Below are 288,358 nucleotides of genomic sequence, written 5' to 3' on the forward strand. Positions count from 1 at the left end.
TACAGCCATGACCACAGCTCACTTCCCCCACCCCCTTTGAAGACAGAGTTATTCAAAATCAATGTTCAAATTGTATTTATTTTCTTTTGACTCAAGGTCTCCCTGTGTAGCCCTGGCTGGCCTGGAACCCACAATGCAGACAGACTGGCCTTGAGCTCAGAGATCTGTCCGCCTCTGCCTCCTGATGGCTGGGACCACATCTGGCCTGCACTTATTTCTACACTCAGAAATTCATTTTCCTTTACATTGATTTCATACTCTGTCTTTCTATGCCACTGACCAAAACATTTAATCTTTTTCTTTTCTTTGAGGCAAGGTCTCTTGAAGCTCAGGCCACAAACTCACTATGTGGCTGAGGATAACCTTTAACTTCTGATTCTCCTGCTTCCACCTGTAGAGTACCGGAAATACAAATGTGAGACATCACACCTGGTTTTATGAAGTTCAAAGGATCAAACCCTGGGTGCTCGGCTTGCTGGGTAAGCACTCTACCAGCTGAGCTACATTCCCAACACCCAGACTCTGCTGAAGACTCAATTTCCAGAGGCCTTCTCCTTGGCCCACCAACACCTTCTTTTCTGATCTAGCATCTGACCTGGCTGCAGTCTGGGGAGAAGGCAGACATGCAGCAGGCACTGCCGGCAAACAAGTAAAACGGCTGGTTGTCTCTGAAGCCTCTGCACCGTTCTTTAGCTGTGAGGCAGGATTCTTCAAGACAGAGCCATGCACAATTCAGCTAGGCTGACTGGCCAGCAAGCCCCAGATCCTCCTGGCTTTTTTGTTCTGTGTGGGCTCTAGTGAGCTCTGGTGAGAGTGTTTACACTATGTGATGGGCACTTAGCAACTGAGCCATCTACACGACCCCAATCCTTCTTACAGATTAACTCAACATATACATTTTTCCATTACCACAAATTCTTCCTAGATATTTTATGCATCTCTGTAGTTTAATATTAATAATTTAGTAAAGTCTTAAGTTACTGTTCTGTCGCTGTGAAGACACACCATAGCTGAGGCAACTCTTAGAAAGGAAAGCATTTAATTGGGGGCTTGGTTACAGTTAGTGGCTTAGTCCCTTATCATCATGATGGGGAGCATGGCAGCATGTACACTGGGACAGTAGCTGAGAGTTTACATCCTGATCTGCAGGCAGGCAGGCTGGCAGAGAGAGAAAAGCTGGCATGGGCTTTGAAACCTTGAAGCCCAGTGATAAACTTCCTCCAATAAGACCACACCTATTCCAGCAAGGCCACACCTTCCAATCCTTTTAGTCCTTCTCAAGTAGTGCCACTCCCTAGTGACTAAGTATTCACATATATGAGCCTATGGGGCCACCATTTGTATTCAAATCACCACAGGTAATAGTATGACTATGCCACAATTTTCTAAGCTAGTCTCTCAGAGTTAACATTGGAATTATTTTCTATTGTAGTCAATTTTTTCATCCACATTTTCACTTAGTTTCTTAGATTTCCCTGAACTGGAATTACTGAGTACAATGGCATGAAAAGCCTTTTGTTCATTTAATGGTTGAAAACATATTATCTTGTAGTTTTAATCTGTATTTCTTTCCTTGTTGATGATCTCAAATGTTTTCTTAATCTTTATTTACCAGTTTTATTTCCTTCTTTGTGAATTGTCTGTTCATATCCTTTGTCTGTTTCCTGTTAGGGTCTAAGTATTTTTCACATTAATTTGTATTCTTTCCCACCATAAAATCCCTAGCCTTTGTCTTATTCCTAACATCTTACTTGGTCTGAATTTCAGTGTTAGAGTATTTGTTTGTTGGTACAAATACTTTTCATAACTTAAGAGTTTTTCCCTCCTCCTCCTGTTCTTTTTGAAAAGTGACCCTAAAAACACAAGGTGGCTTCAGCAGAATGATCTGCCCTTTCTTGTTCAATGCTCCCCTTCACAGGATCACTCCCATCTCCCCATTTCCAAAGGTTCTGAGGGCTCCTGGGCTCAGTCTAAATATGTCTTCTCATCTCTTTTAATGCCCAAGCAACAGCTGATCTAGCTGTTGATTTGACCCCACCCAGTTTCTACTAGCAACCCGGACCCCTGCCCCTGGCCCTCCAGATACCAGCTTCCCATGTGGCACCTCCTCTTGGCTGTCCAACAGGAATCTCAAACAGTTCCTTTCCTCACTGCTGTGACAAAATACCTCACAAAAACAACTGAAAGAAGAGAGGGTTCCTTCTGGCTCACAGCTGGCGGGTAGAATCCATGATGGTTGGGAAGGTGTGCTCAGAGTGGTTCCAGCTGTGGCGGCAGGTGACTGGGGAGGCAGCTGTTCTTGTTAGGTCTAGAATGAGGAGCAGGAAGATGGATTCTCATGCTCAGTTCACTTTCTCCTTTTTACTCACCAGACCCCAGTCCAGGAGATGCTACTGCCCACATTCAGGGTAGGTCTTCACTACTTAGCTAAACTTCTCTGGAAATACCCTAATGTATGTTCCCAGGTGATTTTAAAACCCATTTAAGTTGACAATGAAAACTCAGCATCATGTTTGGCCTTCATATCAAAGTCCAAGTCTTTTGTTTGTTTGTTTGTTTTGAGACAGGGTCTCATGTGGCCCAGATTAACCTTGAACTCCTAATCCTCCAGCTCTACCCTCTAACTCAAAATTTGAATTACAGGCAGGCATCACCATGACCAGCTTCAAGGGTTTTTGGTTTTTCTTAATTATTTTAATTTTTGAGATGGGGGTCTCTCTGTGTAGCCCTGGCTGTCCTGGAACTTGACTCAGAGATCTGCCTGCCTCTGACTGGGGTCAAAGGCATGCACCACCATGTCTGGCTTCAAATTCTTGACACCCAGATAGCAGCAGCCTGTATCGTAGGGATGCTCATTTTAAAGGGGCTGCAGTTATGCTTGACTCCTGCCTGTCATGCTTTGAATCGCCAGAAAGTCCTAATAAATAGAACTGGGGTCCAACCAATTTCCCCACTTTCGGTGGAAGTCTCAACTGTGGTGGCCACGTGACACGGCGGCAGCACCCAGTGGCCTCCCTCCTTCCTCTCTTATCTATTTGACCCACTTCAATCTTTTGAAGATGAGGCAGATCATGTTTCACCACCACGCAGAACCTTCCAGAATGTTTCTTTGTTTTTGTTTGTTTGTTTTGACTATTTCCTGGCTGTCAGGTGATCTTTGTAATTCCTCCTTACCTGTCCAACTCAAGCTTTTTTGCTGACTCAGCTCCAGCCACATTGGTGCTACGATTCCTTCAAGATGTCAGTCGGGTGTGCTCCCACCTCTGGGATACATAAAACGTTTAAAATGGCACCAGGCAGTAACCTGGTGCCCTGAGTTGTTTCACTCATGTGTCCCACTGTTACTCCTGACAGTGTATCAGATCTCTGCCACCATTTTTCTTTGAATAAAATCCACTTGCTACTTTGCATATTTGTGTGAACTTTTGAATAAGGCCAAGAACCTGAAAAGACCCTGCTAGACCAGTGTTAATTCTGCCTGCCTTCCTTTTTTTGTTTCAGTATTCAGGATCAAACTCGGAGTCTTGCCCACACTAGACAACTGAGCTACATTTCCAACACTAATCCAGCACAAGGTTTTCCCTGAAAACTTCTGACATCTCATCGACCAGAACTAGGTTAGATGACCTCCCCTAGCTGCAAGGGAAGCTGAGATGAGGGAAGCAAGGGAGACAGCAGAGGATGTGAATGAGAACCTTTTCAGACCCTACCTTAGAGCTATTGAATCAGAAATGCTGGGGGTTATGGCATGAATACCAACAATCTATGTGGTAACAGACCTCCAGAAGATTCTAATACATCTGAAGCTGGTGAATCATCATCATATGATAGGGTTTGTTTATTTGTCTCTGTTTTGGGAAAGAGCTTCATGTATTCCAGGTTGGCCTGAAACTTGCTATGTAGCCAAGGGAAACCTTGAATTCCTGGTTTATTTATTTATTTTTACCTCCTGAATGCTAGTACTATAGGTGTGAGCCACCACACCCCATTTATGCACTGGGGATAAAACCCAGGGCCTCCTCACACTTTACATTACACTACTCCCCCAGCTCATTAGAACAGTCTTGTGGTATGAAAAGAATCCTGGACTAGTACACATATCACCTGTTTTCTTTTCTTTTTTTTTCTTCCTCCTTTTTCCAGAGCTGAGAACTGAACCCAGGGCCTTGTGCTTGCTAGGCAAGTGCCCTACCACTAAGCTAAACCCCCAACCCCTCACCTGTTTTCTTTGTGGAGTTCTGTTACTTGTTCACTAGAAGACGTTAGTTTTCTGACCTATAAAATGGGAGTGATAATAGCTACATGATTTCATCCAATAAACTGTGATGGCCAATTTAAATAATGTAGATGAAGACTTTGGAGCCTGTAAATCATTAGGCAAATGTTTTGATTTTTTTGTTTTGGTTTTAGATTTTTTGTTTTTCGAGACAAGGTTTCTCTGTGTAACAGCCTTGGCTGTCCTGGAACTTGCTCTGTAGACCAGCCTGGCCTTGAGATCCACCTGCCTCTGCCTCCCGAGTGCTGAGATCAAAGGTGTGTGCCACCACTGCCCTGCATTAAATGTTTTGATTTTTGAATGGATCTAAGGAGAAGTTCTGATGACATTCAGAGACGAAATAAAACTGGAAAGAACATGATGGTGACTGTCATCCTCGGCAAAGAGCCAGGGCTGACACAGGAGGAGGCCTCTAACGTAGAAACAGTGGGGCCTGTCATTGTGCTGTCTGTATTGCATTATGGGTCAACAGCTCAGACAAGGGAAACTCCCTTGGTGAGACCTAATGTTTGAGAATTGCAAGTGGCCGATCAATACAAGGTCAAACCTTCTATCAACAGCTAGAGGTGTGACATTTGAGTACACTCCTTTATTTTATTCTGAGCCAGGGTCTCATGTCATACTATATAGCTCAGCCTGGCCTGGAGTTCACTATCTCGAAACTCAATGAGAGTCTCTGGTCTCGGCTTCCCAAGTGTGGGGATTACAGACGTGTGTCAGCACACCCAGCTTGAGCTCTGGTCTCTCACCTACGTTTTTTCTGGAGTCAATAATGACAGTGGGATTTCGCCATAGCATTGTCAACAGTATATGTAGCTGACATGATGGGCAGAGTACAAAAAACCCAAAACTACCCATAAAAGGTCTAAAGAGATAGAAAAGTTACAACAGTCAGACAGAAATAGAAACTGAAACCACAGAAACTCAGAAGCGTAGCATTACAGAACAAGCTTTTGTGGTGGCTGCTCCAGGTGGTTTCCAGAAGAGCGAGAAGGCAGGGGAGGCTTCATAACAAACACTTTGGAGGGTACTGGAAGGGAGCACTCAGGAAGATGGGTGAGAAACTAGGAAACACATTCGAGGGATTTAATGTTCTGGTTTTGGATTGAAAAGCCCGAGATGCAGATTGGGGATTTAGTTCAGTGGTAGCGCACTTGTTTAGCAAGCACAAGGCACAAGGTCCTGGGTTCGATCCTCAGCTCTAAAAAAAAAAAAAAAAAAAAGATGCTGGGCAGTGGTGGTGGCGAATGCCTTTAATCCCAGCACTCGGGAGGCAGAGGCAGGCGGATCTCTGTGAGTTGGAGACCAGCCTGGTCTACAAAGCGAGTTCCAGGAAAGGCACAAAGCCACACAGAGAAACCCTGTCTCGAAAAACCAAACAAAACCAAAACTAAACAAAATTAACATTTAGAGGCTGGAGAGATGGCTGAGAGGTTAAGAGCATTGACTGCTCTTCCAGAGGTCCTGAGTTCAATTCCCAGCACCCACATGGTGACTCACAACAATCTGTAATGAGATCTGGTACCTTCTTCTGTATACATAATAAATAAATAAATCATTTTTTTTAAAAAAGCCCGAGATGCTACTGTCTGAACACCAAGGATGGCACCTATTCCTTGTGTATTAAAGCCTGCTTACACCCTTCCTTGTTTATCCATTCCTCTACGAGGCCCACAGAATGGCCGGCCGTGGGAGCTGTTTTCACTGGGTGAACTTAGATCAGTCCTCAGCTTCCGGGAGGCACCCAGTCGTGTCTAGGTTTGCCTCCAGGAAACTTAGACAAGGCCTGGAAACAGCATGACTGCCAGCAGGGCCCTCCTGAGGCTGGAGGCTGGGGGTTTGACCTGTCTCTTCAGGTGAGCCTGTGTCCAGGAAGAGGAAGTGTTGGCAGGGTGTCACCTGGCTACGTGGAGACTGTGGAGTAGTCAGGAGACTTTGTCTATGTGTCTACTCAATTAGTCTGTACAAAATGTGAAGCCAAGATCTATTTATTGATTGGTTTGTTTAACATTTGGGCTGCAACGCAAAAGTGCTGTGATAAGAGAGTCTGTAGAAGCAACACTGCAGACCCACACATTCCCTGGCACTGGAGAGGATATGATCTGCATATGGAAATCCAATGATGTAACCCTCCGAAACAGCTGAGGGAGACCTGCCAAGGTCGCCATCAACTCGACCATGTTCAGTTCAAACAAATAGGCCAAGGCTGGGTCATAGTTTCCAAACATTCAATCTTTGGACCTGCTTTCTAAGGTGTTTCAGTTTTTCAGACAGGCAAACAAGGCCCATTTTTCCCTCCCCAGCCCTGACATGAACCCACTGACCTACTTCACCTCTTGAGCCTTGAGTATCCAGTGCCTAGGACGCGAGGCAGCTGTCAACTGATATATGAGCAGGCTTCCTCCTCTGGATCCTGAAGGAGAATTTGGATTAATGCCTCTCAAAGAAAGGTTAAAATGTGGTTTGGAGGCTCCCAACAGTTGCAGAACAATAATTCCTGCGGTCAAGGGTAGGCCCCAGTGACTCACGGGTTATGTGACATGGTGTCATTTAACACTCTTGATCTCATCCCTTCTCAGGTAGGCTTTGCTGCTACAGCAGCTTCTCTGTGACACCCTTCTCAGAGGGCTTGGTGATGAAGAGCATATGCTGCTCTTGCAGAGGTCACAGGCTCAGTTCCCAGCACACACACACACACACACACACACACACACAGGCCAACACTTATGCACTTAAAATTAAAATACTCTTAAAAGGATTGTTCTATAATTGTTTGAACTGAATTGTGCCCCCCCCCCTCCTGAAATTCGTATTAGAGGCCTAACCTCTGGTGCTTCAGAGTGTGGCTAGATTTGGAAAGGTGGTAAGTCAGAAAGAGACTGTTAGGTACCAATCTGCTTGCTTGACCTCAGATTTCTACCCTCCAAAAGGCAACACCATATCAGCTGTTCTGTACCTGCCTATTCTGGGGACCTAGTTAAGGCTGAGCACACAAATAGACTCTGTGTAAAAGTCCTGGTTGCCCTGACACTCACTTTGTAGACCAGGCTGGCTCAAACTCATAGAGATTTACCCACTTCTGCCTCCTGAGTGCTGGGACTAAAGGTGTGCGCCACCATGTCCAGCTCAGTCGAACTGTTTAAATGTTGTTTTTAAAATTTACTTATTATATGTATTTGAGTGTTTTGCTCACATGTATGTCTGTGTACACACACATGAGCCTGGTGCCCACAAAGGAGAGCACTGGATTCCCTGGAATGGGGGTTATGAACAGTAGTGAGCTGGGAATGTAGGCACTGGAAACCAAACCCAGGTCTTTTTCAGTAAGTGATCTTAACCACTGAGCCATCCCTCCAGACAGCCCTACAGTTAGATTTCCTATTTCTATTGCTCTTTTTAACCTCTTCCACCCAGGATTCCACTGGTCCCCACAAACTGCCGTTTCGGGGTCACCGCTGACACTATCCAACAGGTGCTAAGTCACTGGGCCACCTCTGGGACTTCCTTGTAGCTGCTCAGATTCCTGGGCGGGAGCCATTTCAGCGACTCTACCATGACAGTCTCATTTTCCTACTCTCTTCCATGGCTGTAAATATGACAAAAACACTGGAAATCACACCTGTTCCTCAGCCTTTCCACCTCTCCCTGGAGCTGCAGACCAAGCCACCAACGGCCCTGGACGTTCCCGCTAAAAGACCTACACAGAGCATTTCCAGTCCAATGCCCACCTCCATCTCGCCTGTTTCCCATTCCCTTCAGAGTCCCAGCATCCCCCATTCCCCACCACCCTCTACATATCTCAGCTCACTTAACAGCCTCATCTCAACCTGAAACAAACCCCGATTTCTACCGTTCACCCCACATCTGCTGCTGCCACTTGCTCTGAACAAACAGTACCAGCCTGCTTCCCAGATCCCTCCTCACCTCTGGATTCATCCTGACTGAGGGACTCTGCTGACTCCTGAGCCTATTCATGTCTCATCAACTTGTTTATTTGATTGTTTTGGTTTTTTCTTTTTCAATACTGGGGATGGAATCTGGGGCTTGTGCCTGGTAGGCAAGTGGTAGGTCACTGAGCTGCATCTCCTACCCTTAGTTCATAAAACCCTTTTCTTTTGAAACATGGTCTTAAATTGCGTGACTTGCAATCTTCCTGCCTATCCTTCTGAGCCTTGGGATGACAGAGACCCACAGCCAGAACCTGGCTCTCACCACATCTTGACTACAATGCAGATTTGCTCTGCTTTGCAAGTTCCCTCGGGCAGTGGCCCTGTCCGGCTGTGACCACATTGTCTGCCTCACAACCCTCTGGCTATATTGCCAGTCTTCTGTAGTGACCCGGGCGGTGGTAAGGCCTACAGACTCACCATCCCTTCTCTTTGGGTCATTTAGGGCTGGCTCAAAGCTCACCTCCCTGGAGAGGTCTTTTCTGAAACTCTCTTCTCACCTAGCACTTGCTGGAAGGTCAGAGAAGTCAGCACACTCAGGTTACAACCAAACCATGTGCCAAACACTGTATCAGATACTCATATTTATTATCTCAGCTAGCCCTCAGAACACCCTTTGAAAGGGCCTTCAAAAAAAAAATCTTTATTTTATAAATCAAAATACTAAAGTGATGAGAGGTCAAATGCAAGGTCCAAAACTATCCAAAACTAGCCCTCTAAACCACTACTTATGTTCAATTCTAGCCTGAGTTGTGGGTAATTCTGCTCCGAGGAGTCAGCTCTCCAGGGCTGATAGCTTCTATTGCACTTGCTTTTGGGCAGGTAAAGTCACTTAGTGTGTACTAGGGAGGGGCAGTCAGATAATACAAGGTGTAGGTCAGAGCCCAGCATGCCTTTAACCCCACACTTGGAAGGCTAAAGCAGAATTGCCACAAGTTCAAGGGCAGCCTAAGCTATGGAATGAGACTTTGTCTCAAACAAATAAACAAAACAGAACCCAACCAAACAAAAAGCAACAACAAGAAGGAACAAAATTTGACTTTGGTAGATAGTGTTATATATATTATATTTGGTAGGTATATATATTTACTCATGGGTCCTTGTTTTAATAGATTAAAAAAAGATGACCTTTGGTTCTTCACTCAGGTTGGTTTGTTCTCAGAGGCCATTAAAACCTTTACAATGAAAAATTGTTGTTGTTGTTTTCCCCAAGAGGCAGTGGTGGCACGTGCCTTTAATCCCAGAACTCAGAAGGCAGAGGCAGGTTGATCCCTATGAGATTGACTCCAGTCTGGTCTACAGAGTGAGTTATAGGACAGCCAGGGATATACAGAGAAACTCTTTTTTTTTTTGCTGTTGTTGGGTTTTGCTTTTTTGTTTTTCGAGACAGGGTTTCTCAGTAGCTTTGGAGGCTGTCCTGGAACTCACTCTGTAGACCAGGCTGGCCTCGAACTCACAGAGATCCTCCTGCCTCTGCCTCCCGAGTACTGGGATTAAAGGTGTGTGCCACCACCAGCCAGCAGGAACTCTTATAAAAGGAGGCACTTCACGGATGCTGCCTGACAGTTTCAGAGGTTTAGTCCATCATCATCAGGGCAGAAGCTCAGCACAGGCAGACTTGGTTCTGGAGAGTAGCTGAGAGTTTGACATCCTGGTCTGCAGGCAGCAGGTCTGGGCCTTGTTAGTTATTTTGCGCTCTTACCCGGCGAGGAACACGTCCCGAACACGACAAATCCACAGAAGAGCTGTTTATTAATATAGGATAGAGGATAGAGGTGACAGGCCTGTGTGAAGCACACACGTGAGTGAGGAGAGGAGAGACGAGGAGGAGAGAGAGGAGAGAAGAGAGAGACCTGTGCAACATGGCGCCGACTTTTTAAAGAGTGAGCTGCGCATGTGTACAGGACCGCATGTGGCTACTCCACACAGCGCGCACTTTATGCAACCATGTAAAGCCACGGAGTCCTAGCCACTCGAGATGTTCTGACCTGGAAATGGCTATTTTGAACCGGAAATAATTAGGCAGGCCCAACCGTGTGGACATGTAATTTTCTATCAGGCCTGGCATGAGCTTTTGAAACCCTAAACCCACCCTAATGACATACTTCCTCCACCAAGACTAACCTCCTAATCCCTCTCAAAGCCACTCCCTGGTGACCAAGTATTCAAATCTAGGAGCCTATGGGGGCCATTCTTATTCAAACCACACTTCTGTTCCAAGCTTTCTGGTCCAATTTGACCCTTTCTCTTCATTTGGGATAATAATTTCACTGGAATTTTAAGTGATTGATCTTAAATGCATTTTTTCTAGACAACTGGCAATAGTGTGTGTTAGTTATTTGGCAGCACTCTTACCCTGCAGGAAATGTCACAAACACAACAAGATCCACTAACAAGAGTTTTTATTAAGATAGGAAAGAAAGAGACAGACGTGAACAGGCCTATGGAAAACACACGTGGTCAAGAGAGAAAGTGAGGCCAGGGAACATGGCGCCGGCTTATAAAGGGTGGGCTGCGCCTAAGTACACATGGACCCATATGGCTAATCCACGCATGCGTGTAGATCACATGGCTGCTCCGCGTGCTTTACACAACTACGCAAAGCCATAGGGTCCTGGTCACGCAAGACGTTTCGACACGGAAATAACTATTTTGAACCGGAAATAGCTAGGTGGAAGTGTCTAGGTCCACCGGGCATAGCCAACCATGGGGGCATGTTGTGAATTTATATCAGTCTGGTCTATGGTCAAAGCCCAGCTAACCCTCTCTGTTGGTAGATAGATTTAAAATGACCTAGCCACTTCACTTTGTGATTCTTCACCGTATAGCAAACAGCTTGGTGCTTTATGTTGGAAGAAGGCCTGTAGGATCCTCCTTTGTGGCTTGGAAGGAAACAATACTCTTTAGCAATCTCAGTGTGGCTGTCATCCTGCCTAATTTTGTGGCCAGGAGGCTGGAGCATTACTTGTATCTGGATGCTGGCGTGAATGTGGTCCAGCTCTGTGATCTTCAAACAAAACTTGAGGTTGAATTCCTTTTGTTCCAGTAGATAAGGGAGTGCGTTGAGCACTATGAAAAACAGACAAGGGTACTCTGACAGATGGGGGACAGAGTTGCCCCACAGCAGGGGGTGAGTCTGGAACTGGGTACTATAGCAACACTCTGAGAATTAGCCTATGAATTAAAGGATGGGGTCTGTGCAGGCAGGGAATGGCCAGGTCTTTTGTCAGCCAACAGAGAAAAGATTGTGCTTCTATTGTGTGGTTTGAGTTCAGTTGCATGCAGACAGGCCTGTGCTGTGGAGGTGACCTTACTTTTGTGTGTCTTACTTCATTTAAGTATGCAAACCAGAAGAGTTCCAAGGAGAGAGGCAGCAGGAACACCACCACCCACCCACCCACCCCTGTGTAGGCAGTAGGCAGTGAAGGGTTTTGGTGATTTCTGTTGTTAGTTCCTTTTGTTATTATCTAGTCCCCACACTTCCAGACATCGTCAGATAAAATACTCCTCCCTCATAGGAACAGACATAGACACTTTCCACAAACAACCATTCACCCCTAGTTTCTTGGTACATCACAGGAATAAACAAGTACCAGCTGGTAAGATCATAAATCAGCAACAGTAAACAGAGCAAGAGATGCCTGAGATAAGATATGGTTTTCCTTTTCTTCTGCGGTGCTGGGTGTTGAACCCAGGGCCTTGAAGCTGCCTGACATATACTCTATCACTGAGCTAACATACTGGGTCTGATGGAGAAAAACAAAACAAACTAAGAACTTGTTAATTTAGAGATGGACACATCTGCGATGGGCCTTTTGGGGATTTGCTGCTGCTGGTAGTGGTAGGGTTTCTGTTGTTTCTGCTTGGCTTTGGTTTGTTTGCTGAGACAAGGCCTCTGGTAGACCAGATAGACCTCGACTTGGAAGATGCCTTGAGCTCCTAGCTTTACTTCCTCCACCTCCCAAGCATTGAGGTTACAGATGTGTGTGTGCTACCTTTCTCTACTGGCTTTCTGATTTTTCATTTTCTCTTGTGGTTACCTGTTGTTTTAAAAACTGAAACTACACCAAGGGCTGGGGATATTGTTATGCCCAGATCTTGGGGACTCCCAAAAGACCATCGCAGAGACCAAAGACCTTTATTTCAAGCTCCAGAGCTTGGTCCCTCTGTCTGTCCAACACAGCCATGAGAGCAGAGAGCCCTGAACTCAGGTGGGGCAGAGTTTTTATCATAGCAGAGGTTGGGGTGAGGGCATTTCCAGGGTCCAAGACCCTGATTGGCTGACAGTTGTCTAAGGGTATCTGTAAAACACAAAATAGGTGTGTGCTAGACTCAAGGACATCTGGCCACCTTATCTAATGGTTGGGATGTTTGGGATGTCAGGTACTTCCTCACCCCTGGGTGGTATCAGTTTAAGGCTTTTCCTGGATCTGGGTGTGGCCTGCCAGTAATCCTGTCACAGAAGCTGTGTCTAGGCCCTGTCATGGCTGCTGTGTGGTCAAGCTGTTCTGGGGCCCTTTCACAGATACAGAGGTAGATTTCTTGCCTATCTTTAAGAAAAAGGCAGCTGGGTGGTGGTGGCGGCGCACGTCTTTAATCCCAGCACTCGGAAGGCAGAGGCAGGCGGATCTCTGTGAGTTCCAGGCCAGCTTGGGCTACCAAGTGAGTTCTAGGAAAGGCGCAAAGCTACACAGAGAAATCCTATCTCGAAAAAAAATCAAAAAAAAAAAAAAAAAAAAAAAGAAAGAAAAGAAAAGAAAAAAGAAAAAGGCTCTGCTTCAATCCTGAAAAACAAAAAGTGAAACAGCAAACCTCCTGCATTTAAACATTTGCTGGGTATAGTCACACACGCCTGTGACCCCAGCTCTTGGGAGGCAGAGGCAGGAGGATTAGGAGTTTAAGGCCAGCCTGGGCTACACAGTGAGTTGGAGGATAGCTGGGGCCACAATAAACTGTAAAAAAATAGTAAATTAAACAGAGAGAGAGAGACAGAGACAGAGAGAGAGAGAGACAGAGAGAGACAGAGAGAGACAGAGACAGAGAGAGAGAAAGAAATTCAGGGTTGCACCATTTTGGCAGGACTCTGGAGACAGCTTATCTCCACATTTCACATGGTGGTATGCTGAGGCTGGGATTGCCTGCAGGGCCTTCTTCTCTCCTGTCTGGACCTCAGCTTCAATGGACCGTACCCCAGGGCTGGCCAGGCACCCTTTACCACGTGGCCTCTTTATATGGCTAGTTTGAGCTTCCTCGCGGCAGGCCGGACAGTCTACCCTGTCACGTGATTGTCCTCTAGACTAGAAAGCAGAACTGCTAGCTTTTCTTACTGCTCTGAAGTGTAAGTCCTAAAGTATCATCACTAGTCTATGAGTGGCTCAAGGCAGTCACAGAGCTAGCCCAGATTCAAGGTGTATGTGTATGGGGTAGAGGACAGATTCCATTTTGTGATGGAGATGTTAGGATGGCTACCTCCGTTAGAATCATTTACCAGAGGTTTACTCTGTCCTAATAAGGTATTGTATGCTTTGACACACTGCCTTGAGGGGTAACAAACTTATTAAGCTGGACAAGATAAGTCTTTTTGATTAAAAAAAAAAAAAACTAGACTTTTAAAAAATCTATTATCAGCTTGATACAGTATAAATTCTTATCCTAATTGTGAAATGTTTCATTGAGGTTTGCCCAGTAATTGAGTAAAACCAAAACTTATTATAAGTCACAGTCATCCTAGGTTCCCCCTGCTATATAGCCTCCCTGGTTCTGTGGGTTGCAGTCTGATTGTTCTTTGCTTTATATCAAGAATCCACTTATGAGTGAGTACACACCATGTTTGTCCTTCTGGGTTTGGGTTACCTCACTCAGGATGATTTTTTTCTAGTTCCATCCATTTCCCTGCTGAGTAGTACTCCATTGTGTATGTATGCCACATTTTCTTTATCCATTCTTCAGTTGACGGGCATCTAGGTTGTTTCCAGGTACTGGCTATTACAAATAGTGCTGCTATGAACATAGTTGAACATGTATCTTTTTGGTATGATTGAGCATTCCTTGGGTATATGCCCTAGAGTGGTATGGCTGGGTCTTGAGGTATATCGATTCCCAGTTTTCTGAGAAACCACCATACTGACTTCCACAGTGGTTGTACAAGTTTGCACTCCCACCAACAGTGGAGGAGTGTTCCCTTTGCTCTGCATCCTCTCCAACATTGACTGTCATTAGTACAACTAGACTTTTATAATTGTCAGTAAGTTTTGGTTCTAAATGGGATTCTTAAAGGGAAATAAGAGATGATGGAGCTCCTAATGTATCAATAGCATTTGAGAGAAAAGAACCTGATTTGCCAAAATCTAAAGTGCAGACTGTGCACAGACTCCACCCTTGAAGCATGTAGGGTCAAATGACCAACACATACTGATCATTACCTGAGTGCCAGACAATTCCCTGACTCACTGCAGAGCAGAGAGGGGACTTGTGGGTCACAATCCATTTTCCCTGGAAGGCTGGGTGTTTTAAGTGTTCTTGGTGGCCTGGAATGGGTCTCTCTCCTCTAATTTTGGGTTGGTAAATTAGACAAAGGGGAGCTGAAGGGACCATAGCTTCCAATAAACATGTTCAGGACCAACCTTGAACATACCTGACCAGCCCAGATCAATCGCTGAGAAGGGAAGATCTGTGGGCGGGAGAAAAAGCACACGGTGGTCTTTGTCTCAGGACAAGAGAAGAGGAAGAAATCAGATATTTGCCTTCTTTATTTGTCTATCTATTTATAGCCCGTCTGGCTCATCTCCCCCTCAGGGATCTGTCTACTCTAACGCTGTGACCCTTTAACACAGCTCCTCATGTTGTGGTGACCCCCAATCATAAAATTATTTTCGTTGTTACTTCATAACTGTAATTTTGCTACTGTTATGAATCATAATGTAAATATCTGTGTTTTCCAATGGTCTTAGGTGACCCTTTCAGGGTGGTTGGACTCCCAAAGGGGTTGAGACCACTGGTCTAGCTGCTAGTCCCTTAGAGACTGACCACTTGGGCTCATATCAATGTGACTCTCGCCACTGCCCGTTAACCCCTATATATGTGCAGAGAGCTTTGCTTTGAAAACCCTTTATCAGTGCAGTGTCTCATTTCCTTCTCACTATAAATAGCTGGTGAGTAGGTAGGTCTCGTGTGAATGTCTACATTTTTCAGGCATATAAACAAGACAGGTCATAACCTCCTCAGGTCACAAGAGAGATGCAGACCCCTGGAGAAGAAACACAGCTAACTCTTCACTCAGGGTTCCTCTTTGCGGAAGCCAGGGCCTTCAGGCCTCCCCTGGGGCCACCTCTGCCAGGCTCTGCCTTGCCCATAGGCACAATCTTAGAGGCAAGACCATGAGCGCCCCGCTGAAGTTCCTGAAACAGATGAGGCCCTGGCTTCTTGTCTCACCAAGGGGGGTGAGTGGAACACCCACATCACACGTATGAGGCCCTGAGGTGGACCTGCCTTCAGCACCACGGCTATTTTACCTCTACACCGGCCAGACCAGCAACTGGTACCCCAAACACCCCCTCAGAGAAAAGGGGTTCTGAGTGCCTCGTGCCCACACTGCGCTCCTCACTCCGCCAAAGCGACTGGGGGTCCGGCTCCCCCTCCCTCCCCTCGCTCTCGCTGCCTCCCATCTCGGCCACTCCCCGGCCCCCGCTCTCTCCCCTCCTCCCCCTGGCCCCAAGAGCTCGGGCTCCCGCTTTGTTGCCCGGGCTTGTCTCTGTCCGGGGCGCGCCGCGGGCCGGATGCCAGGTCACGTGCGTTAGTGACAACCTCTCGCCGAGCGCCCCGGGGGCCCCCGCGCAGCCCATTGGTCGGCCCGGGGCTGGCGCGGCTCGGGGCGGGGCGGGAACCGATCAGCTGTTCCCAGAGCTGCACAACAACAAAAGGACCCGGACGGGCCGGCGGCCGCCAGGGCAGCCACCGCAGCAGAGCCGGCCCGCCGCAGCTACCTCAGCGCCCGCCCGCCCGCCCGCCCGCCCGGCCGCCGCTCCGCCCGGCTCACGTAAGTGCGGGCGGCGGAGGGAGCCCGCTCCCTGCTTCCCCTGCCTTCCCCACCGCCCCGCCCTGCCGGGACGCGCACGGCGACCCCCGGGACCGGCGGTGACGGGAAGCCCGCTCCGTTACCCGGAGACCCGCCCGCCCGGGCCCCTCCTGACCTCGCGCCTCCCCACCTGTGGGGAGAGCACTTCCCGTCCTTCGGTCCGATCGGTTTGGTCGCTGGCACTCGGGGTGTACCGGGGACTGCGGTGGCCTCGGAACACTTCTCAGACCGTCGAGACCGCCCCGTGAGGCCAGCCTTGCTTACTTAAACAGAGGAAACTTGGAGGCACAGGGAGATTAAGTAATTTTATGGCCGCACAGCCAGTTAAAAGGAAACGGTGTTACTATTTGCAGAGGGATTTCACGTGCAATTCCTCCTTTTGCGTCTATTTGCATGGCACGTTTACTCCGTGTAAAAGTTCAGAGTAGATTAAGGGAGAAGGAACCCCTTTCCACCTGTAACTCCTAAGGACTTGGCTGTCCTGGCTGAAAGAGCCCTTCCAGAAGGCTTAGTAGTTTAAAGAGAGGAGTGTGACCCTTGGGTATCCGAACCGACATCGTTGCAGATGTCCAAGATCCCGAAACCACATGCTTGGTGATTGTAATACTTTTCATTGGCAGCTGTGATAAACACGGGGGCCTTTTCAGTCTCAGCCACTATCCTTCGGAACTAGAACTTTCAAAGGCCCTGCTGGAAACCACGGCCTAATTTTTGTGATCAAGGTCTCTTTTGTTTTCTCCTCCAGTCTTGTATTCTTTTCTGCTTCCTGGTATATTTCTCTTGGGAATGGCTGCTTTCAAGTCAAGCCTAACAAGCAGTGAATTACCAACCTAACTGCTCTCTGCCCACTGTCTTCAGATTTCGGGACAGGAGGCGATGAGTCCACAGGGGAATAATCTTGTAAATTAGCTAAATAGGCAAAGCTGAGTTGGAATGAGCCAAGACGACGTTCTTGGCTTGGTGGGGTTTTTTTTTGTTTGTTTGTTTGTTTTAGTTCAAAATTGGTTTTTAAATTACTTGAACCAAAGCCAAGGCTTGGTGGCCCACGCCTGTAATTCAGTGCTGGGAATGTGGAGGTGTGAGAATCAGCAGTTCAAGGCCAGCCCTTGTCTTGACCAAAAGAGCAAACACTTGTATTAGCATTTGTTTTTCTGAACTAGTAGGTCTCTCCTTCTACCATGCCGATTTTGGGGATCCAACCTCTGTCATCAGGCTTGCCAGCAGATGCTTGCAGGGCTACCCTGCTGGCCGCAGAGAAATAGTCTTAGGATGCTTTCCACTGCTATATTTAGCCAGCTAGTATTTCAGAATTGCCAAGGAGCCACAACTGCACTCTTCAAACTTTGGTTTTTGTTAATTTGTAAATGTTCTTGGAGCCGCCTGCTGGCAGCCGAAACAACTAAAAAGTGTCTGTGAAGTTTTTAGAAACAGACAGAAGGAGCTGGAGATCAAGTACAGGGGAGAAAGGCACCTGGCGGGAAGGATTCCTAACCTGCCACTGCCTCTGGATACCAGCTCTCTTGCTTTTGAGCAAGTGGTTTTCATTTCTGGGGCTCGGTTTCTTCATCACAAGGCAAATAAATATTTCAACTGCCTATCACATACCATAAAATATTCTGCAAATTGTAATTCTAGTTAACTAGTATAAGACTAGTTACACACACACACACACACACTCTCTCTCTCTCTCTCTCTCTCTCTCTCTCTCTCTCTCTCTCTCTCTCTCTCTTTAGAGGAAAAAACTCCAGACCCAAAGATGCTAACTACCCTGTGAGCTGGCCTGCTACTCACCTGGCTCTACTGTGAAGTTGCTCCTGAGAAGCGGTAACTGTCATTCTCATGTTAAGGATGGGAAAACTGAAGCAGCAAGAGGCATGTAAATACCTGATCCTCACAAGCTGTGGAAGGACCAAGTTTCAAAAACCAGCAGTTAAATTCACACCATACTATACTCTTTCCCCAGAAAGCATCTCAGATCATAAAAGCATGCCAGCAACATCTTACAAGCTAACAGCTCCACTGTAAGTTCTCAAAGGAGAATATTCTTACCCACAAGTAAACTCAGCCACTTTCTCTGCCCACAAAACAGTTTTTACTCATATGATGTGAAAAACAGAACACAATGTTAAATTAAAAACAATGACTTGCAGGATGGTGGTGGTGAACACCTTTAATTCCAGCACTTGGGAGGCAATGGTAGGCAGATGTCCCTGAGTTGGAGGCCAGCCTAGTCTACAAAGTGAGTTCCAGGACAGCCAGGGCTGTTAACACAGAGAAACCCTGTCTCAAAAAACAAAAGAAAGATGACTTCTTTTTTAAAAATTATGCCTATAAGGAAAAAGTAAAAACAAGTAAAAGAAACAGGGCCAGATGCTAGCAGTGATTAAACAAGGTGGTGGACTAGAATCCATCCCCATTTTCTCAGCTTCTGTGATGTGGTTTTGTTCATCCTATTAAGAAAAAGATATCGTTTATGGAATGAGGGTGGAGGTATTTTAAAGCAGGCAAGCAGCAACGGGTAAATCTGCTTTGATCAATACTTGGGCCCAGATAATTTGTTTCTTTCCTATCCAGAGCTTTCAAGTAGCTCAGAGCAGCAGGCGGCCTCCTCCAGCTTCTCCGGCCTCTTCACTAAATTCCACAGCTATATTTGTCAGCCGGCCCTCTTGGGGATTCCTGTTTTCTCTGGGACTTTCATTACAGCTTTACTACTGCCCTAGAGTTATGAATGTGTCACTGACTGTGCGGGGAAACGAAAGCCCTGCTTTTTCTACTTGTCTCCACATAGAGCCTGCTCGCTCTCCTTGGGAGCTAACGTCTCTGGTGGGGGTTAAGGTAAAGGAACAGTGACAATTATGAAGGACATTCTCTGGGCCATCGGTGGGAGGATAGGGTGTAAAGTTTTGGAAGACTTAAAAATGTTTCATCACACACATGTACAGAGACAGAAGGAGACAGGGAACATGCATGAAGGTACTTGCAGAGGCCAGGAGGGTATGGGGTCATCTGTAGCTGGAGTTACAGGCAGCTGTGAGTCACCTGAAGTGAGTGATGGGAATCAAACTCTAGTCCTTTTGGGAGGCAGCATACACTCTTAACTGCCTACCTATCTCTTTAGCCCCTAGGAAAGAACATTTTTTTTTCTTTCTTTTTTTTTTTTACAACAGCACTGTCCTATATGGATGTTTAAATTTTCTTTTTCTTTTTTTCTTTCTTTTATTTTTTGTTTTTTTTGAGAAAGAGTTTCTCTGTGTAGCTTTGGAGCCTCTCCTGGAACTTACTCTGTAGTCCAGGCTGGCCTCAAACTCAGAGATCCGCCTGGCTCTGCCTCTCGAGTGCTGGGATTAAAGGCGTGCACCACCACCGGCTAGTAGCTATGTTTAAATGAAGGGAAAAAAGAAATTAATTTTATTAGCATAATTTATTTAACCATAACTATCAAAATATCATTATACTAACATGTAATTGATGTAAAAATATTGAGATAATGTTTTCAGCACAAAAATCTTTCAAGTACATTCCAGTATATACCTTATGAGTAGCATAATCAGATGCAAAATCCTCACTGGAAATACTTAAACTATATTTAGATTTTTGCTTTATGAATAGTTTATTGAGCTGGGCGATGGTGGCATACTCCTCTAATCCCAGCACTGGGGAGGAGAGGCAGGTGGATCTCTGTGAATTTGAGGCCAGCCTGGTCTACAGAGTGAGTTTTAGGACCGCCAGAGCTACACAGAGAAAACGCTGTCTCAAAAAACAAACGAAGAATAGTTTCCTGAGTATATACAAAGGAGAAGTTGGCTGGCAAAAGCTAGAATACTCCCTGCCTGACTCTGCTTTTAGTTAGCAGAGTTTACAGTTGAAAAAGGAGGCTCACATATGGTACTTGTTCTAGACATAACTGAAGGTTTTCTGCAGTTTGACTCAAATATCAGTTTATTTAGGTGGGTTAAAATTTAAATGGGGGGGGGGAGTTGAGACAGGGTTTCTCTGTAGCTTTGGAGCCTGGCCTGGACTTAGCTCTGTAGACCAGGCTGGCCTCGAACTCACAGAGATCCACCTGCCTCCGCCTCCCGAGTGCTGGAATTACAGGCGTGCGCCACCGCCGCCCGGCAAAATTTAAAATTTTTAATGGGTATGGTATGTACACCTTTAATCTCAGGAATGGGGAGGTGGAGATAGGTGGGTCTCCTGTGTGTTTGAGGCTAACCTGGTCTACATCGAAAGTTTCAGACTACCCAGGGCTACATACATAGTAAAGCGTACTCTTAAAAAAAAAAAAAAAAGAGGGACTAGCAAGACAGTTTAGCTTTTAAGAACATACCGTTCTTCCAGAGAACCAGAGTTTGTTGACTAGTACCCAAAGGGTGGCTCACCACTGCCTGCAACTCCAGCTCCAGGAGGACCCTACACCTCTGGCTTTCTGGATACACATAATTAACAACTAAAAATCTTACCTGGGCAATGGTGGCACCTTTAATCCCAACACTTGGGAGGCAGAAGCCAGATAGATCTCTGTGAGTTCAAGGCCAGTCTAGTTTACATAGTGAGTTCCAGGACAGCCAGAGCTACATACTGAGACCCTGTCTTGAAAAAAAAAAAAGAAAAGAAAAAATACCCCTCCCCCCAAAATTTAAAAATCTTCTTTTACCCAACAGAATGGTTTTAAAAGTTAAAATTCAGTGTTTTGGCCACAGAAGTAAAATACATAGGATGGTTTATCTGGTGTATTTGGTGGTAGCCTTGATAGGATGGTTTATCTTGATGGAGTTTGGTGCCAGGGTTCCATTCTCTAGCACCTGGTTGTCCCTGGCAATACCTACAGAAGGTAGGGCCAGAAAGCCTCATATATAGTTAGAATATCTTCACATTATGATTGTATTAGTTGTGGACCCTTGTGGAGGCAATCCTGTCCATTCCTCCTGTTTTTCTCAGTGAGTCTGAGGCTCACAAGGATCAATTCACACAGTTCCAGCCACCCACGGTAGTGCCCGAGCTTCCCCTGCTGGACCCTAGAATAGCACCCCTCATCTCTTCCCAGGACTCCATTCTGAGTCCTTCTCAAGGCTCCCAGATGTGTCATGTAAATACCAGCAGTGACTATGAGCTGAAGACAAGTTCTTTACTTCCCATTGCTGGTCCTTGGAGAGAAATGTGACCCCAGACATCAAGAAAACAAGCGTGTGACTTGTGCTGTGTCTCACAGAGATCTTCAGAAGCAGCCTGTCTGTGGTAGAGTCCAGATATTACAGGCAAAGCCAACCTCTCTGGGTTTGGCTATAGCCAAAGGGGGGCAGATTGCAGCTGCCCCAGTAGCCTTGACCCAGCCACATTTTGTGGCTTTTAGCCACTGATAAGGCTTAAGTCCAAGTGCCTTGTCCCCAGGTAAGTGGGGGATGACTGAAGAGGCCCCGTGAGGTTCTCCCCACTCTGCAGCAGCTCTAGCTAATGAGAGCACACAGCCAGAGCCTTATACTCAGGACAATGGTGAGGGCTCTCTAAGCTCCTTCAGCATAGCTGTGCTTGGGCTGTTGTCTGCCCTCATAACCGAAGCGACATTGGGAAATGCTTGAAAATGTATCTTTATTTCCCCTTCTTACATACTCAAAACCCTTCACATGCACCCACCCTCATAAGGACTCATTCTTTGGTTTCAGGCAGACTGCACGGTCCACCTTGTCTATTAATTTCTCAAATTTAAATTCTCCTTTTAGCATGCAGCCCTCATGATCTGACCATGCTGTTTCCCAGAAGGTTTCAAGAAAACTGGTTATGCAAGTGACATTTCCTGTTTACCCACATTTAATAATTAATGACTGAAGATGATGCACTACAACCACAGAGTGTCTTAATGTCATTTGTTTGAGATGTTTTACCGTTGTGTGCCAAATAGTTGTGGCAATCTATTCTGTACATAGAGAATGGCACCAGGTTGTTAGCAGCACAACTCAACTATTCTCTTAAGTGAAAATGATTTTGAAAGTGAGCTGGGCTTTGTATCTCATGTATGTAATTCTAGCTAGCTGATGCAAAAAGATCACTGAGTTCCAAGGCAGCCTGGGCTAAACCTGTTGACAAAAAAAAAAAGACAAGCACCATTTGTCATTCCTCTTATATTGTCAGCCCCTAAATTTGTACTGCTGAACCACACTCCCAATCTTGTGTTCTACTGCCTAACCTCTCTAGCTGTGTCACCATGCACTCCCCTAACTCAGCATAGTTGCATCCATCCTGTACTGTGTGGAATCCCTCTAAATGGTCCCACTATTACTCAACTTATCCAGAATCTGGTTCTTCCTGATGGCACCCTGTAGATGTAACCCGTTTGTTAAATAAGAAACACAGAACCAATTGCAAAGTTAAAAACCACGAACGAGGTCAGAGCAACAGCGGAAAACCTTACCCTTCACTGCTTCTGCTGTTCTTCCTCTCCACAAGAGACCTACCTCTCTGTGTCCTATCTTTTTTATAGACTTTCTGTTCTGTTTTCTCATTGGTTGTAAACCCAGCCACATGACCTCGTCACTGCCTGCTTGTACAGACCTCCAGGTCTTCTATGGTTGCTATTGAGATTAAAGGCGTGTATCTGCCATGCTGGCTGTGTCCTTGAACAAACAGAGATCTACCTAGCTCTGCCTCCCAAGTGCTGGGATTAAAGGCATGCACCACTACCGCCCAGCTTCTGCTCTGGCTTGCTCTGACCTCAAGGCAACTTTATTAACATAAATAAAATCACATTTCAATACAAAAATATCACTATATTTCCCCTTTTCTATTTTAATAAAAAGAAAAAAAAGGAAAAAGTGATAACTAATATAAGAAAAACTATATACAAAAGTACAATAACTATATATACCATATATACAAACAATAAATACCTAAACAATGTCTAGTCCATTTGCATTTTACAAATTCAGAGGAAATAATTCCATTATCTATCCTACTTTGGTAAGTCCAAAATGTACCTGATTCACTTTCTATCCTAACTTATATTGCTAACGGAACTGTCTTATAACATCTTTCAAATTTATACACTTACAGCTCTTAGTGAGTTTTTCTGAAATCCTTAACAATGGTAATTATAACTATAACTGATCCTCAACTCCCTCAGAGACCCAAGAAGGAAATAATACTACCTAATAAAAAATAAAAACAAGAAGTGCATGCAAGCAGCTTCCAAAAAAAAAAAAAGTGAGTTGACAGAAACAGCCAGCCTGGACAGTCACCTGAGGTTTCTCCACAGTGTTGGGGCATCATCTTCAGCCTACAGGCTTAGCGTACTCTTTTGTGAACTAGGTAGGATGTATACAAGGTCAACAGTTTGACCTTACATTTGGTGAGAGCAGTCCATGTACCAGAAACACCTGAATTCCAGTAGTGTCATGTCATGATTCAGGATTTTAAATTTTGGAAATTATTGATGTTTCTTCAATTCAGCTGTCCATTTTTCTTGGCTGTGTATATGTGGCTTCATCTCGGCATCCTGTTCTTCTCCACATCCCTCTATTAAACGCCAGTCTACTATTGAGAGGGGTGAGCTTAGTTATTCTTCAAGAATAACTGTTTCCTCTGCTGTTCCATTGCACATCAGAAGCCATTGGCCCACTCCCTGTTCAGCTGCCTTCGAAGAAAAGGGCACAGTACCTTTTACAGATTGCAAAGGTCACTCACTTCAGGGATGGTGCCATATTGTCCTGGCTTCAGAAGATGCCTTTTGTTAAAGCCACAACCACACTTGTTTTGGCAAGAATTGGTAGTCCTTGGTTTCATGTCCTGTCTGTCCTGTTTGTCAGCAGTTGATTAGAGGATACTTTGTTGTTCAGTGGCTAACTTTTGCCACAATGAAAGTTCACTCCATAAGCAGTTTCTTCAATGCCCACATTTTCTCTGAAGTAAATTGGTACTGCCAGGGGCCAACATGTCTCATAGTCATAGCAAAAAAGAAAAATTCCTAAGTTATTAAAACATTTTAAATGCCATATTCTATAGATCTCTGAAGGGTTTGAAGATGACCTGTCTATCTAAAATATATCTGTTTGATCTTGGAAACACCTAATATGACAAGTTCAATTGTAATGTCTAACCACTAATTTTCATTTCTATATATCCTAATAGTTGGTAATACTAACATTCAAGGATTAGCAAATTGCATTACATTGCTAAATGAATGGTATAAATACACCCACCCCACACCACCCCTTTGGGAATGTGGGTGTCGTATTCTTAAAATTGCTTCCTGCTGGGTATGGGCGAAGTTATCTTTATTCTGAAAAGAAAAATTTTGGGTTAATTGACAAATTCTAGGAAAGGTAACTATATTCTTTGTTATCCATAATGCCAAAGTTCAGGGTTTATCTCAAGTCCTTATTCAAGTAGTCTTTGAAACTGGATCATCTCAGCTAGCCATCTCAGAATTGCTCTAAGCACTTTGTAGTCCAAAGCTGATCTGTAGATGATGTTTGTCAGCTTAGTGATATTATTTTCCACGTGGAATTGTCGTTGTAGGGCCCCATCTTCTTCCTGGAGATTTCAGTTGAAGTTAGGCCTGGCCATGATTTCCTGCAGAAAACTGAAAAGAGACTTGAACACAAAGACATGTGGGCAGCTAGTTGAAGCCTTTTCTCTAGAATTAATTAGTACTGTATATGACCATTATATGCCTGCAGCACCCCTTTTACTTATTTATTTAAAAATAGGATTTCACTATACCCCAAACTGGCCAAGAAATATGGATCCTCTTGTCAGTCTGTCAAGTGCTGTGCTTACAGATAGTATTTCCATGCCTAGGTTTCTCTCTCTCTCTTCTTTTTTTCTTTTTGGTTTTTCGAGACAGGGTTTCTATGTGTAGTTTTGCGCCTTTCCTGGAACTCACTCTGTAGACCAGGCTGGCCTCAAACTCACAAAGATCCACCTGGCTCTGTCTCCCAAGTGCTGGGATTAAAGGCGTGCACCACCACTGCCCAGCCGGTTTCTCTTCTTAATTTCTTCCCTATAAATTCTTGCAGGAAATGGTCCCCAGCTTGTTCCTTTGATCCTCTGTCTGGATGTTGACCATCTGGGCAATGCTCTCACTTATATAGGATTCCATAGTGTCTGTCGGCTCCTTCTCCACTGAGGATCTTCTCAGCTATCCAATGTTACTTACTGGAGAACTGCACCAGGGAGGTCTGAGGACCATCTGGTAATTCTTTCTGCTACCTCAGTAACTGCACTATTTCACTTCCTGTGTGGTTCTTGTTCACTGCTGGTTCCCCTGTGCTCAGCACTATGCCTTATACATAGTAGGGACTCAATATTTGTAGAATAACAGTTGCCCTATCCAGATAACTTTGTGTCAAGAATCTTGCTAAGCATGCTGCCTGTATAATCTCACTTAACAAGAGTAGATCAGGGAATGTTGCTGGCATGAAGTAGAATGAGTTACGAATAGCAAGTAGATTTAGACTATTTGTGTAGCCGGAGTCCACAGAACTTGCTGGTAGTTTGGACAAGGGACCGAATGGCTTCAGGGCTGGTAGCAGAGAGCAAAAAAAGATAAAAAGAGGAAAAAATTAAAAATGCTTCTTGATGTGCTTTCTATTTACGGTGTTATTGGTAGTCAGGTAGATAAGGGCACTTATATCTGTAACTGTGCTTCGATAAAACAAGGTGGGTTTTCTATTTAGAACTCACCAGAACTACTAGAGGTAGGAGCCATAACTGAAACTCTGTAACTTGCTAAGTCTTTGTAAAGACAATGTGTGTGTGTCACATGGGTAGAGGTGGGAGCATCACCTGTGTAACCTGCTTCTTTCATTCTACCTGTGGGGATCAAACTTACATACTAGACTCAGAAGCAAGTGCCTTTACCATGGAGCTCCCTCACTGGTCACCTTCCTAAGTTTCTGTTTTAAGATTTATTTATTTATATGTGTAAGTGTTTTGCCTGCATGTAGGTATATGTACTATGTATATGCTGGTGCCCTCAAAGGTCAGAAGAGGGTGTCAGATCCCCTGGAACTGGAGTTACAGATGGTTGTCGTCTTAATTAGGGTTTCTATTGCTGTGAAGACACCATGACCATGCAACTCTTATAAAGGAAGACATTTCATTGAGGTGGTGACTTAAAGGTTCAGTCCATTTTCATTATGGTGGGAAGGAAGCATGGTGGCATGTAGGCAGACATGGTGATGGAGAGGTAGCTAAGAGCTACACTAGGCCTGACTTGAGACCTTATAGCCGTCCCCAGTGACACACTTCTTCCAACATGGCCACACCTCCCAACAGCCAGTCCCTAGGGGCCTGTGGGGCCGTTTCCATTCTAACCACCAACCACCAGAGTTGCAAACTACCACGTGAGTGCTGCAAACTCAACTGCAAGAACCACTAGTGATCTTAACCATATCTATCCCTCCAGCCCCATCTGCCTAAGCTGTAAAGTGAAAGGGGGAAACCAGGATTTGAGTCCCATATACGCACTGATTCCTGAACTCCCCAGAGACTCGTGTTGCCAGCCCCAAGTCTTACAGTTAGGTCTCTACAGTGTGAATTTGCCTATGCCAGTAATAGTTGTTTCCAAAGCTAAATTATGCTGTTCTTACAGATTTCAAATATGAGGCTTGCTTGAAGTCATACACAAAGAACACAAAGCAGCAGGATAATGGGGTAGGGAGGATGAGCACCTGGCACCATGGTAGAAGCAAGAGGATTAGGAGTCAAGGCCAACCTTGTCTCAAAAACCCTTACAACAAATACAAATAACTAACTTTTTCTGTTTTATTTTAGGGATGACGACTCTTGTTCTTCACCTAAATTGAAGAAACACTGCACTTTAATCTCCGGCCTGTGCCATCAGGCCCACTGAAGACAGGGTTTTGAAATCTCAGCTATCAAGTTTTCCAGCCAAAGTCTCAATCTTGCCTTAACAATGTTCCAGAGACTGAACAAAATGTTTGTAGGTGAAGTTGCTTCTTCCAACCAAGAGCCAGAATTTAGTGAGAAGGAAGATGATGAATGGATTCTTGTTGACTTCCTAGGTAAGGTGCACTCAACAATTAATCATCAACACAAGTAGCATCCAGCAAGCTATGTAGCTAAGGCTAACCTTAACTTAGCTAACCTTAAACTCTTGGTCCTCCTGCCTTCATTGCCCATGCACTAGACACACCCCACCGCAAGCTATGTAGCTAAGGCTAACCTTAACTTAGCTAACCTTAAACTCTTGGTCCTCCTGCCTTCATTGCCCATGCACTAGACACACCCCACCGCACCTGGCTTAAGCGCTAGAGTGCTTCTCTACACACACACACACACACACACACACACACACACACACACACCCTTGTGTGCACTCAAACATGTATGTGTACATATATACAAAGAATGTGTGAACTCTTACATGTAATTTTTAAGGTTTAAGAGTAAATAAATAAGGACATTCCAAAAACTTTCAGGAAACATTTTGTGCCAGACAATCCAGTCAGTGAAACTGACTGACGTCACTTTCCAGTTTTGCAACTCCCAAAGCCTGGTCCAAGCATAGGCACTTTAATGGGAAACCCTCACAAGCAACAGGAACCCACAAGGCTCATACTGTGTTTATTTGCCAGAATATAAAGTCCTAAAGCTATTCCTTAGTGCCAGTATACCTATACATAGACAGGTTGGAAATGAATTTATAATTGTTACAAGCAAAAATTGCCTTTGTAAGCATCTTTTAATATAGTATTGTCCTTTCTTCTGTTGTGAACTTGGATGACTCTACCACAACTGACTGCTCATCCTCCCATGTGCAATGTGGATCACAATCTTCTAGATCCTTGCACTGGTTTCTCAGCTGAGGAAGAGGAGGAAGATGATGACATCAGTGAAGAGTCCCCTGCAGAGCACACATCAGTCTTCTCCTGTTTACCTGCATCTCTGGAGTGTTTGGCCGATACCAGTGACTCCTGCTTCCTCCAGTTCGAGTCTTGCCCAATGGAGGAGAGCTGGTTCATCACCCCTCCCCCATGTTTTACAGCAGGTGGATTAACCACTATCAAGGTGGAAACAAGTCCTATGGAAAATCTTCTCATTGAACACCCCAGCATGTCTGTGTACGCTGTTCACAACCCCTGCCCTGGTCTCGGTGAGGCCAGCTGTGGGAATGAGGACTACAACTCTAGCAGCCCCAGGTATGTTGCAAGCAATTCCTAATCTCTGCACAGCAGTCTGCTAAGCAAAAAGTTTATTTCTGCACAGTACAAAGCTAAGGCTTTGGAAGATAAAAAATTAATTGTGTTAGAGATTTACTTAAGTAACATGGTCAGGGCTATAATTGCAGCATGCAGGTCAGGATTGAGTTTTATAAGGTTATTAATTATAGCATGGCTCAGTTGTATAAAAGAACTACTCACTTACAAAATTATGCTACTGAAGGGAAATTTAAAAAGACTAGTATTTCTGATAAGTATATTAGAATATAATTCTATATTATAGGCTCCATTATTTAGGGTATCAAATTCACCTAAAATGTCTCAAAAATTTATTTTCTTCCACATATCTTAGCTAAACCACCTTAAACGGTGCTTAACCTAGAAAATCCAAGTATTTGTCCCAAGGGTTGTCCTCAGATGTCACACTGCAGTGATGCTGTTATATGACAGTCCAAAATGGATAGTTGAGGGCCCAGTAAGCTCAGGGAAGAGAAGTCAGTAAAGATTAGTGTGTCACTAATCAACCTTCCAGATACTCTGTGGCCTTTATCAAGAGAACATTTTCAGCAGTACATCTGAGACAATTCCCACCTCTCCATCTTACCGCTTAGAGCCTGGCCTGTCAAGTCATGCATGTCAGGGGAACATGCCTGTACTAGCAAACCACATGGTGAGGACTGTCCCTGACTTACGCCTTCTCTGGATCCTTTGGAGTACTTCACTGTCATCCAAAGGGCTCCTTTTGGATAGTTCAGGCCATGACTCCACTGGCCCACTGTACATCGCTTGTTTCCCATCTATGGAGTAATAACTAAACCCAGGCAACGTTAACCTTTCCAGAGTTGCTACTCTCCCAAGTCTCAATACTTCAGATTCACTTTAGCAAGACTAAATACATTTCCTCTTACTTGGACTAAACCAAAAATCATGGTCTTATACAGTTACATAATACCAGGCATAAACTGGGACTTCAAGTGGCACATTTTTGAAAGCCATAACTTTGCTGAGTTAAGTGTTTTTCAGCATCCCAACAAACATTTAAAATATAACTTGTTTAGAGGTGGTGGTGATTTAATTGCTTTACATTGGCTTTAAGCAGATTTCTTCAGTTCTTAAAAATTCTTCCCTACTGACTCTGATTGCATCTCTGAAGAATCCACCCAAGAATGACTAGGGGCTAGAAAGATGGCTCAGTTGTTAAGAGCACTGTCTGCTCTTTGAGATGACCCAAATTCAATTTCCAGCATCTATATGGCAGCTCCTAACTGTTAACTCCAGGCCCTGGGGATGACGCCATCTTCTGGCCTTTATGGGTACTACATGCACGTGGTGCACAGACTCATTTACATGCAACCAAAACATTCATACACACAAAATAGAAATAAGTAAAATCTCAAAAAAATTTTTTCAAGAAAAGAATCTAACATGATTAATCTGACATGGTCACTGTAAATGTATTTATTGGCATTTGATATTTTTCAAGTACACATGTATGTAATTGGCAGTTTTGCAAAGTAATGTTACCAAAAATTTAAATATGCAGAAATTTCAAAATTTGAAATGGCATCCCTCATGACCCACAGATGAATACTGTTAACACCCTGGGCATGTCCTAAGTTGTTTTTACTGTATAGGCTCATTCCAGTACCTGCCACCTTTATTTTGAATCCAATGGGTTCTACACTATTTTATTAGACATGATACTCATCATCATGTGTTACCAAACTTTCACTTCATCTTCTTACCAAATCATACTTTAATCTTCCCCTGAAGAGCCTAGATCTAGAGTATTTCAGAAGCTTTATCCAAACCATCTTCTTTATCCAAACTGTATTTAGGGGTGAAGTGTTTCACAAGAAAATTGGATTTGCATTCCTGAATCATACATATTGACATGTAGGATCAACAAATACTTTTCATAAATGAATTATCAAAGGCCAACCATGGTGACATGCTTGTAGCATTTAGGAGGATGAGGTAGGAGGAACAGTAGTTTAAGGGCAGCTTAGAATACATAGTGAGATCCCTGTCTCAAAAAGAAGTGTGTTTTTGTATTTCTAAATCACGGTAGAATTAGGTGTTACCAAAATGGCAAGACTATTTATGTAGCAAACAGTCTGCTTTCCAAGCAAGCAATAAACCATGTTTTTCAATATTACTTCCATTCTGTCTGTCCTCAGGGATATTAGTATAAATCACCTGAGTATTGATGCTAAGTACTTATAATGGCTTTAGAGTGTACATTTTATTGCATCTTAGCTTTTATAAACATTGTTTGTGAATGTTTATGATAACATAGTTTTAAGTAATGTCTTCAACTGCCCATAGTAAATCAGTCTTAATAAAGAAAAATGACCATGTCCTAGTAGTAAAAATAAAATGGCATTTTAAATCTTACTAGTGATTTAATAGTTCACCATTTAACATTTGTAGGGCCAGGAAAAGCTGCTTATAAGACTCATGGGCACAGAGTAAGTATGTTCATTTTAAGACTGTATGATCTGTGTTATCAGTCTAAGCAGGGAGACCAGGAACCCAAATGCCTGCCTTCTAAAAAATCATTGCATTTATATTAGCTTCTTTCTATTTGCTTGTTTCTTTTTTGTTTTTCCTACTGCTAGGGATCAAGCCTTGTACTAGACAAGCACTCTACCACTGAGCTATACTGCCACCCAACCCTCTGTTAATTTCTTAATGGGATCTGTTTTAGTTCTCTGTGTGTGCATGCAGGAAGACAGTTTCCTCCCACCATTTTAGGTAAAATATGTAACTGCCTTCCTGAATAAAATAACTGGTAAAAATCTTAAAACTCAAACTGGGATATAGCTCAGTTTGTAGAGGTCTTGTCTGGTGCACAAGAAAACAGTGAATAACCTGGATTTGGTGGTGCACACTTGTAAACCTAGCCCTGGAGAAGCAGAGGGGGGAGGATCAGAAGTTCAAGGTCACTCCTGGATACATAGGGAGCTTCACACCAGCCTGTATTAGAAACCCTCAGTCCTCATCCTCATCGTTACAGTTGTGCTAGGAATGTAGCTCACCTGTCAAGTACCTGTCAATTATGCAAGAGGCCTGAGATCAATACACAGCACTGCAGAAAATTAAAACTTTGTTATTAATGTATACAACAACCATGTACCAATATACACGTTTTTAAGGGTCTTGAAACACTGTTGTGTAAATGCCATTCCAAAATATGCCCTCCTGTGGTATAAATAAAAAAGATGCCTGTAATAGGCATTGATTTTTTTTTTAAACCTAGAAAATGTAAAGTTGGAGGAATGTCCTTATATACATTTCTATGAAATGCTGATTCATATGCTACCTAGGACATTGTACTTGTAACCAGAAATCATCTGTGAAGGTATTGGGTGCTGCTAATGTAAATGCTTTTTGATCAGTCAAATTTGAGAATTATAATATTTTATTTTAATATTATCGTAAGACTGAAATAGATAATATCTTCTAAACAGCTAAAAGTTGGATGTGGTGACTCCCCGGCACTTGAAAAGCTGAGGCAGGAGGATCAGTAATTTAAGGCCAGTGTTGCCTACGTGGCAAATTTGAAGCTATCCTGATCTGCATGAGATTCTATCTTAGATAACTAACCCGAACCACAGATGTTCAGTAGACATCAGTTCTCCTGGAGAACCATATTAAATTCACTCAGAGTATGGAGCACATTTTTAATATACAGCCCATTTAGCCATCTCTGGATTATATGCTACATTCCTATTAAAAGTTCTTTTCACCTAGGAGCTATGATACACATTTGTAATCCCAAAACGTGGAAGCTGAAGCAGGAGGATGGTGAATTTGAGGGTGGCCTTCTCAAAAGCAAAAACAAAAACAAAAAGTTGGCTTCTCCCTTCTACCACTAGTAGCAAATACAGTCACAAAATATAAATCTGTCCATCAGCCAGGAGGCATTAAATTCTTACCCAACCAGAGACAAGTAAATGTAGAAAACCAAATTCCTAAGGAAGTAGCCTGCTTAGAAGTTGCTGACACACCCCACTTTGGTCTGTTTCAGAATGGGAGAGCACATTCACGGCTGTGTAGCAGCTCTTGCTGCTCAGGCAGCGTTTCTGGAACCACCCAGGAGCTTCCGCACTTCCCAATGGATAAAAGGACATAGTGAAAGACAGTCTCTGAACAGAAATGGCCTTCGTCGCCAGAACCTTACCAGGGATTGCCATACTCGACAGGTGAAACACAGTGGCTGGGTGGTTCACCAGCCCTGCCCACGCCAGTACAATTACTGAGAATGTTGGTTTCCGTGGGTTTGTGCCCATGTATGTGGATGTGTGTGTGCACACAATGAAAATGCTGTCTCCTTCCAGCCAACTGAAGACCAACTGCCTAGTCTATCAGTGTGTCTAGACACATCACAACCATATTTTGTGCTTTGTATCACATAATGCCTTGCTCCTGACAATTACTTTTAAATAACCTTTTCAGAATATTTTTGGAAACATATCAATACAGTTACAGTGTTTGGGGTGGTCTTTAAGTATAGTAAGGTATATATGAGTTAGTATCTTACAAATTTCATCTATCAATTTTGTATTATTTAATCTTTTGTGTAAGCAAAACTTTATTCTCAGGGTCAGCCATATACTTTTGACCAGTACTTGGTAAGTCTTTTCTGTATATAATGAGTACATTTTTATACACTAACATGAGCATTAACAAGTGATTTTTGCCATGGATATAATGGAATTAATGGCTGAACTTACTTCTGAAAGAAAACTTGACATATTCTGTATGTATAGTTCTTTTTTCCCCAGATTGGTCATTGCAGTTTATTGTGGAATTCAGGTACATTAACTTTGGTGAACAAATGCATTCAACAATTCTGATGTGACTCCATAATATGGTACAGCTACTACAGCTATCGTGGACAAAAGCACTTGTCTCATATGCAAAGGGGAAATGGGACCTGTGAGATGACATTTGCAATCTGTCTGCAGGTAACCCACAGAGCGGTCAGTCAGTATTTGGAGGTGTCTAGAGTCTTAACTGCCAGCTCAGCTGGAAATGCACAAGTGTTTGCCCAGGCACTTGGTGACTTCATGTTCATGTCTGCCCTTAAGCAAGGTTAACTCCTCAGACATGGAGCCTGTCCTCCCAAGGGGAAAGCATGGGAGACAGGACTTCTGGTGGCGTGTTTACAGCATCCAAGTGAAGACTGATGGATTGGTTTCCTTGAGCTTTCATTTTTTAACTTCACAAAATCTTTAACCACTTTGGCCTCTGTTTCCTTCACAGCAGGGGAGTAATAATACTTACCTCCCTCACAGAGTTGTGAGGATTACATACTAATTGGAAATGGAGCTGTCAAAACTGAACTTTGTGTGAATTTCCAGGGCCTTTCTATTGAACCTAGTGGTGGGAGGCTATGGCACTTTCTGCCATGATTATTCTTCAGGGTTGGTGCTAATGAGGCCAGAATGCAGGGTTCCACTCACATAGGCCAGTTAACTTGATGTAGAGGAAAGTCCATTTTCTTACTTCTAACTGGTCACTTCTTTTTAAAAGCAGTTTTGATGGGTTTTAATGAGCCATCCACACTTGCAACCAACTTTCTGGAAAATTAAACCCATTTACACCTTAAAGCACATTCTACTGAGAGTAATATCATTACCTATATAATCAAAGAGCTCATTTCCCTATCTCCTCTGCAACCCTAATTAAACACTTGTTCATGAAATAATTTCAAGGAAAAAAAGCAGCATACTGTTATGTGAAGTAGTATTCCTGTAGCAGACTGATGCAGGGAACCTTGGGAGACTTTCAGAGCTGCAGTTAGACAGTCAAGGGTCTTCTTATACTGGCTGTAACAGGTGCCAGGACGTCTCTCTTAGAACAGGAATCTAGATTCCTTATCCTTCCTTAAACCTTTCCATACTGACTTCCCCTTTATTTATTTGTTTTCTAATTAGGGGCCAAGTCTGTAGTTTGTCAAACTGAGAAGTCATTTGTTACTGTTTGTGTTTTCATGAAGGTTTGCATGTTTTACACCATGTTTGTTATAGGGTCATATGCTGGTAACTTGAAAATAGACCAGCTATGTGTCTTCTGGACACAAGCTTCTAAATACATGTAAGCCTTTCCTAACCCCTTATGTCACATGCAAGTTGTGTCTCACAAGTTGGAAGTTCAGCCATTAGAATTTGTTTGGCCAGCGTGAACTGATTTGTGTATTAAACTGCAGTGGTTTTGTTGTTGTTGTTTTTAAACAACTTTCCCCTAGATTTGTTCATCCCCTTAAGTACATTTACATCTCTTTCAGTTACTGACTTCATTTGCCTTGTCTGTGCCTAGTATTTTTGCCTTGTTCCTAATAACCAGCAAACGTAAATTACTGGGATTTTTTTTTCTTCAGGGTTAAAATTACCAACCACATCACCTACAGTAGGTAGCACACTGTGGTTCCTGTGTGAGAATCTAAAGTTATGTCTAAAATTGGCACATGTAAGAATTGAAGAAAAATTGAAGTTCTGTTAGGCAACTACTGTGTGTAAGACACAAGCCTAATAACAAAGAACAATGTTAACCTGTTAACTATTTTTTGAAACATGGCCAAATGCATTTTCTGAGTTGATTATTCACTGGTTATCATCATTTTGCTGTTGTTGTTAACTACTAGTGGTTTGCAGTGTACTTCACTGGAAGTACAGGCAGTAAGAAGACCCCAAGGGCTGGAGATGCAGCTTAGTGGGGAGTGCTTGCCTAGTGTGTGCAATGTCCTGAGTGCCATCTCCAGCACTGCAAACGCAACAGAGTAAGACTCCTGAATTTAGGAGCTCTGGCCATTTCTAAACTGATAGCCTAGAATGTTGCTAAGAAAGTCTGGAATATATGGTGTGTATCTGCCATACATCTGGAGTATGGTTTTTTAGCTTTTACAGTGGACCTTCACATTCCTCAAAGTTTGTGTTTTGTGTTAAACATTTTAAGAGTGTGAAGCCCGTTAATTACTATTTCCTGAGTTATACTCTGCCCTGTATGTAGATGCTTAGCTCACCATATTTATCTTGGGGCTATTTGTATTTGTATGGTTGAGTAGGTGCAGAGATGCAAGGCTTTTTACTTCCCATTGCAGGAAGTTTAAAAAAAAATCCCAAACTCATTAACTTTGTGTATATTTTTCCAATTCCCACGCAGATTGTCTCTGTCTTATCAGCTCTTTGGTTCTAGTGAGAAGAGTGTTTACTTAAAACTTGCCAGGGCTCATAAGCCTGCCTGTTGTTTTTGCTTCTCAAATCTGTACATTGGCTCTTCACTTCTGTTGAAATCTGAATTGCTTTGCTGTTTTGCTCCATCCTCACAGAAGCATACAGTCTTTGTATACTCTTAAGACTAACAGAAAAGCAAGGAAGAGTATCATCTCTATTCTCTCTCTCTTTTTGAGTTGGAAAAAACTAAGAATGAAGGACTGCAACTAGAAGACACATTTAAATAGATTAGTGGAGAAAGTTTCTACCTTTTTCTATTTTAGAGACAATGAAGAGACTGCTCCTTGTACTGAGATACTACTATGTTTCTATTGTTGCCTTGAAGTTACTTTTTATTTCACAAGGCCTATTGATACTATTTGTTTTAAATTCTTTAAAGTTAGGTAGTTCCACGCCATCAGCCTCTGATGCATTTATAAATGGCAACTCTACCTACTTATTCTAATGTTGAAATTAGACATGAATGCTTGTCTATTTAACAAATCTATACATATGACAGTGTTGTCCACTTTGTCATAGGCCAGTTTCTCTTGAAATGTGACACCAATTCAAGCAGCTTAGGTGCCAAGAGACACCAGGAGTTAGGTGCAGATGCACCAGGAAGTGTCTTCTCTTACTGGCAACAGTATCCTTTATGTGGAAGAGAAGTTACTATTCAGAGGAAGGCAACCTAAGTGGATCTTCTGTGTATCATTGATAAGTTTTCTTGTGATATTGAAAAATGTCTCTGTTAAATGAGTTTGGTTCTGTACTTTCCTGTTTTAGTATTGTTTTCTAGGTGAACTTGTAAAAACCAGTGCTTAGTGAGGTTAGGTGTGTATTTGGGGGCCTCGGGTATGTGTGTGGTTTTGTTTTCCTCCAGAAGCTTTGAACTTTAGTCAATAATTGTGTGTGTTATTTTTAAGAAGTGGCTTTATTTCTTTCCTCTAGTAAAATTGTGAACACATTTGCCTTCTGAAGGCAGGGTATGAGAAAAAGTATTGTAGGTTGTACTGTGGACCTTTGTAACGTGTTTATGGGCACAGTTGTTTCTCTCATCAACTTGAAAACATAAAAGGGACATTTTGGTTAGGGTATATATACTGTACATCAATCTATGCATAAATGGCAGCTTGTTTTCTTGAGCCACTATCTAATTGTTTTTCTGTTTTTATACATTTTTTATACTGATTGGGTCACAGATGGTCAGTTTTATACCGAATGAACAGCACAGCACTTTGCCAAAAACCCATGTAGCATTGCTTAAACATTGTGTATTAACACCAGTTCTTTGTAATGGGTTCAGTAGTGCATTTTGCACTGCTGGGAGTTGCGGTTTTTTAATCTGTCAATAAATAAAACGTCCTTTAATTGAACATGTGTTGGATTCTTTTGTCTTCATGGTCTTTTCTCTTGAAAGTAATACAACTTACTTAAAACACTTGCTGTCTAGTATTGCTTATGTGAAAAGTGGTTTAATGTGCACTGTAAATACTCATTTTAAAGGCATGGTGGTGCATACTCAAGAACTGCTGAGGCAGCAGCATTGCTGCATGTATAAGGCTAGCTTGGGCTTCGTAGCAAAGCCCTGTCCTTTTGTTGTTGTTGTTTTTGTTTTTTTGTTTTTCAAGACAGGGTTTCTCTGTGTAGTTTTGGTGCCTGTCCTGGATCTTGCTCTGTAGACCAGTCTGGCCTTGAACTCACAGAAATCTGCCTGGCTCTGCCTCCCAAGTGCTGGGATTAAAGGCGTGCGCCACCGCTGTCCAGCCTGTCTTCTTTTTTTAAAAAGCCTTTGTTTAGCCAAGTGTGGTGGTGCATATCTTTAATCTCAACACTCAGGAGGCAGAGGAAGGCAAGGCTAGTCTGGTCTACAAAGTGAGTTCTAGCACAAAGTTTCTGAGTGTTAAGGAGTCAATCAATATTTCATTCTAAAAAAAAAAAAATCAGATACTTTCAGCAAGTTTGAAAGTATTGAAATTAAGAAATAACTTCCAAAAAATATTTTTGGTGTTTTAGGGAAGGCCAGTTGGGCAGGGTCTCAGTATGTAGCCTGGGCTAGCCTCCAACCTGTGGCACTCTTCCTGCCTCTGCCTGGAATTTATAGGTGTGTACCACATCTAACTCAAAAGAAAGCCTTATTGATCTGAAAATACTGGACGAACATACTAGAGAATGTCAATTTGCAGCCCTAGAGATGTATGTAGATACAGCCCTAGAGATGCCTAAGGGACTGCTGGCCTAAAGAATCTTCACCTACATTCTACCACTTAAACAAACCTAATGGGGTAAAACGCTCACCTAGTATGCATGAAGCCTGGACACACTGGATAAAATTAGGAACGGTGTCTTGTCTGAATCCTGGGACTGGGGAGGTGTAGTAAGATGGTCAGGAGTTCCAATTCTTAGAACGATGTGAGTTGCTCTTGTCCACCTTGTCCCAGAACCAGACTAGTAAAACATTAGGTCTTGTGGCATAACATCCTGAAGGGCTTGACAAAGCAGACTGTTTATGCTCTAACCAAACTGTTTGACCTGTGGACTGGAGATACAGTTTAGTGGTGAGTCAGTCTTTTCCTACTATATGGAGGCCCTGACTAGAATCCTCATCATTGCCAAAGAGCAGTAACGAGAACAACCCATTTCTTGTAGATGCTAGTGTGCGATCTTTAGTTTGTTGTTGTTGGTGTGTGTGTGTGTGTGTGTGTGTAAAAATGCTTGCTATGCATCCCTGATGACATGAATCTCAATCTCTGGCTCAGACGATGGAACAAGAGAACAGACTCCTAAACATTGCCCTCTGACTGCCGCAAGTGTGCTCTGCTTGAACAATTTCTCATACACACTAATAAAAATATAATTCAGCCCATAATTCTTTATTTGCAATACTTGATAAGCCCTTAAAACTAAGGCACTCCCCAAGTTTGTTGCCAAACTTATTACCCAAATTAAAAACAAAAACCCTATCTTAACTGGCCTAAGAATCAGCTGTCAAAGCAGTCTGTCTAATGCCTCACCCACATGCTGATAATCTGTTGCTGTTTTGTTTTTCTGTAACCCTAAAAGTATCAAGTGGGATAAAAGATTCAGTGGGGGTACTGATGTGATGGCTCAGTCACTAAGAGCACTGGCCAGTCTTCAAGAGGACCCAGGTTTGGTTCCCAGCACCTATGTCAGCACCCATACACCTACCTCAGAAGCCAACAGCAACTCCACCTGTCACTTCAATTCCAGAGGGTCTGATGCCCTCTTCTGGCCTCAGAAGGTACATATATATATATTTCAGAGACATAACTGAAAACACAATGCAAGCCGTTTAAAAAGAAAAAGAAAACCAGAAAAGGAGGGGCAGGAAAGATGGTTCCGTTGGTAAAGCACTTACCATTCAAACATGAGGATCTGAGCTGATCCCCAGCAACTACAAAAGCTGGGCATGATAGTGGATACCTGTGACCCCAATGTTGGGAGGTGGGGATAGTAGGGGTCCCAGTGGCTTACCAGCCAGTTTAGCCAAATTGGCAAGCTCTAGGTTCTGTGACAGATTGTTTCAAAAACTAAGCTGGGCCGGGCAGTGGTGGCGCATGCCTTTAATCCCAGCACTTGGAAGGCAGAGCCAGGCGGATCTTTGTGAGTTCGAGGCCAGCCTGGTCTATGGGGCGAGATCCAGGAAAGGCGCAAAGCTACACAGAGAAACCCTGTCTCGAGAAAAGAAAAAAAAAAACAAAAAACAAAAAACCTAAGCTGGAGAGCAGATGAGGAAGACAGCTGACCTCCATCTCTGGCTTCTACATAGACACATCCCTCCCAATAAAAACATACATTAAAAAAATTTAAAGGAATGTTATGTTTGGCTATGGGAACATTACTTCAGGCCCTGCTGGGCTGTCAAGAAACATATGACATGAATACATTCATTCATGCTCTTTCAAGACATCTGAAAAGTTCTGAATTCTAAAACTCATCCAGCTTCCAAATTTCCGGGTAATAGATTGTAAATCTTTCCTCAGAGAGCAGCCAGGGCTGGTAACACAGGTCTGAAATTCCAGCTACTTTAGAAGCTAAGGCAGGATACCAAATTCAAGATCTGTTTGGGTAAGAAAGTCAGTTTAAGGCCAGCCTGGGCAACTTAGTGAGACCTTGTCTCTCCAAACAGGAAGTGAAAAAGAGGACCAGGCTAGAAGTGTCTGAAGGGTACCGCCTCTCTTACCTGTGCTGTGCCACTATTCTCAGGGAACAGATTATCCCACATTCTTTTTGTCTTATACAGTCTTAACATACTTGTAACTAACAGCCTACTCATTAAAATACACTATTCAATCAACTAGGAGTGGACTATGGGTGTGTATACGAAGAAACCCTAATATCTTCACTTTAAATGCACAATTGTTTCTGAGAAGTGATAGATGCCTATGACCACCAAGTTTATTTTATTGTGTGGCTGGACTATTTGTTCTAATTAAATGCATGAATCCACCTCCTCATCAAAAAGGATGGCTGGAGATCCAGTTCGGTAGTGGAGTGCTTACCTACCACACTGGGGCCCTAGTTTCAACTCCCAAGAATCAAAATAAACAAACAGAAATAAGCACACAGTGGGTTTCTAACTGTGCTTTTCTCTTGTGGTACCCAGATCATTGTGTTGTATTCTTGAATGAACACACACACATACACACATACATACACACACACACACACACACACACACACACACACACACACACACACACACCTCTTAATTTTTAAACAACAAAACTGAAAGATGACCACACCTGGTGGAAATACTTTTGGATGGTGTCCTACTGTAATTAGGGATCTTTACAAAGTCAAAGTAAAGCAGCAGTATCACTATAATGAACAGCAATTCACAGTGAACATCTGGCTTCCAGGGTTCTGTTTGTTTCAGACAGTCTCCTAAGCCCTTCTTGAGTCCAGTCCAGACTGCCACTTCTGCTCTCTGGCTGCTTACTGTTGCATCCTTGCTAATGACTGACACTGGGAAGGCTTCTTGGGTTGTCTGAACCAGGAGCAAATGAGCTGGTAGAAGCTGGGACTTCGGACAGCTGTTTTAGCAGATGCCCTATTCTTTCCTTCTCACTTCTCAGCTGAGTTATTATAAATTACTAGGAAAACAGGCCCTCAAGGGCAAAGGCCCTACTGAATATTATTCTCACTCTAGTCTAAAAACATTCAAGGGAAATAGAGATTATCTCGATATTGTCTGCACAAATCTACCTGTTGAGGGCCAAGGTCAAGACAAGAAGATCAGGAAAGCACACACCAGCAGCAGAGCCCATTAGTTTTGCACATGTTAATTAATACTCCACCAAATTGCGTGTATGTAGAGAAAAATACAGCAGCCTTCAGGGAAGGATTACAATATGAACTATGCTTCAGCTTCCCTAGTCTAGAGCTCTGAAGTGTACATATCATCCCCCTACAGACAAGACTGAATTGAAGCAAGCTGACAACATCAAAAGATAGAAAGTACATTATAGCGGGCGGTGGTGGTGCACGCCTTTAATCCCAGCACTTGGGAGGCAAAAGCAGGTGGATCTCTGTGACTGTGAGTTCGAGACCAGCCTGGTCTACAGAGTGAGTTCTAGGACAGTCAGAGCTACAGAGAAACCCTGTCTCGAAAAAATAAATAATTTTTATAAAAAAAGAAAAATTATAGCCATCTGACCATGTCAGTTATTCTCTCAAAACTTTTCTCTTTATTAAAAAAAATTACCACACTTGAGCCCCACGAAACTAGTTACTAGAGTAGAAGAGACAGCACTTGTGAGAGGCTGCGCTGTACAAACACCTTCAGTTCAATCTGTTCATTGTTCTTTTATTTTTTGAGACAAACATATTCTGCCTGGCAGGTAGGGAACTCACTCTGCAGAACAAGCTGGCCTCAAAACCAAGAGAGGCAGGCCTGTCTCTGCCTCCCAAATGCAGGAAGTAAAAGCATGCACTATTATCCCTGGCCCTGTTCTTTTTTTCGTTCAGTCAGTTCAAGAGAGGGCCTTCCGATGTGTATTAGTCAGAGTTCTCTAGTCACAGAACTTATGGAATGAATATCCCTCTCTCCATATATACACACACATATAATAAATGTTCATATATATATATATGAATTTACCAGAATGACTTACAGGCTGCAGTCCAACAATGACTAGTTGTGAATGGGAAGTCCCAGAATCTAGTAGCTGCTCAGTCCCATGGTCTTCTGTATATGCCAGAATTCCAAAGAAGTGGGTGTTGTTTTTCATTAATTCAGTAGCTGCCCCTTAAGCAACTTCTGTCCTAATCAGCAACTGCAACTCCACAGCCATCAGTATTGGTTCGCCTGCACTGGCTGTAGTCAGGCAGGTCTTCTTTTCCTTCAGGCACCGGCTCTATCACAGCCGCTAAAGAGATCTCTATCCCTTGGTCAAACTCAGGATTCAAAAGTTGAGGTGAAATTCTGCTCGCTCAATGAGGCTGATCAGCAAGTAGCTAACCCTCACTCCTACCTCACCTCACCCCAAAACAGGTCCTCCTTCTGCTCGGCCCCCAGTTAAGACTGGGTACACATGGTTCCTCCCTACCACGTCCAGTCAGCTAGTTGCTGACTCAGCCTCCTGATCCGAGGTTAATTTTATTTAATCAAACAAATGTAACACATCTTTTGCATCATTAAACAAGTGTTCCACAGCATAAACGAATGTAATACATCTTAAATTAATATTCCACAAGTAGGCTCCAATGTCAGTAAAGAAAGAACACACCCCTTCCTTCCTCCCTTGTCCTTATACAGACTTCTAGCAGGTGTAACCTGGATTAAAGGTGTGCCTTCCAGCCTCAAGATCTGGATCACAGGTGTGCCCTCCATTTCTGAATTATAGTTCATTCCAGATATAGTCAAGTTGACAACCAAGAATAGCCATCATACTATGTAAACCTGGATGGCTTGAAACTTGGTGTGCTGTCAGGCTGGCCTGGAACTGCAGCCCACTTCTTGGCTTTGTTTTCCAAATGCTAAGGTTTACAGGAATGCACCACCATACCTGGCTCTCAGTTGAATTTTTCCCTGACCAGTGCTGGCCAGGTACAGTGCGAGGGTACCAGACATGAGCGGTGACATGCTTTCAGTGGGAGATGCATGCAAATGAAAAAAGCAGTCAGTGTCCACAAAAAGAGTGAAGTGGGTCAGTCAGGGTGGCTGGGCTGTGTGAGAACAAGTGAGGTGCATCTGTCAGGGTCCTTTCAGTTGCACATGACAAAACAGACTCCAAGTACTGTATAGAACACATGGCAAAATGGGTGGTGTTACACGCTGATGGTCTCTCTGCACTGTCCAGTCACGCACTTTAGCAGGTGGACTGTCTCTCCAGGTAAACATCCCACGACAGTGACTGCAAACAACAGTGGGCTTCTCAGTTAGTCAGTGGGAAGATTCAGAGAAAGGGCTGACCCTCCATGGACATTTACCTTTCCCTGAAATATCACTGTTGCCAAGGTAATGGCACTACTGAGTCACAGGTGGACTAATGAACCTGGTCTTTCTGGAGATGGTGGGTTAGGAGGAAGAGGAGGAAGGAAGGTACTTCCTTTACCCCATGACAGGATTGTTTTGCTGCTGGTTTGAAAAAATATAATGTACCTCAAAATAAAAGATAAAAGGTCATGGTAGTTTGAATATAACTGGCCCCCTTAAGCTCACAGGGAGGAGCACTATCAGGAGGTCTGGCCTTGTTGGAAGAAGTGTATCACTGTGTGGGTGGGCTTTGAGATCTCAAATATGCTCAAGCCACACCCAGTGTCCCAGACCACTTCCTGTTGCCTGCCCATTATAGGACTCTCAACTTCTCCAGCACCATGTCTTCCTGCACACAGCCATGTCCCACCATGATGATAATGAACTGAACCTCTGAACTGTAAGCCAGCCACCTCAATTAAATGTTTTCCTATATAAGAGTTGCTGTGGTCATAGTGTCTCTCCACAGCAACAGAAACCGTAACTAAGGGTTGGGGATTTAGCTCAGTGGTAGAGTGCTTGCCTAGCAAGCGCAAGGCACTGGGTTCGGTCCTCAGCTCTGGCAAAAAAAAAAAAAAAAAGAGAGAGAGAAAAGAAAAAGAAACCTTAACTATGAAAGGTGTAACTCAGCATCCAATCAAATGCAGCATAAAATGAGTCTGGGAAAAATACTGCCACAAAACAAACTGAAAAGGAATAGAAAAAAAAAAAAATCACCAGAGGAAGAAGACAATTTTTTTTTTTCCCCCGAGACAGGGTTTCTCTGTGTAGCTCTGCGCCTTTCCTGGAACTCACTTGGTAGCCCAGGCTGGCCTCGAACTCACAGAGATCCGCCTGGCTCTGCCTCCCGAGTGCTGGGATGAAAGGCGTGCGCCACCACCACCCTGCTAGGAAGAAGACAATTTTAAACCAGTATTCTATTATGAACTCTAAAACTGTAACCAGGCAATGGCTATGCAGGAAGATAATACAGCACAAGTAATAAAAAGCTGGAAGGGCTGGAAAGAGAACAGAAGCTATCGGCAGTATTTGAACCAGGAACTGGGAGCTGGTGGGGGGTGGGGAGACGAGGACACGGACACACTTCAGAGATGAAAAGCCAATTAAAAAACAAAAATCCCAGGGGCATGTGGTAGCATTTTAAGGACCCTCTGTGAAAGATGAAATAAGAAAGGTGAAGAATGGGGAAATTTTAAAACTAATAGAAAGGAAATGACAGAGAAGATGGGCAGATTGAAAACACATAAATAAAATGCTGAGTCACCAAAGAAAAAGACCCAAAACAATGGAAGGGAACAAATATTTTCACATGTGCCTTAAATTCACCCAGCACCAGATCAGACCAAGATTCAGGGACAAAGGGAAGTCAGGCCAGCCTGCAGACTCTCTTGAAGCAGTAGCTAGGAGCAGGTCAGAGGTGCTCTGTCCCAGCCCCCAAGGAGCTATTCATGCAAGGTGGTGGCCTAGAGAGGACAGGGCTGTGCCCTACCTCCTAGTCCCACCCAGCTTAGGTCACCTCTAGGAGCAGGACAGGGCTAAAGTGGTAAATAAACAGTTCAGGAGATCTTTGGGATCAGCAAGCAGAAATCCACAAAACTCAGAGCTTAACACCTGTGGTAGAATATGCATTCATCATTATCAAATCTTGACGTTTTACTATAATTGCTTCTAATGCCTTTAAGGAAATGCAACTTTACTCATTTAGTTGGAGACTATTATGAGCCCCTCTAATCCCATGTGTCACCCACTGTGGAGGTTCCACTGTCCTGACATCAAAGACTTACTTTTGCAAACATGTTGCTACCTCCTAAGTATGTAGTTATGACAGTGTGTAACATTTGTGTCTCACATGCTTTCCAATTTAATATAAATGCAACCATACTGAATGTTTCAATTTATAGTCTGAACTTGTAGCTCTCTTGTTTTGGCTTACCAAGTGCTAGGATTATTGACTCTGGCTATCACATTCAGCAGTCTCTGAAACTGATCTCTAGCTGTACTTCTGGCTTTGCTCCATTTTAACTACATAATGTTTTCATACATTCTTTTGTTGGTGGACCTTTATGAAAAAGGTATGACAGTTCCTTTTTTTTTTTCACCCTAAAACTCAAACTTAATTGCCTACACTATGATCCTCAAATTGCAATCTAAGGACTAAAGAAATGAATCTGAATGTCCAAAAAAGTACTTCCTTGTGGATATACAGAACATTATTATAAATAAAGAATAGCCATCTTTATTCATGATAGCTAAAAACTAAAACTAAGCTATGATGCACCATACACCAGCACATCAATCAGCAATAAGAAGGAACAGAGTGGAGGCTGGGCATTGGTGGTACACACCTTTAATCCCAGCACTTGGGAGGCAGAGGCAGAGGCAGAGGCAGGCGGATCTCTGGGAGTTTGAGGCCAGCCTGAGCTACAGAGTGAGTTCCAGGAAAGGTGCAAAGCTACACAGAGAAACCCCCCATCTCGAGAAAAAAAAAAAAAAAAAAAAAAAAAAGGAACAGAGTGGAGCTGGAGAGAGATAGCTCAAAGGTTAAGGAGAGATGGCTCAAAGGCTGCTCTTCCAGAGGTCCTGAGTTGAATTTCCGGCAACCACATGGTGGCTCACAACCAACCATCTATAACGAGATCTGGTGCCCTCTTCTGGCCTGCAGGCACACATGCACTGCAAAGAAAAGAAAAGAAAAGAAAAGAAGAGAAGAGAGAGAAGAGAAGAGAAGAGAAGAGAAGAGAAGAGAAGAGAAGAAAAGGGGAAAGAAGGGGAAAGAAGGGGAAAGGGGAAAGGGGAAAGAGGAAAGAGGAAAAAGGAAAGAGGAAAGGAAAGGAAAGAAAGAAAGAAAGGAACAGAGTGCTGCCTGTGCTACATGGAAGAGCGTTCACTCAAAACAGGTGTCTCCATTCATTAAGCTCTAGTGTTGGTGATACCAATCTAGGAAGAAAAAACAGAATAACAAATGCCTCTAGGGAAGGAAAGCGGGGATTAATACGAAAAAGAAACTTTCTGGGGTACTGGTAAATGTATAACTGAGAAAAGTACGAGTATACACACATGAAATGTCATAATGAAACCCACTATTTTGTACAATTAATAAATGTTAATAAAATAGGGGGAAAGGTGGAAAGCACCTGAGAAAGACACCCCAAGTTGACTGCCTCTATACAAATGTAAACACGTGTACACACACACACAAAACTGGGCATGCTTCAGCCAGGCATGGTGATACATACTTTAATCCCAGCTCTTGGAGGTGGCAGCAGGCTGATCTAAGTTAGAGGCCAGCATGTTCTACAGAGGGAGTTCCAGAATATCTAGGTTACACAGAGAAACCCTGCCTCATACACAAACAAACAAACAAAATTAAATAAAAAATCAGATAGGGTAATCCACATCTGTAACTCCAGCAGTAGGGATGTAAAAGCAGGAGTATCAGTTCAAGGTCATCCTTGGCTACACTGAGTTTGAGATCATCCTGAACTACATGAGACTGTCTCAAAAAGCTTTACATACTTTTTATATTTTTAGAGTGAAGGCACAGCACGGTAGATACTTATTAGGATGTCCAGACAACCCCGCACTGAAAAATTTATACTTTATATTGACATTAAACTTTACCTCAAAAGAAAACTAATTAAAATATTGAACTCCCAATATTATACATACTGAAATATTTAGGTTAAGTGTACAATCTTTTATTTTATTTTTGGAAATGCTCCCCCAAATAAGGCAGAATAGATGGAAAATTCGATTATAAAGTAAACACAGAGAAATGGCAATGATGAATTCTGGTTGTGGGTACATGGGTATTCATTATCAAATCCTTTCACCTTTGCTAAACACTTTAAACTTTCTGTAATAAAATGCAAACGAAACTTTTCAACGTTTAAGTTGTCCTAAACAAATTCTTGATTTCATCATGCCTATAGCTCCTCCTCCAAGCAAGAGACAAGCTACTCACCTGACTAGCCTTTGACATCCCCTCTCAGTACAGCTGCTCAGCTCTACCTGTGACACACACTGGATAGGACACAGCACCATTCCCCAGTGACCCTCACTCTCACTGGACCAGTCTTCCAACTAGAGCCCGCTGTGCTCTATGATTCATTCCTGGGGCTCTGCTTCATACAATGCAGATCCTTATCAATCTCCCCTACTGCTTTCCTCTGCCCACTTCCACCACATCATATTGCTCTCCGTTTAAATATGCCAAGTCCCCTGGCTTGTCATTTCTCTACCTGAATAGTCCTCTCCTCACTTTATGACTTGGTCACAGGTCTCTGCTCATGTTACAACAGACATCTCCACTGAACATCCAACACAGCACGTCCCTCACCCTGTCTTTAATTTCTTTCTCAGTCACGACCACCAGACATGTGTTTGTCTTTTTCTGTTGTTTACCCTTTCCTGACCAGAACTGTGTTCCAAGAAGTCAAAAACAATACACTAGCATCTGTAGTAGTAATGAATTCAAGAATGGAACATTTCTTTTTCCTCCCCAGGTCACTCCACTCTGAGAAGCATTGTTAATTTTTCCCTTAGTGCTTAGCAATAGATATCCACTTACTCTGTCACCTCCCCAGAGATCATTCATTCTTTAGCAAATTATTCGTGTGTGCATACATGTGTCTGTCAGAGAACAACTTGTGGGAGTTGGTTCCTGTGTGGTGATATATTGTGTCCCCCAATATACTGTGTACCCTAATAAAACTTATCTGGGGTCAGAGAACAGAACAGCCACTAGATTATACATAGAGTCCAGACAGTGATGGCACACACTTTTGCCTTAAACCCTAGCATTCTGGAGTCAGAGATCCACCCAGATTCCAATGAGTTCAAGGTCACAGTGGAAACAGAGTTAAGCATGGTGACACACGTCTTTAATCCCAGGACTTGAGATCTCAGGTCTTGCTTGTGAAAAATGCATGCCTTTAATCCCAGGAAGTGATGGCAAGGAGCAGAATGGTACATAAGGTCTGAGAACCAGGAACTAGAGGCTTTTAAGCTTATAGCAGCAGTTCAGCTGAGATCCATTTGGGTGAGGACTCAGAAGCTTTCAGTCTGAGGATTTGTGGAAACAGGATCGGATGAGGAGTTGTCGAGGTGAGGTGGGCTGTGGCTTGTTCTGTTTCTCTGACTGTTAAGCTTTCACCCCAATATCTGGCCCCGGCTTTTTTATTAATAAGATGGTTTAGCAATTCGTGTTACACCTGAGGGCTGAACTCAGGTCAGATTTCCAGGAGTGGCCTTTACCTGTTCTATTGAGCCATCTTACTAACCCTGAGATAACTTACTAGTGAGTGCCATGTCTCCTGCAGAAAGCTGGCACCCTGTCCATGTGGGTGTCTACCTTCAGCATCTGGATTCACAATACCCAATCACCCAGGCTTCGCATCTCACCACGGAGTGTTGAGAAGGCTGGGGAAGCCTTCCGCTGTCCCTGGACTGTGCTCTAGCTCTTGCCTCACTAGACCTGCCTTCTTGTCTGCCTTTTTCTGTCTTTTCTTTTATGCAGGAACTTGGAGCCCAACTTGGCTTGGAACTTACCTTGTAGCCAAGGATGATCTTAAATTCCTGATCCTCCTGCCTCCATCTCCCAGGCACCAGAGTTACTCTCTGCCTTAACTCTTAGGGCAAGTCCACAAACCTATCAAAAGGCCAGGCTTTTATCACCCCAGATGTCAGAAGCAGCTCTGCTTTTGGAGGACAAGACAGTGATGATCCTGTTGAGGGACCAGCTTTGAAGTTTTCCATGGAGTTTGGTTCACAGGAGAGTGCAGACACCTCTGCTGACAGCTGATAGATACCTCATGAGTGCTGGGGTCATGAAAGTCAGTCCTGCTCTGAGCTGGCCAGCAAGGGCATTGGTGGAGGTTAAACTACATGTAATAGGGAGGCACAGCTTCGAAGTCCCAAATACTTCAGTGCAGGCAGGACAGTTTTCTACAGGAGGGTGTGGTTTAAATGTGCATGGATAAATGATGGGAGGTGGGGGAGAAGCATGCAGTGGAAGAATGGAAGGAAACACCTTACTGAGGGCAAGCCTGTGGACAACAGCACATGGCTGGACTTCCTGCAAAGGGAAGTGCTAGAACCCTTGTCTGTTAAGTTTCCTTGAATTTCTGATCCTCCTGCTCTACCTCCCGATTGCCTGGATTATGAGTATGTGTGATTATGCCCAGCTCAGCAGGGTTTATTAGATGTATTCCCTTCACATCCAGGCAGTGCTGGAGGCTAAGTACAGGTATGGGTCCTAAATAAGCACTCTACTATTGAATCATATCCCAGCCCTGGCTTGTCTTTTCTTATTATGTGAGATTAACTTTATGCATTATTATCTAATTATCACTATGCATAATTCATTTTTGCTTAGCTTCAAATCTGCTTCATGATTTAAAAAGTATTAAAAATATAAAAGATCAAAGCTTTATACTATTTGCACAAGATTAAGTGCTGAGTTACATAAAATAGTTAGATACAAACAATGGAATAAATGAAACAATAACAAATCTTCAATGCAGAAAAACCATAGATGTGGATTGTAGGGGGCCATCCCATTTTCCCCAGGGTACTCTTGATCAGGAGCAGCAGGAAATAGATGGAAAAAGGGGAGAGAAAAAGAAAATATAGGATAGCCTCAGGAGGACCTGGATCCTAATCCATGGGGCCTCGACTGTCTCTACCAAAGAGCTTTAAAAGGAATGCCAAGGGGTGGAGCAAAAGACCTTTCCCCAGCACAGCCAAGTGCAGACCATCTCAGACACCTGGTACTCAGGCCTGTGGTCCAATCATCCTCCTTATGCAGACCTACTGGGTAAAGCCGCTAGAAAACCTAATGGATACTTCACTTTAAAGGGGAATAGACATTATTTCCTCGATCTTAGGTATGAGCAACACATACTGACTCTTTCCAAAGAGCACAGCATGGAATGGGAAAAAAGACTAACTTTACAATGGCAAAGATTACTGCAGATAAGTGATTAATGGTCAACATCAGTCACAATAAATCATACAAGTATACAACTTAATTCAATGAAATGAAAATGCATTTTACATCAATCCAACCGTGATTAAAAATCAGAGAAGGGCTGGAGAGCTGGCTTAGCAGTTAAGAATACTTGTTACTCTTGCAAAGGTTCAAGTCCCAGCACCTACACAGCAGCTCACAACTATCTGTAACTCCAGTCCTAGGGATCTGATGCCTTCTCACCTCTGTGAGCACCAGACAGGCACATTGGACACATACATATGTGTAGGTAAAGCACTCTATACATAACCAGACAAGCACACGGTACACACAAACACATGCAGGCAAAACACTCTATATACAAAATAAATAAATCCAAAAATATTCAAACAAACAACCTCACCAAATTCCTAAAGAAGGGCAGCCTACAAAATATTTTATCATCCTTCTTAAAAATGTTCAGTCATGAGAAACCAGGTAAAGCTGAAAACTGTCACAGGCTAAAGGAAATGAAGGACCCAGAATCTGAATGTGTCATGTCTAAGATACGCTTGTGGAGGGTAAAAACACAATGATGCATCATTTGGGACATGGAGGCAGGAGGGTCCAGCTTGAGCTGGCTATAGACCGTGAGAGACCATGTGTAAATAGATGAGAGTCCAACCCAGAACCATATAAATTGGTTATGTATGATAGTGCACACCTGTGATCCCAGCACTGGCGTCATTAAGAAGCTATCCTCAACTACAAAAAGAATTCAAGGTGATCCTGAGACTCATGGGAACCTGTTTCAAAGACAAAGAAACCAAACAGGCATTAGGTAGAAACAAAGGAAGTCTGAATAGTACTTTAGCTAGCTAATAATAACACATCAACACTGACTTATTAATGACAAATATATCATGATAACAAGCGTGTGACATGGGAGTATGATACACTGAAATGTGTGTGAAGCAAGCAGAGATTCTACCTGTTCTGTTTTTCTGTAAGCTTACCACCATTAAAAAACAACAGCAACCAAAAACTACAGAAAGAATATAAAAGAGTTGGGGGGTGGGCAGAGACAGGCGGATCTCTATGAGTTTAAAGGCATCCTGTTCTAGACCAACCAGGGCTACAGTGAGATCTTGTCTCACAGCCTTGACAAGAGCAGCTTAGTTAAATCTCTACCCATCATCTATCAAATTAACGTTACCAAGGTCCTACTGCATATGTCTCCAAGCCACTGGGTTAACCAAGTATAAAAAGATGAACAAAGGTGGTGCAGGCCCGTAACCCCTGATGTGTCAGACACTGAGGCAGGAGCATTGCAATGCAAGGCCAGTCCAGGCAACTTATTGAGACCCTACCTCAAAATGTGAAAATGTAGTAATTATTCAGGAGGCTCTAGGTTCAGGGCTTAGGTTGGTAACTGTTGTCTTGTTTAGAGGCCAGACCTAGAGTACAGAAATAAAGATCTGGGAGGTCTACACACAGAAGGCATGGCCAGCACCCAGGAACAGAAGTATGTCAGCTGGGTCTGACTTGACTTCGAAGAAACAGGGCTTTATTACCCTGCCCAGATTAGCCTGGGAGCCTGGGCTCAAACAACCATGGCCCCATTCATCAGTAACCAGAATAACAGGTATAAACCCTGAACCTGGCTTACTGGAAAATAAAGAGACCTGTGCCTTCAAGAATCTTCGTAGGGTTAGGGATTTAGCTCAGTGGTAGAGCGCTTGCCTAGCAGACGCAAGGCCCTGGGTTCAGTCCTCAGCTCCAGAAACAAACAAAACAAAAACCTTTGTAGTTTTTTTTTCCTTCCTGAAAATGAATTACAGCAAGAAATGTAGAGGTTAACAGTTTATTAGCCACAGATTTTAGGGCATGCACAATAGGTTCTTCAGAAAATGCCAAATTTTCTAAATGTATAAAGGAATTTTATACTCTTTCTACATAACCCTGGCTGTCCTGCCTCCCGAGTGCTAGGATCCTGAGTGCCACCACAGCCCAGCTTGGAATCAGAGATCCTCCTGCTCTGCTCAGATTGAAGGTGTAGGTCACTATGCCTGTCAGAATTTTATACATTTTAAAGCAGGTAAATGTTAAACTAGCATGACTGGGGGAAAGGACACCAAAAACGAATTTAAAATATGAAAGATGACATACTTAAGATGATGCTTAAGGAAATACCCAGCAAGTATGGAACTTGCCCTGCAGACCAGACTGAGCTCTCAAAAGATCCACCTGCCTCTGCCTTCCAAGTGCTGGGAATAAAAGCCTTTGCCTGCCACCTTGACAGAGGGCTAACACGTTTTTTTTTAACTTCTGGTAAGGAGGAGGGGTATAGAAGAGCCAGAATGGCATCAATTCTGTGATTGGTTGATATGGAAGGAGTCTCTGTACATAACCAAATTTAATCTTTTTATCACTACACATCAGCTATTCAGAAAGGTTTCACCAAGACATTATATGCCTGCATAAAACCTTGATCATATTCATCTCCCATTATCCATTCCTTTCAGTTTCTCTTTATAGACAGGCCCCTTTCTATTTCATGCCCCCCTCAACATGTGGTGAGGACCAAACTCACGATAGGCAAAGGCTCTACACTGAGCTATTCCCGTGTCTTTCATTTTAATCTAGGTTTTACATGAGAAAACATGTCATATTTGTCTTTCTGAATCTTACCTCCCTCTTATGTCCCAGTTCCATCAATTTTCTTGCAAATATAACTTTGTTCTTTATGACTAATATTCGATTATGTAAATCTAGCACATTTTCTTGAACCATTCATGTGGCCAGTCGCCTAAGCTGATTCTGTAACTTAGGTATTGTGAAGATCGATGCCATAATAAATACTTGTAGATACCTTTATTTTGCTTGTTTAATGCGCCCGGCTTGGTACCTTTGTCTCATGTCGGCTCAATTCCTTCCGGTGCATGCTTTTGATTTCACTACAGCTACTCTGCGCACATACTAGACACGACCACAGGACATTTCTAATGACTAATTTGCATTAACTTATTTGGCTTGGCATGTGATACTCAAAAGCAACCCCGTGTTAACAACATCCCTCCCGTTCAGTATATCTTGATCAAGTGCACCCACACTGGCCACCAGTATGGTTTTTTAAGGCAGTGTATCATGTAACTTAGCTTGGTCTTGAACTCACTACGGAGCCGAGGCTGTAGGCAATCCGCTCTGCTTCTACTCATTTAACACACGTTTATTGACAGACACGCGCTCGCACCCCCTGCTTTCTTGCCCTCACAGGTCAGGTCTCTAAGCTGTACAAGATGACAGCCACTGGGAAAGGAGGCAGCTCCCGCCCTCTCTGGAGCCATGAAAAGCATTACTGGTTGTTTGAGCTGTTAGGCCTAGGACTTTCTGAGTCTGTCGCCTACGTGTAAATGCGGGAAAGTGAGCCTCTGCCGGGGTCGGAGACCACCCTAAGAACCGGAAAGTGCATGCCAGGGGTCCTGTGCGGGAGGAAGGCGGAGGCCCCTCCCGGGCTGGAGGGGCCCCAGAGCAGCGCGGCGCACACGGTGGGCGCGGGGGCCGCCTCCAGGTGCATCTCGGGAAGGGCCGGGCGCGCGGCGGGCGGCCTTGGCGCCGTCGCCCCGCTCACTCGGGGCGAGGACGCAGGGACGCCCGTCGGCCGGCCTCCGGGAGTCTTCCTCGGCCCGCGGCCCGGGGGTCTTTGTTCCGGGGCGGCGGCCCGCCCGGGGGCTGTGCGCCGAGCGTCACCGCACACCCGGCCGGTGGATGTGCAGGCCGTCTGAGGTAGCGGGCGCCCCGAGCTCGATGGCCGGCTCACGGCGCGGCGCGGCCCGCCACGTCCCAGCAGCGCTCGCAGGCGGGCGGCTCTCCCGCGCAGGCGGTTCGCGCGGGCTCCGCAGGGCGCGCTGGCGGCGGGGCAGGGCGGGGCGGGGCGCGCGGCCCGGGCGCGCACGTGGTGCGCACCGTCCGGGCCTCCGGCCGGGTCCGCGGAGACCCCGCACTCGTGCGGATGGGGACGGCTCCCGCCGCAGTCCCGAGAGGTGGTTAGCGGCCGGTGCACGAGTCTAGGACCGGGAGGGGAGCGCGCGGCGCGAGGCCTTCCCGCGCGGGGTCTGCCGGGGAGCCGCAGGCAGGAGCGGAGTGGCCGGTCGGCCGGGCGCGGGGACAGGGCTGACACGTACCTCATCCAGGGGCAGAGGCGCCTTCCTGTGCGCGGCCGCCGGGGGCCGGGGGAGGGAACGAGCCGCCCGTCGCCCGGCGGATGGCTCCCGCTCCGCACGTGGCGGGCCGCGCGCTCCGGCGTGTTTACATTCTGCGGCCGCTCCACGTTGTGCCGCCGTCCTCACTCGCCATTGGCCGGCCCCGCCGCCGTCCTCACTCGCCATTGGCCGGCTCCTCAGCCACCGCCTCGCCCCTCCCGGAGGGGCGGGCCCTCGGCTCCCGCGCCCCGCGTTTCGGGGAAGACCCGGGTTCCCCGAGGCCTGGGCGGGGCCGCGTCCCTCCCCGGCGGTGCCGCGCCGAACGGCCGCCTGACACCCCGAGATCCCAGAGCCACCGCGGGAGGGACAGGGGTGAGCAGGACGGCCCCCGCACGGGGGAGGGGCCTGGCGGGCTGCTGCAGCCGCGGCGCGCGCAGGTGAAGCGCCGGGCGGGGCGGAGGAGCACCGGCCGGGAGGGCAGCCCTGCGGCCACTCGGCGCCCGCCCGCGCGCACTGAGGGCAGGGCGCGGCGCGCGCGGGCGAGCTGGGCGGGCGCGGGCGGGGGAGGGGAAGGCGCCGTCCGAGGTGTCAGTCTGCGGCGCATGCGTGCGGGGCGGTCCGGGCCAGGCCTATATATTGAGTTGGCGCCGGCGCCAGCTGAGCCGAGCTGTAGAGGGTCTGGCGGTGAGGAGGTGCTGACTCCAGGGGGGATGCGGGAGGGAAGGGAACCTTGTCTGGCGGGAGCCCTGGGAGAGGGAAATGGGGGATGAGGACCAGGAGCCTGGGATTGATGGGCTCCCGAGGTCGGTCCCTGTCAGGACCCTTGTCAGGGGCCGAGGGGAAGCGGGGGATGGAGGGCACCCCAAGTGAGCGGCCACGGAGAAGCCTCAGTCCACCCTCATTTGGGGAAGGTCTCCCGCGCGAAGGATGGAGGTGTGGATCGTTTACGGGGGAAGGATTCTCGGAGAGTTCCCACCTCTACCCCCCCCCCCCCGCTCTTCTGGAATTGGGGTCCGGTCGCCCCTGCAAGCGGCACTGCCCGCCGGGTGGGGCTGGGAAGAAGGGAAGGGAGCCTGAAGGACGCGACACCAGACTCGGTTCCCTCCACCCACGGCTCCCCGCCACTGCGGCTCTCCAAATTGGCGCGGAACCGGCTTCTCCAGAGCCCGCTCTTGGAGGCTCCGTCTAGGCGCCTGGCGGGCCGAGGCCGGGATGTGCTTTCCCACCCTGGTTGTTCGGGGAAATGCATGCATGGCCGGAAAAACTCATCTGAAGGGTGCTGGGGTACTTTGGACATTTCTGAACGCACTTTCTTTTCAGTGTACGTTCATTTGAGGAAATGAAGGCATGTATGTAAAATTACTATGAGATAATGCACTTCAGAAGAGATGTTTTTAAAGGCTCAGGTCACCTTCTGGATTAATTTCTGAATCGGTTTTGATTGGCATTTGGAGACTATGAATGACTATGTTCTTGATTGTGGTTTTTCTTCTCCCCCATTTAGAGGTTTCATAGGCCTCAAAGAAGAGAATGTCGAGACGCAGGTAACACTGTTAGTCTTGGAGATGTGTTTCAAAATTATCTGCTGCCTTTGAAATACATGACTTACTAATTAAACTTCCCAAACTCCATCACAGTAGCCGTTTACAAGCTAAGCAGCAGCATGCCCAGCCCAGCCAGCCAGACTCTCCACAAGAAGCCCAGATAATTCAAGCCAAGAAGAGAAAAACAGCACAGGTGATTTAAGGAAAACTAGGGAGGAAGGGAGGAAATTCCTTGTTGAGAGCTTAATTTACAATGGTCTTTTCTATTCTTCAGGATGTCAAAAAAAGGCAAGAGGAGATCACCAAGAAGCATCAGTATGAGATTAGGGTAATGCAGAACTGGACTGAGTGGGTTGGGGAAGGATATGAGTAGAGTTGTGTGTTACTGCCTTACAGTGGAAGATTTCTGTGACACTTCTAATGATCTTAGAGGTTAACAGGAAGGAGTTTCATAGATGCCTGAATCCTACAGCTGCAGTGTAGTTGGCCTAGAAGCAGCTGGTTCCTTTCTGTAAATCCCTCCCTCCCTCTTGGAGCTGGCTGGTATACCAAGGCCCGCCTATACACCGCTCTTTGTTCACTTTGAGACTGCAAGTGGAGGGTCCTAATAGCTACTGAGTTGGCATAAAAAGGATGTGAGATCACTGACAGCCTGGCACCCAGCCTTTTGCTACTCCTTCTTATATGTTCACTTGGAGACGGTAATTCTTTTGAAAAGATCCTCTAAGTGACTCCACTTGACTGAATTTTTAGGTTTTTTTGCATTCAAGTTTTCTCAACTATTAGAAAACACTTTAAAAAAAAAAAAAAAGCTTATTTTTTAAAAAAAGTATCCTCGCTAAAATTTCTAAATTCAGAGAACTGCAGCTATTTCTTTTAAAATTACTTTATTTTACACTACAAATGCATTCGTTATTATTTCAATACTTGTTATCTAATTTATGAAGACTGGTATGAATTGTATAGCTTTAAAATTAGGTATAAATATCAAATTTGCTATCATTTGAAGATGCAGAACAAAAGCCATGGTTTCTTGATACACTAATGTTTTTCTCTTTTGTTTTGAAATGACAGAATTGTTGGCCACCTGTCTTGTCTGGAGGAATCAGTCCTTGCATTATCATTGAAACACCCCATAAAGAAATAGAAACAAGTGACTTCTCTAGGTTTACAAATTACAGATTTAAAAATCTTTTCATTAATCCTTCGCCTCTGCCAGACTTAAGGTAAAAAAAAATTTTTCAGTAATTTAATATGAAAGGTTAAAACAGTAGATTTAAAATAATGCCAAGTATTTCTTAATACTTCCCTCACCGAGAGAGATGCATCCTACTACATGAGACATTTGCAAGTGTTAGCAAATGATATATTTAAAACCCAGACTCTCTTTGACTTGCTTGGTGAATGCTTCCAAACTTAGCAGAACTGAACTATCTTTTAGATGTAGCTTAAATAATTCTCTAATTAAAATGGGAACTTTTTTTTTGGAGCTGAGGATTGAACCCAGGACCTTGTGCTTGCTAGGCAAGTGCTCTACCACTGAGCTAAATCCCCAACCCCAAAATGGGAACATTTTTAATGGCAGCATTTTCAATTGACTTCTCCCCACTCATTCCTTACCAAGCTTGCTATCAGTTGTGATATGACCAAGAGGTACAGCTTATAGAAAACATCTATGTAGTAACTAACATTTAACTTAAATTAAATAGCTCATCCCCATGCCTGCTACTTTGTTCCACCTTGACCTTGTTATAAATGATATTGCTACATAAGTGATGCTGCTGATATACTTTAAAGTGGTGGGACTTCTTTATCATTGTGATATATTCTAAATATTTTTCTAGTTTGCTTTTAAGAATTTCCTTAAACCATAACTTTTATCAATTCTAAGAAAGGGCTGATTATACAGAATTCCTGAAATTTAACAATAAAACAGAAATCTTTTGAGTTTACTCCAAGAGCTACTTTTTTGAATTTGCAATTAGAAGTTGAAGTGGGATATGTGAATGAAACATGGAGTTGTGCTAGATGTGTATAGATGACAAAATATAAATTATTCCTCCCCCCCCACCATGTAGCTGGGGATGTTCACAGGAAGTTTGGCTAAACATGCTACAAAAGGAGAGCAGATATGTACATGACAAACATTTTGAAGTTCTTCATTCTGACCTGGAACCACAAATGAGGTCAATACTTTTAGACTGGCTTTTGGAGGTATGTCCTAAAAATAGAATTTCTTTTGTGTCTACAATGGGAAAATGTTTAGATGGATAGGTATGTGTTTTCCATGTGACTTCAGGGTATGCTGTCCAGGACCAGAAAACTGCCTTTTGTGTGGTACCTAAAGTAGAATGTGACTTGATTTTTTTCCCTTGTACTGCTGGAGATTGAACCTAGGGCCTTGTGTGTGTTAGGCCAGCACTGAGCTACAAGCCCAGGCCAAACCAACTTTTTAAGAGTAAAATAGGAGTTGGTGGTATAGCTCAATGGTAGTGTGTCCTCAGTACCAAAGCAGAGAGTAAGTAAAATCCTAAGAACACATCTTCTATGATACAACCCAAAACAAAATCAGAAATCCCTGACATGCAAGGTTTGGTTCTACTTGAGAGTACTGAAGGTGAATAGAATGTATTTGACTAGTTGACTAGGTTTTGAATACAAGAAAGAACCAGCGTAGGCTTCCAAGCCCTCAGACATCCTTTTTCTGCATTATCAAAGCCAAATCATGAATTTTGACTTTACACTCCAAATCCCATTAGCTTCCTATACTGTACTGCTGTCCTTTCAGAAACACACTGCTTCCGGGGGTTGTGATGTATGCCTGCAATCCACAAAGGTTGAGGCAGGGACGTTGGGACTTTACACCCAACCAGGTCTAATGGAAAGTGCAAATCAGAGAATTACATATTGAAACCTTGCCTAAAAAATAAATAAATAGTTTTAAAGGATATATCTATGCATATACACACACAAACTATCATCAATTTAAGGAGTATCAGTGAGCCTGAAACCTATAGATTTATGCAAACTTTTTTTTTCTTATTTGGGTCCATTCCCTTTCGCTGGATTATTGTAAATCCCTCAAATTATTGCTGAGGAAACAAATTACTTGATGTTAAACTGATTTTTTTTTTTTTTTTTTTTTTTTTTTTGAGACAGGGTTTCTCTGTGTAGCTTTGGTGCCTGTCCTGGAACTCACTTGGTAGCCCAGGCTGGCCTTGAACTAAACAGAGATCCCCTGGCTCTGCCACCCGAGTGTTGGGATTAAAGGCGTGCACCACCACTGCCCCACTAAACTCTTCCCCTCCCACCCCCCTGACAGGGTTTCTCTGTGTAGCTTTGTGCCTTTCCTGGATCTCACACTGTAGACCAGGCTGGCCTTGAAATCAGAGATCCGCCTGCCTCTGCCTCCCGAGTGCTGGGATTAAAGGCGTGCGCCGCCACCACCCAGCTAAACTCATATTCTTACAACCCTGGATATTTGCTGTGTAGTCTGACAGGAAATGATGGATTGTGGCAGGAAGATTTACAAGTTCCACAAAAGTCGGTACAGGTTATAATGATATTATCTCAAAATAAAATAAGGGGCAGGTGGGGTATATGTAGCTTAGTGGTAAAATACTTGCCTAACACACAGTGAAGCCCTGCTTTTAATCCCTAATACTGGGGGAAAGGTGTAGATTCATTGTAAGGGAGGAAGACTGGGTGGACCTTTCGGTAGATCTCAGAAATGTTTCCAAGATTATAAGAGGAAGTTGTGTTATCAGGTCCTTAAAGATTATCCATTAATAGCATGGAAAGGAAACTAGAAAGTTGTTGGGTTTGCCTTTTTTCATTGGAGTTTCTGAAAATTGAACATCAGGTCTATTTCTGACTATCTAGTGGTAATAGCATCAATGCATCAGAATTATGTTAACTAAAAGTTTTTACTTTGTATGATAATGAACTTATTTTCAATCTGAATGTAAAAGTAAGTTCACTGATTGAAAAATCTTAAATGTCAACACATGGAAAAGATGTCTTTGAAATACATCTCTTCCTGATGTTAAGATTTTTTAATTATGTGTAAATTGAGTGCAGGTACCCAGATCAGAAGAGGGCACCAGATCTCCTGGCACTGAGGTTATAAGCAACGATAGGCTCCCTAGATTCAGGTGCTAGGAACCAGTACATGCTCTTTGCTACTGAACCATTCACCAGGTGTCTGACTTTAGAACAGTATAAGATAGGAACAGAATAGTTCTTTAATATACTCAGTGTTTGTTTTAAACTCATCTATTTACTGTTCCTGTTTTCTCATTTCCAAAATGGAGATAATGGCACCCATTTCATGGAGTAAGTGTGAAAGTTAGAAACTTTTCTTTAAGTATGGGAATGGCAATATTGTTAACAATAGTGAAAATGAGGGTAATGCACATTAAATCAAAAACATGGGATGATTTTTATATTAGCCTGCAATAGATACGAAAGTGAAAAACTGTAAAACTAAGGATAAGGATAATAGGCTCACTATTAGTACATGCTAATTCTTCCTTTATGTTAATATTGGCATCCTAAAGAACTTTAGCCTTGGTATAATAAAGATAACTGTAATTTGGATAAGTTCTAAAGGTGATATTTGAATATTTGGTTCTTCAGGTCTGTGAAGTATACACACTTCATAGGGAGACATTTTACCTTGCCCAAGACTTTTTTGACAGATTTATGTTGACACAAAAAGATATAAATAAAAATATGCTTCAACTCATTGGGATTACTGCATTGTTCATTGCTTCTAAACTTGAGGTAAGTTCTTAAATTTCATCCAGATAAATTTACTGTTAACCTGGTTTTTAAATGAACATATTATTCTCAGTATACTAACATTTTCTGTATTATAGTGGGGATGGAAGAAGAAATTATCATAGGTCTTTATTTTAGTCTCTAGCTTACATAGTTTATCTACATTAGTCTCTAGTTTAGATGCTGGGAACTGTATGGCTCATTTCACCAGATAAACTATCGGTGTTGTTGCACATGGATTCAAAAGAATGGTATTTTTTTGTTTGTTTGTTTTGGAGCTGAGGATCGAACCCAGGGCCTTGCGCTTGCTAGGCAAGCTCTCTACCACTGAGCTAAATCCCCCAACCCCAAAAGAATGGTCTTTAAACACTAATCAAATGAAAGAAATGTTATGTTGGTTAAGGATAATGGTCTGTCAAACCTAATTTTTCCTGTCTAGTGTTGGTTGGTGTCATGTTGGAAAAAAACTATTGCTTCAAACTTTCAAAAATAAGTTATCTCCCAGTTCTGCAGCATACAACACATCAGTTTGTAGAGTCAGCCTGTCCTCTTGTTTCAGGCATCTTTGTGTATTGAAATCATGATCTTTAGTTTGCTGCCATGTGCCAGCTTTATCTAACCCTCTGATAATTTCTGATTCTTGGAACTTTTAAGACAAATTTGCGATCAGCCAAAACACAATCCACTCCTTCTCCTCCTCTGCTTATACTGGGGATTGAAGCCCAGGGCCTCGCCCATCCTTGGTCAGCACTTTGAGAAAGGGGTCTAACAATGTAATCCTAGCTGGCCTGTAACTTACTACATTGGACCCCAAAGAGATTTGCCTGTCAATACCTCTTGGCTGCTGGGATTAAAAAAATGTGTGTTGCTACATCTGGCCTTGTTTTGTTTTTGAAAGTATAGGTGTAACCAAAGCAAGCATAAGCCCAGTATTTTTTGTTAATTAATACTTGCATACTAAGTTAATATGTTCAGTTTCTAGACCTCATTTTTGCTTTGAGTGGCTCAAGCTAGCTTTGAACTCAGTCTGCAGCTGGTAGATGACTTTGATCTTCCTGCCCCCACTTCCCAACAGGATTACAGGTCTATATTGCAGTGCTAGGATTTCCTACACATTAGGCAAGCTCTCAACCAAATGAGCCACACTGCACTTCTTTGTAGAGTGTCTTCTTTTGGTCTGACCACCAGACTAGACAGTATTAAAAAGGTTGTTAATTGTTTCTTAATTGAAATAACAGATTAAGATATGCATTGTTAGATACAAAGTCAACTCTAGAAAAATAAACTTGAAAATCAGTACAGTAGCTGGCCACAGATAACTACATACAGAAAGAAAATCTTACACAGTTTTGATCTATAATCACTTTGTGAAGCTGTCCTTAAAATTGAAGCATACATATAGCCTGTATATAATTATTTTTTTTAAATGCTTAATAAAAATTTTCTAAATTAAAGGAAATCTACGCTCCCAAACTCCAAGAGTTTGCTTATGTCACTGATGGTGCTTGCAGTGAAGTAGATATCTTAAAGATGGAACTCAATATATTAAAGGTAATAATAATGTACTTTCTTAGTTGCAACTTTTTAATATACTAGTTATGAGTGAACTTCTGATATAACAAATAGCCAACTCGGTAAGATAAAGGCATTTCACTGCCAGGGAGGCATGACAACATCTTGACTCCTGGGGGACACACATGTTGTAAGTTGTCCTCTGACCTCCATATGCAAGTCACAACATGTACCTACACCCAAAATAAATATAATTTTGAATAAATTTTTAAAGAGCCAAAATTGATGTTTTAGTCTGAGCATAGAAAAGGTTAAAAGGTTAATGCAGTAAAATACTGATATTGATTGGTGGTTGGTAAGGAAATTTACTTAACCTCTAAACTCTGCTATGTACACAATATAATATATATGTAATTATTAATGGGCATTTTAAAATTTCATTGACAGGCATTAAATTGGGAACTTTGTCCTGTAACAGTCATTTCCTGGTTGAATGTTTTTCTCCAAGTTGATGCTGTTAAAGATGTTCCTAAGGTTCTTCTACCTCAATATTCTCAGGAGACGTTCATCCAGATAGCACAGGTACTGACCCTGTTACTGAACACAGCTAATGGTATTGTCGATTACAGATTTGTTTCATACACATACACACACACACACACACACACACACACACACACAAAGTCCTGGACTATACAACAGAATGGCATACTGAGTTAAATCTTAGTTGACAAAATAACTTTTGACTCATAAAATTCTGTCCCTAGTATTTACATTGCTTAATAACTTAGAGAAGAAAACCTTAAACTTTTATGAGTTCCCTTTTTTTTTTTTAGGGTTTGGGATTAGAGTAAAATACCTTTTTGATACAAAATGGAGGATAATGTTTTCAGCTAGTTATCTTAAAGGTTTTGTTGTTGTTGGTTTGGCAGGTTTTAGTGTTGGAGGGGAGGGGCTCTGAGACAGGGTCTCACTATGTAGCACTGAATGTCCTGGAACTCACTATGTAGACTAGGCTCACAGAGATCCACCTGTCTCAGCCTCCCAAGTGCCGGATTAAAGGTGGAATATAACCACTATGCCCAACCTGCTGTTACTTAATTCTAATTAAACTTTCCTAGACCAGCATGTAACATATTCTAACAAAGTAACTACAGAGGTTGAGAATCCCATTCTTTGCATATAAGACCTGAAGGATGCAATTCTACTATATATAAATGTGAAGAAAATCTTCAATTTTATTCTATGTAGGATGTGAAATTGGAATTTAGGGATGAGTATTAAGTCATTTGGGTTAGACCTTGTGTTTTAAAATCTGTTAGCCAACAAAGATGTAAAATGTTTCTAGTATATACTGGTGAATATCCTTATTCCAAAACTTTGAAAATACTCTAAAATAAGAATTTTTGAATGTGAAAAATTCCACACGACTTCAGTAATTGGTCAAAAAGAACAGGCACACTAAAAATATTCTATAAAATTGAATACATATATATGTATATAAGGTATATGTAAGTGAATCAAGTTTTGACATGAATCGCAGGCCCCGGGGGATCTTATACATGCAAGTATTTCAAAATCCAAAAAAACGTCCAGATTCCAAAACACTTATCTCATACATTATTCAAAGAATATTCAGTCTGGTAGTATTTCACTTCCAACTCCTCCAGATTATACCACTTACTTGTTTTATTCACTGAACAGGAATTGCCTTAAATTGCCTTAACCCCCTAAAAATCTAGCTAGCCCTCACACCATTCCAACTGCTCCTTTACCAGTTGTATCTAGTTGCTGCTAAGACTACTGTGTTTTACTTTGTCTACCGTGTCCTTTTTAAAGTGTAACTTTCCTGGATTTAGAATCTTACAGTTCTTTCAATAAGCTTCAGTAGTAGTGCTCTAACTTCTAACGGGCCTTTATAACTTAACTAGGTTACCTCTAGCTTTTCTTGCCTTCAGCTGCTCACCTTGGCTAAGGAAGGAAGGTATTCCTTGCTTATTTCATAATTAAGTAGTATTACCTTTGGTAATGTTCTTCTATCTCAAACATTCTCTACCCACTGATCTTCCTACCTAGCTTATCTAATTTAGAAGCCTTCACTGGCTTTTTCCAATCTAGATGAAGTGCATACCCTGCTAATACATTATCACTGTGTTCCTACAGTCCTGTCCTGGTTTTTCCTCCCTTCCCTGCAATACTGAAACTAGGTGGTGGTTATTTGCCTTAGAGTTAGCAGTGATGGTATATGTTCTATAAAGTAGGGACATACTCATCTTTCCTTTAAATTACTTACACTTTTGTTTTTTCCTGTTAGCTTTTAGATCTGTGCATCTTAGCCATTGACTCATTAGAATTCCAATACAGAATTCTGGCAGCTGCAGCCTTATGCCATTTTACCTCCATTGAAGTGGTTAAGAAAGCCTCAGGTATGACTATTTTGTTCACTTTCAATGGAACTTGGGAACTTCAATACCTTATCAAACACACAATTTAATAATTTACTGATTTTTTTTTCTGTTAGAAATACTTTACAGTCCTTAGTGTATCATTCATTTGAAGCAAATAAGCACAATTCTACCTTGTATGAATATGTGCTGGTTAAAAAGCTGAAGAGGGCCTAAAAAGATGTCTCAATGGTTAAGAGCACATACTGCTCTTGGAGAAGACCCAGTTTGGTTCCTAGCCCCCATAGCAAATGGCACACAACCACCTGTAACTGTAGGTCCAGGACATCTGATACACTCTTCTGATCTTTGTACAGACTTACATAATTATAAACATAAGAAGAAAAGAGTCAGATGAGAGGCACAAGCCTGTAACCTCAGCACTTGGGGGCTGAACCAGGAGGGCAGCCGACCTGGGCTACAGAATGAGCCTCCAGAAAACTAAATTCTTTCAGCTTTAAGGTCATATAAAAAAGTTTGATAAATGTGTAATCATTTCTTTTGAGTTTTTAAATGACTTAAAACTTGGAAGCAGTGCAAAGTACATTGGGCAGATTGGTAGTTTCTGTTGGTGTAACTTTAACATCTTACTAATTTTTAAATTCAGGTTTGGAATGGGATGACATTTCAGAATGTGTAGACTGGATGGTGCCTTTTGCCAGTGTAGTAAAAAGTGTAAGTCCAGTGAAGCTGAAGACTTTTAAGAAGATACCCATGGAAGACAGACACAATATCCAGACACACACAAATTATTTGGCTTTGCTGGTATGGTTTTTTGTTTGGGGGAGTTGTTTGTTTTTCTTTTAATTTAAGATCTTTTCACTGTTTTTTTAAAATCTTGCTATCTAGTTAAGTCTTAGAACTGATAGAGAGGATACTGTGTATTACTGCTTTAGACAGTTACATAAGATGATAAAGGGGAAGGTAACAGTCATGCTGATTTTTAAAATGTAAAGGAGATTTAAAAAAAATTAAGGCAGACTTGGTGGCACAGGCCTATAATCTTAGCAATGGGGAGGCTGAGGCAGGAGGATCATGAGTTCATGGGCCACATAGTAAGAAAGACTGTCTTAAGAAAAATATTACTCAAAATAAAGACCAGCAGTCCAGATAAATTAAAAACATGTTTTTAATGCTTGTTTTGAGACAGGGCCTTATTGGAACATATTATGTAGACCAGGCTGACCTCAAATTCATAAAGCTCCATCTGCCTCTGCCTCCTGATAGGATTAAACAGCTGGCCTAAGGTAGAGACTCTTCAATAGACTTGGATGTCTCAAACAAGTAGATATGTGGTTTTGCCTTACTATGTATTTGTTTTACCTTAGCTGTTAATTATTGCATTATTCCTTCACATGTACAGAATGAAGTAAACTATGTGAACACCTTCAGAAAAGGAGGGCAGCTGTCGCCCGTGTGTAATGGTGGCATTATGACACCACCAAAGAGCACTGAAAAACCACCAGCAAAACACTGAAGCTAACAACATATTGGAGTGGAGCAGGCATTGGACAGAGGTTCATGCAAATGAGCAGATTTTTCACAAAGCAGTGCTATGACTGTCCTTGCCCATGGACGAGTTACACTGCCACTCTTTCCTTTAAAAACGACATCAATTTGGCACTATATGCCTAGGATGCATGAAGCCCTGGGTTCAATCCCCAGCACTACAGAAGAACAAAACAAAAAAATTCAAAAAAAGATCGGCACTAAAGAAATTTCCTCTAGTAGCTGCTTAAAAGAAAAGAGGACTTGCTTACAGAGGTGGCGTCACTCCCAAGCATAGTGGATAGAAGCCAGCAACAATTGATGCTGTAGCAGTTACTTGTTTCTGTGTTTCTTTAGGTCCTGTGTTACTGCATTTCTCTTGATAAACTAGGAATTTTATCATTGGACTATGGACTAAACTAGTGCTACTTAAAAGATGTATTAGCTGACACAGAACATTGAATCTAGATTTTAGATTCTTAAATTCCTATACTCTCGAATGGTGCAATTTGTCTTTTGAAAATGAAATTTAAACTTATTTACAAAGTTTGTTTTGTAATAAAGTGACTAATTTATCTAAAGCTGTTTTGTAACAAACAATGATAAAACTTGAATTTTTACAAATGGTGAAGTTCAATCTGTTTTTAACTAGTCTGTTTGCCTTGCCATAGTATTTCTTAATCAGTAAGGCATTGAACCAAATGTTTAAGCTGTGCTCTAAACGATGGGAGAACCAAAGAAATCATAAACAAGATAAATGCTTTGGCTTCTTCAGGGGTTTTACTTCATCTAAGGGTTGCTTTATAGTCTTTTCATATTGCAATCTGGGTAAAACTTTATAAGAAAGTCACTTTATTACACTAAGCTACCCCTAAGTATTTTTGAAATGTAGTGTGACTAAGGCTTTATGTTTGCAAAACCGGCAGTCCATTTTTAAGTCCCATATTATGAGGACTATGTCAACATGGAAAGACTTAGCACGTGACCTAAACTTCTATTTTCTATGGCAGAAAAAATATTAAATGTATACTGACTCCTAGAAATCTATTTATTTAAACTTGCTGTATATAGAATAGCTACTTATGCATTAAATATTTTAAGTTAGCCTTTGAAAAGGAAATTTGGGCCTAAAAAAGTCAATTTCATTAGAAAAAAGTGATAATACCAGATTGCCAGGTTACCAGACATGTGAACCCTTTCTTTGAAGAAACTGTAAACTTTTGTTAATGTGTGAAGTTTTTATATAGTTTTTGTCTGAAAAGAAAACACCACTAAATTGTATATATGTATTATATAAACTTAATCTTTTAATACTGTTTACTTTTAGCCCATGTTTAAAAAATAAAAGTTTAAAAAATTAACTAACTGTTTAAAAGTAAAGTTTTGCCATTGCTTGTAGAAACTTCTTTTTCCTTCTCTGTGCTGCCAGCTGTAATACTTCCTCAGGGTTGCTTGCATTCAATTCTGTTTGGCCAATGGCTTTGATCTGAAAACAGAAAAGTGTTATTAGAAGTTTGGTTTAAAAAAAACTTAAGTCTTCCTAGTAGTACACATAAGTCAAAGTTAAAAATAACTAAATCAAATTTTAAAAGTTAAGAGCTACAGAAAAAAAAATAATGTAACTATTGCATCGATCTACTAAGGTTTAGTTTATACTGATTTAGTTTATGCTTACCTGAAGGAACATTTTATTACATTAAATAAATCCCTGTATGCTTATGGGTGAGCAGGAGAAGAAAAGTAGATGGAAGAGGCTGACTGATGGGGGGGGGGGGGTCCTCACAAACCCACACAGAACAAGGAAGTCAGAAGAGGCCATGGGCAGAACAGGTTATAGTAATTAGACCCTGGAAAACACGCGACAGTAAGAACAGTACAGACAGCTGGCACAGTATTAGTAGTGACTAAAACTGGCTGAGAGGCCTCTAATGTGGGGTAAGAGATAAGCCTATATCTGTGGATGCATGAAGAAGAGTCAGTAGGCTAAATGGCTATGCAGTTAGAAGGCTTAATATAGTTGGGGGTCAGGAGCATTTAGGAAATAGAGGCTAATGATCTCTGTGTCTGAAGCCAGCCTGATCTTCACAGTGAGTTCAGGCCCCCTAGGGTTACATATAAGACTGTCTCAGAAAATTAAACAAAGACATCACGAGCTATTGCTAAATTACCCTTGGCTGCCTCCCAGAGATGGGAAGGTAAGTAAGTACCTATTATTGCTAAAGACGTGATATCAGAGTCTCCTGACCTGGAATTGCTCTGAAAGCCTCATGGGAACTAGCTTCCATGGTACCAGAAAGCAACATGCAAGCTTTCAAAGGAAGTAAGCAAGCAACAGTCCTGCTTAGCTATGACACCTATGAACTACAACCACCACCAGTGTGGCTCAATAAACCCACCAGTGCAGTAGTGTCACTCATACATTGGTGGTAATCAACAGCTCTCTGGACCAGAGACCTATTCAACAAGAGGGAAACCATGCCTCGTACAGGAAACCTGTCCAACTACCCAGGGCTATTGAAACACTGGATCTTGAACCACTTTACAGCATGATTCCTAACTAGATTCTAAACATCTGTCCTTATACCCACAGCTAAGTGTAGTCCTTACTCCTCAACAAGAAAACTTCTCTTTGCACCAGACAGAAACCATTACAGAAAACCTCAACTGATCAAAGTACAGAGTTGTGAAGCCCAGTCAAATAACTAATACAAATACAAAATAACTCCCACACTTAAGGCTCAGGGATCATTTCAGAAGAGGAGTTTTCAAGATTTTTTAAAACCAGAGGGTAAGGGAGTTTGCTGCGAGATTGCATCTTCTAGGAGTGTCAGAAGCCCATAAACACTAAGTGAGCTGAACAAGGACAACAGACATGCTAAAGTGGACAGGGGAAAGCTTACAAGTCCTTAATCCTTCCTAATAGTGGGAGAAATGGTCCAGGGAAGAGCCCCCCAGCTAGTTACTAGTTATTGTATATACACATATATGTATGTAACAATTAACCTTTTTTTTAGAAATGGCCATGAATTTGAGAAAAAGAAAGGGTATATGAGAGGGCTGGGAGGAAAGGGAAGGGAAAAATCCACTCTCAAATATTTTATTTTTTAATGATACAGTATGAAAATACTAAGGGAACACTAAGAATATTGCCTTCCAGCCTCAGCTAAATTAGGAATGAGAGCAGAGGCAAGATGGCTGACTGGTAAAAGTGCTTGCCATGTAAGTCTGATGCCACAGTGGAGCTAGTTTCCCAGAACTGAACTCTGAACTCTACATGTATACTGTGAGACACACACACCTACATTCACACATAATACACATGCATTCATAATAAAAAGGAAACATAATAGGGGCTGGGGAGATGATTCAATAGGCAGTGTTTGCCACTCAAGCCTGATTTGAGTTCAGGTTCCCAGACCACCATAAAGGCCAGCCACAACAGTACACACATCTGTAATTCTAGCATGTTCCTATGGAGAGATGGGAAGTGAAGACAATTCCCAGAAGCCTTCAGACCCCTTGGTCTAATGGACCCAGCAATGAACAAAAGACACTGTTCCAAGGTAGAAGGCAAGGATCAACACCAAGAGTTGTCCTGACCACAACATGTGCATCACAGCACATGTATGCCCACATTGAAACACTACAAACACAATGTATACACATCATAAAAAAAAGGAAGAAAGACATGGGAGAAAGTATGGCATTCAATCAACTGGGCTAACTTCATGTTCTTTTATTTCACTATTTTAGGGTGTTAAAAGTCTCTTTCATCTAAACAGTCATATAACTTCATCTGAGTACATTTTAAAAGGTACTAAAAGCATCTACATTTATTAATGAGTAAAAGCAAGAAAAGATCTGCAGTAATACTGATTTACCACAAGTAATGAGTGTAAAATTTTAAACATCAGGCTAGTGTGGTGGTTTGAAAGAATATGGTTCCCATAAGCTCACAGGGAAAGGCACTATCCCGGTTGGCCTTTTGGAGTGGATGTGGTGTATTGGGGAAAATGTCACTGGTGGTGGGTTTTGGGGTCTCAGAAACTCAAGCCAGACCCAGTGTGGCACTCCTCCTGCTGCTTGCAGATCCAGACATAGAACTCTCAACTACCTCTCCAGCACCATGTCTTCCACCACACTTCCCATCACAATAATAACGGACTAAACCTCTGAACTGTTACCCAGTCCCCATTAAATGTTTCCTTTGTAAGAGCTGCCATGGTCATGGTCTATCTTCACAGCAATAAAGCCCTAAGACAGACAGCAAGAGGGGTGTGTGTGTGTGTGTGTGTGTGTGTGTGTGTGTGTGTGTGTGTGGTGTGTGTGGTGTGTGGTGTGTGTGTGTGTGTGTGTGTGTGTGGTGTGTGTGTGTGGGGTGTGGGGTGTGTGTGTGTGGGTGTGTGTGTGTGTGTGTGTGTGTGGTGTGTGTGTGTGTGTGTGTGTGTGTGTGTGGTGTGTGTGTGGTGTGTGTGGTGTGTGTGTGTGTGTGTGTGTGTGTGTGTGGTGTGTGTGTGTGGGGTGTGGGGTGTGTGTGTGTGTGTGTGGTGTGTGGGTGTGTGTGTGTGTGTGTGTGTGTGGTGTGTGGTGTGTGTGTGTGTGTGTGTGTGTGTGTGTCACGGACGACAGCTTGCTGCCAAACCTGATCTGATATCCTGAGTTTCAATCTTTGACAAAATCTCACATAATGGAAGGAAAGAACACACTAATGCAAGTTGTCCTCTGACCTTTAGAATAACACACACAGGCCAGATGGTGGTGGTGCACGCCTTTAATCCCAGCACTCGGGAGGCAGAGCCAGGTGGATCTCTGTGAGTTCAAGGCCAGCCTGGGCTACCAAGTGAGTCCTAGGAAAGGTGCAAAGCTACACAGAGAAACCCTGTCTCAAAAAAAAAAAAGAATGCACACACAGAAATGTGAGGGGGGAAAAAAAGACAAGTCAAATTCCAATAAATTACTTAATTCAGTAATTGTTGGGGACCACTCTAGTTACATATGAACAAGCCAAGTCCTGAAAGGACAGTAAAATATCTAGCATGTCCAATGTTGGTGAGTGTTACAGAGAACAACTTTAGAAGGAGAAGGAGATTAGCAAGAGCAACAGGGTGGTAGGAGGCATGTTAGTCTAAGGTGTCCAGGGAAGGCTAACCACTGAAACAGCAAAGCCAAGACCAGAAGGAACATGACTGTGCCTGGATAAGAAAATGCCAAGGGTCCCTGGAGAATTACTGTTCTTGACATATCTGAGCAATAATGGGGATATTTGTACTGAAGTAAAGCAAAGGGAAAAACCAGGTCAGCAAGCCACTATAAGGATCCTGTGAGATGAAAAATCACTTGAAGATTTAGAACAGATATATACAATGCTCTATCTAATATTTTAAAGTCAATAAACATTACAAGTAAATAATGATAACTAAATTCTGGCAGTAAATAGGTAAACACGATCTTTGCTCAAGGGCACAAATCTAAATTGTTTAATATTCTGAAAACATCACTGAAGAAAGGTATAAGGCAACTTACAGCAATCTGTCTTTTATCTGTCTCTCCTCTTTTATGATGAAGATCTAAATGTATAAGTTAAGAAAAATAAAACTGATTATTGTATCTTGATGGGATCTCAACTCTTTGAGACTGGGGAGGTGGTTCAGAATGTAAAGGAGCTTGCTGCCAAATCTGATGACCGGAGCTCAACCGTCCATACCATATGGCAGAAGAAAATTGACTTCAAGGGTGCCCTCAGTGTGTGAGATATTCGCACACTGCAGAATATGTACCCCCCCACACACAATCATATATGTAATATAGTTTTAAAATTCCAAGCTCTTTCTATTTTAGCTTGGAAACTATGCTCTACAATTTTTTTTCCTTGTGTAGCCCCAGCTGTTCTGGAACTCACAGATTAGAGGCAGGTGCCACCAGCACCTCTGGAAACACTTTAAATCAAAGACGTGAACTGCTGTACTGTCACTGCACTGACGGAAGGATACAAGTCAAGTACTCCAGGAGAGTGACATCCCATATGTAGTCATAGTAGGAGTCCATAGCGTCATGGCTGCAAAACAGAATCTCATTACTAATGCAAAAAAGCTTCGGCTTCATGTTTTTAAAAGAAAATCCCATACCTGTTTTGTTCCTGCAATGACTTGAAGGCTGTCTTGTAGTCAATTTCTCTGAGGAACTGACATAAAATTGCCACCTACATAAATAAATATTTGAAAAAGGTAACATGAGCCTTCTGGTTTGAGAGTAATTTTTATTTTTTTTTTTATTTTATTTATTTTTTATTTTCTGGAGCTGAGGACCAAACCCAGGGACTTGTGCTTGCTAGGCAAGCACTCTACCACTGAGCTAAATTCCCAACCCTGTAATTTTTATTTTTATTTTTTCAATTTATCTTATTCTATGTCAGTAAGTATTTTGTCTACACATACATCTGAGCACCACATGTATGCCTGGCGCCTGCAGAGGCCAGAAGATGGCATAGAATCCCCCAGAACTGCCAGGCAGTAGTGGCGCACGCCTCTAATTCAAGCACTTGGGTGGCACAGGCAGGTGGGTCACTTGAGTTCAAGGCCAGCTTGGTTTACAAAGAAAGTTTCAGTACAGCCAGGGCTGTTTATTATGCAGAAAATCCCTGTCTTGAAGAAACAAAAAAAGATACCCCAGAACTAGAGTTACTAGGCTATGAACTGACATGTGAAGGCTGGGAACGGAACCCAGATCCTCTGGAAGAGAAGCCACTGTTCCTAAACACCAAGTCAATTCTCCAGCCTCACAAATATATTTTTTAGGAAAATTTCAAATCATGCTGGATAAAGTCAACTCATATTTATGGATCCCGTTTAATTTTTGTTTCACAAACCTTTACCCAAGATTTTTGTGTCTATGTGAACCACAAGCTAGTTCATCAGTGACCTAAATCACAGTTTTAGATATTTCTTCATTTGAATGGGAAGCTGAACTGCCAAGCAAATACCCTAGCATTCAAGGACATAGAACTATTGTACCCTTAAAAACTGGCAGATAGGGTTGGGGATTTGGCTCAATGGTAGAGCGCTTGCCTAGCAAGCGCAAGGCCCTGGGTTCGATCCTCAGCTCTTGAAAAAAAAAACAAAAAACAAAAAACTGGCAGATATAGTAGGTAATTTTTAAAATACATAGGCTACACAGAAAGCATGGAATTCAATCAGGCAGATAGTTCTGAATGCTTAACTTGGAGGGAACTGGGAGTGTTGTGAGGATCAGGGTTAATCTTCAATATTGGAAAAAGCAAAGATTAAAAATAACAATTGAGGGGTTGGGGATTTAGCTCAGTAGTAGAGCAGTAGCCTAGCAAGTACAAGGCCCTGGGTTCAATCCTCAGCTCCACCCAAAAAAAAAAAAAAAAAAAAAAAAAAAAAAAAATTGAGGGAGTGGAGAGATGGTAAAGAGGTTAAGAACAATGGCTGCTCTTCCAGAGGTCCTGAGTTTAATTCCTAGCAACCACATGGTGGCTCACAACCACCTCTAATGACATCTGGTGCCCTCTTCTGGAGTGTTTAAGTATACATGCAGGCAGATACTGTACACATAAATAAATCTGTTTTTCAAAAAAATTGAAAGCTGGGCATGGTAGTCCATGCCTTTAGTCCCAGCAACTCAGGATGCAGAGGCAGACAAATGTCTGTGAGTTCGAGACCAGCCTCGTCATCATAGTGAGTTCCAGGACAGCCAAGGCTACAGAGACCTTGTCTTGAATCAAATAAAAAAATTTTAATTAAAAAAAAGTAGAGAATAATTGCATTAGTTCATATGCCATAAACATTATGTTTTTCAAAATTAAAACACAGGACAGCCAGAGATGAGAAACCTTATCTCAAAAAACAAAAAAACAAAACCAAAACAAACAAAAGGAGGTAGTGAACGCCTTTCATCCCAGCACTCAGGAGGCAGAGGAAGGCAGATCTCTGAGTCTGAGGCCAGCCTGGCCTACAAAGTGAATTCTAGGACAGCCAGAGCTACACAGAGAAACCCTGTCTGAAAAAACAAAAAACCCACAGATGTCTTAGTGCCATTACAGAATTGTATAACAATACCCACTAGTTCTAAAGCCCATCATTATCCTTGTTGAAAGAGATCCAAAGTCCAGTACAGGAAGTCCCCATTTTCTCTCCTCTGATGAGCATTAGACCATGCTTTGTCTCTACAGACTTGCCCATTTTGAGCATTTCTTACAAATAGAATCAGACATATAGCCCTGTCTTTCACTTAGCACTTTCTCAGTTAAACCATGCTGTAGTGCATCTGTAATTCATTCCTTTATACAGCTGCAGGATTTTGAGATATAGATAAATCACACTTTACTTAATCATCCATTATTTAATGGACACTGGGACTTTTCCCTTTATTATTTGGCTCTAGTGAATATTGCCTCTATGAACATGCAAGGACAACCTTTTCTAATTCTCTTGGGTATTTAATTAGAAGTGGAACTGCCAAATAGTTTGCCAAAGCTGCACCTTTTCAAGTTCCTAGTAGCATGAGGTTTCTGATTTTTCCACAACCCTGGCTGTTTTGCATTTCCCCAATGACTACTATACATATCTCATCATAAATATAAGAAAGTATAACGTGCTTCTTTTCCAGTTAAGTGTAATGGTCAATGTTTACTAATTCCTACCAACATCTAGTTCAGTTCTATAAACTACTGAGAAATTTAAAGAATATGCTAAGCTACTAACAGCCCTTCTGATACAAAATAAGCTACTTCCCACCACACAATCATATATAAACACGACTATAAGCCAATACTACAGTATCAAAAACTGACCTGTGTATGACAATTCAGCAAAGAACAGCACTTAATCATTCGTTTTATCACCTGCAAAAGACAATGATTGTTTTAAAAAATTAGCTAGCACTGACTAATAACTCTGGTACAAGATGTCAATAACTATGTAGGAACTCAAAGCTACCCATTCACTTTTGCTAGCTTAAAATGCTATAAAGATGGGGCTGGAGAGATGGCTCAGAGGTTAAAAGCACTGACTGCTCTTCCAGAGGTCCTGAGTTCAATTCCCAGCAACCACATGGTGGCTCACAACCATCTGTAATGAGATCTGGCGCCCTCTTCTGGCCTACAGGCAAAACATGCTGTATACAATAATAAATAAATAAATAAATAAATCTTTTCTTAAAAAAATGCTATAAAGAAATAATCTACTAAAAATAAATCTTACTTTTAAAATTTGTTAAATGCTGAAAATTTTCATTTGTTATGTTATACTAGTGGTCTAAATCAGACTTAATAGCAACATATATTAAAAGAGCAAAATAGAATTTGGTTTGAGGTAGAGATGGGTGGGAAAGTATGTCAAAAGTATAAGCAAGCAAGATGAATACACCTAGAGGTCTCATGGCCAGCATAAGGAAGAGTTAATTTGTCTTGAAGGGCTGGAGATAAAGCTCTTGAGTGGTACACACCAAGCCCTAGGTGAGACCCCAACACTGTAACAAAATCTACAAAGAGTGACTTTCATGGAGCAGGCAGAGTGGTGCACACCTTCAACGCAGCACTAAGGTGGGAGAGGCAAGAAGATCTCTGAGATCAGGGCCAGCCTGGTCAACACAGTGAATTGCAGGCCAGCCGGGGCTACACAGAGACTCTGTCTCAAAAACAAACAGGAACAACAACAAAAAGTGGATTTTAGAGATTTTGTTTGCTTTTTAGATATATCAATCACATCCCAGGCTGTCCTCATCCTTGTAGTGGTACTTCAGCCTTCCAAGTGCTGGGATCATAAATAAGTGCCACAACAGCTGATTCCTGACTTCAGGAATTCTTATCACAAAAGGGTAACTATGGAAGGCAATGTACATTTACTGTACTACCACTTTTTAGGTGTATCACAACATGCTTTATGTCATAAACACACATAAGGAAGCGGGGAAAGGCTACAGGATCTCTATGACTTGAGAGCTAAGTGGATTAGTTGGGGGAAAGAACAGAGCATGGTTCTCAGGACTGGGGCTTAGTGAACTCAAATGGCTAAAAGTGTTTGGTATTTTGGAGGGCTTGTGGAGGGTAGGTCATTTTGTTAGGAGAGAACCCAGTAAAGTAAGACACTGAAATCAGTTTTGGACAGGCCAAGTCAGGAGTTTAGGGGTGTGGATGAGGGTGTCAAAGCAGCAACAAGCATTGTAGATACCAACCCTGAAAAGGAGATGCGCGCTGGACATGATTGCATATGCCTGGGAATCCTACCTGGGGGGAAGCTGAAGATGGTGAAGTTCAAAGCTAATAATGGAGAGCAATGTGGTCTAAAGCTATCAACTTGAGAGTCATCATCACAAACCCAGCAATAGCTAAGTTCCACCCTGAGGAGGCTCATGAAGAAAAAACGGAAGGCAGGCAAGCAGCAAGCCCACAGAACAGCTTACTTGGTCTGTGTACACGTCAGGGGGCACAGCCTTATTAAAGAAGTCAGAGCAGACAGCCCCAGCCTGCAGGTAATAGTGAAGAGCTGCTGAATGCTGATTTGTTGCTAGAAAAGGAAACAGGAGTGAAGGGTTACTTGCTGTTAAAATACAAGAGTTGAAACAGATTCAAACGACGCTAAGGATAAAATTCTGGGCCAGCAAGATGGCTCAGCAGGTAAAGGTGCTGCCACCAGGCCTGACCACCTGAGTTTGATCCTCGGGAGCCACACAGTAGAAAGGGAAAAGTGACTTCCACAAGTTGTCATGTGAACTTCACATGTATGCCATGTGTACACACACATATTATTTTTAAAAAGGGTAGAACTTGGTATTTGGCTAAGCAGTGATAATACATTTTATTTAAGATAACTGTGAAAAACTGCCTTCATATAAAAAAAAACAAACAACAAAAAAACATTTTTCAAAGTGATACAATAAATTCTTTACCTCCTAAAACTGATTAACCAAAATCTAGATCAGATTTCTCATTAAATTTATATGTTTATTTGTTTGTTCTGTTTTGCTTTGCTTTGTTTTGTTATGTTTTTCAAGGCACAGTTTCTGTGTAACCCTGGCTCTCCTGGAACTCTCTGTAGACCAGGCTGGATTTGAACTCAGAGATCCACCTGCCTCTGCCTCCTGAGTGCTGGGATTAAAGGTACATGCCACCACCACCCAGTGACTACAGCATTTATTATAATGGAGATTTTTATTTCCCATATATCCAGACTAGAAATATTTCCTAATTTTTGAAGATACTTTTGAATCTACATATCCAGTATGCAATCAGACATTCAGATTTGGCAATGTATTCTTTTGAAAGGTAGGGTAAAAATAACTGTTAAGAACAAGCAAAGCAATTAGCTGACTGTGATGGTACACACCTATAATCCTAGTTCTTGAGAAGCAGAGACATCATGATGGGAATTGACGGCCATCCTTAGCTAAGGCATGAATACCAGGCCAAAATGGGCTATGATAGACCCTATCTCAACCCTTACAACACCCCCGGAAAATTATTGAATACATGTAGCTGGGTTTTCCCTGTGTCCCACCTGGCCCATGGTCAGGACAAATCTCTCTCACCCACCAGTCCTGCAGCCACTTAAACCCAAGTAAACACAGAGACTTACATTACTTATAAAATGTAAGGCCGTGGTAGGCTTCTTGCTATCTAGTTTTTCTATCTTCAATTAACCTATTTCTATTAATCTATAAGTTGCCACATGCCTCGTGGCTTACAGGTATTATACACCTTATTTCTCATGGTGGTGGTGGCTGACATCGCCTCCTGCCTCAGCCTTCCAATTCCCAGAATTCTCCTTGTCTGTTTATCCCACCTATACTATACTTCCTGCTTGGCTACTGGCCAATCAGCATTTTATTTATCAATCAATACAGAAAGACATCCCCAGCAGATCCATGAAAGTTCTTTTTATTATCTCTATACCTTTAAATTATTTTGAATTTTGAAATTCATGTTTTAAAAACATCCCCAAAATGATACCAGTCAGAAATTTTATCTGTATCATAAGATGAATTTTGAAAATTCCATATTAACTTGGAAATTCTATGACATAGAATTATTTATGGCCCCCATGGACATTAATTTCCAAGAATACAGATTTTAGGATTATATATGTAACTATGTGCGTGCACGTGCACACACACACAAATGCTCCCCAGTTGGGGACAGGGTCTTAGCATGTAGCCTTGGCTGGCCTGGATATCCCTCCTATGTATCTTGAATTTGTACCAATCTCCCTATGTCAGTCTTCCAAGTGCTGAGGTTACAAGGATGAGGAACCGCACCTATTTAGAAATTTTTTAAAATATTTTATTTTATAATTAATTTTACATATCAGCCACAGATTCCCCTGTCCTCCCTCCTCCCACTCCCTAGTTAGAAGTTTTACATTTATTTATATCACTTATTTATTTTGTGTATGTGCATACCCTGGCACATATGAAGGTCAAAGGCCAACTTTGCAGAGTTGGTTCTCTATGCCCACTGTGGGGTCCTGGATGTTGAAATGGGCCATCAGGCTTGGTAGCAAGTACCTTTACCTACTGTGCCATCTCATCAGGCCCAGGCTAGAGTTTTTAAGCAGTAGTTTTACAAACAAGCCTCACTCACATTACCAGATCTAGAGAGATGGTTCAATGGTTAAGAAAGGTACATATTGCTCTTCCAGAGGACCTGACACAAATAAAACATAGAGCAATAAATATGTCACTTACCAAAATAAATATCTGCTTGAATAATTAACCAAGCATGGTTGTTTGGATTTATGGTGAGTGTATATCGAACAAGCTCTTTCACTGTAATTGCTACAGCTTCAAAATCCACAGACTGGAGGCTGAAGGGAGATAGTTTACATGAATCTCTACTTTCAAAGTCTGCTTCAAATTCTATGCATGCATTCATTAAAAAACAAAAGACAGCCAAAATCTCAGTAGCCATGTTATAATACAACCTTTACCTCTGTTTAGCATTACTTAAAGCACCAACAATTCTGTTTTCTAGAAGCCACAAAAAACCAAAGGCTCAAATACTAACGAATACTGTTATGTGACCTTACATCTACCCAGAACCTCTCACAAGAGTTGCTCCCAATCCAATGTTTCACTGGCCCTAATGAGGTTACAGGGTGGGGAGGCACAAGCGCCATTTCAGCGCGGCAACAGAGTCAAGAAAGCAGCAGGGAGAAGTCCAAATGCTCTGGCCTGAGCAAAGCCAGGCCAGCACCCAAGAAAACTGCCGACGACTGCTCCTCTTGCCTAGAAACCAGAAGGGTGGTAAGCAGGAACCCAGGTCTCGGATTCATAAGCTGATGAGGCTCATCTGTTAAGGCCATTTACAAGGGAGCATGACAAACCACTTCTGTTGGCCTAAGGGTTAGACTTTCTCATACCCACAACTGTACCCAGTACAATGAGGAAGACACTGCAGTACTGTTAGCAAACGACCAGTTCTGAAGGAGTTAAACTAGCTTATGTTATTGTACTGAATCTATAAAATGTTACCAGGTCTGAGACTCCTGTCTGTGTGTAACCAGTATTAAATAGTAACACTTAATCCAGTGCCCCCCACACACAGTGTTCTTGGAATGCCATCTTAGGAATCCATAAGGACTCTTGGTCAGGTGAGATATGGTCAAACCTTTTATTTTTTCAGAATCATTTTACATTAAAGTATTAGCATCATAAAAGACAGCAATTAAGCCTGCACTAATTTATTAACTCTCACATGTCAAGGGTATATACTATATTTATATCTATTTTAGAAATGAAGAATTTAGCACAAAAGCGTTCCTTGCGGTAACATACCTAGTGCACAAAGAGCATGCTTCAAGGCTCCAATATAAGCCTGATCTGCTTCTTATGAACATAAACTGGAAATCTACTGTGACAGTCTGAACTGAAGCCGAAGAAGTGACAGAGGTAACAAATTCAGTCACTAAAGCCACCAGTTAGAAAGACAAAACTAGAGGCTGGGAATGTAGCTCTAACATTGGTTCTGAGTTCAATTCCCAGTACCGTTCAAAACAAAGAAGCAGGACACAAAACTTCTGATTCTTGGAATGCTGACTCGATAGCAAATTATGTATAAAATCAGAAACATCACAGTCCAACCTGCAGCCTGGGTGCAAGCGCACGAGGACAGTCAAACACACTGCTCCTTTGGAGGCCAGCAGCGGACAGATGTCACAGAGCCACTCTAACTTTCCACTCCGCTGCATGCGACACAACTGCTCTCCTCCCTCCCTCTCTTGTTTTTTTTTTTTTCCCCCTTTTTTTTGGGGGGGGGAGGTAGTGACAGGGAACCTCATTATGTAGCCCAAGTTGGCCTCAAGCTCGATGGTCCTCCTGCCTCAGTTATAGGCATGCATGCACCACTGTCGAGACATAGAGTCGTTTGAGAAGATTTCTGAGTGCTTGTAAGAAAATGCCAAGAAAGCCAGGTGGTGGTGGTACATGCCTTTAATCCCAGCACTAGGGAGGCAGAGGCAGGCGGATCTCTGTGAGTTTGAGGCCAGCCTGGGCTACAGAGTGAGTTCCAGGAAAGGCGCAAAGCTACACAGAGAAACCCTGTCTCAAAAAACCAAAACCAAAACAAAAACAAAAAAAAACAAAACAAAACAAAACAAAAAAAAACAAAAAAAAGAAAAAAGAAAGAAAATTCCAAGAAACCAAGACTATGACCCCAGTTTCTTCAAACATGAAAATGTTCACGGGTAGTGGATCATTCATTACAGTAGGCTATTATTTATATGGCTTTATGGAAAAGCATGCTTTTGCCACTTATGACTTGCCTGCCACAGACAGTTTGCCCTTGTGACTGGACACTTGACTGGGACTCTTTGTATCCCTCACAGGATAAACTGTCTGGCGCTCTGAAAGAGTTGACTTGAGTCCCCTCATTTATCAGCCCCACCACCCCAGGTCCCAGCCTCTAGAGTGGGAGGCAGATCACCAGACCCGCCCGCTGCTTCCAACTGCTGAGAGGTGGAAAAAGATGATTTTTTATTCACTGCACTACCTGTCTACCTATTACACCTTTTCTTCCTCAAAGATGTCACCAAGATTGAAAATAAAAGGTAGGGAACCTGTCCTTCAAGCACACAGTGAGCTCAGGAGGGATGGCAGAAACTTGAAAAAGAAACTTCGGGCCATATTACTGGCATAACGCTGCTCCTGCAACCCGAGTAACTGGCGAGACTGAGCCAGAAGGCTGAGTTCAGACCAGCCTAGACTACAAAAGACACCCATGTAAAGGAAGGAAAGTAAATGGATGAGCTGGTCGTATGGCAGCTAAAAGGGGCTGGGAGCCTGATCAAACCACAGGAGTAGAGCAGACCTACAGCGAATTATAAAGCAAGTCCCTTTATAATTGTTAGGACGATAACAACCGCATCAGAAAACCACAGCCATGTCGCAGAATGGGACCTACTTGTGGCCTTTAACTACTTCAGGGATCCATACCAAACCAAGATGATTTCTAAATACATGATTTATTCTAAGTATATACTACTACTTACTTAGGAATGGAAGATGGCCAAATAGAAATGTGTTCAGCTGTGATATCATTCACAATGTCCTCCTTTTAGAAAGAAAAATGTGGTATTTTAATCAGCATGATTTTTAACAATTTATTTCAAATACTTTCTTAATGAAATTACAAAATACTGACCCGAACATTGTGAAGCTTCACAAAGAGTGATAAAATAATAGTCAAAACCAGTGGTTCCTATGAGAAAGAAAACACAAGAAGAATATTAAAAAGAGTGTGTACTGGTGCTTGTGAGTCCTGGCAGTCTCAAAGGCATCATGTCGTACTCTCTTACAAGAGAACTCTTTCAATTGAGAATGTGGCCTCTACCTGGGAACACAGAAAATCTCATAACAAAATCACAGTGCATACTATACATGAAAATCATCCCATTTTGATCCCTGGCTCATAGTCACCAGTGCATCTTTCTTTTCTTTCCCATTTATTTTGGGAGAGCAATGCTGGGAACTTGAACCCAAAGCCCTGAGCAAACACAGCCACACGGAGTCCGCCCTCCCCTAGCCCCCCCTGTCATGTCCCTTCTGATAACTTTCTAGGACTTCTTGCTACTTCCAAAACTGAACTGTGTATTCATTTAAAGTGATACTGAAAAGAGGAACCTAGTTATGACATTGGTAAACACACATTTATGGAGACTTGTATGTGATAGGTGACTTTATATTTGTATGTTTTTTGGAGACAAGGTCTCCTTATATAGCCCAGGCTGCCTTCACATTTGTAATCCTCCCATCTCGGATTATAGGTGTGTGCCACCACACCTAGCCTAAGACTTAGTTTAAAAAGGTCCCACAGTTAAGAGCTCTGGCTGCTCTTCCAGAAGACCTGAGTTCAATTCCCAGCACCCACATGGCAGCTCACAACTGTCTGCAATTCCAGTTTCAGGGGATCTGACACCTTCACACCAATGCACATAAAAAATAAAGTTTAAGGAAAAAGCTATATTATTAAAACCAGCAAGCAAAATTCATTTCTTAATTCAGATTATTACATGCTCAATAAAGATCATTCCAGACAAACATGTTAGTGATTAAACCAGCATTTGAAATCTTATAAAACTCAGTGATTAGGGGCTGGAGAGATGGCTCAGTGGTTAAGAGCACTGACTGCTCTTCCAGAGGACCTGGTTTCAAGTCCCATCACCCACATGGCAGCTCGTAACTGTCTGTAACTCAAGATCTGACATCCTCACATAGAAATACATGCAGCAAAACACCAATGCAAATAAAGTAAAAGTTATATTAAAAAAAACTCAGTAATTACATTAAAAAAACTTACCCGTAATTTTTTGATAAAAGAAAGCAGTTCACTCCTACAAAAAAAATTTGTAGATATACTTAATATCAGACATTAAAATAAGATAAAGAATATAAATGATGTAATGCTTTATTCTCCTCTTTATGGTCCATCTACAAACATAACTGATCTTGAATTTTTAATTTCACAGTGATGAAATGAAATTGCTGGGGCCGGAAAGATGGCCAGGTGGGGAAAGGCATTTGCTGACAAGCCTGAGGACCTGACTGCAAAAAACCAACTTGTCCAGTTGTCCTCTGAACTCCACACAGGCAACCACACCCAAGCAAAGCAAACAAACAAATATTAATTAAATTGCTGATAGACAGTCTTCTTAAACAAAAAGATACTATTTCCAGGAGTGGAGAAGAACACCTCCAAATTCTTTTAAATACCTTAATTCACTTCAAGCGCACGTGCACACGTGCACATGTACGCACGCACGCACGCACGCACGCACGCACGCACGCACGCACGCAGCATGGTGCGCCTGGAGAGAACGGGAGACAGCCTGCAAATGTTAGTTCTCTTGCTCTCGCATGCAGGTGGGACTAAACTTGAGACATCAGGCTTTACCCAGTGAGTCATTTCACCAGGCCAGAATTCTTTTCGTTTCCATTTTTGGTTTTTGAGACAGGGTCTCACTATGTAGCTCTGGCTGGCCTTGAACTCACAGAGATCTGCCTGCCTCTGCCTCTGCTTCCCAAGTGCTATACCCATCTCTGGAATTATTAAAATCTTGAGTTTTAAGATTATTATACATATGGGTGTGTGTATATATATATATGTATTATATGTATTAATTATACATCTTGGGTTTTGTTTTGTTTTGTTTTGCAGAAATGAACCCAGTCTTGTGAACATTAGGTAATACTCCCCCACTCAGCTACATAACAGCCTAAGATTATCTATCTTTAGGATAAAGATGTTCTTGACAAAGTATAGGCAGCGTAAACAAATCTGAATGCACAATTATTACAGAGAGAAACGTACCGATACATTATGCCTAGTGTGGACTCCCTCTGCTTTATCAAACTAACTCGGCCATCATTTCCTCGTTTGTGCTGGTTAGACACACTGCAGATCTGAACAACCACTTCCCAAAGGTCTTTAGCAGTCCGCCTGCTCTCTTTAGGGCCTGGAAGTTCTTTGCAGGTGGCTGCTAAAAGCTGTCCAAGCTGTAATGTGAAAACCAAAACAAAAATATATAAAAGAAAATCTAATTCACATGACAATCTTATTATAAGGGCACATTGGAGGAATGACAGGAACCTATACAAACATTCCAACATTTATGCTCAGTATTCAATAAAATGTCTGAGAACTATCCTTCTACCATATGGATTCTGGGAATCACACTCAGGTTGTCAGACTTGGTAAAAAGCACCTTTTATATGCTGAGGGAATGCACCGGCCTCAGTCAAGATAAAATTACCAAGATTACAGAAGGTGGTTTATCTAATTAAAATTGGCTTAAGGCCCTAAGATGCAGAACCAACTTTGGAATAAAGAGGGTACAAATTTAAATCAAATTCAGGGCCAATAAGATGGTCTAGTAGTGCTGGGCAGTGAGTGGTGGCGCATGTCTTTAATTCCAGCACTCAGGAGGCAGAGGCAGGCAGATCTCCATGAGTTCGAGGCCAGTCCAGTGAGACCCAGGACAGGCACCAAAACTATACAGAGAAACCCTGTCTCAAAAAACGAAAAGGGGAAAAAAAAAAAAAAGCCTTGTAGGTCGGATTAAATCTCAAGAGAGCCAGGCAGTGGTGGTGCACGCCTTTAATCCCAGCATTCGGGAGGCAGAGGCAGGCGGATCTCTGTGAGTTTGAGGCCAGCCTGGGCTACAGAGTGAGTTCCAGGACAGGCTCCAAAGCTACACAGAGAAACCCTATATCGAAAAAAACAAAACAAAACAAAAATCTCAAGAGAGATGGTGTAGCCCTTAAGAGCACTGGCTGCTCTTCTAGAGGATCCAACTACAATTCCCAGCATCCACATAACAGATCACAACCACCTGTAACTCAAGTTTCTTTAAGAGATCCAATGCACTCTTCTGACTTTAGAGGACACCAGACATTTAAGTGCATAGACAGACATGCATGCAAGCAAAACACCCTTACATATAAATGAAATGGTTCTTACCACTCAAACAAACTCAAAACAAAGCTGTTTTCCTACAAGATCACCACTGCTGCCACTAACAGCCATCCTCCTCCTCACTAACTGTGTAATGGAGCGCCTGCAAACCCTGCACTGTTGCCATTATCCTACAGTGTCTCCCTTTCTGGCCCAAAGAGTGGACTAGATAGTTTTGTGTTATTTCAAAAGGGACTATTAGTCATCTGCCAAAGATTGTCCCTTTCCTTTGATTATATAATATGTAATGTGTTAAAAGAAAACATGGTCTTTACCCTCAGCCCACTAGCCAAGTCATATTCTCACGAATGCTTTTATTTCTTAACAGACAATTTCTAGTCAAGAAAGAAGCAGAGTGGGGTTGTGGTGCAGAAGCTGCATACACATCTATAACCTCAGCACAAGGCAGAAAACTGAGGTAGAAAATTCATGAGTTCCAGGGCAGTCAGATTTACATATGGAGACACTGTCACAAAAACAAAGCAAACATGTGTAACAAAAAATATAAACATCACTAGTCAATGTCCTACTCCTCAGAGACAGATGGTACATCCTCATCTTTCCATGTTTTTACAGACACATATCCCAAATAAAACTGGAAGAAACTGCTCCAAACCATATTGCCAAAACATAATTCTCACTTTATACCTCTGCTTCTTTCTTAATATCAAAAGGGAAAGGGGCCAATATGGAAGGAGGCCTAATTACCTAGTCACTAGGTGACTTGATTAATTACCTTTTAGCAAGATCACTACACATTCTTCCTCCTTTTGGGCTATATCAAGGGACTACAGGAGGCAATGAGATAATTTATGCAATCTAATACACAACTTCTTGTGTCCTTACACATCACAAGCCAAAAACATTCCCACACAACCATGTGCCTGCCTGTCTCTCATGGTACATGACCCCAGACTGCTAGAAGTCAAGAGAGGAGCTACTATACTGTCTTAACAATGAGCAGCAAACTGAATTCTAAACAGAAACATTAATAATCATGGAAAAACAGTTCTGAGAGCTTATTGTTAAAGGTCATGGGGAGAGTGTTGGACATAATCAAGTTTCTTTGGATATTAGAACTCACAGTCCAGAAAATTTACTAAAGAGATAACAAGTATCTGAAATCCCAATGTCAATTTAAATATACCAATACATTCATGAACTGTCAAAGAGAAAGAAAACAAAAGAATCAATAGATTTTCAAAGGTTTGAACTCAAATGAGCTCATATGCATGCCTAACTAGCTTCTAGGAAGCAGAGGCAGGAAGGCCAGAAGGTAAAGTTATCCTTGGCTACACAACAAATCAAGACAAACAGGGTAACTGGTCAAAAGGGAAAATGGATAGAAGCCACATTTTCCATCAGTTAAGAGTCTGACCTTAGCACTCAAAGAAGAAATGGTAACAAACCTCCTGCTACTTTAGGAATGTAGCAAAACATTTGCTGAATCTCACAACTTGTGTTTGTATGTTCACGTTATAGGGTACTAGGAAGCAGTCTCAGGACAAAATCAAGTGGCTTGCTTGCACTATCTAAACTATAGGGTGTTGGGATTATTTTGGTTTCATATATGCCAGGCAGATCTTTAGAAACTAAGCTACTTTCCCAGCCCAAAACTGTACTTCACTCCAAACTGACAGGTGCTTACCTTGCCTGGCATGGCACTATAGAAATCAGACAAACTTCAGAGAAGCAGAAACAAATGAAATGGGTACAGTGATACAGAGAGTGCTAACAATATAAAATACCAACACGCTGGTAATCCTTTTAGATCGAATACTAATTACCTTGACGTATGGATTACTCTGAAGTAAAAATGCAGGAACTTGCAGAGTAAGATACTCATTTTCTCTCCAGTTTAACATGAAAGCGACACACTCTTCAGCTACAACCTGACGAAGTGGAATATCTAAAGAACAAGAAAAGAAACAGTTGCAATAGTTAAGTGTGGAGACAAAGGCTGGGGAGGCAAGAGGGTCAAGGTCACCCCAAGCTCCAGAGCAACTGCAAATGACAAAAGACCTTCCCCATGAACAAGTGAACGAATAAATAAATACTTAAAATACAAAAGTAGTGAGGGAGAAAGAAAAAAAAAAAAAATCACCAGAGCTTGTTTTAACCATTATTTCTTTGAAATAAATATATCAAAGTATGTTGTGAATTTTTTGTGGCTCAAAGCAGTAACAAGATTTTAATGTATTTTAGGGACAAAAATATAATGCATTCTAAGTCACAATGCCAAGACAATGTCATGGACAGACAAATGAATCTGGTGCCTGGGGCCAGAATAGGCCACTGGATCTCCTGGAACTGCAGTTATACATGGCTGGAAGACACCATGTGGGTGCTTGGAACTGAACCCAGATGCTCTATAAAAGTTATCAGTGCTCCTATCTGCTGAACCGTCTCTCCAACCACTCTCCACCCTTTTATTTATTTTTTTATTTATTTTGGGAGATAGTGTCTCTCATTGAATCTGCAAGGGCAGCCCATTACACATGTGAATAAACTAGACAAATCTCTCCCATATCCTGACCCTCTGAGAGAGCATGCCTACCAACTCTGACTCTTACAGTGGTACTGATTCAGTCTATGCTATAGTCAAATACCTAAGTACATAATTATGGCTTAGACAAAAATAGAACTATACCCATGGGAAGAAAAAAAAAATCATTTCCTTGTTTTTCTCGAAACATTTGAAGTAATATAATTTTTTCTTTTCATTCTAAATAGCGGTAAAAATATAAGCTATAGGACAAGTTGCTGAACAGCTAAGTAAGAATTTACCTAAATTATGTGTTTACTGACATCCACCATGAGGGAAAAAGAGAGAAACTGGCATATGTGACTTCCACATTAGTTCACCAATGTAAAACCTGCGTTAGAGCTATAGCTTAGCAGTAAAGTGCTGGCCTGGCATGGGAGGCCCTAGATGCAATCCCCATTACCCCAAAATACACATCATGCTAACAAAGAGCACTGGTAAGCTAAAGCTGAAAAATACCAACATACACTGTTGAAAACTTGTCATTTAAAATTACAAGTCTCTTTGGAAATTAGAATGTAATAATTAAACTTACTCATAATCCCCCAGAGGGCTACCAGTTATTACTGCTTAGGTATAGTTAACATCTTTCCTCACAATTCAATTTTATTGTCTATAGTATGAAATGTATACATTAATTTCTGCAACTACATTTCAAACCTATGAAAATAAGAAACCATTGTACCTAAAAACCATGTCAGTTTACATGATCTGCTCACTTTCAGAGAAAGATATTTAATATGTGAAGTGGACTCTAAGCCCTGTTCCTGAAGGGAGTGGCCACAAGAGAATTCCTGGCACCCTTCAATCAGTTTGAGTACATTTTATTGCAGTAGTGAGACAGTAAGCCTTCAACCAATACAGCTCTGGACATTTTATCCTTTTAAGCATATATACATACCTTTCTATATTACAAACAAAAAATTTTTAAAAACCACACACCAAAATTAGTATGAACTAAAGTTTATACAACTCTGTAAGCTTGTATAGTTAGAATAGGCATTGAGAATGTTATTCCTATAATCCCTTAAGTGACACTTTCAGTATCAAATATATTTTATATACTTACTCACCACCAAAACCAAAGAAATTCATGACAGAACTAGAAGTAGAAAAACAATTACCTTTGTATCTCCTTTCCTAACTTCTGCCCATTATCTATATTCAGTCCTTCCCCATCCCCTTTAACAGACTATACTTTTTTGTTTGGTTTGTTTTGAAAGAGTCTATGTAGCTCTGGCTGTCCTGGAACTTACTGTGTAGACTAGGCTGGCCTTGAACTCACAGAGCTCTAAGTGAGTACCTCTGCCTAGTGAATGCTGGGATTAAAGGCATATGCCATCAAACCAGGCTTCTAACAGGATATCATAAAATTGCAATGTTAGACCTGGACTAACAATTCACACCGGGAATCTGAGCACAAGACACTGAGAGGCAAGAGGCCAAAGTGTAAGCCCAGAAGAGTGGCACACGCTTGTAGACCCAAACACTCAGGGAGCCAAGGCAAAAGGTTCACTTGAAGCCAGATGGTCAACACAGAAAAACTATCTGTTAGATAATAAATAAAATTATAACACCTAGTTCCCACAATGTGTTGAAAAGTCCAATAAAAACCCATTCCACCCCAACCCCCTACCTCTGCAACTTCTGAATGAAAGATTTCTACATGTATGATCAGTTGAACTGAGGTCATGTGGTATAGGGAGGACCCTAAGTGCTGTAAGCAGCGTCCTTCTAAGAGAAAGCAGCCACCTGGAAACAAGGGGACTAGAGGACGCAGCCAGAGCCAAGCGTGCCAAAGACGGCCAGGCACAGCTAGAAAGGTTTATCAGGGCATGGCTGAGTCCCTCTGATTTCAGATGGCTCGTCTACAGCAGTGCAATGGTAATTTCTGTCATTTGAAGTCACCGTTTGCATGGCTGGTATGGAAACCCTAGGAAAGAAAAGTTTCTCCCCCGTCACCAATGTTCTCAAGTTACCTCAAAACGCAAACTGTTCCAGGATAGAAATTCTCCAATAGAGGGAGAGCCAGGTGAACAGATCCCTACCCGACAGCAGCCAACTGTAAGACTACAAACTACACCCTGTGGGCGCGTGCCCTCCTCTTACCAGGAAGCCTCATTTCCAGGTACCCTCGGACCCTGCTAATAAGGTCGGAAGGAGGTCTCTCTCCTGACTGTCCCATGCCGGCTTCATGGGTGTGAATATCCAAAAGCAACATCTCATTCAGCATAACCTGGCGGAGTTTCGGTGAGAACTCTGTTACCAACTCCAAACAAGCTGCAAATAGCTGTTTTGCATGGGGAAAGTCCTATAAAAGAAGCAAGAGGAAAGCCTGAGTCAGTCCTCGGGGCCAACGCAGTGTGTGTTTACAGACACTGGGAAAAAGAGAAGGGTACGACTGAAATGCCATCACTGCAGCTAGGAGTGAGGCCAGACTGTCTTCTTCTTTACTGTTGATTTATTACAATAATAAACTATAAATGCATGCACTACTAAACCAGCTGGACACAAATTATACAGTAACAAAGAACGATATTCCACAAGTATAAAATTTTATGACAAGAACCCTTCTCCACCTAAGATACTCAGAATTTGACCATAGACCCTGAAGCAGGTTTCACATTCCACACTCTTTGCATATCGACTGTGTAACTACCTAATAAATCAAACAAATGTAATCATCTATGTTCTACTCACATCTTTCCTACTCATCCCACTGCAAACTAGCATTGATACTCTCCCAATCCCTTTCTCATCCCAACACAGTGACTCCCCAATTATGATGAGGGAGCAGCCCTCACAGCTACCTTCCTGGAGTGAGGGCAGCTCCCCAGTGTCCTGCTACTCACTTTGTTTTGTTTGTTTCTTAGACAAGACCGCAAGATGCAGCTATGGCTGTCCAGAACTGCCTATGCAGACCAGTGTGGCCTCAACCTCACAAAGATCTGTTCCTTCCTCCCAAGTGCTAGAGGTAAAGGCATGTACCATCACACACAAACGCTTCTCTTTTCCTTAAAGACTTTCTCTTCGGGGCTGGAGATGGCTGAGCGGTTGAGAGCTTCCAGGGGACCCAGGTTCCTAGCACCCACATGGTAGCTCACAACTGTCTGTAATTCCAGGAAACAACACCCTCACACAGACATACATACAAGTAAAACACAAATTTAAAAAATAAAATAAAAAGTAAACCTTTCAAAAAAATTAAAAAATGAACCTTTCTCTTTTGGTTTTCAATACTGAGTTCAATTCCCAGCACTCACATGGCAGCTCACAAGTCTGTAACTCCAGTTCAGGGGATCCAACACCCTCACACAGACATACATACAAGCAAAACATCAATGCACATGAAGTAAGAATAAGTCATTAAAACAAGGGGGTACACCACCACCCCCAGTCACAGTCTCTTTTTACTTTGTGCATGAGTGTTTTGTTTGTATGTATGTGCAGTGGGTATGTCCACAAAGTGGAACTGAATTTAGCATGTTAGTAAGCCACCATATGGGTACTGGAAACCAAACCAGGTCCTCTACAAAAGCAGCAAGTGCTCTTAACTCATGAGCCATCCTCCCAGACTTGCTATCTTTTCCTGTTTTGTAGTTGTGTGGTATCTATACTTATCACATTGTTCGAGCTGACAGTGCTCTGCTCTAGGATCCCATCCTGTACATTAAACCAGGAAATAAGGACTGAAGAGAGAGCTCAGCAGGTGAGAGCACATGTCTTCTCACAGAGGACCCACACTCAGTTCAAAGCACTGACGTCCGACAGTGCAGAGCCTCCTGTGACTGAAGTCATGGGGTCTGGCACCCGAGGGCACATGTCCACACAGACACACACCAATATATAATTAAAAATAAAAGTCTTTTTCAGATTAGGAAACAATCAGCTTTAATTCCTTCTCCTGAAATTATTAAAATCGGACTTTTGTTCTGATTAGAGAAGTATGTGGTGTGTGCCCATCTGTTGTGTGGTGCATGTTGAATGTCATGTATGTGCAAGTCAAGAGGCCACCTTCAGGTTGGTGTTCCCCTTCTACCTTGTGCCGGCTGTGTTGACTACACCAAGCTAACTGGGCCTAGACTTCCGGAGCTTCTTTGTCTCCACTTCACCGCACCCCAGGGGTGCAAGGATCACAGGCTCCTGCTACCATGTCTGACTTTATGTGAGTCCTGGGCATCTGAACTCAGGTCCTCATGCCTGGCACCATAACCCACTTTACCCACTGACCATCTCCCCAGCCTCTCAAGAGGGTTTGAACTAATGTTTCTTGCACATTTTCACTCACCTTAACAGTACTGCAGTGTAAACCTTTGGCCATGAGAATGTAAACCAAATCTCTTGTTAAATTGTCCTTAATTCCTAAGATAACACCACTATATACAGAAGGTACTTCCCACTAAAAAAATAAAAAAGTAAGTAATTAAGATACATAAGCACACATACAGAGGGAAGCAAATCTAGGTGAGAATCTCTCAATGACCTTTAAATGCATTTAAAAGATAAACATTGCACCCTTAACTTCAAGAGGCAGAGGCAGGATCTCTCTGAGTTCAAGGCCAGTCTGGTCTACAAAGCTAGTTCCACAACAGTTGGAGCTGTTACAAGGAGAAATTCTGTCTCGAAAAGGAAAAATAACAAAAACAAATTAACACCAATAAATACCATAAATACCAGAAGAATTCAATTAATATTTAGAACAATTTCCATATCACTGCATTTGTATATTTAACCCTTATAAAATATAAATGTATTTTAGGCTTTTCCTAAACAGTAACACCAAGAAGATGCAGTTACAAACACTGCCAAAGAGCTAGAAAGAGGGCTCAGCTTTTACAGGCTGGGCTTACAACCAAATCTGCCAAAAAGCACTGCCGTATTATCAGAGGTTTCTCCTATGGTTACTGCTTTTTCCCTATAAACTATAATCCACTCCAAGTGTATTTTATGTATTTTTATTTTTACATTTTGAGACAGAGTCCCAGTCTGTAATGCAAGTTGGCCTTGAACTCTGGATGCTCCTATCCTAGCTTCTTGCATGCAGGGATCAGAGGTATACTTGTGTTTCCAGCTTGAAACACTACTTTAAAAGTTATTTTCATGCATGAAAGTTTTAAAGAAAAAAGGTGCTATAAAAAAGTTTCAGGGGTTGGGGATTTATTTAGCTCAGTGGTAGAGCACTTGCCTAACAAGGCCCTGTGTTCAATCCTCAGCTCAAAAAAAAAAAAAGCTTCAAATAAGTTGACTCCAAAGTGGAATCTGTAGATTTTAAGATAACATTAAAAAGCAAACACCCCACCCCACCCCCAAGAAAAGGTGTCTTGGAAAAAACCTACATAGGTTGTCTATGTATCCCTGGCTGTACTGAAACTCACTCTGCAGACCAGGCTAGCCTGGAATTCAAGAAATCCACCTACATTTGCCTCCTGAGTGCTGGAAGTAAAGGCGTGCAGCACTACACCTGGCCAGAAGCAAGAAGACTTAGCAAGAGATCAAATAGCTCAGGATCCCAGCATGCGGGGGAGGGACTCACGACAGCTTCCCCACCAAAGCTGAGGAACCATTGGTAGGTGAAGGCTGCTAGGGCAGGGAGTTTTCTTCAAGCCCATGCTCCAGTACATTGCCCCAAAGCCAGGTACAGACAGATGGGCTAGTATGAGTTGGGTTCAAGAGGCAAGAAAGAAAGAAACAAAGGGAGCTGGGAGGGGTTATGAGTGTAGGTCTGGGAAGAATCAGGAAATGAGTGAAAGTAAGTATGATCAAAACACACTGTACACATGCGTGAAACTCTCGAAGAACAAAAATATTAATAAAGTAAAATAAAAATGCAAGGGTTGGAGGTATACCTCAGTGGAGTAGTACTTGCAGAGAGTAAGTGAAGCCTTGGCTTCAATTCTCAGAACCAGAAACAAAAAGACCACAACAGCAGCCTTGAACCCCATAAAGGTATAATATAACACACATTTTCCATTTTTACAGATGTGTTTAAAATGCGTGAAGGTGCTCAGATGGCAAATGACAGATAAACTATGTTCATGTTACTGAATTTGTGTGTGTTTTCCTGTTTCCTTTGCACCATCAATGTTAAAGGCACAATTGTGATCATATGAAAGTCTACTAGGAGTTTGAGAGATGGCTCAGAGGTTAAGAGCACTGGCTATTCTTCCAGAAGTCCTGAGTTCAATTCCCAGCAACCACATGGTGGCTCACAACCATCTGTAATGAGATCTGGGGCCCTCTTCTGGCCTGAAGGTATACATGCAGACAGAACTCTGTATACATAATAAATAAATAAATCTTAAAAAGAAAAAGAAAGGAAGGAAGAAAGCAAATCTACTAAAGGCGCCTTTAGTATTTAAAAAAAAAAAAAAAAATCAGAGAATAGCATTTCTCCTAGAATACAGTATAAAACAAAAGAAATTCATACCTATTGTTAACAGAGTTTCTTACCTTATTGGACACAGTCCAAAATTGTCGCTCTGAAGTCATACCATGTAATTCAATTAAAATCTGTCTAATCCGCCAGGGATCCACTGATAATATAAGCTGATGTTCCAACTGGCCAATGTTGACACTTGCTGAAGCTAAGGAAGAGAGCTCCATTTCAACTAATGATGAAACTCAAAGTTAAATATAACATTTTGAGTATGATACAACTGAGAGAAATGGAATGTGTGAAGTGTCTTAAGTTAAAAGTAGAAATCATTTTTAGAATGGAATTATTTTACATAACTCACATTACGTACTACCTTTACTCCCACACAGAAAACCTACCACAACTTGTATGCATTTAGTAAAGTGGATGCATCTTTAAAAATACACAGTAAAAGGGCTGGGGAGATGGTTCAGAGGCTAAGAGCACAGATTGCTCTTCCCAAGGTCCTGAGATTAATTCCTAGCACCTATATGGTGGCTCACAACCATCTGTAAGGAGATCTGGTGGTTCTCTTCTGGCCTGCAAAGATACTTGCTGGCAGCATACTGACTACATAATAAATAAATAAATCTTTTAAAAAAATAAAAAAATTTTAAAAAAGTAACAGTCAAAGTGATTAAATCACACTCAAAATTTGTGGACCACATGGAAATAATTGATATAAATAGATTCTCCCTTTTGAACATGTGTTAATAAAAGTGTGTATGGAAAACATCATCATTACCAAATACTAAAGAAGTGTATGTGTTTTTTGTTTCTTAATCCATTTCTCTCATTTATCTTGTGTGTATGCCACAGAATATATGTGGAGGTCCAGAACCAGGGAGGCTACACAGCAGGGCGGACCCTAAGATGACTGTGGCTTATAAGTTTTGGTTTTACTCAATCACTGGGCAAGCCTCAGTGAAACAATTCACTATTAGGATAAGAATTTATACTGTATCAAGCTGATAATAGAAAAATAAATAAATAAATAAAAATGGAAAGAAAAAAAAAGAGAGACAAAACTACCCCCCACCCCCCAAAACCTCTCTAAACCTGGGCTCGTGGACACTGCCACATTTCCTTCCATCTGCTGTGCAATGGCCCAGGCTGAACCTGAATAAAAGGACCCATATGTGCTTGCATCAGGGGAAAAAAAAGTAAATTGATGCTTAAAAGGAAAACATCCACATCAATGTTCCAATCACCAAGGAAGGAGAAAGCAAATTCTGTCTCCAGTTCTACAGCGCCCATTTAGAATTGTAGTTAAAGGACTGGATGATGATGGGGCTGGAGAGATGGCCAACAATTATGAGCACTGACTACTCTTCCAGAGGACCTTGATTCAATTCCCAGGGGGGGGGGGTGGGGGGGGGGGGCTTGGGGGGAGTGCCAGTCCCATGCCTGATCTTCTGGCACTCAAGATGGCCAATCTCACCACCCTACAATACTCTTCTCTAATATAGACTGTTAATATTCATGTTATTGATTTAAAATGTTTGAGAACTTCATATATATTCTCTTATCCAATTGTACTAATCACATATTTTAAATTTTGAAAGTGGTTCCTAGTAAAATTTCATCTTGTCTTTCAAAAAAAAAAAAAAAAAGAATATATGTGGAGGTCAAAAACAAGCTGCAGGAGATGATTGTCTCCTGCTACCACACAAGTTCTGGGAACTGAACCGGAACAGGCTTGGTGACAAGGACCATCTTATCAGCCAAGATGTATGCTTTGTTTTTCGAGACAGGGTTTCTCTGTGTAGCTTTGCGCCTTTCCTAGAACTCACTTTGTAGACCAGGCTGGCCTTGAACTCACAGAGATCCGCCTGCCTCTGCCTCCCAAGTGCTGGGATTAAAGGCGTGCGCCACCACTGCCTGGCTCAGATGTATGCTTTTTAAGGGGAAAGAGGAAGGAAGATTCCCAACCTCCCACCACTGAAACAAAACAAAAACAAAATGCCCAAATGAGTACTAAAAATCTAATTTTTCAGCTCAGTTGTCAGCCTTCAATAACACTTACCTGGCAGCTTTATGTGTTAATACCATTCTTTATACTGAACATTCAGACAGCTAAACATTTTCTTTTGATAAACCAAGTAAATGACTCACAACCTGTGTGGTTTTGGTTTTAGGCTGTTTCTTACTGACAATAGAACTGTATTTTGTATACATACTGATAAGGCCAAACACGGTAGAAAAGTCAAGTAAGACGAAAATGACATTCTCAAAGTTGACAGCAGAGCCACACTGGCTGACAACCACAATTCCTTCCGTCCCTTACCAACCCTGCTCCATCCATACTTTACCCTCAGTACTAGCAGTAGTGTCTGTTTAGGCATATCCCCAACTAAACCCTTTTATGAACTATGCCCAAATCTCCACCAGCCTCTGGCTCAGCTAAGAACCAAGACTGTTCACACAGAAATCTGACCACAGCAGATAGATTGCGTTTCTATTCATTACTCACACAAATACCCACTGAAATACCAAGAAAGACTTAGGAATATCTTAGTATTAACTTGAAAGGGGCAATTGTGAGCTGTGAGAACAGGGCTAACCTGGGATATCGTAAAATGAAGTCACCGGTTTAATGCACAGATTTACTCTAGGAGATCTCTTCCTCATCTGGTCGACAAGCAGCTTTCGTTCCTCGTCTCTCAACAATGTAATGGAAAGCTCATGTGAAGAGATCATGAAGACATACTGCAGATCCTCCAACCCCAGACAAACATTCCTAAAGCAGCAAGAAACATTATAAAACAGAGTGTAAACTTCGTTTAGGGAAAACATTCCTACCAACAATTGCTATTCATAAGCCACTTTAAAAGGTCACCATTTCATACATTATGTAAATTATGTAACCAGATGGGCATGGCAGTGCACACCTGCAATCTCAGCATTAGGAAACAAAGGAAGGAGAAGTGAGAATTTGAGGCCAACTGGAGTGGAGTTACATGGTGAGCCCCAGTCTCCAATAAATGAATGCTTTGAGTGTAGTCCATCAGAAGAGTACTGCCCAGCAGGTGCAAGTCTTGGGTTTATCTCCAGTATCTATCTATCTATCTATCTCTCTCTCTCTCTCTCTCTCTCTCTCTCTCTCTCTCTCTCTCTCTCTCTCTCTCACACACACACACACACACACACACACACACACACACACACACACGTCTCAGCATGGTAGCACACACATTTAATCCCAGCAGTCAGGGACTGAAGTCATAGGATAATGAGTTTCAGAGTAACTGGATATTCATAGCAGAACCCTATCATGAAAAATAAAAGCCGGGGTAGGGCAGGGACAAGAGCAAGGAGGACAGTACAGCTCACAGGGTCACAGCACTTGCTGCTAAGCCAAGCTTAATTCCAGAGCACACATGATATAAGGAAAGAACAGAGTCCTTTAGCCTGTCCACTTACATCCACACAACCTGGCATGTGCTCATACAGAGAGACAGACAGACAGACACACAAATACGTACAAATTTAAAAACTTAAAATGTCTCGAAAAAAAGGACTTTTTCATAAAACTAAGTTCCAAGTTAAAAAAAAAAAAAGAAAGGTACTTACTTTAGAAAAGCAGCCATGTTTTCCTTCAAAGTCTCTGAAGCTTTTTCTACATTTACTGATCTTGAACATACCTAGGAATTTGAGTAATTTTCATTTGAATATGAATCTCAGTTTGAAATCTTGAGATTTACAAACAACGGAAGTTTTAGAGTTTTGGTTTGGTTTGGTTTTTCAAGACACAGTTTCTCTGTGTAGCCCTGGCTGCCCTGGAACTCACAGAGATCCACCTGCCTCTGCCTCCCTGAGTGCTGGGATTAAAGGCATTCGCCACCACCACCCAGCATTTTTTTTTTAAATGTGTATGAATGTTTAGCTTGGATGTCTATCTGTGCAACATGTATGTGTCTGATGCCTGCAGAGGCCAGAAGGTGGTGCTAGATGGATTCTCTGGAAGTGCAGTTACAGATACTTTTGAGCAGCCATGTAGGTGCCGGGAATCCTCTGGAAGTGCAGCCAGTACTCTTGAACCACTGAGCTATCTCTCCAGTGCTCCAAACAGCTGACGTCTTATGTCTCCCTGTGGTGGTTTTAAAGAGATGGCCCACAAAGGGACTGGCACTATCAGAAGGCATTTGTTGGAGTGGGTGTGGCCTTCTGAAGGAAGTGTGTCACTGTGGAGGCAGGCTTTGAGGTCTCATATATGTTTAAGCCACACCCAGTGAGGTGACTACTTCCTGTTGCCTGCAAGTCAAGATGTGCGACTCCCAGTCTCCAGCACCAGCACCAACACTCCACCAAGATGGTAACGGACTAACCTCTGAACTGCAAGCCACCCCAATTAACTGTTCTCCTTGCTAAGAGTAGCCATGATCATGTGTCTCTTCACAGCAACAGAAACCTTAACTAACACAATCACTAATCACTGATTTGATTAAGTAATATAAGACAAAAGTCAAGATAAGAATCCACTAAAGAAAGAAGGGCAAACCATTTTCATAAGTTCGGGCATATGGAATTAAGAATAACCTGGGGCATTAAGTTCCTATTATAGAAGACAGGATCTGTCTTCTACTGAATTTCAGAAATTATCCTAACACAGCCGGGTGGTGGTGGCGCACGCCTTTAATCCCAGCACTCCGGAGGCAGAGGCAGGCAGATCTCTGTGAGTTCAAGGCCAGCCTGGGCTACCAAGTGAGTTCCAGGAAAAAGGCGCAAAGCTACACAGGGAAACCCTGTCTTGAAAAACCAAAAAAGGAAATTATTCTAACACATAAGAGGGGAAAATATTGACAAGCACCCTCAAAAAAGATAGGAGTCCAAATACCTATGACAGCAATGCTTTTGGGGGAGGCTTCTACTTTTAATTGTAAAATGAGCTCATTGTTCTTTTCTTTCTTCACACTCTCTCTTGAGACAGGGTCCCATATATTGCAGGTGGCCTCCAATCTGTTATGTGGCTGACGATGACCATGGACTTCTCCTGCAGTAAGCTCAGCACTGGAACTACAGACCTGCACTAGCACAGTTTTATATGTTGATGGGGGGTGAGCTCAGGCTTTTGCACATGCTATGAAAGCGTTCTTCCAATGGAGCTACAGCTCCAATCCATAAGGAAAACTTTTTAGAGATTAACAATGATGTGAGAGATAAAAATGTAGAAAGTTCATTATGCCTGTAAGAAATGCATCAAGTCCATACAATAAAACATTTAAAGCCAGGCAAGGTTGCATATGCCTGCTTAGAAGGCCAAGGTAGTAAGACGTCAAGTTTGATGCCAGCCCAGGCTAAGCAGCCAGCCTTTATCACAAAACAAAACAAAGCTGAGAAACTGCTCAACAGTTGCTCTGAGACTCCTAAGGAGCAGAACTCAGACTCCAGCACTCACCCAAGGCTGTCAAACCCAGCTCTAAGGGCTCAGAGACAAGAGGACCCCTAGTCCTACTGGACTCCCACAGAGTGGAGAAACCCAAGCTCTAAGATCAGCAATGAGACCTTGACTCACAAGATTAAGTGGAGAGTGACAGAAGAGGCCACCTAACACCGTCTTCTGCCTCTGAGCTCATACACAGGTGTGTACGGCTATGCACATATGCTCATACAGATACCTAAATCAATAAAAGTGCATCTTTAGGTCTGGCAAGATGGTTCAACAGGCAAGGGAGCTTGATATAGCATAATAATCTTTGAGTTCCAACCTTGACAAATTGTCTTCTGACCTCTACTTTGGTGCATTTACATGTGCACACACATATGCATACAAAAAAACAAATAATTAAGTATAATAAAACATTTAAAAAAATAAATACTTTTTAATTAATAATTAGGGGCTGAAGTTGGGTGGTGGCACATGACTTTAATCCCAGCTCCTGGAAGGCATAAGCAGAACTCTCTGTGAGTTCAAGACCAGCCTGACTACACAGGCTGTTCCAGGACAGCAAAGACTATGTAGTTACCCTGCATTTAAAAAAAAAAAAAAAAAATCAGGGCTGGAGAGATGGCTCAGAGGTTAAGAGCACTGACTGCTCTTCCAGAGATCCTGAGTTCAGTTCAATTCCCAGCAACCACAGGGTGGCTCACAACCATCTGTAATGAGATCTGGCACCCTCTTCTGGCCTGCAGGCATATATGCTGTATACATAATAAATAAATAAATCTTAAACAAAAATCAAGTAACAAAATAACAGCAGCAACAACAAAATGTTGGGAGAATGGAGAGATGGTTCAGCAGTCAAGAGCACTGACTTCTCTTGCAGAAGACCTGGGTTCACCTCCCAACCCCCACAATAGTGCACAGCTACTTGTAATAACTGCAATTCCAGGGCATCTGATGCTTTATGGGCTCTGTAGGCACCTGCACACACATGGCGCACATAACTCAGGCAGACACACACAGAATCTTAGGCCAAGTGTGGTGGTGTAGGCCGTTAGTCTCATCACTTGGGAGGCAGATGCAAGAGGAACTCTAAGTTTGAGGTCAGCCTGGAGTCTGTCTTAATAAATACATTTATTGTCTCAATAAATAAACAGATTTTTCACTTAAAAAAAAAGCAGAACCTTAGGGTGCAGCGTTAAGTGCAGCAGAGCAGAACAGCCAGTGAAAGACCAAGAAGGATCCAGCAGAGAGAGGAAAGGAGGAGGAGGAGGAGAAAAGAGCTGTCTGAGGATGAAGCCAAACACAACATGATGGCGTGTGCCTGCCTCACCACTGGGGGCGGGGCAGGAGGACAGACTCTGAGGCCTGGGCTACACAGCAAGATCCAGTCTTTAAAATGGGGAGGGGGGTGGGGGGGGCAGAGGAAAAAGAGGAGGGGGAAGAAGAGGGAGAGGTGGAAAGGAAAGAGGAAGCCAAGGAGGGGGATGAGGAGGAGGAGGGCAGTGAGGAGGGGAGGAAGAAGGAGGGAGGAAGAGGAGAGGAAGAGGAGGAGGAGGACGACGACAAGGGGCAGAAGAGGCAGCTGTTGCTCAGTTTGTTACCACTGTCGACATAGCCACAGAGAAGAAATGCGTAAGGCAAAGCAGAGCCCTGGACAGGCATGAAAAGAAAACAATGGTCTATCTCCACAGGGGAACAAATGCCTTACCTCAAGGAGAAAGTCTATTTTTTCTTTGTTTGGTCTAAGAAACAGTTGATTAAACTGGACACTAATTGGTCTGCCTTCCAAAATATCACGTACTGTGTTGCAGGCGCACACTTTAAAACAGATTTCATCTAGAGCTTCATTTCTACAGAACACAAAAGTAGAAACATGAATGTTCCTTTTATTATAAAATGGGAACAGTAGCACAAAACAAAAGTTAAAAGGATAGAACCATTCTTCTTGAAAAGTAACATTTTAAGTTCTTCAAGTACACAACTAAATACATACCAACACAAAAAATGTACAAAAAGGTTAGTTAAATTCTAAAAACTAAGCATAAGAACAGAGCTGTGCTCCATATAACTTTCTCACTTTAAGCACTTAGAGAAGAAGCTAGAGAAAGAACTTTGAAATGTCTCTACTGGGGCTAAAGGGCTGCTCAGTAAGAGCAGCTGTTGCTCTTCAGGAAGACATGGGTTCAATGTCACCTCAAAACTGTCTGTAACACCAGTTCCAGAAGAGCCAACACCTTCATGTACCAGATACACAGACATCCATGCAAGGAAAACACCCATATACATAAAAAAAAGTAATTTTTTAAAAATGTCTCTATGTATCTTATATATCAAAAGTGAAAATAATGTCAGTGATTTAATTTGCAAGTGTGATTTAATAATTCACGGAGCACTTGTCCTGCTATTCAAAGATCAACACTAATTTTTCAACTTACCCCTGTTGAGCTTTCTGCAAGAGCTCCCTTAATACTGACTGCCGGAACTGAACAGGTAAAGTGAAGGCTATGTTGTCTTCAATGAAAATCTGCACTACTTCCTAGAACAAAGACATAAAATTGCATCCAAGTAAAAACCAAGGCAGCTCCTTTAAGATCCACTTTCTACAAGGTAGGGATGTAGCTCCAGCTGGCGAAATGTTTGCTTGCCTAGCATCAACAAAGCCTTGGGCTCAATGTCCAGCACTACAGACAACTGGGGATGGTGGTACCTGCCAGTGATCTCAGCACTGGGGAGCAGAGGCGGGAGAATCAGAAGTTCAATCCTAAGCTATATAATACGTTAAAGAAAATTACACAAATATCTTACTGGAAAGGTATTTTCTTTCAAAAATTCTAAAATTAGATTAAGAACAGAAATAGTTCCCCTTTTCAAAGTTAAAGACCATGGAGGACAAAACAGAAACAGGAGAGAAACAAATTAAAGAAACCTTTGCCTCTAACTAGACACAAAACAAAACCCACACCAAGCCCGAGCCAAGAGTGCTATCATGCACCTCTAATCGGGCACTTGGGAGGCTGAGGCAAAAAGAAGTGAACGCCAGCCTGGACTCCACAAGCAATTAAGTAAGAAAATAAACAAATAAGAAAAGCCAACAAAAAACCTAAATACTGGGGTTGGGGATTTAACTCACTGGTAGAGCACTTGCCTAGCAAGCACAAGGCCCTGGGTTCGATCCTAAGCTCAGAAAAACAAACTAAATACGACATCTGAAAGACACAAAATTTCTATGTGTGCAACTTCCATATACTGCAACACAACCACTCCCCTCTAGTGACCCATGCGTCTATGCTCCCAACCCGTTATGTCAGAGGACGTGTGTCAGAAGTCTTATTTACATAGACCTTATCACATGAAGGAGCTTTTGAAACTTAGCTCCGGCTGGCCTGGAACTATGTAAATCTAGCTGGCCTTGAACTCACAGAGATCCACCTGCCTCTGCCTTCCAAGTGCTAAGATTAAAGGTACATGTTACCACACCCAGCTGACCTTATTTTTTTTTTTTATTAAAAAAAAAATCCCCCCCACCCCCCCAGAGCTGAGGGGGCTGGAGAGATGGCTCAGAGGTTAAAAGCACTGACTGCTCTTCCCGAGGTCCTGAGTTCAATTCCCAGCAACCACATGGTGGCTCACAACCATCTGTAATGAGATCTGGCCTGCAGACATACATGCTGTATCATGTTGTATACAAAATAAATAAATAAATCTTAAAAAAACAAATTTAAGGGCCATGTTATAATCCCTATTTGACTCTAGAGCAGTGGTTCTCACCCTTCCTAATACTGTGACCCTTTGATACAGCTCCTCAAGTGTGGTGACCCTCAACACAGAATTCTTTGTGTTGTTACTTCGTCACTGTAATTTTACTACTACTATCAATTACAATGTACATTACTGATAGGCAGGACATCTGATGTGTGACTCCTGTGAAAGGGTCGTTCAAGTCCCCAAAGGAGCCAAGACCCAGAGGCTGAGAGCCACCGCTCCACGGAGCCTAACCCTCCATAAGCCTGTACTGCTGAGATGTAGCTGAAAGACATCTAAACTTTAATTCACCAGTACCTATCATTCACCTCAAAAAAATCTAATTTTCTCCCATGGACAAAGTAGATTTAAAAAAAAAGGACAAGAGAAAAAAGAAGAAAGTATCAAGTTACAATCTTCCTCTTCATGTATTTTTGGATAGATAAAGAAATGATATTTTAGATGAAGACAGTGAATTATAAATCTGGGATAAAAACTCAATTGGGAGTGGGGCAGTGGTGGTGCATGTTTTTGATCTCAGAACTCAGGAGGAAGAAGCAGGCAGATCTCTGTGAGTTCGAGGCCAGCCTGGTCTTCTACAGATCGAGATCCAGGACAGCCAGCAAAACTACACAGAGAAACCCTGTCACAGAAAAAAAAAAAAAAAATAGTGAAAGTTAAGCTTGACTTTTTCATTTTTCCTGTCCTGAGTTAAATAACATAAAGACACCGTTGGAATGAAAACATTCTCAAATGACTTTACCACCACAAACTCTTATTGATAGTGACTTTCATTAAAAAGCACAGGAAAGCCAGATGTGGTGGCATATGCCTTCAATCCCAGCAGATGCAGGCTCTGTGAGTTTGAGACAGAAAACAGAGACTCTGACTCAAAACAAACAAAAATATCAAAGGACAAGTACCCAAATGGGACACTAATTATACTATTTCTCCTTCTGTGGCTAAGATGGTGGATAAGCCGTACTAAGACACAAAGAAGACCTCGGGTTCCATAGGAATAAAGCTCCCTCCTCCTCCCTGTGATTGTAAGGCCTGGCTTCTGGTTTTGAGTCCTACAGTTTCCTAGAGAAGTGATTAAGACTGGCAAGCTTTTCTCTCAGTAACAGTGAATACATGTAAGACTAATTATAATGTCTCACCCGAGTCACATGATAATCTTAAAAGATGAGATAATAATATTAAGGGTTACATTATTTTTTAGGCCTGGCAGACATCATAGGTACTCTACATCACACACCTGGCAAACAGTGGTAGCAGGATTTGAACTCAGTTTGTTTCTATAACTTTTCAACTACACCTCTATAATCCCACTTCATCTTACCTGATAGCTGCCAGATCGTAAACAAATGTGGACTTGACTATATGGAGTCAACTGCTGAGAGTTATTATCAGAAGAAGGTACAAGAACATCACACGCTTGACAATAGCCGGCTAAACGCTTCTCATCTATGGTACAATGAAGAGATAATGAACCTATCTGTAAAGTAAGAGTTATATATCATTATCCGTTAATGAAATATACATAACAGACTAGTACTCCTTAGTGCATTTTAACAGTACAAGAAAATGATAATGAAAATTTCAAAACTAGACGACCCACAAATAACGACAAGGTAAAATGTCTTTCAGAAGAGATCAGCGAACCACTGTTCACTGACCAAGTGTAATCTGTGGTCTGCTTTGCTGGTCAGAGACTGAATGTGATCCACAAAACCTACGCTACTCATTGTGTGGCCCTTTACTTTTCTGACGTCTTTATCACCACCCAGTGAGGATGACAAGAAAGGCATTAGGGTGAGTGACAAGGCTTACAGCAAGCCTTTACATCATAAAATCCATACGTCAAGCAGATTTAAAAGACAATAGAAACAACAATCTTCTCTCAAAAAATTAGAAATGCAACTACCAAAAACATTTCTAAAGACAGTTTCAAATGAGTCTTAAATAATTACACCTAAAATTCCACAAAATTAGCAATTTCTAATAGCTCTAGCGAGTAAGCCTAGGGCTAGAGATGCGGCTCCCCGGCAGAGCACCTGACTACCAGACGGAGCCATGGGGGTCAAGCTTCAGCACTACAAAAATGGCTGAACAGAGAATAAATTAACCTTTGAGGGTATCTATTAACTTTCTAATGAGGAAAGGAAATGAAAACAATTTTCCATGTTCTTAGAATAAAAAAAATAGTTATACATTTAAATACTCCGTCATCTGAGGCTGGAGAGATGGCTCAGTACTTAAGAGGACCCACACGGAGGATGTGTTTGGTCCCCAGTGCCCAAGTTGGAACAAGGGACAACACACCATCTGCTGGCCTCCTAGTGAACCAGTACTCATGTGCACATACCCAAATTGAACAAAGCAATCATACTTTTTAAAATGTAATCATCTGAATCGTAAGAAGCCTGTTCTACAGACCAGGTTGGCTCTCCCTCCTGCGGGCAGGAAGTACAGGTGTGCACACACTTGGCTAGTACTCTACTCAATGACAGTGGACACAAGATGAATTGCTGCTTCAAGTCCCTGCTGCCCTGATTCCCTGGCATGATAGACCTCAAACTATGACCCAAAATAACCTTGTTCTCTTAAGTTGCTTTTGGATATTTTATCACAGCCACAGTAAAAGAAACTAAGATACTGAGAAAATAATACACATCTTTAAACCTAATCTGTACTATTTCTTTTTAACTTTCCAAATTTTCTGCAACAGGCACATAGGTTTGTTGGTGCCAGGATTGAACCAAAGGACTTGTGCATGCTAAAACCACATTCTACCATAATGCCACACCCCCAAAATGGGTTCAGTGTCACATATCATTTAATCCCAGCACTTGGGCCAGCCTTGTCTACATTGGGAGTTCCAGGCCACCCAGTGAAACTATCTTAAAAACCAAACAAGTTATACTCAGATACTCAACACAGCTTTTCTTTAAGTTTTTTTTGTTGTTGTTTTTTGGTTTTTGGTTTTGTTTGTTTGTTTGTTTTTCGAGACAGGGTTTCTCACTGTAGCTTTGGAGCCTGTCCTGGACTACCTCTGTAGACCAGGCTAGCCTCAAACTCACAGAAATCCACCTGCCTCTGCCTCCCGAGTGCTGGGATTACAGGTGTGCGCCATCACCGCCCAGCTTTCTTTAAGTTTTTAAGGGACCAAATGTTATGCATCATTTATGACCATACTTACCTCTGCAATTAATTCTTTAGTTCTAAAAAACTTCTCTCTGGCATTTTCATAGACAGCTGAGTTTGTAGATCCTTGCTGAAAGTACACTGCACCTAAATCGTAACACACCTGAAATGATAAAACACCAATTTGCTTAGTAATTTTTATGTACTTATGGAATTATTGGGCAGATGGTGGTGGCACACATCTTTAATCCTAGCACTCAGGAGGCAGAGGCAGACGGATCTCTGTGGGTTCAAGGCCAGCCTGGTCTACAGAAAAACCGTGTCTCAAAAAAAACAAAATAAATGGATACATAAATTTAAGTTTTATCAACTTTTTTTTGCTCTGTGTAGCCCAGGCTGAATTGAACTCGCTCTGTAGACCAGGCTCGACTCAAACTCAGAGAACTGCCTAGCTCTGCCTCCCAAGTGCTGGGATTAAAGGTGCTTACCACCATGCCTAGCTCAAACTTATGATTTAAGCAAAAAAACCCAAAAGTAATGAAAGATGTCAGATAACTCACAAAATTATTTGGAGGCCAAAGAATCAGGTCAGAAAAACAAGGAACAGGAACAAGAAGAAACCAAGTCAACACTGCTGGGGGGCAGCAGCACTGTAGCCGTTTTGCAGACTTAGGCATAGCCTAGGTTAGCTCCCCACAGCTCCGAACTCCATATACTCACTGCCTCTGGAAACTACACTTCTTGTCACTGCTGCTGCCAGCCAGATCTTCAACACTCCCACTTCCTTGACTTCCAAGCTCCTGATTCAGTCTAAACTAAGTCTATCATATCATATACCCGTGGAACACGCCTTCTTGCAAGCTAGACAAAGATAGAGAGGCAATACTTAAAACGTGTTCAGCTGCACAGAGGTGGAACAGCCCACCAAAGGGATGAGGGCGGGCTGGAGAGATGGCTCAGAGGTTAAGAGCACCGACTGCTCTTCCAGAGTTCAATTCCCAGCAACCATGTGGTAGCTCACAACCATCTATAATGAGATCTGGCTCCCTCTTCTATATACATAATAAATAAATAAATATTTTTTTAAAAAAGGGGGATGAGGACAAGTGTCTGTCCTAACAGACTGAATGGAGACGTGCAATGACTATAGTATTATAATGATTTTTTAAGTGACTTTCTAACTGTAGAAATATTCAAGAACACCTCTCCTCCCCTGCGCTGTTCCCCATCAAGTACACACAAACTTGGAAGGTAGCTTAGAATGGCCTTGAAGTTGATACTTTGTTTCCACATCTGTGTGCTGGGATTACTAATTTACATCAACATTCCACTTTCACATCTAGGACTTTGATGCACGAGAGACAAGCATTCTACCAACTTAACCGAATCACCAGCCTCCCAGAACCTTGTCTTAGACTGATGCCCTTAACCAACTACAGACTTCAAACAAGCCCAGACTTAATCCAGTAAGCTACTCTTAGAACTCTAGTGGGCAGAGAAGTGATGTTAAAAAGCAGAGAACACTAAGACATAGAGTTGAGGCTTAAACCCTAACATCTTAAACCCATAAATTCTCATCCATAGCTTGAAGAAAGGATTACTTCAGCTATTCCCAAAACTGAAAGACATGCTTTATAACACTGTCCTATTTCCACCTCTTTTCAGAAGAGCACACAGGGGAAAGAAGCAGGCTATTTGTACACATAAAGAGAGAGCAGCCTTTAAAATTACGATCTAGGCAGGCATGGTGGTGTACACCTTTAATCCCAGCACTCAGAAGGCAGAGACAAGCAGATCTTTGTGAGTTTGGGGCCAGTCTGGTCTACAAAGTAAGTTTCATACCAGCCAAGGCTATATAGACCCTATCTTAAGAACAAAAATAGTACTCTAGCTGGGGCGGTGGTGGCACACGCCTTTAATCCAGCACTGGGGAGGCAAAGGCAAGTGGATCTCTGTGAGTTCAAGGACAGTCTGGTCTACAGAGTGAGATCCAGGACAAGCACCAAAACTACACAGAGAAACCCTGTCTCAAAAAACAAAAAACAAAACAAAACAAAACAAAAAAATAGTACTCTAATGGTTTTTGGTCCTAAAAAGGTAATCAATGAATGTTTTAAAATTTCTATTGTCCTCAAGGCTCTTACTGGAAAACAAGCTGCAGTAGGTAGACAGACCTAATGTACTTTATAATCCAGTGTCTTAGTCTGACTTATATAGCAGTAATCAAGACTATGACCAAAAGAAACCAGGGGATAAAAGTATTTATTTCATCTGACAACTTTCTTATCATACTTTATTAGGAAGGAATCCAGGGCAGAACTCAAGGCAGGAACCTGGAGGCAGGAATTGAAGCAGAGGACATGGAGGAAAGATGCCTACTGGCTTGCTTAATCGTCTGTCTTTTTCTTTTCTTTTTGAAGATTTATTTATTATATATACAGTGCTCTGCCTGCATGTATGCCTGCATGCCAGAAGAGGGCGCCAGATCTCGTTAATAGATGTGAGCCACCACGTGGTTACTGGGAATTGAACTCAAGACCTCTGGAAGAGCAGCCAGTGCTCTTACCTCTGAGTCATCTCTCTAGCCCGCAATCTATTTTTCCCCCTCCCCCAATCTATTTTCTTATACAACCCAGGACTGCCTGCCCCAGGATGGCACCAAACAGGGGGGTGTTTGTTTAAGACAGGGTTTGCTGAGACAGGGTTTCTCTATACAGCCTTGGCTGTCCTGGAACTGACTATGTAGACCAGGCTGGCCTTGAACTCAGAGATCCACCTGTCTCTGCCTCCTGGATGCTGGGATTAAAGGTGTGCGCCACCACTGCCTAGCAGAAGTGTTTCTTTTAAAAAATTTCTTTAAAAAACAAAACAAACCCCTCAAATCTAATAGAGAAAAGGTAGACTACATCTATCTAAAAAGAATATGCAGAATCTCCACTGTACTGGCTGCGTGAGAAGTCAATACCTGGCACTGCATCTCCTCGGTTTTGATTTTCAACCCAGCTGTGGAACTCTCGGCTTCTCCATTCACCATGCCGGGTTCCATGGCCAGTAAGTCTAGAGTTCTCATAGTGTGAACATACAGATCCTTGTTTAACTTCAAGGCTGCTTCCAGGACCAAAATCGAATCAGCAGCTTGTTCTTTCAGCTACAAGATTCAATAAACAAATGAAAACACAACAGCAGCAGCAGCAGGTTACAGCAGCAGCAGAGTTTACAAATACTTCAGAGCCTGATGTCCTAAACCAGGAGACATTCCGACAGGCCCAATCACTTGTTGAAGTAATGGCCTTAAATGTTAAAGTACAGTATGTCCCTTTATAAAGAAACAAAATACAGGAAAGAGCTGCACTCCTTCACTTTAATTATGCAATGGATATTTGTAGACTTCGCTGAGCAAAGCCATGGTGCTAGGCTACATCAATAAAATGACACAGGCTTTGTGTTCTCTACTCAAAATACTACAAACCTACTGTTCGTTTCACATAGATATCATTCATTTCTTTTATTCTCACTTCTCAACACTTAGCTTACCTATCTCCAAAACACCGTAGGTGTTAAGTACTTACAGAGATAATCTCCCATTTCTTTTACATTGAGAAGATTTAAAACTAAATATGGGGTGCTAGAGAGTTGGCTTAGCAGCTAAAAACATGTGCTGCTCTTCCAGGGGACCTACATTAGGTGACCCCAGCTCCACCCGGTCTGACACCTCTGCCCTCCAGCACACGACACAAACTGATACATACACACAAACAAATGAAAAATAGTAAAGATGTAAGAATCATACAAAAACAACACAACAACAAAAACCACGCCACCTGTGGGGTGCCACAGAGCCCAGCAGCACAGCACTGCCTAGCATGAGCAGGCCTTGGGCTTGAGCCTAGCAAACACACATGCACACAGTTGCTATGAATTTATTTATGGTTAAATCCTGCCAAAGTTTCCCCTCCCTCTTCTCCTCCCAGTCCCTCCCCCCCCCATGGTGTGAAATTTTGAGAAATACAAAGAGTATAATAATATCACCGGGGTTGGGGATTTAGCTCAGTGGTAGAGCGCTTGCCTAGCAAGCACAAGGCCTCAGCTCTGGCAAAAAAATAAAAATAAATAAAATAAATAACATCACCTAAAAATTAACTTTTTGATTTTTTTGGAGTTTCTTTTTCTTTTTTAGGCAGGGTCTCTAGCCCTGGTTAGCCTTCTTATGTAGTTGAGGGTGAGCTTGAAACTTTGATCCTTATGGTTTTACCTCCCTAGTGCCAGGACTACAGACATATACCACTACTAGGTTTATGAGGTACTAGGGATCAAACCCAGGGCTTTGTGCAGGCTAGGTGAGCACCCTACCAACTTACCTATATCCTCAGCCTTGTTTTGTTTTGTTGACAAGACCTCATGCGGCCCAGGCTAGCCTCAAACCTGCTACCTACCTGAGTACATCTCCCTCCCTCCACCTCCTGAGTACTGGGAACTCAGTGTATATAACCCCGCCTGGCTCTGTATGCACACAGGAGTGTGAGTATGTCAAGGCCAGAGGGCAATGCTCGACGTCTCTCTCAATTACTCCTCATCTTAGTTTTTGAGGAGTCAATCACTGAACCCCGAGCTCACCAATGCAGGCAGATAAACTGGCCAGTAAGCCCCAGGAACCCTTGTGTCTCCCTTGGTGGATTAGAGGCAAGCACACTGACACATCTGGTGTTGACATGGTGGCTGCTAAGGATCAAAGTCGGTCCTTTGCTGAAGCAGCAGGCACTTCGTCAGCTAAGTCACTGCATCTACTAGTCCCGTAAAAACCATGTCTTTGCCTACGCTACAGAGTGAGTTCCAGAACAGCCAGGGATAGATACACAGAGAAACCCTGCCTCAGGGGAAAAAACATCATGTCCTGAACAATGTGTGTTAAAATATCATGAACTATTCAACAAAAGAACTGACGGTAAAGTACTATGCCGACAGTGTTGAAAACTGTACAGTTTAGGCCAATGGTAACACGTCACTTGTGAGGCAAAGGCAAGAAGATGAAGAATTAGAAACGTCTTGGCCACACGGAAAATCCGAGGGCAAGCAGGGCAACACTTCATGGTAAGACTATCTCATAAAAGCAACAAACACACATACAAACTTGACTTACATGCTTACATCAAAAGTCCTTCACTGTACTTAGACCTTTATAACACTCACAAACCTAAGATTAGGAGATGCATTTCTACATGCTAAAACCTATCACTGTACTCACCACTTTCAAAATATTTTCTGTTAGTTCTTTTTCCTGTTGCATCTGATTCATGCTAAAAAGAGAAATGATTCAAGATCATTGAAATATAACTCTCAAGATAAGACTTGTAGAAGTCTAGATTTAAGGTTATTCTTCTTCTTCAGCATGAAGCTTATCATTTTTTTTAAACTGTGTTAACAGGTTTTTTTGTTTAAACAAATAAAAGCAAGGATTATTATGATGATCAATAATCATCAGGACCTTCTCAATTGCTTTAAACTTCCACTTAGAAGTAAAGCTAACTAAGCATAACACTCCTATAATCCCAGCACTTGAGCACTGGAGACAGGAAGATTAGGAGTTTCAAGACCAATCACAATACAAAATTGAGTTCTGAGGCTACTTTGAACTATATCAGATCCTGTGGGATGAGCAGGAGGAAGAGGAAGAAAAGAAATGGAAAGGAGAAAGATCAAGGGGGAAAAAAGGGAAAAAAACACAACAAAAATAGCAATAAGTTAATTGACAACAAAAGCTTGTTTATTGGAAGAAGAGCCACAAAGGGGGCGAGAGAGAGAGCTCAGTGGTTAGGAGACTGGGGTTCGATTCCAAGCACCCACATGCTGGCTCACAGCCTAGTGTAATTCAAGGTCCAGGGGATCTGGACCTTCTAGCCTAAGGCATCAGGCACACACATGGTACAATTACATACATGTAGGAAAAATTCTCAGCAGCATAAAATAAAATTAAATATTAAGGGCTGGAGAGATGGCTCAGAGGTTAAGAACACCGACTGCTCTTCCAGAGGTCCTGAGTTCAATTCCCAGCAACCACATGGTGGCTCACAACCATCTGTAATGAGATCTGGCGCCCTCTTCTGTAAACATAATAAATAAATAAATCTTTTAAAAAATTAAATATTAAAAAAAATTGGTATAGAAACTGGGGATTGTAGCACAAGCTTTTAATCCTACTGCTCAGAAAGCAGAGGCAGGAGGATCTGAGTTCAAGGCGAGTCTGGTCTACATTATTGAGTACCAAGTCAGCCAGAGCTACAAAGAAAGATCCTATTCAAAAATACCAAAAAATAAAAATAAAAAATAGTGATAGGGGATGTGTCATATCACAAAGTGCTGCATTACTTTCATGTCCTACCATGCTGCCATTACTTGAATACTGGCAGTTTCCTCAAGAGGCACGCTTGTGAAAGGTTTGCTCCCCAGACGGTTCTTCTGGGATGTACTGTTACCTCTGGGAAATGAGGTCAAATGGGATGTGGGCAGAACACTGGGATGTGCCGCAGAGGTAATTATTAGCCCCTGCTCCATCCTTTCTCCTTGACATCCTGGCTCATGAAGTGAATCATTTGCCCCGAAGAAGCTTCCTACAAGTTTGGCCTAAGTCCCAAAGAATGAGGCTAACCATTCAAACCTGTGCCATGAATAAGTCTATTTATTCTCTTTTAAGTGTAAGTATGCAAATTTCATTTACATCCACTCACTACGGAGTCTTGCTCCCAAATGGGATGAATTGCCACCTAGAATTGATGAAATGGGTTTAAAACTCCATATTCAAACTTTTGTCATGAACTTTGTTAACACTATGTTAAAATATTATAATAATTTCCCCAGGTACGAAACTAATGGACATTAAAGACAATCACCTGCAAAGTCTTCAGAGTCGCTTCCCGCCCTAGCTCCTTCAGACCCATCTCCGTGCAGGCCCTTCATCCTCTCTCTGCTCCACTACCTGGAACATGAGCTATCTCAGACTACAGGGAGAGAAACGTCCCAGGCAAGGGTCAGTACAACTTACACATTTAGCTGAGGGGGTCCAGGTTTTGCCTGTCTGACAGGAAAACTACTTTGAACAATTGTCCTAATTGCCCTAAAGAAAAGATAGGGAAACAACAAAAAGGTCAGTTCAATCAAAATAAATATAATAATTTAACAAATGTTAGGTTCCCTCCACAGTTTCAGCAACATGCTTTTCATCTACACAGCCATAAATAAAATGTGTCCCCTTTCAGACTCACAGTTCCAAAGATACCTAGAGATCCCTGGAGCAAAAGGAGACCCTCAAAAGCAGGACCCCGAAGTTAAAGCGCAAGTAAAGGAGGCAGCTCACCATCTGTTGTAGAGGAGGACAGCCATGGCTGTGGTTGGGGGAAGGGCTGCCAGGTCCATGTCCACGTGCTTGGTCCCAGGAGGGACTTCACTGATGCACAGCAGCTCATTCAGCAGCATGTTCAACACCGGCACAGACAGGCTCAAGAAAGCAAAGGTACATGTCTGCATATTAGCCGCACAAGCCACACAGAATACAAACCCTTAATACATGGGAAAATGACTACACTGTTCAAGGATCACATCTGCAGATCTGCCTGGCAGATTCCAAGACGTTTTACTGTGGACTTACACAATACAACCCACACAACCCAGGCTGGCCTCAAACTGACAGCTTAACAGGTGTATACCACCATATCTGCAGAAAGTAAATTCTCAACAAAATGACAGTATTAATTTCACAGAGGAATATTTTATTTCTTAGTACTATGGAGACAGAGGCATGAGAATCTCTGAGTCTGAAGACAGCAGGGTCTACAGAGTGAGACCTTGTCTCAACACCACCACTACCCCACAAAAGAAGAAGAGGAGGAGGAGGAGGAGGAGGAGGAGGAGGAGGAGGAAGAATCATCATCATCATCACCAATAACTTACACTTAATTAAATAACCAATTGGAGGTTCTGCCAGATATAGCCAATGGTAGCTTACTTCTCTAGTAGGCATTAGATCATGGGTTCAATTCCCAGTACCAGAAAAATCCAGCAGGTATTCAATTTTCCAACTGTTTCTTATAAGCCGCATGTGCCTTAACACTCCATACATGACCATGGCAGATATGTCTCTGTAGCCCATTAACGTACAGGTCGGTCCCCCCCCCCCAGGATTAAAAATCCTGGAAGCCAGGCATGACACCACATACTTAATCCCAACACTGGGAAGGCAGAGGCAAGATCTCAGGAGCCCAAGGCCATCTTCCACTACAGAGCTTGAGACCAATCTGGGCTACAAAAGATTGTGTCTCATACAACCAAAAGATAATCGACTTACTTTCTTTTAAAAAGATTTATTTATTTATTATGTATGCAATGTTCTGCCTGCATGTATCCCTGCAGGCCAGAAGAGGGCACCAGATCTCATTGTAGATGGTTATGAGCCACTATGTGGTTACTGGGAATTGAACTCAGGACCTCTGGAAGAGCAGCCAGTGCTTTTTATTTTTTTTAAGATTTATTTATTTATTATGTATACAGTGTTCTGTTTGCATGTATCCCTGCAGGCCAGAAGAGGGTGCCAGATCTCATTACAGGTGGTTGTGAGCAACCATATGGGTGCTGGGAATTGAACTCAGGACCTCTGCAAGAACAGCCAGTGCTCTTAACTACTGAGCCATCTCTCCAGTCCCTCAATTTACTTTTTTAAAAAAATTATATTTAATGCTGAAGAACATGTGGTTGAAAAGTGTTTTGGAATACTGTGCTGACTAAGTATAAACTCTCAGTGCTGGGTGTGGTGACATCCAACTGCAAGGCAGAGACAGGTGAACCTGAAGACAGCCTGGGCTACACAATGGACGCCTGCTTCAGCGAAAATATTTAAGACCTTAGAGTTTAAAAGGGTGAAAAACTGGCAACAGGGGATGGAGAGATGGGTCAGTGGTTTTAAGAGCACTGGCTAGTTTTACAGAGGACCCAGGTTCAGTTCCCAGCACCCACATGGTGGTTCACAACCATCTGTAAGTCTAGTCCCAGGGGATCGAAAGCCCTTTTCTGACTTCCAAGGACACCAGGCACACATGTGGTGGCAAAACACCCTCATACATAAAATAAATTCAAATAAATCAATGAAAAGGATAGGTGGTGGTGGCACATGTCTTTAATCTCAGGGAGTCAGAGGCTTTTAATTCCAAGGAGGTAAAGGTAGGTAGATCTTTGAGTTTGGGGACAGCCTGATCTACAGAATGAGTTTCAGGACAGCCAGGACTACACAAAAAAACCCTGTCTTGAAAAAAACCAACAACCAACCAACCGGGGGGGGGGGGGGTGGCGGGGGTGGCAACAAACTACATTATTGTCGAGGAACAGTTAACGACCCTGTGTGGTGATCTGTAGGGAAGTGGGAACTGAGACTGGTCCTTGCTATATGGCTCAGGCTGACCTTGAACCACTGGTCTTCTTCCCTCAGCTTGCCAAGAGCTGGGATTATAATTATATACCACCACATCCAACTAGTTAATATTACGTTATGTGAAAAAACAAATCAAAACATTATACAGAGTATGATAACGTTATATAAAAATGTAGGAAGTTGGATATGAATAATCCCAGCAACTTGGGAGGTAAAGTCAAGATAATCAGGAATTCAAGATCCTCCACATACATACATACATACATACATACATACATATATAGGAAATACTCATGGCCTGAGGAAGGAATAATCAATTCAACCAAGAAAAATGCAAAATTGACCTGTAGCAAATACTTCATTGAAAAGTTAAAAGTTTAAAAAAAAAAAAAGATCCTCCTCAGTTACATAGCCAGTTCATGGTCAGCATGGGTTACACAAGATCCTGTACCAAAAAAATTAAAAATAGGGCTGGAGAGATGGCTCAGAGGTTAAGAGCACTGGCTGCTCTTCCAGGGTTCCTGAGCTAATTCCCAGCAACCACATGGTGGCTCACAACTATCTGTAATGAGATCTGGCGCCCTCTTCCAGCATGCAGACACACCTGTAGACACACTATATTCAGAGGACCTGGGTTGGATTCCCAGCACTTGGTGGTTCACAACCATCCATAACTCCAATTCAGGGAACTTGACCTTCTGACCTATAAAGGCACCAGGTACTCACATGGTACACATACGTTATGTATGTGCATGCACGGGCCAAACATTCATACCCATAAAATAAAGAAAATAAGTTTTTGCCGGGTGTTGGTGGTGCACGCCTTTAATCCCAGCACTCAGGAGGCAGAGGCAGGAGGATCTCTGTGAGTTCGAGGCCAGCCTGGTCTACAGAGTGAGATCCAGGAAAAGGCACAAAGCTACACAGAGAAACCCTGTCTCAAAAAAACAAAAAACAACAAAAAGAAAGAAAGAAAGAAAGACCAAAACATAAACAATAAATAACCTTTTCTAACTGAAGCAAATAAAAATGGAGGGAGGGTTGATGGTGACTGCTGAGGTTCAGGTTCAGTCTCTCCACACTGCAAACAACTTAAAACACTGGGCAAACCAGAACAAAGATCACCAAAAACATTTCCTCTGTCTTTCTCAATTCTCCAGTGTTTCCGAGAGAAAGGATGAAAACGAGTAACTTACTAAGAACAGCTTTGAAAGCTTTTAAGGCAACGAGTGCAAAGTCAAGTAGAAGCATTAGCTGTTTGGGGAAGGAGTGACTGACTCCTGACCAAACAAATTAACCCAATTACTCAATAGTAAATCATACCTTACATCCACCAACAACTTTTATTCACTGTCATCCAATACTTTCTGAAACAATTAAAAAGCACTTGAAGTCTGGATTTTTCTCCTGTTATAGCACCTAAAGTAATATAATCAGCATGGTCTACAGCCTAGTAGTAAAACCCTGCCTAGGATGCCTGAGGCCCTGACTTCAATTTTCAGTAAGATAGAGGGAAATGCTTCCTCATTACTGACTGAAAAACTTTAAAAGGTGATTTATCTACTATCCAAACAATCCTGTAGTCCCCGCTTTGTTTAGGGCTGGATGGTTTGAGTGACCCTATGTTGTCCAGTCTGGTCTCTAACGTGGGGCTCTACTGAACCTACTGCCGTGGCCTTCTAGCTTTAAACACTTTCTTATAACTTCTTAAAATGCTTGGATATTCTGCCATAAACATGCAGAAAAATAATTTACGTCACTATCAGAAATATATATCGGCATATACACGGAAACAAAGGTATCTAAACAGTGCCCCAAATGGAATGATAGTTAAACTTTCATACCTTTTCTCCAATATGTCTAAATCCCACTTCAAGTGTGCAGCAACCTTAAGAGCAAGAAGCTTTAGGATGCGGTTTCTCTTGTTATCAGGTGGAGGCTGGACTTGGTTTTGCTCATTAACTGAAGGTTTGGAAGCCTGCTCCAAAAACTGAACTATAAGTTGAACTGGAGCAGGATCTAGGATTTAAAAGAAAATAAATTCTTTAAGTTTGCCTTATAAATCTGCAAAAGGAGTCACTGTAGCAGGAGGTGGTGGCACAGGCCTTTAATATTGTATGGCCTGCAGAGCCAGGCGGATCTCTGTGAATTTGCAGCCAGCCTGGTCTACAGAGTGAGTCCAGGACATCCAGGACTCGAAAACCAAAAAGAGAAATGATTCATTGTACTGTACTATTTTACCACAAAGGAATACAAACAGTAATGGAAGTACACTGAAAAGAAATATGATACATGTGGGGTGGGGGGCATCTGGAAATGAGATAGTTGCAGCTCAGTGGTTGCCAGCCTGCCTGACATGCAAGCTGCCTGAGTTCAGATCCCAGTACTGGAGGGAGCTAGTAGGAGGAAGAGGTCAAAAAAAGAACAAAGCTTCAGAGGGAAGAACTAACCATTACAGGTTCCCAGTTCACCATATGACCGGTGCTAATTAGAGGAAAGAAAAGCAGGATGCAGAAGTATTGTTTTGACAATTAGGATCTTTCATTGAGTTATGTCTGCTGCTGTTGCCCACAATGAAACGTAGAGGTTAACGCCCCTTACATCATGTAGTATGAAGACTTCATTAAGTAAGGTAAGTGATATAAAGAGCTAAGTACAGTGGTTTGGCACCCTGCAAGCCCTAAACAATGTGCCAATAAGAAAGCGCTACAAGCATTAAGACACACGTGATAAAACTGCCTACCTAATGATGCCAACTTTTCACAAAGTAGTCCTCCACAAGTAAAGCCAAATTTGGATTAGAGCTGGACAAACCAAAGCTTACATTGTATCTTTTCAGAAATGCCTGGTAGGAGCAAAATAGCATGGTCCTTGCCCAGTAACATTCATGCGAGCATTGGTATCCCTACACAACAGCCACCTGGCGATTGCGCAACAGTTCCTGCTTTCGGGGATTTTTATTTTAATTCGGGGTCCAACAGTGAAGCACACAATGCCCTGCCTGAGTAAACAAAAACCTAAGGCTGGGGCTGGCTGGAGCCTCCGCAGCACGGAGCGGCTGGCTTCTCCCGCTCTCCCCTCCCGAAGCCGGCCCCGGGGGCCGTGCGACTCCAGCAACCCGGACCCCGCGTGGCAGGTGTCGGCGCCCCACGCTGTGAGGATCGCGGCAGACGGGAAACCTTTTGTCTGGACCTTTTCTCAGACTCTCCGCGGCGACGCCCGTGGTCCGGGTGGGCTCAGTCGCGCCTGCCAGGCCGCAGCCGTCGGGGACCCGGAGCAGCGGGGTCGCCAACCACGCCCGCCCGCCGCCCGCCGCCCGCAGGAGCCCGCTTACCCGGGCAGGCTTTGCGCAGATGCTTCTCCAACAGCGACTCCTCCAGCAGGAACTCGAACCAGCAGGTCTGCGGCGGGGTGCAGGGCCGGCTGGAGGTGGCCGCCTCCCGGTCTGCCGCCTCCGCGCTCATCCTGCCCCCGCCGCCGCTGCTCCCGCCGCCTCCCGGCTCCAACCTGACCCTCGCCGGAGCCCTGTGTCCAGCGGAACGGCCCGGAACGTCCGGACGGCTCGCACAGCCCAAGATGGCGGAGTAGCCTGCCCGTGCCCCGCCCCGGATTCGCAGCTCGCCGCGCTCTCGACCAATCACTGTCGGAATTCGGAGGAAAGGGGCGGGAGCAACAGACCGCCCCGCCTCCTGGCTGCCATGGAGTCGCCTTTCTGTGAAGCTCGGTTCTGGCCGGGCTTTCCTGGTTCCCTGGGAGTTTCTCACAGAGAAAATGCAGCGACTGCAATGTCTTCGTAATCAGAGGAACAAGACCTGATCGAGTTGTTTTGTCTCTGGTGCTTTCCCTTTCTGAGAGTCCTTCCCACCTCCTCTCCCCGTTTTCCAAATCAAGACTGCAAACAGTTAGATCCAACTTCTCAAGACTAGCTCTAGGTGTTTAGGACTAGTTAGAGCTCCTCAGATCTCCAGCCTAGGCACGTAAGACCTACTCTACATTTGCCGCGCTCTGTAACGTTCTTAGGTATCGTCACCCACAAAACTAAAGAGCAAAGCGTGGTGGGCCTTGCCTGGAAAACCCCGCACTTGGCAAGCTGAAGGCGAAGGATTCCTCAAGTTAGAGGCCAGATTGGTCCTCATAGTGAGTTCCCGGGATCCTGGGGACTGAGTGGCCAGCTGATCTAGCCTAAACAGCTCCCGGAGAGAGATGGGGGTGGGGGGGACAATTCCTGCATCTACCACTGTCCTACACACACCCATAGAAAATTTCACAAATAAGTATTACTAAAGATGATTGTCTTCATTAAGGGACCCTGAACAACATAGCAATAAAATCAGAGGTAGTCAGTTTCTTTTAGATGCCTTTCCGTTTTGTTTTGGCTTTGTTTGAAAAAGGGTTTCACTCTGTAGCCTAGAATGACCTGAAACTATGTAGCCCAGGCTGAACTTGAACCTCCTCGATCTTATTGACTCCCAAGTGCTGAGATTATAGGTCACCATGTTCCTTGTGGGTTCTTTGTGGGTATTTGTGTGTTTTTAGATTCCTTTAAAAGAAAAATACAACCATATATAAAATATGTAAAACCATTCTGTAACTATTCTGGGGGTGGATCTTATGTATTAGTATTCTGACCCGCCCCTTGGAAACCCGCCCCTTGGGGCCACCCTGCATCCAAGGTAAAGGAAAAACCCCTACCCCTCCTCTCTCTCCCCCTACCCCTCCTCTCTCTCCCCCTACCCCTCCTCTCTCTCCCCTACCCCTCCTCTCTCTCCCCCTACCCCTCCTCTCTCTCCCCCTACCCCTCCTCTCTCTCCCCCTACCCCTCCTCTCTCTCCCCCTACCCCTCCTCTCTCTCCCCCTACCCCTCCTCTCTCTCCCCCTCCCCGCTCCTATCTCCTCTCCCTCTCTCCTTCTTCTCTCCTCTCTCCCCTCTCCCCCTCCTCTCCTTCTCTCCCTCTCTCTCCATCCCCACGAGGTGCACACCTCTGCTTTCTCTCCCTTCTCTTTCTTCCTTGTCTCCCTCTTTCCTATCTTTCTCTTCATCTCTCTATCATAATAAACTCTCCACGTGGGTGCAGGGCCTGTGTGAATGACTTTCCACGGGCTGCTGCCCCTGCTACATCTGCCTAGCATGTTTTCCTCAGACATGGGCCCTGGTCTGGCCAGCCTTAGGTCCCCCACGTGCATAATTCATAACATTATGTCCTTAGGAATAGCTGGGATGACAGGCTTTTGCCACTAGGCCTGGGTTTTGTTGTAGATTTTATAAACCAGCAATAAATTTAAAACTATTATAAAGTCATGTCATGCCTTACGCTTTGGTCTTTGTATCTCGCTGAATGGAGAACTGAAGGAGACCTCATTTCCCTGAAGCAGTAGAGCCAGCACTGATTGCTGCAGTTAGCCACAGCTGAGTTTCCGAGTCATTCTCTCTCTCTCTTTTTTTTAAAGATTTATTTATTAATTATGTATACAGTGTAATGTCTGCATGTATCCTTGCAGGCCAGAAGAGGGCACCAGATCTCATTACGGATGGTTGTGAGCCACCATGTGGCTGCTGGGAGTTGAACTCAGGACCTCTGGAAGAACAGCCAGTGTTCTTAACCGCTGAGCCATCTGTCTTTAAATGGCAACTCTCACCCTCTTCCTTTAAACTGTAAAGCCTTCTACAGTGGCAGACAAGACTGGTAAAGAAATGGCTAGACAGTGCCTCTCTCTATGTCGACATTTTCAAGTTGCACAGAGTGGAGAATACAGTCCTGGATTCTGCTACCTGGGCCTCTGGAGAGAAGTCATGGGGACCTCTTCCTCTCACTGTCAAGTAATAAACTTTGATGTGACAGGACTTAAAACACACAAATTCTCTGTGTACAAAGAGCACACGAATTTATGGTGTGCCTTTAGGATTGGATCTCAGAATTTTCCTTGGTAGCTAGAGAGACACTGTCACATGAATATATATCACTTGTAACTCACAGGTCCTATTTACTATTCTTTCCCCATGCTGTTAAATCACAGTTGTCAAAGGCAGAGCCACCTTGGCATAAGCTACGACTCTAAAGTCTTGTCCATACACTTTCAAAATGAGGATAAATGTAAGTGTGCTAGCAAATGTGATTTCTTCCAGCAATTTTAAAAAATTATCTCTTCAAGCCTTTTTTTTTTTTGAGCTGAGGATCGAACCCCAGGCCTTGTGCTTGTGCTTGCTAGGCAAGCACTCTACCATTGAATATTTTCAGAACCAGGTGTGGTGGGTGGCTCACGCCTTTAATCCCAGCACTCAGGAGGCGGAGACAGGCAGATTCCTGAGTTCAAGGCCAGCTTGGTCTACAAAGTGAGTTCCAAGAGTAATGAGGGATAATGACTACATAGAGAAACCCTATCTCAAACAGACAAGATTTATTTTCAGGAGTAGGAGATACATTGCTTAGAAGTTAAGAACATGCCCGGTGGTAGCTGCACACAACTTTAATCTCAGCACTCCAGAGGCAGAGGCAGGAGGATGTCTATGAGTTCGAGGAAAGCCAGGACAGCCAGAGCTGTCACACAAAGAAGCCCTGTCTCAAAAGACAAAAAAGGAAAAGAAAAAGAAAAAACACTGGCCACTCTTCCGGGACACTCAGGTTCAATTCCCAGCACTCACATGAGAGCTTACAACATCTATAACTCCAGCTCCAGGGGATCTGACACCTCTTCTCGCTGTCTCAGGTACCAGGCACACTTGTGTGGTACAGACATACATACAGGCAAAACACCCATATACATAAAATAATTAAAAGACTGGTTTTTATTCATATGTGTGCACCCTGGAGGTCAGAAGCATATGTCAGGTCTCCTGGGAACTCTAGCCCTGTACAGGAGTAGCAAGCACTCTTTCTGAGACAGGGTCTGACTAGCCTGGCTGCTCTGGAACTCCCTATACAGACCATGTTCGCCTCAAACTCACATATCCACCTGCCTCTGCCTCCTCAGTTCTGCGGTTGGCTCCACCATGCTCGGCTCAAAAATAAAGATCTTAAATACTGTCCACAAAGTGCTACTGAATCCACTGTCCTGGTTAGTTTTGTTAGCCTGACACAAGCTAGAGTCATTTGGATTCTCAGAAGAGAAAATGTCCCTATAAGATCTCTGGTAGATCTGCACTGCATTTTCTTGATTCACTATTGATGTGGGTGGGTGCAGCTCACTGGAGGTGATACCTAACCCCCACCCCCCATCCTTAATGATATAAGGAAACAAATGAGCAAGCCAGAGGGAACAAGTGAGCAAACACTTCTCCAAGGCCTCTGTATCCGTCCTTCATGTAGTTTCCTGTCCTGTTGGAGTTCCTGCCCTGACTGTGCTGTGGAACTGTAAACTGAAATAAACTCTTTCCTCCCCAACTGGCTTTTGGTCATGCTGCCTTATCTCAGCAATACAACCAACCCTACGACAGTTTCACAAGAGAAAGCAATAGCCTGAAATTTATTTAGTTTCCACTGTGAGCCTGAAATTATTAGCAAGCTCCAGAGCAGTGGTTCTCAACCTGTGAGTTGTGACCTCTGGAGGGTCAAATAGCCCTTTCACAGGGGTCACCTAAGACCAGTGGAAAACACAGATATTTACATTAGGATCCATTACAGTAGCAAAATTACATATATGAAGTAGTTACAAAGATAAATTTGTGATTGGGAGGGGGGGACTCAAACTGTATTAAAGGGTCAAGCATGAGGAAGGTTGAGAACAACTGTTTTAGAAAGACAGAACCTCAAAGAGATAGATACAGTTAATATTTCACACTAACATGAATGAACCTTGACAATGTTACGTTAGGTGAGAGCAGCTAGCCATTGACTACCATCAAATGTATGATTCCATTTATATGCGATGTCTAGAATGAGAAAATATATGTAGATTAGTGAGTGAGAGGTGCCTAAAGCTGGGGACAGGATGGTTATAGTTGATAGCTAAAAGGAACAGAGTTTATTTGTGGGAGGTGATGAATACGTCCTGGAATTGGTTATGGTGATAACTGCACAGACTTGAATACTAATGAAAACCACTGAATTGTACACTTAAACCAGTGAGTTGAACAATGCATTAATTATATCTCAATAAATTTGACAAGCATGAATAAGAGACAGCTTAAAATTCTGAGTTTTATTATGAAAACAAAATGAGGGTAAACGAGCATGAAAGAACTTCATTATTGAAAAACGAATATTAATGTTACAAAATATGGACTAAATTGTTTACAGACAACTCTTAAAGTATTTGTATTTACTGACATTGTATAATGTTACAGAGATGTAACCTCGGTTACAGGAGGGACACATATAATCTAAATACACATCATTGTAGATATGACTCAGACCTCCCTACATAAAGCGAGCGAGGGACACATATAATCTAAATACACATCATTGTAGATATGACTCAGACCTCCCTACATAAAGCGAGCGAGGGACACATATAATCTAAATACACATCATTGTAGATATGACTCAGACCTCCCTACATAAAGCGAGCGAGGGACACATATAATCTAAATACACATCATTGTAGATATGACTCAGACCTCCCTACATAAAGCGAGCGAGGGACACATATAATCTAAATACACATCATTGTAGATATGACTCAGACCTCCCTACATAAAGCGAGCGAGGGACACATATAATCTAAATACACATCATTGTAGATATGACTCAGACCTCCCTACATAAAGCGAGCGAGGGACACATATAATCTAAATACACATCATTGTAGATATGACTCAGACCTCCCTACATAAAGCGAGCGAGGGACACATATAATCTAAATACACATCATTGTAGATATGACTCAGACCTCCCTACATAAAGCGAGCGAGGGACACATATAATCTAAATACACATCATTGTAGATATGACTCAGACCTCCCTACATAAAGCGAGCTGTGTTCACTCTTGTTAGCATTTGTACAAGGCTATTGGCTTCAAAATAGGGAAGAGCAATTTATATGCTACTGAATGTTTCTCTTATGCCATCATTTCACAAAACACAGATAACAATCACAAGTAAAGTCTACTGCTCATAGAATTGCACGTAGTAGTCTGTATGTCAAGATTACAATGTTGCCATTCCAGGAGCCAGAAGCAGAAACAATCCAAAGAAACCTTTATACTGAATTCAACACATTTGGTTCCAAAGTGTCCATTTTATTACAGAAGCAAATATACTATTTAGAAAATAAGCTATCAAACATATTCCTTTGCAGCTTGTTTCTAATTTTATTTAAAGCATTAACCTTATAATTAAAAAACTCAGTAATTTTAGTAAGAACTTGTATGATTTTCCTTGTAATTTGCAGGATCAGAATTTTTTTTTGTTTTTGTTTGTTTGAGGCAGGGTTTCTCTGTGTAGCCTTGGCTGTCCTGGAATTCACTTTATAGACCAGGCTAGCCTTGAACTCACAGAGATCTGCCTGCCTCTGCTTCTCTGTGCTGGGATAAAAGGTATGCACCACCACTGCCAGGCCAGAGCCAGAATTTGAATACATATTGTCTAAACACTATTAGTAAATAGCAAGAATAGAGAATCTGCATTTAATTTTTGGAGTTTTTTCTTTGCAGAGGGGCTCATGTAAGCCAGGCTGGCCTCAAACTCATTGATGTAGCTGAGGATGACTCTGAACACTTGATCCTGTCTTCCTCCTCCCAAATGCTGGATCACAGGTGTGTACCACCACACAGAGCAAGACTAGATATGTTAAAAGCTGGGTAAAAGAAGAAAGGATACTAAGATACAAGTTAGGAAGTAATTATTAGTTTTAAAGAGGTTCTTAAATATACTGAATGAGAAGTGTATGTCCTTGAGATATTCATGCATTAAAAATAAATTTACCGAAAGATCAGTTCACACAGAATTGTTGAAAACTCTGCCAAATGAAAAAAAGACTCCTTTAATCAAAATGAGGCATCAAATGTGTTAGCAATTAAAAAATAAGGTCCCAAAGATTTCTCAAAACTAAAGTAATTTAATAAGAGTTATACAAGAAATTAATAATCTACTTGAAGCACGTTTTTCAGCCACAAATCATTAACACTTTCATTTCCATTTCTTCCTTCTTCGTTGACTGAATCTGGCTGGTACAGCAATTTGGGTTACTGACCTGGAAAGAAAAGACCGTGTGCATGTGCGTGCGTGCGTGCGTGCGTGCGTGCGTAAAGTTAGTGCTGAAGTACATCACATAGACTGTAAAAGTCTGCCAGTACAATGCAAAACACCAAGATAGAGATGCCAAAGTCATAAAAGCATTACTAAACTCACAGAGTCCATATACTTCCCTTATCACGTCACTTTCACTTATTGGACTATTTGGCATTCAAGAAGCTACATAAATTAATTTAGGGATGGTAAGTTCCCGACAAAGATTTGCTGATTACTGAGTTGAAGCTAACAGTGACAATGGCAGGGAGACATTATTTTTTTGTTGTGCTGGGGATAAACCCAGGGCCTCTTGTCCACGAGGAAAGTGCTCCACCATTGGGACTACCTCCTCAGCCTGATGGTATTTTTTCAATGTAGAAAAGTTACCAACATTTTCTTATGGAAAAGAAAATGAGTAATATGATATGAAATAGAAAATGAATTTATAAATGAAGAAGTTAAGGCACTTATTTTGATGGGTTTGTTATATTAAAAGAAAAACTGTTTTCTCTTTCTTTGAGGAATTCCTTCCCATTCAATCCCTAACCTCTGCTTCATCAACGGAGCTCCTCTGTGGAATCCGACAGCTGCTAGGTTATGAGGTTAGAACGACCTGCAGAACTTTTCACTTGTTACTCCACAAGTTACTAAGTAAATCATTAAATGCTTTCGACAAGAGTTTTCCAGTTAGTGACAGTTGAGATGGAAGTGAATCAACTTATCTCTCATACCTAACGTTATCATTTTATTCTCTTTTCCTTCCCCTCCCCCAGGGCCTTGTGTATGCTAACCCAGTACTATGCCACTGACCTACGAGCCACAGCCAGTATTAGAATTTCTACAATAAAGCTTACTTTTCTGTTTTAGTTGATGTTGAGTGAAAGTTAATTATAAACTTTTGTTGTTGTTGTTGTTTTTGAGAGAGAGTCACACTGTGTAACTTTAGCTGTCCTGGAACTCACTATGTCGACCAGGGTGGCCTTGAACTCAGAGATCCTGCTGCCTCTGCCTCCTGAGTGCTAAGAATAAAAGAGTGCACCACCACGCCCAGGACTAATTATAAACTTTTAATTAAAAAGTTCTCTATCTATTTAAGAAATATGTTGACGAGCAAAGCAACTTACTATGACAGCAAACAAAACAAAAACTAAAACACCACACATTATCATGTCATTAAAAATTCAACCGAAGAATTCATATTAGAAGGGAACCGGGTCTGTACTTCCCTTTACAATGTGTAAGCTGTTTCTTCATGCTTTAACCTGAAGGACCACCGCATGACTACTCACTGTGTACTTGAGTATGGTGAGTTTTCACAGAGCCCGATGCTAACCACTGCTGACTACCAAGGTTCTCAGAGACAGTCAGCTCTGCTGCCACAGCTGCTTTTCTGTAGTTAAATAAGTACGTAAAGAGCAAACGGGACCAACGACGCTAAGTCAGATGGTATGACAGAGGTCAGTAAGCTCCACAACCGTAAAAGACAAAAAATATGTGTGTATATATATATTTACAAATACAAAAAGAAAAAATACTATTCCTCATAATGTAATAATACGGAGTTCTGAAAATGCAATTTTATAGCACTCTAACAAATAAAAAGTTAGAGAACATGTTCACTGAACAACGGTATAATATAAAATTAAATATTCATTTTATTAAAATCATTTCTCTACAGGCTTCATCTATCCTGAATCTCTTTAAGAGACCAAATTAATTACAATTTCTTTCTCCTCCCAAACAGGGCCTGACTATGTAGCTCTGGCTGTCTTGGAACTCACAGAGATCTGCCTGCCTCTGCCTCCCAAATGCTGGGATTAAAGGCACGAGTCACTACACTGGCTTAGAATTTCTTTTAATGATACAAAATTGAAAATACACAAAGGAATGTGGCATTTATGCTGCGAATTGTTGAAAATTTTTTAACTCTCATTTTGCTCTATTAAACATGTAATGTTTCATGAATAACATCGCTTTATTGGTTATACTTTATAACCAATACACCTATATGCAGAGGTGTGTCTAAAAGTGTCTGCAGACACCTCCAGAAATTGATGCCCATGGTAGTGTACATATTATTATTGTGACAGTGTTAATTATTTTTACTTAATACATCCATAGAAAACATGTGATTGGACTGTATATGCCACATCCAAAAAAATGTAAAAATTCTTTTAAATGTCCATGTGTGTGTGTGTGTGTGTGTGTGTGTGTGTGTGTGTGTGTGTGTGTGTGTGTGTGTGTGTGTGTGGTGTGTGTATGGACATATATATACATATATGTATATATATGGACATATATATATACAAACAAACACAAGCTATCGTTCTAACATGATTAAATTGTTATCAACTTAATGGGCATAAGTGAGAAAAGGCAATCACTTAATAGTCATGAAATAATTAGATGTATTAACTCGTCCTATGTATTGCTAAGAACATGCTACATTACTTGAGCAGCAGATGACAGGAATAGTATCATAAAAACAATCACTTTCCTTTTTGTTATTTCCTTTATGTTATCTCCCTTTAAATTTAAATGTCACATATTTTTAACTAACATTTAAATTCTTTTTAACTGTAAAAAATTTACATCTGTTACAAACTTGCTTGGAGAATTTTCTCTTCTACTATAGAATAAAATCACACATTAAGTACTTATTAAAAATTATGTTTTTGATGTAAACACTGACCTTGAAAATACCCAAATTAAAGATCAATATTATGATAGGTAAGATTTATAAGGAGACAATGCAGCGGAGAAATGTTTAAATCGTGTATGAAGGAAGGCTGTCAGAAGACTGCAGCAGTGGATTTGACATTTTACTAAACAACAGCGACGTTTGATCTTCTGTTCCAACAAAACCCTAAACCCAGGAGTCAGCAGCAGGGGGGGAAGAGTAGCAGCACTCCAGGTATCCACCTCCATCTGCAGGGCACCTGGAGGTCCAAGAAAACTGCGTTCTACTGCAGTGGCAGGTCTTTAAGTGAAGGCTCTGTTGTTTTCAAGATTGGAAGGATATCACGGTGTTGACTTTATATACGAAGTAGGACCTGTTCCAGTACACTCGAGTGAAGTAATTCACATATGGAGAATAGTTAATTTTGACCTCATGGCAAAACCGTCCATACTTTGAATAGGTTAATTTGTCACCTTCTTCACAAACCACCTATCAAAAAATAAGAAACAATATAAAAAACTTACTAAATTTATTAGGAATATAATCCTTGTACTTGTGTGTGTGTGTGTGTGTGTGTGTGTGTGTGTGTGTGTGTATGAAAATTATCATTGCTAAACATGACTATAAACTATCTTACGCTGTTTAGCAAATTTAAGCCTTCTCCAAAGTCCTCATGACCACTGAACTCCTGAACTTTGATGGAGAAATAATCATAAAATGTTTGCAATTTGTAAAGGATTTAATACTAAAATTTAGCTGACACTGCTCTGCAGAACTCAATTATATAGCTTCTAAGGATGAAAAATGAATATACCCAGGACCCATAATCACCTAGTAAGCAAGCACACATGACACTTACCTAGTATTAGGCTTTTACATTCCCATCTGACAATGCTCTCACCACCATAGCTCAGCTAAGTTTAAGTTTTGTGGGTTTTTCATTATATTACATTGTGTGTGTGTGTGTGTGTGTGTGTGTGTGTGTGTGTGTGTATGTTTCAGTCAGAGGAAAACTTTTAAGAGTCCCAAGGATGGGACTCAGGTTGTCAGGCTTGGAAACAAATCTTTATCCACTAAGCTAGCTTGCTGCCTCAGGTTTGCTTATTTTTATAATATTATTGTAAAACCTATAATAGACATTGGACAGTCAATGTTAATAGTAAAGTAGCTTAAGTCTATGTCTGATATTACGTGAAAGAAAGAGCAAAAAGGTGGGTCCCAAAAGAACAGAAAGGCAACCTGATGTGCCATGCTTTACTGATACCCATGGGAGGCCTGCCCCTTTCTGAACAGAAACAGAGGAGGAGTGGATTAGCAGGGAGGAGTGAAGGGAGGAGAGGAGGGAGGGGAAACTGCAGTTGAGATGTAAAATAATAAATTTTAAACAAGAAAGGAGGCAGAGAGCAATCAGAAATGTATCAGTAATTACTGAATGTCACTTCTTGATTACAGTCCATCCATCACCAATAAACCAAAATCACATTATCAAGCACCCCTGAGAACATTCAAAATACACACAGCCTAAAAAAGTTTACAATGCAAGCTTATTGGGTCACAAAGACATGAGAATGGGAAAATTTTTAAAGACATTTTTATTTTATGTGAGTGTTTTGCCTGTATGTATATGTGCCCTGCATGCATGAAGTGCTCTCAGAGGCCAGAAGAGGGCATCTGATCCCCTCAAACAGGAGTTACAGAAGGTTGTGAGCTGTTCTGTTGAGTCCTGAGACCTGAATCTGGGTCCTCTTCAAGGGTAAGAGGGGCTCTTAAATGCTGAGCCACCTCTCCAATCCTGAAAGATTCGAACTGTGAAAACAAATTCTTCACCTCCAAACTGCTCTTGGCTTGTTAAAACAAACATGATTGTTTCAGAAGGGAAAGAAAAAATATCTGTGGTGATATATTGTGTATCAAATAAAGCTTGTGGGGTTGGAGAGATGGCTCAGCGGTTAAGAGCACTGATTGTTCTTCCAGAGAACCCAAGTTTAATTCCCAGCACCCAAATGGCAGCTAACAACTGTCTCTAACTCCAAGATCTAACACCTTCACACAGACATATATGCAGGCCAAATACTAAATAAATAAGTAAGTAAGTAAGCAAACAAACAAACAAACAAATAAATAAATAAATAAATAATTGGGGGGGGAGCTTGTCTGAGGATCAGAGGACAGAGCCAGCCACTAGATTAAACACAGAGGCCAGGCAGTGGTGACACACACCATTAATCCTATAAATGTGTCTAGATCTCTCTGAGTTCAAAGCCACTCTGGACCACATGAGATTGATTCAGTCTAGGAGAGAAACAGAGCAAGGCAGTGGTGACACACACCTTAAACCCCAGTACTTGGGAGTCACACACCTTTAGTCCCAGCACTTGAGATCTCATGCCTTTGCTACCAGTATTTGGGAAGCACACAGGCCATTAATCCCAGTACTAGGAAGGAAGTGAAATGGCTGGGCAGAGAAAGGCATAGAAGGTTCAAGGAGACAGAAACTAGAGCCTTCCAGCTGAGGACTCAGAGGCTTTCAGTCTGAGGATTCAGGAATGGTGAGAAGTTTCTCTAGTGGCTTGCTCCTATGTCTCTCTGATCTCTCAACATTTACCCCAATATCTATCTCCAGGTTTTTATTATAAGACCACTTAAGGTTCATACAACAAAAACCCTGGCTGCAGCCTAAACAGACTTTGCCCTACAACTCAGAATGGTCTATTTCTCTTTTTCTCAAATCCTCCAGCCTAGCTTTCTCAGGAGTAAAAGCATCTATTCCCACGGGTACTATTCATCAGACGTGCACACTCCCTGTGAGTCTTCTTGGTTGGTAGGCTGTCGCATGTGCACTACACGTGGAGAGGGAAGCTGGTTTGCCAGAGCAGCTAAAGTTCATGGAGGGTGACAAGGCTAAAGAAAGTCATTCCTCTAAGAAACAACCAACTTTTACATGGTTACTTACATGTCCATTTGCAACATCTAGTAAGTCTTTGACCCTGCAGCCTCTCACGGTTCCCATCTCATTGCAGATGGCATCTTCTACAATGAGGTAGTTAGCTTTGTAAGATGTCAGGATTTTATAAATATCCTCAGCAGATCGCTTTGAATAGATTTGGTAAATCTGAAAGGAAATAATTAGGACAAAATTTAAAAGGCACTGAAAGCACCTGTTAATTAAAATTACACAACTTGAATAAAATACACTTCACAGGGATGGATAGGACGACTCAGCAGATAGGTGCATGACCCGCTCTTGCAGAGGGTCTGAGTTTGGTTCCCAGCATCTACATCAGGCAGTTCCCAATGGCTATAACTCGACCTGCAGGAGTACAAGAGCCTCTTCTGGACCCCTCAGACAGCTGTGTTCACATGCACACACACCCGCCTGGTATACACATGACTATAAAATAACATACAACTCATTAGCATACAATTCACCAACTAATGATTTTCAGTATATTTACAGAGTTGTGCATCTACCAATACAACTTTAGATCACTTGCATTATCCCAAAGAAGAAAAGATGGGTATCTTGTCTGTTACCTCTCAACCTGCCTGCCTCATTCCTATTAACCAATAATCTACAATGTCTCTACTAAAGTATCTATTCTAGACATCTGAAATCCATGGGATCTATAACATGGGATTCTTTGTGACTGACTTCCTTCACTTGGCATAAAGCTTGCCTACTTCATCCATATTGTACTGTAGCATCTTTAAGTACCTCATTATCTTTCAAAGCCAAATATTTACTCTATTAATATAAGGATAAAACATTTTGTTTATCGTCAGTTAATAAACATTTTGGTTGCTTGTATTTGGGGGCCATTATGTACATATGATGTACATGAGTATTCACATAGGAGTTCTGTGCAGGACATACATTTCTACCAGAACTGCTATGTCATAAGCTAACTAATTAATTTGGGGAACAGCCTGACTAGTTCCCAAAGACTGTGTACAGGGTTTGGGCCTAGCTATCTAAATCCTAAGGAACACTTTTTTGTCCTTTTTGTTTGTTTTTTGAGGCAGGGTCTTTACACAGCCCTGGCAGGCCTTGACCTTGATATATACACCAGGCTGCCCTTGAATTCACAGAGATTAGCCTGCATCTACCCACCACAATCCTCAGTGCTGGATTAAAGGTGCTCATCACCAAGCCCAGCTTATTTGTCTCTTTGATTTTAGCTATCCCACTTGGACTGTAGAGATATCTACTTGTGGATTTGACTTTCATTTTCCTGATGGTTAATGAAGTTACACACCATCATATACAAATTAGTCACTTGAATTTTTTCTCCTTTGAAAAAAAATGCCTATAGTATTTTTCCTATTTTCAAGATTTTGATCTGATGTACCCTTCTGTCTCCAAATGAACCCAAATACATACACAGAAATGCAGACACATTCAGACATGAATAAAAATTTAAAAGAATCTTTAAAATAAAATTCTGTGAAATGTCAACATTACTAAGAGACCAGAAAAGTGTTTCAACTTTGGTATGATAGAAATTTGAGGCCGAATACTTCATTCTGGGGACAGGACAGAGGCTATTTTGCCCACTGTAGGGGTGTTTACCAGCACCCCTGGGCAGCACCTGCTCAATGCCCACAGAACCCTATCTCTAGTGACAACCGACAACCAAATACATCTCTAGACAGTACCAAATGCCCTCTCCTTGCAAACTCTTCCTGGGTTGACAAACAACGTGTAAGAGATTATATAAAGATTGGTCTTGTATTATAAGCTACAGATACTGTCTAACTAGATGTCCTGTCTCATCTCTGTGGAGCTTCATTTGGGTTGTGAGTAGATAAAATTATCCAGTAACTGCTATTTACTACATACTGTAAAGAAAGGCAAACTTTGAAAAAGCAAAATAAGCAAACTATAATTGCTATTCTTGGAGCCGAGTTCCATAAAACAAAGTAATTAGAACGCTGATCAAATTATAAATGATTCTGAAGCACCATACTGGGGGAAAGTTCTATCAAAAGAAAACAAAGAAGCTGGGCATTTGTGGTAGCCTGGGCTACACAGTGAGATATCTGTCTCAAAAACAAAAAGCTGGAATGATGGTTTCTTAGGAATTCCTGTCCATATTCTACCCAAACATCACCATCTCTTTGAACACAGTAAACATTAATCAGAACTGACTGCTTCCTCTTGAGGCAGGCCACCCGTAAGCTTATCTTCCGATCTCTGTCCTCTCCACCTGCTTTGATATGTTCTCTTGAGACTATAATTAACTTTCCCTTTGTCCCTTTTAAAAATATTTTTTGGCTCTTTGACAAAAAGTTTCACTTATAGTCCAGGCTGGCCTTGAACTTAACTGCAACTCAGCAAGTGCTAGGATTACACATCTAATTATTCCACTATAAGGCTTAATTATTTAGCTTTTCATGTTTCCCAGCTGCCTCAAGGGCAACCTAAATTCCTCAGCAGGATACCACAGGTCCACAAAATTCTGCCCTCATTTTCTAGTTACATAGTTTCATTTCCTAGTCACATAGTTACATCTTCTAGTTAGAAAGTCACCTTTTCTAGTCACATAGTTACATTTTCTAATCATAGTTGCATTTTCTGTTACATAGTTAAATTTTTCTAGTTACATGGTTACATTTTTCTAGTTACACTGTTACACTTTCTAGTTACATAGTTGCATTTTCTAAATACACAGTTACATTTCCTAGTTACATAGTTGTATTTTTCAAGTTATATATTTGCATTTTCTAGTTACATTTTTTAGCCACATAGTTGCATTTTCTCTTAGTTACCCAGTCTAGTTACATATTACATAGTTACATTTTTCTAGTCACATTGTTCTAGTTACACAGTTGTATTTTGAAGTTAGTTATGTTTTCTAGATACACAGTTACATTTTCTAGTTACACCATAACATTTTTCTAGTTACACATTTGTATTTTGAAGTTAGTTATGTTTTCTAGATACACAGTTACATTTTCTAGTTACATAGCTACATTTTTCTACTTACATAGTTACATTTTCTAGCCCAAAGTTGCACTTTCTGTTACATAGTTACATGTTCTAGTTACATAATCACATTTTTCTAGTTACACTGTTACATTTTCTAGTTACACAGGTATATTTTCAAGTTACTGTTCCATTTTCTAGATACACAGTTACATTTTCTAGTTACATAGCTACACATATTTCTGGTTTGTGTTACTTTTTCAGCATCTAATCACACATATTCCATTTCCAAACAAGTATCTCACCAGTCATCAATGCTGAGATCAAAGAGAATGACCTCACTTGGGATGAATTCTTAAGGTTTTGTAAGCAGAACTAATTATTCCTGCCTTTGAACTCTGTGTACTAGATGTGTATGTACACCCAGGCACATATAACTACAATTTAACAGTACATTCTGAGCACAGTGGAACATTCTTATAATCCTAGTACTTGGAGAAATGGACTCAGGAGAACATGAGTTCAAGGCTAAGCTTGACTACATACAAAACTTGAGACCCTCTTTCTCAGTACAAACAAAAATAATCCTTTGAAGTTTTATTGTTTCAGTAATTTACAATTGTTTAGTAATTTAATTTTTATAAGTAGGAAAAACTATAACTTTTATTTCCAGATTCAGTAGATCATTCAAGGTAATGTACAGAACTACTATTTGAGTCACAGAGTCCTGGCTGTCCTGGAACTAGTCATGTAAAGAGGCCAGGCTGACCTCAAAGTCACAGAGATTCCCCCCCCCCCATTTGTTTCAAGAGTGCTAGGGTTAAAGGCATGCACTAAAACACACCAGGTAGTATTTGTTTAAAATTATTTTTTATTTTATGTATTTGGATGTTTTGCATGTATGTATGTCTGTGCACCATGTGCATGCCTGATGCCTATGAAGGCGGGCACTGGATCCCCTAGAACTGGAAGTACAAGCAGTTTATGAGCTGCCATGTGGGTGCTAGGAATTGAACCCAGGTCCTCTGGAAGAGCAGTCAGTGTTCTTAACTACTGAGCCATCTCTCTAGCCTGTAAATTTATCATTTAAATCCATAACATTCAAAATAAGATATTCTCTAATCCACATTAATTAGGTGTCATTCTGATGTAATACAGAATTATTTATTAAAGCCCATACCGATAAAGCAGAAGAACTCCACAGGTCGGTTAGTTAGCTGGTTGACTGGTTTTTGCAGTACAAAGGATTGACTCAGAGATTTGTGAGTGACCTCCAAACAGTACCATTGAGTCACATTTCCAGGCTAACATGGGCCACCCTAACATCTACCTCATCTATGATTGAATCTAGGGACTTATAAATGGCAGGTAAACAGTACCATTGAGCTACACGCCCAGGCTTAATTTTTTTTCCCAAAGCAATTGCTTATTTCCTAGTTTGATCTTGAAATTGCTATTCTCTGCCTCTATCTTCCAAATAGCTGGGATTACAAGGATGCTAACACTCCTGGATAAATAAAAACAGTACATATTTGTTTACAGGGTGGGGGTGGAAGACACGGAGTATACATCAGTTGATTTACTCAATCTCTCTCCATCTTTTATTTTTTATTTCATTCATTCATTCATTTGTTTTGGTTTTTTGAGACAGAGTTTCTCTGTGCAACAACCCTAGGTGTCCTGGAACTTGCTCTGTAGACCAGGCTGGCCTGAAACTCACAGAGATCTGACTCCCTCCCTCTCCCAAGTACTGGGATTAAAGGCATGCTCCACCACCACCCAGCACACCACCTTAATTTTGAAACAGTGTCTTATTCAACCTAGAACTCTATGATTGGGCTAAAATGGCTGGTCATAAAGCCCCAAGGATCCTTCTGTCTCCAACTCCCAGCACTGGGACAGATGTGCATGCTGCCATACTTGGCTCTTAATATAGGTGGTACGGCTCCAAATTCAGGCGCTCATACTGGCACAGTGAGCACATTACTCACTGCGCAATCTCTCTAGACCCACAGCTTCTAAATTACATTTGTATTTTATCAGCAATAGAATAACTTTGGAAAGACAACATGTATTGAGACAGGAATGGACAGTTTTCCTCAACAATTTGAGAACCACGATACTTTAGAAGGATGGTTTCCCTTTCTGAAATATCCATCCATTCCAATAACAGCGCTATGGAAACTACCTCTCACAGAAGTGTAGCAACACTCTTCACAAAATAAAAATTTAATATTTTAGTTTGTTGTTGCTTTTGTTTTTGAGACAGGGTTTCTCTGTGTAGCTTTGGAGCCTGTCCTGAAGCTCACTCTGTAGTCCAGGCTGGCCTCGAACTCACAGAGATCTGCCTGCCTCTGCCTCTGGAGTCCTGCGCCACCACCGCCCAGCAAAAAATTTAATATTTTAATCTTCGATTATCTCTTGGTTAAATTAAATTAATCATACAACTTTTACCCTTTTTTCTTTTTCTTTTTTCGCTTTTGACATGGTCCTGCTCTATAGCTCTGGCTAGTCTGAAACGCCCTATGGAGCACAAGCCGACATCAAACTCACAGTGGCCCTCCTGTTTCAACCTCCCACAACTTTAAAACTAAACTGAATTACATCTTCTAAAAGTGGATTTCCTATCTATCAAGAAGCACGTATCAGCACAGAGCAAGATTAAATTATAGCGTCACTTTAAAAGACCCAAAGGTAGAACTTGATGGCTTACGTTTTCATTTCTCTTGAGAAGATCATCATCACTGTAAAGCGGCAAGCTTGTCACCATCCATCCAGTACACAGTTTAATCACACCCATTAACTGTGGGCTTCCAGCAAACACAGCTGCAACTGGAGCTTGCCTCCTGTAAGAGCCAACAGATTGCGTGATAAAAGAGCAAGTACACTACTAAGATCATTGACTTGTACCAACTCTCAAACACCAGCTACTTTCTATGTCTAGCACTTAGATTTCAAAGGCAATGCAGTTCATTTCACTTATGCACTCATTAAAAAGCAGGCTAGACTAAACATCTACCATATGCCAGCAGCTGTTTTAAGCACTGAAGATAGAGAAGTGGAGATAAGAAACAAGAATATACTACATCAGAGGGTAACCCACATGACTCAAATCCTTCCACATCCATTCACCCTCCCGCTCCTTCTGTCTCTGACAGCAGCATAGTCTACTCCACACTGAGTCCACTGCAAATTCTAGGAAGCCACTTACAGGGTAGGAAACCAATGACCAACTTCCTTCCTTCCATTTATTTTCACAGTGCTAGGATGAAACTTAGAGCCTCCATATATGATTAAAAGTGCTCTATCAGACTGATGAAGGGCTCAGCATGCTTGCTGCCAAACCAGATGGCATGAGCTTGAGCCCAGAACCAAGTGAAAATAACTTACTCCTGTAAATTGCCTTCTGACTTCTACACACATACCATGGTACACACACACACTGTGGCAGTTTGAATGTAACTAGCCAGCATAAGCTCTTAGAGAGTGGCGCTATTAGGTGTGGCTTTGTTGGAGTGGTTATGGCCTTGGAGGAAGTGTGTCACTGTCGGGGCAGGCTCTGAGGTCTCCTATAAGCTCAAGATACAGCCAAGGGAGACATATCACTTCCTGTTGCCTCTGATCAAGATGTAGCCAGCACCAAGTCTGCCCGCACATCACCATGCTCCCTGCCATGAAGATAATGAACTGAGCCTCTAAAACTGTAAGCAAGCTACCCCAATTAAATGTTTTTCTTATAAGAGTTGCCATGGCCATGATGTCTCTTCACAGCAATAGAAACCCTAAGACATAGGCACATATGCATTCTGAGTTGTACCTTCAGCCATCCCTTAATTTATCTATTCACTCCAAGTATGCACTATTCAGCATCTGCCTACCTGTTCCATGGATAGAGCATCTGGCTAATGGACTCAGAAGTAAGGAAAGACTTAAGCCAAAATAATTATACTCAAGTAAATATCCAATTATTCAACTATTCAGGCCTTTGCCATACTCTCCCCCAGCCCCTACCTCATGAAAGGGTTTCTCTGTGTAGTCCTGACTGCCCTTGGAACCTACTCTGTAGTCCAGGCTGTCCTGGAACTCACAGAGATCCACCTGCCTCTGCCACCAGAGTGCTGGGACAGTGTGCGCTATCACTGCTGAGCTTTGTAATGTTTTGAAAAATTTGGTGATACATGATGCAACTTCCTTTTTTTGTTAATGACAACACAGTGCTATACTGTCATGCTCCCCAATGGCAACTATAAGTCACATTAATTATTAGTAGCAATGGTTAAGGTAACCTAAAAACATTCATATACATATATATATATACACACACACATATATATATGTAATGTCTTTATAGAAGTAAGATCTCATTATAAGACCTATTCTCATTTTTATTCACTCATTCTATAAACAAACTTGTTCTCTCTATAAATATCTTCTGGTTCCATCCCCTTTATTTTCCAGGCCTTAAAAACAACCACCACCACGAGGGTCTCACTCTTTAGCTCAGGCTGGTCTCAAACTTACAATGATGCCCCTTGCCTCAGTCTCCCAAGTACTCAACATTACAGTTATTTGCTACCAGGTTTGGCGCTTCCAGGACTTTCGTTTGTTTGTTTTTGTTTTGTTTTTAGAGACAGGGTTTCTCTGTGTAACTTTGGATCCTGTACTAAAACTCGATCTGTAGACCAGGGTGGCCTTTGAACTCACAGAGATCTGCCTGCCTCTGCCTCCCAAGTGCTGGGATTAAAGGCGTGTGAAACCACAGCCCGCCTCCAAGACTTTTTTTTTCTTTTTTTAGATTTATTTATTTATTTACTATGTATACAGTGCTCTGTCTGCATGTATCCCTGCAGGCCAGAAGAGGGCACCAGATCTCATTACAGATGGTTGTGAGCCACCATGTGGTTGCTGGGAATTGAACTCAGGACCTCTGGAAGAGCAGTCAGTGCTCTTAACCTCTGAGCCACCTCTCCAGCCCTCCAAGACTTTTCAGAAGTGTTTCACCTCTTTTTCTGTGTTTTGTTCTTCACTGGATCTTTAACAACTTTCAACATAGTTATTTGGAAGTCTACCCGGAGGTGGACTGATCACAAAAATGGCTGCAGTAATTCTTCTCTCTCTTAGCCATGGATATGGAGGGAAATGCTAACCCTAGCCATGTGACTTGTTAGATCAATAGGACAACAGCTGTGTGTTCTGGCTAGTTTCATGTCAACCTGACAGAAACTAGAGATATATCTGGGAAGAGGGACTCTTTTTTTCATTTTTAATTTTTTATGTGCATTGTTTTGCCACAGAACTGGAGTTACATACAGTTGTGAGCTGCCATGAGGGTGCTGGGAAATGAACCAGGGTCCTTTGGAAGAGCATTCAGAGCTCTTAACCACTGAGGCATCTCTCCAACCCCGGAAGAGGGACTCTTAACTGAAAATGTCTCCATACGATTGGCAAGTCTGTGGTGCATTTTCTTGATTCATAATTGATATAGGTGAACCCAGTTCACTGGGAGTGGTGGTCCTGGGTGCTATAAGAAAGCAGGCTGGCTGGGCAGTGTTGGCACGTGCCCTTAATCCCAGCACTCTGGAGGTGTAGGCTGGTGAATCTCTGTGAGTTTGAGGCCAGCCTGGTCTATAGTACTAGTTCTAGGACAGCCAGGATTGTTACACAGAGAAATCCTGTCTCAACTCCATCCCCCAATAACAAAGCGGGCTGAAGAAGCCATAAAGAGCAAGCCAGTAAGTAGCACTCCTTCCACAGCCTCTATATCAGCTCCTACCTGCAGATTCCTGTCCTGACTTCCTTCAGTGATGGACTGTGATACAAAAGTGTATATGAAATTAAACACTTTTTCTTCTCCAAGCTGCTTTTAGTCATGGTGTTTTATCACAGCACAATATTATAGACTGCGTGTTTACATCGAACCATGTCCATTCTGTTTATCCTGAGAATTCCTCAGCTACTACCTCATTAACAGGTGCACATAGGCCACAGGCCACGCTAATCTGTTCTCATGTGACAACTAGTCAAACACAGACAGGCAAAAGAAAAGAGGCCATCTCAGACTACCCAGTCCCACCTGAGCTGGCCAAGGCCAGAAGAGTCTTTCCCGCTATGTAACCACTTGCTGACCCTCAAAAATATGCAAAACAGTAATTACTGATCACTTAAAATTCATTAAAGTTTATGGCACTCTGTTACATGCCAAAAATGAAAGAACAAAAATTATCAGAAATTACCAAAGTCTAATTCCACTAATTATCACAAGTAATAGCTGATATTTGCTAAGCTGAATTGTTTTCTGATTTGATTTTTATTTTGGAGTTTCATAAAACTATTTGTGAAATTCTGTATAACCTGAGTTGAGGAGGAACAAACTCAGGACTACTTTTTATGAACACTTCAATACCCTGGGTTTCCTAAATCAGTCAAGTTTAACTTTAAACTCTAAGACTATGTGAAGTCAGATCCACTACTACAAACTCAGGAATGAATTTGACTTTTTATTGTTGTGGTTGTTTCCAACCAAGAGCTAACTAACAGAGGAGCATGGCTATTTTGGATATTTTGTTATTCAATGTTTTCCCTGAAAGTATAGCCTTTTCTGAGTCCCAGAGTTATCTACCTTAAGCCCATGAGTAAGTAGAGGATGTCTACCCCTGTAAGCCCACCCACATTTATCCTGTGTACAAAGGAGGACCTCCAGACCTCCAATGTCATACTTACCAATGTTGTGTCAACATTAAGGTGAGCTCATTTAGAAAATGAGAATTATAAAGTAATGATTGCTGAGGTTTACAAATGAATGTGGAGAACAATTCACTTATTGTCCCTTAACTCATGAGATGGCATGAAATGACTACTTAACAACAATTCACTTTTTCTTTTTGGTTTTTTGAGACAGGGTTTCTCTGTAGCTTTGGAGCCTGTCCTGGAACTCGCTTTGTAGACCAGGCTGGCCTCAAACTCACAGAGATCCACCTGCCTCTGCCTCCCGAGTGCTGGGATTACAGGCGTGTGCCACCACTGCCCGGCACAATTCACTTATTATTATCCCTTAATTCATGAAATGGCATGCAATGACTACTTAATGACAGTTAACAATGTGGTCCTTACTTTATCCAGGTCATGAGTTCCACTGTATCTGGATCATAGAATTCCTGTAGTTCTGTTAATTCTGTAATTAACCTTGGAAAAAACTAAAACACAAAAACAAAATACCCAGAGGTGTAAGTAACTGGAAAGTTTAAAACTGTTTCAGAATATTCCAAAAGACTAACTCGAAACACCATTGACCTGGCAGTTCTGCCAGGTATCTGCCATCTTCACAGATTTATTCATTCTTTTCAACCTGAATAATTATAATTTTATTGTTTACTCACTACTTAGACTCAGAAACTAATGTTATCACTAAACAATCATCAGTTATATCTTTCATGCATAGACATATTAAAGAATAAAATTCCAAGACAAATACTTTATAGGTTTCTTGGCAATTAGTTTCCTGTTACATTCAGTTAAGCCAAAAACTTTATTTCATTTCACAGATAATAAATTGAACTTACCAAAATGCATTTAAATATTAAAACCTACTTATTATTCAACAATTGTATCAATTATGATAAGAATTTACAATGGCATTAAAGAAAACTGCATTAAATGGCACTTAAAAATGTTTTAGGCTGATGTGATAGGTTACATGTGAAATCCCAGCACTTGAGTCAGGAGGATCATCAAAACTCAAGGCCAGCCTGGGCTATGTAGTGAGACCTTGTCTCAAAAAACAACAAACAAATAAATACCAAAAGATGGTTTGGGAGCAAAAGTTGGTGGTGCATATGTTTAATCTCAGCACGTGGGAGGCAGAGGCAAGCAGATCTCTATGAGTTGGAGACCTGTCTTAGCTACATAATGAATTCCAAAACAGCCAGGGATACATAGTGAAGGCCTTCTTCAAAAGAGGAAAGAGAGAGAGAGAGAGAGAGAGAGAGAGAGAGAATTTGTTTTAACTGGTTTGTTAGGTTCCTTGTGAGAGAAAAAGGAACAGCAACATTAATGATATCAGCTTTGTGGAAGAGGCAGGCAGATCTCTGTGAGTTCGAGGCCACCTGGTCTACAAAGCGAGTTTCAGGACAGCCAAGGCTACACAGAGAAATCCTGTCTAGAAAAACCTAAATAAATAAATAAAATCAGCTTTGTTAGTTACATACATAAATTTATCACTTTATAGATAAGTACATTTTCATAATATAAAAATTCAGTTTTCTTACCTCTTTCCATAAACTAAGACCTATAATAGTGGGCACAGCCATGCTCAGAATAAGAGCCTAAAATAGTAAAGCAAAAAGCGTTATGGGTAAACATTTTAGAATATATGCTAACGTGTACTCATCGACTCTGTGACCAACTGAATATCCTTATAGCTAAAAATTCAGTCAGAGAGACTGGCATCAGCATGAATCTGGGTCAAAGTGAGGTGAGTGAAGATGAATGTGCTTCAAACACACTGAGGTGTTAGTGAAAACATTTGCTATATAAGGAAGACCATCAAAAAGGGAGGGGGAGCATGGTAACACATGCCTTTAATCCCAGCACTTGGGATCTGCATTCAAGGCCACCTGGTCTACAGAACTAGCTCCAGTCCAACGAGGATACATGGTGAGACTCTGTCTCAAACAAAATCAAGTTAATGCTGTGTGCAGGAGAGATGGCCCAACAGCTAAAGAGTATTTACTGTTCTTGCAGAGGACCAGGGCTCAGTTCCCAGCAACAACATGGGAGATCGCAATAGACTGTAACACCCTCTTCTAATGTCCCACAGGCTCATGCACACATGTGGTACACATACATACACTAAAGCACATACATATAAGATAAGTAATTTTTCAGGGAATGGTGGTGCACCTCTTTAATCTCTGCACTCAGGAGCCAGAGGCAGGGGATCTCTGGAAGTTCAGGGCCAATCTGGTCAACACAGAGAGATTCTGTCTCTAAATAAACAAAATAATTTTTAAAACATTAAAAAGTGAATGCTTAGTTGATCTGAATTTATAGTTTCCTGTAACCCTAAACTGAGATAGGCAAGGGGATTAAGGCTCTGCAGCCAGTCCAAGTGAGTCTGTTTCATGGAGTCAACTAGAAAAGATTACTTCCATAGTGGTATTTCAAATAGCAAACATGTAAAACTTTTCAAGATTTATTAGATTTTGAATTTATGTAGGCGTGTGCATCTCTGAGTACGTATGCATGGTGAATGCTGTGCCTGAGGTGGGTAGAAGGCACTGACTCCCTGGAGCTGGAGTTAGAGGTGTTTGTAAGGCACCTGGGAGAGGAGCTGGGAAGCTAACCTGGGTCCTCTGTCAGAGTAGTTCAGCTCTTAACTCCATCTCTCCAGCCCCAACATGTAAGCTCTATGTTATAAAGAGCTTACAAGTAACTATGAACTAGCATCAGAAGCTAACAGCAAAAGACACCGAAACAACAGGGAAAATAGCTAGCATGGATCACCTTACCATGTTAAAATGAGAAAATATAAACTCTGGAACTAAGACTGGAAAAATATAAGAAGACCACGGTTAAGTGTAATTTATCATCTCCTTGCCCAAACCTGTCCTTCTTATTCTATTTGTGGTAGGGGGTTTGCTGGGTTGTTGTTTTAATGTTTCATCTCCTTCAAAACCATTGGAAAGCATGAATGGTGCCCCCTCCCACTACCACAAATAATTCTGTCCAGATTCCCAAAGTTGGGGAATAACAGGGTTACATCATCCAGATACAATGGATAAGCCTCACTCACAGAAAACCACCATCATCATGAAATTTCCCCTCCAGGTAGACATGGTCTACAGCATTAGGCTGATGGGGATCCAACTGGAACGCTCAGGAATGCTAGACAAGCACGCTACTGAGCCACACCCAGTTCTTCCTCCTCAGTCTGTTTTGTTTTGTAGACAGTATTCACTGTGGAGTCAAGGCTGACCCCAAACTTGGAATATTCTAGTCTCAACTACCCAGTCTATCACACTTGACTCTAACATTTTACTTAAAGAACGCAGCAGAACAGTGTAAATATTCACATGGTAACATACATAGATCTAAGTAAAACCAAGGAGAATATTCTAAAACCTAAACTCCATCATACAGGGTGATCTCAGCTCTTCAGAAGGCTGAGGCAGGAGAATTGCTACAAGCCAGGGGTTTGAAGGTAGCCCTAGTAACACAATAAGAAATAAGATCATCTATGATCTTCAGGAGCATGGGAAGGGGCCTGGTCCTGCAGATCCAAAGAAGCAGGATCTCCATGACACAGGGTAACAATAGGATGTCCAAGAGGAGTTCCAGTGAGGGCCCAGGATCGATGGTGTAGCAGAAGCCAGAGGCCTGGAGTCAGACCAATGAGTCCTTGCAATGAACACTTACAAGTAAAGATGTATGGACTAAAGGGTTCACTATGTGACTCACTGTGCCACATTTCAGCTTTCATAACAAGATGTTTCCTTTTTTTTTTCTCTTAAATTTTCTTTTATTATTTGGGGGGTTGTAAGGGCAAAGAGTGGATACGAAGGGACAGGGAAATGAATGGGACCAAGATACACAATGTGAAAGACACAAAGAATAAATAAAAATAAAGTTTAAAAAGCCAGGTATGGGGGATGGAGAGATGGCTCAAAGGTTAAGAGCACTGGCTGCTCTTCCAGAGGTCCTGAGTTCAATTCCCAGCAAACCATCTATCATTGGTGCCCTCTTCTGGCCTGCAGGCACACATACCAGCAGGATACTGTGTGCATAATAAATAAATAAATAAATAGATAGATAGATAGATAGATAGATAGATGGATGGATGGATAGATAGATAAAAACAAACAAATAAATAAATCTTTAGGAGGGAAAAAAAAGGCTGGGTGTGGTGATGCATGCCTATAAATCCAGAACTTGGAAGATGGCAGCAGGTTCAGGAGTTCAAGGCCAGCCTGAGCTACATTCAATCTTGTCTCAAAAGCAAATGAAGAAACCAATAACCTAAAGGGCAAGGGATGCAGCTGAGTCAGTAGAAAACCTAGCTAGCACACCAGAAGCTCTGGATCCAGGCCCTAGCACTCATATCTTAGCACTGGGAAGATGGAGGCTACAGAATCAGGAGATCAAGATCACCCTTCACACACAGTGAGATCCATGCCAGCCTGGCACCCTGTCTGCAACAAGAGCAAGAAAAGAAAACTTTTTTGAAATGTTTTTCATAGCTGGGCGGTGGTGGCACACACCTTTAATCCCAGCGCTTGGGAAGCAGAGACAGGCATATCTCAGGGTTGAAGCCAGCCTGGTCTGCAGAAAGAGTTCCAGGACAGCCAGAGCTACACAGAGAAACCCTGTCTTTTTTGTTTGTTTGTTTGTTTTTGTTTTGTTTTTTGAGACAGGGTTTCTCTGTGTAGCTTTGCGCCTGTCCTGGAACTCACTCTGTAGCCCAGGCTGGCCTCGAACTCACAGAGATTCACCTGCCTCTACCTCCTGGGGTTAAAGGTGTGTGCCACCATCACCTGGCTCTACCCAAAACTTGTTATCTGATTTATTGAGGCTATTTCAACTGCCTTAGTAGTCCTTTACTAGCATTTAACTTTTTTTTTTTTTTTTTTTTTTAGCTGAGGATCAAACCCAGGGCCTTGCAGGGCCTTGCGCGTGAGCACACTCTACCACTTGATCTAAATCCCCAACCCCTAAATTTTTTATTACATTTATCTATTTAATTGTGTGTATGCGCGCGCATGCGCGCACACACACACATGCACGTGCACACGCACACACACACACACACACACACACACACACACACGCACCTGTTCATGTAGAACCACTCATAGCAATCAGTTCTCACCCTCCGTCACGTGGTCCCAGGGACTGAACTCAAACCAGCAAGCTTGGGACAGGTGCCTTTACCTCACTGAGCTGTCTTTATGACTCTAGCATTTTATTTTATATAACTGGAAGACAAACAAGTATTAAACACAAAATAACAAGGAAGGACTCACCAACAATACTGGGTGCACAGTTCTTAATCGAAGCCACTTTAAAAGTGTCATCCAAAGTTCAGGGGAACAGACACCAAATGCTGCTAACATGCACATGTAAGGAGTCCAAATGAATTTCAAGCTGGAAAAAAAGTAAGTCACATATCAAAATAAATCACATGTCATACACCCTATAACCATCATTATCTGATTTCTCTTTTCTAAATGCTATTTAACTACCCACAAATATTAATGAAGAATAAAAAAAAGCTTTCCTTCAATTGTTCAGCAACAGATTCCTTCCCAATTTGTTTTCCTGTTTGTTTCTGAGACAAGTCTCATTGTGTAGTCTAGGCTAGCACCAAACTCACAGATCCACATGTCTCTGCCTCCAAGTGCTGGGGTTAAAGGGGTGTGCCTCCATGTGAAGCCCTTTTTTCCTTTCCTTTTTAGACAGGGTGGACTCCCTCAGGAGACCAGGCTGTCTTGGAACTCACTATGTAGACCAGGCTGACATCTATTAGAGTGAGTCTCCTGCCTCAGCCTTTTGAGATTACAGGCATGAGCCACAAATGTACACCTAAGAAAAACGTTTCCTCTTTAAAATTCCTTAACTTCATGTTCTGCCATTAATATATATTTGTTCCAGCAGATTTATAATCATTTAAAAAGTTATAGCCTGAAGCTGTCTCCCACCTAGACTGCTCCAAAGCTGCCTGCACGTCTCAGAAGATCCTGGATGACAAATAGAATAGTCTGCTCTTCCCGGGCTTCCACTTCATTCCAGCCTTCAGGACCCCAGCTTCGGCCCCAAACATGAAGTAACCACAAAAGAATTCTACACCCTGGGGCTGGAGAGATGGCTCAGAGGTTAAGAGCACTGACTGCTCTTCCAGAGGTCCTGAGTTCAATTCCCAACAACCACACGGTGGCTCACAACCATCTGTAATGAGATCTGGTGCCCTCTTCTGACCTGCAGTCATACATGCTGTATACATAATAAATAAATAAATCTTTAAAAAAAAAAAAAGAATTCTACATCCCCTTGTCCCTCCCCCTTTTCCTTTTTTCTTTTATAAAGATTTATTTATTATGTATACAGTATTCTGTCTGCATGTATCCCAGCACGCCAGAAGAGGGCACCAGATCTCATTACAGACGGTTGTGAGGCACCATGTGGTTGCTGGGAATTGAACTCAGAACCTTTGGAAAAGCAAACAGTGCTCTTAACCTCTGAGCCATCTTTCCAGCCCCCTCCCCCTTTTTCTATACTGAACTCTGCAGCCTAGGGGCTGAACTGCCCTAAAAAAAAATGTTTTATCACTAATTGTATGAATTCTGCCCATGATCCTGATATATACCTACTTCATCAGACAGTCTCCTTATGTACTTGACAATTGTTATGAAAATCTTCCTATGTATGATTGAGACAGATTACTACTGCCCTCTCATAGCCAAAATGGTTTATGAATTGCTTTGATTATAAGTTTAAAGATACTTGTCAACTTCAGCCACAGTCTTGGTTCAGCAGATACACACCACTAATTCAGGTAAACTCTTTATCTAAAAATATTTCATTGCAATTGGTCATTCAAAAAGAAATTGGTCCAAGATTAATAAGGTTAATGTTCTAGGAAAAGCTATTCTTTTACAACTCAGATTCAAAATATTTAGACACATTCAAAAATATCATGTCATATTAACTATTATAGATTTTTATATTATTCCTCTTCCCTTTTACAGATCAGAGATGTTTGGGGGCTGGGTGGTGGTGGTATGTGCCTTTAATCCCAGCACTCAGGAGGCAGAGGCAGTTGATTCTCTGTGAGTTTGAGACCAGCCTGGTCTACAGAGCAAGATCCAGGACAGGCTCCAAAGCTCCACAGAGAAACCTTGTCTCAAAAAAAAAAAAAAAACCAAAACCAAAAACAAAAAACCCACAGAGATGTTCTGGGATCATATATTACTATACCTACAGGGTGTTTATATAGTTCTCAGCTTGCCAACAATATAGGTTATTGATTTGTAATTAATTATAAGCATGTATTCTTAATTATAATAGATTATTGATATGAATGTTGATTAAATATCAATACAGATTATTGATTTTTATTAAATATTTCAGAATCGTTGCAATATTGCTTGTTATTCTCCCAATCATCTTCAGGCTTTTAATTTATCCACATTACTCACTACCCTAAGAGAGATTTACACACTTTTTTTTTTTTATTAAACAAAAAAGGGGAGGTGCTGGAGTCCATGAGAATATACAACAGGTGACAACTAGCATTTAACAAGTAGACCTACCAGATGAATAACTCTCTGATGGGGAGCCCCACTTGGCAAGGACAATGGGGTCATTGACTGTAAATGATTGGTTGTTTCTGTCTGTAGTTTTTCTCATGTGCCACTACATTTCTTCCCTAAAACCTGCTCTGGTTGTCTTCCCATTGCTTGTGTGTTTATTTCATGTATATAATCCACCTATTAGGCACACTTATAGCTGTGGATGGTCAGGGAGATGATTTCTGCTTAAGCTGTATAATTCTGATGAATAAAAATAATCCTCAGATATTTTTCATACTCAGACTATCACAGGAAAATAACTGTATTCTCAGCTACAAAGACAGCTTTTCACACAATTAGCTAAGACCTCAGAGCAAATTCAAAATAGACTGGTTGTCCCTGGAGATGAATTGCACAGGGACAGGTTCCCTAGTGTCTGTTTGTTGAACCAAAGTCAGGCTGATCACATTAAGACACAACTCTCTGCAGCAACTGACTTTCTGCATGTACTCCTAACCTCAAGGTTCAGCCAACTAACTGTTTATTGTTTAAGTCCTGAATTTCAATGTCACTCTCCGTCTGGGAACCCTGACACTCAGAGCTATGTGCCTGCTTACCCCACCCCCCATGCCTGGTCAGTACAATCTCCCCAGCCCGAGAGAAACTGTGTGATCAGAACGGCTCTCATTCTTATTGTTTACTCAGAAATGCTATGTGACCCTGAAAATATGATTCACATTTGTTCAGTCTTTGCTGTAGAGAGAAGAAGTGAGAAAAATGTGGAAGGAGAAGTGTGAAGAGATGTAGCTGAGTGGGTAGAGAGATACAGATGTAGCTGCATAGAAAAGAGATGTGGCTGCGTGGCGTGTGAGAACTGTGTAGATGAGATGTATAGCTGTGGCTGTAAAGACAGAGTTGTGTGTGGAGGAGAGTGAGAGTGAGTGATGTATTAGTATGTGAAGGAATGTAAGCAGGGTAGAGAGAAGAAATACGTATAGAAGAGAGATGTATGTGGAGAGCAATGTTAAGATATTTAAAAAAGAGAGGTGACTGTGTACAGAGATCCGTGGCTGTGTAGAAGGTAGATGTAACTGGGGAGAGAGATGTAACTATGTGTAGAGATTTGTGGGTATACAGGAGAGAGATGTGTGAACATATATAAAGAATTTAACTATGTGGAGACACTTATTTACACCTCAGATCGAAAAGTCTAACCCTCGCTGCATTCATGAATTGTTTTGCATACCCTAGAGGCAGTCTTGGAGCAGGCTCCATAAAAATGCCATCAATAATATAGACCTGTTTCACTGTAATAAGCGGTAACCATGAATACAAAGACTCTTCTGGTTGCATGAGTCCCAGTAATAGAATCCAAGAATGTTTTTGGGAACTTCCAAACTTGTAATTGGTTTCAAAATAGGGATGGCTTTAAGGGCTCCTGAACTTACCATCTTAAACTCTGAAGAGAGGCATCCCATCTTATTTGCTAAAAGTGACTTACATATGAAAATTTAAAACCTCTGCTTGGGCTAGGGGTATAGATCAGGAGTACATTGTTTGCCTGGCAAGTGCAAGGTCCTGGGTTCAGTCCCTAGCACTGCACAAAAAGGGGGAGCAGATTTTTTGAGGCTCTCAAGTTCAAGGCAAGACAAAACAAAACAGCAACAACAAAACCTTAGGCCAAGGAATACATTTTCATGAAGTTTATTAACAAGTTGATATGAACTTATGTAGAAACAGGAATAAGGGAGGTTTGAAAACTAGGAACTTACAAATAAATTAGAGATATGGTTTTTAGGGATTTTGTTGCTGTTGTTTGGTTTTTTTTTATTGGGAAACAGAGTCTCACTATGTAGCTCTGGCTAGTCTACAACTTGATATGTAGACCTTGAACTCACAAAAAGCAACCTGCATATGCCTCCTATATAACTGTGACATACCTTATCTGACTGTTAATAGTAGTATGCTACATAATGGTGTTCTGGTCAACAACAGACTGCATATGTGACAGCAATCCCATAAGACATTGCCTAGTGGTGTTAGTGAGCAGGCACACCTGTGAAGGCATACAACACAATGATACACATCTCACATATACTGATGTGAAATGATAACTGACTGCATGCAGATACTTTCCTTAGCAAACTGAAGAACATACAGTAACAGAACGATGAGAAAGAAATGTAAACACTTGGCGTGCTCATGCTTCAGGTATCAAAGGTTCATTTTCCATATGAAAGCAATAAAACCAGGGAAAACAAAAGAACCCTACCTCACCCCACCCCAGCTCCAGTCCCAGTAAGGCCCACTGCAGACCACTGTCCTTCACCGCCCTTCTTTACCCCTCTCCAGGATGTGCTGCAGACCTTCCTATTACAAAGCTTGGCAGTGAGATTCCCTCTGCCTGGAATACACTTCCCTCTTCTGTTCACACGTTCATTTCTACTCACCGTTCAGGCCTCACTCAAGCATCTTTTCAAGTCATATCCTCACTTCAAATGTTCTTACAGCACCATTTACCCTTCCTTCAACTAACAAGTTATAACTTTAGTTTTGTATAATTAACATCTGTTGGCTCCATTTAGGCCAACAGTTACACAAAGTAGAAAGCCTGTGTCCATGTTGCTTACCACTGAACTTTGAGTATTTAGGACGATGCATGAATCTTAGAAGACATTCAAGAGTGTTTTAACAAATAAATGAATAATTAAATATCAGTAAGCTATAGTATAAAAATCTTTGTTAAATTTTACTTATATAATTTAAAAGTCTGTATTTTTTTTCATTGTTGTTGCTGGTTTGTTTTTGCTGCCCCACCCCCAACTCCTCCACCCCACCCCCACCCCACCAAGACAAGGTTTCTCTGTGATGCTCTGGCTGTCTTGAAACTCACTCTGTAGACCAGGCTGGCCTCAAACTCGTAGACCTGCTGGCCTCTGCCTCCCAAGTGCCCTACTACTGCCTAGTGCCCTAAAAAGTTTATACTTTCTTAAATGTAGTTACAGAAACTGTTTTTTGTTTGTTTGCTTGACCTTTTATTTGTATTTACAGATGTTAGGAGACCACTCCATTAGGAGGGTGTCCTTTTCAGGCCACATCTGCTCTGTGTCGATGCTGAGATGAACCATCCATGGGTTTCCACTTCGCTTTGGCCCCAAAGCTCCAGTTCACAGGTGACCTGCAGTGTGCTGACACTTTAAAACACAGTGTGATCCTAGCCTGGGTGGTGGCCCATGCCTTTGATCCCAGCACTCCGGAGGCAGTCAGCTGGATCTCTGAGTTTGAGGACAGCCTAGTCTACAGAGTTCCAGGACAGCCAGAGCAAATAGTGAGACCTTGCTTCAAAAACAAAAACAAACCAAACAGTGGAACCCTTAGGACAAGCACATGGGGCAGATAGAGATTTCAGATATATCATGAAAATAGGTCCCCTAGACTAGAAACTGTTTTACATGTACTCACTAGCTATCCATAGGAAAAAAATGAGTTTTGTAACAACTGATTAAACAAATGCACTTACCCTTCCACAAGCATTGCAAGAGAACCCAGTATAAGAGTATGAATTACATGATAAATTATCTCTGGCCTTTCTCCAATTCTTCCATCTTCAAGAGTTACAGTTTCTTTCTGGGATTTACCACTATATAAAGGAAACATGTTTTTAACAGTTTGGAAAAATATACATGAAAACTCAAAGATACATCATCATCTTTGAAAGCTATACCTAAAACTGAATTTCTTCTCTTTTTCTAAGGTCAAGCATGCCTGAACTAGCAATGCTAAGCAATATACTTAACCTTCACAGTCAAGAAGCTATGCCCTACCATCTTCCTTTCTGTGTGTTCATTTTCATTGTTGTTTGGACACAGGGCTCACCTCTAGCTGAGGCTGACCTAGAACACATTCTGTAGCTAACCTTGTCTCTACTCCAGGAAATCCTTTTGCTTTAAGCTATACAGAGTTGAGATTACATGTGTGTACTACCACACCTTGCTTCAAGATATTTTTTCCTTTTCTGTAGTGCTGGGGTCTCAAGCATAGGTCTGTATATTAAACAAGTGCTGTGTGTACTGTCAGCCTGTAAGGGAGCATGTGTAAGAGGGGAGTAAGAGGGGAGACTGACCGGGAAGCACCTGACAATAGTAGTTCTTCTATGCATTTATTTTTGATTTTTGCAATGGTGTCTCATACAGCTCTGAATTTGGTATGTAGGCAAGGCTGGCCTTGAACTCAAGACCTAGTCTTCCCCTCTCTGAATTGTTCCAATTTTAGTATATGTTCTGCCGAAGCAAGCACATCCAGTCCTCACCTCTCAAGTGCTGGAATGACAAGCACACTACAAGTATCCTGAACTACTTTTCTAGCAATAATAAACATTAAAAACAACTATATTTACAGTGGTTTTTATTTTGTTATTGTTTTGCTTTTTTGCTTTTGTTTCTTATTTCTTGAGATAGATTCTCAGTATCTGGTCTAGGCTGCCCTTGAACTCAAAATTCAACTCAGTCTCCTGAATGCTTGGATTATAGGCATGCCCCATTATACTCAGAAAAACTGACAGTAATTTCAAATCACAGTAGTAGCTTCATTTCAATTTAATTATAATGAAGCTACTACTGTGATTTGTGCTGTAATATATATATATATATATATATATATGAGTATCTCAATCTCCCAAGATAGGGTTTTCCTGTATAGCCCTGGCTATCTTGGATTGTGCTTTGTAGACCAGGTTGGCCTCAAAATCATGTATCAGCCTGCCTCAGCCACCCAGGTGTTAGGATTAAAGGCATGAGCCATCACACCCAGTCAAATACTTTCTTTTTAATTAAGTAAAAATTTTAGTAAATTAGTAAATAAGTCTGCAAAAGCTTAATCTATTACTTACATATTCCTACATCAAAGCTGGATTCTAAATATTCACATGGATAAAGCTAACATGAGCTTGCCTGATTAATTTATAATGACCCATGAAAAAAGAGTGGAATTAGATGCTTGCTGTAGAACATGATTTTAAGGTGTGTTACTTTTGTTTATGTTGCATTTGTTGAACTCTGTGAGGCTGTGTTACTGTGCCTGTCTAAAACACCTGATGGTCTCATAAAGAGCTGAATGGCCAATAGAGGCAGGAGAGAGAAATAGGTAGGGCTGGCAGGCAAAAAGGATAAATAGAAGAAGAAATATAAAAAGAGAAGAAAAAAGAAGTAGCCAGAGAAGGAGGAGGACATCAGGGGCCGGCCATCCAGCTACACAGCAAACCATGGAGTAAGAGTAAGATTTACAGAAGCAAGAGAACGGGAAAAGTCCCAAGGTGAAAGGTAGATTGGTTAAGTTTAAGTTAAAAGCTGGCTAGAAACTAAGCCACACTAAGCCCAAGCATTTATAATTAAGAATAAGCCTCTGTGTGTGATTTATTTGGGAGCTCGGAGGCCGGCCCCCCAAAAGAGTAAAACAAACAACCGATGCTCTAAAACAAACAGTATTGAAAAGACGTGAGGTGCACACACCTGTAGTCTGAAATGATTTGGAGGCTGAGTCAGGAGGATTGCTTGGGAATGAGTTCTGGGTCATTTGGAGCAGCACAGCAGAACCTTCCTCTCGCCCTCCTTCCCTCAGAACCGAACCCAGGGCCTCGTGCTGCCTAGTAAGTGTTCTTGCACAGCACTACACCCCGAGCCCCAACCAGGTCTCTAAAGAACAGCTGGATCTGAGTGCAACTTAGTGAAAGCATACACTCAACATTCACAAGGCACTGCATTATTAACCCAGCACCACACTGACACACGCGCACACTCACGCACTCCTTAAAATATTGTATAGCTTTAAAATACAGGAACTAGAAATACACTTGATTACTATAAACACTTACTTCATCCTCCTAAAAATAACTTGTGTCATAGAAAGAAGACAAATAATTAACACTAAAATATAGAATGGTAATAGGGAAGATTGTGTCAATCGTAAAAAAAAATCCTGAGATGGTGCCTGGAGAGATTCCTGACAGAGGAGCCAATTCAATGTAAAATTCCTACAAAAGACAAAATGTGTGATGTTAGAATCAAGTATGCTTTCAACTACTCAACATACAGGTATTTAAAAAATCTCAGTAAAAACGAAGATAAAACACATTTTCTAAAGCCACTTACTCATAACAGCAAGGATGCACTTATAAATGGAGAGAAGGTTAAGCTACTATGAAGCCTGGGCCTTCATCTAAATTGTGCACAAATGTAACACTGCTACTTCTTTTTACCAGAGTTACAGTTTGTAAATCAGGTACATCCAGAAAGGAGTGTGCCTGGAAAGCTTAATTCCCAATAGCACAGTGTCCTAGGGTGGAGGGCAGAGGAACTGATGAGGTCATGAGATTGAAGGATTCATAATGGGATGGCATGATTGGGGGGCAGGAAACGTTAGAAGATGGGGCCTGTCTAGAAGAAGCAGGTCACTGGATAGCGAGATGCCTCTGAAGGTCATCTTGCCCCTCCCCTTTCCTCTTTTCTGCTTCCTAACCTTCATCATATGGTGGTCTCCATGGCTCAGAAACAGTGAACCAAATGACCATGCACAGTCATGATCTAGGAACCTGGGGCCAGTAAGGTAGCTTGGTGGGTAAAAGCATACCATCAAGCCTGAAAACCTGAGTTTAACACTATGGTGGAAGAAGAAAAGAAAACTTTCAAATTTTGACTTCTGACCTACACATACATGCGATTGCACGTGCACACAAGCACACACAATTTTTCAAAATTCTTGAAGAAGTCTATGAAACTGTGAGCAAAATTCAGTCTACTACTTCCTTAAGTAGCTGACATGGATATTTTATAGAGTGGCCAATATGGTAAAAACATAACCGTCTATAAAGCCCAATACAAATGTATTTTTCTAGTTGCTGAGGATTAAGCTCAGGGCCTCATGCATACCAGGCAAGCACTTCTACCACTGCACCACACCCCCAGGTAAGAGATGGAGTGTGGTTCAGGGTGCTCACGGTACACTTGGAACGGCTCAGCAGTTAACAGCACTGGCTGCTTTTCCAGAGGACCTGGGTTTGATGCCAGCGCCCATATGATGGCTCACAATCTGCTGTAACTCCAGCTCCAGGGGTTCTAATGCCCTCTCCTGGGGCTCTTATATGTACATGGTGCACATACATGTACTCAGACTCATAACCATCTGTGGCTCAAGTTCCAGGAGATTAAGTGCCTTCTTCTGGGCACTTGTACAGAGGTGGTACATATCATACATGCAGGCAAACACTCATACATATAAAATAAGAAAATTTTTAAAAATACTCATGGGTAGATTAAAATGTCTATTTTAAAAATGACTTCATTTTAAAAAATAAGCTAAAGCTTCAAAATGTGCTAAGTAGGAAAACAGTGGTATCAGATGCTACTAAAATGTTTTATATTGGGGCTATGGTGCCATCACTGTTGTTATTTGAGAGCAAGCCTTCATGAATGCCAGTTCCCTATGTAGCTGAGGACGACCTTGAACTTCTGATCAACCAGTTTTCCATCTTACCAAGTAATACCAGGAGCTACCATGGTATTACTGTGGTGTTAGGGACTGAACCCAGGGCTATTACTGCCTGCAGCCCCAGACTAAAACCAGTTCACCCCCCTAGTGCTTGGACATCTTTTGCTCTGTAGACCAGGCTGACTTTGAATTCACAGAGATCTGCCTGCCTCTGCCTCCCTCTGCTGGGATTAAAGGTGTGTGCCATCATCTCTAGGCGGCAGCAGCGGCTCCTCCTCCTCCTCCTCCTCCCCCCTCCTCCTTCTTCTTTTTAAAACAAACAACAACAGAAACCATTCCTTATCTTTTAAAAAAACTTTGAAGGCTTGCCTATTATTATTTTATATGTGTTTTGCCTGTATGTATGTATGTATGTATGTATGTATGTATGTATGTATGTGTACCACATTTGTGGTTGTTGCTGGAGGAAGCCAGAAAAGGATACCAGATCCACTGGAACTGGAGTTAGACATGGCTCTGAGCCACTACATGGGTACTAGGAATGAAACCCAGGTCTTTAGCAAGAGCAGTAAGTGTTCTTAACCATTAAGCCATCCATCTTAGGTGTTCTAAGAAATCTGTCTCTAGAGACTGAGATTTCCCGAAATTCTGGTTAATTCTAAATCCCAATATAGAACTGGCACATTTAAGCATAAAGCATTTGCTATTTGTAGCACCCATGATACTGAATGTGTAAAATGAAATTGGGGTAGACATACAGCTTGGTAGTACTGTACTTGCCTAGCGTGTGCAAGGCCCTGGGTTCAGTCCACAGTCCTGAGGATCAAAACTAAGTGGATGGCAATGTTTCTGAGAGAACAGACTGTGTCTCAACATACAACACAGTGCATTACCTTATATAGCAAAACTAGTATTTGGCATGTCGACTACAGGTACTATATAATAACTAACAAACATTGGCTCATAGCCTGGCGTGGTAGCACATGCCTTTCATCCCAGCACTAGAGAGAAAGAGGCAGGTGGATCTCTGTGAGTCTGAAGCCAGCCTGATCTACAAAAAGCGAGTTCCAGAACAGCCAGGGTACACAAAGAGACCCTGTCTCAAAAATAAATAAATAATATAAATAAAAATACTGGCTCAAGCAGCCTTCACCCTTAGAAGACTGTTGTAGGATGAGTTCAGGGTTGGGGTAAAGTCAACAGAAAAAAGACCTCCCTTATGGAGGGCTATACCAGCTTTCACTATGCACCAGGCCTATAGATCTCCTCAAGGATTCTTTATCTTAGTGAATAAATATATACATCAAACTCTTAATTTGCTAACTGTGTTATATCATAATAAGAAATTCTATCTACAATTCTATATAATCACACAAGTGAGAAAAAGGTTCCAACCTTTCTTAGAGCTTGAGACGTGTAAGCCACTATCATCTGTTATATATATATATTATCCGTACAGAAAGTCATTTCTTTCATTTTGTTTTATAAAACAAAACAAAAAGTAATTTAACAATAATTATAAACCCATTATATTTTAATTAAAAACAACAACAACAACAAAACCCAGCCAGCTCTTGGTCTGATGATTACAAACCCAATGAGTGTTCTGTGAAACACACACTTCCCCGCCGCCCGCCCCACCCCCACCCCCCACCCTCTGCCCTCTGCCCTTCTCATTTTCTCACTGGCAGTGTTAGAGGTCAAATGCTTGCTTACTAAACTGTATTCCTAGCCTGCTACTGTGCTTTCTGAAGAGAAACATGGTGCTGGTATACTGGCTATTTTATTTATTTTTCTGCAGGACTGGAGATCGAACTTAGGGCTGTATACATGCTAGGCCAGCACTCTACCCCTTCGCTACTTCTCCAGCCATGATTTTAAGCCTTTACTTATTCTAACTTTAGACTGTGCCGTAAATCTTCACCAAAGGAAAGACTTAAAAATACTCTGAGGAAGCTAGAGCGATGGCCCAGTGGCTGACAGCACTCGAGGCTCGTGCAGAGGGTCAAGTCCAGTCCTCAGCTCCCACATTAGCTGGAGCTGAGACTCACAATCACTTGTAACCCTAGCTCCAGAGAAGTTGGTCCCATCATTTGCCTGTACATACATGTCTGCACGCACGCACACACACACACACACACACACACACACACACACACACACGTAAATAAAAATAAAAAAACGGCTGTGCAATGGTGATGCACCCCTTTAATCCCAGCACTTGGGGGGCAGAGACAGGCAGATCTCTACAGAGTGAGTTCCAGGACCGCCAGGACTACACAGAGACACCATCTCAAAAAACAAAAAATGATTAAATAAATAGAAATAAAACAACAAATCTAAAAAAACAAAAAACACTTCCTATGCAAGCCCCATAACATGAATTTGACCTGGGACCCATGGTGGAAGAAAAGAACTAACTCCCAACACTTACCCTCAGATCCCTGCACGTGTGCTGTGGCAAACACATGCTTACTCACACATACACATTTCCAATCCACATACAACAACAAATAAATTGTTACATAAAAATACTATAATGCTGTTAAAAGTTTATCTACTTTTTAGGAGACTAGAAAATTATTTATGCTGCTGTATGAGGTATTCAAACCATGGTCCCAAGCACTAACCACGTTTTTCCTGCAGTACTAGGTGTAGAAGTGGGGCCCCATGCATACTAGTCAAACGCTCTACCAACTGGGCTACCAACTTACTCCCTAGCCCGTCCACTCTAAATATCAACAGCATGTCTTTTCTATAGGGCTGAGGCTATAGTTCTGTGGTAAGACATTGCCTATAATTTGCAAGGCCCTGGAGACAATCCTCAGTACCACAAAACCAAAACCAAAAAGTAATCTTCTATAGGATATCCAAACTATTTTCTAGGTGACATGTAACCAGGTACACACTCCCTCCCTTCAAGTGTTCTTTTTATTTTCTGGGTGTTATAGATTAGGTGAACTTGCAAATGTTAAACTTACTTAGTCACATTTAATCCAAATTTTACTTCAAGGAATTTCAGCACATGCTCATTTTCTTTGTGTGGGACAAACGTCTAGAAGAGAGAGAATCAGGCAATCAGGCACCATGGCCAAATTGTGAGGTATCATTCTCACAGAAAACAAACAAATAAACATTATCTAAACAAAGAATACTCTCTATACCTAATGCCTATGCTTTTTCATTTTTCTTTTTTCTTTTTGGTTTTGAGACAGGGTTTCTCCATGTAACAGCCCTGGCTGTCCTGAACCCCTTCTATAGACCGGCTGGCCTCAAACTCAGAGATCCACCCGCCTCTGCCCCCGAGTGCTGGGATTAAAGACATCACCACTGTTCAGCTCTGTCTTTTAACAATATACTTATTTTCGGGGCTGGAGAGATAGCTCAGAGGTTAAGAGCACCGACTGCTCTTCCAAAGGTCCTGAGTTCAATTCCCAGCAACCACGTGGTGGCTCACAACCATCTGTCATGAGATCTGGCGCCCTCTTCTGTGTACATAATAAATAAATAAATCTTAAAAAAAAAAAAAAAAACAATATATTTATTTCCAATTACTAATGATAGAAAATACAGCCAGGTTAAAAAAACAGTGAACTAAATAGCACAGAATATGCACTATGAACACATTTGTTGTATGCTTAAACAAAAAATGGCATTTTGAGAGTATGAAAATTTCAACCTGGGAGAACTGATTCAAATAATCCGTGCTCCGGAAATTTTTCTTGGTTTGTTTGGTTTCTGACACAGTCTGATGCAGCGGACACTAGCTTCAGACTCACTGTGTTGTAGAAGATAATTTTGTATGTACTCTAGGCCTTTCCTAGGGGGTCATTCTCATTAAAGCTGGCACAATACATTTCACTACTCAGACTGATGTAGATGTGGATCTCAGTTCTCACCTTCATTATAAGATTTAGGGTCAGCGGCAGAGTACACACCAGGTAAAACTTCACCACTTTGATCACTTTAGCCACAAAGGTTCCCTTTTTCCCATTCAGCTACAAAGGAAAGACAAAATCACATCAACACAGGTGGGAGGTATAAAAAGCAACAATTTAAAATAATCAGACTACTTCTTTAAAACAGCAGTGTTAATTACCTGAAGGCACTTAATAAGCATTAATGCTCCTGCTAAACTTAATAAAGGAGACACCAATAAAGCTGGATTCTCAAACTGTAGTAAATACCCCAAGAAGAGAGAAAATACATAGATTTTATAGACTTCATACACCTGTTGGAACAAAAATAAAATAAATGAGAATAAAATGAGTTTTAAAAATAGTAATTACAAGCAAATGCTCTGCTCTAATTTAGGGCAGCGTTAGGAAGGGTTCCATCCAAATTTTTGCCGTTGTAGTGTATAATGGACTTAGCATTTTCTTCTCAGCATTCTATAGAAATGAAGAGCTCTAAAATCCTAAGAGAAAGCTAAAGCACCTTGCTTACTGCCATACTGTAGTTTCGGGTGACTTTCTGTTATCAAGTCAGTTTTGTGTGGGTATGGTACAGCACGGTCAGCAAACCCAGCCTTGGACGCTGGCACAGGATTATGAGTAAAGGCCAGCTTGGACTGCTTGGCAAGAGCGTGTCTCAAAAAATAACAAAAGGTGCCAAGTGGTGGCGCACACCTTTAATCACAGCACTCAGGAGGCAGAGGTAGGCAGATCTCTGTGAGTTCAAGGCCAGACTGGTCTACAGAGTGAGTTCCAGGACAGCCAGAGCTACACAGAGAAACCCTGTCTGGAAAAACAAAACAAAAAAAGATAACTTAAAAAAAAAAAAAATCTGAAAAGAGAGATTTCCCTGATACAAGTCATGATATCCTTGAAGAATACTAAGTATGCCTGGGAGAGAGGGTGTGTGTGTACTAATCTTCTGGTGTTGATAATGTCTGATTCTTGACGTGGCTAATTCCATACAAGTGTGCGCAGTTACAGAGGAGCTCAGCTCACAGCCCACTTCTCCCTTCTGTCTACAGTTCTCCTTTCCAGATGAAGCTCTGGCAACAGGGAAAGTGTAAAGCTGGAGGACAAAGATGTTGGCTCTCTTGTTAGCTTGCCCTTCTTCCAACCCTTACCTAACAGACTGTCAGTTCTTGACCCCAACAGAACAGTTCCTTCCTGCTGAAGCTAAGGAATGCAGATGTAATGTTTCCACCACTTGACAGTGCAGCTCCACAGCCCTGCTTCCAGTGGTGGCTACTTCCACAGCTCTTGCAGCCCCTGCTATCATCACCCATTCAGCTGAGCAGTTAGGACAACAACTAGATTCTTGATTAATGACTGTTTGGAGAGTGGTAGGATTTTTGTTTGTTTGTTTTTGTTTTTTGAGACAGGGTTTCTCTGTGTAGCTTTGTGCCTTTCCTGGAACTCACTCTGTAGCCCAGGCTGGCTTTGAACTCACAGAGATCCGCCTGCCTCTGCCTCCCGACTGCTGGGAGTAAAGGCGTGCACCACCACCGCCCGGCTTGGAAGTGGTAGGTTTTGAGGGTTTTAGTGTCACAACTAAACTAAGGGCCTTTGCATGCTCTGCCACTGAACCAGGTGCACAGTTTGGGTTATTAAATCTTTATATTAGGTTATCTCTGTACAAATAATTTAAATCTTGATGCTCATCAGAATTCTGAACAGCTGAGAATAAGGGATGGAGGCACATAAAAGACAATGTTCTAAGAACATTAGTTTTTGCATTGAAATTCCTCATTTCAACGTGTCATACTACCTTGTCACTCTGTTCCTCTGAGAACACATCCAGCAGCAGCAAAGACACTGCTTGAAGAAACAAGACGTAGTGGCTGTGCTCCCACACCATCATGAACGTGTACGTTGACGCACTCATCAACAGGTAGCAAAACCGCTGGAGAAAAGGCAACTGAGATCAGTAACTTGACTGCTGTCAGGACCCAAGGAGCTTCAGCACCGGAAGCCACTTTTAAAGTCACAAAACCAGCCAGGTGTGCAGGTGTCTTCATACAGCACTTGGGAAGTAGAGGTAGGTGGATATCTACAAGTTCAAGACCAGCCTGGTCTACATAGTAAGTTCTAAAACACAGACAGGGCTACAGAGAGAGTCTCTGGTGTGTGTGTGTGTGTGTGTGTGTGTGTGTGTGTGTGTGTGTGTGTGACAAAACCAACAGTATCTTAACAAAACACAGAGAGAAATCAGCACCCATCCTCCAAATTGTATTACAAAGGCGTAGGACAAAAGAGTTTGAGCACAATTTTTTTTCATGTCAAGAGCGGAAGCAAAACTAAAAGAAATTAGTGGAGTGGATGTTAAGCTTTTGTTAATATGGAAGCTTCTTTTGTCCTAAAATAGTATTTTTGTTTTCGTCCATGCTTATTTTATTTTCCTAAAAATGATCAGTTCAGGGATGCCTGGCCAAGGCTCTGCTCCTAACTAGGTTTGGCCTGTTTTCCTCCAATGCTGTACTCATCAACCATGCACAACTGGACGCTACTTCTCTTTACTTAATACATACTACTGACCTTTTATACCTTGAATGTTTCATTTTCATGAAAAACATGAACATATTTCAGCTCTGTAAGAGCTATTTCCCATAGTCCAGTGCTTCCTTCTGGTGCTAGGCATCACACACAAGGCCTCAGCCCTCAAGTATTCTACCATGGAGCTGTAGCTACAGCACAGGTCTTTAAATATCCTCCCCTCCCGCGGAGCTACTGAACCCAGGGCCTTGCGCCAAGCACTCTACCACTGAGCTAAATCCCCAACCGCAGGGTCTTTAAATTTTAAACACCAGTTCTTAGTGTGGAAAAATGAACTGCCAAAGCTGCTTTTCTGGTGTTTATTTTGAACTAAAACAAACTGTTGCCTAAAAAGATGAGTAACTTTTTAGTAAAATCTGTCAACTGTTTTTATTAATGTGTATGAGGGTGCACACAGGTAGAGGCCAAAGGGCAACTCTGTGGTCTTGGTCCTTCCCTTCCCCCGTTAGGTCCTGGACATCAAACTCAGGCTGTCAGGCTTGCAGTCTCCGGGCAGAGTCACGCTGCACACACAGGCTGGTTTAGGGCTTGGAGCCAAGGCTGGTCTTGAACCTGGTGCTGTTCCAATTGTCCATGTGCTGCTGGCACTACAGGTGTGTACCTTCATGTCCATCTGATCTTACTTTTTAGGGGGATTATTTTTGTTTTATCCTTTTGACAGGGTTGGCTTTGAACTCATCATGTCATTAAGAATATCCTGAACCCCTACTTTCCACCTCCCAGGTGCTGGGGCACAGGTGTGAGTTACAACACCTAGCTATGCTCCTATAAAATAGTTTTATAAACTATTTATTTGTTTGTTTATCTATTTGATTTGATTTATTACATATACAGTGTTCTGCCTGCATGTACCCCTGCAGGCCAGAAGAGGGCACCAGATCTCCTTACAGATGGTTGTGAGCCACCACGTGGTTGCTGGGAATTGAACTCAGGACCTGTGGAAGAGCAGTCAGTGCTCTTAACCTCTGAGCCATCTCTCCAGCCCCCAACTTTACCCCATTTATACCATATTGTTATTCTTATAAAATGTTTTTTCATTGCAATGTTTCATGCTATGCCGCACTTATTATTTTTAAGTTTTTTTGGTTTTTTGGGTTGTTTTGTTTTGTTTTGTTTTTTGAGAGAGGGTCTATTTACTATGTAGCCCTGGCTGTCCTGGAACTCACTATGTAGACCAGGCTGGCCTGAAACTCACAGAGATCCTTCTGCCTCTGCTTCCTGAGTGTTGGGATTAAAGACACGCATCACCATACCTGGCTTAATATTTTAAGTTTTGTAAAGTGAATTATATATACATGGTCAAAAACGATCCTATCTGTACCAGGTTTTTGGTTTTGGGCCACCAACCAGCTCCCAAATTATGATAGGGAGACTTCTTATTAGTTATGAATGCTTGGCAGAGCTTAGGCAGGTTTCTGGTTAGCTCTGTTAAATTAACCTGTTTCTCTTTATCTACCTGTTGCCTCAGGGCTTTCTACCCTCTGACTTCTTTTCTGTGTATCTTACTTTCACTGCCTCTTGTGTCTGCTTCTGACCCTGCTGTCTCCCTCACTCTCTCTTCCCCTTTTTTCATTCTTCCTATTTACTCTCTGCCCGGCAGCCCTGCCTATCCCTCTCCTGCCTAGCTATTGGCCGTTCAGCTTTTTATTAGACCAGGTGCCACAGGCAGGCAAGGTGAAACAGCAACACACCATTACATAATGAAACACACATCCTTACATCGTTAAACAAATGCAGCATAAACAAATGTAACACACCCTTACACAATTAAAGTAACATTCCACAGCATAAACAAATGTAACACACCCTTACACAGTTAAAGTAACATTCCACAGCATAAACCAATGTAACACACCCTTACACAGTTAAAGTAACATTCCACAGCATAAACCAATGTAACACACCCTTACACAGTTAAAATAACATTCCACAATAGCTATCATTGCACATGGATCTACAGTAAGAAGACTATGACCTTTCCATTTCCTATTGTGTCCACTTCTTATTAACATAAAGTACAAATGCAGATTTAAAATAGAGGAAGAATCCAATTAATTCCTCCCACTGATTTTTGGGTGGTGATGGTGCTTGCACAAGCTAGCGACCATGGAACCACACCCTGCCATCATTTCTGCCCTGTATTCCAGATAGTCAGCTTTATCAGTAGACATTGTTTTGTCTCTCTGGTCTCTTCCTAGACAGGAATTTTTTTTTAATTAAGAAATTTTTTTTTATTAATTTTACATACCAATCACAGATCACCCTCGCCTCCCGCCCTTCCCACCTTCCCTGTGTTCTCTCCTCCAACAAGGCAAGGTCTCCCATGAGGAGTCCGCAGAGCCAGACAGGAATTTTTTATCTAAGACAGGCAGGCAAACTGCCAAAGGGCTGCTGCGTTCCAGTCAACTTCGAGATCAATAGCTGCCTTTGCAGACATGCATCTTACTAAAGTCATCCTGTGGTACTGTCTATAGGCAACTGCTAATAGGGTTGTGGTAATAACAGTAACAAAACTAAGAGTCGGATTGGGGATTTAGCTCAGTGGTAGAGCGCTTGCCTAGCAAGTGCAAGGCCTGGGGTTCGATCCTCAGCTCAAAAAAAAAATTAAGAGTCTAGATGATCTGGGAGGGATGTTTCCTTCAACTTTGACTAACCTACTACATCTCAGTCAGGGAAGACATGAGAGAACAAAAGAATATGCCACACTGCCATCAAAATTTACACCACTGCCATCCTCCACCACCACTGCCTCTTCAGTAGTATTTCTTTAGGTTCTGAGGACTACAGTGTAGTGGGTAGCCATCCCAGCATTGGCCTGGAAGTTCCAACCCCATTGAGTCTTCAGTAATGGTAACACCCACAAGGCAGGGCGGAGGAAGGAAGTGGAAGACCCAGGATCGAGAGGAAAGGCCTCTCTTGGTTCTGGGACCCTGGACACTGGAGGTAGGCCGAGAGAGTTCTCCAGAGAACACCGCCGGACTGTGCCATACCTTTGCCAGACCCTGCAACCTACCCCTTCATTTGTAAGTTACCCCACAAAATAAACCTCCCTTTTAACTACGTGGAGTGGCCTTAGTAATTTCACCTATACTACAGGGCATAAATGTTCCTGAAGTAAGAGAAATGGCAAAAACAATACTCGAATAGATTAACTTCCAAAGTGAGATATTCCTCATGTAATTGTCAAGTAACCATACTAAAAGCAATATAACATCTATTTTCCTAAAAATAATTAGATGCCATCAGATTACAGAAAAAACATGATATAACAACTACCTACACACATGTTACATTGTAACATGCTTCACTTAGTGTAAGTAAACTCCTAATATGCCTTACTTTAAAATTATGCACCACAGTCCAGCATGGTTGTCAACAACTACAATCCTACATGGAGGCAGGTGGATTAAGTGCTCAAGGCCTAGCCTCAGCTACATAATGAGTTTGAAGCCAGACTGGACTACAGGAGATTTTTGTCTCAAAACAAACAAAACATGTACCACACTTGCAAAGGATCAGAACCAGCCGAGCATCAGAATTAGCTTTGATATATAAAACAGATTTGTGTCTTACCTCTGCATAAGTATTTAAGTTTCTTTTTAAATAGCCTGTAAGTGCAGCAACTTGGCATGCAAAGTATGGTAGAGCCCAGTTTTCTCTTAAAGGAATGGAGTATTCAATTCTTGTTGTATCTACCCTAAAATAAACCACAGAGGAACACCAAAAGTGAGGATACACTTATGTAACATTATACTTCTCTCTTTACCTTATCTTCTTAATGTATTATTATTTTATGCATATGCATTTGGGTGTTTTGCCTTCATGTACATCTGTGCACCATATGCATGCCCGGTGCCCTCGAATGTCAGAAGAGGGCATCAGATTCCAGGCTGGAGCTACAGATAGTTGTGAGCTGCTACTCAGGTGCTGGGAATCAACCTAGGTCCTCTGAACAGCAGCTAGTGGTCTTTTCTTTTAAAGATTTATTTGTTTATTATGTATACAGTGTTCTGCCTGCATGTACGCCTGCAGGCCAGAAGAGGGCACCAGATCTCATTATGCTGTGAGTCAATGTGTGGTTACTGGGAATTGAACTCAGAACCTCTGTAAGAGCAGTCAGTGCTCTTACCTCTGAGGCATCTCACCAGACCCACGGCCAGTGCTCTTAACTGGTGAGCCATGGAGATTCACAGCATCAATCCCACTATTTGGGAGGCAGAGGCCGGAGGATGGCTGCAAGCTTGGAGATGGCCTGGTCTACATATCAAGTTCCATGCTAGCCAAAAAATATACCAAGACCCTGTCTCAAAAGTATTAAAAATAGGGAAATGGTGGCACACGCCTTTACTCCCAGCACTCGGGAGGCAGAGGCAGGCAGATCTCTGTGAGTTCGAGGCCAGCCTGGTCTACAAAGTGAGTTCCAGGAAAGGCGCAAAGCTACAGAGAGAAACCCTGTCTCGAGAAAAAAAAAAAAAAAAGAAAAAATATAAAGAGACTTTACCAACCAAAGCATGGACATCATTAGTCATTAAGCATGTGCAAATTAAAACTACGCTCTCTGTTTCCTGGCCACAATGCAGCCACACACACCCACAACTGTTAAATTCTTCCTTGCCTCAGACCCAAAGCAATAGATCAGCAAATCTTGGCCCCAAAACCATACTCAAATCAAGACTACAAAGAAAAAGCAGCAGTTTCCAAATGAGCAAAAGCGGTCTTTTGAGCAATCAGTCTGCAGACCTTTCTGTGGGTTCTGCAGATTTCAGGCCCTTACCATCCTAGAGTAGAGCCTTCAAGCCTCCAGACATCCTTAAACACAGCAGAGCCCTACAGACAGATAGGCCCGGATGAGACAGCCCCTAGATGCAGACTGCATTACTCCCTCCAGGGAACTAACCCGCTTCCCAAACTCCCCTAAGCACAAGCAAACATCCTGCAAGGGAACCATATGGTCCCTCCAGCAATCCGCCAATGAGGACTTGTTAAGGGAGCCATTTCACAGAACAAAACTGAAGAAAATAGCAAAACAAAGCTGAACCTGGGGCTGGGGATTTAGCTCAGTAGTAGAGTGCTTGCCTAGGAAGCACAAGGCCCTGGGTTCAATCCTCCGCTAAAAAAAAAAAAAAAAAAAGCTGAACCTGATCAGGACTACTTAATTCTGTGTACGTCTCCCCGCTTGCCCTTACCTACACTCAATAGCTTCCTTCAAATCCCTGGGATGATGGGTGTGAGATGCCTGCTGCTTGGTGTGTCTTGTCTAGATTTCCAGTACAATCATGCTGAAAACTAATCTCCCTTCCTGCCTCTCATGAAAAAAAAAAAGTAGTAATAAACCACAATGAGATATTATTGTAATTATATAACCTATTATACAACAAGGCTCTAAGTACCACACACCCTCAATGTACACACAGTGGCTTATATTAGCGGCCAATTATATGGCTCAGTGGCATAGCACTTGCTTAGCAGGCCCTAGGTTCAATACCCAGCATTACCCAAACAAAAACCAAAAGGAAACAAAGCTCCTTTCCTTAAAACAGCTTATTCGATGACTTCCAGATAAGACGGGAAGCTGCAAGCTGCCTCAAGTGTGGGCTGGTGAAAGAGAAGGCCAGAAAAATCTACAGGAAGTCGAGGATGCCTGAAGAGAGCAGAAAAAGGCAATAGGTTTGCTGTGCAGCTCCCGCTGGACGAGGCCCAGCAGCTGCCCAGCAGCAGCAGTTTGTTTGCTCCTTACAGAGTGGCACTGAGGACTGAGCCTTCAAGAATAAGCTCATCGGGGGCTGAGGAAAGACTGCTCTTGCAGGGGACACGGTTCAATTCCTAACACCCACACAGTGGCTCACAGTGCTCTGTAACTCCAGTTCCAGGGGATCTGATGCCCTCTTCTGGCCCTCGTATTTCTGTAGGTACCAGGAATACATGTGATGCACAGGCATACACACGGGCAACATCCATACACATAAAAATAAATATTTATTTAGCTCAGTGGTAGAGGGCTTGCCTAGCAAGCACAAGGCCCTGGGTTCGATCCTCAGCTGTGGCAAAAAAAAAAATAAATAGGTAAAATAAATATTTTTTAAAAAAGCTGATCAATAAGATGCCACTCCTCCCAAATAACCCAGAAGAGACAGTTACCAACAGACACCAAAGTGCAGTACACAAACATCAAGAACATGAGGAACAGTGAGCCAGGGATGCACTCAGTGGGCAGAGTGCTTACCTAACATGCCCCAAAACCTGGGTTCACTCTCCAGCCTCACATAGGGCAAGCCTGCCATCCCAGTGCTGGAGAGGACAGTGCGTCTGGGACCACACTGGGCTACAAAGTAAGTTGCAACCAGCCTGGTCAACACAACAAAATTCTGTCTCAAAAATAAAACCCCCCTGGGAACTGGCTCAGTGGGAGAATCCCTGACTAGCATGTAAAAAGCTATACATTGTTCCTCAGCAGCAGAAAAGAAAAATAGGGTTTCCAGGCATCTTCCTTAAATGCAGTGATACATATTTAATGATCAAATGACAAGAGTACTAACTGGTCTTAGTGTTCTTGGCTTCTGGTGTTAATAATGTTGTCATTTTCATACACACACACACACACACACACACACACACACACGCATATTCAAAGTGATGCTATGCTCGCTCCGAGATTAGGTTATAAAAGACATCTGTCAATGACATTCTTGTAGTCTCTTGGATTATTTACTGTAAAACAACATCTTTTTTTTTTTTTTTTCCAGACAGGGTTTCTCTGTGTAGCCCTGGCTGTCCTGGATCTTGCTCGGTAGACCAGGCTGGCCTCAAGCTCACACAGATCCACCTGCATCTGCCTCCCGAGTGCTGGGATTAAAGATGTGCACCATTATATCAGGCTGGAATGAAGTTTTTTTGAGTCAAGGTTTTGAACAGACCAGGAATACCTAAAACTTAGCTAGGTGCGTGCCACAGTATACCAGCTGGGGGCAATCGGTAGGAATCTATTCTCTTGGCCCAGCATATGGTCCCGGTGATCAAACTCGGGTCATCAGGCTTACCAGCAAGCAGTCCTCTCACAGATCACAGGATTCGTTTTCTCTTCGCCTCAAGCCGGCTGTGGCCCAGGGACTCCTACTCCTATTTGAATCTCGAACGCCACCTCTCCTCTCAGCTAGAGAAGGCTCTCTGCTCTGTTTGACCCTTTGTACACCCTGTGTGTGCTGTCATGTGCATGGGAGCACATGTGTAACCATGTGTACAGAGGCCTAAGGCTGACTAGTACTCTCCCTCGACTGTACTCCACCTTACTCATTGAGGTAGGGTCTTGAAAGCAGCGGAGAACTTGCCAATATGACAAGACAGGCTGACCAACTTGTTCTGGGGGTCTTCTGAGAACTGGAGTTACAGGCAGCCCCACATCCACCCAGCATTTACATAGGTTCTGGGAATCCAAACTCTAGTTCCTGTGTTGTACAGCAATGCTTTCACCACTGAACCATCTTCCCAGACCTGGTTTTTGGGTTTTTTTTGCCCCAAGACAGTGTTTTTCTGTGTAACAATCCTGGCTGTCCTGTACCTTGCTTTGTAGACCAGGCTGGCCTTGAACTCACAGAGCTCGACCTGTGCCTTCCAAGTGCTGGGATTAAAGATGTTCGTCACTACCACCAGGCTCCCAGACCTGCTTTGTAAGTGATCATGTATCTAGATTAGGCCCTCAGGGGAATCACACCTAACCTGTACTGCGTAGCATAGCAATCAATAGTTTTGCAGATTACAGCTGAGAATTGTGAGGATGGGAATGTTTTTGGAACAAAATTTTGTAAATATCAATAAAAAAAACCTCTCATACCTATTAATTAGGAACCACGCAACAGTAAGCATTCCTGCTAGCCATGTGCCACTCATAAGCCAACTTGTAACAAATAAAGCTGTAACATATATTCCTTGTAATCCAAAAACAATGCCAATGTAGAAATACACCGGTTCAATCACTTCCTAAAGGCAAAAAGAAAAGAATGATAAAGAGGGTGATGTTAAACAACCCGAGGACACACAACTATGTAAGAAAACGGACGACAGTAAAGCGGAAAAGAGGCCGAGAGAGTCCAGTGGTTAAGAGCAGTTTCCTTCTTGCAAAGGACCTCAGTTCAATTTCCAGAGTCCACAAGGTGACTCACAACCACCTGTAACTTCTAGAGCAGTGGTTCTCAACCTTCCTAATGCTGCAACCCTTTAATACAGTTTCTCATGTTGTGGTGACCTCCAACCATACAATTATTTTGCTGTCACTTCGTAGATGTAAATTTGCTACTGTTATGAATCATAATGTAAATATCTGATATGCAGGATATCTGATATGTGACCTCCAAAGGGGTCAGGATCCACAGGTTGAGAACCACTGTTCTAGATATCTGATGCCCTCTGAACCCTGAGGACACCAAGCACACATGTGCTGCACATACAGACATGCAAACAAAACACTCACACATATGAAATAAATCTAAACTAAAAATAATCAAATACAAAAGAAATGCATACATTGCTCCCAGTTGCTTGATAGAGAACACTGGCAATAAGCTCTGGATACAGAGACATCTGCTGCACAGCATTGATAGTCTTCAGGGAGACGGTCTTGTTATTGTGCGTCAGCTCATAAACACCTAAATATACAAAGATTTCTCTCCAGGTTACTGCTCTGCTCTGACAACAATTTAACACATTATTCATTAGTCACCACAATTAATATGAACAGAAAGGCACTCAAATGCAACATGAGCTGCCTCATTTCCCAATTTTCTTATTATGTACATAAAGAAAAAGAACCTACATTCTGAGACACATCCCCACATCCTAAAGCTCTTCATCGTTAAGAAGAGTGATTTTAGAACAATACTATCACTACAATCACAGCTGTGGTTGATCATACCTCTTTCAAATGAAGGCGCCTTTAACATGTCTTTATAATAGGAGTAATAAATAGCACTGTCACCCTGAAATGTGATTTCTCGTTCAAGTTCCTACAATGAGATAAGGAGTGAAATGTCAGGTTAGATGTCAGCTGCTCTCTTCCTCTCCCCTTACCTTCTTGGGTTCGGTTTGCTTGTCTCCCTCATATTTTAAATTGACATGACAAAGATTCAACATTTTATTCCAAGAGATATTTGAAGTTTCCTTAATTACCATATTAATAGATTAAATTTCTCAGTAGTCTGGCAATCATCTTAGTGAAAACACCTAAGGTTTCAAATGAATTATAATAGATATATCGTCATATGTTTTACATATAAGAAAATTCTAGAAGGAAAACCCAAAGAATATCCTAAAAAAAAAAAAAAAAGCAATAATAGTAAAAAGGTAATGACAATAAATTGAAGTGTCAGAATCTAAAATAAAAGTCAGGCATAGTCCTAGCACTCAGGAGGATGAGGCAGGAGGATCAACTTTGAGACCAGCTTGAGCTACATGGTGTGAGTCTGTATCAAAAAGTGTAAATAACTTTAAAAACAAAAAATCCAAAATAAGATAAATTTACCCTGAAAGCAGTGTTTTCTGTGACTATACATAACCTTAAATACTGAGAAGAATGAGGCCTTAACAGGTACATTTGAGGAACCACAGAGTCTCAATCAGCGATTTCCAGGTAAACAAGATTCACAATGCTAAGGGGCTGGACATGTAGCTCCATGGTGGAGGGCTTGCAGGTTCAGTCACCACATCAGAAAGAAAAGCCTAAGATTCAACTATAAAGAACCAAAAAAAAAAAAGTAATTAAAAGCATACATAATGATAAGGGCTGGAGAGATGCCTCAGTGGTTAAGAGCAGTGGCTGCTCTTCCAGAAGACCCAGGTTCAATTTTTAGCACCCACATGGTGGCTCACAACCATCTAAAATGGGATCTGATGCCCTCTTCTGACATGCAGGCATACATGCAGATAAAGCACTCATACAAACAAACAAACAAACAAAACAGAAGGGTAAAAGCCAGGTGTGGTATCTCACACCTTTATTTAATTCTAGCACTCTAGATGCTAAGGCAGGCAGATCTCTGTTGAGGCAAGCTTGATCTGCTAGCAAGTTCCAGGTTAACCAGAAAATACACAGTGAGACCTCATCTCAAACAAACAAACACCATCAAAATTTTCTGTATTCTTTAATGCTAAGCCAATCTCTTTGTTCTGCCACAGTCCTCCTGTACTGGAGTCAAACCCTAGGCCTTGCCAGAGCACCAACACTGCACTATAACCCCAGCCCTGAGCAGATCATTTCTAACATCAAGCTATTTTCACACTAACATAGATTAAGTTGGAATACTTCAAAATTTGGTTTTTCAAGACAGGGTTTCTCTGTGTAGCCCTGTCTGTCCTGGAACTCGCTCTGTAGCCCAGGCTGGCCTCAAACTCACAGAGATCTGCCTGCCTCTGCCTCCCGAGTGCTGGGACTAAAAGTGTACACAATCATACCCGGCTCCAAAATTTGAAATCTTAAATGTTCCAAAAGCTAAACTTGTGTGGGGTGCAAATGAAAAATGTTCCACTCTGACCTCATGGAAGAACAGTAAAGAGGCTAGCACAACAGAAATGCAAAAATACCTTCAGACTACATGTAAAAAACTATAAGATACACGAATTTTGTGCTTAGGCTTAGAACCCCTCTCCAAGATGTCAGATTATATATACATAAATATTACAAAATTTTAAAAATTTTAAATTAAAAAAATACCCAAATCTCAAACACTTTTTGATACATGGTACTTTGGATAAGAGATACTCAACCTGTATTTATCTACTAATACAAAAACAGGGGAGCTTGAGAGATGGTTCAGAGGTTAAGAGCACTGGCTGCTCTTCCAGAGGTCCTGAGTTCAATTCCCAGCAACCACATGGTGGCTCACAACCATCTATAATGAGATCTAGTGCCCTCTTCTTGCATGCATGGATAATGCAGACAGAACATTGTATACATAATAAATAAATAACAAACAAAAACAATGCTACTAGAACCATTTTTTAAATTATTTTTATAATTTTTAATTATGTGTGTGTGTGTGTTTGCGCGTGTGCACACGCGAGTGCATGTGCTCGTGTGTGCATTTGGGTACTGTGGAAGCCAGAGGCATTGATTCCCCCTATAGCCAGGTCACTGGTTGTCGTGAGCTGCCTGATATAATAGGTACAAAGAACTGAACTTGGTTCCTCTGTTAAAGTGGTATATACTCTTACCAATCAGCCATCTCTCAAGCCCCTATAAGCAGTTTTCCAAAGTTCTACCTTCTTAAGATTTTACTGAAAGTTACTTAAAGAGTCTTGGGATTGTTAAGATGGCCCAGTGGGTAAGAGCACTTGCCACCAAGCCTGATAACCTGAGTTTGACACACACACACCCTCCCCCGACCCCCCCCCAAACATGTTGGAAAGAGAAAGTTGTCCTCTAATTGCCCTGAGCACACAAATCTAAGATAAATAAATAAATACAAATAAAAATTTTAAGTGTTTGGACCTCAAGTCTGTAATCCTAGGTTCAAATAGGAGGACTGGGAGTTCAAGGCCAGCTTGGCTACATAACGAGACTTTGCCTTTAAATAAATGTAAAAAATACCAATAGTTCTGTAGTTATGCTTTGAAAAGAACTAGATTTAACAGTCCTATGAGTTTATTGTAAAACTCTTCCGTTTCCGTATGTTTGTCACTGTGAGTCTCCAAGAGGAAATGTTTTCCAGGTCAATGAACGCCTCTCCCATTTAGAAACTGCTGTGGTCTGGATGTTAGTGCCTCTACAGGGATCAATCTTGTATGTTGAAACTTAATCCCTAGTATTAAGCAGTATTTGAAAGAGGGCATTTGGAAGGTGGGTATGCCATGAGGACACAGCCTTCTGAAACAGGCCCTAGAGTTCCCTCACCCCTCTGCCACAGTGAGATGGTCACCTATGGATCAAGAAGCAGGTCCTGGGCTGGGCCTAGGGGCATTCGCCTTTAACCCCAGCTCTCTGGAGGCCGAGGTTGATAGAGCTGTGAGTTCCTGGCCAGCTGGTGTTACAGTGAGATTCTGTTTTAGAAAGAGTGGGGGGGGGGGGGGGGGGGCAGAGAGAGAAAGAGACAGACAGAGGGCAAGCAGCAGGTCCTCACCAAATACTAAATCTGCTTGTGACTTATGTTGGCCTTCGAGCCCAATTTGTAGTATTTTGTTTTAGCAGTCCAAATATACTAAGACAGACCTAAATGAATTTCTTTTAAAATTATTTTTGGGGCCAGACAGTGGTGGCACACACCTTTAATCCCAGCACTCAGGAGGCAGAGGCAGGTGGATCTCTGTGGGTTTAAGGCCAGCCTGGTCTACAAAGCAAGTTCCAGGATAGTCAGGATTACAGAGAGAAACCCTGTCTCAAAAACAAAACAAAACATTGTTTGGGGGAATGGAAGATTTGTTTCCAGCTGGGTGTGGTAGCTCATGTCTCTAACTCCAGCACTCAGGAGGATGAGGCAAGACCACAGTGAGTTTGAGACCTGACTAGATTATATATAGTGAGCTTCTGGCTAGCCTAGTTAACAGAGTGAGACTTTGTCTCAAAAACAAAAGAACAATAAAAACAGATTTGTTTCTTTGTCAGATTTCAAAAATGAAACACTAATCACCATCTTTTAAATTACCTGTGTACATGAAACACATAAAGACCTTGCTAACCATCTGGGTGTGATGGTGCTCACCTTTAATCACTCAGTGGACAGAGGCAGGTGATTTCTAAGTTCAAGGCCAGCCTGATCTACAGAGCTAGTTCCAGGACAGCGAGGGCTACACGGAGAAACTCTATCTTGAAAAAAATAAGAAGAAAGAAAGAAAGAAAGAAATTGACTAAAATGTAGACTGATTCTAAAGTAGGTTCTACAAGTTTTGAGAAGTTCTGCAGTTTTGAAGAAGCTCTCAATGCCAATGTCTCTCATCTGTATACACTACTGTGATTATATGTTCTTCAGAATACCTGCTACATTTTCAAACCTCTGGTGTTCTCACTTCTGCCTATCCAATACAATCATCCTAAACACTCCAGACTGCCGGCTTGAAGAACCGGAGGGCAGGTTACTTCTCACGGCTCCTGGGAGGCCTCCCTACACTTGGCATGGAGAAAAATAGTGATAGAGATTATTTTTTTTTCTCTTCTTTCTTTGTGGAGACAGGATCTTGCTGTTCAGTCCTATCTGTTCTGTAACTTAATGTGCAAACCTGGCTGCCCTTGAAATCACAGAGCTCCACCTGCTTCAGTCTGAGTGCTGGGATTAAAGGTGGATCTATGCCCAGCTTAAAATACAGACTTTTAAGGAAAAAGCATAGGCTACTAAGCCAATATGTAGACATAGTCAGCAATTACTCAGTAAAAAGTGTTCATATTCATTCTTTTATACAAATCAGTGTCAAAAAAACACTCAGCCAGCGTGAGCACTTGCTCAAAATTAAGCAGGGACAAACTAGACAAACAGAAAGCAGCATTGTGAACTCAAAACTTTCCAACTCCGTGTAGTCAAGTGAACTTTGAGAGAAAATGTATTCAAAGGTCAAATGATGAAATTTCAAAAATAACTAGAGTGATTAAGGATTCTGTAAAATAAAAATTTAAAACCAAACTTTAAACACAAGGCAACATCTTAATACTGTTACTGGAGCCAGTTAGATGATTCAGTGGATCAGGTCACTTGTCATAATGTACACATACACACAAATTAATAAATGTAATTTTAAAATTTAAAAGTATAATAAAATGTAAAATGTAAATCCTGTTGTATTTGTCAATCATCTTCAACCTTACCCCAAAATTGCAACTATACAATCTAATTCCAAAATTAAATACATGTAATTATATAACCTAAACATTCCAGTATTTTAAGGTTGAAATCCACATTCTGAAATATGAGCTACCGAAACTACTAAGAGGCTGACCAACACCACCACACTTTACTGCAAGTCCCCAGAGAGATTTAGCTTGATTTGACCATGGCTCTCCTGAGGAGCACTGATCTGTTCCCCGTTTCTTAGCATACTATATCGGAACCATTAGAGTGGTACCTGGAACCTTAGACCTACATCCTACCTACATTAGCACCACCAATGTGCCTGATGTCCTTGGTTGGCATTAGTTGATATAAGCCAGTGGTGTTCCGTTGGAAAGAAGTTATCTGGCTATTTTATCACTACTTCCTCTGGATACCCGTCTCAAGGTCTCACTTGTTTTACTACTGTCCACGACTCCCTTCCACAAGAGCCCCACCCACATCCTCTCTGCAATCGGACCTGCCTGTCTTTCTTTGGTCTGGTGCCTCTTGCAGCCAGTTCTTATACACTTGAACCAGATTTTCCTGAAACAGTCCCAGATAAATTAATATCTAAGGAGAGTACCCTAATAATTTCCACTTTACAAATTACCTTATTACATTTTATTTGAGATGGTCTCACTATGGAGGCCTGGTCAGTGTAGAACTAGCTATGTAGACAAGGCTGGCCTAGAACTCAGAGATCTGCCTACTTCTGCCTCCACAGTGCTAAGATTAATGGCATATGCCATCACGCCAGCTTATTGCATATTTTAAGGTTGATAATGTAACTGTGTCTCAAAAGAGCTTCTATAACATTTCACTAATATCTATAAATAAGATGGCACTTGCCACACCTACCAAATATATATATGACCCCCAAAGAAACGCATTACACAAATTTCTTCTTACCTGCCTGTTGGAAAACCAGAATTTCCGTTCATGGTATGCTGATAAGTAGAAAACATGCATCATACCACTAATAACTGCTGCGAGACAGCCAATAAATATCTTTGCAAAGCGCTGAAAAGACACATCTGAAAAAGAATATTGAAGATAATCAAAAAGTAATTCATGGTCCTGAAATGAAGTGATTAAAATGACATCCCAACTCAATGGTTTCTCCCCAAAATCATAACCCAGTCTAAGCATGAGCAATGTCAAGCTCATCCTGCAAGACACCTGACCAGGACTCTTCCAATCAAGAGCTCAATTCCTGGAAAGCTTGCTTGGGTATCTGTGAGGCCCTGGGTTAACCCCCCACTACAAGCAAAGGAAGGCAGGGGAAATGAAAAGGACAGATGGATGTTAGGGTCATCAGAACAAAAACCTAAGAAACTGTCAGAGCAGAGTCCAAACAAACATGGCAGCGAAAGTAAGCAGATGTAAGGTAAAAAGTAAGAGCCTCGAATAAAGGGTAGGCTTTATTTGAAGGTAATGCATCAGGATTTATTACTGTAACAAATGTCACACTAATTAGAATGCCAACAAGGGAAAGAGGTTTAAAGGCTAGGGGCCAGAGAGAAGCTTTAGTGGGGACAAGGACTAGCCACCAATCGCGATGACCTGAGTTCAATCCTTGGGACCAACATGGTGGAAGAAGAGAGGTAATTACCAAAAGTCCTCTGATCTCTATGTGCTCAGTTGTCCACACGCACACGCACACGCACACGCACATGCACGCGCACGCACGCACACGCACACACGCACACACGCACACACACACACGCACACACGCACACACACACACACACACGCACACACAATATTTTTTGTTTTTGTTTTTGTTTTGTTTTTTGTTTTTTGAGACAGGTTTCTCTGTGTAGCTTTGCATCTTTCCTGGAACTCGCTTTGGAGACCAGGCTGGCCTTGAACTCACAGAGATCCGCCTGGCTCTGCCTCCCAAGTGCTGGGAGTAAAGGCGTGCACCACCACTGCCTGGCCAAGAAAAAGTTTTTAATTAAAGTCTATTACATGATGAACACACTATAGAGATTTGTTTCACAACAAGGTAAATATGCTTAAAATTAAAGAACAATACATTGAAAACTGGTTAAGTCAAAGGCACGCAGATCTTTGAGTTTGAGGCCAGCCTGGTCTACAGAGGACAGCCAGAACTACAGAAAGAAACCCTGTCTTGAAAAAAGCAAACAAATAAAAACATGAGAAAAAAATGTCCATTAATTTTAAAAGTAATCAAAAGGAATGCACTAATATCAAAAAACATACTCATTCTGAATTACTATTGATATATTTTCCCTTCAAGAATAATTGTACACATACTATAAACAACAGTCCTTTACATATTATATATACTTCAGTGAGTTTTGATGGTTTTGTCTTAGAAGGATGCACATGAAACTGTTTGCCTGGGAGCCCTCAGCACAGAACACGTCTGGACTCTGCACACAGGAGGGCGCAGTCTCACGACAGCTGTGACAGGGAGCAAAGTCCCAGAAGCACGACACCCACTGCTCTGGTACTGAATGGCAGACAACTTTGCGGAAATCAACTTTTTGATTTATTAGATCAGTTAAACAAGAATCTCAAGGCTGTAGGCTTAGCACAGTGTTAGCTACTACCTAGAATGGGCAATGCCCAGGTTCAATCCCTATCAGTGGAAGGCAAACAAAACTCGGTGTTTGCAAAAGTTACTCTTTACCATATAAAATACACATCTCTAAATAAAAAATAACCTAAATACTCTAAATATTTATAACTATTCAACAAACCAAGTATTAGTGCCAATATGATATAACTGTTTCATGGTTTGGGTTTGTTGTTGTTGTTGTTGTTACTGGTGGTGTTTGTCAGACAAGGACTCACTATGGCTGGCCTGGAACTCACAGAGATCCACCTGCCTCTGTTTCCCAGGTGCTGGGATTAAAGGTGTGTGCCACTATGGCCAGCCTGGATATAACTGTCTTAAGATTTGGTTTTGGTTTGGTTTCACCTGGCTTTCTGACAGGGTCATATGTAGACTATGCTGACCTAAAGTCACTATGCGGAGGCTCTACTTCAATTCTTGGTCCTCTTGCCGCCACCTTCCCGGTGCTGACATCACAGTTATCTGCCTGGTTCTTTCAAGTTACTAGCTCTGATATTACGATATACAATTCTTATATATAAACACAAATATATGCATCATATACACATATGTAATATACACACACATATTTTCATATATATTTCCAAAGCATTTAGTGATTAGTACATGCTAACAGCACAGCAGATACCAGTTGTTATCACTGTGCTAAACAAGTGTACTTTCATAAATATGTAAAACAACAGAAGCAATGACAGCCTAATATCTAACCCTTAAAAAAGAAATGCATGCCTTTGATCCCAGCACTCAGGAGGCAGAGTGAGACCAGCCTGGTCTACAGAGCGAGTTCCAGGACAGCCAGGACTACACAGAGAAACCCTGTCTCAAAAAACAAACAAAATGAATAAATAAATAAGTAAATAAAAATTCAGCTTGAAGATGACAGTACATGCCCACCATCCCAGCAATACAGAGGTTAAGACAGGCAAAGCACAAATAGATGGGTTCTAGGCTCTAAATAAGTAAGCAAACAACAAAGACTAGGACTCTCAATTAAGTTGTCAGTCGTAAACTAGCATAATCAGATAAATCTTTCAGTTTTAAAATGCTGATCAAGTATAGAAAATAAAATATATCTCATATATTTTAGTGTCAGTAATACAGATGATGGTTTTTGTTGTTTCTTTTTTAATTAATTAATTTATTTATTTATTATGTATACAGTGCTCTGTCTGCATGTGTCCCTGCACACCAGAAGAGGGCACCAGATCTCATTACAGATGGTTGTGAGCCACCATGTGGCTGCTGGGAATTGAACTCAGGACCTCTGGAAGAGCAGTCAGTGCTCTTAACCACTGAGCCATCTCTCCAGCCCATTGTTGTTGTTTCTTAACATTTCAACTATATACCTTTTGAAAAATTTCTATGTATGTACATGCTACCATGTGTATGTGGAAGTCAGAGGGCATTTAATGAAAGTTGGTTCTCTCAGGTCACAAACAATAATTTTACTAATTTAAAAAGAAAGCCTCAACCACATGGTGGCTCACAACTATCTTTAATGAGATCTGGTGCTCTCTTCTGGCATGCAGGCATACATGCAGACAGAACACTATATATAGTAAATAAATAAATCTTTTTATTTATTTATTATTTATTTATTCATTCATTTATTTTTTTCCTATTATCAGCTTGATACAGTACAAATTCTTATCCTAATAGTAAAATGTTTCATTGAGGCTTGCTCAGTAACTGAGTAAACCCAAAACTTATTATAAGCCACAGTCATTCTAGGGTCCCCCCTGCTATATAGCCTCCCTGGTTCTGTGGGTTGCAGTCTGGTTGTTCTTTACTTTATATCTAGTATCCACTTATGAGTGAGTGTATATACCATGTTTGTCCTTCTGGGTTTGGGTTACCTCACTCAGGATGATACTTTCTAGTTCCATTCATTTGCCTGCAAACCTCATGATGTCATTGTTTTTCTCTGCTGAGGAGTACTCCATTGTGTATAAGTACCACATTTCCTTAATCCGTTCTTCAGTTGACGGGCATCTAGGTTACCAGGTTCTGGCTATTATGAATAGTGCTGCTATGAACATAGCTGAGCATTTATCTTCCCAGCAACCACATGGTAACTCACAACTATCTTTAATGAGATCTGCTGCCCTCTTCTGGCATGCAGGCATACATGCAGATAGAACACTATGTATAGTAAATAAATAATCTTAAAAACTAAAACTATCAATACCTTACAAGGCAAAGCTTTATTTCTCACTTTTATTGCGCATGGGTTCTTTTGTTTCTGTTCTCTGTGTAGCCCTGGCTGCCTTAGAACTCTGTAGACCAGGCTGCCCTCGGACTCCCAGAGACCCACTTGCACTTGCCTCTGCCTCCTGAGTGCTGGGACTAAAGGAGTATACCACCACTGCAAGCAACACATGGGTTCTGAGTCAGCCTTAACTCCAATTCAGGCTACTGTTTAATTCAAGACCTCAGCTTTGTTCTTGGTCTTCTCGTGTCTTCAGTTCCAGACTTGTATCCCTCCCTATCTGGGACATGCTATCATCACTGGAAGGGAGGACAGGCCCCTAGCAGGTGGTACGGGACACACACAGACACTAAATTCTCAGCACAAAGATTTATTACCCCAGAGAAGCAAGTCATGGGTGGGGAGGCTGCAAAAGCAGACAGTGACCCCCAGCAGCAGCAGTAAGCAGGCATCTAGCAGGTGTTTGCAGGGTGGGTTTTTAAAGAGAGACAGGAGAGACCGTGCTAGGGTGAGCTGGTAAATCCTGATTGGACATATTAGCCAAATGATGAATTCTGATTGCTGGACCTTGGTGTTTTGTCTCAAGAATGAGTCAGTGGCCAAATAAGGGAATGGACCTTGGTGGCTAGCTTTAGGAATGTAATCTAACGGTTTTTATCGAGGGGGAGAAGGGTAAAAGGCAAAACCTTTCAGCGCCATGTTTGCCAAGCTCCTGCCTGTGTTTGCCATGCTTGGGCCTGCTGGAGCCCTTAGTCATGGCAGAGGAGCAGAGCACGGAAGCAGACAACGTGTACTCAGAGCTAGTAGACTGCTCTTCCACTCACACTCCTCGGGCTCAAACCTGACACAGGCCTGCCTCTCACTGGACAGGGAAAGGCACTACCTGCAGGAGGCTGTCCAAACCGAAGGGCAACTGAAGGGAGATGTCACCCACTGTAGGAAGAAGAGCGTATGTTTGGGAATGAATAATAAAATAGTACTGACCATCTGTCTCCACAGCCACCAACAGTTACTTCCTTCCCCAAAGCACAACACACTCAGAGGGGCTCAACAGCTTTCTCAGATCGGCTTTCTGCCTGCAAACAGGCTCCTAAGGCAATTAAGACCTCGAGAGTTGGAAAGCTACAGGCCTTTTTAATTTTGACAGACACTCCCAAAGGTTTAATCCGGTAGAGGCAAAGTTGCAAACCTCAAGTCCAGTTACTTGGGAAGCTGAGGTGAAGAGCTTAAGAGCTTGAGGCCAGCCAGAGCAACTCAGTGAGGACCCGACGCTTAAGAAAAGTCTGGGTGTGAGAGCGCACGCCTTTAATCCCAGCACTCGGGAGGCAGAGGCAGGCGGGCACTCTGAGTTCAAGGCCAGCTGCTCTACAGAGGACTTTAAGGGCTACACAGAGAAACCCTGTCTAGAAAAAAGAAAGAGGAAGTAAGGAAGAGAGAAAAAGACAAACAGACAGACAGAAATAGAAAGAAAGAGGGGAAAACTTAGGTTAATAAAAAGGGTTGCCCACAAAAAATAAAAATAGCCGGGTGGTGGTGGCGCACACCTTTAATCCCAGCACTCGGGAGGCAGAGGCAGGCGGATCTTTGTGAGTTCGAGGCCAGCCTGGGCTACCAAGCGAGATCCAGGAAAGGCGCAAAGCTACACAGAGAATTCTGTCTCGAAAAATCAAAAAAAAAAAAAAAAAAAAGAAAAAAAAGAAAGAAAGAAAAATATACATCCACAAAGTTCACAGCATGAGCATGTGTAACTAAATACTGAAAACAACCTGAATGTCCAACAAAAGAAACAATTATGATAGAGTCAAACAATGAAATACTGCTGAGCAGGGGACTGGGAAGATGGCTCAGTGGTTAAGAGTACTTACTACAGGGTTGGGGATTTAGCTCAGTGGTAGAGCACTTGCCTAGCAAGCACCAGGCCCTGGATTCAGTCCTCAGCTCCAGAAAATAAAAAAATTAATTAAATTAAAAAAAAAAAAAGAGTACTTGCTGCTTTCCCAGAGGACCCCAGCTCAGTTCCCAACGCCCATTTCTGGTGGCTTACAACTATCTGTAACTCGAGATCCAGGATGCTTAACACCTTTGCCCTCTCTAGACACCTGCACTCATGTGCACGTACCTACATGCAGACATACACACCTAAACACACCTAATAATAAAAAAATAGGGGCTGGAGAGACGGCTCAGTGGTTAAGACCACAGGCTGCTTTTGCAGAGGACTGAGGTTTGATGGCCAGCACCCACATGGCAGCTGACAACTCCATTCCCAGGGGATCTGACACACATTTCCAGTCTCAGCAGTCTCAGGGCATGCATGAGGTTCACATACATACATTCAGACAAAACATTCATGCACATAAAAATATATGTGTGTAAATTTTAAAAACGGGGGCTAGAGAGATGACTCTGCCCTTCACAGGGGTCTGCAACTCCTGTTCCAGGGGATCTAATGCCCTCATACAGACATGTACGCAGGAAAAACACCAATGAACACAAAATAAAAATATAAACTATTTAAAAAATAAAAAACAACCACAACTACTCACAGCAACAATATTATCAAATGTTTGCCACTGAATAACATGCTTGTATGTTTGTTTGTGATAAGGTTACACTCTGTATTATTGTCAGCCTTGATCATCCTTCCTTGGCCTCCTGAGTGCTGGGATTACAGGTGTGCACCACCATACAGCACCTTGACTTATTTGAGCAAATATGTATCGACCCTTAACTTTCTATAGGCAGGAGGCAACCTTAGAAAGCTGTTTGGCCCTTATGTGTGACATAGGTCTAATGCCCTCTTCAGGTAAGGAAGATAATAGGAAAGGGCAAGCCTCTGGGAGACAAAGTCAAGGACCACAAGGAAAAACGAGCTTCAAGCAACTCCCAAAGAACACAGCAGGACACACAAAAGATTTCCTACCCCAGGGTAAGGAGGTCTTGTGCTTAGGAAGAGATCCGGATTGCTATGGAACATGTGATGCAGCTTAGGAGATGCTTCCTTTCAAAGAGAGACATTTATAATATCACACTAATGGTGTATATTGAGAGGCACATACAGAAAAGAATTGGCAAGGCAGGCCTGAGTCAGCGTCACAGGACAAGACTGCTTACAAGGCAGGCTCTTGGCTGGCATCCAGGAACTTGATTTCAAAGGTTTCTACCGTTCTTTGCTAAGTGTGGTTTACTGTGCCCACCTTATTTGTACAAGGTTGTTTATGCTTTCTTCCCAGAGTCTAAAATTTGGTCAGAGGATAGGTGAAGGGTACCTACTTGGCCAACTCCCTGTAAAACCCTGGACGCTGTTCCTAATGAGCTTCACTTATTGACACAAATATAAACGCCACCATTTAAGGCCAAAGACATAAAGAATGTCCTATATGACTCCACTAGGAGAGGAATTTTGGAAGTATATGTCTAATAACTTACACATTTTGTCCAAAAGGCCTTTGCCCTGTGCTGATTTTGTGTTATTCACTATAGTAAATTATAGCTTTAAGGACAATTACAAGATCTGTAAGTCCTTGAAACAAACCACTGGACATGTTTTTGAAGACTGTAACATACTGCAGATAACTTGTATTTTTAGTTCCTAAGTCTGAAGCTCAGAATGAGTCCTCCTGGCCCTGACGTAGAAAAAGATATCGTGAATTTTTTTTTTTATGGTTGTTGTTTTTCGAGACAGGGTTTCTCTGTAGCTTTGGAGCCTGTCCTGGAACTCGCTTTGTATACCAGGTTGGCCTCAAACTCACAGAGATCCGCCTGCCTCTGCCTCCCGAGTGCTGGGATTAAAGGCGTGCGCCACCACCACTCAGCCAATATCTTGAATTTTAAAACTGATGCTAAGACAAAAATAAGATTGAATGTCTTCCTTAGGGCAGGGGAGGGTATGTTTTGTCTGAGAGACAGGGGCAAATATTTATGAGGAAAGGGATAAAATGTAGTAAGATGGTGTTAATATTCCCAACCATTTTCTCCTTCTTTACAGAAAGATTATAGGGTGATGTAGCTCATTGATAGTGTGAGCCACAGGTTCAAAGCCCTAGGCTTAATCCACAATGTGATCAAATAAATGAATGAATGGAGATGGAAGATTATGTATTTCTATTCATGATCACGAGACTCTGCTTCCTGTAGTCGTGGTGTGTTTCTGTAACCTCTCATCTGGATTGACTAGAACTGGACCACAAAGAGAAGGGCAAGCGACAATGGATAGATAGTCCACCAGGACCTCCGAGGGGCACTGCAGGATTCTACCTGCTCTTCCCTCCATCTCCAAAAACCGCATCCCAAATAAGGGCTGTTCCTTCCTGGTTCATGAAGCCAAACCAGCCAACCTGTGACTAAAACATGTAACAAAATTCAGAAATAATATTTGTCATATCATGGCCACAATATGGACCATAAACAAGATATAAATGTCTACTGTAAGGTGATACAGTTTAGGGGTTGCTCTATAGCAAAAATCAATTGTGTTAATCATGAATTTAATCTCCAAATATCTTTATATAAGATGGGGTATGCTCAGTGGCAGAGTGCTTATCTAGCAGGTATGCACAAGCCCTGGATTTAATCCTCAACACCTCAAAACACAATCAACAAAAGAAGTAATATTTGAAAGTTCACATGCTTCAATGATGAAAACCTACTTTTCCCAGTTGGTGTACTACCACCCAGGCGACTCACCCAGTCCATGTGACTTACATTTCGGGGCTCTCACAGGAACCGGGGTACCACTTCTCTTCTCTGCTCTGGCTTCCTGATTTCCTGAAGTCTTTGGTTTTTTCCTCTGGCGCACTTCTACAGATGATCCTTAAAACATTTAAGACATTACTGCAATGTGAACATCAATCTTCAGTACCTCAAGTGGACCAACTTAGCTACGTGATGAGCAAAGGTTATCTACATGGCCAGACCCCAATAGAAATCCCCAAGCCCTATCTCTCATGAACTTCCCTGGTTGATAAGTCAGCACAAAAGGTACAACTTTGATTCTGAAGGAATCAAGTATATCGTCTGTGATTCTATAGAGAAAAATGTTGGAGTCATGTGACTAAAACAAGTCATATGAGACCTATTAGTGCCAGAAGTAACTTTTCATACCTGTGCCTCTTCCCCAAACTGTCATTAGTATACATGAATGGAAACAACAAACATATATTCCCTACCACCACTGCCAGTCACGTTGTGAAAGTCCAACTGATAAAGAAGCTTACAAATTCTTCTCCGGAAATGATGCTCTTTAAAAATGTTCCAAAATAAGCTAATTTTTCCCCAAAATTTGAGGGGTATTTTTTGCCTTACTATGTCAGCTACCCAAGATTATCAAATCCATCATTTGTAAGTTAATTTTTGATCAAAATATATTGTATTAATCATAAAAGTATGTTTTTTTTTCTGTTCCCACTTCTTTTGTGTCTTCTGTTTGTTTGCCAGACAAAGTTACTCTGTGTAGTTTCTGGTGCCTGTCCTGGATCTTGCTCTGTAGACCAGGCTGGCCTCAAACTCAGAGATCCGCTTGGCTCTGCCTTCCGAGTGCTGGGATTAAATACATGCGTCACTACCACCCTCCTCTTTTTAAAGGCAAGCTCTTGAGTAGCCTCAAGCTCCTGGCCCTCTTGCCTCAGCCTTCTAAAGGCTGGGGTTACAGGCATGTACCACTGCTTTTCTTTCCAGGATTTGGGACTGAACAAAGGGTCCTGAGCATACTAGACAAATGCTCTACTGCTGAGTTATTACCCAGCCACGCATTCTCCACAGCACAATCCTGAAAGCTCTGTAGAATTTCACAGAGCTGAGAAATGTAGGTACTTGTTTTCTGTCCCATCATACCTATGGGAACAGCTAAAATGCCCCAATACCAAAATTCTTAACATTTCTATCTCTAATTTCTTTAAAAATGTAATGCAGAAGTTACTAAACCAGTAAGTTAAATTGCAAATTAAAAAATAAGAGACGTGGGGGCTGGAGAGATGGCTCAGAGGTTAAGAGCACTGGCTGCTCTTCCAGAGGTCCTGAGTTCAATTCCCAGCAACCACATGATGGCTCACAACCATTTATAATGAGATCTGGTGCCCTCTTCTGGAGTGCAGGCATACATGCAGGCAGAACACTGCATACATAATAAATAAATAAAATCTTTAAAACAAAAAAAATAAGAGACTCCAAATTAAACAGGAATTTGACATAGGTAACATAACTTTCTCCTTTCCTAAAATTACCTTGTGAGATAATAATTACTATGAAAGATCAGAGTGTCCCTGTCAAGTTAATAATGTGGCCCAGGTTTTTATTTCTCTTCCTTGTGCATAGTTATGTCTTTAAGCTATAAAATGTGAAACTAAAGAATGGAATCAGCATCAATGAGAATGGGCTACTCTGATCAAAGAGACAACTCTTTAGCTTTACTGTGAAAACTGAATAAAACAAATACATTCTGAAACTGTTTCCAAGCTAACTCATGCTTACTAAAATGTCTTTGAATAATAGTGTAGTAATAAAAAAGTGAACTGTACATTTGTAGGTTCGGTTTCACAGTCTAATTCTCACCTACTTTTAGGGCACCACCATTCCTAACCACACTCTAAATTCCCATGATGTACTCCTCACTCATCATCAATGAAAGGTCTCCTTGCCCCAGAGGCCATTACAGAAAGCCACAACCAATCAAAACGCAGAGCTGTGGAGCCAGGCCCAATGGATCATCTACAGAACAACTCCCATGCCCAAGGCTCCAGGAACTCTGTGGAAGAAGGGGTAGAAAGACTGTAAGAGCCAGAGGATCGAGGTCTCTGCTGTGCCACTGTCTCCCAGGACGTCAGAGGGTACACCCACAGAGTCTCACCAACATGACTGCCAGAAAAAGAGCAATAATGGACATGCCAAAGTGGACAGGGAAAGACCACCAGGCCTCACCCTACACAAAAAAACTGAAGACATCTAGGAGTGCTGAGAATGGGAGGAACAGTCTACCCTAGGGAAGAGCACGCCAACTGGATACTCAACAGCAAGTGGCCAGCCCCAAAACACACGTACAAGTAATAGTACACAGACTGAGCACAATTAATGCAAAGAGAAGGCCATACACTTGAAAGAGAACAAGAAAGGGGAAGTAATGTAATTATATTACAGTCTCAAAAATAAAAGAAAAATATTTTTAAAATAGATAAAAAGAAAAAAATCACTGAGTTTTTTTAACGTCAAGTTTAGTTACACTAAATTGTTGCAGCAAAGCTTGGTGATGGTGGCACACGCCTTTAGTCCCAGCACTCGGGAGACAGACGCAGATGACTCTCTGAGTTTGAGGCCAGCCTGGTCTACAAAGCAAGTTCCAGGACAGCCAGGGGTACACAGAGAAACCTTGTCTCAAAAAAACAAAAATCAAAACAAAACAAAACAAATCTGGCAGGAAAAAAAGAATACAACCTGAGCTGGGTGTGGTGACTCACCGCCATAACACCAGCGCTCCAGAGACAGGTAGATCTCTGTGAGTTGAAGGCCTACAAAGCCAGTCCCAGGCCAGCCGGAACTACACAGTAAGACCCTGTTTTGAAGCTGGAGAGATGGCTCACAAAAGGAAAAAAAAGTACAGCCTGGTAAAAAAGATCATGTATTTTAGCCAATTCATAAACTTTGTCAATAAAACCAAGCTTCTGCCTGCTACTAAAAAACAAAAACTAACTGGATGTAAATTTCTCACTTCCTTTATATTATTGTTCATGTAACTTGACACAGAAAAACTAATGGCAGGGGGTGATGTTAGGCAGCAAAGCTGGGCCCTGGGTTTGCGCTGACACTGACCAAGGGTCGAGGGTAAAAACCGCAAAGCGGAGAGCAATCTCTGGGATGAGATCCACTTCCCTTTTCAACAGGTTACAGTATAGAGAAAAAGCTAAACCCAGTGCTGACTACACATCCATGGGAATAATCTGCTACTGCAATCTCTCATCTCGTCATCGTGAACTAACAGCTACAAACAGGCAGGATGTCCACCTACAACAGACAGAGCCCAAGAGAAATGCTCACACTGTCCTATCAAAGCCTGGAGAACATGCCGGGCGGCAGTGGTGGTGCACACTTTTAATCCCAGCACTCAGGAGGCAGAGCCCGGCAGATCTTTGTGAGTTTGAGGCCAGCCTGGGCTACAGAGCAAGATCTAGGACAGGCACCAAAACTACACAGAGAAACCCTGTCTGAAACACACACACACACACACACACACACACACACACACACACACACACACACAAGCCTGACAGGGAGGGTCCAGGAGAAATGTTAACACTGTCTACCAAAGCATGTAGAATAGACAGGGAAGGTCCAGGAGAAAAGCTGCTGCTCCTTTTGTTTGCCCTATGTTTGTTTCAGGAAGCATATATGTAAGCACCAATACAGTTCTACTGCATCAAGAAAGATGTTGGAAGAATATTACTTTGAGAGACATTGGAAAACAAAAAGGTTCCAAGTACCTGTGAATAAGTCAAAAGCTAGAAACAGCACCTGGATTCAAACAAAAACATATAGACTGGCCTAATTTTAACATAATTATAAAAATATGTGAACAGAAAGTACTCAGGGCAATACCTGCATGATTGCTGTAAATATCATCACACGCATCATCTCAATAAATACTTACTCATTCTTTGTAGGAGGAGAGGCCTAGCCATGGAATTAAACATTTGTTGAAGGAAACAACATATTTTAATAAAACTGCCACCCACTAATTGTCCCAAATAAAACACATTCGTTTTTAGGTTACCAAAAATCTTTAGTTTATAGCCAAATACTTTTACAAAATGGTAGTCTTTTAACAAGTTCGACATCATAGCTATTAAGCATAATTACATCCTAAATGGCATTTTTGCATATTTACAGTATCAAGTTTTAGCAGTGTGTATTTTTTTTCCCGAATGTGCTCACTAGGGCATGCAAACTGGTTTGTCAAGCTTCCCACACAGACTTGTAGCTAACCACAAAAATAAAACTTACCAAAAAAAAAAATCTGCTTTCAAATGATAAGATAGCAGCCACAGGTAAAACTAAAGAAACGAGGAAATACAGTCTTCTTTACAAACTACCTGTTTTTGAGGCTGTTTTGGGGTATCTTAAATGTGGGTGCCTTTTAATGAACTGCAGGAAGAGGAGAAATGATTAAATCCTGGCCTCAGGGACAGGATCAAGTCCCAGTCAGCACTACAGTTCTGATAAGCTTTTGAAAAATGACTTTCCATTGAATTCTGCAAGCTCCCTTCTTGTACCCTCGGTTCTACGGCTTAAATCTAAATCCGATGAACTAACGATCACATTCACAACTCCACTATGCAAGGCAAGAAGCTGTATTCCTGGAGAATGCAGCGTCTAACTGCTCAGCCAAGCAAGGGAAATCTAAGAGCTCACACGTACCATGAAGTTACTGTGCCACAAATACTTTTTTTACACTATTTATCACTGGCTGCTTAGTATCTTACCGCTTCCTATTTTTCTCTCACTGTGGGCATCCACTCTGGATAAATACTGCTGGCTAAAAACATTCTCTTGACATTGTTCCTGAGGGGCATGCAAAGCTCTCTCAAGTCCATCAGTTTTAACCCTAGAGGTCCTTTTGGCCTTCTTGTCCCCTAAAACCACTTGCTCGCCCCTGCTCTTTACGACTCATCATCCCTCATAGCACAAGTGAACTCCGTCAGCTTCTGCGCATCCACCCCAGATCCCTGCCTCGGTTCCTCGCGCGGGGTGAGAGCACCCGCAGGCTGCACCCGAAGCTCCCACCCGAACCCACCCAACCTCGTCCCGCTCTCCAGCGCGAGCAACTCGGGACCGCAGCTCCGCCACTCCCCACCGGCTTCCTCCCTGACACTCCCAACTTTAAGCTCCACCTGGCGTCCCGCTCCGGGAGACGAAACTTTGGGCCATTCTCTCCGCGCGCCCGGTAGCTCTGCAAACTCGGGGGCGCGCGCCCCCGCCCGCCCCGCTCCCCGCGGCCCGCAGCCAGGCCCCGGCCCCTCTCCCGAGCCCGCCGCGGCAGTTGGCGCGCTGCAGCCGTCACCTTCTTCCTTCGCCATCGTCTCCGCGGAGGCCCCGGTGGCCCGCCGGCTGCCGAGCGGCCCCGAGTCTCCCAAACCTCCGCGTCTGCCAAGCCGCGGCCGCCCCGGCCCGCTCCCGGCTGCCGCGCCCCCACTTCCTGACCCGCCCCCCTCCGGTGTCGCCGCCAACTGTGTCCCCCAGGCGCTCGGGAACCAGAGTGCAGGGAGCGGCGGCCGGCCGGAGCGTTTCGCCAGCGCGCCAGGGCCAAGCCCACCACGGAGCAGTGTTCGTCGTGCTCCAGGGAGGGGCGAGGCCGGTGCTCCCACCGCCGCCCTCCCTCCTGCTTGACCCTCACAGAAAAGCAGGAGCCAGAGCGAGCTTTTCGTGACGTTGGGATTGGACTCAGGAAGTCACAGACTGTTGTCCAGATCCAGTCCCCATGTCTGTCCCATTTTACAAGCAGAAGACTGAGGTTCAAGCGCAGAGCAAGTCAGTGCTAGTTAGAGCTAAAACTGGAACCTTAGACCCGATCACTGTCAGTGCAAGCGTGTTGTCACGATGGTTTCAAAGCCAGGCAAAATGTTCCAGGCAGGTTCTTTGGCTTGGTAGGCGTTTGTTTGTTTGTTTGGTTGGTTGGTTGGTTGGTTGGTTGGTTTGGGGGGACTGCATCTCACTATATGGCCCAGGCTGGTCTCACCTTGTAGCCCTCTTGCCTCAGGTTCCCAACTACTATAATGGCAAGAGTGATTCACTATTTGGTTTCGCAGACACTTGACTGCTACAAAAAAGAAGTTTGTGCCAGGTTATCATTCCCTCTTGTAATCGCAGAACTTGACAGATAGAGGCAGGAGGCTCATTAGTTCAAGGTCAAACGCAGCTACATTTGCAAGTTAAACTATTATCAAATAAAAAGGAAACACACAAGAAAGCAACGTGTCAGTCACCAAAGTTGAATTAAAATATTTGCACATCTCAATATTCTTGAAAAAAGCACAATAGTAATCAGGTCTGTTGCGAAGGAATGCATGTAGATTATTTCATAACAATAGAATGTAGTTTCAGTTTGTTGTACTGTACTTGTCTCATATTGCATACAGTGCGCTGAAAAATACTTGCAAGTTTTAAGAAGAACCTGCTAACTGAATTAAATTTTCATTGTAAAAAATATGAGAAGACGGGTTGGGGATTTAGCTCAGTTGTAGAGTGCTTGCCTAGCAAGTGCAAGGCCCTGGGTTCGGTCCTCAGCTCCAAAAAGAAAAAAAATTATGAGAAAACTTATTTTAAGTGAAATAAAACTTGATTCATTTTTTTCATGTTATTGAACCTTATAAAAACAGTACATACTTTGTGGAAAGTTATGTAGAATATTCCTGAAAAATAAACACCCTGAAAGATTACAGTTAAAAAAAAAAAAAAAAAGACAGACATTTGCCATTAGGCCCTAAAACTGCCAAATATAGTAAAAGTAGAGTATCCTAAGACTGTGTGTGTGTGTGTGTGTGTGTGTGTGTGTGTGCTGACCTGTAAGAGCTGGTTTTCTTTTGATATGATAAATGAAAATGACTTCTGAGATGGCTATCTTGAGATTAATCATGTACTATATGCCAAGCACAATGTGTTGCCAGATACTAGAAAAATATGAAAGTCCTCAAGAACTTATCTTCTTGAAATCAAGGAGTTACATACAAAATTTATTTTAAGGGCCAGCAAGATGATTCCACAGGTATCCATTTGCTGCCAAGTCTAATGACTTGAGTTGTATCCCTAGAATATACAAGATGGAGGAAGAAAACAGACTCCCACAGACAGTCCTGATTCCCACACATGTGCTATAATCCTATGTTCGCCCCCACACGCACGTACTTACACAGAAAAAAAAAATAAGTATAATCCTGGAGAGATGGCTAAGGAGTTAAGAACATTGGCTGCCTGTAACACAGAGAAACCCTGTCTTGCCTGGGGTCAATTCCCAGCATCCACATGGTGGCTCACAACAGGTTGTCCCAGGATTCTAACACACCCCTTTGGCCTCTGTGAGCACCAGGAATACATGTGGTATTCCTGGGAGGCAGAGGCAGGCAGATTTCTGTGAGCTCGAGGCCAGCCTGGTCTACAGAGCAAGATCCAGGACAGGCTCCAAAACTACACAGAGAAACCCTGTCTTGAAAAACCAAAAGAAAAAAAAAAGATTATTTTATGAGTATGACTGTGTGATTTTTTGCCTGTAAGTCTGTTTATCTACCAGATACACTAGAATTAGAGTTGTAGATGGTTGTGAAGCACCACGTGGGTGCTGGGAATAAAATGCCAGTCCTCTGCAAAAGCAGCAAGCATTCCTAACAGTTGATCCATCTCTCCAGCGCCTCTGTATTGTTCTTAAACACTGTTTCTTGGGAAGTCTCAAAGCTATCAAATGTGCTAGTTTGTAGCCTTTTTCTTTTTCAGTGTTGTAGATTGATCCAGGGATCTGGGCTGTCATTTGGTTTAATACGTTTGGGACAGAAATTTGAAAACAACTTAAGCTTGTTGATAATAGGTCTTAGAGCGCAGCACAGTAGTAGGGCACATACTGAGCATGTTCAAAGGCTTTGTATTTCCTCCCCAACAAATGCCAGACAAAGTTGTGGATAACAGGAATCAAGAACTGTGAGCATGACTTGAATGGCCGGCAGGACATGTTGTGCTGTACGTGAAGACTTCCTTGATTTGAAAGCTCTTCCGTCTCAGTTTGTCACTAGTTCTTAAACGTTTTCTTTTTAGACTAGCCTTGAACTCATGGCACTGCTCTTGACTCTAGTTCCCAAGTGCTGGGAATGGAGGCATGCATCATTACACCCAGCTTCCTGCAGACCAGGCTAGCCTCAAACTCACAGAATCTGCCTGCCTCTGTCTCCTGAGTGCTGGATTAAAGACAGGAGCCACCACCACTTGACTTTTCTTTTAAAATACTGCAGAGGTGGGGCTGAAGAGATGACTCAGAAGTTAAAAGATCAGACACCAGGCAAGAGGGCAAACACCCATATTCATCAAAGAATAAAATAAAAATTTAAAATGTGTTCTATTAAAATATTTGTAAAGTGTTTTTAAGACTTATTTTATGTATGTAAATGTTTTGGATGCATGTACATGAACCACACACGTGTGTCCCTGGTACCTCAGGCAGTCACAAGAGGGTAGTGGATCGTTTGGAACCAGTTACGGACAATTGTGAATGCTGGGAATAAATCCTGGGTTCTCTGTCGCAGCAAAAAGTGCTCCAAACTGCTGTATCATCTCTCCAGCCCAATATTAAAGCATTTTTTGAGTTGGATATATTAAACATTTAAAAACTTTTTAAAAGACAGATTTTCCTAGTCAAAACTTCTAGGAAGAACCTTTTAGACTAGCTATGTGAAACAATGTTCACATATATTGGTACCAAAAGATTGCTGGTACCCTAGCATCAAAACTTTCCCAGGTGAGACTGGCACAGTAGCACGTGCCTGCACTTACAGCACTTAGGAAACAGGCAAGAGGATAAGGAGTTCAAGGTCAATCACAGCTACATGGTGAGTTCAAGGCTTCTCTGGGCTCCATGAGGCCCTGTCTCTAAGGGAAGACGGAAAAACAACAACAAAATAGTCCAGATGGACAGCTCAGTGAGTTAAAGAACTTGCTGCTAACCCTGACCAGCGTGAGATAACGAAGGTAGCACCATCTTGTCCTAACTCCATTTTATATCTGCCTAGACCTTCCTCAGCCTTCCACACCCCAACAGCCACATCTGCATTGGCAACGCTTTTGGGCTTATGACCCTGCATGGTCCAGACGTGTTCACCAAAATAACTGATGTCTGTGCAAGCTAAACTATACATCTAAAATAACTAAGAAGAATTGTAAACCAAAAATAATTGTCATGCAGTGTCTAGAAAATACTGCTAAGCTCTGAAAGAAAACAGATATTACTAGGCCACCCCAAATCCCTCACTGATGTACATACCCAAGCACAATTAATTATGATTTTTGTCCTTAAAACACTGTAACCCATGCCAGGCGGTGATGGCCTGTGCCTTTAATCAAAAAAACAAAACAAAAAATTTAAAAAATAAAAACTAGCTGGGCGGTGGTGGCACACATGTTTAATCCCAGCACTCAGGAGACAGAGGCAGGCAGATCTCTGTGAGTTTGAAGCCAGCCTGGTCTACAGAGTGAGTTCCAGGACAGCTAGGACTGTTACACAAATAAACCCTGTCTCGAAAAATAAATATGAAACTAAAAACATTGTAACCCTAGGCTTGGCCACCAGGAGACTCAGGCATGAGCATGTTCCTGGTTGCTGGCTTATAAGAGAACTCATATACTTTTAATTGGCTTAATGAGCATAGTTCTTGATAGCAACTCACATGGATCATTTCTGAGTCTGTCTCTTTCACATGCACACACAAATGTAATTTTTTATTATTTTTCATTTATTTTACAATATTATAGTTTCCCCTCCCGGCTCTCCTTCTGTCCCCTCGCCACCACCACCCCTTCCATTCCTCCTCTGTGTCCATTCTGAAAAGGGCAGGCCTCTCACGAGTGTCAACAGAGCATGGCTCATCAAGCTGAGGCAGGACCAAGCTCCTCCCCCTGCATCAAGGCTGGGCAAGGAAACCCAGGATGGGGAACAGGTGCTTTGCAAAACACCATTAAGATGTTCTCCACCAGGGCTGGAGAGATGGCTCAGAGGTTAAGAGCACCGACTGCTCTTCCAGAGGTCTTGAGTTCAATTCCCAGCAACCACATGGTGGCTCACAACCATCTGTAATGAGATCTGCCACCCTCTTCTGCCCTGCACGCATACATGCTGTATACATAATAAATAAATAATCTTTAAAAAAAAAAAAGAGATGTTTTCCACCAGCAAGGGAACACTCCTCCATTGTTGTTAGGAGTGCAAACTTGTGCAGCCACTTTGGAAATCAATATAGCGGTTTCTCAGAAAATTGGGAATCAATCTACCTCAAGACACAGCTATACCACTCTTGGGCATATACCCAAGGAATGTTCAATCATACCACAAGGACACCTGATCAACTATGTTCATAGCAGCGTTATTTGTAATAGCCAGAACCCAGAAACAACCTAGATGCCCCTCAACTGAAGAATGGATAAAGAAAATATAGTACATTTACACAATGGAGTATTTCTCATCTATTAATGTAACCTTTTAAATTAAAAAAAAAAAAGCAAAGACAGGCAATAGTGACACACACCTTTAATCCCAGCACTCAGGAGGCAGAGGCAGGCAGATCTCTGTGAGTTTCAGCCCCACCTGGTCTACCGAGAGTGTTCCAGGACAACCAGGGCTATACACAGAAACCATGTCTCAAAAATCAAAAAAAAAAAAAAAAAAAAAAAAAAGCAAACAAAACAATCACAGGTGAAACATCAGAATATTTGCAGAAACTGGATTTTATTAGCATTGTCAGATAAAATAAACATGTACCATGTGATATTTGGGACACATACTAAAAGTTAGGGTGGTTTTGTTGTTTGGTTTTGTTTTGTTTTTGGAAACTATTATATCCATGTCGTAAAACCCCCTGAGACCACCAAGAGCCAGTTTCCAATGCAAGCACACAGGGTCTTTATTGTCAGGTTCAAACCCAGACCACTGCCCCATGCTCCAATGCAGCAGATGGAGGGAATGGGGTGGCCTCCAGCTCAGGGATAGGAGAGGTTTTAGAGGAAAAAAAACCACAAGTCAGGAGTTACATGCCTTGGTGTTTCAAGATTGGGTAAAGGGATATGGGGCAAGGTGATTTTTTGAAACTATTGGTTAAATTTTTGGCAGGGAAAACACAACCTGCTGACAAGATATCTGGATATCTACAAGGGTCACCAACAAGATGTCTGCAAGAACATCTGGATCTCGTTAAATTTTACTGTCCTGTTTCTTTTTTGTTTCCCCCTGGAGCTGAGGACTGAACCCAGGGCCTTGCGCTTGCTAGGCAAGCGCTCTACCACTGAGCTAAATCCCCAACCCCTGACCTGTTTCTTTTTTTTTTTTTAATATGTATTATTTTAATTTTACTTTATATGCATTGGTGTGAAGGTGTCAAATCCCCTGGAACTAGAATTACAGACAGTTATGAGCTGCCATGTGGGTGCTGGGAATTGAACCCGGGTCCTCTGGAAGAACAGCCAGTGCTCTTAACCACTGAGGCCATCTCTCCAGCCCCCCTGACCTGTTTCTTAACCAGCAGTTTCTAGGGTATCTATTCGAGTTTCCCTGTCATGGCATATTTCTAAGGTTCTTCCTGGAACTGAGCTCAGCTCTTGGTCACCGGATGGTCTAAGATGGCAGGCCTTCCCTAAGATGGAGTCTGTAAAGTCAAGTCTAGGCCTTCATATTGCCTTCACATTCCCCCCTCTGACTGGGCCCTGAGGGTCCCAATCATGGGCCTCTCATGCCCCCTAACTCCATCAAGGCCTCTCTGGTTCTTCTGACAGCAGTTGGTATTGGGACCTCATTACCATTAACTGAATAGTTCCTACCCTTTCTTTCATGAATTGTACCAATCTGTTCAATATGCAAGGCCCAAAGGTGAGAAGCAAAACTAATATGAGAGGGGTCCCAATAGGGTAGAAATCAAGGTAGTACACAGAGGCCCTGGCCTATGACTTGCTGAAGGGTCAGTGGTGCCTTGGACTGCTAGTAGCATTGGTTAGGATCAGTGACTTTGGTGTAGTTACCACATGGCAATACCCTCATGATGGGGGGGGGGGCGCGGTTCATAGCAGAGCCAACAAGATGTGGACAAGTTAGGCTTGGCGGAGTTCAGGACCAGAAATGACTGGTTAAGGAGCTCCAGGAGGGGACCCCCTCCCTCAGTTGCAGCCGGACTGGTTACTGGGGTCCTAGCGGCCAAAGGGACCGACATGTCTGACGGTTGTGGGGTGCCGGGGCTCAGGGTGCTTTTCGGGGACGTGGACTTTGGCACTGATGGGGGTTTATTACCCAGTTGGGCCCTATCACCTCCAGTAACTAGGTTTGAATATGCCTGATGGTTAACATCGGCCCTGGGGTCATATCCAGTGCAATAAAGCTCAGTCCCCAAGTCTTACCAGTTGTCCAGTCTGTCGTGTCGTGTCGTGTCGTGTGTCCCACCCCCCACCCCCGTCAGTGAATTTGATGACTAACGAGTTGCAGTGCCCTCCACTGGTGGCCCATGGACTTTGGGGAAGCGCTCCTTTTCATAACATGGCTACTGACCTACAGCACATACTCCCGTCCTCAGTGCTCCCATATATCCTGCATGGGCTATTGTAATCGCATCCCCATCTGGCACAGTAGGTGCCTCAGGGCCTCCACATTTATGCCGCTGCTCTTTGGTGAGGGAGTGGGCGGGACAGACACAGAACCTGAGACTCCTAGTCTTAATTCACACACCCCCACCATCACCATCACCACCACCACCCCCGGCTTGGGTAAATTACAACCATACCCCCAAAAACTGTTCCTGGTCTGATGGGCCCCAGATTCCCCCCAACTAGGTCACATAAATCCACAAGGAGTTCAGGGAACCATGTGTTTGGGGGCCGTTGCTGAGGAGGGGCTGTTAGCAATGGTTCCCGTCTTAGCATTCACAATTGTCCAGGTCTGATTCCAAGGCATGTGTGGATTTCCCGAAGCTCAAGTCCTAGCGGGTAAAATCATCAGGAGCCATATTACTTCCTGTGCCACACCCAGAACTTGAGGGCGTTCTGGATTCCTTGAAGTTTCCATCCTTCACACTGGCATTCTTCCTAGAGTGCAAAAGGATCAGCTGGCCTGGCATGGGTATAGTGGATCCAGATAGCCACACTGTCAACCCTGACAGTGGTTAGCATGGTCAACAGAACCACGTAGGGTCCCTTCTCTAGGGAAAAGGGGCTGGCTCAAGAAACACAATTTGGCTCAGATCAGAACCATCTCTGCCCTGGCCAAGTGGCTTATGAAACCACCAATCACAGAACAGGAAAGTAGCACCCTTGGCCCTGGAGCCCAGAACCAAGGAAAGAAACACAGCCTGGGTTTGGGATCTGAGCCAGAGAAAGAAACACCCCCGCCCCCCAAAAAAAACCCAGAACCAAAGAAACATGCCCTGACTCTGAAACTAGTACCAAAGAAACACTCTTGGCCCCTAGAATCAGAGTCAGTGAAAGAAATGTGCCCTGATTAGAAGTAGTGTGAAAAAGCCAAGAAACACCAGTGAAAGAAACCCAGTTTGGCTCTGAAATCAGGGCCATCTCCGCCCCTAGCCCACAAAACTGACCAATCCCTGAGCAGAAAAAAACTAACCAATCACTGGTTGACTCCACCCCCAAGAGATCCTATATAAACCACCTTGCCTTGTCAGTTGTGGGCTGTTCTGTCCACCCTGGTAGAGGAAGCTACTCTTCTGAACCCCTCCTTAACAAATAAATCTCTCTCTTTTGGAGGGGGGGGTGTCCCTTCTCTGCCATCTGAAATAAATCTCTTTCTCAAAAGAGTTTTGAGTGTGAAGATCTTTTTTCACTGGTGAACAGGAGATTCTTGCTGAGACGTCCCATAGTAGATAGAGCAAGGCAGAGCTGAACAGAAAACCCTTGCTGAGACCTCCCTCAGTGAACAAAGCAACAGGGAGCTGAAAAAATAACACTTTTCCCTGGAGCCAGATAAGACTGCTACAATTCTGCAGGGGTTTCCATTTTGCAGAGAGAAGCAGAAGAAGCAACATCTTAGGCCGGAGAAGAAGCAGAGCTCTGCTTGGAAGCCTCCTTAAGTGAGGCTGAGCAAAGCTCAGCTGTAGAGGCTCTCCAGGAGAGGAGCAGGATTGTTATATCCTGCGGGGAGACCATCCCACACCACACCAAGTATAGCCTGACTCCTGAACAGTCAGAATACCTTCCCTTCCTGGGCTGAGCTGTCCTAAGCAGCTCAATGTGTCACCTGACTTCCAAGTAGTCAGGATGCCTTTCTCTCAGAATTCAAAACTCACATTTTGGTGCTGAAACCCAGGGACAAACCCACAGAGTGGCAACACAGTTACTTACACCTTCCACTTGGGCTCCAATAACACCTGGTGGTGTCTTTTCACATAAATCAATCACCCGGCCAGTATCTGTGGCATTCAGGCAGGAGACCAGATTCATAGAGGGCTCTTAGTTTAGTCCAAATTTCCTTGTGAGCCCATTGGATCTCTCTTATAGCATCGAGGAGTTTTTTTGTTTTCGTTTTTGTTTGTTTGTATGTTTTTTGTTTTGTCATCTAGTTCTGTAAGCAAATCTGCCTGGAGGTTGGAGATGATGGGAAGTGGGGTGCCAAACATAATTTCAAATGGGGTTAGTCCCATCTGATAGGGGAAGTCCCTAACCCTATACAAGGCAAAAGGAAGGAGGGCCACCCAGTCTGCGCCAGTCTCCAAGGACAATTTAGTTAAGGTCTGTTTGAGAATTGTGTTCGTGTGCTCAACCTACCTTGAACTCTGGGGTCTATAAGAGCAATGTAATTTCCAGTCACACCCCAGGGTGGTGGCCAAATTCTGACTCACTTGGGATGAGAAAGCTGGCCCATTGTCTGACCCTATCATAGTTGGGAAACCATACCTGGGTAAGATGTCTTCTATGAGCTTCTTGGCAACTAACTGTGCTGTTTCATACTTGGTGGGATATGCTTCAGCCCATCCTGAAAAGTATCTGTAAACACTAATAAACCTGTAGCCATGCTTTCTAGGTATTGCCTCAGTGAAGTCACTTCCCTGTAGGCCCCTGATTTCTTGCTCCTAAGCCTGGTTCCAGGATTTTTGGGGTTGGTCACTGTGTTGGTGAGTTGGCAAGCCTTGCAGTTGGTGACAATATTTACAATGTTTGCTGTGCATCTCTGATTTTTATTTCCAACTGTCTAACCAAGTCCTACATTCTCCATGTTCCCATATGAGAGGATCGGTGGATGTCGCTGAGCAGTCTCTCTCTCCCAGATGTTCAGGCAGGATGACTTTACTGTCTGCAGCCCTCCACCACCAGTGTAGACACTGGGCCACAGGAGGGTCATGATCCAGCAAGGTCTCCCTTAGCATTCCCAGGATTTTCGGGTAGAGTCGGTGCCCCTTGGTCCACAAGTACATGTGCAGACTCTCAGTCTGCAGTGCCACCTGCCAGGCGGTTTTGTCAGCCAGATTTTTGCTCCTGGGGATAGGTCCACCCTCTCTTGGTGCCCAGGGAAATGGATGATGGCCAGTTTCCTAGGTAACCAAAGGGCTTTAAGGAGGGCCAGGATCTCGTCTTTATTTTTGATAATTTTCCTTCCACTGTTAGTAGTCCCCTTTCTTTGTATTTTGCCCCATGCATATGCACCATGTCAAAAGCATACTGACTGCCCTTGTGGACATTAACTTTCTGCCCTTGCCCCATTCCTAATGCCTTAGGGCTATCAGCTCTATGTGTTGGGTGGACATGCCAGTTGGCATCAACTCTGCCCATATTACCTCTTCTGCAGTGGTGACTGCTCCCTTCTCATACCTTTGGCGTTCCTGCAGGAAGCTGCTGCCATCAGTATAGCAGGTAACTTCTGCATTGGGCAGTGGGGTGTCCTGTAAGTCTAGCCTGTGGTGGTATTGTGTTCCCCCAAATATTGTGCGTTCCCTGAAATAAACATATCTGGGGTCAGAGAACAGACAGCCACTAGATACAGAGCCACAAATGGTGGCTAGGAAATGGGAAGAGTAAGCCATAGCAGAAGTTAGGCGGTGGTGGTGCACACCTTTAATCCCAGCACTTGGGAGGCAGAGCCAGGTGGATCTCTGTGAGTTCAAGGCCACATTGGAAACAGCCAGGCAAGGTGACACACACCTTTAATCCCAGAAACCCAGCCTTTAATCCCAGGGAGTGACGCAGAAAGTAGAAAGATATATAAGACGTGAAAACCAGGCACAAGAGTGAGTTAAGCATTTAGTTGGTTAAGCATTTGGCTGGTTTAGCATTCAGGCTTTGGAGCAGCACAGTTCAGCTGAGATTCATGTGGAGGAGGACTCAGAAGCTTCCTGCCTGAGGAAACAGGATCACCTGAGGAACTAGCAAGGTGAGATAGCTGTGGCTTGTTCTGCTTCTCTGATCTTCCAGCACTCACCCCAATAACTGGCCTCGGGTTTGATTTCACTAATAAGACCTTTTAAGATTCATGCTACACTAGCCTAATGCTGTGTGCCTAGGCTAGGATCCCAGAGCAGTCGTGGGGTGCTTCCAGGTCAGGATCAGGCAGTGGAGTAGCCAAATTTAGAGCTGAGGGCATCTGGAAAGGTATTCTGGTGGCAACAGAGTCTGATAATGAGTTATTTGAGTACTGTTTAGTCACCAATTGGGGAGCTGCTTAAGAACTCCCTCAAGTGCATGGAGGGTGATTGAGGTGAGACTTTGTCCCAAGATCAGCTTGTCAGCTCCTTGACCAGTTGGGACATAGCCGCTATTATGTGGAGGCAGGGTGACTATCCAGCTGCCAAGGGGTCCAGTTTTTTTGACAGGTAGGCTACAGGACATTGCCAGGGGACAAGTGTTTGGGTTACAACTCTCTTGGCTATCCCTTTGTTTTCATCTACATATAGGTGAGATGATTTGGTCATGCCTGGCAGGCCCAGTGCTGGACCCCAGAACAGGCTTTGTTTGAATTTGTCAAAGGCCAACTGGTGGTCCTTAGTCAAAGTGAAATCTCACCCTTCTTTGGTGGCCTCATATAAGGGGTTGGCCTGTTCTGCATAACCTGGGATCCACAGGTGACAGAAAATTGCTGAGCCTAAAAACTCTTTCACCTGCCTGGCAGTAGTGGGTGTTGGGATCTTAAGTACTGTTTCCTTTGGTGTGTCTGAGAGCCACTGATCCCCTTCCTTCAAGACATACCCCAGATATGTTACCTGCTGCTTGAAGATTTGGGATTTCTTGACTGAGGCATGGTTCCCTAGGTCCCCCAAGGTCCAGTCAGACAGGTTTTTTGATCTGTGGCTGCAATCTGTACAGACTGATTTCTGGGTTCTGTGCCCTATACTCACCCAGGTCCTTATGCAGAGCTTCATCAAAGATGGTGGGGGAGTTCTTGAATCTTTGTAGTAGTCTGGTCCATGTCAGTTGGCCACTGATCCCAACCTCTGGGTCATGCTATTTGAAGGCAAAGTACTGTTGGCTTTTGGGAGCTGGAGCAGACTGAAAAAGGCATCTTTTAGGTCCAGGACATTATACCATTGCCAGTCTGGGGACGAGCTGAGTAGGTTATATGGGTTAGGCACTGTGGGGTGTATGTCAATCACCCTCTTGTTGACCTCTTGCAAGTCCTGGACTGGTCTGTAATTATTAATATGAGACTTCTTGATGGACAACAGGGGTGTGTTCTAGGCTGACTGCATAGGCCTGAGAACACCTAAGTTCAGTAGGCTCCTAACATGTGGTGATGCCCTTTTTGGCCTCTAGGGTCATTAGGTACTGATGGACCTTGACTAGGTCTGCCCCCGGCTTAATTTCCAAATAGACTGGAGGGAGCAGAGGATGCATTGCACCCAGGCTGATGGGAACTTCTGTAGTCATTTCCCCAGCTGGGGGTCAAGCTCAGTGGCTACCTGATGCAGCCTGTACTTTTCAGTCAAACTACTGGTCACAATACATGAATGGGTTTCCCATTTTCATTAAGCAAGTTAGCTCCTTCATTAGAGAAATATATCTGGGTTTTCATTTTGCTCAGTAAATCACAGCCTAACAAGAGGTATGGGTGCACTTTCTCAGTCACCTTTAATAAATCCCTAATGCTTGTTTCCCCCAGGCATTCCAACCTCTAGTTTTCTCTTGATGTCTGGAGCTGACTGGTTAATGAAGGCCAGGATCATTGCAGCAGCATTTTCCTGGGACTCAGGATCATGTATACCTTCTGAAGGCCTCCTGGAGGTGCACCAGGAATGCCGCTGGGCATTTGTCTGCTCCCCGTCTAACATCATAGACCCTACTCAAATTCGTAGGCTGCCTTGCAGCTGCCTTGAGACCCACCAACAGATTCTGGCAATAGACCAGGAGGCTCCTCCTACCTTCGGCCATGTTGTAGTCCCATGCCAGGCGAATCAGGGGGAAAGCTGAATCTATGAGAGTCTGGTTAGCCGTGGGCTCTCCAGTAGGACCTGGAACCAACTTCCAGGCCTCATTCTGTATCTGGCTCTCTCCTCTGTTGTGAAGAGGTCCTGCAAAAGCTGCTAGCAGTTGTCCCACATGGGGAGGTGGGTGAAGAGAACTGTCTCAAAGAGGCTAATTAGCTCCTTAGGGTTTTCTGAAAAGGGTACATTTGGGGCTCTACAATTGTAGAGATCACTAGTGGCAAAGGGCCAGTAGTGGTATGGTTGACTCCCATCCTAGTCGAGGGGCCTTGCTGCCCTAAGGGGAAGGACATTTGAGCCAGGATCAGGGGTATCTCCCCTATAACAATGGGTGCTATGAGCCAGTCCCTCTCTTGGCCCAGAGGCAGGAGCATTTGGGGCTGGGAGAGGAGGAGCTAGCTGAACTGATGGAGCTGGCAGTGGGATGACTGCACCAGGACTGGGGGTTAGAAGCGGGAGGAAAGATCTCTTTCTCTTGTTGTCTCCTTGAAGGATCTCCAGCTTAGGAGCCTAAGGGGCCTTGGTGGGTAAATTTTCCTCAGCAGTGGCCAGAACTTTAACCTGTCGGGGCAAAAATGGTTTAATCTAGGAAGGGGGATCTTCTACTAAGTCCCTCCAGACCACTATGTAGATCACTCATGGTCTATAGGCAATTTTCTCCACTGCCCCTATAAGGGCCAGGTTGAAGGGTCCCTCAGAGGGCCAGCCAACATTGAGTGCTGGCCATTTCAATCTGCAAAAAGTGACAAGTTGAGACTTTTTAATCAGAACCAAAAGATTTTGAGCATGTGTATTAACATCTTGGTAATGAGTTAAGAGTAAGTCCAGAGAACAAGTCATCTGTCCCACAGCATTCATCGCGGTGAGAAACACAGAGACAGAGAAGACCGAGGGCACAAGAGAGAAGCTTGTCCCAATGAGACTGAAGCAGAGTATCAAATAGAATGATGCTTGCTGCTACATTGCAGAAGTGACCCACTTGTGTGCCCAAATACCATCCAGATCTGAGGCTCTTCAATGTCAATCAAACAGATGTGGGGCTCTCCATCACCTTTTACCAGCACATCTACCTTTAACCATTTCTGATCACATCACCTACTTGGGCACACCACAGAAATGAAACTAAACACAGACAGACATTTAGAGATATTTGCTGGCCAGTCAGAGACCCTCTGGTCCAGAGTCTGTGGAGTGGTGAGGGTTTCCGGACTGCCCCAGCCAGCGGGGTTTCAACGGGGGCGACCCACCTGTGGGAGTGAATGAGAGACAGGGGACACGAGAGATGACAGCAAGACAAGATTCTGATCAAGCTGCAATATTTATTTCTCTTTGCAAGGCTTCTATAGCATAGGAGGGGAAGGGGCAGGAAGGAGGGAAGGGGAAGGGACGTGGAAGGGGTGCAGAACGTGGGAGATGTGCAGGTCATGCAACTGCAAGATGTCGGCTAAGGTCACTGGTCAGGGGCCATTTGTTCTGTTGCTAGGCTGCCTGACCATGGAATGCTCTTTACATTCAGTTGCCATGGCACCTGACTGTGGAATGTTCTTATCTTTGGGAGCCTCTGGTTAGTAAACAGGTGTTACTGCTCTGGGGGAGGGCGGTGGGCTTATAACTTGTTCTCTGGCCTAGCTAGTACTTTCCATGGTTCATGTTTGGTTCCTGACATCTTGGTCCCTACCACCGGACAACACACCAAATGTTGCACCCATGCTAAAAACCCCCCAGAGACCACCAAGGAGCCAGTTTCCTATGCAAGCGCACAAGGGTCTTTTTTGTTAGGTTTGTACCCAGACAACCACCCCATGCTCCAATGCAGTGGATGGAGGGAATGTGGCAGCCTCCATCTTAGGGGGAGGAGAGTTTTTAAAGGAAAAAACCCTGCAAGTCAGGAGTTACATGCCTTGGCGTGTCAGAATTGGGTGAAGGGGTATGGGACAAGTTGATTTTTTTTGAACTATTGGTTAAACTTTTGGTGAGAAACCACAACCTGCTGACAGGATATCTAGATATCTGTAAGGGCCATAAACCACCAACAGGATGTCTGCAGGAGCACCGTTAAATTTTACTGCCTTGTGTTTTAATTGGTCTCTTCTAGGGTATCTGTTCAAATTTTGCTGTCATGGCATATTCCTGAGGTTCTTCCTGGAACGAAGTACAGCCCCCAGACACCAGATGGTCCAAGATGGTGAACCCTTTCTAAGATGGAGTCTGTAAATTTAAGTCTAGGCCTTCACAGAGACAAGGTTTCTCTGTGTAACAGCCCTGGCTGTCCTGGAATTAGCTCTGTAGACCAGGCTGACCTCGAACTCACAGAGATCAGCCTGCTTCTGCCTCTCAATTACTAGGATTAACGGCATGGGCCACCATCGCCCAACTATTTTTTTTAATATGATGTTTTGCCATGGGTGTTCAGTCCCTTGGAACTGGAGTCACAGACAGTTGTGAGCTGCCATGTGGGTGCTGGGAATTGAACCCTGGTCCTCTGGAAGAGCAGTCAGTGCTCTTAACCTCTAAGCCATCTCTCCAGTCCCAATGTAGTTCTTCTTTGCCTAAAATCTCCCTTATCTTTTGTGGGGGTCTCCATATTTGTGTGTGAGCAGATGCATGTGTATGCACATATGTCAGCTAGAGGTCATTCTTGGTGTCCTCTTTATTTATTAGTGAGGGTATGTGCATTTGCCACAGCATGCAAGTGGAGTTAGTTCTCTCTGTCCATCTTTACTTGGTCGTGGCAACTGAACTCAGATTGCCAGGCTTGCCCCACCAGCACCTTCCCACTAAGCTGTCTCCAGTACTTCACCTCACTTTTTGAAACAGAGCCTCTTACTGTATTTAGGAAGCACAGCTTAGAGTATACATACACTGGAGAAACCAGGATGGTCAATCACAGGGGCCTATTTTCCTCAAAAGATGGAAATAAATGAGGCCAGGTCACCTGGAATGCCAAGTGAAAGTGGTCAAACAACCTGGTGACACTTGGCTATTCACGCTTAGGAGCCAGCATCCACCTGAATTTCCCCAATATCCTGAGCATTGTTTAGGTCCTAATCCTGATCTTTGTCTCTGTGAACAGAACTCATCCCTGTGAAAGAAGCCCCATGTACTTTGCATCCTCCACCAGCAAAATCTGTCCTTATGCTTTATTTATTTATTTTATTTTTTAAAGAATTATTTATTTATTATATATACAGTGTCCTGTCTGCAGGCCAGAAGAGGGCACCAAATCTCATTACAGATGGTTGTGAGCCACCATGTGGTTGCTGGGAATTGAACTCAGGACCTCTGGAAGAGCAGTCAGTGCTCTTAACCTCTGAGCCATCTCTCTGTTTGCCAGGCAATAGAACTCATTCTTTTTACAAAGGTCACAAGTGTCTTGCTACTTTGCTAGGCAGTTTCTGTGTAGCTATTATAAGTAAATTTGTTGCAACTCTGTGGGTTTGGCCCAGGACCATACCAAAACATGAGTTTTGCAAGTTGGGCAGAGATATCCTGATCACTTGGGAGTCAGGCAAGGGCTGGAGCTGGGATGGGACAGCAGCCCTGGAGGGCAAGGTAGCCGCTTAGAATAGCTGACAGCAGGAGGATGAGGTATCCTGATACCTAGAGCCGCTTAGGACAGCTCTACCCTAGAGGGGAAGTCATTCTGACTGCTTGGGAAAGTCAGGCCTGGAACTGCTTCAGCAGGGAAGGGTATCCTGACTGGGAGAGTCAGGCCTGGAACTGCTTCAGCAGGGAAGGGTATCCTGACTGGGAGAGTCAGGCCTGGAACTGCTAGGACAGGAAGTGTATCCTGACTGTTCAGGAGTCAGGCTATACCTGGTGTGGTGGGGGATGGGCTGCCCGCAGGATATAGCAATCCTGCTCCTCTCCTGGAGAGCCTCCACAGCTGAGCTTTACTCGGCCCCCACTTAAGGGGGCTTCCTAGCAGACCTCTGCTTCTCCAGCCTAAGATGTTGCTTCTTTTGCTTCTCTCTGCAAAATGGAAACCCCTGCAGAATTGTAGCAATCTCCTCCAGCTCCAGAGCAAAGTGTTAATTTTTCAGCTCCCCCTTGCTCTGTCCACTAAGGGACGTCCCAGCAAAGTTTTTCTGTTCAGTTCCTTCTTGCTCAGTCCTCTATGGGACATCTCAGCAAGGATCTCTGTTCAGTTCCCCCTTGCTCTATCCACTGAGGGACATCTCAGCAAGGGAGCTCTCCTGTTGGCCAGTGAATGAAGATCTTCACTTCCAAAACTCTTTTGAGAAAGAGATTTATTTGTTAAGGAAGGGTTCAGGAGAGTAGCTGCCTTTACCAAGGTGGAGAGAACAGCCCACAACTGACCAGGCACGGAGGTTTATATAGGATGTCTTGGGGTCGAAGTCAACCAGTGATTGGTTAGTTGTTTTTTGTTTTTCCTGCCCAGGGATTAGTCAGTTTTGTGGGCTAGGGGCAGAGATGGCCCTGATTTCAAAGCCAAACTGTATTTCTTTCACTGGCCTTTCTTGGCTTTTTGACTCTGATTCTAAGGCCAGGGCACATTTCTTTCACTGACTCTGATTCTAGGGACCAAGAGTGTTTCTTTGGTACTAGTTTCAGAGTCAGGGCATGTTTCCTTGGTTCTGGGTTTGGGGATAAAGTGTTCATGTCTCTGGCTCAGATCCCAAACCCAGGCTGTTTCTTTCCCTTATTCTGGGCCCCAGGGCCAGGGTGCTCCCTTCCTGCGCTGTGGTTGGTTGGTTTCACAAGTCAGTTGACCAGGGGCAGAGATGGCTCTGACCTGGCTGAGCCAAACTGTGTCTGCCCTGATCTGAGCCATCTTTCCTAGCCCTGGGCTCCAGGGTCAGGGTGGGATTCCTTAGCCTGCCTTTTCCCTACGGCTATGCCTAGAGCTTAGTTGTCACCTTGAAATCTTTTTCCAAAGTTTTACTATGTTTGAATGTGTAAGAAGGATATGGCATGCCATCAGACTCTCTAGAGATTGATTGATATAGTCTGATTGACCACGTCAGGCTGCACACTTTGATGTTTGTTCCCTGCTGGTAGTGATACTGGAAGGGACTTGGAGACTTGGAGCTCACTGATTAGACTAAACTGGACGGCCAGCAAGTCCCAAGATTCCACCTTTGCCTACTCACTGCTGGAGCTGCAAGTTGAGTGGTAGATAAAAAGGTAGATATTAAATCTACTTTTAGAAAGCAACCACTAGTTTTAAATATTTTACATTGGGTTGGGTTCTTATATGTTGTGTACAAATTGTGTATATTGATACAAAGCTGAGATTATTTTTGTTGGAACATACTATACATATATTTCTACTCTTATTCAAGGTATTGTATTTGTATAGCCATTTAACAATGTAATGCAGATTCCTAGTCCTTGAAAGTTATTATTAACAACTAATTAGGATACAAAGACATGCAAGTTAGTGGTTAGTCATTACAAATAAACTTGTAGTCATATTAGGTATGTTTTCAAGGTCAAATAGAGATATATTTTATATAGACGGGTCAACTTCAAACACTTCAGAGAGCTACATAATATGGCATTTAAGATGTTTTAATAACATATTCTGTTTTTTTAAATGACAATGAGACATATTAGCTCCTGGCAGCACCAATCTACTTCAGAGAAGATGATGGGCATCAGAGAAACTCCATATTGAGTTTCTTTGGCAAAAAAGTTAGCCACTGGGCAAGAAACTGCCCTTGCTTCAACTGCTGACAGTATGCTGTCCAAATCAACAAGCAGGACACAAGAGAAAGGACTGCTGATCCTTGCCAAGACAAGGTCAGATATGTTAGGTCTGTAGGCCAAAGATAGATGCCCCAATGTAGCAGAGGACCCTGGGGTGACTGTCCAGGTAGCCAGCTGTTTCTGTCATTTCTCACATTTTTTGGAAGTTTCTTGCTTGTACTTCTTGTTTACTTGGGTAGTATTATTTCCTTCTTGGGTCTCTGAGCAAGCTGGAGACTAGATAGTTATAGTTATAGTTTTCCTCGTTAGCAAATTCAGAAAAGAAACTCAGTAAAGAAGTGTAAAGTTTGTAAGTTTGCAAGACATCAAAAGATAGTTTTTGGTTGGTAATACAAGCTATGATAGAAAGTGAATTAAGTACAACACTTTGTTTGGATTCACCAAAATAGGATAAATAAATAATGGAATATTTTCTCTGAATCTGTCAAATGTCAATGGGACTAGACATTGTTAATATAATTCTTGACTGTATATTTGTATATAGTTATTGTACTTATTGTATATAGTTTTTATTTTTTTATTTCTTATTTTAAGAAAAAAATATTTCTTCTATGTATATGAGTGCTTTGTTTTCATCCATACCAGAAGAGGGCATCTGATCCCGTTACAGATGGTTGTGAGCCACCACATGGTTGTTGGGATTTGAACTCAGGACCTCTGGAAGGGCAGCCAGTGGTCTTAACCTCTGAGCAATTTCTCCAACTCCCTAGTTTTTCTTATATTAGTTATAACTTTCTTTTATTATTTTACACAAAAAGGGGGAAATGTGGTGGTATTTTGAACAAATAAAATTGCTAAAGATCAGAGGACAGAACAAGCCACTAGATTAAACATAGAGGCCAGGCAGTGTTGGCACACACCTTTAATTCCAGCACGTAGGATCACGCGCCTTTCCTCCTAACACTAGGAAGGTTGAAACAGGAAGTAATGTAGCTAAGCAGAGAAAGGGGGAGGAGAGAGGGCCTCAAGCTCTGCCGGGCTGAGGAGCTGGTGAGGTAAGAGGTGGTGGCTGTGGCTGCTCTGCTTCTCTGAGCTTTCAGCTTTCACCCTGATATCTGGCTCCAGGTTTTTATTATAAGACCATTTAGGATTCGTGCAACAAGTGAGTGATACAATGTCCTGCTTTTTACATGGGTGCTTGGGTTCAATTCACGTTTTCATGCTTGTAAGTCAAGTAACTACTTTAACAACTGAGCCATCTGCTCAGCCCCTTTATTCTGGATTTTTTTTTTTAACTTGGGCAAACCCATTTACAGGAATTGTGATGGCTCACTAGAAGATAATAGTGTAAATTGGTCCCAGCAGTCTGGGTACATGGGAAGGACAGGTTAAATTCTTTTTCATTTTAAAAATGCAAAGGCACCAACCTGGTCTACAAAGCAAGTTCCAGGACAGCCAGGGCTGTTACACAAAGAAACCCTGTCTTGAAAAACTTAAAAAAAAAAAGGCAAGGCAGTTAGAATCAAATGGACTCCGAGTTCCTTATACAATTAACTCAGAAGCAAGCTAACGAAACCCCTCCCAACCCTAACACTGACCTTGGCACTGGGTCTGCTGTATCATCAAAGGCCATAGTGGAAGGGCCCAGCACTGTCCTTTAAATGGCTCGGGTGGCCCACTCTCCAGCATGTGCAGATGGCTTGTGTGGGTGTTACACATCAGGTGCTCTCGAAGCCTGCCTTCAGCTACTCAGTGCCAGCAACTGTCATCACTGGCTCCTGCCCCTGCCAGGCATGGTGTATTCCATTGTAGCTGCTATTTTCCTGTGTGACAGTCAACCCTTTTTAAAAGCCCCTCTCCACATCACAGCTTTCTCTCTTGTCCCATCTCCCAATCTCTCTGCCTATCTCTGTCTCTCTCACGTCCATACTCTGAGACAGACTTGACACCCCCCAAAAAAACCTCTTGCATTGGATCTTTTGCATGGTGTGATCTCTTAGAGGTACACCTTGGTCTAGACCTGCTGAGGTACCCTCGCTGCTTAATCCTAACACTGGGGACCAAGTAATCACACTTGAAACTGTATTTCTGTGTATGTAACACACACACACACACACACACACACACACACACACACACACACACACACGAATTCTAAATGGAGTCGCCAAATAAATAATGGGGGAGACAAAGCTGTAACTAGACATTTTTCCCACCAAGTGAAACTCCTTTGCTCAGTGCCTGGAATGGGTTGTATCTAGCCTGAGGGGCTCCATGGAAACCCCCAAACAATCCAAGCTATTGCCAAGCCTATTTGTTACTCTCCACAAACTGATGACCAGCGGTAGATAGCCAATACGAAAACAAAACAAAAAACATTCAATTACATTTTTGGAGAGTTTTGTTTTGTTGTCTCATGTCGCTGTGTTTTTCTTTCTCTCTCTTACCTTACTGGTGTTTTGCTGGCGTTGTAGATAACAGGAGCCTTGCTTGCCATGGATTCGGTTTCTAGTACTGCCCAGCCAGTCAGGTTTTCTCAAATCCTGTTACAATCCTGGAATGTACGGCTGGGAGTTGGTTCCTGAAAGGCATGTAGCACTGTGTGTCCAGTAGATGTCAGAAGCCACCAAACAAAGCACAAGGTAAATCTCATAACCACTGCAAATCCAGATGTGTAGCTAGCAGAGCATGAAAAGCAACTTCTTGAATACATTAGTATTTCAAAATAAAAGTCAGAACTGACCAGGAGATGGTAGCCAGCCTGGTCTACAGAGCTAGTTCTAGGACAGCCAAGGCTACACAAAGAAATCCTGTCTTGAAAAACAGTAAAAGTCAGAACTGTACTGATGTATCATGAGCTAATACTTAAGAAATACAATTTTACTATTTAAACATTGTAGCTTGGCAGTGGTGGCACACACCTTTAATCCTAGCAGAGGCAAGTGGATCTCTGAGTTTGAGGCCATCCTGGTCTAAAAAGTGGGTTCCAGGACAGCCAAGGCTAGAGAAACCCTGTCATTTTTATTATTATTTTGGTATTGGAGATCAAACTCAGGGCATTGAGCAAGTACTCCATCTACTCCACTTGTACTGTGTACCATGTATGTCAGGTACTGCACAGTCGAAGAATGGAGTGGCTACCAAGAACCGCACTGCCATCTATGCCTCGAGGGACAGCTTGAGCCTAAAGCCCCAGCTAAGCAGGGCCACTTGAGTCCAGGAAGACTGTAAACTTGATCTGGAATGAAGGATTTTTTACACATTCTGGATCTCTTTCTCATTTCTTACCCCATCACCCTCACATAATTTCAAATCTCCCGAATACTTGTCTTTTAAGATAGCGTTTCACTGTGTAGCCCTGGCTGTGCTAGAACTTGCTCTGTAGAACAGGCTGGCCTCAAACTCAGAGACCTGCCTGCCTCTGCCTCCTGAATGCTGTGACTTAAAGTGCATGCCACCACTGCCTGGCCATATTGTATCCCCTCCACACACCGTTTTTGTGATAGTATCTCACATTGTACCTCAGTCTGACCCCTGATTTGGAATCTTCCTGCCTCATCCTTCTAAGTATTGGGGTAGTCATGTCCAGCTGGTCAAGCAGAGAGAACTGGAAATAAGCAAACATTGGTAGGCTCAGTCAGTAAAGCACGTGCTGCACAACCATAGGAGACGAGTTCGATTCTCAGCACCCACATAAAAAGCCGGGCATGGTGGTACCACAGTAACCCTGGCCCTGGGAGGTGAATCACTACAGTCACTGGAGCTTGTGTCTCAAACACACACACGCCTGCATAGGTGCCCCAACACAAAAAGATGTAAGGATCAAACAACTCAGAGAGCCTCATTTATCGGAAGCTTTTGTAACTTTGTATGGTAAACGAGGGCAAAGGACCTACACCCTACAGAAGAGGCAGAATTCCCGCCTGCCACCATCACCACACGCCTCCGCAGAAATGAAGAAGGTGAACACGGAGATTAAGCAGGCAAGTTTTATTGCGGAATGTAACAATTCTACAAAAAAACAAAACAAAACAAAACGCAGCAGTCCTGTAGTAAGCGCCACTGCCCATCTTAGTCCCTCAGAACTTTGGGCAGGAATGGCTTCAGGCATCAAGTATTTACTTTTTCCTTGTTTGTTTTGAGTACCAGATCTCACCAACTTTCACAAAACACTTTTTTTCTTTTTTTCCACTGCAGTTGAAGGGCTAGTGTTGGTCAAGTAAGAGGGTAATGTTTGACTCCCAGTCAAGGTGTTAATGCAAAGTAACTAAAAATAGCAGCCACAAAATCTGCATGACATTGCATCCAAGGAAAGGGCAACATGAGTTAACAAAGAACTATGTGCATTTAATCAAATCACTTTCCCCTTGAGTAACACAGGGCAGCAGTACTAGCGAGTGTCTAATATTGCACTTCTGGAGCATAAACACAGCTAAACACCGAGTGTTGATACTGCTCTAACTGCCTCGGTGTTTACTCCGGCCAGCACGCTGACTAGTCTTCTGCTTTGACAGAATTTAAGTACTTGACAGTTGAAGCATTAGAGAAAAGGGCTATCGTAATATATACAAGCATTCACTTTGGTTAGTATATTGCTTTCCAAAATACACTGTTCAAATAGTCTTCTTTCTGTGACATTAAAAGCATGGAGTTTCTCTTATTAAAGTCCAAACCATCAACAATGAAAAAAGCACAATATAAAATAATACATATGAAGCTGAACATTTAGTTACAGCTCAAACCTGGAATCACTAACTACATGTAGCTGCTTCATTTTTGGTTCATATTTTGGCCCCTACTTCATTCTTATTACAACTGGTACCTGCTGAGAAAGACATCCAAACCGTTAACTAGGCATATGTATGGAGAAGCAGCTGGGACTAGAACCCAGGGCTCTAGCATGCTAGGCAAGCCCTCAGCCATTGAGCTACGGGCCCAGCCTGTCTGAGGTGTTTTAAAAATCTGTGGTTTTAACTGTAAGGCATCATTATGGCATATTGAAGGAAACTAATATTTGGAAAAATATCAGTTTTATTTTATTCCTTTTCTTAGTTTGGTCCTTAAGTATTCTAAGAACTTACACTTAAATTACTTAGCAAGAGGGTTTTACTTTACAGAAAAAAGGGAGACAGAAGAGTGAATACACAATGAAGCTTCCACAGCAGTTAATGGAGGAAGGTGGACACCAGTGGAGTATGTTTTATCTAAGACTTAAACCGAGGAAATAATTGATGCCACTTTAGCTGAAGTGAGACGACTGACTTCAGATTCACATTTTAATTCCTATCAGCACTCAGCCAGGAGGCAGGAGAGTGCACGCCGCTCGCTATTAAGATTTGGTTTCACAGGCTCAACATGTTTCACTCCACCGAAAGTTGAGGCCCAGGCCGATGGAATGCTGCAGCCCGAGTGTAGACAGACATCCCTGAATCGCTAGTTTTCTTGTCAGACAGTGTCGGATCACTGTACGTCCTTCAAACACTGAAGGGAGAGAGGGAAAAAGACAATATTATAACCTCTACATTTGTTTTCAAATTCTCAGGAGGCTAACATCTCTCAGACAGTCCCAGTTCTTATTCACAGTGGCATTCACATAGTCAACGGTTGAGTTTAAGAGACTGGCAAAGGCATCTGGCATTTTCTGGAACACCCCTCCCTTTGTATTACTCAGTATATTTAACATGTAAAATGGTACTTGTCAAACTCAATTCAGCTCCAATTTTACCCATTCTTCAGTGTGGGTCAGGTAGTTGGGATGTTCTTCTAGCATTATACAAATTCAACTTAATATTAAAGGTCTTACACAGAGCTGGAGTGCCAGGCATGGTGGTCTACACCTTTAATCCCAGGAATGGGGAAGCAGAGGCTGGAGAATTTCTGGGAGTTCCAGGCCAGTATAGTCTACATAAAAGATCTTGTATCAAGAAAACCAACCAAACAGAAACATAGGTCTGGAATAATGGCTCAGTGGTTAAAAGTACTTGCTGTTCTTACAGAGTACTGGAGTTGGGCTCCCAGCACTCACAGTGGGCAGTTCATAGCTGCCTGTAACGCCAGCTCCAGGGGTTCTGATATCCTGTTGGCCTCTGTGGAGACCAATATATTCATGGCACTTGCACAGGACCCAAATCAGGCAGGTCACAAATAGTAACTCCAGCCCAGGGTTAAGTAACATTTCAGACAGGCAAAGACGCGCGCGCGTGTGTGCGCGCGCACACACACACACACACACACACACACACACACTTTAAAAAAATCTTTAAAAATAAATCTTGAGGGGATGGAGAGATGGCTCAGTAGTTAAGAATACTGGCTGCTCTTCCAGAGGACCTGGGTTCAATTCCCAGCACCCATATGGCAGCTCACAACTATATCTACAGTTCCAAGAGCTCTGACACCCTCACACAGACACACCAGTACACATAAAATAAATTTTAAAAATCTTGAAAAAAAATTTAAATATCAAGTTTAAAATAATTACTAAAATTCGCCGGGCAGTGGTAGTGCACGCCTTTAATCCCAGCAGTCGGGAGGCAGAGCCAGGCGGATCTCTGTGAGGCTGAGGCCAGCCTGGGCTACAGAGTGAGCTCCAGGAAAGGTGCAAAGCTACACAGAGAAAGAAACCCTATCTTGAAAACAAAAAAACAAAAACAGAAACAAACCCAAAAAACTAAAATTCACCAATTTCAACAAGAATGTTAAAACCAATAAACAGCACCAAGGCATGACTGATGGCAAACAGGAACGCTTTAAGCCAGGGACTGATCAGCACTTCAGGACAATCAGTTCCTCAGTTCCTTCTCACACACCCTGTGGGTCTCAACCCTTTTGGCAAACCTCTATGTCCAAAAATACTTACATTTCAATTTACAACAGCAGCAATATTAGTTATGAAGAAGTGACGAAAAGAGCTTTGTGGTCGGGGTCCCCACAACACGAGGAACTACACTAAAGGGTCGCAGGTTAGGCAGGTTGAGGACCACTGCTTTAGGTTGTCATGCTGCATCCATATGACTGACTTTGTTACTAGGGATGAAGCCCAGGTCTTCTTTTCTCTCTCTCTCTCTCTCTCTCTCTCTCTCTCTCTCTCTCTCTCTCTCTCACACACACACACACACACACACACACACACACACACACACACACACACACGCAACCCCCTCTCTCCCCTTTGGAGATGGGCAAAGTGAAGCAGACAGGGATAAACTGGCACAGGAAGCCGTTCATACTCATGGATCCAGAGGAACACTCTAGAGGAAAAGCTCAGTCCTGATCATGGACACACTCTTCTGTCACTATCTCCTTTATTGTTATTGCTCGTAGTTGTGTACATTCATGCATCTGTGTGGGAATACATGCATGTGTGGAGGAGACTGAGGCCCGAAAGTGCCCTGGAGCAAAAATTACAGGAGGTTGCAAGCCTCTCATATGGGTGTGAGGAGCCAAATTTAGCTGGTTACCAAGAACAGTACATGCGCTTTTGTTGTTTGATTTTTCGAGACAGGGTTTCTCTGTGTAGCTCTGCCTGTCTTGGAACTTGCTCTGTAGACCAGGCTGACCTTAAACTCAGATCCGCCTGCCTCTGCCTCCTGGACCACCACCTGGCGTAGCAGTAAGTACTCTCAAATACTGACTCATCTCTCCAGCCCACCTTTCACTGTTCTCTAAAAAAGTAACCACTGGCAACAGAAGCAACCAGGCCAGGTGTGGTGGTGCACATTTGTAATCCCAACACTCAGGAAGCTGAGGCAGGAGAATTACCCCCAAGGCAAGTCTGGGATAGAAAGTACCAGACTAGCCAGGAGATACAGCAACACTGTGTGTTAATATTCCCTTTGCATTGTATTATAAGTAGTCTAGAAATATTTCAAGGTATATGGAAGGATAAATGTGGGCTATAAACACATGCTATGTAGCTTTATATAAAGGTTGGGAGCATTGTGGATTTTTGGTACATGAGGCCTCAGATTCTGAGGGCTGGTTGGAATGGACAGACCTAGGATAAAATCTTTACACAGACAGGTTTGCCCTATGCTGTTTTATTTACATGGCATATGAAACAAAACCAAAAATACTCAAAAATTAAAGGAAAACTGTTGGCATTGTGCATACTTTTCCATGGAAAGGAGAAACAGGTAAGGAGAGAAGCGGAAATGACTCCAGTTTCAAGTGGCCAGTCTGAGACACGGTCAAGACTAAGTAACAAATTCTATAACTGGTGCAACCCCCCCCAAACCAAAAACAATCCCTGCCCCCTAAGAAAACCCCAAATGCTAGTTTGGGAGCATTCATGTTTAAATTGTGTTTTACAAAGACACAACTTAGTGCTCCGCTTAAAACACTGTGCATGGAAAAGCTTCTCCTTGGACACAGAAAAATACAGGTAAGGAAATCTATCCATTATTCACAATGGTCACACAATTTCCCACTTCTTTAGCCAATACCCCTAGTTTTCCTGAAAGAACTTTGCCTAATTTTACCAGCTAAAAGAACAATGAAAGTCTTGCATAATCCAGCTTCATATGAGAGAGAGAGAGAGAGAGAGAGAGAGAGAGAGAGAGAAACAGACACACGTGAGCCTTGACAGAAAATCCACTTCCTGCCTTCTGACTTGAAAGTTGTTGACGGGTGTTTCATGCCGGGAACCTGGCTAAAACAAGGCCCCAGATCTTCCAAGCTGGTGAAACCGGAGCCTGCCAGTTTCATGCAGTCCCATCTTCTCTTCCAAGCCCACTGTAGTATACTAAGAATCACTTTGTGGGCACCTGAAGTATATGCCCATCCTAAGTTGTTGTGGGGAGGGTCAGAATTATTAAGAGGATGTTGGATGTTTAGCCTCCTCAGACCTGCTTCTTCATCTCGGTGAGGTCAGTGGCATTCCAGGGTATAACAGTGAAGCTGTAGCATCCTAACAGCTAGCAGGAAAAGAGAATTCCAGGACACAGAAAAAATGTTTCCTTTTCTTTAGCAACAATAAAGCAAGTAGTATAATCCAAAGATAATTTTTAGAGTTTTAAATGCAAACATTCACAAATCTCTCTTTCCTTTCTGGTAAGATGTTTGTGAAAACAATGTTTTATTTTGTCATAAACTATCATTAAAGTATTATGTACACAAGAGAAATTTTTTCCTTTTCCTTTTAGAGACAAAGAAGGCTTCATGCTGCAGACTAGCCTGAGGCTGCCTAGAATGCACTAAATAGCCAGGTGGGATTTGAACTTTGAACTCTTCTAAAAGTGGAGATTACAGGTGTGAATTGCCATGCTCACTTGTTACTCTGAGTTTAATTTTTGAGACAGGATTCTTCTTGTGTTACCTTGGCTAGTCTGGAACTCATGGAAATTGTTCCTCTGCCTCAAAAGTACTATAATAAGACCCTGTCTCAATAAAACAAAAAGAGGAAAAACCCTAAAATTCTGACAAGTTATGTTTGTTTAAATATTCTAGCATAAGATAGACTGGAACTCATTATGTAGTCTATGCTGGCCTTGAATTCTTCGCAGTTCTGTTTGAATCTCTCTCTAGTGTTGGGATTACAGAGTCATCACAAAGAATGACCTCTCTGGCCTATGTGGTGCACAGACGGCCATGGAGACTAAATACCCATCCACATAAAACAAAATAGTATGATTGTGTGTGTGTGTGTGTGTGTGTGTGTATATGTGTGTATGTGTGTGTGTGTGTGTGTGTGTATATATATATATATATGGTGTGTGTATGTGTATATATGTGTGTATGTGTGTATATGTGTATGGTGTGTGTGTGTGTGTGTGTGTGTATGTATTTGTGTGTGTGTGCGCGCGCGCATTACACAGAAGTAACAGATTCTACAGAAGGCACAGAACGCTGTTTGGGGACCACAGCACCGTGACAAAGGGTCGGGGAGACACAGCTCAAGGAGGTAAAGAGCCCAAGAAGCCGAGAGCCCAAGTCAGTCACATTCAAAGACTCTAAAAAGGAAATCTTAGTGGATGGAACATGGTAAAGTGAGGAGCTGAGCAGAGCGGCTCCTAAGCCCCAGAGGCCAAATGTTCTGAGCAACATAGACTGCTCAGTCCAAGGGAGAGTCCTGGGCGGGAGCCTGGAACACCAAAGGGTTTGTGTGGAAAAACTGGAGAAATCTTCATTATTCCTTAATTATTATAACATGGAAAGTAAAATACATTTCTGTAACAGTAAGATCAATAGTAGCAATATAGAACTTTATAAAGCTTACAGCAGAGGGTGGAGGGAGCTCAGTAGCAAAGAGCTTGCCAGCATATACACAGCCCAGCTGCACAGAAACACAGTTTACAAATTGTTTCCATTCATTAACCCAGCTGATTCCCAGAAAATGATGAGTCAAATTCAAAACGTCTGGGTACCTTACAGCGCAGAGACATGCTACCTCTAACCCAGTCTGATCTCTATGTGAGTACAGAACACATCCATAGACAAGCAATTGATAGACTAAATTTAGGTGCAAACACTACCTTTGGGACCTCGAGAATGCAAACTAGAATTACACAGGGAAAGAACAAGAACAACAACAACAACAACAACAAAAAACCTGTCCCTTTAATCCCAGTGCTCGGGAGCCAAAGGCAGGCAGATCTCCGAGTTCAAGGCCAGCCTGAACTACACAGAGAAACTCTGCTTCGAAAAAACTAAACAACAAAAACCAAAAATACACAATAACAACAAAACCCTTGTCTAGTTAGAATAGAAGACATTTCTTCCAGCAAAATGTCTAGCCTCCTTCTCAGGGATCAGGGGTCCTCTGGGCATGCTCAGTCACTTGTGAAATGCTTTCACGATCTTTTGGGAACACGAGGAGACAAAATGCAAATGAAAAGGGATCAGTGAACTAAAGCCTGGACACGCTCCCACTTTGAGGAACACACTGATCCTTGCAAGGCCCTAGCTACTATAAAGTCTCCCTGGAAAAGGCAGATCCAAACCTCTTCCCTTGTAGCCCAAACTATGTGTGCCTCAGAATGAAGAGCCACACAGAGTCACAATTCTCAAAGATGACGGAATCCTGGCAATTACATCTCCAGTTTAGGTTCCATCTGGTACAGCTCACACCTATGAAAATGTGAACAAAATCAGAAAACGACTAGTCTGCAAATGCAACAACCAAATATGAAGAAATGAGCCACACCGATCCTGAATGTGGCCCTGCAATACCACGTCTCGGGCAACCAAACACAGAATGCCAGGATCCCGGGAAAACTTGTGGGTTAACTGATAGGGTCCTTCTTAACAACAGCCCATACACTATCAATATTTCTTCCCACTAGTTTTAGAGTTAAAGGAGAGGAAAAGGCATACAATGAAAACTTTTGAACAAAGCCCATTTTTTGAACGTGAAGTCTTACAATATTATCCAGGATGGTCTCAAACGCTAGCTTAGGCTCAAGTGATCTGTTAGGAAATAGTAGGTATGTATATACCTGGCTGAGCTGTATACTCAAAAAAAGTAAGTAAATTCTTCTAGAAGGGTGACTTTTTCATTTCTATAACATTTGTGTGTGGTGCATATGTGGGAGTCAGTTCTTAACTTCCACTATGTGGGACTCGGATCAAATTCAGGTTATCCAGCTAAGCAGCAAGTGAACCATCTTGCTGGCCACTTTAATTCAATTAACAAACAAAAACAAAACAAAAAAATAAAGGAGGAGGAAGAAGGAAGGGAAAGAAAGAAAGGAGGAAGAAGAAAAGCACTCTTACCCTATCCCACAGTTGAGAAATAAACAAATGTCCAAAGGGTCATTTACTCCAGAGACACACCCAAATCCACAGTAGCATACAACTCTCACTCATATACACTACACTGATACCAAGTTCTTAGATTACAAACTTCATTCCAATCTACATTCCTTCAAGGTCTTCAGACGTAACAGTGAGGAAAGAGGAATCCCCTCCTCACCTCCTTCCTAGGGAAACCTCGGATTCTCGGCATATCTATTTGGGCCTCTGATTTAGCTTACACGATAGGTCCTTACAGTCCTTACCTTCTTTTCTGAGGATGATCTAACTGCTTGGGCCCTTAAATACAAACCCATTCTTTGGGTAGAGTCCTGGCCTGGTCATTTGTGTGTACAAGTCCATCCTCGGTTGCATACTAAAATGCAAGTTAAAACAAACAGGATCAATAGATGGACAGCTTATCACTGTGGATGTTATTTTAACTAAATAAATGTTAACAAAAATATGACACGTAGACACTAGGAAATGCCACAAGCCACACACACTGACACTCAAGGCTACATTTTATTACTTATCAAACTCTTTACTAGGTGGAAGTTACGTTGAATATATGGATTAAAAACGGACACAAACCACTAGACCACAATTAAGGAGGATCAAATCTGATCTTTTTCTTTTTGCATGTACATCTGTAGACCAGAAGAGGTCATTGGATCCCACAGATGGTTGTGAGCTGCCATGTGGGTGCTGGGAATTGAACTCAGGACCCCTGGCAGAGTAGCCAGTGAGCCATCTCTGCAACTCAGAACCTGATCTCCTAATAGTAAGTGAACATGATAACTTCCTTCCGGTAGGACAGGATATCATGTATTTGAGCATCAGTTACTTTGTTAGGCACTATACATTAACCCCAAACCCAATGAATTTTAAATAGTTTTAAATTTGAAATAAACCACAGAAATAAATTCTCAGGTGGGTACTAAATAAAAATTTGTGTTTGAGTCATCAAAAGAACCAAAGTCAGAATGCTGAGGAGGAAGCCAGTATTTATTGAAAACTGTAAGCCCTTGAAAGTAACGGCTAATGAAAAGAGCAAATGAGAAGTATTAAAGATGTGTGAGGACTCCCTAGAACCAGCAGGAAAAGTAATCCACCATCAAAGATACCAGAGCCTTCAACTTACTGACCAAATTAACCTCTCACAGCCAAATGCTTTCCAAGTATCTGCCTTCAGAAATTCTTCTCCACATTTCTCTTCGGCCCAGTCTCCTTCCTTCCGTTCATTCCCGACAGGGTTTTCTCCAGACCACAGACTAGGCCCAAACCATGCCAAACTCTGATCGTCTTGCCTCTACTCCCAAGTGCTGGGCTTATGGACACGTGCCACCATGTTGAGTTTATGAGTTGTTGAGGCTGAAACCCAGGATTCCTGCACGCTAAGCAAGAAGCTGCTTCACTGGTGGAGCTGGATGGCCATCCTGCTCTTGAGACACCTTACCTAGCTTCAAATTTCCCTCCTCAGCCCAAGTGTGGGCATTGTAAGTGTGTGCCACCACAACCAGCTACAACAGGTTTGGTAGCCCTTAAGTCTACTCTGCCCATCAGAATTTCTCCCGATTAAAAGTCTTGACTCTAGCTAGCTTTGTACCCCCACTCTCCTAAGTAGGAATTCACAAAGGTGGGGTAGTTTACGAGAGAAATGTTACTGAAGTTAATGGGAAATATATCTAATTCTTCATTTAAAGAGTGTGTTTCCCCCCTTTTCTTGCTTGTTTTTTTTCAACAGAGTCTCAGCACGTAGCTCTAACTGTCTTAGAACTTACTATGTAGACCAGGCTGGCCTCACAGAGATCCCCCACCTTTGCCTCACAAGTGCTGGGATCAAAGGTGTGTGCGCATGCCACCACACTCAACAAAGATAATGTATTTCTAAAATGACGCTTGTTATTATGACACCAAGTTTGATATTCATTTAAAAGATAAAACTGGATACCATTGGCAAATTTCATTTATTCAATCAATTATTTCCTGGATATTTGCTTAATATATAAGCATATAAAATTAATCAGTAATTATAATCATACAAAATTGATCAGAAAGAACCAGAAGTAAAAACATTAACAACAGTAACTGACATGGTGATGCACACCTTTAGTCTCAGTATTTGGGAGATGGGCAGATAGATCTGTGAATTCCAGGCTAGCCAGGGCTCCATACTTAAATCCTGACAGAAAGGAGAGAAAAGGGATGGGGGTGGTGTGGTGTGGAGGAAGGCTAGAGATAAGAGCAACAAGAAATGGCCAACAGTGACCAAGTACACTGTGGATGAAGAAAGCAGACTGTACGAAAGGAACAGTTTAAGTTATCCACAGCTCTTATCTGTGACAAGCCAAGGTGGGTGGGACCCCATGGGAACCAGCTGTAACCCCAAGAAACAACAACAAGTAGGGTGGCATGGGCTTTTAAAAAGACCATGGAAACTGGGCCAGGTATGAAGGTTTGAATTCATGCCTCACAGCTTGAATTATTGAAGGCAGACATTGAACTACAGATTTGGATGGCTGAGTCACAAAGCAATCACGATTCACTGATCCAGTTTGTAAATCTTCGACAGGTGTGCCATGCATGCCTATAAGGCTCAGAACATGGGAAGCAGAGCTGGGAGGATCACAGCAAGTTGAAGGCTAGCCTGATCTACATAGTGCTCCAGAGATCAGCTGAACTACATGAGTGTATCTTTATTTTTTGTCGGAACTGAGGACCGAACCCAGGGCCTTGTGCTTGCTAGGCAAGTACTCTATCACTGAGCTAAATCCCCAGCCCGCTACATGAGTGTGTCTTAAATTAATTTAATAAATAATAAAATAAAGTTCCAAACACTTCTAAACAAGAGCAGAATATCTAGAAGAAATAATGTAGCATCATTGTGCTTCTGATTATAACAGATAATCCTAACTTTGAATGATTCTAGGAGCTAATCGAGAATGTATCATTTTTGAAGCATGTCATTTAAATTTTAAATCTTAGCTGGGCGGTGGTGGCACACGCCTGTAATCCCAGCACTTGGGAGACAGAGGCAGGTGGATCTCTGTGAGTTCGAGGCCAGCCTGGTCTACAGAGCAAGATCTAGGACAGGCACCAAAAACAACACAGAGAAACTCTGTCTCGGAAAAAAAAAATTAAATCTTTCTCACTTTCCATAATTGTGTACATATACGTGCCACAGCAGAGATGGAGGTCACAGGACAACAATTCCACCACTAGGAGGGCTGAGGCAGTCATCCTTGACTGCAAGCTTCATTACTCTCTGAGCTAACTTGTCAGTCCATGTCAGATTTTATATAGATCTAGAAATGACCCTAATTATGTGTTTGAGGGGAAATAACTATCTATAATTGCCAACCATGGTACTTTTTACAAAAGATTAATTTTGCTTAATCTCATTATTAATGTACATGTATGAAAGTAAATGAAATTGGTCAAACCAAGCTAAACCATTAAGCCCAGCTGACCATTAAACTTGAAAATTCCTCAGAGTTTCTACGAAGGGAAAATACAAAAGTCAAAAGTATTTTCTCCATAAAACTGAGTAACCTTTTCAATTCACTTCTAGTAAAAACTATATAATTTGTAGCGTGATTGTGGTGGTACACACCTTTAGTCCCAGGACTTGGAAGGCAGAGGCAGGCAGATCTTTGAGTTCAAGGCCAGCCTGGTCTACAGTGTGAGTTCCAGGACAGCCAGGGCTACACAGAGAAACTCTGTCTCGAAAAGCCAAAAATAAAACCACAAAACGGCTATAAAGAGAAAAAGGTGGACTGTAGGTAACCTTTTAACATCCAGTCCTCCAGAGGTCGAATAATCATTTGAGAAGATCAAAGAGCTACTGACTCATCAAGCACCCGGAGTTCTTCCAGAAGAACACCCTAAGCCAAGAAAAAAGGCGATTTCTTCCTCTCTGATAGAAAGTAGTCTTTGAGCCAGGTGGTGGTGGTGCACACCTTTAATCGGGAGGCAGAGCCAGGCGGATCTCTGAGTTCGAGGCCAGCCTGGGCTACCAAGTGAGTTCCAGGAAAGGCACAAGGCTACACAGAGAAACTCTGTCTCGGAAAAGAAGAGAGAGAGAGAGAGAGAGAGAGAGAGAGAAAGAAAATAGTCTTTGAGACAACGATGAGTAGGGTTGTGGATGGGGGCTATCTAATCAGACACGGTTTTACTGGAGACCACGCTTGGGAAACACATCCTGGCTGTGGACCGGCCTCCACAGACCCGGCTCGCTCACGCACTGCTGTGCATGAGCAGGACCATTCTGGAGTCGGCTAGTCCGAAGACTCGAGCTAATTTCAGCTCTATGAGGAAAGAAGATTTGCCCACAGATCAGTAGACTACACGTTACTGGTGTGTAGACATGGTAGGAAGTGTACTGGACTGTAAGTAATGAATGACTTCAGGAAGGCCAGAGGTTTGCTCGGATGAATGGGGAAGGAACAGATTTTATTCACTGTTACACACCGTTGCTGAGAAAAGCTTATTGCTAAAGTCAGAAGACAGTGAAGGACACAGGCAGAGGCCAAGATGGACGGGCGCAAAGACAGCGGCAGCAGAATCAGGTCATCTTAGGGGGGCCAAGCGCCCTCTCCAGTCCAAGTACCCAGCAAGTCTGTTAGCTGAGGTGTCTATTTTCTTTTCTTTTCCCAAGAAAATCAGAAGTTTTTCATTTTCATTTTCTTCCCCCAGTGCCATTAGAAGAGGTTTCCTGATTTTTAAATACTCAAGCTTGAAACTCCACATTTATATGTTTATTTTTATTTTTTATTATTTGCAATACTGGAGATTGGACAAGAACTCTACCACTAAGCTATATTCCTACCACTCCTTTTATTTTTAAATACTCAAGCTTGAAACTCCACATTTATATGTTTATTTTTATTTTTTATTATTTGCAATACTGGAGATTGGACAAGAACTCTACCACTAAGCTATATTCCTACCACTCCTTTTATTTATTTATAAATTTTAAAATTACATGTACTTATTTTGTGTGTGTTTGGAAAGTTGAACATGTATGCTGTAGAGGGTGTGAAGACGCAGGACAACTTTCATGAGTGAATCCCAGGGACCAAATTCAGGTCACAATGTTTGGTGGTAAGGGCCTTCTTTTTTTTTTTTGTTTTTTGGTGGTTTTTTGTTTTTGTTTTTGTTTTTGTTTTTTGAGACAGGGTTTCTCTGTGTAGCTTTGCATATTTCCTGGATCTCGCTCTGTAGACCAGGCTGGCCTGGAACTCACAAAAATCCACCTGGTTCTGCCTCCTGAGTGCTGGGATTAAAGGCGTGCACTACCACCTCCTGGCCAAGGGGATTCTTAAAAAAAAAAAAAAAAAATTAAATTAAGGTGGGTGTGGTGGTGAATGTTTTTAATCCCAGAACTTAGAAGGTCCCTGTGGATTCGAGCCTGCTCTACATAGTGAGACCCTATCTCAAAAAACGAAACAAAATTCTATTTTATGTGTGTGAGTAATTTGCTCACATGCATGTAAGTGCTCGTGTGCATCCCTGATGTTTGTGGGCCAATCTTGTGGGTTCTGAGGCTGAACCAGTGCCCTCTACAAGTGCAGAAAGCATCAGTAGCAGGCCAGCTATCTCTCAAGCCCCACCGTTTTGATTTATCTACCTACTTATTTTCATTTTTTGGGACATTGTCCCACTTTGAGGCCCTGGCTGGCCTGGAACTCAGACCTACCTGCCTGCCTTTTCTCGTGATTAAAGGCATGCACCAGTATGCCCAGCTTATTTTACTTTTTTATGTCAAGGAATGAAGAGACAATTCCAAGGAAAAGGCCCTAAGCAACCCTGTTCTACATGCACACACTGTACTGCTCACCCTCAGGAACTTTCCCATAGCGCACAGGTTTTAAAAGCACAGACAGATTACAGGGAAAGAGGATTATGGGCCCAGAATTATGACAGCAGAGGAAAGCCCTAATCTTGTCAGGAGGATGACCTAGAGTTAGGTCCTCACCAGAGACCGGAGCTACACGCTTCAACAAGCAAATCCATCAGCACAGGTACACGTTTCAGACAATCAGTTTCTTTCCTAACTGCATTTTTAAGGCAAACCAATCTTAATAAGGGCCCTGAGGATGTTTTCTTCTTCAAGCTACTGACCTGGTAACCTTGGAAGAAGTTAAGAATTTCCTTAACTCCAGTATTGTAGGCCAGGCCCTGCATTCTGACCACCGTGCCAGGCTGGGGCGGGACACTGCTAAGATTAGCAGCTGTAGGGAAGTAGCCAAGACTATTAGGCGAACCTGGGGGGCTAAAGGGAGAAAAAGCACAGTGAACCAACAGGAACACACAATGTGGAAGAATATTTACTCTAAAATATATGACTTAAGAAACCGATGTTTTGAAGGTGACCTTTCTTATGAATCGACGAGGTACCTTTCCTAAGACAGTCAGAATGCCACTGAGGTTCAGCCTCACATTTTCACAGCAGCCAAGTGGATAGGAAGGCGGGTTAATGCAGTGTTAGTTAGATGCAAGACTTGCCGGAACCTCTCAGGTTCTCAAAGGGAGAGAGGGAAGAAGAACTAAGGCATCTCAACCATTACACCACTTCCAAAGCCCAGATCACTCACTGATGGTTAACGAGCCAGTTTTCAAGAATATTAAGGCGTGAAGAGGTATGGCTATAAGGGACTAATAGGAACCACAGCCAGAGACCAAGTGTCCGAAGTGAATGCCCCAGAACCAACGGATCCCCACGTGCACAAGGAAACACAAAGCCCAAGAACGCCACAACAGAGCACATCACACCAGGGCAATTTCTGCCAGCGTGACACTTGAAAAACAGGGGAAGGAAAGGTTAGAAGGGAATTGACAAGCCAAGCTGATCACCATTGAAACAAATGAGGCCTCCTGGCACCATCTGGAGCCATTTCCTCCCAGAAGCACCAGACCTGACAGTGCCTAGCTCATGATATAGTCTCATAATTAACTCACCAGTCACCTTTATGAGAGTCCCACCCAATCCGCTCCCTACAATTGGAGTCCAGATGATTACAATTTGAAATATGTACAGGAATATTTTTTAACCCAGTCATGAACTTAAGAAGCAATACTGATTCCAACTTTAGATTAGGAACCTCTAGTCATCTTCCCATACAGGTAACTATGCCATTACAGAGTAGCCCTCTACATAATTCTAACAAGTAGGTTAGAAGACGTGCCTCTAGCCCACAGATTACGTTGATTAGCCCAGAAACCATTCATTTGATGTTACACAGAGACAGTCAACACCTTCAGTTTCACAGCAATGTTCTCAGAGCAAGACTTCACATATCCAGTCTTAATCTTACGAATAAGAGTCTGTGACGTTCTCTTACTCTTATTATCATTTATTAAATATTAGAAAACAGCACTGGGCACCTGGCACTGAACCTTTAAGTCTCTAAATCAGTAGCCCTCAACTATGGGACAAATTTGAATTTTCCTAGGAGAACTTCACACTTCTGATGAGAACCCACCTGTCCACCCATCCAAATTATAAATCCAAGACTCAAGAAAGCCAAATGCCCATGACTGTACCAATAAGTAAAGCAATCAAGTGATTTTAATGAAACCAAGGTTGAGATCACTGTTTAAGAGACTTGTGCAATCAATGCTAGAATTGGGGTGTGTGCTGAATGGCGTCTAACGCTCTGGCCTCCCTTCAAGCCAACACCTCCGAGTCTTTACAGAGGTGAGATAATTTCCCACTGAAAACATATCAGTTAGCACTTTGTCAAACAAGAAAACCACACTAATCTCTCAAGTTCAATATTTTCTTCATATTTAACCACTATTCAGTGAGTATATCTTTTCATATCAAATATGATATAAGTCTATAAAGACCACATATTTCAATACAACCTAGACTCTTCTATAAAAGATAGAAAGTCTTGTCATGTCCCTAGCATATTTATTTTCATATACTGTCCTATCACATTTGATTGCTTTTGTCTGAAGATCTTCTATAAATTCAGTTTGGAGTCTTTGGTACCTTCAAAATATATTCAAGATAAAAGCAGATAAGGGGCCAGTGAGACAGCTTGGTAGGTAAAGGCATTTGTTGTCAAGTCTGATCCCTGGGACCCACATGGTGAAGAGACATGGCACGCACACCCAGAATGGACATAGAAATTAATTAGATACTGCAGGGCTGTTGCTTCTGCTGCTGCTTCTTCTTCCTTCTTCCTCTTCTTTTTTTTTTTTTTGAGACAGGGTTTCTCTGTGTAGCTCTTGCTGTCCTAGAACTCACTATGTAGATTAGGCTGACCTCGAACTCACAGAGATCCGACTACATCAGCCTCCATGCTGGGATTAAAGGTGTGCAAAGCAAAAAAACAAAACAAAACAACAACAACAACAAATAAGTAGTCAACACAGGGTTGATGGCTCAGTGGAGAAATGCACTGGTTGCATCAACCATGAAATGTGGGTTCTGTCCTTGAAATCCACACAGAAATGGAAGGTGACAGCTGATTCCACAAAGCTGTCATCATTTCCACATCTGCCCTATAGCATGTGCACCACTTGCTACACATACACACCTGCGCATGCACTATTAAAAAATCTTTTAGGAAGCCCCAATTAAAAATTTAACATTATAAAAGACAATTTATTCAGCTCTTGAGGTAGCAATTATTCCAATGACCTTTAACCCAACTTCAATTTCATCTCATTTTTTTGTCTTTCAGAGACAGTTTCTCTGCGTAGCTCTGGAAGTCATAATTTTTCTAGCCTACTTATTTACATACATTATCCTATTGTATTTTATTGCTTTTACCTAAAGATCTATAAATTTGGAACTCACTCTGTAAAGCAGGCTGGCCTTGAACTCACAGAAATCGTCTGACTCTGCCTCCTGAGTGCTGGGATTAAAAGTGTGTGCCACAGCCACCCAGCTTCTAGTCTCATTTTTCAAAACTATAATTACCTATTAGATTCTAGAAGCCATAAGGAACCTCGAGGAACCTGTTTATCTACTTGAGAGGGAAGAAATTTCTACAACCTAAAATCTGAATTCCAAGATTTTACAAGGAATACTCAAATGAAGAGCAAAATGAACACATTTTACAACAAAACTGTCAGAGACAAAAATAGAAAATCAAAGGACAGTTACTAAAAAAAAAACTAATAGGACTAACAAATTGGAATGTTTTAAAGAACTCAACCATTAATTGCTTTTCCATATAAGACAACAAACACCACAATTAAAAACAATTCTGTTTATAGTAACATCAAGAGGAACATTCCCAGGGGAGACTGCTCAGAAGCACAGGAGTCGCATACTGCGTGTTCATAAAGCTCATGCTCTAGGCCTGTTGCAAGTTGGAGGCAGGAGTACCAGTCATCCTCAGCTGCACATCGAGTTCAAGGCCAGCCTGGGCTAGGCGAGGTGTTCCCCCAAAGGCCCGACAAGCCAGGTTTATAAATAGAAGCTTAAGCCTTAAGATTCTCCATTCCCCGAGTTGGGGAGATGTTTCAGCTGCTAAATGCATCTGCTGTGCAAGACTGATGACCTGTCCGGTTCCTGGAACACATAGAAACCTGGATGCAGTGATGCACACCTCATATGATGAGGTGGGAAGTGGAGATTGAAAAACTGGCTCAAAGCACGGAGATCGTCAGCCTGGGGTACACTACCCAGCAGCTGAGATGAGGTAGAGCTTCTTCAATAAAGTAGAAGGTGGAAACTAACTCCCAAAGGCTTTCTTCTAACCCCAAACCCTTAATATCAGGAGCATGGGTGTTCCCACACAAAATTTACAAAACAAAAAACAAACAAACAAAAACAAAAAAGAAAAAGGGTTCTTCACCAACTTCAAAGTTATCATGAAAAATGCCCAGTATAATCCATACCTTTTTAGTTAAGATCAAATGTAGTAAATATAGCTGAGGCTGACTCCAAATTTGTAATCCTCTTGCCTCAACCTGAGTGTTAGGATTATGGGCATTCTAAGTTTCAATGTAGCTCAGTAGCAGAGAGTATGTTTAACTTGTATGAGAACTCCAGTGTGGTACCCAGTACCACAATTAAGAACAAAGGCAAGGGAGATGGCTTAAGAGGTAAGGTGTTTGCCCTGTGTGAGGACCTGAGTTCAAATCACAAGAACTCACGTAAACAGCTGGATGTGGGAGCTTATGCAGGTATCTCAGTGGTAGCGATATAGGAAATGAAGACAGATGGGTCTCTGGAAGCTTGAAGTCTGACTAGATTTGCCTCACACAAAAAGGTAGAAGGTACCAAGATCTTCCTTAACCTCTACATGTGCTTGGGGCACACATACATTTATTTCTTTTTCGTTTTTTAAGACAGGGTTTCTCTGTGCAGCCCTAGCTGGCCTCAACCTCACAGAGATCTGCCTGCCTCTGCCTCCTGAGTGCTGGGATTAAAGGCGAGTGCCGCCGCCCAGCCACAAACAAATTTATTATACTGAAATGAAGAAAAACTAATGAACACAGAGTTCAGCTTGTTAAGTGGTTATGGAACAACGAAGTTTAGACTCCCTATATCTGAAATCCTACATAAAATTAACTCAAATTAATGTATCTGGCAAGATGGCTTAATTCCAATAACTCATGTAAATGAGCACAAACTTGTTTTCAGCTGACACACACAGATGCCTGTACTACCACACCATACATAGACCCACTAATAAGTTTTAAAAAATTAAGGGTGAACTCAAATTGAGTCCTTTATCTAAATATGAAAGCTTAAAATATAAGAACTCAAGGAAACTGTATCAAGCTTTTGTGTGTATGTTTAGATTTGACACCAAAAGTGGAGTTCAGAAGGATAGAAATGATGAACACACACATACACCTTTATATGAATCTCAAAACAAGTAACAAGCAACAGGCTGAGAAGATACCACTATCAATAAGATGCTTGCCATCAAGCAAGAGGATGGAGTTCAACAACCAACACAAACATAACGAGACACACATGCTAGTGTTAGTGTGCATCTGTAATCCCAGCACAGGGGAGGCAGAGACAGGTGGCTTCCTGGAGCTTGCCGGCCAGTCAATCCAGCTTAACTGGCAAGCTTAGGTTTGCTGAGAGACCCTGTTTCAAAAAATATAAGGTGAGCAAGACCCAACACTGATCTCTGGCCTTCATATGTGCAAAAGTACACACATGCACACACACCCACACATGGCAGTGGGGGTGGGTGGGAGTCTGGATCCACACAAAAATGTAAACGCAAATCTTTACTGTTGCCTAGTATATATTAGGAGTGTGAGATCTTTTATTATCATAACAAAGATGTTATTACATAAGATTAGATATAATAGAGAATGTAAGGAACTCAAGCACCAACTTCTCAAACTACGCTTCAACTACTAACATAAAGCAAGACTGCCAGGAACTTTTGAGGGTTGAGATTTTCACGCATCAATGTATCAGTTCTCACTCACCCTTGGAGTGAATGATTTAACTTCTACAAATGTTAAACACTTGACAGCACTTAGAAAAGAATGAAATGGTCACCAAATGAGATGTCAGGATCACACTGAACTCAACGTACTTCCCATGCATGGTGAGTTCGGGCCACATGAAAGAAGCTGGCAAAGAGACTGCACTTGAACTGGGTGATGATCCTGGAGCAGAGGCCTGAGAGAGGGATGGGAGAAGAGGAAGAGGAAAACAAGGCTCTCCTTGTGGAAGCCATTACATCATAACTGTGAACGGCTGTGCAGACAGGACAGGGGGACGCTACCACGGCTCTCTCTGTGCAAGGTGAACTGAGGGCAGGAACCACAGGGTCTCTCCTCCTCAGAAGCGGACAGAGGTGAACGCAGGAACTTACAACTGGTCAAGATGCATAGTCAAGAGTGCAACCCCAAATGGGACATCTCTGACACACCCCTCCCCCAAGGCTCAGGGGCCACTACAGAAGGAAGTGCGGGGAATTTAAGAGCTAGAGAGGCTGAGAGGACAGGAACAAGCCCTGCCTTCCAGCCATGACTGGCCAAACTCCACTCAAACATTCATATGACAAAGTTCTTTAAGACTGCAAACTTACACAAAATTTATGTACCAATTTAAATACATTGGTAGACAAAGGAAAAGAAAGAATGGGATCATGCTCTGTACCCAATTGTTTCAATTGTCTCAAGGGCCTAATTGTCACAACAGGTTACTAGTTAATGTTGGTGAATCTAAAGGACTAAAGTATTTTTTTGTTTTTTAAAACAGGGTCTCTGTAGCCATGCTAATCTAATCTAGAATTTGTGGTACTCCTCATGCCTCAACCTTTCAAGGTGCTAGAATTAAAGGTGTGAGCTACCATACTTGGCAAATAGACTCGATATTTAAAAAAACTTATTTTGAGATTTATTTACATAAATAAATTCCACTTGTGCCAAGTTCTTTCACCAGGAGGGGCCTGAACAGTGAACTCTGGTCACTGATCTTGGTGGCAAATGCCTTGACTTGCTGAGACATCTCTGTGGTCCAAATATTTTGTTTTTAAATTTTAGTTTTAAATGACTCCAGGCTGACAGCACAGTGATAGAGTATTTACCCTGCTTGTATAAAGTCCTTAAGGCTCAGACATGGTCCAGGGTGGGACCCAGAGAGATTGTTACAGCATGAAAGTATACACCCCATGTTTTAGTAAGTTTATGTGTTTGTGTAGGTAATGCCACTAGAAGTAGGGGAATATAAATTAACAATAACATTAAGAGTTAATCAGAGCTGGAGAGATGGCTCTGTGGTGAGTGTGTAGTGTTCTTCAAGAGGACCCAAAGCTTGGTTCTCAGTGCACATCATCAGGTGGTTCACAACCACCTGTAACTCTGCACATATGTATGAATCAAAATTACATATACTTATATAGGATCCTGCCCTGTTTGAGTTCTTGTCCTGACTTCCTGTGATGATGAACAGTGATATGGAAGTGTAAGTCAAATAAATCCTTTCCTCCCGAAGCTGCTTTTTGGTAATGCTGTTTCATCAATGCAATAGAAACCCTAAGATACTGTGTGTGTGTGTGTGTGTGTGTGTGTGTGTGTGTGTGTGTGCCCCAAGTCAGGGTTTCTCTGTGTAGCCCTGGCTATCCTGGAACTCACTAAGTAGATGAGGCTGGCCTTGAAATCAAGAGATCTGCCTGCCTTAACCTCCTGAGTGCTAAGATTAAAAGTGTGCACCACCATGCCTGACATCTGACTAGCTTTTAAAAAACAAGCAGGTGCATATTTAGAAATATACAAGTGTGGGGGCTGGAGAGATGGCTCAGAGGTTAAGAGCACTGGCTGCTCTTCCAGGTCCTAAGTTTAATTCCCAGCAACCACATGGTGGTTCACAACCAACTATCTAGAATGAGATCTGGTGCCCTCTTTTGGTGTGGAGGCAGTGCAGGCAGAATCTTGTATACACAATAAATAAATAAACCTTAAAAAAAAAAAAAAAAAAAAAAAAAAAAAAAAGGAAATACACACGTGTATGTTTTCAAACTAATAACAACACTTTTGAGCTAGGCAGTATTCAAGATGAAAGTCTTTTACTCATTATACATCTATACTCTTAGACTTGCCAAGCATATCCAAACTTTAAAACTACTAGGTGAAAAAGTATTCATCCAAAGGCAGGGTCCTAAACTTAGAGAAAAGATTAAGCCATACATGTTAGTTCTTATCTTTGGCTTTTCAACTCAACACTCATGGTCATTTCTAAGAAAGTCCTTCTTACAAGGCTCAGGCATTGAGTCAGTAATGGAAGTGACATACTAGAGGCAGAAGAACCACATCAGGGGTTCATCATCTTTTAGTCCTGACATTTAGAAGACATAAAGACACAAAGAGTGTCCTGATACAAGAGCCCACCAACAATAATCCTTCATACAAGTCTAGAGGTCAGTCGACCTCAGCACTCACAGAGTCAAATGCACTGCCGTCTACACACGAGGTGAGCATTTTACCATGAACTCACCACTCACCCCAGCCCTGAGGAGCCGTTCTAAGCTCTTAGAGGCCAACTTCCTAGTAACCATCATGGCTTTAATTCTATTCTTACTCCCCAGCAGATTCTCAAAGCCTAATCAACAAGTGTGGTTAACTGGTTCTACTGTGGGACCCCAGCCTTCTGGTTCTCTGCTGGAAGATAAGGAAACGGTAACAGGACAGCAGGGACAGGACAAGCTAGCTTTGGACCATTATCAAAAGCCTCACATACAGATACGTAAATGTCCTCAAAATACCAGTCTAAAGATCTTAGGATAAAAACAAACCCTGCTATAAACACCTAATGATTTACAAAACTGAAAGCTTTATATGAATAAAGAAAGCTTACTATTGGATAAACAAAGGTACTGAAAATTCTTTAAAACCAAGGATTAGGCAGGGCGTGGTGGCACATGCCTTTAATCCCAGCATTCAGGCTTTGGATCTCTGAGTTTGAAGGCAGCTTGGTCTACAGAGCAAGGTCTAGGACAGCCAGGGCTACACTATCTTGAAAAACCAAAACCCCTGACCATTAGAATTGTTCCTGTATACCCAAGTTAGAACCACAGGCACAGATACAAAAGGGATTCCAAAAATCTTCACCAATTACATCATTTGATAAGATGCAAGCAACTAACTTTTGTTCCACCCCTGGGACCACACAGTGAGTCTCCAAGTCATTCTAACTTTCTCACGTGCACACTGGCATGCGTGTGCGCATGCGTAATTTTCAAGAACTATAGATTTGATATGGTGGCACACACCTGTAATCCTAGCACTCGGGAGGCAGAAGTCGGAGGATGACTGACAATTTGAGGATAGTGTAGACAGCAAGGGGGACAAAGTGAGACCCTGCCCTTAAAAACAGAGGAAAAGACAGAAGGAAGAACAAGCAACTGGATAAAATGCACTGACATTAAGTCAAGGCTCCCAACTCCCCAGCGCATGGCCTCTCCATTATACAGCCCCACCTCCAGAGACTGGCCGCAACTGAAATGAAGTAAAGACACAACATATGTAGACCCTAGGAAAACACTGAAGAATTTCATCCTGAATTTGTTTATAGTATTTATTTAAGGAGTGAAGAATACAAGCACTGGGAAATTTAGAGCAACTACATTTATTATGTGCTGACATTCAAGCTAAAAAAAAAAATACATTTGCTCCCATTATGAATTATTCTGTTTTGTGATTCATCTCCATGTTATTACCACCTGATCCTAAGGAACAGCTACCCTCTTGCAGTCCAGTAACAGGAGGTGGAAGGGAAAGCTGAGCTCATGGTCAGTCTAAAGACTATTCTAGTCACATACCTCAAAACAAATAATAAACTCCAGTCTGTCTTAAAATGACCTATTGGTCAGAGATATGACCAGAAGCTGTGGCCCGCCATGCTAACCTTCAACATGAGACAATATTCTTTTGTGAGCTCACACACTGGTTCTCAAAGGAGTCCTTTGTTTCTGTCCCTCGTTGTACTTCCTGTATAACCTTACCTGGGATAGTACGCTGTGTAGTTCATGAAGAGCTGAGTGCCTGCTGGGTAGTAAGCGGTGGAGGGCTGCAGCGCCCGTGGACTGAAGAGCAGAGAAGGCTGATAAATGGCAGCTTCAGTAGGAATCACTGCTGGAGGAGCTGGGAATGTGTAGGAGGGAGGAGACAGGCCTAAATAAGCAAAGAGAGAGACTATGAGCCACGTTTGCAACAGCTACCATGGATGTTAGCACACACGCCCCTTACTCTTCCCCACCTACATATTTTATAAGATCATTTTTATGTGTCTATGTATACACCTGTGTGCGTTAATGTGCAACACATGCAGGCAAGAGCCTTTGGAAGCCCAAGAGGGTGTTAAAGGCAGCTGTGAGCTGCCATGTGTGTGCTGAGAACCAAAACCAGGTCCTCTGCAAGAACAGTAAATGCTCACAACTGCAGAACCATCACCCTACCTCAGCTACATATTTTAAATGAAAAAAAATATCACAGTTCTTTACATCCCAAGCAACTTCCTTCTGATTTTATGGGTTTTTTTTTTTTTTACCCTTTAGAATGACACAAAATCAAATGCTATATTATGCTCATCTAAAAGCAATCCCAAAAACAGGCTTTGAAGCTCATCTTCAAACTTATAGGCTTCAGACTTATAGAAAAGTCCAACCGGGAAACAGCCCAGAGGAAATTGATAGATAACATTTTCCCCAAACCAGCTGATGAAAAACTGGCTTAGCTGGGCTTGGTGGTGCATACCTATACTGCCAGCATTCAAGAGGCAGAAGCTGGGGTTATCATGACTTTCAGACCAGTCTACTCTATTATAGCACGCTTCAGCTAACAGGGCTACATCGTGAGACTGTCTCAAAAAAAAAAGAAAGAAAGAAAGAAAGAAAGAAAGAAACCAAACAAACCAAACCCACATGTACAAAAGATGGTTCAAATTTTGAATAAAAGAAATCTAGGGGCTGAGGGTATAGTTAAGTGGAATGCATGCTTGGCCTGGGTTAGGCACTGGGTTCAATCCCTAGCATCATGGGAGGAAATCCCTGTATCTTCTAGTTATCCTGCATTCCCCTTGATCTCAAACTAGAGCTGCTCATGATCACTACTTTCCAAGTAGCATGACTACACTAGACAGACCACATGCACCGACTAGAATATGGATAACTAAGATGACAGAATCTGCGGTCCCTGACTTGAAGTAGCACACTGAGATCCATTAGATTCTGTAAGTAGCAAGATCCCCAAGGAATAACTTTCTCACAAAAGATGACTAGGATGACTTCTGATTTTTTTTGTTCTTGGGAGTTTCTCTTTCATTATAAAGAATATGGTGAGCAGTTATTACCATGGATTTCTGGTTCAACACCTAAGTATGTATGTATGTATATGCTTATCTATCACAGTGTCATGGGCCCAGCCCAGGGGTTTGCGCATATTAGGTAAGCATGCTATCACTGTACTACATAAACAGCCCTTGAATGTTTGAGACAGTCTCATCATATAGCACAGGCCAGCCTCGAACTCATAACTCTCATTCAGCCTCCCTAGTGGTGGGATTCACGTGATCACAATGATAAACCCTTAAATTATGTTGTTAGGCCTTCACAATCACAGAACGCTGACACTGTCAACTGAGAAGAATGGACCAGGCATGTATGTGGCTCAGTGGTGGAGCATGAGAAGGCTCTAGGTTCAGTCCTCAGCGTCACACACAAAACCCCTAAGATCTCAAGCATGACAAAATTATGTAGCTTGTGCTCATAACTTGCTTGTAAAATCATCAAGAAACTCATTACGTACATACATGTTACGTGCCATTAAGGTGTTGGGCCTATAGCTCAGTGGTAGTGTATTTGCCTAGAGTGATCAGGACCCTGAGTTTGATTTCCAGCAACACAAAAAAGTAAAGAAAAAAGGTATATATTGTGTTTCAAAACAAAGAAAAGTAAAATAAAAACAGACAAGCTATGAGAAGATCTAGGAATTCCTCAAGTGGAAGTACGGCTATTTCTTATTTTCCTAAAAGATAAACAGGCGTATCTATGTGTGGGGTATAAAAATGAAGTTGACTGTAAAGTGGACTTTTTTTTCTTTGATTTTGACATTTGGCTGCCCTGAGACTAGCTATATAGACCAGGTGGGTCTTGAACTCTTACCTGCCTGTGCCTCACTGCTGGCCTCAAAGTTGTGCACCACCTCGTCCAGCTTAAGCTGACTTCCGAGTGAGTTAAACTGCCATACTGTAATATATTAAGACTACAGCAGGGGCTGGAGAGCTGGCTCAGAGGTTAAGAGCACTGGCTGTTCTTCCAGAGGTCCTGAGTTCAATTCCCAGCAACCACATGTTGGCTCACACCCATCTGTAATGAGATCTGGTGCCCTCTTCTGGCCTGTAGGCATACATGCAGGCAGAATACTGTATACGTAATAAATGAATGAATGAATAAATGAATGAATGAATGAATGAATAGGTCTTTTAAAAAAAGGCTATAGCCTATCAGTGAATTGCTTTAAGTCTTTGAGAGTATATAAAAGTATAGGCTATTTCTTTAAGTCTTGTGGTTGTGATATAATGAGTAGTCACCTAAAGGTGATGGCACAGATGAGGAGAATACAAACAAATACATACTGAACTTCTGATTTTGGGTTTTTTGGGGACAGGGTTTCTCTGTGTAGCTTTGAGCCTTTCCTGAACTAACTCGTAGCCCAAGCTGGCCTTGAACTCACACAGATCCATGCGCCTGCCTCTGCCTTCCGCGTGCTGGGACTAAAGGTATATGCCACCATTCACCCAGCTGCAGAAATATATTCTTAAATGTTACCCTAAAGTATTTTTTACACTTAATTATAAATTTCTAAAACCTTGTACCTCATTAACAATAAACTATTAGATAGTCACCAACAGCAAGCAGCAGGTAAATGAAATTATTAGAGTTCAGGAATTCCAAGGGGGAATAAAGGATTAAGCCCCACCACTCTACAAACAATACTTTATTAAACAAGTTAACTGACATAGATCCCTTTTTGCCTCAAAGTAACACTCAATGCCTATAACTGCCCATTTTAATAGAATCAAGCAGATCAACCCAGTGTACTTTTCCAGTTATCTTTGAACTCTATCCCAAGTTCTTTAAACATATCCAACATGTTATGTGAACTTAAAGATATATGAACTTAAAGGTTAAAACTGCATTTTTTAAAAAAAGGCTCATGTTTTAACATCAGGTTTCCAAATGCTCCTTAGCCATTAACTAGAACTTGCTTCTAAACTATGGGGCTTATTCCTCTCAAACAGGATTCCAGATCGCTTGCACCCAATTGCCAATGAGCAAGAGCACAGCTTGGAATTAAGCACTGATCCTGTGATCCAATCAAATATTGGCTAAGTCAATTACGCATTTATATATAAACGGAGTTCACTAACTTGCTCATTCCAGATATCCTGGAGAGCAACAGGAATGCTCTCCAGGTTATCATTCCGAAGATGCAGCAAAATCCAAAACGGGCGTCAAATCACCCTTCTGAAAGTTTGACGTGTAGAAGAACAATGAGTGAGTGAAAACAAACAAGGACAGAAAGGAAAGGATCCAGCCAGATGTATATTTTACCTTTAAATGCGTATTAATTTATCTACATAGCCAGGTTGCCTCCCAGAGTCAGTGCTTATCTAGAGCACACTAAGCCTCAGAAACCCAATGCTTATCACTGGAAAAGCAAGAATATAATTTGAAAGGAGGTATTTGTAGCATCTCTAATTATGGGTGTCCACAACCAAGGTCTTAACTGATTACCAGATACCAGTGATTTCAGATGGGAAAGGCTTTTGTAACCATCTCACCTGCCTCCAAAAGAACCAAGGGGCACAGAAAGCAGCTTAAGCACCTACCAGCATACAGCGTAGAATAGCGCCAAGACCCAAGAAAAACTTACATGGTAACTTACATGGCGGTGGGGATAAGCCATTTCGATTTAAAGTGCCCCCCATTAACACAAAGTTCATCTCCTCAGCTGAACACTGAAAGACTTCAACGTATCTGTCCTTCATGGTTTTTTTATGATACTTCTGGGCAGCCATGAACGCTCTGTCTGCAGACTTCATCTGGATAAAGGCATCTCCTGATGGGCGTCCCTGAGTGTATGGGGAAGAGGAGAAACAAAAGGAGACTGTCTCCTTCAACAAGGAAACAAATGGTCGCCTACAAAGCATGCAAGGTGATAATCACCCATAGTACAAGATATGTTTAGCCACAAAATCTGGGTGACAGTGTGATCTACTGAAATCTGATTTGGATTTCATTCCCTAATCACCAGAATGGCTCACAAAATCTTGAAGAAAAAGTTCTAAGAGATCATGGCTGAAAGTGATCCCTTTTGGTTCCTATTAAGTTAGTTTCAAACTTACAGCACTTTAAAAGGTCTCGTTGTGACTGTAGTGTCAGAATATAGGATTATACATTGGATTTTTTTTCCTCTCCTGAAAAATCCGATTAAGTATCATTTGATGAGGAAAGCTAGTAATATATCCTCCTGCAGGAAACTAAGCAAGCCTGTGTTGTCCTTAGGCTCTGCTGGCTCCTCTCTGACCTGCTATCCTTTTAGCTTGTTGCTCACCCTTGAAGATTAGGTTGGAATGCATCTTGAAGGTAAGGAACAGGGAGTTGCAAAGTATGATGCTGAGCCTCTAGATGCTATCTGCCATGCTGAGAAGCCCTTCTCTCCCACATGCCCTACTATCTCCCAACTGCTCACAGACATATTCAGAGGCAGTTTTATTAGCTAAACTTCCCCTCTGCAAAACCAAGCCACGTGTTACATACAAGTAGAACACCTTGGTAATATTTTTACATGAACAACATGGGAGAGGAAAAAAAGAACCAGTTTATAGGACTATTTTTAAAGTTAGTTCTCCAAGTCTCCTAGGGAACATTTATAATATTATACCATTTTACAAATGATTACCATGCAAGTTACCATAATAGTCACCATATCAGGGAAATGAGCAACAAACGAGTCCATGATGGAAACCCAACATTTTCCAGGCAGGTGAGAGCTTGGTCATCATCAAAGGAGCATTTTCTCCCGGGTCACAGAGGTCAAAGGCAAGGCAACCCTGTCTACTGTTGTTAATCAAAGGGTAATGGCCCCAGGTTATTAGAAAACAGTGACTTGAAAGGAATAACTCCCTAGTGCTGCTGAAGAGTGGGGAGTTCTAGTTCAAAGGGTTCCTAACAGTGAAGCATGCTAGGAGTGGTCAGATGAAAAAGGTGTGTGGCTCACACAGACCCAAGTGTTAGATGAACACATTCTGGTGTAGACTATGCATGGGCTCAGGAGCTTGAACTACCTGTGCCCAAGAAGTGAACAAACTCCAAGTGTGAAGAAGTGGGAAACTAGTAGTCAGGAAAAATTAGTATTTTCACTACGGGCCTGTATTCAATCCATTAGTACTCTGAGAAAACGACTATTTTCCTAAACTAAATTCTTTGCTTTTAACAGAGTTCCTGTATTTTAAACTAGTGCTACATGGCCTGTGAGTATTTGGAATGTTGTCCTGCTTAAGACAGCACAAAATACCTAGGAGGATTAATTCTGTTTCACCAAACCTGAAGCAGCACCAGGCAAGGAAGTAAATACATCCTGGCACGGGGACACAATTCAGCCAGCCTTTGGTAGAAAAGCTTTGCGACTACTCCTTGATGCAGCTGAGACTAATATCCACACATCGCCATGGAGTGCAACTCTCCAGGGCCTCAATCAACTGAATGTCAACGGACATCTAATGCATATCTAAAAAGAATCTGAAGTAAGTCATCTGTAACGTCTGTGGATATGAAGTGCTTCAGAACGCGGGTGTGAAAGCTCTTTGTTTACATTTGGTCTGTGAGGACTCTCACACCAAAACAGAAGAGTTGCAAGTTCAGTAGCTACAACAGGAAAATGCTGTATACACTCATAATATACTGATGATAACAGGACAGATTTCTGTAACGAAGGCAACAGAGCTGAATTTCAGCTATCACACTAACAGCAGGCTAGTTTCTGGAGTACATCCTGAAGATTTCTTATACTTACAGCCAAATCTTTTCTTAAAGACAATGTAAAACTTTGGACTATTTTATTGTACTCTTCCTAGAAGGGGGACCTTGACCACCAGAAGAATGGGCAAACACATTTCCCAATAATCCACTTCCTCACCTGGTGGTTCAACACCATGTGAACCCCATGTGTACGAATATCTGTGGAAAACTCCCCGAGGAAGTCCAGAATGTCCTCTACTGTGGCAGCATATGGAAGACCTCGTAGACGTATGCAGTCTCGTATATTTGTGGGGGGCACAAGCTGCTGAGGCAGTACTGGGATAATAGGAGGGGTCGGAAGTGGGATCAGAGGGGTTGAGGAGAATCGGTTCAGCACCTACATACAAGACAAAACACAAGCGACTTCAGAGGCTTGCTGCTCCCATGCTGTCCTCCAAAGCACCACCAGTGTCAGCAAGAATCATCCTGCTAAAAATGCAGGTTCTCCTGAGAGCACAGCTGTAGGGCACACTTGAGCATGCAGGAGAGCACAGGTCAAATCCTCAATGGGTAAGGATGTGCTGGGGTATACTCATGGCTCGACTATACAACTACCACAAAATATCACTGGTTCTCAGGTGATAAGCCCTGATGAGGGCTCATGCTCATTTCTTCTGGGAAAATGTGATGTCTACTTTTATCAAATACATGGCGGTACAGGCCTGCAATCCTAGCCCCCGGGATGCAGATGCAAGAGGGCTGTCCATTAATTTCAGGCTGGTCTGCTCTAGATAGTGAGTTTTAGGTCAACCAGGGCTATATAACGAGACCCCGTCTTACAATAAAAGCACACACTCCATATAATACAATGTACTTATTAGGTGGTGTCTATCTGGGGAAACATTTTAAAATCTAGGCATACTGCTAGATGTGGACTTTTGTGGTCATTTTATTCTTCATTTCACTAAGTACATTTCACATAGTGTTCCCTTAATATTATCTTCACAGTCCAATTCCAAACTCAAAAGTAAAGAGAATGGCCACAGGTACCAACCACCATGCCAGTTTTTAAATTTTTTTTATGAATTTCTTTCTTATGTCTATGTAATTTCTATTTAGGAACTTACTTAATATATGAATGCACACTACAACTTAATAAAATAAAAGTTAATGCAAAGGTCGAAGGAGACCCCGTGACACCAACCTGCTGAACTTCCGCTGCCGTGCTTCTGAAGAGTTCGATGTACCTTTTACCCAGCAAGTCCTTGTGCTTCCGCAGGGCGTTCTGAGCATACTCCTCACAAGCAAAGAGCACAAAAGCATCTCCTGTCGGTCTACCATCTGGATAGGTGACAAAGAGGATGCCTTCCTTTCCTCCAGTGATGGGGCAATGCTGTCCGAAGAAGGCTACCACCTCTTCCGCTGTGGCTGTGAAAGGGAGCCCCCGCATGCGGACAATGACTTGATTTTCCTTGGAGAGGAACTGGGCTACCTCATTGGAGGTCCCTAGAGAAAATGAGTATTAGAAAACAAAGGAGAAAGAGTTGTATACAACGAAATGTGGTAACTGATAAACTCCCAACAGCATGTGTATGTTGCAAGGAGTCAAACCCAGCACCTTACCCTATCAGGCATGCACTTTACCACCAAGCCACCACTGGGTTCTCTTTTTTTTAAGACAGGGACTCAGAATTCCCTTCCTGCGAATTTGAAACTCTTCTAAAGTGCCCCTCTTAACTTAGGAAGCTGCCCAGACAAACTGGAGTGTCCACCCATTCTTCTCACAGCCAGCCAGAAAAACCATCATGGCACTTACAGACACACAGGTCCTCGGTGGGGGTCAAGTTCAGCGCTAGAGTTCTTGCCTAATGAGTTCAATTTCCAACACACAAGTCCCAGGTCCTGAATCCCTAGGTCCCCTCTAAGCAAAACTATCTACCAGAACAGATTTTATTCAAGCTTAACACCTATGTCTTAGTTTCCACATCTGCTAAATGAACAACTCCATAAACTGTGAGAGTGAATTAGGTTAATAAAGCACATTGTGTCTATAATTTCCTCATTACCTTTAATTAAGAATCTTTTATAGAGAATACAAAAACCCATGTGCACAGTTCCAATATTTGCCAACTTCTGCCCCAACCACAGCATTTGTATTCCCCTGCATGGGGCAAGCACCGAAAGGCCCATCTGCAGACTCCCACCAACACCACTTGCTTCAACAGACAATGCTGATCACACCATGCACAGACAATGAAAGCCAGTTAACTCCCTGTCCCAGTTTGCAATGTGTTTGCCATCGAAGTCCAGGGCACAGGAAGAACCTAGCCACCCCAAATACATCAGCTACTCCCAAAATACTGCTGTGGAACTTCAGAAACCTAGTCAAAAGTAAAGCCTTCAACTCTGAAGTCTTACGATTTAGCCAACGAAAGTAGAACAGAAAAGAAACTAGAAAGAAGAACACTAGGAAGAAAGGAATACTTAGGTAGAAAACAAGTTGGACAGCTGAAAAGATTCACCAGTGCTCTATTATGTGAGATTCTGCATTTATGTGAAAGTCACCCTAGCATAATCTGACAGCTGGTCAAAAGTCTACTAAAAAGGCTTCAGTTCTTAGATTCAGCTCTCCTACTTTCAGAGACCCATCCTATAGAATAGTACATACAAACATATAAAACTTCACAACATACTTAAAAATTAAAAGTAAGCTCCAGGAGTTCAGTAGGGATGTGTAAAAACATGGTAAACAAGCCAGGCAGTGGCACAGTGGCACACACCTTTAATCCCAGCACATGGCAGGCAGAGGCGGGCAGATCTCTGGGTTTGAGGCCAGCCTGGTCTACAAAGCAAATTCCAGGGCAGCCAGGGCTCTGTTACACAGAGAAACCCTGTCTCAAAAAACCAAAAACCAAAACCAACCAACCAAACAAACCAAACCAAACCATTTGTGCTGTTTAGAATGTATTAAAAGAAACAAAGTTTTAACCCCACATGAGCCAAACAATAGAAGCTTACAAAGTAGATGTCTAAAAACCAGCTGAGCGGCTCATGCTTCTAATACAAACACTATGAGGCTAAGGAAGGGTGTGTGGAGTTTGAGGCTAGCTTGATCTACATCACAAGTTCCAGGTCAGCCTGGCTATGAACTAAAACCATCTGAAAAATCAAAAACGGCTAGATTGATGGCTCAGTTGTTAAAGAACACTATCTGCCCTTCCAGAGGACCTGGGTTCAGGGACCAGCACCCATGGGGTTCTTTAACTCCAGTTCAAGGGGCTCCAACACTCTCTGGCCTCCTCAGGCACCAAGTGCAAACATGGTGCATACACATGCAGGAAAAACACTCATACACACAAAATTAAAAATAAAAGGTCAATATTTTGTGCATCTTAAGATTTGTTTGTTTGTTCTCTCGAGACAGAGTTTCTCTGTGTAGTTTTGGTACCTGTCCTGGACCTTACTTTGTAGACCAGGCTGGCCTCGAACTCACAGAGATCCTCCTGGCTCTGCCTCCCGAATGCTGGGATTAAAGGCATGTGCTGTTGCCACCACCACCACCTGGCTGCATCTTAGGTTTTAAAGTTACTACTTAATCAAAAACTATATAGAGATGCTATTTGGGGATTAATATAAACAAAAGATGCTAAGTATGTGAATGTTCTAATAAGAAAAATTTGAAACTTAAACCGATTTAAAATCTCTTTATTCCTCTATTCTTTTTCTTTTTTTTTTTGGTTTTTTCAAGACAGGATTTCTCTGTGTAGCTTTGTGCCTTTCCTGGAACTTGCTATGGAGACCAGGCTGGCCTCGAACTCAGAGACCCACCTGGCTCTGCCTCCCAAGTGCTGGGATTAACGTCCTCTATTCTTATTTCTGTGAATACCACGTCTGAAAAAACTAGACTGGGACCTGGTGACCTCACAGCCCACCAAAAGGTGGAAGGAGAGAAAGAACCAAATCCATAAAATTATCCCCCCAATATAAGAAACTACCATGGTCCTTTCCAACAGTTCAGACACATTTTCTCAAGAACTACTCTCTCGGGCTGGAGAGATGGCTCAGAGGTTAAAAAACACTGGCTGTTCTTCCAGAAGTCCTGAGTTCAATTCCCAGCACCCATATGGTGGCTCACAACCATCTGTAATGAGACATGGCTCCCTCTTCTGGCCTGCAGGGATACATGCAAAGAGAACACTGTATACATAATAAATAAATAAATCTTTGACAAAAAAAAAAAAAAAAAAAAAAAGAACTACTCTTTATACGTAACTGAATATGACCTTTCACCTTTATATGGTCTCATTCTTAATGGCTACTTAACCACAGTGGATCGGCTCAGGCCTTAGGGCAAATGTTACAGTACATTAAATTCACCTGCAGTATTGGAAGTTTCTTCTCCCGATTTATAAACCAAGCCCCAAGTTTTACTAGGAAAGAACCATTTATAGTCACAGGAATCTACTCTTAGTGTGTGCACAAAACTTCAGGTCATCAATGAACTATGAACTACACAAAAAGCAGCTCACCTCCAGCAATTTTAAGAAAATCTTCACCTGTTGCTTTGTAAACCTAAGAAAATAAAGAGATGTTAAAATCATTTCTAAAGCAGCTATCACATGCTAACAGTCAAGTGGAGAGGTCAGGGCGCCGGGCTGTGACACATACCTCGATGTACCGGGTCCCCATGTGATGCTTGTGCCTCTGCAGTGCCAGGTCTCTGTGCTCCTCGCTTACAAACCTAACCAGTGCTTCTCCATTCCTCCGCCCCTGAGCATTTAGACAAAGTGCTGCACCTCCCCTTTGAAAAAAACAGAGCAGATGGCAGGTAGGAAAACAGTGAGGAGAAAGGACAGAAAAGCCTGTACTCCTTTGGAGTTGAGCAAAACAAAGAAAACCAACTTGGCGATATTGAGTCCTTTGAAGAACCGTGCAATGTCTTGATCCGAAGACTGCCAGGGCAAACCTCGTGCCCTCACCACCGTGTTGTCATCAATGAGTTCCATCTTGCTGCTGCGAAGGAAACACAACTTCATGTTGCCTCGTTAACGCAAGAAAAACTGCGTGGCGACATACGAGCTTCATTTGGGGATCAGACTGACTTGCAAACCCAACTTCCTCTGTACCCTTCAAACTTGTCTGGAGACAGTGCAAAGATTTTGTCATGGCACTAGAGAAATTATGTCTGTGTATGTCCAATCAGCCAGCTCATCCAGGAACCCATCCACCAGCTGAGCAGCTGCTTGCTTGCCATACATTCAGAAGCATCTCAGATCAATTTACAGGAAGCAACTTCTCTCAGCACCCTTACAGCCTGACCTAGAACGAAGGTTTCTTTGTCTTGGTTTTGTTGCTGTCTGGAGACAGCACTTCAATAAATCACCTTGGCTGACCTTGAACTTGAGAACTTCCTACCAGCCTTCCAAGTACTAAGATTCCTACCTTGAGCCGCCATTGTGAGGTTAATCGGGGGTGGGGCTTCAGTTGTTTTTCACATGTAGGAGTTAAATGCAGCTTGGCAGCAAGGATCAGAATAAAGCTACAATTAACCCACATTGGGAATGTGAGCAAGGGCATGTGGTCAGAGGACTATTTAAGTGTCTCCCTTAGGAAGCTGGAGGGCCAGGCAGCACAGGGTGTTTACAGAAACACGTGGGAGTCTCCACACCTTAGTGAGTCACTTGCAAACCACCCATTATTTTGACACCTTTTGATGGTCTTTCTCCTGTTCATATTTTCAGTAATCCTAGGACATTTTCCTACTGACTCACTTTCTCTACAACAAAATCAGTGCTAAAGTCTCTCCCCTGACAAGTTGTCAAAGTTTCTAAGCATCACCAGGTGCCAGACAATCTTAGGAGAGTGACTGACTACCATAATCAAGACACCTTTGAGCATAGAGATACCACTTCAGGCTTCTCCCTAGATGGCCACTGTGATAAAGCAGATACTGATAGTATATATCAGTAACTTACCCCATGAATATTAAGAACACCTTTAAAGATCCATTTGTTATTTACGTATATGTATGTGTGCCTACATGAATTTATGTGCACCACATGCCCTTGGAACTCTTGGAACCAAACTTGGGGTCTTCCGCAAGAGCAGTAAGAACTCTTAACTAATGAACCATCATGATCTTTCCAGTCCCCCCAGAACTTTCCCATCCAATGACTTTTCTTTAGAAAGGACAGACAGATATGAAGACTAAAGAATCACAAACAGAGCATGCACCTAAGCCAATTAAAGGAAGTAAGGATGCCAACACTTCACTACATTTTTCTTTTTCTTTTTCTTTTTTTTGGTTGTTGTTTTTGAGACGGGATGTAGTCCTGCCTGTCCTGGACCTCACTATGTAAACCAGGCTGGCCTCGGACTCAGAAATCCACCTGCCTCTACCTCTTTTTTTTTTTTTTTTTAACCCTGCTCTCCGCCTCTGCCTCTTGAGTGCTGGGATTAAAGGCGTGCATCACAACCACTCAGCACAAAATTTTAACCTCAACCTACAAGCTTGCTTTAAGTAATAGGTGACTTAACAATAAGAAATGGTAACTGGCAGGTTTAATAAAATTAGGAAAATCTATAAAGGGACTTAAATGTCATGCGCAAGAACAAATCAAAGGTTCAAATGAATAATAAGTACTCAACCACTCACCATGTGCCACTTTCAAATTTGTAGTTTACTCTCTCTGGATCTGAAAATCTGTGATCTAAAAATGAGAATATACAGTCATCATTCTCGCTACTAGACAACAAAGATTAAAGGGATCAAATCCCAGCACTATATAATCACTACAGTGATACTCACTATACGGCTCTGAGATCATTGCTAAAATTATGTTCCCCATGTCTTCCACTTGAGAGGCTCCGTATCGGGAGACAGAGTCATTCTTCTCGAAATTGAGACCTGTGGGACTAAGTTAAGGAAACACAGAGCGGCAAAGTCAGGAGGTAAGCTGAAAAGGGAAGTTCTTTAGAAAGCTTAGCATGGCTGTTTCTGAGCAGCCAGGACGACACCCAAAGTCCTGGTATCTCCCTCTCTGCCCTCTTGCAGCAAGTGTCCAAGTTAACCCGATCCCGGGGCATTACTAGTAAGGAGTTTGGTTTACTTAGGAAATAGCAAATGCATAAAAACTGTGCATCTAGTGTCAAGTGATAAAACAGCTAAGTTAATTAGAATCTTTTATCATTACACATACAAGGCAATGACCAGGTAACCTGAAGATATGGTTGTCAGCCCAGAACAGGAGGTATAACTTTTGCAATTCACACTTGACAACACTAGTGACATCATTTCCATGCTTTTACTCAGAACTTCCCTTCCAGAATACTTTTAAGAGCCCTAAGGGATACCATATCTTAATGGTAGTACATAAAATGCAAGTGCTTTCACAGCAAATTTGAGAAATAATTCAAGCACCTGGAAGGAGCAATGTCATGTGTGTTTTGACATGGTGACTTCACTATACTGCCCAGGCGGGTCAGGACTCCAGGACTCAAGCAATCCTCCCAATGTAACCTCAGAGTGTTGAGTGTAGGTAGACACCATGGCCAACCCTAATGCTCCCTGACCATGTCAGCATACTCTCTGGGTAAACCAGGGGTTGTCTTCCACATTTTGTGTTATGGATAAATCGCAATTATTTTTAAATATTGAAGTATTTTTGAGATTTGTATTACATTTTAATTATTTGTGTATGGTATTCAGTGTGTGGTAGAGCTTGTGCTGTAACCCACGTGTGACAATGAGGGCGGCTGTGAGGGTGATTCTCCCCTTTTACCATGTGGCTCCCAGGGACTGAACTTGGGTCTTACCTGCTGAGCCATCTCACTGGTCCAGAATACACTTTTAAAGATTTATTTACTTAATGTAGACTGGTGCTTTGCCTATATATACTCTGTGTGAAGGAGTCCGTTCTCCTGGAACTGGAGTTACAGACCAATGTGAGCTACCATGTGAGTGCTGGAAATTGTACTCAGGACCTCGGGAAGAGCAGCCAGTGCTCTTACCAGTGAGCCATCTCTCCAGCCCCTGCAGACTACATTTTTAACAGGAATCAAAGACAGTACCATGAGAATGTACCTATTCACTAGCATGAAGGGATGTATCTTTGTTGTGCGGAGTAGAGTGTTTACCTTATTCCAGACTGTTCCCTATCTGATATTTTTAAAAGCTTAAAAAGCATTTTTTAAAAATAAGAGGAAAAAAAGATAACATCCCTTATGGACTACTTAGGGAAAAGTAGATTACAAAATTCAACAACTCAGAGGCTAGTCAGTCAGTCAACCACAAGCATTTTTTCCACCTCTTTAAAGTCATTCCTGGCCCTCAGCTTCCCCTTTTCATGACTTAACCCACTAAACTCCAGATTACCTGTAAGCGGTGATAGCCTCAGCCTCTGGGCTTTGTGTGAAGATGGAGATAAAAAGGCGCAGAGCAGACATTTAATAACAGCATGCTCCCCTTCTTCAGACACCCCAATGCCTACTCTCAACCACGATGACCACAAATACCCCTAGGACTGAAAAAAACCTGGAAATTCTCATAGGACCGTCAGTATCAATGGCGGACAGTTTCGCCTCTACCTTTCCACTGTCTAGTGAGAAGATATGTGTGTGAAGGCCTAGAGAGTCAGTCCACTTTAAAGGCCATCATCTAGCCCTGCGTATTTGTGAATCCAAAAGCTGAGAAAGCTAGGAAGGACAGCTACCTATGTCCCAGGTGAGTCAGGAAAGACTATTGGGATCTTGAAAGAAGCAAGGAATGGAAACCAGCCCCACAGTACAAGTCCGGTGTCTCAGGCTCAGCACATGCCATGTATCGACCATATAGTTCTTTGATGGAAGGGCAGGGGTGGGGGGTTCTGAATACTGTGTGACTGGCAGCATCTTGTCCTCTACCCTCCAATTATGCTATCTAAACACACACACACACACACACACACACAGGCTATTCTATTCAACTTTTTCTTTTCAAGACAGGGTTTCTTGGTGTAGCCCTGGCTGTCCTGGAACTAGCTCTGTAGACCAGGCTGGCCTCTTAACTCAGAGATCCACCTGCCTCTGCCTCCCAAGGGCTGGGATTAAACAAAAGCATATGCCATCACTGCCTGGTCCTCTACTCAGTTTTTATCCATCATCATCTTTCTCTTCTATAATTGCTCAAATGAGTTCCATAAAACACCAATCTCTCATCATCTTTATTAGTTTAGCACAGAGGAACTGGCACCCAGCATGAAGACTTCCTTAGCTGCTCCAGGCCACAGCCAGTAACTCTGTCAGCTACTGTCCCCCGGGAAAACTGCTCTTCAATAGTTTTACACATTCCCTGAGTATGGACCTCACCTGAACCTCATTCACTTGTCCTTAAATTTAGCACTCTGGAGGGACATTGTAGCTGTGTCAGGGAAATGATGAAATGGTAATTGTTTCCACAGAGCTCACAGCTACAATTTGCTGTAGCCTAGAGTCCAGGGTGCTGAAGCTAAGGGTGCTGAGTTCCTTCCCAAGGTCTGCTTCGGACTACAGATGCTGGCATCGTAGGTACTTCCGAACAGAGCTGTGGGCTGTCAACAGGCTGGGGTAGGCCATCAAGGACCCTCACCACACACCCACTTTCACCATGTACACAGAGGCCCCCTGACAAGACATGGATTTATATTTTTTTTTGTTTCACATACAGGTTTGACATTTCCTTTCTGTTTTGTTTTGTTTGTTTGAGACAAGTCTCACTGTGTGGTTCTGGCTGGTCTGGAATGTGCCAGTAGACCTTGCTAGCCTTGACCTCTCCATGCCTCTGCTTCCTGAGTGCTGGGATTAAAAAGACATGAGCCACCATGTCCAAATAGGTTTGACACTTTCTAATTCTACTTCTAGTGATTTTAGTCTTCCTTTTCATATTATGATTAAGCAAATCAAATATATACCTATAAATAATTCTCTAGAAGCCAGGTGTGACTATGAGACCAGCTTGGTTTATACAGCAAGTTCCAGAATAGCTAGGACTACATAGAGACCCTGTCTTGAAAAAAAAAACACCTCTAGATACATGACCTATCAAATCATAATAGAATTATTTAAAGGATCCCCGCCAAAATATACATACCCACATAATATGCATATGTATGTATATATTTACACAAGTATAAAAAAGGCATTTAAAACACCATTTGTACCATCATCCACTTCCTTCACTTTTCACAACATTCCATCACCAGGTAGGAAAACAACACCCACAAAATGAAGAACTAGGATTTAGAGATGTTCCCCAACTCGGTTTCTCCATAGTTTAACAGGACTGGATTGTAATACAGCCACACTTTGCTGTACACACGTCCCTGCTCTAGGCTAAAAAGTTTGTTTAATTTGTTTACTTTGAGCAATACTTTGAGAAAAATAATTGAATTTATAGGAGTAAGTCAAGGAGATAGATCAAAAGTAAAAATGCAAAGTCTCCTTTCTGTGTTGAAATGGATTTGTAACTAAAGAATCACTTTACTAAATTCTCATTTTTAATTAAGACTATGTCAGGCTGTAGAGATGGCTCAGTGGTAAGGAACACATAGTGCTCTTCATGAGGATCTGAGTTCGAATCCCAGCACCCACCCATGTCAAGTGTCTTACAACTGTCTGTTATTACAACTCCTCACATCTCTGATCTCCATAGGCACTTGCATCATGTGCACATACCTCCTATACACGTAATTAAAATAATAAAAATAAATCTTAAAAAAAAATGTCACTGGCCTTTGGCTAATATGTTTCTATATAATATATCCTACCATATTTTCCTTGTGCCACCAAAAACCAGCAGCTAACAGTCATAAAACTTTTACAAGTCACTGGACCTGCTACATGCCCAAATCACCTCTTTACACACATGTGTGGACACATACACACTGTTTAAATCTGCTCAATCCGTTTCCTTACCAGAGCGGAAACACAAATAATAAAGGGAGGTCTTCTGTCTTCTTGTTTTTTGTACATGCTAGGAAATGTACTGCTGGTGAGTTAGATACCTGGCCCTAGGTGAGTTTATCTTTTGATGATTGGTTTTTATTTTTTATGTGCATTGGTGTTTTGCTTACATGTGTATCTGTGTGAGGGTGTCAGCTCTCCCTGAACTGGAGTTACAGATGGTTGTGAGCTGTCATTTGAGTGCTGGGAATTGAATCTGGGTCGTCTGTAAGAGCAGCCAGGGCTCTTAACCGATGAACCATCTCTCTAGCTTTGGGGCTGTTTCTAATGTTTTAGCACCAACACTTTCTTCCATCAAAGCCTATTATATTTTGAATTACTGCTTGGCATCTGATCTCGAGAGAAGAGGAGATGAGCCTGTGCCTCCTGGTTTCCTGCAGAACTAGTCCCATCAGTTACTCACGGAGCCCTCAGGCAGCCTCCACAGCACAGACAGGCTCAGCCAGCTTTACAACCAGAAATGCCAGGAGGGGATAGAGTCCGGCCTAGGGCAGTGGGAACAAAAGCCTACCTCTTAAGCTGTCCCAGCAGCAGGAGCCTTCCTTTATCACCTTTGGTGAAATGGCCGAAGGTCTAGCCCGTCAAGCCACGTATACTAGCTTACTAAACTCACGACGCCTTTCCTGACTGCCAGGATACAGACACTTGCAGTGCATTTACTTTCCACATGTAAACATCAAACATCTTTCTCACACTACACCTTTAGTTTGTATGTAAGACTATCACACATAAAACAGCATACGTTTACAAATCTCAGAATTACAGCCCAGTAGAAATTCTGTATCAAAGCCCTCATCGAAAGACCTCCTATTCATCATCATCCTTACCTCCTATTGTGTTTATAGCATGACACAAATACTATGTTGCCAGACCTATTACAACACCTGTGCTACGCACAGAGGAAAACAAACAGGGCGCACGCTGAGGGCTGCACCGAGAACCAACATTTCCAGTGCAGGAAGGAGCTGAAGGACAAAGTAACAAGTGTTGTGTAGGCTTTTAAAAACAGAATGCAGGGCTGCAGAGATGGCTCTGAGCAGAGTTTGATTCCCAGCTCCCACATCGAGGCTCAACCCGCCCCCAGATCTCCACCCCCCACACAAAATAGATGCTATATAACAAGTTGGAGCATTTGGGGGGGCACAGGAGGATCATAAGGTCTTCCTCCACTATATGGCAAGTTTGAGGGCAGCTGGGACTACCAGAGACTCTCTCACACACAACTAAAAGAATACTTGCTAAGGCCATGCTGGCCCAGGCCTTTAATCCCAGTACCGGGAAGCAGAGGCAGGTGGATCTCTGAGTTAGAGGCCAGCCTGGTCTACAGAGCTAGTTCCAGGACAGCCAGGGCTACACAGAGAAACCCTGTTTCAAAAAAGCAAAAACAAACAAACAAAAAGGATACCACTGCAAAGTACAAGTAGGAGCCACAACAGTAAACTTTCTTACACCGGAATACGCTGGGAAAAGAATTTAAAGTCTTAGTTTAACTCCAATCACTCTTTTCTAGGAGGGGAAAGATCCCTACCTAACAAATCGGACTTCCTACAGGTATTAGTTAATGAAGGACCAAGTAATGGAATTTCAAACAAATCTGATGAGTCAGATACAGCACAGAAGCGGTCGGATGTAGGTAGGCACTAGCCACAGAAATGAATGTGGCAGCGCACGCCTGTAACCTTGGCTGCTTGGAAGGCTAAGAGGGCAGGCTCATGAGTCTGAAGCTCCCTAGCACCACAGTGGAATAGCAACTCAAAAACCACACAAGAAAAACAAGACAAAAGAAAACAGGCATATTTAGGAGTTGGAGGGTATGAATAGTGGTACAGTGCTTGCCTGGTCTATACAAGACTGGGTCTAGTCCCCAGCATTGCAACAACCAGAACACAAAACATTTTTTTTTGTTTCATTTTGTTTTGTTTTAGCTAGTTATCTCATTCTATAGCCCAGGTTACCCCAGAACAAACTATCTAGACCAGGCTGGCCACAGATCCTCAGTGACCCACTGGAACCTGACAGAAAGGTATTTATATGGAGTAAGCAAATTAGGGAGAGACTCTGTGAAACCAAAACCAGGCCTTTTTTTTTTTTTTTTTTTTTTTTTTTGGAGGGGGCGTGTTTCAAGACAGGGGCTTTGGAGCCTGTCCTGGAACTCACTCTAGCCCAGGCTGGCCTCGAACTCACAGAGATCCACCCGCCTCTTCCTCTGAGTGCTGGGATTAAAGGTGTGCCCATGACCCTTCTTTTAAATTTTCCTTCATTCCTGAATGCACTTAGGTTAGATCAAATCCACCCTCATGTTAACCCACCCCTCTTAACTCCTTGTGTCCCCCAGTCCCCTTCCCAACTTCATGTTCTCTGTTTCTCTCACAGTACACATATGTACTCTCCATCTCCTATGTGTGTGTTTGTATATATGTATATGTATATAAAAAAACCTATGGGTCCAATTAATGCTGTTAAGAGCCTTCTAAAACAACATTTATCTGAGAATTCTCAAACTAAGGTTGTTTGTTTTTGTTTTGAGACAAGATTTCATCTCCATTTGACTACGTAGCTGAGTATGACCCTGAACTCCTGGCTTCCCTGCCTCCACTTCTCTTGTGCTGGAATTACTGATGTGCATCACTACATAAACATCTGGCATATACAGGACTAGCAACAGACTTTAGGTATCAAACCCAGGGTTTCCTAGGTGCTAGACAATCATTCTACCAAATGAACTACATCAGAAACAAAATATACTTCTAGAATTGGTAAGTTACACCAACTGGGGCAAACAGTTATGCTAGTGCTCCACTCACGACCACAAGCCAATGTATTGGCTAACTTGGCTGACACTGTGCCAACATGACGCCAAAAATTAATTCCTTCCCTCTCCAGCTAACAAAGTCAACTACCAGAGTACACCTTAACTGCACACTTGATCCTTTCGTTCATTTTCATATAAAGAGGTACCTATAAGGAAAAGTTAGAGCTCTTTCCTCCATCTTTTAAGTTGGGTAGGGGTTTGTGGTAATTATAAAAGCCCTGTTCTATTAATCATAAAAATATCATGCAAAATTGAGCCATAAGCTGGGCAGTGGTGGCATACACCTTTAATTCCAGCACTTAGGAGGCAGAGACAGACAGATCTCTATGAATTGGAGGCTAGCCTGGTCTACACAGTGAGTTCCATGACAGCCAATGCTACACAGTGAAACCCTGTCTCAAAAAAACCAAAACCAACCAAACAAAAAGTCATAATCACACAGTATTTACAAAAGGAACAAACAAGTTAACACAGCCATTTACCTGAACACGTCTTGGAACACGTTCTGTAGACCAAGCTGGCTTAGAACTCACAGAGATCCGCCTGCCTCTGTCTCCCTAGTGCTGGGATTAAAGGTGTGCACCACCATAGCCTGGCCAGCTATTTTAGCAAATGAATAAAAATCATTTCTACAAATAGCTCTGTAATCAAAATACCAATAGGAAGTAGCCAGTATTAGTTTCTCCGAAGGATCTAATATAATTTCTTAAAAATTTTTTTTTTTTTAAAAATTAAGCACCACACTATCATCACCCTTTCCTACCTCACCTGATTAAATACATTGCAGTTCATCTGATAGATAAGGCCTTTCCAGACACCATCGTCTAACTCACAAATGGCTAGCACACCTACAGCTGGAATTACTCTGGACACCTAAAACAAAGCTAGAAACAGCTTCAGAGCAAACACAAAATCCTGAGGGGAAGTGCTGAAGGACCAGAGCTATATCACAAAATCCCTGACCCTGCCTTTTCTCAAAGCAGCCATCCTTTCCATTTACACAGACTGACAGGGTCCACAGAACTTTTGGGAACATCCAACATAGAGAGAGGCAAGTTTAGGTCCCACAAGGGAAAATCTACAGAGTGGCTGCCCTTTCAAGACCCAGTTACAAGACATCAATACTTAAGATTCTTTTTCCACTAAAGAATAATAATGCTGGGGGCCGGGGCCGGGGCCGGGGCCGGAGCACGGGCAGGTGCTGGGGCAGGGGCCGGGGCCGGGGCACGGGCCGGTGCCGGGGCAGGGGGCAGGGGTTGGAGCAGGGGCTGGGGTTGGAGCAGGGGCTGGGGTTGGAGCAGGGGCTGGAGCAGGGGCAGGGGCCGGAGCACGGGCCGGTGCTGGGGCAGGGGTTGGGGTTGGAGCAGGGGCCGGGGTTGGAGCAGGGGCTGGGGCAGAGGCAAGGGCTAAGTGGTGATATAAATGTACAGCAAAAGACAGCATTCTCATTTTATTTCACCTTCCGTAAATACCTTGAAAAACCACACATTCAAGTTCTACATTCTTTTTTAAACTCAGTCTCTTTATTTTCTTTACCTCCCCCCCCAAAAAAAAGTGTTAACCACAAAACTGCATGGAGATAAAAGTCATAGCTGTACTATGTACAACCCAGCAATCACAATTCTCGGTACTTAGCCCAAATGAATTAAAAATTTATGTCTACCTACAATTGGTGTATTAAGCTTGTCACAACTGGGAATCAACGAAGTTTTTGGAAACAAAGTATCAAACCATGGAAATCCATGCAAGCACCTTAAACATGTCTTGTTGGGTTTAAAAACAATGTGAAGACTATTGCTATTTTATTTTGACTAAAAGACATCCTGGTAAAGTTGAAAGCACAGGGACATTAAAATATTTAGAGAGGAAAGAACAGGTGAAGAGTTGGGTCGAAGAACATGAAGCCTTCTCTAGTTCTCCAGTACTAGGTTCCCTGATGTCACATGGTGGGAAAATCATTATATACCTTCAAAAACTCAAGAATGTCCAACAAAAGTGACCGCTAATGTAAACTGATGACGTGTCAAAGGAGGTTCAGTGGGGTTTTTTGTTGTTGTTGTTGTTGCCTGTTTGTTTTTTGAGACATGCTTTCTCTGTGAAACAGTCCTGGCTGTCTAGGAACTCACTCAGGCTAACCTCAAACTCAGAGAGATACCCTTGCCTTTGCCTCTCAAGTGCTGGGGTTAAAGGCGTGCACTACCACCACCCAGCTAGGAGGTTCAGTTTTTTGTAATAATTTATTTAACTTTATTTTATGTGCATTGGTGTGAAGGTATCAGGTCCCCTGGAACTGGAGTTAAAGACAGTTGTGAGCTGGCATGGGGCTGCCGGGAATTAAATGCAGGTCCAATGGAAGAACCACCACCAGTGCTCTTAACCACTGAGCTCTCTCTCCAGACACTAAGAAGTTCAGTTTTAACAAATCTGTGTGCATGTGCCACAGTGAGGAGAGGGTGGGGGATCATCAGCAAGAACTGATGTAGGACTGCCTAAGTTCCAAACAAGCCTAAACTGTATAGCAAGTCCCCATTCCAAACTGAAACAAAAACAAAACAGTACCAGGAATTTACCTTTTAATTGGATATAAAGTGAATACCCCCAACACAGTACCATTGCCACTGACATTGCAAACAAATCCACATTTCTACACATGCATTAAAAACAACAACGAAACACACCAGCTGGCCAGGGCGGTGCATACCTATAATCCCAGTACTTACAGAGGTGGAGGCAGGAAGACCAGCACTTCAAGATCATCCTTAATGACATAGCAAGTTCTAGGTCAGCTTGGGCTACATGACTGTCTCAAATGACTAATATTTAAAACTGTGAATTAGGAAAAATGTAAAAAGTGTGTCAACCTACACACTCAGGCTACTAGTGGGACAGAGAAGGTTACAAGAGCCAAGACAGTCACTGGAAAAAACCATCAAATACATGTAATGGCTATCTTCACATCTCCACCTTTAGGACCATTTCCACATTAACAGGGACAGTGTTTAGTGGTTCAAAAGAACACAGCTCTTCGGCTCAGACATGCTGGGACTCAGACATGCTGGGACAGATGTACACAGCTGATACTAAGTTTCCTCTGACCTCAGAAGTTGGTTTGGCAGCCCGAGTCAGGCAAATTACCTATTTCTCTGAATAAAAAGTTAGATTAATTAATCACAGCAGGAATGAAAAACAAAAACTATTGCTAAGAAAAATTAATAGCATTTCTAAAATGTTGGGGTGGGGGCGGAATACAAACATTAATCAAAACATTTAATGTTAGAATCCATTTTTTTTTTTTTTTTTTTAAAAAGACAGGCTCTCAAATAGCTCAGGCTGGCCTGGAATTTGCTAAATCACTGAGGATAACCTTGAACAGCTGATCCTCCTGCCTCTACCTGACAAGTGCTGGGATTACAGGTGTGACCCAACCCAGAGCTCCATCTGCAGTAGGCACTCTACCAACTGAGCTACACCTCAGCCTCTAAACAAATTGTATTTAAGAAAGAGAAGAAAATCCTGTCTTTGTTTTTAATCAACTGCATTGCTAAACAGCCATGAATTCTACTTCCAATGCCAAGAACAATGCATGTAAGGAGGAAGTTCAGCTTGACTTAGTCACAATTTATCCATTTACTATAGACAAATATTTCTGAGCTTTATCACTATTGCACTTGAAAAAGAACTGCCAACATATGCTTACAGAAGTAGGGTCAGGCTGGAGAGCTGGCTCAGCGGTTAAGAGCACTGGCCGCTCTTCCAGAAGACCTGGGTTCAATTCCCAGTACCCATATGGCAGCTCACAACAGTCTATAACTCCAGTTCTAAGGAATCTGACATTCTCACACCCATGCATAAAGATAAATTATTTTTTTTAAAAAAGAAAAATTAAATGGAAAAGTTAAAAATAAATAAATACATTTTTAAAAAAAAGTAGTAGTAGAGTCAGTGGGAACAGTAGACAAAACCACAGGCATATTATGCTGCACCCCCACCCCCAAAGGTCAGCAACTAAAATATAGCCCAGAGCAGGGAATCAACCCAAGTAACATTCTTTAAAGGCCACCAAAGCCTCAACCTTACATATGCAAAGACAGCTGGAAGAAAGGGGTGGGAGATTATGTTTTATCAAGAGAAGATTTCTGAGAAAAAGAAAAATGCCTACACAGAGGACCTCATGCATACAGCAATGGACATTTTACCAACATGATGAGAATACCACCAGGTAAAGGTTTTATTTTGGGGAGTGGAGGCAGAACCCAGGGCGGGCCTCTACGTGCTCTACCACTGAGCTATATCCAGCCTTAATTTTTTTCTAGCTACTTTTATTTTCTATTTTATAGAAATTTTTTATTTGCATCAGATAGTTTAGCATTTTGCTAGCACTGAATTGTATGTGTATATTTGTACCCTAACTCCCATGGTGACTATGGAGATAGGATCTTCAGAGAGTAAAAAAACTGTATGATCTTGTTAAGACTGAACAAGAGTGGCAGTGCACGCCTTTCATCCCAGCACTCAGGAGGCAGGCAGAGCCAGGAGGATCTCTGTGAGTTCAAGGCCAGCCTGGTCTATAAATCAATTTCCAGGACAGCCAGGGCTGTTACACAGAGAAACCCTGGGGGGAGTGTGGGTGGGGAGGGAATGAGGTTTTAGTTATTGAAAACAATCAGAAAGTTTAAGCAATGTACAGTTTGAGAGGTGCACTCCTGAAATCCCAGCACTCGGAGGCGGAGGTGGAGGGAGAAAAAGGAAGGAGGATGACAATAAGTACCAGCAGCCTCATAATCTGAAAATAACCTCAACTGGACTTCAGGAGGATGCTCCAAGCTGCTCATTAAAAAAAAAATAAATCAGCATGTCTATTAATATTTTAAAAAAGATTTTCAAATTTATTTGTTTTATGTATACGTGTAATGTCTGCAATATATATGCATACCTTGTAGGTGCCTGGACCCACAGAGGCCAGAAGAGGGTGTCTAATCCCCTGAACCTAGAGTTCCAGAAGGTCGTGAGCCACCCCATGTGGATGCTCAGAACTCAAGCAAGAGCTCTTGAAAGTGCAGAGCCATCTCTCTAGCACCCCACAACCCTGAAAGTGGCTTTCAAGGACCACCTAACCCAATTCTCAGCCTCCCTCAGATAGAGTAATACATGACTAGTTATTAGCACATTAAGAAGATTCCAGATCCAAGACAATGGGTCATTCATGCTATAAGATTTCTAAAGCATTGAAACTTAATTTAACAATATGTAAAGTGTTCAATAAACTTAGTTTTGTAGCCAGATGGCATACACCTTTATCTCAGAACCTGAGGGGACAGAAAAAGATGGATCTCTGATCTACATAGTGAGTTTTAGGGCAGCCAGAACTACTTAGTGAAATCCTGTCTTGAAAATAAATAAAAAAAAACCCACTATATTTGTAAGTAAATACTTTGGGAACAATCCATTCCCCTCCTTTAATTGTTTGAGAGTCTCACCATGTATCTCTAGCTGGCTTCAAACTCACAGGTACACCTGCCTCTGCCTCCTGAGTGTTGGGATTAAAGGTGTGTGCCACATCTGGATTAGTCCGTTTTATCATGCACCCAAATGTCTTACTACGATCACAAGATCTGGCTGGCATATATTTGAAACAGGTAAAGTCTAAAGGACACCCACTACCTCAAAACAAAATCATATCTACTGTAAAGAAGCCAAACAGACCCCAGACCAAAGCAATCAAGCCCAAGTGGCTTCAGAATCTCTAGACAGTGCGAAGTCTACCTATTTTATCTAATCCGTCATGTATCTTTGTGTGTATATCTTTACACACACACATCCCTATATATGATACACTCACAGATTTATTATCAGAAATGCAACCACCTCGTATAAACTTGGAAACCGTGTAACTGCTCACTTTCGGTCATGACCACGCTAAAAGAAGACTATAGTTTATTTTGTTACTTCCTCCTGGCACACACAGTATATTGACTCAGTTTGGACAGGAACAATTTTATCCACACACTGACAAAGTTTAACTAATTTTCCTTGAGCCAGGTGCGGTGGTTAATGCCTTCAAGGGGGAGCCATGAGGCAGGAGGACGCCACATGCTCAAAGGCAGCCTCCCTTCAGGCCATAACAAGACTTTACTCCAAAATGTAAAAAAAAAAAAAAAAAATAACAAAAAAAGGAAAGCGTGGGGTAGGGGTATAAAGTTTTAACCACTTTAAAGGATACTCTCTGCCATTGCCGCTACATCCAGCTTGTCGATATCAGGTGAGCCAGGGCAACATTTCTTGAATTCTTTTCGAAGATCAAAAAAGGAATAGAAGCATTCAGGTAGTAATACATTCTGAGGAGGATAAGGCAGAGGCTGTTAACTAGGTGAATCTGGTCCACATTTCTCTAATAACTAGGAACCTAACAATGGAACAGAGTACATTTACCACCAATTTTAGAAATACAAAATTCAGTGTGGAGCAGCTCCATTTTTAATGCTTGATCACAATACTGAATTAAATCCTGCAGCAATTTCACAAAGTCACCTCACTGTACTGGAATCGCAACATCAGTGTTACAATCCACTGTGCCTTCCAATCAAACCATTTTTGTTTTTCTCGTTTTGTTTTGGAGCCAGGGTTTCTCTGTGTAGCTTTGGCTGTCTTGGAACTCACTCTGTAGCCCAGGCTGGCCTCTAACTCACAGAAACCCGCCTGCCTCTGTCTCCTGAGTACTGGGATTAAAGGCATGCTCCACCACAAACCATCTTTTAAAATTTTAATTTAGTTATATGTGCTTATGTGTATTTGCCTGCATGTGCACCAGATGTGTGGGCTCTCACGAAGGTCAGAGGAGGTTGTCAGAACCTCTTGAGACAGGAGCTGCAGGAACTGATGGTCAGATGTGAGGGTCAGCAACTGAACAGATCCCCGCTGAGCACTGACCCACTCTCCACCCCATCAAACCCTTTCTGAAGCTATGACCTATGTGCACTATGCTGCTGTTGTCTTGCAGGTCACAGTAGACTTTTTCTAGCTGTTAGCATTTTGGACCAGCTGTGTTTTCAGGTATCATTTTTTTCCCAGATAAATGTAGACTAAGATAAAGTGGTAAGATTGTAAGTAGTTCTAACTACTGTTGAGTCCCAGCAATACGTACATTTGTTATTAAATATGGCTAGGAGCAGTAAATTCCCTACTCTGCAAAAAATGACTTTTGTGCCAAATTACAGTCCCATAGTAGTTTTTGCCCCTTGTTCTGCCTCTACCCGAGAATTCGAATTAATTTTAAAAATATGCATCACAGGGACTGAAGAGAGGACTCTGGTTAAGGCCCTTGTTTAATCACCAGCACTCACATGGAGACTCGATCATCTGTCTCTTCAGGACTGGGAATCTGACACTCTTCTCACCTCCACAGGCATGCATACACATGCCACACACAATCCAAGCAGGCAAAACACCAATACATACCAAAAAATGAAACAAATCTTCAACCAACCAACCAACCAACCACAGGCTGGTCAGGTGGCTCAGTGGGTAAGGAGCTTAAGTCTGATAATGAGTATGATCCCTGAAACCCACATAACAGTGGAAGGAGAGAATGGACTCCAGGTTATCCTGACCTCAGCATGTGAAAGTGGCATGCTAGCACCACATTCTCACACACGCATGCACGCACAGTAACAAAGCATTTAAAACAAAAAGGCACACAACTAGGCAAGGTAGTCAAAGTGCACCCAGTTCTGGAGGCTGAAGAACTGTGAGGCCATGCCCAGCCTGAGTCATATACTAAGACTGTCTCAGAAAAGCCAAGAGCGGTAGAGGGCCTGCCAACCATGTGCAAGGTTCAACGCTCAGAGGTTCAATTCCCAGCCACAGATTAAACAGAAAAGGAACTTTAAAACAAAGCAAAGGAGAAGGTCACCTCCTGTTCTTAGCTCTGAACACCACTCTTGTGGCTAATAAATATTACACCACTGGTTAAGGTTTTTTGTTAATTTGTTTAAGACAGAGTCTTCTTGTATTATCCCAGACTGACCTCAAACTCAGAGATCCACCTGCCTCTGCCTTCTGAGTTCTGGGACTAAAGGCGTATGCCACCCCTGGTTAAGTCTTGAACTTCTGACTGACATCCCCTGCCAACACCACCACCCCCAATGTGCCTCCACACCTAGTTTTATGCAGTTAAACCCAGGATGCCAGACACACACTCTATTAGCTGAGGTAAATCCTCAGTCCTGAAGGGTAATTCTGGATTCTGGACTGCTGCTTTTTGTTTGGAACCTACTATATGACCCCAAGCTGGCTTTGAACTCATATCCTAGCTCAGCTTCAAGGGCACTGTTGTTAGAGGTATGGATCACCATTCCTGGATAAATTTTTTTTTTTTTTTTTAACAAGGCAGAATTTAGATTCCCCATTCCCCTTTTTACATTATTTGCTAGGTAGAGCACACACATGTCACTGCATGAATGTGGAGGTCATAGGACTACTTGGGAGAGTCAAGTTTTTCCTCCTACCCAGTGGGTTTTGGGACTGTATTCCATCCAGCTTGGAGACAAGCATCTTTACCTGCTGAGTCATCTCCAGCCCTAGATTTTTTTTCTTTTTTTAAATTTCAAAATGGTTAGTGTTCATTAACTTGAATTTTTCATTTATTTTTTTAAGGGAAATATATGGTTCTTTTTATTTTAAAATTTTTATATGCATGAGTATTTTGCCTTCATGTATGTATGTAAGACATGTATAAGCCTGGTTCCCACAGAGGTTTTAAGCAAGCATCGAATCCCATGAAACTGGAGTTAAAGATTGTTGTGAGCCACCATAGATGCTGGGAACCAAAGCCAGGTTCTTTTTAAGAGCAAGTGCTCTTAACTGCTGGGCCATCATCGCTCCAGCCAGGAAACACGTGTTTTTAATGTTTGCTAAATATATAATAACATCTGTAGTGGATTCTAGTCAGCGTGATTTTCTCATACTGTATCTGAAATCAGCATCATCAAACTACACTAACTATGTAAAGCATGAATCCTCACAATGTCCGAGGCTCATGATAACCTCTAGCACTAATGCACACAACAGGAAAACATCACTTTAAATCACTTTCCCATCTGAAACACTTAGCACTTCATTTAGTGTTTACAAATGTATTGACATTACATTAAATGATAAAGCAAAGTAAACAAGTTTGTATAGTATAAATGCTAGGGCAAAAATAATGCTTCCCCACAGAATTCTAGAGAATACATAGTATTTGACTGTTAGGGAAATTTTTTCATCTTTGGTTTTCTGTGTAGTTAAGTTATTTTCTTTCATGTTTTGCCATTTTGTGTGTAAAGAAATATATATATATTATTTTTATTACAACACTATTTTTATAGAAATGGCTCAGGAAACTACCATGATTTTTAGATGTTTAGGAGGTTTTTGATTCTCTTTCAAGAATAAAGCATTTCACATAAATTACCACAATGCTGGAAAATACTAGTCTTTTCTACTGTAAGTGACAAAAATTCTAACCTTCTATTAGCTTGGAAAATGGTGTAAATCATCTAAGGATACCTATAAAATTACTGCAATCCCAAGCATCTCCATGAAAATTACATGCGTTTTTCAATCGTGGTAAAATATGCGTAATGCTAAATCCACCGTGTTAACCCTTCGAGCTCCAGCACCAGAGCTCCAGGTTTACCTCTTCCAGGTACAGCAGCACTTGTCACTGTCACCACCATCCTTCTGACTCACCACGGTTCCCTCCAAAACCAAAATCTGCACCATTGAACAGTAAACCCCGGCTTGCACGTCTTCAAAAGTAGAATAATTTGGATGCCGTTTTAAAAAGGCTCCAGTCAACCCCCCAAAGTACAGCTGTTTTTTCCAGAAGCCAGAATCAACAGATTTGGACAAACCATCTGCTTTTGTTTTTGTTTCCAAATTCCTTACTTAAGTCACCCCGCAGAGAATACCCACCTTTCCAGAAGCCCCGCTCTTACCTTCTTGGAAGCCTCGGGATGCAAGATCTGCCTGACATGAAGCTGCCCATCAGTACACAAACAGAAGGAAGTCCCTACCCCAATATTCAGTTCATTGCTCACTGACTGGTTAAACTGTAAAAACAAGAGACACACAGGGATGCAACGAAAGCAGAATTCACAAGCATGTCAAAGTGGCCAAACTTGAGGATAACGCGAGAATAATCGTCCTGGGTACTCTGAAGCCGGACAAGGGCAATATCACAAAGACCACCACCCCCTTTTCCCACGAACCTGCCCCTTTCCCCTAGGCAAGGAAGCTTTCCAACCCATCTACAGTTTTTTGCTGGGGAGAAGTGTATATCACTCCCCAGCAGCTTTATATTCAGGATGACACTGATCAGAGAGGTCTCTTTTAACAGGTTGCTTTCAGATTACATCATACCATAGTGCTGCTTTTTAAATGTTTGCATGTTCCAGGTTTCAGGCACCCGTTTCCAATAAACAAGCGGGGTAAGGAATAAGCAGAACGCTGTAAGGTGGGTAACACTTCTTAGAAAATCCTCTAGAAATAACTTACTCCTTTAATAGGAAACTCCTGCGCCAGGGCAGAGCCTGGGAGAGCGTGGAGCATACATACATCGCTGCACAGGTGTCGAGGCCCGCCCCATCCCGGATTCTAGCAACCGTCAGCACCCACAGCAGCCAGTTTTTAGGTCACCTCAATTCCAACAGGGGATCCCGCCAGCTCCACGGTGACCCAACAGGCAGCCCCACAGGTTCGTACTTGCAACCCCTCCTTGGGATCCCAATCAAGGTACTAAATAAGTATTGAGGAAGCCGAGCCTTTGGAAACTGAGACTTCAGGCCGCAATCAGGCGGGCGCTCAGGTGCTAGAACCAGCGCGGCATGATTGATAGTCGGCCCTCTGCGGCACTGCCCGTCTACACCGCTGGGCTGCACATCCAGACCCACTAGGGACTGAGCCTGGAGTTCCGGGAGCCAGTGGTCAGACTTGGCTGGGGTATATATACCGCGAAAGATTCTCCCGCCCAAAGAACTCCTCAGGAGGCAACTGGATCTTAGCGGGTTTCAGTCCCAAGACCCCGGGGGCCGGGAAGCCACGCACAGCAGCCCCTACAGAGCGGCCCTCCCCCGCCCCCAGGCCGGACTCCCACACACAAGGCTGCGAGTCTCGCCACCCCGCCCCAGAACCAGGTGGAGACCGCCCCACGAGGGCGTGGAGCCACGGGGCTGGGTCGGCTCTGGGGGCCGCCGGGATGGGGGTGGACGGCGTGGCCCGGCCCAAACTGTCACCTGTCGGAGGGCTTGGTCCAGCTGTGGAGCGGAAGACAGGTTTTCGGCGTCTATTTTAGTTTCTTCTTTACAATCCTCCGTCAGTTCCAAGTGATCCGGTCTAACTAGTACTTCGTGCAACTGTCCCACCTTGGGGGGAAGGGTGGAAAATGAGGGGTCGGTCCCCTTTTTCAATTTGGAAAATCTCCTTCCTCCCCGGCTTCCCCAGGGCCGCTCGAGGCTTTCCAAGCACTCAGCAGCATAATCAAGGCTTCCTGGACACCCAGGGACCGGTCGCGGCTCCCCCGCCCCCCCCCCACCCTACCCGGATCAAGTCGCCGGGGCCCTGGAGGGGACCCCAGCGCCCCAAGAACTGCAGCCTGGCCCAGGCGTCCCACGACCCGCTGAGAACGCGGCTCGGCAGCGCGGGCCTCTCTACCTGGGCCAGGTTTCGGAACACCGAAATGGCTCCAAGGTGGTTAGCCAACAGGTTTGGCTTTACTGTGGATTCTCTAGGCCTCGGGGCCCCGCTTCACAAGCGTGCAAACGAACAAAAAGAAAAATAAAAAAGAAAGAAAGAAAAGAAACCCTCTATCTCCTCCCCAGCTTCTACAATAAAGTTCTTGCCCCACTCCTTATTTGGACCAGAACGTGGTCAAGTACCTTCTTGTTGGCCAAATCCACGACTTTCCATAACAGCAGGATCAGCTCCTTCTCATCCGAACCCAGCTTGGCTCCGGTGGCCCCAGCAGTGATCCCAAAAAGCACCACCAAGTAATCCGGAGACGCCGTCATGACGATAGGTGGGGAGGGGGAAGAGGGGGGTCGGGAGGTGGCGAGGTGGGGTTGGAAGTGAGAACGAGAAAACCTGCGCTAAAACCCTCGTCCAAGAGAAAAAGAAAGCGCCCACCCCCCTCCTCGCGGCCGCCAGGGCAAAAGGCGGTAACCAGCCACCCAAGCCCACACCTGGCCGGCGCTCCACACCCAGGGCAGGAAGGGGGGTGGAAGGAGGGAGCAGCAGGCCTGCCCTTTCTGTATCCAATTGCTGGTGCGTCTATGAAAAGAGCCCAGGAGCCCGGCTGCACCCCCGGGAGGCGCGCGCAATGGCTGAAAGCTTTTCTGTTTTGGGATGTGGCTCTACCTGCCCGCCCCTTCCCCCTCCCCCACGTGGTGCAGGTAAGAGACACCTGGCGGCGCCCGCCCATTGGCTCCTTCAAACCAAGACGTGGCAGCGGGGGGGGGGGGTCTGGGGGAGGGAGAAGAGGGGGCGGGAGACAAAGGCTGGATGAATGGGGAGGCAAGGGCTGGAGAGGTGGAGGGGAGGGGCGGGGAAGAGTGGGTTGTCATCTGCAGGGTAGCCAAGGCCAGACCGAGAAGGGGGGGGGGGGGCAAAGGGCGCACGACGCCGGGGAAGGGTCCCTGCCCGAGGGGACGAGAGGTGAGGGAGCTGGAGGGAAGCCTTGGCGGTGGGGGAAGCAGCTGAAGGGTCGCACGTTAGGCAAAGGTGCCGGGAGGCAAAAGGAGGCCAGAGGTGAGGCCCAGGGCGCGGCGCCTGGGAGGGACCGGCCGCCCGGAAAGGTGGTGCGTGCAGTTGCGGAACCCGGGAAAGCCGCTCCCGAGCCCAGCACACCTTGCTGTGCAAACAGCGGGAGGGAGAAGCCCTGGCAGCCCTGCCCGGCGCGGCGCGGGAGCTGGCTCTCTCCACCTCGGGGCGAGGAGCGGCTCCCCACCAGCCGCAGAACCCAGCGCCCGCGGGGCTGGCTAGGAAGGTCCCGGGGCGCACTCACAGCCGCTGAGGGACTCCCGGAGGAAGGGCCCTGCAGCCCTTCTCTGTCCTACACTTTGTTATGTCTTTGTTGTGCTGGCTGCTAGTTCGAGACTGGAACGCCCTCCAGGACCGGAGCACAGTTAACTGTGATTTGCCTTGGATACGAAATAAAATGCATCTGCCCCGCAGGTCTGTCTCTTAAAGGCCTTCCTGAATCCGGCCAAACAAGCTTTTTGCAAAATTTCCTGCCCTGTCCCCACGCCTTCCACTCCTGCCTCTTGAATTTGTTCTTGGAGTGTGACTTGACCAACTTAGGGCTACAGACTCTTGCGCCACCCCCCAGCTCCACCCCCAGCCCCCGCCACGAGCCAAGGTAGGTCATGTTAACGTTTTAGCAAAGCGCTAGAGGTGTTCCCTCGAGTTTTCTGTTTCAAACCGGCCTATTCTTGGGAACCGGGTTCCGTCTGAAAAATTACTAGCGTGGCGCCAGCTGTGCGGCCCTGCGTATTCTTGATGTGAAGTGAGGCCGCCACACCCTTGCAACCCCTGGAACCCATCGGTACCCTTCTGGGTATCTTTGTCAGGGGAAACTAGAGACCAGGCTTTCCCAGCGGAAGCCTAGACTCTGAGGAGTAGGACGAGGAGTCGGAGGCCGGCGACGCGTTTCCCTGTATGATGAGGTGCGGCCGGAGGCGGGTGGCAGGCGGTGCAGGTGGCAGCCGCGTCCCGGAGAGCAGGCGAACGCCTGGCTCGCACTCCGCCCCCGAGAGGGCGCTGGTACCACCCGGGTCCTCCGCCGCCTCTCCAGGGCTTCAAGGACGCTTCGCAGCCCCGCCCTAGCCCGGGAGTCTCTGAGCCAACCTTGTTGTCCCTAAGAGTCGCGGGGGCTGGGACTGGGCGGGGGATCTGGAAAAACCACCCAGATTGCATTGCAGTGGGCGAGGCCGCCTGGAGGAGCCGGTTCCTCGGAGCCGCATCGCCTTGGGGCTCTCTAGACGCGAGTTCTCTGTTGCTCAGCTCTACCCAGACAGGCAACACCTGGAGAGGGCGCGGGCCTCGGCAGGACGCTCGGCACACCAGGCTGAGAGGCCCGACGGCAGGCAAGCGAATGATGTAGAGAACGTGATTACAATCGCACCTTAAACGGCCTCGACAGAACTTTGGAGTTTAGATTCATCCTTGTATAACGAGTTTCGAGGAAGTGAGGCTTCAAGTCAGCGCTTTTGCTAGGAGATGGAGCAGTGGGAAAGCTAGAGTCAGGAAACTCAGCTGCCCCTCTGTGCAGAGACTTGACATCCTCCACTTAAGAATGCTAGATTCTCTGTTTCTGACATTAAAAAAATAGTTTAGCTTAACTTATCCAACTGGATTTACCTTAACAGGGGTTTTGTTGTTCTTGAATAGATTCTCAGGGTTTTTAACAGCCAGGCATGTATTCTTGCACTCAACAAATATTTATTGAGTAATTTGAATGAAAAGAGAGAAAGAAAAGGAAGACCTGCTCGCTTTCACGAGTGAGTAAAGAAGGTTTTTTGTAGGTATGAGGAGAGCATAGCGGGATGCATCTGGAAGGGCCCATAGTGAACATGACTGAGCCAGGCCAAGTGAGGAGGGAGCCTGGAGCAGCGGCCAAGATGCCAAAAGGGACAAAGAGGCGGGGCCGGGCGGATGTAGCCAAAATGACTGGGTTCTATAGGGAAGAGCGGTCAGGCCAGTCACTGTTCAGGGTAGATGATGGGGTATGCCAGCCAGGAAGACCTGTAACAGGGACTGAAAGATACTGGGAGAACCTGCTGGAGTCAGCTTGGTATGTTAATGTGCGCCTCAGTTCGTCCGGGTTTGAGACCTAACATCCCAGCCTTTTGGTCGTTGTTATGGCTGAACTTGAGGCATTGTCGGGGACCCAGGAAAGCTGGACTGCTGACTGAGGCCGGGAAGTGAAAGACGAAGGAGTGCAGGCTGTCCCGTCCCTGTCCCCGTCCTCACCCCCCCCCGCCCCTGCTCACTGCCTAGATTTTGCAGGACCACCTGGGGCTAGGGAAGTGCAGGCAGCTTCGGAGCTGTCTGTGGCTGGACCACCTAGGGCCAGCTGCTTTGGTGGCTGTCTAGGATGCAGATTCCGAAGGAACACCTGTGGGGCCCGCACGTTGTAGCTGTTGATTTGAAATCTGCTGGGACAGATAGACTAAGGAGAGAAAGTAAAATTACGGAGTTTAGGGGAAATTTTTTTATCTTGAGTGTACACATGAAACTTTTAGGGCCACGGCACTGGTTAGGGGAGGGGTGTCCTAAATACAGGAAAAGAGAAAGGACCCCACCCTCAGGAATGGGCAGGTGGGAAAACCTAGCAGGTTGTTTGGTGGAATATCTGGAGTTCCTTTTCCCTGTGAGAGATGGATGACCCTCTGAAGCTTACATGCATTTGGTTTTCGTTTGGTTTTGGTTTTGGTTTTTTGGGGTTCTTTTTTGTTTGTTTCTCTGTGTTATAGCAGTGGCTGCCCTGGAACTTACTCTGTAGACCAGGCTGGCCTCGAACCCACAGACATCCGCCTGCCTCTCCTTCCCAAGAGTGCTGGGACTAAAGGTGTGCCACCACCGCCCAGCGTTTTGTTTTTTTTTTTTTAAATCCAATTATTTATCACGAGACACAGGAGGTTGATTACTGAGTAGTCAGTTTTGATATATTAATGAGTACGTCAGCCCTTTGTCCCAGATTTGATACCTAAAGTAATTGTAATAACATGCACCCAAATTTGCAGCTTTGTCTTATGATCTAGGTGTTAATTCATCACTGTAAAGATCAACCCACCCCCCAAATCAGGGTTTCTCCGGGAAACCCACCTCAAACTCAGAGATCGTCTGCCTCTGCCTGCCTCCCAAGTGCTGGGATTAAAGGTGTGCCACCATGTGAGGCTAGTCTACAGAAAATTTAAATTTCAAACATTCTATAATCAGCAGGCCAGGTCTATTTTTTCTTTTAAAGGACTTTAAGGAGCTGGGCATGGCAGTACACGCCTGTAATCGTGGCATTTGGGAGAAGAGAACCAAGACCAAGGAGTCCTAGCTACAAGAGAGAGGAGACCCCTCTCAAAAAAAAAGACAAAAGAAAGCATAAAGGCAGGCAAGTTTCAGTGAGAACTGTAGAGGAAATAGTACCATATCACTTTTAGTTTCACAAACTTCGTATCACTGCTCAGGCAGGAGCACATCCTTGTTTTAAGGAAGTATGAATGAAAATTTTAGGGATAAAAAAAGTGCTCTCCAAAGATTCGGACAAAATCCTTATAGATGTTAATAGATGATGTCTAACGAGGGATTTTTTTTTTTCCCCTGCCCCAATGCTGGGCACCGATCCCAGGGTCTTGCTCTCTCACACGTGCTAGGTCAGGGCATCCTTTGTACTGTTCTCTGTAACTTCTGGAAGGCTGAGATCGCTCCGAACAGCAGACTTTGTTTCAGCCTCTCTGGCCCCTGCTTCGGCCATGCAGTGGTGGCAAGGCCCTGTGCCACCACTGTCTAATATGATGATGTAATATTTTATTATTGTAGAATTAGTGTATTTTTGTTGCTTTTCTTTAGTGAATAGAATAAAGGTAAAGAAAAAAGGTTTTCTTTGGCTTTAGATTTATTTATTTATTTTTATTGGGGTGGGAGCATGAGTAAGTACATGTTGAGTGTTGAGGACCTGAGCTGGGGTTATAGGTAGTTCTGAGCCATTTGATGTGGGTGCTGGGCACTCAACTCAGCTCCACTGCAAGAACCGTGAGTGCTCTTGAGAGGGCTAAGTCTCTCCAGCATCCTCCGGCCCCATGACAATCTTTTCACATGCTAAAGTTGCTGTTCAGGGACCTTCCCTAGGCTGAGTACCTGCAGCTTCTTCATCCAGGCTCTTCATCCGCCTGCCTGGTGCACAGGTGTTGCTGGTAATTGAACTTCTTGCTATTCTACTGGGTTTTATTTGCTTTGAGAAAGGATCCCATATAGCCTGGAATAGTGTTGACTTTGCTATGTACTTGAGGCTGGCCTTGAACCTCTTGTCACTTTCAGAGTGGGTGGTACATGTAGAGACCAGAGGACAACTACCTTAATAATTACAATTTCATCTGAAACTCTTTCTTAGAGTTCTCGAGTGCACACAGCTGGTTGTTACCTATTCAGGCCTTCAGATGTGAACTAGACCAATTTATACGAAAGCATAGGTGTCACGTAAGGCAAAGATCTGTCTCCAGCCAACTCATCAGAGATGCACCACAGGGGCCAGAAGATTGCCTGTCAAGAAAAAATGGAGACAGGAGTCCAGCAACTGGTGACTGAAGTTTTCTTTTTCTTTTCTTTTTTCTTTTTTTTATTCAGACAGGGTTTCTTTTCGTAGCCTTGGCAACTCACTATGTGGACCAGGCTGGCCTCAAACAGAGATCCACCTGCATCTGCCTCTTGAGTGCTGGAATTAAAGGCATGCACCACCACCGCCTGGCTGTGACTGAAGTTTTCAACCATACAGGAATGGAAGAATGACTGAATGAAGAACTTGAGTATTTCACAACAGAAAGCCCCGTTATGAACAAGTGTAGCTCTCTGGAAATGTCCATTGATGCCCTATGTCATTTATTAGCCAAATCTTTCAGAAGCAAGAGAAACGTGACACCCCACTAAGAAAGACACAAAGCCCCTGAATAAGAATCTCTCTCAGGTAGGAAATGAGGTGAAGATGTTGAAGACACTCAACCATATATTTAAGACTGTGTCCATGCTCCGCAGTTGGTAATCAAACGCTGTCATGATTTCTGCAATGGCTCAGATCTGCTTGTAGTTCCCTCTACCCAATGCCAGCATGCCTGGAGGAGCAACCCAGCAGGCCCCTATGGAACTGTCACAAAGTACTTATGCTCATGGTTGTACTCATCTGTGAATGTACTAAGAACAATGGAACTGTACCCCTGAACAGGAGAAATATCATAGTATTAACTTGCATCTCAGTCTTTAAAATACCAAGTAAAAATCTCTGTTCTGAGGCTATCAGAAGTCATTAGCTATTCAGTGTAGACAGGGTTGTAGGAAACCTCATTTTCTATTCCCTTATCAGACCAAATCTCTGCAATGGGGAGGTAAGGAAAAAATGATAGCCAAGATGACTAAGTAAATTATCATTTTCTATTAATTATCCTGTGTTTTCCACATTTAAACACACTACTGGCCTGAACTTTTATTATAGCCGTTATTATAGACTGTCTATATAGAAAATATGTTTCGTAGTTGGCCCTGCCTCTTGCTGTCTTGTGGTTTGGGCTTGTTCTTTAGTCTCAGAGGGGCTTGCTTTCTCATTGTGAAAATGGGATGTCAATGATGACATGCACTTCATAGGCTTTAAGGAAATGGGGACATGTAAAGTGTCTCCTTTAAAAGAATAGACCTAAGAACCAGGAAGGTTGTACTTAGACTCACTAGGAGGGTCAGGATCACTCAAGGAAACCACAAAGCCATTGACTCTTAGGCTTTTTCTTAAAAAGACACCAAACCCAGTGCTCTTCTGAATACAGGAAGTTTGGGGCAAGCCTGGGCTACCTACATAAGGAGACCCTGTCTCAACCCCTACAAAAGATACAAGGGGCAAGGTGTTTAAGCCACAGAGGTTTTTAGACAAGTCCCCTGATTGTCATGGGCAAATAGAGAAAAGGGCAGATACAAAACATAAGGAGCCTGAAAGCATGGCAATAAGAGACACCCAACCATGGAGATTACAGAACCAAGCCTGCTTCACTGGGCATCTCGGCAGAAGTCCATGACACCCAGAAACTCCTCTCTCCTTACTCTGGCCATTTGGTACAACTACCCTCTTTCCACCTATTCCTTACAAGTTCCAGAGAGGAAGCTCAGCAGCGAGATTTACCTTTTAAGTCAAGGTCAGGTTGACCGGTGGGACATTTAAAGACTAACCAAAGAGGAGTATGGACCATTGTCTTAGGCTTTCTATTGCTATCAAGATATCAAGAGACACCATGACAATTTTTTATTTATTTATTTATTTATTTATTTTTGTTTTTCGAGAGACAGGGTTTCCCTGTGTAGCTTTGCGTCTTTCCTGGAACTCACTTGGTAGCCCAGGCTGGCCTCAAACTCACAGAGATCCGCCTGGCTCTGCCTCCCGAGTGCTGGGATTAAAGGCATGAGCGACCATGACAACCCTTACAAGGAAAACATTTAATTGAGGGAGCCTCACTTACCATTTCAGAGGTTTGGTCTGTTATGGCGGGAGCATGTAGTATGGCAGTATGCATGCAGACATGGTGCTGGAGAGGTAGCTGAAGAGTTCTACGTCTTGCTGGCAACAGGAAATGGTCTCAGACACTGGGAGGAACTTCGGCACAGGAGACCTCAAAGCCACCCCCACAGTGACACACCTCCTAATAGTGCCACTCCCTTTGGGGACCATTTTCGTTCAAACCTCCACAGCTATACTCCCTGTAACAAACCTCCCATGCTCCTGTGAGCAGCTCTAATGAAAGTCAAAGAGAGAAAAAGAAGGGGGAGTTAGAGAGAGGAAGGGGACCAAAAGGATGTGAGTGTTATGATCAAAATACACTTTATACATGGATAACAATGTCATAATGAAACTATACAATATATTAATACATACTGATTTTATAATGGGAAATGAAGTATTGGCTCTTATTTCCTAAGTCTCTGGCTTCCTTGTAGTCAGCTTAGCTACCCCTTTGACTGATAAAGGGCCAAATATAACCCGGGGACCAGGAAATAGTTTTCTCCTCGCCTTGTGTGTGTTTGAAGTATATGAAATGTTACGTTGAAAGAGTACATTTGGCAGACACTGCTGTTTGGAGACAAGGAAGAATTTTTATGATGGGTCTATATCCGCTTCATACAGTGCCGTCAGTACTTTCTCACTGGGACTTCTAAGTGACCAAATGTCAGTCGTTCATCGAGTACTGTTGACAGGCTTGTCGCCCCAAATGAGATGTTAGGCCCTGGAAACTCAATTGTGATAAAAACAAATATGGTCCTTGCTCAGTGAGGGGGATGAACAGATAGTCACAAAAACAAATGCATAAACAGTACAAGTGCTCTCAGAATCAGGGCCCTGGAACTCCACAGCAGTGATGTGCACACTCCTCCAGGGAGACGGAAATGGTATTTGAATTCTAGTCCTCTGGTCAAGGTGAAATGAGAGGAAGAGCTCTGCCTGCACACCCAAGAGCCTTAAGGAACGGCCTTGCAGTCTAGAGGAGAGGGCCTGGGAGTCGCTCTTGACTTGCTGTGTCCAAGTAGTTGCCAAGATGCGTGCATGGACCTTCCCTGATTCTAACTCTCTTGTGTGTGCGCATGCGCGAGCTTGTGCGCAGGTCCACAGCACGCCTGTGGAGATCAGAGGACACTGTGTGGGAGTTAGTTCGTTCTTTCTATCTTGGTTGTTTGAGTCTGGGTCTCTCTTACTCTGCCACATACATTCAACTTCTAGCAGATCTGTCTGTGCTGCTCAGCTCACGAGAAGAAAGCCAAGACTACCCAGGTGGTGGCACACGCTGTTAATCCCAGCACTTGGGAGGCAGAGGCAGGTGGATCTCCGAGTTTGAGGCCAGCCTGGTTTACAGAGTGAGTTCCAGGATGTCCAGGGCTACACAGAGAAACCCTGTCCTGAAAAACCAAAGGAAACAAATGGTCTATAAGGCTAATAATCTGGAGTCCCAAGATGGCCCGCTGGGTTGATGGACTTGCTGCCCAGCCTGTGTGGAGACAAACTGCAAGGCCTCTGCCATCCTGGCAGCATCAGGATATTGGACCCATGCCACTGAGTAAACTAGCTGTGACCCAGTGTGTTACCAACAAAGACTTGCATCCAAAATTGGTCTGGACAGGAGTAACTGAGCAGAGGCTCACAAGCCCTTGTCCTTGGCTCACAGGAAGGTGTGAGTGTTGCTCTGAGGACAAGAGGCCGACATACACACACACACACACACACACACACACACACACACACACAAGATGTCCAGTGAGAAAATTATGGAGACCACTTTCTAAAAAGCCCAAGTTAGGGGAGAATTCCAGAGAAGAGGGGGGAAAGGGAAGAGGGGTCTTCCGTGTCTGAGATGCAGGTATACTGTTTGTGAATACACATGAACACTAAAATACACACAAGACAGCCAACATTCTAGCACATGCCTGTGTGTGGTCTTAGCACTTGGGAAGCTGAGACTGGAGACTCGCTGATTTGAAGCCATCTTGGGCTGTATACCATGGACGTATCTCAAAAAAGGGGGCCGCTGAGATGGCTCATAAGGTAAAGGCACTTGCCACTAAGCCTGAAAACTGAGTTTGATCCCCAGAACCCACGTAGTGGAAGGAGAGAACTAGTTCTCACAAGTTGTCCCCTGACTTCCACACACATGGTTGCAAGCACCTCCCGACCAAAAAAAAAAAAAAAGTAACAATACATTTTTATTTTTAAAATGTCAATATAACATGGTAATATGCACAGAATTGAGATTTGTACAGAGGGACTCTAATTTCAGTGATTGTGTTTATCACTACTACACTGTACTGAATGGGAACCTCTTGGAGCAGATTTTTAGAAATTAAAACACTCCTGGGGCTGGAGTGGTGGCCTAGTCATTCAAGTGCTTGTCAGTGCAAGCTTGAAGACCTGAGATTGGATCGCTGGCCTCCACGCTGTGCTGGGCAGTGGACATAGGTGAACACCTCAGGCTCACTACAAACACTTCTCAGAGTGAGAGAGGTGGCTGTATGGCTGAGAGTATGTTTACTGAACCAAAACGAAGCACCCATAAATAAGCAAGCAGTTCATCCCTTGCACATGACTGTCAGCTCTGAGGGAGGCAGACGGGAGGACTGGGGTTGGCTGGCTGTGGGTTTAAGGAGAGGCCCTGCCTTGAAGGAATAGACAGAATGGTAAAAGAGATGCTTTCCTTGAGCTTCTCTGGGCGCACAGAAGCAAGGGAACCAACCCTCACACACACATGCATATACTGAAGACACCTATATACATAAACAAATAGATCTTTTTAAAAGATTAATAAAAATATTTCCCTGGGTCAGCTTGGTATACCACTCACATGTGACCAATACTAAGTTACAACAGGAATGCCACAGGAAACCTATATGCTACTGTAGTAATATCACATCTTAAATTCTATGAAGCACTAGCATAGTATGTCCTCGGATTATTTATTATAGCCATGAATTGTGAAGAACATTTGAGACACATTAAGTGACATTCTACAGTAACTTTACAAAATCATGTTAGTTAAAATAAACAGTAAATATATCATCAAAGCTTATGTTTTACAAATTAGGAAGAGTCAAGTATCTATATTCCAACGCCCTTGTTTCGCAATAGGCCAAAGAAGGGAGACTTGCCCAACCAAGATGACACAGCTAATTGGTCGCACTGCTGTGCTCAGTGCTCAGGTCTCTTGGCCAATGCTCTTCTCCTGTTGTGTCCATGGCTACCCAGACAAGGTCCCCTGCGAATACTCTTCAGTTTTCATAATAGGACTTTGAGACATCTGCGTAGCTGGTTTTGCTTAAAATTGGTTCTCTCGATCAAACCCAGGGCCAAATAATAGGGCATGAAGGTTACTAAAGTTCATTATATAGGAGTTGGGGATTTAGCTCAGTGGTAGAGCGCTAAGGCCCTGGGTTTGGTCCTCAGCTCCGGCAAAAAAATAAATAAATAAAAATAAAAATAAAATAAAAAATAAAAAAAATTCATTATATAAATTCACAAAACTGGCAAACAATGTATGATACATACAAAAAACCCCAGATCCAGCCTGGGGTCTCATGCTTGCTGAACAGGTGCTCTAGCACTCTACTAACAGAGACAGCCAGCTCTCTTGGTAAAGATTGTGATAGACAGCATATTCTGGAGAGATCTTATTTCAGATTAGGAAATGTAAATGGGGTTTAGCTGTTTACCCTGAGGTTGGCCCCTACCTTCCTCCCCTCCTGCTGTGATTCTGGAGTTATGGTTTGTCATACTGAGAACTCAAAGAACTCTGGGGAGAGGCAGGAAATGGGGAGGATTGGACGAGCTTTCCTTTTTTAAAATGTTGAGAGATTTACTTATCTGTTTAATTTTTTGAGATAGGGTCACACTGTGTAGCTCTGGCTGGCCTAGAACTCTCTATGAAGACCAGGCTGGCCTCACCTTCACAGAGATCCGTTGCCTGTCTCCTGAGTGCTGGGATTAAAGGTGTGCACCACCCATGGCTGAGATTAGTTTATTCGCTCATCCATTTTACAGTGCTAGGGGATAAACCTGGGGCCTTGTGCATTCTAGCCAAACATTCCTAAACCCCATCTCCTTTTATCAGAAATAAAGTCTTGCTAGGGTGGCCTTATGCTGAGCTGAGTCCTGAGCTGAAGATATCCTCCTGCGTCCACTTCCAGACCAGCTGAGACCATAGATAGGCTCATGCTGCCACACCTGGCTAGGAAGGCTCCCTGATCCTTTGATGACCCTATGGCTCTTTATTATGTCTCCTCACTTTATTACCTCCTCCGACTGGTTAGAGCTACTTGAATTAGTCAGTGGGGCTGCACTCTTCACCCCAAGGCATGATTCCTGCTGACCAGCAGCCTGCTGGAAGAATTCCTCCGCGGCTTGGTCACAGGCTCTATGCCTCTGTGTAAAGCCTTAAGTGAACGCCAGCGACCACTCGGGAGAAGTAGCAGACCGGCTGGTGAGCTGACTCATCTATCTGGACTGCTGTTTCTTTTCTCTACTTCCCTGCAACACAGCCTCAGTAATACAAAGAAAACTTCTATGGCTTCCTTGTCCATCGTCCCCTTTGATTTTGAGATGAGATCTCACTATGTAGCCCAGGCTAGCCTTATACTCTCAAACCTCCTCCTCCCTTACTCACCTGAATGATGGCATTACAGACGTGTATCATACAACAACTGGCATCAGTGAATATTTCCTTAAGAAATATATACAAATGGGCTCTGAGATAGGAGTGTGAACTTAGTGGTAGAGAGCTAGCCTTCTATGAATGAGATACTGGGTTTTGTCCCTAGCATTGGAACGGAAAAAAAGGTGGGGAGTATGGGGGGGATATATATTATATTTCTAATCCCAGTAATAGAGAGGCTGACGCAGGAGGATTGGGAATTAAAAGCCAATTTCTCTGCAACACAATTAGACCCTGCCACAAATATGTTTGTGTTATTATGTGTATATGTGTATCTAGTCAATAAGCACATGAAAAGACTTAATGTTATTAGTCATTGTGGAAATTCCAATAAAAAAAAAAAAGGAAGTACTCCTTAAACACATTGGGCTGGCTAAGATTAAAGAGACAGGCAGTAGGACACGAAGATATTGGACCCTTATACATTGCTGGAAGGATTGTTCAGTGGTAGAGCCACACTGGAAAACACTCTGACAGTCTTTTCAAAGGGTTAACATAGACTTAGCATATAACCTGACAGTTGTACTCCCAGGTACAAACCTAAGAAACATGAAAACAAACTGCCCAGCTGACACGTGCCTACAAGCCCACAAAGCTGAAGTAGGGGCAGTCATCACAGTGTGAGCTCAGCCTAGTCAGTGCAGAGAGTTCTAGGCTAGCCAGAGCTACACAGTAAGACAGAAGGAAAGAAGGAAGGGATTGAGGGAGGGAGGGAGGGAGGGAGGGAGGGAGGGAGGAAAAAGTATAAAACCACAGGTCTATCCACAGATCTACATAGTGACATCCACACACAACACCCGATGCTCTCCAACTAAGGAGCTGTTACAATGTGTTACCCTCAATGAAGTGTCCTTTAGCTATGGAAAGGACTGACGGAGGCCCAGGATACACTTTGGGGTGGGTCTGCACATACTCACAGGCCCTAGGTTTGATTCCTCAGTACTGGGGAAAGGGAACAACTTTGTTAAGGCAATGATGCTACATGCTGTCACCTGCATCAACTTTGAAACTATGAAATATGTCAGCCAGAGAAACTATTTTTGTATGACTACCTGTGTTTGATATGCCAAGAAGTAGAGGTTTTTTGGTTTTTTTTTTTTGGTTTTTGGTTTTTCGGGACAGGGTTTCCCTGTGTAATAGCCCTGGCTGTCCTGGAACTTGCTCTGTAGACCAGGCTGGCCTTGAACTCACAGAAATCGGCCTGCCTTTGCCTCCCAAGTGCTGGGACTAAAGGTGTGCACCACCACCTCCTGGCTAAACAGCTTACAAAAAATAAATAGCTTATTTATTTTTTATCTCTGTGAATATTCCACTTCTAGCCCGGTCTTCAGAGTGGAGTTCCAGGACAGCCATGGCTACACAGAGAAACCCTGTCTCGAAAAAATAAATAATAACAAGTGTTACTGTGGGCTTAGAGGAAAAGAGCAAAGAGCAGAAAATGGCTGATCATGTTCTAGAATTAGATAATAAAGTTGATTTTTAGACTCTGTGATATCCTAAAGACCATTGAACAGCATGCTGAAAAAGGACACAACCTGTGTGTGTGTGTGTGTGTGTGTGTGTGTGAACAACGTGTCCGTATGCTGATCTAAATACCAGAGCTTCTTGCACAGCATTAAAACTGTTCCTCATATTGCTCTCTAGTAAAATAAGACTGTGCGCCCCTCATCTTTACATGGTGTGTATATTCAAGCCCCGCCATCCTCTTGATGAAGGTGTAGGTGTGATTCTGCAGTAGAGCACTTGTTTGCATGTGAGAGGCCTGGAGTTCAAGCCTTCTGCTACTGAAGCAAACCACACATGAAGACCTGTAATTAACTCACTGATGTCATCTTCGAGTGAGTTACAGCTGACAGTTGGGAAGAATGAGTGTTTCTTACAGAGATTACAACCCGGCAGACGCTTGTGGAGACACAGCGCTCGGCCCCAGCCTCTGAGTAGAGGAACAGGAAAGAGGAGCATGAGATGGCCTGCTAAGTATGTTCATTCTGTCACTGATACTGATGGATGGAGTTTAGCTAAAATGACGCTCAGAGGAAATGCTGCTTCTCCTCTCTTTATTTTCCTGCCTCCTTAGTTTAGTCAAAAGCTGCAAGTAAGACTGATCTGATGGGAATAAAACAGAAGACCTTTAAAAATTCTATTTATCTATTTTGTATGTGTGTATGTGTGCCAGAGCATATGTGTGGTGGAGGTCAGGGGACAACTCTCAGGAGTTGGTTCTCCCTTCCCCCATGCAGGTCTCAGGGACCGAACTCAGGTAATCAGGCTTGGCAGCAAAGGCCTTTACCTAAGAAGCCATCTTGCCATCCCTACAGCTCTATCTTTGGCAGACCACAGCCATCTCTGCCCACTCTGGACACCCTGATTTAAAAGCTCAGGGTGGGGTCTAGGGGTGTGGCTAAACAGTAAGGTTTAGCATATGTCAGTCCTGGGTTCAATCAATGTGTGCATGTGCACACATGCACACAGTCTATAGTAGTTACCACATAAGAACAGCAGGGCTACTCTGGATCACACGTGTGGAATGGAATAGTAGCTTTCAGGCAACAGCTGCAACCTGAGTCATTCCATTTTGAGTGTAAGTGCCAAAAAGGGTGACTCTCCATCTTGCTTACACAAGTAAGCAACCTTCTGTACACCAGGAGGCACACACTGACCATTTGTTTGTGCCAGTGAAGAAAGACATCTGCAAATCTATCGAGTCGTGGGAAACACGTGACGCACAAGCTTGTCAATCACACTGGATATAGCCCCTTCCCTGAGCACCCTAAGACTGCAGTGCACCAGGCATACTGACTAGTCACCTAGACACTTGTCAATCATCCTCATCTAGGGAAGTCTCACAGTAAAGGAGCCCTACCTCTGCTCCCACACTCCAGCTCAGTTTCTCCTGTGAGGAGCATTCTGTTAGCTGACCCTCAGGTCTGTCACCCAGGCCTACTCCTGACATCTCACACCTGAACATCTCTTATCTGGTCAGCTACAGGCTCTTTCTGTACCAGCTCCTGCCTCCAACTTCAGGACAACCTTGAAACCTTCAACCCTTTCTCTGACATTCTCTCACCTGCACAGGTATTATTGTGTGAGGGTAATGTGTGATCTCAAAGTTAATATTAGTAATTAAGATTGGAATAGAGGAAACTGACTGCCAGTGGCCAACAATCAAGGGAAAAGGGGCTACATGGCAAGCTGCAGCCAACAAAACTGCATAGGTCGTCAAGTTACTGTCATCCAGTTTCTGAGGAAAGGCACAGGCATGTTCATCTGTGTTTCTGACATACAAACAATGCTCTACTTTCTAACAGTTCTAAAGTTAGGATTCTCCTGTTTGGGCCAGTGATGTAGCTCAGCAGGTAAAAACGCAGACCACCAAGCCTGAAACCTGAGTTCCATCTCTGGACCCCACATGTTAGAAGGAGAGAACTAGCTGGGCAGTGGTGGTGCATGCCTTTGATCCCAGCACTCAGGAGGCAGAGGCAGATGGATCTCTGAGTTCAAGGCCAGCCTGGTCTACAAAAGAGAGTTCTACGACAGCCAAGGCTACACAGAGAGACTCTGTCTCAAAAAACCAAACCAAACTAAAAGAAAAAAGTGAGAGATCTATCACAGTTTTCCTCTGACTGCCACACATGTTCCATGGTGTACTCTCCCTTCAGAGAGAGAGAGAGAGAGAGAGAGAGAGAGAATGAATGAATGAATGAATGAATAGTAAGTAATAAAGCCCAAAGCCTCCTGTTGCATCTACCTATCCAGATTCCTTTATTATGTATACAGAAGAGGGCGCCAGATCTCCTTACAGATGGTTGTGAGCCACCATATGGTTGTTGGGAATTGAACTCAGGACCTCTGGAAGAGTAGTCGGTGCTTTTAACCTCTGAGCCATCTCTTCAGCCCCAGATTCCTTTGTTAATTCAGTACTTGCTTTCTGCCCAGGGGTTGTACCCAGTGCTGGATGTGTCCATAGATAAATAAACCATGCTCTTGACAGATGTCATAGTGTCCCACATTAGGTGAGGCATTTCTACTTGATTTAGCACGAGCATTTTGGAGATACCTCTGAAATTTTCTTGAGAACATCCCATGCATTTGAATAGGGCTATTCAAGGATTTAGGAGTCGTGGGGATACAGCTTACTGGTAAACCCTTCGTCAAACAGGTACAGTCTATCAGACACACAGAAATATTTCCTATGCAATATTCCTTTTGATAGTCAAATCTACTAAAAAGATGGAGACGCAGGTAGTGCCTTCATTCTGCAGATGAGACAGGCTGCATTTGGAGTGATTTCTTCCTGTCCAGACAGCTAGTAAACAACAAAGCCTGCTTACAGGCCTTCCCACCCCCCAAGGTGGCTGCCTGGTTGTTCTTTCCCAGACAGGAAGTTTGACTTCTTAGAGGGCAGCTGTCTCTGTGTGTGAACAATAATGCAGCAGAGAACTGTTAGGTTTGATCTTTTAAACCGTGTAATAAATCACACTGTGTGTACTATCGATTTTATAAGCAGGCAGCCATCAGGGAGCAAAGCAAGGAAGCCAGCAGATGGAGATGAGAAGACAGGTTTCTGTGAGACTTGTGAGTCCGAAGCTGTCAGTAGCAGTGTGTAGTTCCTGATCAGCCAGTGCAGGAACACAAAGCTGGCCACAGAAGAACTTGTCATTCATCCCAAAGATCATTTCTCTGTAAATAAATTTTTCTGAATCCAGCTCAACCTGCAAAATGCCTGGCCCATTGAAAATACACACAGGAATGAAGTCCTGCTCCCAGATTCATCTACTTTATAGAGACAAAGGATTAAAGTGCACACTCAGGAAAAAAGAAGCGGTCTGTAGTGGTACATACTGTTGCGTGACAAAATCTTTCCTGGGGAGATGCAACTCACCCCAGACAAGGAACCCATAACACAACAAAGTAGATACCCCCAAGTCCAACTTGGTGAACCTGAGTTTTATTGGGGTTATTTACAGGAATATGGGTGAGCAGTTACTTATAGGAGCAGAAATTACTTATGGATAGCTGCATCACCAGAGCCCGGGCATGTGCGCTCTCAAAGCCGGGAACCTGGAGCGCACTGCACAGCCTGCAGGCAGCTCATGAGGTTGGACAGCATCCTTTCCAGGTGCCTCAGTTGGTCTAAACCTCTTCCAGGCAGATCTGCTGGTTTCTGATTCCTCCAGGGAGCTTGGTCTGGTCTGAGAGTCTTGGCAGCTCTCTTCTGGTAGGCTCATTTCCCAGTGGCCCGCACTTTTTTATTGGTTGCGCTGGCAGGGAGGCTCCTAGTGAATCTGGTTAGTTTTGGGGACTTCCTGACTTTATTTTGAGTTGTTTACCTTCCTGTTTAAGGGGCTTTTCCTACAGGATGGAATGTTTCAATCTCAGAAGGAACTGTTACATAACATAGACCTTTGATCTCAGCATACGGGAGGCAGAAGCCATCCTCTGACCTCTGCACACAGCTGCACATGTGCGCCCACACATCTTCCTCCTTTTGTTTTTGCAGTACTGGAGATCAACCCAGGACCGTGCATTCCCTAAATCAGTGTCTACCACTGGACTGCCTCCACAGGCCTTCAAAAAACTGTTTTCCCAGTCCTTCCTTCAATCTAGCATGCTTCCAGTTTGAGAGCCGCCCAAAGTGCTGGCACAGTCTGGCAGAAGTGATGAATACCAAGAGCTCCAGGCACAAAGCTGTTCCACTGGGCCTTCCACACGCAGCGTCTCTTCCTTCTCTTGGGTTTTAAGGGAACACACTGTCCCGTCCCGATCTTCCTCCTGCCTTTTGGCAAGGCTTTCTCACTTTGGGTTTCTCTTCCATCTATCTCTAAAGGCCCATCTCGCTCTGCCCCCTTTCTCATCCTCTGCCCTGGTACCAACTGAACCTCACTTGTTAATCAGCTCTGAAGTCTGTTCTTCATTGCAGACCTCTTGTTCCTGTGCTAGTGTATCCTAGTTCAGAGCCTGCACTTAAGTCCTGATTTACTGATTTGTTTATTCACTTATAAATGATTGTTCTTTCTGTGTGTGTAGTCCAAGCTGGCCTCAAGTTCTCCATCCTCTTGCCTCAGCCTTCTGAGTGCTAGGATTTAGGAGTAGGCACCATTCACTCAGCCCTTCAGCCCTGACCTTAGCAGGATGGAGAGATGGTTCAGTGGTTAAGAGGGTTTGCTAACTTCTGAGGGACCTGTGCCTGGTTCCCAGAACCAGGTTGGGCAGTTCATAACCACCTGTACCTCCAACTTCTGGCCCCTGCAGGCATGTAACATCTTCCACAGACACATACATATTAATAAAAATAGAAATACATCTTTTTTTTTTTTTTTTTTTTTTGAGCTGAGGATTGAACCCAGGGCCTTGCGCTTGCTAGGCAAGCGCTCTACCACTGAGCTAAATCCTCAACCCATAAATCTTTTTTTTAAGGTGCCCTGGATGATGTCGTGCCCACCAAGCCTGACAACCCACACAGTGGAAGGAGAAAACTGACTCCCACAAGTTGTCCTTTGACCTCCACGGGAAAGCCATGACTCACAAACACACAGACAGATGGCATGTGATGTTCTGGCAGGGACATGGGTTTGACTCAGCACCTACATGGTGGCTCACAACCATCTGTAACTACAGTCCCAGGAGATCCAACGACACATTCTTCTGACGTTTGCAGGCACCAGGCATGCACATGGAGCACATACATTCAGATAACACATTCACACACAAAGAAATAAAATAAGTAAATATTAACAACAACAAAACCCTTACATCCCACAGGTCCCCAGATTCAGTATTTTTTATGCCTGCAATCCCCTTCTGGGTAGTAGTAGTAGTTCCCTTCTGGGCCACATTAGGTAGAATCCTGCATTATCTAGTCTTTTTCCTTTGTCATTCATTCTTTCCAATCAGTGTATTACACAAAGTACAAAGCCTTGCGATTCTTTTTAGAACGTTTTTATACACACAGTAATGGACTTCATTATGGTATTTGCATGAATGTTCGTAATGATCATGTTCTCCCCACATGTGGTGTTACTCTTTTGCCCCACCCTCCACCCCACTCCTCTCTTTCCTCTTCCCAGCTACCACCACTTCCACATTCCTGTCCTGTGTGTGTCCCAAGCAGTTTCATTGTGGTTCTTGAGAGACGCATGAGTGAGGGGTTGTTCAAAGCAGCATGGGCACCTTACCAGTGCCTGCACCACTGAGAAAGGTGTCTCTCCTGCTCCTGTCAACTGTCAGTTGTGTCCTTG

At 42.9% G+C, this 288,358-nt stretch overlaps 6 protein-coding genes and 1 non-coding gene across 15 annotated transcripts; 2 read left to right on the forward strand and 5 right to left on the reverse strand.

Annotated features, from left to right (window-relative positions):
• The first annotated feature begins 16,223 nt into the window (after window positions 1-16,223).
• Window positions 16,224-37,069, forward strand: Tp53inp1 (tumor protein p53 inducible nuclear protein 1). Of its 4 annotated transcripts, none has more exons than XM_036179163.1 (5): window positions 16,224-16,258; window positions 18,031-18,121; window positions 27,065-27,315; window positions 28,095-28,452; window positions 32,507-37,069. In XM_036179163.1, exons 3-5 carry the CDS (start codon window positions 27,207-27,209, stop codon window positions 32,736-32,738), a joined length of 699 nt encoding a protein of 232 aa, XP_036035056.1. In that variant the 5' UTR covers window positions 16,224-16,258; window positions 18,031-18,121; window positions 27,065-27,206; the 3' UTR covers window positions 32,739-37,069. The 4 variants fall into 4 exon arrangements, with proteins under 4 accessions (XP_036035056.1, XP_036035058.1, XP_036035055.1 ...); XM_036179165.1 differs by lacking the exon at window positions 18,031-18,121 and adding an exon at window positions 30,907-30,944 and having other exon boundaries at window positions 32,507-32,566; XM_036179162.1 differs by lacking the exon at window positions 18,031-18,121.
• LOC118577463 (serine/arginine repetitive matrix protein 3-like) lies at window positions 25,221-55,598 on the reverse strand. The gene is made up of 4 exons (XM_036177643.1): window positions 55,322-55,598; window positions 54,998-55,091; window positions 54,328-54,889; window positions 25,221-25,811 (listed from the first exon to the last, which is right to left on the reverse strand). Exons 1-4 carry the CDS (start codon window positions 55,596-55,598, stop codon window positions 25,806-25,808), a joined length of 939 nt encoding a protein of 312 aa, XP_036033536.1. The 3' UTR covers window positions 25,221-25,805.
• On the forward strand, window positions 54,395-67,475 carry Ccne2 (cyclin E2). Of its 3 annotated transcripts, none has more exons than XM_036179159.1 (12): window positions 54,395-54,717; window positions 55,850-55,889; window positions 55,983-56,082; window positions 56,164-56,217; window positions 56,964-57,115; window positions 57,968-58,103; window positions 60,528-60,674; window positions 62,127-62,222; window positions 62,631-62,765; window positions 64,498-64,609; window positions 65,235-65,392; window positions 65,991-67,475. In XM_036179159.1, exons 2-12 carry the CDS (start codon window positions 55,876-55,878, stop codon window positions 66,102-66,104), a joined length of 1,218 nt encoding a protein of 405 aa, XP_036035052.1. In that variant the 5' UTR covers window positions 54,395-54,717; window positions 55,850-55,875; the 3' UTR covers window positions 66,105-67,475. The 3 variants fall into 3 exon arrangements, with proteins under 3 accessions (XP_036035052.1, XP_036035053.1, XP_036035051.1); XM_036179160.1 differs by lacking the exon at window positions 54,395-54,717 and adding an exon at window positions 54,974-55,029; XM_036179158.1 differs by lacking the exon at window positions 54,395-54,717 and adding an exon at window positions 54,981-55,037.
• Window positions 67,397-119,319, reverse strand: Ints8 (integrator complex subunit 8). 2 transcript variants are annotated; one of them, XM_036179156.1, is made up of 27 exons: window positions 119,060-119,319; window positions 117,570-117,744; window positions 113,662-113,802; window positions 113,350-113,421; window positions 111,556-111,607; window positions 109,279-109,461; window positions 106,369-106,476; window positions 104,509-104,664; window positions 101,861-101,961; window positions 101,134-101,275; window positions 97,613-97,683; window positions 96,604-96,779; window positions 94,075-94,208; window positions 91,913-92,023; window positions 89,734-89,935; window positions 86,867-86,988; window positions 83,937-84,121; window positions 82,926-82,959; window positions 81,771-81,827; window positions 81,619-81,680; window positions 78,818-78,936; window positions 76,538-76,641; window positions 74,928-74,978; window positions 72,241-72,314; window positions 72,106-72,170; window positions 71,639-71,682; window positions 67,397-67,601 (listed from the first exon to the last, which is right to left on the reverse strand). In XM_036179156.1, exons 1-27 carry the CDS (start codon window positions 119,187-119,189, stop codon window positions 67,485-67,487), a joined length of 2,988 nt encoding a protein of 995 aa, XP_036035049.1. In that variant the 5' UTR covers window positions 119,190-119,319; the 3' UTR covers window positions 67,397-67,484. The 2 variants fall into 2 exon arrangements, with proteins under 2 accessions (XP_036035049.1, XP_036035050.1); XM_036179157.1 differs by lacking the exons at window positions 113,662-113,802; window positions 117,570-117,744; window positions 119,060-119,319 and having other exon boundaries at window positions 113,198-113,415.
• An 8,845-nt stretch (window positions 119,320-128,164) lies between these two features.
• On the reverse strand, window positions 128,165-191,534 carry Dpy19l4 (dpy-19 like 4). Its single transcript, XM_036179383.1, has 19 exons — window positions 191,409-191,534; window positions 186,068-186,175; window positions 177,459-177,583; window positions 171,674-171,764; window positions 171,286-171,407; window positions 170,597-170,742; window positions 166,342-166,465; window positions 161,984-162,118; window positions 160,362-160,493; window positions 160,162-160,260; window positions 159,244-159,317; window positions 154,650-154,808; window positions 152,301-152,420; window positions 146,516-146,636; window positions 142,763-142,819; window positions 141,609-141,691; window positions 137,212-137,344; window positions 131,526-131,684; window positions 128,165-129,061 (listed from the first exon to the last, which is right to left on the reverse strand). The coding sequence occupies exons 1-19, from the start codon at window positions 191,422-191,424 to the stop codon at window positions 128,897-128,899; spliced, it is 2,169 nt and encodes a 722-aa protein (XP_036035276.1). The 5' UTR covers window positions 191,425-191,534; the 3' UTR covers window positions 128,165-128,896.
• On the reverse strand, window positions 144,174-144,331 carry LOC118579066. The gene has a single exon (XR_004944429.1). It is a non-coding gene; the product is annotated as a U1 spliceosomal RNA (small nuclear RNA).
• Window positions 191,535-222,164: 30,630 nt separating the features above from the next.
• Window positions 222,165-269,342, reverse strand: Esrp1 (epithelial splicing regulatory protein 1). Of its 3 annotated transcripts, none has more exons than XM_036179352.1 (15): window positions 269,067-269,342; window positions 268,425-268,553; window positions 267,129-267,242; window positions 263,372-263,486; window positions 250,171-250,269; window positions 250,018-250,072; window positions 248,265-248,375; window positions 248,031-248,163; window positions 247,892-247,934; window positions 244,567-244,868; window positions 243,541-243,759; window positions 241,288-241,474; window positions 237,345-237,513; window positions 228,025-228,175; window positions 222,165-222,274 (listed from the first exon to the last, which is right to left on the reverse strand). In XM_036179352.1, exons 1-15 carry the CDS (start codon window positions 269,196-269,198, stop codon window positions 222,200-222,202), a joined length of 2,034 nt encoding a protein of 677 aa, XP_036035245.1. In that variant the 5' UTR covers window positions 269,199-269,342; the 3' UTR covers window positions 222,165-222,199. The 3 variants fall into 3 exon arrangements, with proteins under 3 accessions (XP_036035245.1, XP_036035243.1, XP_036035244.1); XM_036179350.1 differs by having other exon boundaries at window positions 241,276-241,474; XM_036179351.1 differs by having other exon boundaries at window positions 222,200-222,274; window positions 241,276-241,474; window positions 248,265-248,372; window positions 269,067-269,198.
• Between the last annotated feature and the right edge of the window lie 19,016 nt (window positions 269,343-288,358).

This window comes from Onychomys torridus, chromosome 2 (assembly GCF_903995425.1).
Source record: "Onychomys torridus chromosome 2, mOncTor1.1, whole genome shotgun sequence".
Classification (NCBI taxonomy): Eukaryota; Metazoa; Chordata; class Mammalia; order Rodentia; family Cricetidae; genus Onychomys; species Onychomys torridus.

Coding starts and splice junctions, on each gene's coding strand:
- LOC118577463 (XM_036177643.1), bottom strand. CDS start 55,598: ATGCATGCATTTCCCCGAACAACCAGGGTGGGAAAGCACATCCCGGCC. Junction 55,092..55,321: donor GCGGGGGGGGGGGGGTAGAG/GTGGGAACTCTC, acceptor TCCCTCTCCCAG/GGCTCCCGCCAGACAAGGTT. Junction 54,890..54,997: donor TACAGCTCGGCTCAGCTGGC/GCCGGCGCCAAC, acceptor GCGCCCGCCCAG/CTCGCCCGCGCGCGCCGCGC.
- Ints8 (XM_036179156.1), bottom strand. CDS start 119,189: ATGAGCGCGGAGGCGGCAGACCGGGAGGCGGCCACCTCCAGCCGGCCC. Junction 74,979..76,537: donor CTGACGTGTACACAGACCAA/GTAAGCTGTTCT, acceptor TGTCTTTTGCAG/GTGATAAAACGAATGATTAA. Junction 67,602..71,638: donor CAGATAAAAGACAGATTGCT/GTAAGTTGCCTT, acceptor TTCTGTTTTCAG/ATCAAAGCCATTGGCCAAAC.
- Esrp1 (XM_036179350.1), bottom strand. CDS start 269,198: ATGACGGCGTCTCCGGATTACTTGGTGGTGCTTTTTGGGATCACTGCT. Junction 250,270..263,371: donor TGTAGCGGCAATGGCAGAGA/GTATCCTTTAAA, acceptor TTAGTCCCACAG/GTCTCAATTTCGAGAAGAAT. Junction 222,275..228,024: donor ACTTCTTCCAAGGTTACCAG/GTCAGTAGCTTG, acceptor CTTGCATTTTAG/TATGCAACCGAGGATGGACT.
- Tp53inp1 (XM_036179163.1), top strand. CDS start 27,207: ATGTTCCAGAGACTGAACAAAATGTTTGTAGGTGAAGTTGCTTCTTCC. Junction 27,316..28,094: donor GATTCTTGTTGACTTCCTAG/GTAAGGTGCACT, acceptor ACAATCTTCTAG/ATCCTTGCACTGGTTTCTCA. Junction 28,453..32,506: donor TACAACTCTAGCAGCCCCAG/GTATGTTGCAAG, acceptor GGTCTGTTTCAG/AATGGGAGAGCACATTCACG.
- Dpy19l4 (XM_036179383.1), bottom strand. Junction 160,261..160,361: donor TGCTTATTAAGTGCCTTCAG/GTAATTAACACT, acceptor TTTCCTTTGTAG/CTGAATGGGAAAAAGGGAAC. Junction 131,685..137,211: donor TTCTCAAGAGAAATGAAAAC/GTAAGCCATCAA, acceptor ATTTCCTTTCAG/ATTTACCAAATCTATTCAAA.
- Ccne2 (XM_036179159.1), top strand. Junction 57,116..57,967: donor TCGCCTCTGCCAGACTTAAG/GTAAAAAAAAAT, acceptor CCCACCATGTAG/CTGGGGATGTTCACAGGAAG. Junction 62,766..64,497: donor CGTTCATCCAGATAGCACAG/GTACTGACCCTG, acceptor TTTTCCTGTTAG/CTTTTAGATCTGTGCATCTT.